The following is a 216,158-nucleotide window of genomic DNA, read 5'->3' on the forward strand; positions in this document are numbered from 1 at the left end:
ACCATGGCTTTGACGACCGCAGACCCCGTCGCTTTGAAAGAGCCATACCAAATCGTACACAGGGCAATTATTCCAGAAGGGAAAATCATTTTGACAGTCGCCCAAGATTTTGCTATTTTCATCAGAAATTTGGTCGTGACGCCTACAAATGTGTTCCACCTTGTGCGTGGACAGGGCCACGTCCAAAAAACGCCTAGAACCAACAGTTCGTTCTAGGTTGCGAACTGTTGGTGGACTTTTATCATCACACCTATTTTTTATTACTGATAAATTAACTGGGATTAAATTTTTGGTAGACACAGGGTCCCCAGTCAGTATGATAAAAGTACATAGTGATTACTTTTTGCATGGTTTTAAGCAGAAATTTTATAATGCTATCAATGGCTCACGTATTGTAATCAAGGGCAATGAGCCCTTGAAGGTTTCATTAAACCTCAAAAGGACATTTTTGTGGCATTTTGAAATGAGTAGTGACATAGCTTATTCTATCATTGGTTCTGATTTCTTGATACATTTTGGTCTGAATATTGATCTCACTGCTAAGCGTTTGACACTGCCACGTGCCAAAAATGACGTCACAGATTTTACCACACCCAAACGGCCTTTTTCTGCAAGCTGCTGTCAGGAAATTAAGCCTTCTTCTATTTCGCAGGCTGCAGAAGCTGACATGACGTCAGATGGATTGCTTGCAGATTTGACTAAAACTTATCCCAATGTTTTTGATGTTTCAGCTTATTCGAAGCACCCAATAAACAATGCTGTTCATCACATTATAACCACAGGTGAACCCATACGTTGCAGACCTTATCGGATGTCTCCTGAGAAAGAAAAGATACTCAAACAAGAGCTCAACAAATTACTTGAACTTAGTGTCATCGAAAGAAGTAACTCGCCGTTTTCGTCGCCGGTAATGTTAATACAGAAAAAAGATGCTGGTCAATATCGGATTGTTAACAACTATAAAATTTTGAACCAACAAACGCAATTTGACACTTACAACTTGCCACTGATCAGTAATTTTCCAAATGCAATGGCAGGTTCTAAAATTTTCTCTGTTTTGGACTTGTTAAAAGGTTTTCACCAAATTAGAATTGCAGATCAAGACATTCCAAAAACAGCTTTTACCACCTCAAGTGGCACTTACCAATATGTCAGACTTCCCATGGGATTGTGCAACAGTTCACAAACTTTTCAACGTTGCATAGATAATGTTTTACGAGGACTGTCAGATTACACTTTCAATTATATTGATGATGTCATTGTATTTAGTTCCACACCTGAAGAACACAAGAAGCATCTTGAAACTGTTTTGCAACGCTTTCAGGAACACAACATCATTGTTAACAAAAAAAAATGTGTGTTTAATGCTACAGAAGTGAAATTTCTTGGCTTTACTGTAAATAAAGATGGTGCCAGTCCAATCAAATCCAAAGTTGAAGCTGTTGAAAAATACCCACTACCTGTGACAATCAAGGAGCTTCGTCGCTTTTTAGGTATGGTGAATTTTTATAGACGGTTCTTGCCCAATGCTGCAGGAATCCAAGATCCGCTTAACAAGCTTTTAGGCACTGGTTCGGGCAGAAGACGCATCATATGGACTCCGATTGCCAGGCAAGCATTTCAGGAAACAAAGCAGGCGCTATGCGAAGCCACACAATTGGCATTTCCGGTGCACGACGCGGAAGTCAGACTTTCTGTTGATGCTTCAGACGTAAGCTGTGCTGGAGTGTTAGAACAAGTAATAGATGGCTGTCCGCAGCCACTTGCATTTTTTTCAAAATCTTTTACCAAAGCACAACGTAAATATAGTGTGTATGATCGCGAATTACTTGGTTTATACCTTAGCATCAAATATTTTCGATATTTTTTGGATGGTCGACAATTCCGTCTGTTCACTGACCATAAAGCATTGGTCACGGGCATTCATTCTAAATTAGACAATGCCACAGCACAGCAGTTCAGATATTTGTCGTATATTGCACAGTTTTGTCCAGTAATTGAACATATTTCAGGTGAATCCAATATAGTTTCTGATGCCCTTTCACGAATAACAGTGGCTGGTATAAATTATGACTTGCCTTCCATAGATTATTTGCAGATGGCCAGTCATCAACATACAGATCGCACGTTGGATGCAATACTCCATGGAGAAAGCTCGCTGCAATTGAAACGGGTGACGTTACCGGATCATGGCGTTAGCATTTTATGCGATATGTCAACCAAGCAAGCACGACCAGTTGTGCCAGCTTCCTTCCGAAAACAAATCTTTGACACGATTCATTCGTTAAGTCACGCAGGAATAAAGGTAACTCAAAAACTCATAGCAGAACGTTTTGTTTGGCCTAAAATGATGATTGAAATTAGGGACATGTGCAAATCTTGCATTCCTTGTCAACAAACAAAGGTGCGTAGACATACTGTTGCACCATTGAAAACATTTAAGAAACCAGACGAGAGATTTTCGCATGTCCACGTTGACATTGTTGGACCACTTACTGTATCTAATGGTTATTCTTATCTGTTGACAGTGATTGATAGATACACAAGATATCCAGTTGCAATTCCACTAAAAGACATTACTGCAAAGACATGTGCCGACGCCTTTATATTGAATTGGGTAGCAAACTTTGGCGTCCCAAAGATCATAACTTCTGACAGAGGTCGACAGTTTACCTCTCAGCTATGGCACGAAATGGCAAAGTTCATGGGCACTAAGTTGATACACACAACATCGCATCATCCGCAAAGCGATGGAATGCTAGAACGTGCTCACAGAACCCTCAAGACAGCCTTGAAAGCTTACTCATGTAGCCACGATTGGTATTCTCATTTAGGTTGGGTCATGCTAGGCATTCGTGCAAGCGTAAAGGAGGATATTGAATGCGCCCCAAGTCAATTAGTTTTTGGTACTTCAATAAGGTTGCCCGGTGAATTTTTTGAAACACCGAGCTTGGACATAATCCCACAGTCAAAATATGTAGAACAGCTGACTCAATTTATGGCCACGTTAAGATATGTTCCACCGCATGAACCATACCCAATCAAAACATTTGTTGATCCAGAACTCAAAACTTGTTCACATGTCTTTATAAGGCATGACGGTGTTCGCACAGGTATGCAGCGACCCTATAGTGGACCATATACTGTTATTGACCGTCAAGAAAAATTTTTCACAATTGATTTGAATAGTAGAATCGATAATATCAGCATAAATCGCTTGAAAGCTGGACATATACCTGTACCAAATTCTGCTGAAAGTTTTTTGACAAACACAAGCAGTCAAAATAATTCATGTAACGATGATGAAAACTTAATTTTGCAATCTGACTTACCATTTTCTGTTGCAGAAGAGGAAATTGACTCACATCCTGTGTCACAAAACATAAACACTGACGAAGAACCTGTTCCTCAGTATACCACGAGAACTGGACGTGTCATCACTAAGCCTGCACGTTTCCGATAGGATGCGTTCTCCAAACATCTCATTGTGTATTGTAAGCATTTTTGTTTTTTCTTGCATAAGCGGAACACGGCTGCATTTAAGGCTGTGTCATGATAATATTCATACTGGAGAATATCTGATTCCCAAACCTCATAAGTGTGTGAGACAGAATGCAACACTAATTCAGAAATGCGGAGTGTCGATCTATGATCCTGTTCCAAAGAGGAAAATCATACCCATATTCAAATGTTCAGTTATTTCTACGACTCTTAAGACTACTTATTTCTTTTTTGGGGCCAAAACGTGTGATGAGAAATCACTCATTAATCCTGCACCAAGCGTGGAAGCTTGTGCAGATTGGGTCAGAACGAAACATGCTTCTGGCTATGGTCCGTTACTCAGCTCTAATGATTTCACATGGAGTACTCATAATTCTAATTCCGTCAAGTATGTCTGGCCACACGGCTACACACATACAGCTTATAACGCCATTCTGATTAAATCTACTGCACTTTATGATCATGCTACAGACCAGTTATCAAGTGCAATTGGAGCCATGACGAACTGCAAGCTTATTCAAGGTAGCTGCACTCTGTCGACAAATACCTTTGTGTGGCAGGTTTCGAAAATAAAAGCCAGGTGTCCTTACAAACGTATAGGTCAAAAGCACGAAGAACTTTTAATGCATTATAACAAGAACCACAAGCTCATTCGTCTGGAGATAAAATCTCTAGGCATCAGCATTCATCAACGAAGTCGCTGTCCAGGTCCCGTACAAAAATGTTATGGGTCAGACGCCATTTGTACACCAGGGGGTTTGATTTTAAGACCCTACAGCTGCAATGGTTTTGATGGCATAAAATTGGGCAAAATCGCAGATGAAAATGATATACCTTTTCCTTCCTTTTCTTTTCACACAGCTGAAACATATTTTTTGAATGAAGTCAATGACATAACAAGCGATTCATTTCATTTTTTGACGTCTGATATACACTTTCTTGAATGTCAAATACAAGAGTATCTGACAAATATGTATTTTTTAGTGGGACGATTGTTTCCAAGTGAAGTCCTAACACAACTTTTGGGTCGTCCTGCCACTGGCGTGGCATTGGGCGATTTACTGATTGAAGTAGCATGCCAAAATATCACAGCTAGTCTACTGCATAATTTGAAACATGGGGAGTTTTTTGCCTCTCGACCTCTCGTCGAATTTAGTGACAATAATGGGACGAAATATATTGGCCAGGTTGGCACGAATGATGTTGTTTATAAGGGAGTTAAGTATGTAGAGAAATATACTCCTGGCAAAATCATGACTTTTCTTATTAATGATGCTTATTATGTGTTTGATAATTATACACTCTCTATGCGCCATGAGAACGTCCAGCAACTTTTACCTGCTCTAATTACTGTACAAGCACCCTACTCTGAAATAGATTTTTCTAACTTTGTTCATTTGTTTCCTAGCAATGGTAACGACTTTGACGACTTATCAGGTATTTTACAAGCTGTCAGTCGCGCACGTTTGATGCATGACCAATTATACCATTTTATTGGAAGTAGAACGAATCCAGAAAATACAGCAGATATGTTATATGTACAGAAAAATATTGATAACACCTTAACTAATGTGTTTTTACAGATGATTTCTAGCATAACATCGCCGATACTTAGTGGCTTTTGTTTTATTCTGTTGATTTTGAGCTATATTTGGAGCATTGTTTTCACTTTCTGGTTTTTCAAGTTAACCTTGCCTATGTTGGTTTCCGTTATTCGTCATAAAATATATGCTTATCGAAATCATTCTGTCATAGTTCATGCTAGCCGATCTGACTTAAACAATGATAATCAAAATGTCTCTGAAGATAGTGACTCAGCAGAAAGTGACGCTCGTTAACAATTAACCTCTGACCTTTCATAAATATCATAATTGGTTTGACTTGTTGCACTAACTTTGCACAATGACTTAAAAGCATACATGTGAACGCCTTATTACTGATATATAACCAATATGAACTGTATTATACTTGTGTTTTAACATTTGTTGTGATTTGCTTTGTGTTAACCGCACTATATGGATTTTGTTATTATTACTTTGTGTTAATTATGGCTTATCGGGACTTTATTTCTATTTTGTTTCGAAATTGCTTTAAAATTTCATTTTAAAACAATTTCTAGGGGGGGGGTTATGTGATAATATTGTGATTATAACCAAAACTAATATACAGATTATGTGAGATTTCAATTCTAGTACTTGTGTGTCGTTTTAGCTAAGAGTAACACGAGCCACAATCACTTCCTGTACCATTGTTGTGACGTAATACTTTCGCCTTTTTCGTATGCGTTCAGTTTATCGAAAATAAGTTTGTTAGCGTATGGCAGTACGAATTAACAAGTCTGGGAATAATCAGCAATCAACAATTTAATGCAGTTGAATATAGCTAAGCCAAAATGCTATTACATTGACTGTTGAATGAAGTGCTGTTGATGTGCCAATGTTCTGTCAATTTGTAATCGTATAACGAAGAATCAATATAACCAGTTTATACAATCAACAAATTTGTGCAAACTACTGAACAGTACAATCTAAGATAAGCTCAGTGTTAAGTCAGACAACTCTGCTTGTCGGCTTCACAAGACAATCAGCTTTTAGCTGAACAATCGAGTCTAGGATTGAATAAGCAAACAACGGCCTTGAGACTCATTATATCGAAGACAATAAACATTCAGACAATCAAAGATTGTATTGGAGTGACTGGTACAGTCAAGTTCAACAACAATAACCAATCATTCCATTACATACTGCATATTTCTATGATATTTTGTGTTTACGTTAATACATTTGGTAATTGACTGGTATGTTAATAATTTTAAAAATATAGCTTTTCATAATTCGTTGATGTGATGTACTGTGCATGATTTAAACTTTATTCAGTGCAAAGTTGTAAGCGCGGCATCTCACAATCACAGGCAAAAATTGTAATTAATACAACACTTTTTAAAACATACTTAAAAATAAAAATTAATGAAAATATTTAAAGATATTTACAAATAGTATTTATGATTTGCATAAAATATGAGTACAAAAATGCGTAATATAATTCGCCCTTACATCAATCGTTTACAAATGAACAGCACAAATATAAAAAAGTATAAAAGTTATAAAAAGTTTGCGAGTTTCTATGCAAAAAGTTACAATGCTCCGTGAAAATGTTGTATTTTATCAGATTATTAATTAATAGTTATACACGAACCTATTCGCGAAAAGAACTTTTTGCAAATATTCCGGGATAAAAATACAGCTTTTTGCACAAACTGCTGCGAAATTCTGGAGTTTCATGCCAGTCACTTTGAACTTCCTGCTCCAATGACTTTGAACGCAGAAAACCGTTGACCAAAGTCAGCATCTCAGCGAAGTCTTTGTCCTTTGCATGTTTAGATATTATTTTAACAAGCGCTTGAATATACCAGCTTCCGTGCACAGTGTTACGTGTCGCGGTGCGTCCTGTAGAAGATAGGCCTAGTGAAATATCACACATATTGCACATTCGAAAAAAAAATTTTACTACTTTAATGTCACGTATTTTATTCGAGCGAAATTGGCTTAGTTGTCTGTCGGATTACTTCTCAACAATTTACCTGGTAAAGCGGAAAATCCAATTACCACATCAGAACAAGTGGGCAGTCGACGTCTGTCATTAGCTTCAGACAAACTGTGATCGATAGCCTCACAGCAGTCCTGAGACAAGGGCGGTCCATCCGTGACGACATGAGCGATATTGGAAGCGATCTCGTCATCTCTACAACCTTGAATTAAAAATATTTTTGGCTTGTTTCGCAGTGCAGGACAATGTGCATTGTCAAAGTTTTGGACGAGGGTATCCACACGGACCTTTCCACCGTCACTCCCGTACAAAAAATTTCCCTTTCCGTGGCTCAGTAGAATGACGACAACACAGTCAGCATCATGAAGTTTGTCCTTTTTCGAAAACTCCTTTACAGCACTTTGCATCTCGTCAGCAGTGCAGTTGTCGACGTGAACAATAGAAAATTCCAACTGGTTCAGTAGGGAAGTTAAATTTTTTCTGTCCGTGTCACTTCCGAGACGATCTGATATGCCAAGTTCGCTCTTGAACCGACTTACACAAACAATCAAAGCGCTGCCTCGCGGTCTTGATGTCATTTTATAAGATTCATGTTTCGTCTGTTGGTAAAACTCTATGGTAGTGTTTTCAACAAATAGTCTGCCTATCGGGCCGTCGTGGGCGTCTTTTTCTACTAATTTTAAGTCGGTATTGACGTTGTAATTATTGATACTCTGCTGATATTGAAGCTCCGTGTGCTGTATTTCAAGGTCGGTTTTGCACTTCTTGGAAGCAGCTTGGAATGTATTTATTAACTGACTTTTGTAACTTTCCAACATGTCCGCTAAATTGCATTGCTGTGATTCTCGGAGGCCTTGGATAAACACTTCATACGCTCTGGGTCCCCGAGTTGGAATCAAAGATAGCAAAGCGACGTTTCTTGAGAACCTTGTCCGCTTTGATTCGATTCTTTCTGCCACTTCGTCAGAAATTATGGCTTTCGCGACGAGGAACTGCAAAATTTCTTCTAAACATAAACTTCTGGCTAATTCTAATCGATTCCCGATCAGCGTTCTTTTGTGAATTTCCTTCATTTTCCACTTACAATCATTCATATTTCTTGTCATAAAAAGAAACTTGGTTTAATAAACTTTATACAACCATGTCGTTACTCGTTAACAAATACATTGCTTTGTAAATATTTCATTCGTACTAACGGCTATCCGGATTTTGTTTGGTCTTGCCTCACTTGCCGTTTCAAAAGTGTGTGAAAATGTTTTCAATCTTGTTGTAAAGTTAATTCCCATGATGTAAACATAACTTGCACATACAAATACAAAGATATAAATTGACATAAAAAAATTAATTACGAATTAACTTTCCTTTGAAAAGCATAAACACGGAAGACTGTAGGCACAATTTTTCACAATAAACGGTTAAATATATTTGAATTTTTCTGAAACAAGTTGTGGCGATCATAATAGTGTGAATCCCATTTTTTAATTAAACGTACAAATTTTTCAAAATAAAACATCAATTTGGGAAAAATAAAAATGCATTTACTTTGTTGGAATTGGCAAGACCTAATGTTCACAGTTTATTCACGTCAATTTAAATTCAATAAACGATGCAGACACGGTTCAATGCCTTTTACAAACAAGCGCTAAGAATCCCCTTTTTACAAAGCAGCACAAGTTTTTGTTTTTGCACGTGATTGTGTTTTGGATGTCATAAACCCATGTCATAAACTGTCATAACCATGTCGTAGACTCAGTTTTTGACGTAAGTGATTAAGGAACAATTCACGAAGGGCTACTTTAGTGTACTGGTATTATTTCTGACAAAGAGCGTGATGCCAAATGGCGAAAAATATACGATACGATAGCCTACGATTGTACGATTTTGCATCTCCAGTCTATCTATCTCCAGAGTCTGCATGAGTCTCAGTATACAATTGCATCACGACACGTGTTTATGCACTTGTGCAGTATAGTCCTACTAGCACTACGTCACCTTCCACAGCGCCTCAACATCACAAACTGCAGAATATGGTAGAAGATTTTTTGGCAGAAACGGCCAGACTGCAAGGTTTGGCATAGGCGCACTCAGTACTGCTTTTCATGAGCTTCAATGCTGCACTTAAGGTGAATTATTTTGCACTTAATGACTTGGACAGAACTTCTGTGCAATCAGTTTTCAATTTATTTAAATATTGAATCAGTTGAACTGTGAATATTACTGTGTGATTGTGCACATAAGTGCGCACTTCCATTGTGTCTGAGCATTTTTGCGCACAACACTTGTCATTTTTGTTTGTTTAGTACACCTAAGATCATGCTGAAAGCAGTCATAGGCTACTCTGCAGTCCAGCGAAACGGTATCACAAACTGGCAAACCACCAGGCTAAAATGTCATGCTGGTTTTTCACTGAAAAAGGAGTGATCTCGCTTTTAAAAAATTAGACACTCCTTTTTTCTCTCTCTGTTCTTGTATAAAAGGCCCCTGCTTCCCTATAATCAACCCAGGGAGCATTCGATGCGTACGCCGAAAGTAAGTTTGGAGTACATTACGAATCCACGAAAGACGCTATGCGAACTGCTATCTGTAAAAAAAGGAGACACTTTGCTCCTTTTCATGTAATAAAAGGAAAAAGAAAAACAAAGTGAATTTAAATCAATGAAGATCTTCAGTGTAAACTAGGTTTCACCTTGACACGGCACGGAGCCAATCATATCTTGGACAACTATTCGTATTGAAACCATGGCAACTGCGAATTCCTTTATCTCTTCCATATTCTTCTTGTTTAGATGAAAAAGAACACAGTGTCTCCTTTTTTTCTTCCAGGATATCAGTATGACGCTTGACAGTTTTTTTACTTTAATCATTTTTTAACTTAGTGTTGTCCAAAGCATTTCAGATTTATCTATGTACACAATAATATTGCAATGTACTGTTGCACTGCAAAAAATCTCAAGGTAGGTGAAAGGTCTATCAAATGCACTCTTTCCCAAATTTGCAACTTACCTTAATTTCGACTAATTGTTAAGATTAGCATCAAGCTTTGCCAAAATGTTGATTACTAAAATTTCTCAAGGTTTAAGCTATCCAAACAGATCCTCATCTGTATTGTTGTGCTAAAGTTTTTATTATATATACATGAAAAAACAATGAAACTTAAAAAAATATCATAAAGAGTTGTTCTTGTGTTGGCTTTATTTTTTTGTTTCATTTGCGCTTTTGACAAAAAGCAAGAATAAGGATTATGATGGTAACTTTAAGGCTTTTTGTTCTGTCTCTACAGGTTATTTTGGTAAGGATCATTTATATTTTTATACAGTCTTCAAATGATATGAATGGCCGTATTCTTGAAGATTTACCAATTGCTGTTGATCGTTTTCTTCAGAAAGATCTGCACTGGGTCAAATTACATTTTTTAACCCACATGCACAGTGACCACACCTGTGGCCTTAGTTCATCATGGAAACGGCCAATCTACTGCACTCACATCACATCAAAACTGCTGAAGCATAAGTTTAACATATCTCCTACTTTCATCAAAGCACTTGAAGAAAATGAAACTCATTTTATTGAGAATGGACATTTTTCAGTGACGGTATCAGTGATACCAGCTAATCACTGCATGGGGTCGTGTATGTTTTTGTTCCAGACAGATAACAAACAAATCCTTTACACAGGAGATTTCAGATTTGACGAAGAACTTCCTCAGTCCTTGGAAAAGTTTTTAAAGGGGCCGCCAATTGATACTTTGTACCTTGACAATACCTACTGTGAGCCTGTGTGCTCCCATCCATCTAGAGAAGAAGCGATTGAAATGATGGCAAACATCTGTAAAGAACATTCTGAGTCAAGGATAATGATTGGTGTGTCTTGGGTTGGTCACGAGGAGATGCTCATAAAGTTATCTGAGAAGTTAAATGATTTCATATCTGTTGACGAGAGTGTTATTAAGCGGCTGGAGATTATGGAATTAACTGATCACTTTCAAAGTAACATTTCAGCTCGTTTAAATGCGCTTCCCAACCATTTATTAACTTGTGAATATGTAAAGGCATGGAATAAAGATTTGTATGCAATTCCGACAATTGGCATAAAGCCTACAGCTATGTATGGAAGTGAAATGCGCATTGCACATAATTCAAATGGTTCGCTTTACATGGTACCTTACAGCAATCATTGCAATTATCAAGAGATATGCGATTTTGTGAAGTTGGTATGTCCAGCAAACATTAGGCCAATAGTATCTGGCAGACATGGTCGTGCTGGCATGGAAAGTTTCTTCCGAGCAGACATGCGTCAGTTTGATCGTTACTTGAACCGTGATTCATCTGTTTTGTCAAAACCCAAGTCACCAGCTGATGCTGCAGCAGTATTTGAAGTCGATAATATTTGTTCAGCTGACATTTCTGATGATGATTATTATCTGAATAATGATAAACGAAGCAAAATGGCACAGAACAGACGAAAGCAGCTAAAAAAAATAAATCGGAACAAAATGAATCTGAAACGTGGTGTAGTTTTTCACGAGTCACCTGAAGATGGTGGTTTATTAAAAAATCAGAAAAATTTTAACGACAATATCGGTAAAGTAACAGTTTGTCGGGATAAAAACTCAGATAATTGTGAGTTAAGATTTATTTCAACAGAGCGTCAGAGAGAGGTGGAAAATGAAATCCTGCATAATATTGATAAATTATTTTAAAGAACAAATATGATGTTTTTCCCTCTATTTTTTATTTTATACATTTTCAATTTTTTTGGGGGGCTTATTGATATACATTCACAGTTTAATTATTTGCTTAATTGTTTACTGTGGAGTTGATTAATTTTTTTTCCGAGTAAATTCTTCTCTTTCATTTCTGGATTTCCTCATTCATGGATGCCTTAGAAATTGTGCTTCATGTTTTATTTTTTGAAAAGTATTATGCATGTTACTAAATGATATTTTTATTGTAGACATGTAGGTAACATATATTTATTGTAGGAAAGAATGGCTGTTGAACTAGAAAGTAGACTGAAAGAAATATTTGAGAGTGCAACTGTAAGTCTGTGTCAATTAATTAGGAATATGCTGGTGTCACTAGAGTTGGCATAAATCAAATTTTTAGAAAATTTTTCAAAATATTCGGAAATTATTTGTCAACATTACTTATGTAATGGCATAAAAGTGACCTCTAGCATGCAACTGTAACTCAGTAAATTTTCAGTTATGTCTATAATTGCGGAGTAATATATTTAATTATGTCCGGCTCAAAGTGCCATGCTATGCTGTTCACTTGTTTCATGTTTTGTAACAAATAACGTTGAACATTTCTCATCCACAGCGAACTGATATTCTTGTTGAAGTCTTCAGCAAATTTATAGACCATAATGACAATGAACACAATGAAAGAATGGAAAAATGCATCACTCAGTTCAAGTCCTTATACACATCCCTTTCGACAGATGACCAGGCGACCTCTGTTGTAGTTAGTCATATCTGTAACCAATATGGATATCAACTAGATACTGATTACTGAGTAGCTATACTTTTAATTATTTCATATTTTTTCACAATGAAAATTGTCCAGCATGTCTAAATTTTTTGCAGTTACTGATCAGGTACATCCACTCAATGCGTGCAGCAAGAAGGGTTCTGTTTCTCTTTGACTTTTTGGAAACTTGTCTTGAAGATGGTTTTATAAATGCCAAGTAAATTTGCCTGTTTTGATAAGTGTGTATTCGTGCCGATGTTGTTTATGTTCAGCATAACGTCTATCATTTTCTGAACACAACTTTCTATCTACCTGTATGTTATGAAATGTAATTAAAATATTCTTTAGAACAGTCTTGGATAATCTGCAGTGCAATGAATTGACATATAACAAGAAAGTTCATTGGTGCAAAACCTATGCAATGATAAAGAAACATATTCACTTCATTGATTACAAAGTGTGTATGGTTAAATGTAAAATTATCATATAACTTTTGAGCCTATAGAAACTTAACATATATTTTCATGAAATCCAACTTTTCTAATCTATTGGTTGAATAAAGGGTTGTCGAAATTTGCTTCATACAATGATGGTAAAAATGCGTGAGATTCCACCTACTGTATGGAGCGTTGCAACTCAACAAGTATGTCTCGCTTTTTGCACCATATTATATTGGATTTTATTTCATAGATCTTTTAGTTTGGAATATATTGATCCCAGCCTGAAGACAAATCAGAGATATGTACATATTATATACCGTGAAAATCCCTTTTGAACAAATGAAAAAAGAATCCTGTTTTAGGTAAAAGCCGTTTGTGATGCAATTGAGCACTTGATTGATCCTGGATCCTATCTTCTCCCTGGATACTTGGCACAGGATGAAATCAGACAGAACATCCCGGAAGAACAACCTCTAGCCCCATGGGTACTTGATACAATTGTCATGTGGACGATGTACTTCCAAAGAATGCTTTTCCAAAGCAGTTATTAAAAATGATCATTTCAAGTTTTAAGTCTCATTCTGTAGAGAAAATAGTTATGTTTTTTTGGTAATGTGTAATTAACTAGCTCAATATGCATTTTTACAGCCACTTAATGAAAAGCTGACGAGATTTATGGACCGATTTCGGGCCACGGCAACAATGGTATCGACGACTGGTAGATGGATGCTTCTCCCTGTTGTAGATCATGCTTTTTACCAGACAACCAGCAGTTGGAGGCTGGAGCCTGACAGTTTGAAGTTTTCATTGAAACCAAAGCTTCCATACAGCAAGGTAGACTTATCGTGCTGTCTAAAATATGCCGCTAGAATAATTTACAAGCGTAAACAAAATTGCTCATTTTTTCATCAAATTTGGAAAAGTTAACGTTACAGTTTTATTTTAACAGGAGATGTGCCGCAGACAGGGAAGGTTACTCAGATATATTCTTCGGCAAACATATTCCCGTGATATGGTCCTCCAAGTTCTCGGTTTTCAACGGCACGTAAAACAACGTTGCATTTCTTTGGAAGTGGTATGGTTGTTGGAGTCTGTTGTATAATGTTGTCTCATACGAACGTTAGTAGGCCATTGTTTTATAGAATTTTTATGTTTCATTAAGTTATCTCTTAAAGAGAAATTAGAAGCAAAAAGCTGTTTATATTAATGTATTTCAAAAATATTTCTTTGTGCAAATATTTACCATTTCATTCCTTTATTTAACTTTTCTGACCTTATACATTAGGAGCTGGTGGATTTGATCCTTGTCGCCATGCAAACAGTTTTTGAGGAATCTGATGACAACACTGGTGACACGGCAGATCAAACGCATTTAATGTGGCAACACATCTCATCTCAAGTTATTTTTATCGCGCTGTATCAGTTTGGAAATTTTTCGCAAATGGTGGAGTTGATATACTCTAAAGTAAGGGAACCAATTTCTTTCAATGTTGTCTTCTACTTCCTAGATACAGAAAAATATCCTTTATGACTACTTTGGTTGATATTCTTACGCAAAAGACGCTGTAGTTTAGTATAACGCCGTCATTAGTTTTAGCTATTATTTTTGCTCTTCATACTTCTAGCTATGTTCACTCAAGCAAGATGGAGATATTTGCAGGGGAAGAGAGCATCTGATGTGGTGTCTTCTCCAGTTCATCTCGGGAAGCATCCAGAAAAATTCTTTTGCTGATTTTGCTCCAGTTGATAAACTTATTCACCTTCTCTATCCCGAGAACGAGGTTTGTTTCAAAACTGGATTGACTTGTTGTTAAGATTTGTTTTTAAAGCGGTTGAGTAAAAAGTGTTGCAAAGTTCTATTTACTAACTGATGGTGGCTGAACTGTGTTAACTCAGTATACAGTATAGTAAAATATAAAAACAGAATATAAGATGACACTCTATAGGGTTAACTTGTATTTTTAATTTTTAATTCTCCTACATGAGCTTTTGCAAGAATAAGCTTGTTTCATCAAGTGTATACTAAGAGTTTTATTTGTCAACATTTGTATCTTTGCTTGTTGAGAAATATCAGTCAGTTTTTCTTAAAATCAAGTGCAAAAATGTCTATAAATCCATTGTGTACAATAGATGCGTTAAGCTTTGAGTTGCATGATTAATATCGTTCACTTGTTATTTTCAATTACATATTGCAGCCACTACCACTTCCTGACATGTCAAAGCCTTCGAGTATTTGGCATTTCTCCGCAATGTGCATTTTAATGCACATAAATCGGAAAGCGCAGAGCCTAGCTCAAACAGATTCAAGCCAAGGTATTATCAATGTAATCCATACTTGTGAAAATTCAACAAAATCTGTTTGTAGTTTAGGTGTGAAATTATTGACCGAAAATTACAATTTTTTTATCGATAAGGCGGAGGCTTCAATTTGGAAGCAAACCAACAATGGGTTATTCCTGTAACTCTCCAAAAACAAAATCAATTCTTACTGAAATGTTTGCAGGTTTGTTTTGAAAAAACCTTTATCTGAACTAATTTCTAAATCAAATTTATAAATGACTTTTGCTCTCAGTGTGAGTTCAATTGAATGTACCTTTTGTTTCAGAACAAGAATGCAAGCTCACAAGATTATCAGACTGCATTGTTGTGTAATGCTTGTAACACAACAACAGGTTAGCTGAGACGATTTTTGTATAAATGGACAAAGTTTCACAGAAAGTATCTTTATGTGCTATTTTGTGTACATCATTTTTTACAATTTTTACCGATAAAGTCAGTGCAGATGTTTTTGTAAAGACGGTGTCTTTCATTTTGTAAATGAATTGATCTAAACGTTATTAAGGTATAAACTAGCTCAGTCATAGCCATTATCTGATATCCATCACCGTCTTAAAATTCAGATTATAACCCCTCGTTTACACTGCTGGTGGAGAACGTTTACGGTGAATCTGGCTCAGCCATCCAGCTGCCAGGATCTAACTGTGTCGCATTTAACAAAACTGCCCCGCTTAAAATGCAGTTGCTTGACTCTCTGACAGCTCATACTAAAATGAGGTAGATAAGTTGCAACTTTGTGTGTACAAAAATTAATGAATAATGTCTTTCTCGTTCGTTTTTAGAAGAGTTTTTACATCTCGGTATTGCTTTTTCAAAGACATACTTTGTGTGTTCTGTTCATCACATGCTCATTTACGTTGCAGTATGCTACACAGCATTACAAGCAAAATAACAAAATTAGCCCAGACAAAGTCAATCTGCGCTCTCTCCCCCGCCCTGGTCGAAACTTACAGCAGACTGATGGTCTACACAGAAATTGAATCACTCGGAATAAAAGGATTAGTCAGTATGTCCATACCTTCACAAACCTATGAATATATTTTATTTTGTGGCAGAAATAGAACATTTCTTACAGACATGGGAGTTGATAATAATATGTTTTTGTCGAAAAAATGTGATGAATATTATATTCCTGCTGTGCCTTGTCATCTATTGAAAATACTTTGCCTGGAATTCTTTCATTCTTTGAACAGTGCAGGCACAACATTAATGTCAATATTTTAGAAATTATTCCTGTGATTTCAGCTCAAGTGTTTCCTAAAATCTGTGAATCTCGTTCCTGGGGCATCTTAAACACGCTACTGGAAATTATCAACTACAGAATGCATCACATTCAGCCTGCCTTCCGTATTCAATTGCTCAACACCTTGCACAACCAAACAAGCATGCAACTGCCCATGCATAATCAGTTGCTTTTCGGGTAAGTATGGGTTCAAATACTATGTAATATGCACTTATTGCTTATACCTTAGTTTTGTAAACTTGATAATTGTGTCTTGAAACATGATCGTTGCTTTTTTAGGGTTGAGAGTACAGCGTTAAGACTTATCATGGGCCTTGACAACTTTGACATTAAACCACAACTGGTGCGTTCATTCAGTGACCAAAAGCAGATTGTCTCTCAAAAATCAGAAGAATTAAACAGAGTGTTGGTGTTGACACTGGCCCGATCAATTCACATAACAGGTATATGTTATATCAACTCTTATGAATTATGAGTAAGAAAATTGTGATACTGGTAAAGAATAAAAAGTCACAGTCAATTATTCCATTCTTATGGTAAAATTGTATGTGATATGATATCTGAGTCTTTGAATCACTCTCAGACCGAGAAAAACTTATTTCCATGTATTCAGGTTCCGAAAGCATATCAGGGTCGTGGTGCATTGACATTTTAGAAGCTATAATGGCTGCCACACCTCACAGATGGCCGCAGCAAACTTTGAAGTGCTTCCCTCACAGTGTACAAGAATACTTTCAACGGCAGACTGGTGAGTAATGAGGCAACAAATATGTCTACTTTAGAAATCACCCAAATACAAATGATGCTCTGCGTGGCATGCATTATGGTGACTAAACAACAGATAATGTGTCTTTACGCAAACCAGTGCACAAGGAAAGCTTTTTATTAGCTCATTTTCAAATCAACTTTCATGTTAAAACGTGATTGTGTGTTTGTGCAGTTGGGTGTGTTAATAAGAAGCTTTTAAAGTCAAACATTGAGAAGGAGTATGTCAAGTGGAATGCTTTGTTGATTGCGTCGACCCAAGATTCCTCAAGCGGTCTTGATGAAACCGACGCACTTGCTTATTTTTCCCTCCCCACAACCCCACCTTATTTCATCTGTCTTTTGTGGAAAGTATTTTTTGAAGGGAAGACCCCTTCACCACTAGCGTACAAGTGAGTTTTTGCTGCAGATGCTTTGTGTGTATGCTGTTGAATGTTGTTGGTCATTTAAAAAAATTTTCTATTTTGTGCGTTGACATTATCAATATTTGTCACCCGGTTCTACAACGTAAAACTCTTTTCAACACTTTTCATTCCACAGGGTCCTAGATGGCGTCAACGCAAACCAGCTCTCTGATCAAGTCCGCACATTTTCCGATTTTCTTGTCTATGAATTTTCTGTTGGGGACGGGAGTAGCGAGCATGTTAAGATGTGAGCATTATGTTTCTTCTAACCGCAAAACATGATTCATTGAAGCATAATTCGCCATCACCGCCCAAATCAAACAGACTACAGATGATTTTGTTGCCGTTTCTGTGTAGTTAATTAGTTGCACAAAACACCGCTGCTGGGCACAGTTTTATTGATGAATGTTTTGCTCACAGTTGTGCAAATGTGTTACGGGACATGGTGTGGAAATACAACATCGTCTTCATCGATCGTCTTATCCTGTGTCTTGCTCTTCGCTCGAGTGAAACAAGCGACGTGCAGGTTGTGGCAGCGAATATTCTTCAATCTGTTTTAATTGGAACTCTGATAGCTGAATGCAATAGGATTTTTTCTGCAATATGACGTATTTTTTAATAAATGGTAATTTTTAAAAAACTTTCTGAAGTTTTATTTTACAAGGCAAATGTTTATCTAAGACCTTAAACAACGTTACCTTCTCAGGTGGCAAACTTCATAATACAGTATCTCTTGATCAAACCCGATGACTTCCGCAATCGAGTTCGCAGCTTTGTACAAGAGGTGGAGAGCACTGATCACTGGAACCAGAGCGATTGGTATTCCAAGCACATGGCTTTCCACCAGGTGGTGATAGTGTGCTAACTAAACGCTAAACTTGTGAAATCCATTATTGCACTGTTTCGCCGTGCTGACTTGGAGTGTGAACGTCATAATATAAACAGAACTATAACAGGAGAAATTTACTGTGCTTGGGCAATAGTTGTCATTTGAAATCGTAGTAAAACTTTATTTTGCTGATTCATATGCTTCCAAGTCAAATTTTGTAGGTTTTCGGCTAATATCATTATGTTGGTGTTGCCTAGAATTAACTAATGACCTTCTACTTAAGTAGTTATACCTTTATTTGCGCAGAAATATCCTGAGATGTATTATTTCGAAGGTCTGCTCAAGCATTGTTCTGGTGGTGATCAAGTGAACTCAACAGGTGACGTTTTTGGAGAATCTTGCACATAATTGTCATCTTATTTTTATCGAATTGTGATTTGATGTAAGCTTGGATCAAATAAGAGTAAGACAATAATTGAAAGGAAGAACAAAACAGCAATGAAATAAGATTAAAATGAATTTTCGACAACGTTCCCCGGTGTCTTACTTGTAGTTGACTGTGTTCGCAGTTGTTTGATTTTTTAACACTCGGTAACTTATTAACTTAACTATTAACTATTATTAACTTATTAACAGCTGAAAACCCATCATCCAATCACCAGTATCTGCCGTCGTACTTCAGCAACATAACCTTGAGGTTTCTTCCAGTGCTTGACATTGTCATTCACAGATGCCTCGAATCGACCACCACTAAATCGCTGGAAACTTGCCTGGATGTGATCGGAATGCTTTATAAGTTTCATGGTCAGTGTCTGTGTGTGCTGGAGCTTTAACAGAAGATCATTGCCGACTTATTTTTGTATAAATAAGCAACTCTTCCTGGATGTCTTGGAGTGATATTTCCGGAACTTAAATAATATCTTGTTATATGACAATCAAATAATACCACCACATGGGTTTCATAGCAAAGTTAATGCCCAAATGACTAATCGCAGAGTGTTTGTAGCATTCGGGTAATGTGTTCGCGTACTTATGTAATGTTTTAGTGGAAGGCATTTTTGTCGCGTTTTCTTAGCTATTATCGTCGTGCTGAAACGAACGCCAGACCGGGTAGCTCATCATGATTTTCAGAAACGTTTTTCTTCGTTGCCTCATATACGCGAAATTGACTTATAAAACGATTTGCTTGTTTCCACAGATCAGCCAATCACATACCTGTTCAACACCCTCCATTATTATGAATACAACCTTCGCGAGCGTCCTTCCTTGAAGAAGAAACTTGTGTCAACCATCGTCGGCGCCGTGACGGTATTGGCGTTTTGTCCTTGCCTGACCCCTTTGACTTTTGGTTATCGTCTTCGTATTAATCATTCGCGAAAATAACAAGTTTCTGGAAAACTTATTTTGGCCTTAAAACTTGACTTAAACTACCAGCTTTACGTTCTTAATACCGCTGTAAAGTCATCCATAACGGTCGTACAATAGTGTAATAACAGATTTGCTGGAAACGCAATTGACTGAAGCATTGTTTCAACAGGAGAATAAGCCAGCAGATTGGGCCTTGTCTCATGATTTCATGAAATACGTCAAATATTCGGGCGAAAATCCATGGGTTCCGAAGAATGCGTATTTCAGCACATTAGTGCAAAGATTAGTGGACAATATCCTTTTTACAATCGTAAATCGCTTTAAGAATTTCTTCCTATGTTAGTTACACAGCGGTGAAGACGTCGCATCAAAGTCTCATTAACCATAGTAATGAATATTTTATGAGCATATGAGTCCTTACCTTTGATTACCTATGGGAGGAAAAGATCCGCCTCCGTTCACTCCCCGCGATTGGCGCTTTAATGAATTTCCCAATGCATCAGCGTACGCTCTACACGTCACCTGCGTTGAGATACTGGCCTTGCCTTTGCCCGGAGACCAGGTCGGCCAAGCGCTCATTGATGTTGTTTTGAAGATGTGAGTGATTGGTTGGTTTTTTATTATTTCTATTATTTGGAGCTGAGACTTAGGCGAGAAATGTTTTTCAATATTGAACGTAAGTATTTTCCTGTAATTCTTAGTATTAACAAATTGAAATTGTTTATTTCGCATCTTTGCCCACGTACGGGATAATATTGTTAAGAAATAGCAACGAAAACCATTCATTGTTAGATTAATTAAATAATCTTCAAAAACATCTTTCTAAAATACCAGAAATTGAATTCATCGTTTTTGTTCATCTGTGCACAACATTACCGTTTATTTTCTTTCCAACCGCATTACCCACCTCTACCCCTCATTTAAATAGGCATCCAGTCGTGTCTCGTGACGACATCTTTTCCTGGATGAATTCCGTCGCTCTCATCCTCACTGCACTTCCGGTGAGTAGCGGAAGTCCATCGCGACTCTAAACAACCAGATCGCCCGTAGATGAAGCAGCGTTTCTCAAACCAAGGGTCACGATCCAAATTCCGGTCGCTAGGATTGTGCTAATAGGGTCGCGAATGCATTCTGCTTATAAGCATCCGCAGTTGTGGTAGTTGCCTGACACGTCACAGATGACATGTTAGTTGGTTAATTAATCGTTGTGATTTTAGCGAATTGTTTTGTGTCGCGAAACATTTGTTTGAGAAACGCTGCTGAAGATTCTATAGATTTGCTCGGCAGCTACTTTAATCGTCCATTTGACATCTGACCTCTGACCTCCAATGATTCCACGCAGGAAATTTTCTGGAAACCTCTTCATCGTCGACTCTTCTCCACGATCACATGCGATACCTTGAAGAACAGCGTACCTAGTAGGACCTACAACCTTGCTTTCACTTTTTCGTTAAGTTACTGTACTCATTGTGTCATGAGATATTGGCACAAAAAAGCTGTTTCGGCTCGGACTATGTGGCAACTATCGTAATTATGAAGTGAATGTCCAGCTCTTTTTTGAAGCGACGGCGCACAATTTTATGTTTTGTTATTCTTGTAAAATTTTGCCGCTTGTCGTAAACAAGTGGTTTTCGTGACGTCATTTAGTTCAAACAGATCACTTGATGCAGAAAAACATTTTTGTTTGTGTCGTCAGTGATGAATGAACACGAAAACGTATTCGAATAATGGGTCGACATACCAACAACATGAATCATTTTGTTCAAAAACAGATCATTTTTCAAAACAAATAATTTTACAAAAATTTAATGTTTTCCGCTCGTTTTCTCTCTGATTAAAACCTTGATATTTTCCTATGTATTCGGCTTACCACTCATACGGTTTTATATTTGTTTAAAGGTGACTCATCGTATCCATACCACATACTCTCCTACTCCAAACAACAGCTGGCGTATACGGATCTACCATGCACTCGTCTCCTGGCTCTTAGCCACATTGTCTGGTACCACATGAGCATCGGACAGTTGTCTTTGGTGTCCCAGTAAGTACCATTTATCGATCGCAGATAGCTGCTTTAGTAAACCATCATCCGTCGCGTTTTTTAACGTTCTCATTGAATCACTCCTTATTCTCCTTACTCGAGTTATTGATGTGTTTGCTTAGTGCTTTGGTTCCAGTTTTGTGTTTCTCAGTGCCATAGTAAATTGGATCTGGAATATACTATGGTTGCCACCAGGCATAACAATCATCAAGTATAAGCCTTAACTGAACCGAATGGGTTAATGAAATGTCGGCAGACAATAATGAATAAAGTTTTGTTTTTTAACAGTTGTGCTTTCTATTTGCTGATTGGATCTATAATGTTGAACGCTATGCCAGCCCCACAGTCGTTGCAAAACACAACTGTGTTAGAAACATGTATCGAAGATGTCATAAATTAGAGCTTTTCACTCAAAATGCTCGTAAAAGAATGGATGATAAAGTCTAGAAACAGTTATCCAGTACAATTCCACATACTGGACTCAAGGGTTATAAGGCTTAGCTTTAAGGGTTCTTATTACGTAAACGTCAATGAAAAACGTGCCGTTAATTCGTCAAAAGGTTCTTAAAAGAAGAGATGCGTCCATTGATTGAGACCGAACTTCAACTTCTTTACGTCTTCCATCTCATTGGACCTTACTTCCACCGGTTTCGGGCGGAAAGAACCAGATGCCTGATGGACGTGGCATCTGTTCTCTACGACATGCTGTTGAACGTCAGCAACTGCACCAAAGAGATTTGCTTCGTTGACGAAATCTCCGATTTTCTGTTAGTTTATTTATTTTCAACCTACTTGTTATTTGTGCTATAGTTAGTTAGTTGGTTATCAAGGTGGCGTCAAACACCAAAAAATGTCTTAAAATCTTTGTTTGTTTTATTATACAGTAATTTTACTAAAAGACTGATTACTCGAAAAATCCTCCACGGGGGCTCTCTGAAATTGTGCATGTCAATTTAGTACGCTTTGAACTACCATTCCATAAAATGCCACCAAAAAATCATGATTCAAACTTTTTTTACAGAGACGCAAAATAAACACTAGAATTTTGGTCTAAAAAACCCAATTTTAGCTACTTTCATGCTAATTTTTAGTCTAATTCTGCACGCAATCTGGGACATTGAAGCACGCCAACTGCTCGGGTAATTCCCAGGCTAGAAAACAACACCAACCATGCTGCCTTCTGATTGGTTTAAATAGGCTTTTTAAAGCCCTACATAGGACGTCCAACAAATTCATAAAAACCTGAGTTTTAGGTGTTTGACGCCTCCTTAATACTCTGCTACCACCAAACTTATTAAAGAATTTTCGTCTGGTGAAATTGTCATATATGCTTTTCTTCAAAAAACTTTCATTGCGTAACATATGCAACTTAAGTTATTTGTTTTTCTTAACCGCGCATTATACGCAAAGGTACCACGTGAAGTACATGCACATCGGCACCGCTCTGAATGAAAAGGTGGAGGAGGTCGTGGGAAAGCTACAGCCGACACTCAAGAAGCGACTCCAGTTCATCACACAAGCTTCGTCCGCAACCGCTGGGCGGCAACACCAACAGGTCCTAAGGTTTCGTTCAGTTGAGAATTTCAGACTGTGACGTGGCCTCCATTAGTTTCTTTTTCCGGTTCGCTGGAGCTCTATTATGGTAGTTATTGGAATTTCAAGATATCTACTACTGTACTAGAAATTGGCGAACTGTCAGCCTTAATTGCCCTAGTCTATAATGCTGCAAGCTTTCTGGAAAATTCTACAAACGAATACGGTATTCACGAAGTTATTTAGTATTGTACTGAAGTTTTGCAACAATAACATCGACAGTGCAGCAACAAATACGACTGTTACAGAATTTCAAAACTTAATCGAGTTAAAAAAAATATTTCACAGAAATACACAAAATTAATACGACGTTATATTGTTTAGCTGATCTATCAATCCTCAAACCCGCCGACCTAGAGTTCATAGGGTCGACTACGTCATCATCTTACAGTTGTTCTGTGAGAACTGCCTTCGATGTTGGCCAGCGATACGGAGAACCGCGAAACTTGTTTACGCTGCTTCAAGATCGATTGCACTTGGAAGAATTTTTCAACGTAGTAGTAAAATGGCGCGCGTTATATTGCCTTCTGTTGATTGACGTAAACCAGAGCACCGTGATGAAATATAAAAACATATTGCTTGGATGTGCTCCGCGAAAGCGTTAATTCTACGTTGCTGGGTCCAAAATAAGTGGAGAAATTTCGACAATGTTTTGTAATCTTTGGCAACCTGATTGTTATCAAGTCTGTCGAAGGTAGGTAACTGCGGATGGTAAAACATCCCTGAACACAATCACAGGCCCTCGGGCGTATCATTTAACAGACAAAAATCTCGGCCCCTTTTAAAGCTTGCAGGTGAATTTTAACCAAGCGTATTTCAGAAGTAGATAATATTCCATCCTAAATTTTGGATTTGCAATGACGTAAATGAACGGGTTGACACAGCTGTTTAACCACGTGATATTGGAAGCAGCCATGTGTATCCGAAAGTCTAACGACGACCTAAACAGAAATTGGACTTGTTACACCGTACATTAAATACACCTCTTAAGTCTAATTAGCATAAATAAGATAACATGATGAAATATAAATAAATAGGCCCATAAAACCATTCAGGTGTCTGAAATCAAAACGAATAGAAATCACCAATAAATGCCCAACTCAGAACTGAAACTACTGTATATTGCCTAACCCTATGCTACCATTACCTGTTCGGTAATAAGTTGATTATTAGACTCGGCAGAAACAAAATTGAGAAGACGATGCAGATTGCCAGGCTTACCACCAAAAGCTGTCTCTCGTTGTCGCGTTTCGTGTTTGAAGTCATATTTTGCGCTATTTTCATTTCCTCTTCGTTCAAATTTAACTCGGTGTTATTCTGATAAATTCCGTGCAAGTATTAATGCTGAGTTGCAACGTCATACTGGCACAAAATATTATAAGTGGATATACGCCCAATGTAGGCCCACAGGTCAGTCCTAACCTGTGGTGAGTTTAGGCGAAAGCAAGCTTACTTACTTGGCTTGGCCGGCATTTAAAAATTTCATGAAAGGTTGACCGGTAAAATAGCCTTAGTTGTTATTATGCCTCGGAAGGCCTTTCTCACAAACGAAATAACTTTCTAATCATAGCTTGTGAGAGAAGATAGGCCTACAGGTGTCAAAGAATAGCCTACAACGGGACAATTATGACAATAACGACACCATAGCATAATTCTATCGAAGGTATGATATGATCCAATGGTCGACCAATGTGACATCGCGGATTATATGTGATATACCGAGGAACAAGGCCTACTTACCATGTTTATTAAGTTATTCGCCTCTGGTCCCGTTGAGTTCTTATTTTGTTCCCACGGAAGCTGAGAGGTCAAAGGTTTGTTCTTCTTCACTCGCCAAAACATGGCCGAGTAAAGCACAGCCATGATGACGATCGGTAAAAATTGGAATAAAACTCGCAAAATCTGGAAAAAAATATTTCAAACATCCAATTGGTCTTGTCTTTGGTCAAAAACGCAACTTCGGGCATCAGAGCCGTGTTGATACTTTCGATTTTTAATAACAGTGACGGAATATTGGTAACTTTTACAGGCCGAAAAGGATTGTAGATGTAAATACTTAACCCGGGTATTTTAAAACACCCGATGTCAGTTTCTGCCAGTTCATCTTTCGTATTTATTCTATAACTGGGCTTATTATAAAAGGGTATATGGCTGTCTCATAACAACATGCATTTATATTTATGAAGTTAAATGCATGAGAATATATTTATAACGATGGTATATGATTCACTCATTACGAAATAAGAGCATTACATGGCTCTATAAAACACTAATTCAATGTATGTATTGCTACATCTGAAGGCTTTATGTTGTGCGGCTATAAAACACGTATCTATTGTATTGTGTTGTTGTTACCAACTTGATATACAGTATGTAGATTATAAGCGGCGCAACCAACAGAGATAAACACCGGTAGCTGTGTTGATGTTTCCAATCATTTTTTATCCTTTTCATATCTATGGTACTGGAGGTGAATTTTTCAAAAACACGGTATCGAAATTAATTGCTAACTAAATTTCCGTTTTCTTATGATTTTTCATGGAACAGCAAAGCGTGTTTTAGTGTGAGAAGCGGAGATATTTTCATATGTTCTCCGCAAAGACAAGATAAGTTTTTATATATAGGTTGAAAAAATGTTTCTTTATAAACTTTTCAGAGAATCCAAAGCATGTAAAATTTATTTCCTTTTTGCGTAAAGACCTCGAAGCTGCAATCTCCAGCGAGATTAAAAATAACCAAAACCTGACACATGCAGTAAGTTATAAACATAAACAGGAAAAAACGTTTGCCAAAACACCATACAAGAAACTAAATAAATCCCAAGTTGCGTATCATATAATTACCTGCATATAAGCCTGCCATGACTCAGGTAACGAGATAAAAGTGCATAAGAACTGTCTCTTATTCCAGCCCAGGATTTTCTTTTCATCAGTAAGCGATTCAACCAGGAGCGGAAGCAAAAAACTGGGCGCAAAAATCCAAGAACCGACAATTACCACCAAGACACGTGTCTTGCTAAACAAGGTCCTGCAAAAAGAATTCGCGGGAATCAGCTCGGTAAAAACGCAAATCGTGGCGTGGCTTGTCCAGTTAATATTATTTATATTCTAACAAGTTTTTGAAACTGGAAGTGACGTCACTCAAAAAACGTTCGTGAGCAAGACGGCTTCCATTGATAGCGTGTTCGACTTTTATGAGTGACGTATACGACGGCGGAAATTTGGTTGAAAATTCTAAATTAAAAAGCGATATTTTTGGAGCATAACTTCTGCACTTACTGGTAGGAATCTGGAAACCGTATGCTTATAAATCGATTCACTGTGATCACAACCAAACACACGATTGAAGTATAGCCGCAGCAGAAGTACACAAATGCTTGTATGGGCGTTGTAAAGCTTGTAGACCCACCTAGAGGCCTGTAAATAAAACAGTGGGTTGATCACGAAACTTATTGCATATTTTCATCGAGATGTTTTAAGTGCTGAATTTGTTCACAGTCATGCTACTACTGTCATGCTGCTTTGGCATTAATATAGTTTAAATTTGGATTACTGATTAGTGATTACTATATTTCATGCGTGTAATAACATGTAGCAACCGTTTCCTTTAGTTTAAAAATATTTTGACAAATGACGACTATAAACCCCATTGGGCAAAACAATTACTTATAGTAGCACGCAAAGAAACGACTGCCACCGTGACAACCGCAGATTGAACGCTTTATTGGCCTCGCAAGGTTTTTTCTATTTGAGGAAAAGAAATCGCAAGAAATCGGGCAAATAAATGCACGGGAAATTTAGTGTTAGTATACTTTGGCATCAAACAGCGATGCGCTTTAAGCCACTTATATAGCTGATAAGTGTTAATATCTGTAGCAACCACCAACAAGTATTTAAGGATGCAATCAATTTCAACTACGAAGTCGAAGCTAATATCAAGGGAATACTTGACAGCAACCTACTTAATCTATTTTAAACACATGGATATATAACCGCAAATAGCAGCGTCCGTTTAATTACTAAAGCCCAAAAGAGATTTCGGATAGGAATCGATGCCCAAATATGCCAAGATAAATATCACTTTCATCTGTGTAATGGCCTGAAGAAATTTGAATCATTCTTATCCTTACCAGTCCATTTTCACGTAACCAGCCACGTTGAAAGGCATCATAAATGTAGCAGTTAAGAAGTCTATGGCTGCCAAACTTATAATGAAACAGTTGAACGAGGATTGCAGTCCGGCGTTTCGAGCAAAGACGACAATCGTCAGCAAATTTCCGATCGATCCGCATATGATGTCAATGATACCGATTGTGATTCCCAGAAATCTGCGTCATATATATTTAAACACCGTAAACTTGCGTAAAGAAATCTAAAAGTAGGCTTAAGTTATGATTATGTGATAAAATCTGCTCTAGGTGTGTCTGATGTGGCTACAGACCATACAAGCAGTGGACTGTTGTAGCTGATAACACTTATGCTTTATCGCATTATGTGGCTGAAGTATGTTCTTTGTACACTTGTTCCTTTCTCCTCCAATTTGTAGGCATTTTGCAAGTTGCTAATGTAATCAGTTGTAGCAAAGTTTGGTGCTGTAACTTACCACAGGAATGTTAAGAACGCATTTACACGAAAACTTATTGTCTGCGCAAAAGATTTGTTCCAATTCCACTGACCAACAAGGAAGCTACATTCAAAACCAACCTTGAATTTCAATAAGCTCAACCGCAACACTCAAGCTAGACCGAATTAGGTTATATAATTATACATCAATAATACAAGCACGTACAGTAGGCCTATGTGAGAAATTACACATCCTTCGTAGACGATTCAGACACGCAATCGAATTGTTACAGCAGGAAAAAGATTCGTTTTTACGACAACAGCTGCATAGCTTGAAAATATTATCGACATATTACCCTCTAGTATCGACGTCGACATTATATTTCTGTACCAGTGTGACCTCTAGTTTTGCGAGAACGACAACCTCAGGTGACGTCATAATAACCTGGTTTATCATCACAGACATTTCCAAATAAAAATAAAACATTTCTCAAACTATAGCTAGAAAACATTGAACCCAGCAGAATATGTTTATGCGTTGGCGTACGAACGTAGTATGAGATGACGCACATAACGGAGTTTTGACCGTACCACAACTTAGCAATATTAATATAATTAGTCACTCCATAAACAAAACATGTTTTACGGGCTTTCATAATTATCATTATTTCGTACAGAAAACGTGAATACAAACTAACACAAATATGTAAGCACGCACAAGCAGTTAAAATAAAAGAACAAACATTAACTTACATGCGAATATTTGCATTATATAGTGACCAAAACTCTCAGGGAAAATGACTATACTACAAACGGTCAGACATTAACGCCGTCCGACATTTTCTGATTGTGCAGTGTGCTATTTTACCAGGACAGCACACCGGCATAGTACATGAAAAAACATACTACGTGGTATGCAGTTTGCGGGCTTCCGCAGTAACAGAGTTAAATGTTTGATAATCCGATTTTCATAATCATGATTATGCTCTCATAAACGTGAGCACATAAATGGTGTTTTCGTCATAAGCAATTAGTTTATCAATTAGCTATGCAATAACATTTATGCTTCTAGATAGGTACCATTATAACATTTACCTGAAATCTTCCCCGACAAAACCCGTGGTATTGTTCATTCTCCTATCCTGTCCGCGGTTGCTACAACAATTCTGTCTTCACTCTTCAAAGTTTAATTCATAGAACATTGCCCGTCGGAGTTGGGAAATTATTATAAAAGTATATTCCTTTGTTAACACGCAAACACAAACGATGTCAGAAAATAACAGACGCGTTTTCGTAATATTCTGCGAAAAATTATTTAAAACTTTTATGAGCAATAGTGATGTAAATCACCACTTTTCTCAAGCGGCAAGCCCATATAGATCCCTTACAAGGCTAAACAGTATTCTTTAGGCTTGCTGCCTAAAAATAGAACGATGTACATTGTACAGTGATTCTACTAAAACTCATCATGTGCTGGCTGCTGTCATAAAACCGTAAATAAATTGGTCAACACAGTACACAAAGAATAGCCTTGGGAAAGAGCAATAACGCCTAGAAATAAATTTTTCGCTGTTCTAAGCTTGGCTGTGTCAATAATTTCCACGGTTTGTGTCGTTCGGTAGCACCCTAAATAGAGTTATTAAAACAGCGAGAAAATCGTGGCTCAGCAACCTACCTGTCTATCGCTACTAGCGCGTCTAAAGTGTGCCTAATATTTCTGGCTGGAAGAAGCGGTTCTGAGACTGCACGCTTCGCTTGATTCGTCATTATGGCCTTCTGGTGGAACTACTCGAGTTTGCGAAAGCTATTTTTGGCGATACGTCACATACAAACATTTTCAGTGCTAACCACACGCTTTGTTTGAAAAAGTAAGACTTCATACAACAGCTTCCAATACCACTCGTTGTTTTTGCAGCGTTAGGAAAGCTTTTCAAGGTTCGATTAATATTTTATTAATACAACAAAGTGTCACACTCGAAACGGCAAAAACCGAATTTTTTAAAACAGAATACAGACGCAGGTTCAAATTGAGCAACCAATAGTTAACTTTCGTCAATGAATGAGCAAAAATGGAAGGATTTCTCTATACTCCCGTTCACCCAACCCTGTTTGCTACCTTACGTATTATAAGAAGTTGCGTGATTTTTAGCTACGTAGGCTACGACGAAATTGCGCTGACGTTCACCTGTTCGCACGTAATACGCTTAGGTATGTCACCTACGCATTATACCATTCTGTATGTTGCTTACAAGTTTAGGTTTACGCAAATGAATTATAGAAGTTAAAATTACCACAATTTACTATTCTTTCATCTCGGTTATTATTAACAGTTTCGAACGATGTAAAGTATTTTCAGCTGTTTTATCAATCACAGTTCCTACACTGAGTTTCTTTTCCGCTTTTAGAGGAGATTCCATAGACGGACGCAGTGAGTTGGATTCGCTTGTAGGTACTGAAAGGTTTTTCGTCGTAACTTTAATAGGTTCCAGGCCTGTCAATTTCAGTAGAATGTTTGCATAATTTCGTGAAAACCCAGTCCATTTCGATTGTGACGCGTTCCGGATGCTTTCATGGATAACTGTGTCTTTCTTTATCACTTGCAGACTTCGGATGTTGTCTAAAACCAAGCAATATAGGCAATACACCGCCCATAACTGCAGGGCGTCGTCGGATTTGACGATTATGTCTCCTACTAACAGCAACAAGCCCTCTGTAAAACATTCGTTCTGGTGATCTGCGTGATTAATTGTAATGTTGCCCAGCGATTTAAGGATGGCTAGCTTTAAATCCGCCCTTAAGCCCGCCCGATTCAACAGCTCGGCGTACTTTGGAATGAAAGCACCAGCACATTTGTTTGCCGGCGGTCCACCGGTATAGGCTAAGTAACCTATCTTTTCAATGGCTTTCGCCAAAGTCGCAGGAGAAATTAGATCTTCGTCAAAGAGTTCAAAATTCTTGGCAGCCCGTGATATATCACGTTTGTAAAGATTTTTTTCTGCATCAAAAAGCGTGTCATCCTCCTCTTCAGATGAGAGAAACTTGAGAACGTTTCCGAGTCTCCGAGACAAACGTCTAGCGAAGGAATTAAACATTTTAAAAAGGGAATGTTTCCACTACTGGGACAAAAATATAATTCGTAATGAGTTGACTTTATCTCAATTTCTAATCTTGCAAATAAAACATTTTGTTGTTATTGACGGATATCACTTTTCTATGACGTCATAATAGCTTACATTACTACTGATGATACGTTAAAATATTGATCGAAAATTGTGATAATTTTCAAGATTTTTTAAAAGGCACAGGACAAAAAAAAGAAAACTACGCCTGGACGCCATGTCCCTGTGGTTATTAATTTCTATTGTTGCACTGCCAGCTAGTGGTAAGTTTATTAGATATTATGCTGCCACTATTTTTCTATAATGTATCATTGAGTAGAATAAGACATATTTCTTGATTAAGCGTATTTGCAATACCAATATACGCATATAGAGAAAGGTTGTCACTATGTCATCGGAAAAATCTTACGTTTGAAGCTTTCTTTTCAGATTTTTGTTAATCTAATTAAAATATTGCGGTATAGTCATCTAAATCTCATCTAAATTTACCTTTTAACATAATTTTAAGTTTATTTAAACCTTCAGTAGCTAAAACCAAACTTCTACATAGGCTACAATACATTCTGCTAACTAAATCACTTATCTTAAACAACACGCTGCGTAAACTAATTAGGAAGAAATATTTAGTTTAGTAACGAAAACACAAATATTGTATCCTTTGTTCTTAGCTTTCACCCCCGTGCTTTCTCCTGTTACCTGGTTATCCATCACGCTGAAGAACTCAGCAATAAACTTTGAGACAAAAGTTGACACAAATACAAGTGGTGGACATCTGAATGTAGATTTGATAAAGGACAAGGTATATCTTATTACCGGTGAAACTGATGGCGAAGGCGTCAAATGGTTTTGGGTGGAAAATGTCTCGAAAATAGAAGTAGATAAAAATGTCTTTTATTTGCAAGTGGGCGACAATAATGGTCAAAAGGATTTTAACATAACTTTAAGCAACACAGTTTCAACGTTCAAAGCGACTTTATCAGTGAAAAATGTTGATTTTATTAAAAAAGTTGGAAATGATTTGCTGGAAGAGGTCGCATTGTTCAATGATAACCCCCAAAAAGTTAACGAGAAAGTTAGTTTTGTGGCGATTGTTCACAGCAGTGAAGAAGCTATTTTAAGTCAAGCCAGCAACATAACATTTGAAATCTTCTTAGAAGCAAACAACGTGGTTATAGATAATCTGTCAAAGCAGGGATCGCAATTAGATTGTTTCAGAAGTATTGAGCGAGATCCTCATTCTTTAATTTCGAAAAGTGAAAATCCAATCGAAAGCTTTGAAAAGACAAAGGAAAAGGCAGAATTTCCCTATTATTGTACTGTCGCTTTTGACTACACTTTTCCCAATCCTGGCCTTATTTCTGCTTCCATCGACGTTTGGCAAAAGGTAAGGCAAATTTTTAGTTGTTGTTTTACAAAAAGTTTGTTTATTTATAATTTCCGCTTTCTTGAGTAACTCCTCGTTGATACAGACATCAATCAACAAAGTTTCCAATAACCATTGGCAATAATTAGTTAGGCACTGTTTCGTTCCAAATTTAATAATAACATCAGATTTGGTTTACGTTGTTGAGAGGTTTGAAATATTATGCTAATTTTCAACCTGAATTGACATGCTATTTTTTCCAAACCCCAAATCGATTTAAAAATGAATTCACTAATTCAGTCAAACCCAAGCTCTCACTTTTCATGAATAAAAGTAAATTTTGTTAACTTTTAATAAATCAAACCAAAATTGTTGGAAATAGGCGTAACTCGCATTTTAAAGTTGGGGTTGATTTGTTTGATTGTAGTGTTTCTAGTGTAGGACTATAGGCAGGGTTGCCATACCGTCCTTATTTATAAGATTTGTCCTTATTTTAAAGGTCCGTGTCTTAGAAAATAAGTTTGTCCTTATTTCTAAGAAATGTCCTTATTTTCACTTTCGTCCTTATTTTTAGGGCGGATGTGGGCACTTTTGTCCTTATTTTGGGCATTTTGTCACCTTACGATACCATTTTGTACCAAAGAGATACCAAAATTATGAACATGCAGATAGTGTCTTGTTTTTTTTTTTTTTTTTTTAGGAACATTGCTTGCTTTCTCTTGTTGTACACTGTTTAAGGTGTTATTCTTCGTTCGTTTTCTAGTCGTCCTTATTTTTGAGTTGAGACTGATGGCAACCCTGACTATAGGGTATGGTTAGTCCATGGTTAGCCTATGCTAATTTGGAACAAAATTTTGTTCCCAAAATTGTTTCATGAAACAAATTTTTGTTCCGAAAACGGAAAAATTGTTTCTGAAACAATATTTGTTCTGAAAATTGTTTCGATATTCATTTCATGAATGGTAATTAAAAGCAAATTTTGTTCCAAGAAAAAATATACCATAAATATACCACAAGATACGTCATAACCACTAAGAGGCGTTAAAAGCGTTGACAACGGTCGTCTGCTTCTTGGTCAAAAGATGGTAGCCTACTGGTAACCTATGTCGCAGATGTACCGCGAACCGGTAAGCTACTAATGTTTGGGGGAAAATAGAAGTTTTCAAAGGAAACAATCTTATAACTACATGGAAACTCTTAAATCTGAGGGAAAAAAGCGTTATAACGAAAAACTATTCATTTCTGGCCTGAAAGAATGTCCGTACAAAATACCTGCAGATTGCTTTAAAAATGACATGAATGAATGGCCAAACTTGGAGTATGCCGATATTTATGATCACTTAATTCAGAAAAATGCAAAGACTGCAGATGATGATACTTTTTGCCTAATTTCATGCTACTGCAACCTGGCCTCTACATAATGTGTTGGCAGCGTGATCAGCTTCTATTTCACCTGGTGCCAGTCACCGAATTTAGAAAAACTATATCGGTAGACGGCTTGCTGGTTATGGAGTTGGTGTTTGCTTACTTCGGTAAACGGCAACCGGTGACGTAGATAGGCCTACTTGCTTTTCCGGCTGCAGTTTACTGACATAGAAAAATATTAATATGGTAAACGGCAATTATAATACCGGTAGTCAGTGAATTAAAATGTTTGCTAATTTTCAACTTAAAACAACGTATTAATTTTTCCAAAGAGTAATTTAACTTAAAACTAATCTCCTCTGACCCAAATTGTTACTTTTAATGATTAAATTAATAGCTAGGCTGCGAATTGAAATAGACACTATTTTCAAACTTAAAATCACCGTTTTCCAATGTCTAAATTAACTAAAAACTAATTCTCTCCGATCCAAACTCTCACTTCTAATGACTAATTCATATATATAAAAGATGAATTTGAATAAAAGAGAAAAAAGTCAAACATTAGCAAGATTCAAACCGAAGACCTCCAGGCTCCAGTATTTGAGCCCCGTCGTTAACCACTACGTTACCACATTGCTTTCTTCCCCTCATCTAAATTGAGAGTGATGAACCCATCAGCATCAGTATGTTGTTAAGACTTTCCTCAGTTTGAGGATAAAGATTGTGATACCATATCGTACTTATGAAGTTGGAAAAATAAAAGTATTGTTTTCAATTTTCATGTATTCAAAATATTCACTACTATCTACATAGTTTTTAACTCTTATCCAACTATTGGTATATTTTTATTAGACTACAAAGGTGAAAGGAAAGAGTGCAGTATGCATCACTGCTAATTCACTATGTCCACCACCATCTATAAAGATAAGTGGCATAGCCAAACACACTGTGATACCAAGTCAGTCATCAGTCTTAACATACAAAGTAAATGATGAGATCCAGCTGAATGCAATTGTCAATCGCAATGAGTGTTTGGATCAAGGTTCTAATGTTCTATCTGCTTTGCATGTCATCCAAATGAAGGAGCTCCAATTAAAATTGAATTCTCCCATAGCATACTGGCTATTAAAAGGCAAGCAAGATGTTTAAAAAGTTGCTTAATATTGTAAAATTGATCCTTATTGTTGGGTTTTACAAGCAAACTAGCTTAAATATATTCAACAGTTTGCTTGTAATGGTTTTAGTATGACCATCATGTTGCAGTTAAAAAACAATAACTGTTTGAAATATGTTTGAACATACTTTTCTAGGTGTAACAACTGTCCACATTCCATTCATTTCCAATCCAGCATTCGGCTCAAGCAGTCTTTATTTGCCTTCTGGCAGCTTGGATCCAGGGAGTTATTTTGCTGTGTTCTCCTTAACGGAGCAACCATACTGTGGTCCTGATTCCTACTTTGTTGCTGATGTGGTGAAACTCCAGATTAATCCGAATCCCTTGAACGCAATCATAGGTACAACAGCTTAGTGGCTATGGTTTTGAATCGACTATGTGGTCTTTGCTTAGAGTTTGTTTTTGCCATTAACAATTACTCCTTTTTTGCTGTATCTCTTACAGTCGGAGGATCGTTTGTGGAATGGCCAATATTGCAACTGAATGCTTTTAAGCTGAATGGTTTAAAATCTCTTGAATTTTGGAGTCCATTTAGTGGTATAGTGATCAAATGGTTATGCCATCGTCCATGGCAAGCAGAGGATTTTAGGAGAATGTTACAGGAATTAAATGAAAAGAAATCTTTAACTGGTATTGTATATTGCTAAATAACTGAATTAAAACTGGATGAAGACAGAGAACTGGAACCACTTGACTACCTGACCTATCAACATAAAACAATTTTTATTTCACAGTAATTCAGTCTAATAAAGGAGGCTGTTTCAAAAAAGGCTTTTTACTTAGAGATGAAGATTTAGAAACAAATCCACTAGAGGCCTGGGATTTACGTGTTATTTATTTAAACAAAACACAGTTTTTACGTGATGATGGAGATTACATTATTACTATATTACTGTTACGTGATTCCACAAGCGATGTCGCCCTTTTTCATCAAACGGTGAAGGTTACCTTTCGTATCGGCCCAGGTAACCCTGGCTAAACATTTTGCTCTTAATGGTCTTCATGATTTGGTCTACTTTACTTTATGGCATTTTTCCTGGTTTCTAGCTGTTTATGTCTTTCTCACCTTTGATTCCACCAGGCGTGACCGCTGGAATTGAATGCGTTGAAAACTGTGGTAAGCCTGTTGTTAGAAGTAGACTTTTACGCTTGCGTGTTCTGTGTGGAGGTTGCAAGCGTTTAAAACTGAAAACACATCAGAATCTTGTGTACAAATGGTTGCTGACAACACCTAGTGGTGAAATCTTAGCAAAGGTAAAGTGTACATTTTTATATAGTTTCCAATTTTACTGTGTTAATTCAATTTCTTCCGTCACCACAATCTTTTGTCGCTCTGTCTTTCCAGTATTGCTCTATTTTGTCATTTTATGTTTGCAGTGATAGTTATTTTGTTATAGAGCAAGGTTGAAAGATACAGAAATAATTCTGATAACACATATGTGGTTGTTCCGAGTGATTTTAAACATGTTGGTCAGATTAGTGCAGAGCTAGAAATGATGATCGATGGAAACCCTGGTCAAAGTTAGTATTGTTATAATGGTACGCCAACACTGTCTTGCTATTGTAACGTAGATTCTGTATAGTTTCCATTGGGATTTCAAATTTATACACAAATTTATGACTTTATCTTGGAACGTATTTAATGCAGCTTTATCTTCTGCACACTACATATTTGAGCTAGCCCCAGGACCATCAACTGGACTTTGTAATATTCAACCAACCTCCGGTGTTGCGATGAAAACAACGTTTTCAATCCAGTGCTTTAACTTTGGTGACAATGAATATGTTACATATAAAGTTTACTTATCTGATGATGTGCTACCAGGCCTTAGTTCAGACTTGCAAGAAACTGTTGTTTATGATGGAGCAGATAACACAATTAAAGGTCCTTTTTTCTAACGTTTAATGTTATGTATTTTAAAAGTGGATAGTCACAGACTCACAGGTAAATCATGTTAATATTCAAATATTCAAATATATTCAGAAAATGGCCATGTCTTCATCGATTCTACTACTTCAACATTAATGCAGTAATGCATGTACTTTTTATCACAATATGAAGCAATTTGTAATCGTTTGTAAAATATGAACTGTTATTGTTTGAATTTTAAGATTTATTGCTTCCTCCTGGGAGGAGTGAGTTTGGCTATCGATTAAAAATTCGCATTGTTGCTACAAACACTCACGGAGATGCTTCATTTACTGTTGTTTATTGCCAAGTAGCTCAACCAGCTTCAGAAGATATCTTGTCACTGTTAGGTTCTGGTGTACTGGGTGGGTTACATTTACGATTATTGAAAGAATGTAAATTTTTGGTCTTGTTCCCTGCAAACCTGTTGATTTCATTAACGGAAAGGTCTCGATTTGTTTATTTACCTATTTTAGTTTTATTAGAATGCATATTTTACTTTTTTTTTCAGAAAAGAATTCACTGCTTAAACAGTTGATAAAAACTGGTTACATAAACGGACCAATTCCATTCATTACTTCTGCGACTGCTGTGATGAAAGCAAGCCCACCTGATTTAAGTGAGGTTCGGTACAATGGTTAACATTCATATAATGTTAACTTCAGCTTCAGGAAATCTCTGCAGTATTCATAAAGTATACAAAATGTAGAGTATAGATACCAGATAGACAATGACAATTCCAAGATAGGAATCATTTGTGGGAATTATTGACTTATTATGATGTAAATTATAGTATTTGATATTTCAGACATCTCTGCGTCAGTTTATGTGATAGCCGGTGTGACCATGGCGGAAGAACTGAAGAAGCTAAAGCCAAATAGTCTAAGTGATGCAGCGCGAATCTTTCATGCTGTTGCAGATATATGTGAATGCATGAAAGGTTTCGCTCCGTTTGTAGAAGGATTACATGCTGAGTCCATAATAAATTCAACTAGATGGATTGTTGAGTCTTTGACTGCCAGTATAAGAGATGTGCCAGTAGCTTACATCTCCATAAACTACCCTCATGTAAAAACACTTCTAGTGTCAGCCATGAATGTTTTCTCTGAATTAACTCAGCTTGCCAGTGAAACTCCATCAGTCAGTGTAGCTGAGCAAATGGAATCCTTTAAACAACGAGAGAAAGTTTTACGGATGATGGACAAGCTGAACAAAATCAGTAAAAATTTTAAAGAAGTGTCAGTCACTGAAAATGAGTTAGTAGAGATAATACATCCTGTCCACAATAATTCAAACATGAATCCGAAATCTACCACCAACAAAGGCCTGGTCGTTACGAATTCTTTTGTGAACGATACTGAAGATGAAAAATCAGTAGCTGTGTCAACGTTTTATTACAACCCATTCAAAGCTAAGATTGCTCAAAGGAGCGTAAGGAATTCCAGTGAAATTAATCTTCCTGTAGTTGGCATGTCAGTGCTCAGGATGGGAAATGGATCAACAAACGCATCCTCGACCACGAGTCCGAAACTTCATCAGAAAGCCCCTAGCGATTTCAAATTGTTTCTTCCCCTGAAAGCATTAGCCGGACAGCATGATGATGTCATAGAAACCGAAGCAATTACCTCAATTTACCTTCCCCCACCCTGTCATAAAAATACATTGGACTTGAAAGAGATAATTGAGTCGCGGGAAAATTCGCATCAGCACATAGCAAACTTTCAAAAAAAATGTGGTTCAGCTTTATTAGAAATTAATTTGGATTCAGGAAAACTTGAAGTTGAGAGCAGAAAAAGATCACTTTCTGCGAAGAAGCGATCTGCAGATGACGAACCTGTGGCATTCCTTGTGTTTCGTGTAAAGCGTCCTTGCCGTTTCCCAAATCTTCCCTGCATTGGAGTCAATTTTGTCAAGTCAACAAAGCCCTCTTCATCCTGCTCTGGTGGAAATTGTGACGATGAATACGAAGTGATTCATTTTGTCGCTCTTCCGAAACAGAGATTTGTTGACGAAGGCGTTGCTGAAGACCCATGGAGCATTCCAATCACTAATAATCTTCTTAAACATAATACAGAAGATAAACATTCGACCGTTGTCCTACTTGTTGAAGACTTGCAAGGAGATCCCCTCTATGAAAAAAGGAATACTTTTGATGTGGAAAATCATCAAAAAGTATGAAAATTTACAATTTTCACCACTGTTGAAAATTATTTCCTTGGAATAGTTAGAGATGCCTGGCTACCGTGAATATGCATGAGTTTTATGTATGTTCTCTCTTTAGGGATCACGAGAAGTGACCGTGAACAAACTCACCGGCGACAACTGGTAGTGGACAACTGACCGGCAACAAATTGGCTGGCGATCAAATTAACCGGCGACAAATTGGCCGTCAAAAGGTCAAAATTCTAATTCACTATCTAGTCGCTATCTAGTCACTATCCAATTTAGTATGTGTATTGCAGTCAAGGTTGCCACTCGTAGAGTTTTTTGGCCCCTTGTAGGGTGTAGGGTGACCCTACGGGTTTTTCACCTTTATTCATAGATTTCCTATTGTTACATGCATTTTCCCGGTCTAGACGAGTTGTTTGATGAGATTATGAAACAATGCGTTGTAGCCTATCTCATGTTGTAACAATGGACTCATTGCAATAACAATGGACACTTTAGTTAAGTAAATTGTCAGATTGAAGCTGTACGTATCATACGTATCATTACATATCATATACTACCATCAACTTAAACACAATAATTCAGCACTTGCACGGTCAATTTACCTCCCGGTCAATTTTCATTCCGGTAAGTCTGTTCCCGGTTAGTTTGTTCGCGGTCAATTTACATCACAGTCAGTTTGTTCGCGGTCAATTTACGTCACGTTCAGTTGTCCCCGGTGAGTTTGTTCGCGGTCATATGTCGTGGAACCCTCTCTTTAGCAATACTACTACTAGTTTTCTACTTTGTTCACTTATTACTTGGTAGGTTATTATAAACATGTTGCGAGCTGATTGCTTTGCTTGGATCAACAATCTTGAGGAATGGAATTCCGCCAATTGCAGCGCCGGAACTTTTGTAACAAATGGAAGGTTATTGTGCAAATGTAAACAAGACTTACCAGATGGACTTGAGGTAAAGAGTAAAATTAAACAAATGTTGTAAGTGTATGCATAACTGTTATCTACAGCATTTATAATGAAAGTATTTTGATGGGATGCTTTACGGCATTATTTTACAAAAGTTTTCCCACCACAAATTCTTTTGAAAATATTTGTGGTCTCCACAAGCACAGAACACTCTACGAAAAATTCCTCCAAAAAGACCTTCACAAATATTCTTCTAAAAGAAATTTTGAGACTTATTAAATTTAAAATTTGTATGAGTTGTACGCTATAATATCGCCCAGCTACACATGTAAAACTTACACCAGTTTTGCTCCCCTATTTAACCTTAGGCAATCATGTGCTGTAACAAAAAAACGTCTTTGTGCCTTACAATGCATTTGATAACTCAACCGTACTTGTATTGTTATGTTGCAATAACCATGAAGTAAAAGCCATGCTGATTTGTCTCATCAACTGGCTGTGATAAAAAATATTTGCACCAATAAACAGTTTGCACTAAACTTTCTTCATACTAAAGGGCATTCCATAGCAAAATGATTAATAACATATATATGTATTTGTTTGAAGAACATAGTGTCTACTGTCTGAGCTAATTTCGTTATTTGTTTGTTATTTTTTGAGATAACAAGTACTAGTTATGCTTTGGCGACCACAAAAACACTTTGAGTAAACAAAAATTTCAAATTAAAAAGTTTCGAGTTAGTGTTAGTTATTTGCATGCATTTCATTGGGTGGTTCATGGGACCAGTGAAGTTATGTTGAGCCAAATATGTCAAGTTAAACCAAATGCAGTTATCAAAACTTTTCTCTACAATGAAAAGGCTTAGTAAGATCTCACAGACGAAACACAACCACATTGTGTAATGTTGCAATTTATATTTTCAGATTCCGCTGATGTTTGCTGCCAGCTTGATAATTTTACCCAATGCAATTAACTTCTTAGACATGGGTTCATTACTCTCAAAGCTCTACAACAATGCCTACATTGTTCTTACTGTTATGATTTGGTGGTTTGTCTTCCTTCCCGCCTTTGCGTGGTCTCGGAGGTGAAGATGTTTAACATCACTTTTGTTCCATGCAACAGTTTTCTTTGCTGTCATTTTTTTGCCAATCAAACCATAGGATCCTTGGTAGCTTTCGTTCGTTTTTTTGGGCAATAATTATGCATATTATTATGCTTAAAGATGGTGGAAACACTTTTTAAGTTTTGTTGTCCATAGACAGGACAAATTGGACCAACTCAAGAGGAAAATTGTAATCCCTTCTGATAGTGATCCTCGAGATAGTTTTTTGTATGAGGTTGTTGTGTTCACTGGTGTCATGAAAACTGCTGGGACATCGGCGAATGTCACAATTGTTCTTGAGGGTGAGAATGGCGTATGTAGCTTGCCACATGTCATCAGCAATTTGTCGTCAGGATTACTGCAACGCGGTTCGGTCGATACTTTCCTTATAACGTCAAGTAACAACCTTGGCCAAGTTGCATCTGTCAAACTATGGCACGACAACAAGGGTACCTTCATTTTTGTGTGGATGTATTATTTGTGAATGTCATTTTTTAACGTTTGATTTTTTCGAGCGAAAACTCAAATTGTCTAAATGCAGTAGGTCAGCTCTAAAGGCCACGTGGTAATTATGTGTATATAAATGAAGAATGTCTTGTTGAAGGCTCCAATCCAGCCTGGTATTTGGAGCGGGTAGCAGTGTATGATCTTCAGGCCAAAACAAAACCATCCTCCTGCTCATTTTTCGTTGGATGGCGCTGGTTGGCACTGGATGTTTTCCCCTTTTCTTGTGAGCTGAAGATGAATAGAGCTACTAGGGAAGATTTAATCTCTTTCCAGACTCTTTGGAGAATCGGCTTTGTGAAGGAGGTTCAAGATGCCAACATCTGGACCTCTGCGTTTCACAGGTAAATGTCACCATTTCAGTGCTATCGAATATAAGTTAAGTTAACATAATCAGTGTCTTCTAGCGATATGTGTAATATATAACTTGTAACTACCTTATTTACAATTACAAGAATTTGTAGGCCTGCATGCAGCACTTTCTCGTGCACTCAGCGCATTGCATGTTGCTCAGTGGCTGTGTTTGGTTTTATGTTGGTGAGTATCATGTTTTATGGCTCAACTGGAGTGGATACTTATCGTGCTTCTGTGGGCTATGTTACGCTTGATCTATCCACAGCTGTATCAAGCGCCGAAGCTGCCGTACTCATGATGCCCGTCAATTATTTTGTTAACTATGTTTTTAGGTAATTAACGCCTGGCGTTGGACGATTTGATCCATGATAATCAAATAGAGTCTATGCTGCTGTAGAATAGCTTTGAAAAAGTTCATATAACAATCAATAATAATGAATATTGTAGTAGAGTGTTTACATATTCAAAACAACTTATAAAAATTATTTTATATAATTTCCTAAAGACTTTGTGTTCAGTGTTTGTTTAAATTTACATAGACATCTTCCGCCAGACGAGTTATCGCATCAAAGCCGTTCATCAGTTGAGATCACAAAGAAAGATACCACAGATAAAAGCAATGTATCGATTGTCATTGAAGACTGTAATGAGTGGCCTCATCCTTCAGGAATAGGCACAATGGATTTGACTGTACATCACATACATGCCAAACCAAGTTGGTTGAAAACACCAAATATGTATCTCAACCATCCTTCTGAAAGAAGCATAATAACTGGATTGAATGTGGAGGAACAGCACAACTCTCGCAGCGAAAATAGTGAGGAAATTATTCCTGCAGTACTTTCCAGGGAAGATTCTTCTCCTGTTTCTTCAGATCAGAGTGATACAGAAGTATGGTATGATGCAGTGACAGACTTACAGGAATCAAGAGACGTTTTTGCTCATGTGCTTGTGGATTTGTCAAAAATTCGAAATTTTGCTGCCAAGAATCTTAGTAGCTTTAGGTAAATGTCGTAAATGAACAATGGTAGTCTCAAATCAACGTCTGTTAGTGTTACACCGACTGTTCTAGTACAGTCTTCACTGCGTAACTGTTGCTTGAGTCTATATATTGACAATTTGTCATACAATATGCAGACAAGCAGAAGAATTCAAACATGAAGAACCTTCGGATTTTTCTCAGACGAACGTGTCGGTTCATTCAACCTGTATACCAAAAAGTGTTTTAAATACGAAGAGTGATGAAATGTGTGGAGTCCTCCTCTGTGAAGTAACATCATCTCATTATCCTCTGTATGGGTCCACCACCGGCTTAGATGAAGAAGAGGAACCTTGTAGTTCTGTAACTCTTCCGACAGTATCTAAGCCTTTAACCTTAATCAAGGAACCATTAATAACATTGGAGTTCGAAGAGGAACCAAACCAAGAAGTGAAACTCGTTGGGAATGATGAAGACGCAAATATCGGCAGCAGTTTTTTGAGTGAAAACAAGGACCAGATAATCACAGATTACAAGCTTCAGCTGAAGGAAAGCTTGAATTATCTTTTAGATACAGCCGGTTATCACCTCCCTAGTTGGACAAAGTGGTTGGCGTGGGGGGCCGTCCTAGTGCACTGGCTAGCAAGCTCCATTTTAACAGCTTTATATGGTTTGCAGGTAAATATTAATGCATTTTTAAGTAATAACGATATGAATTATTTGGTTAGTCACAGGTACTGTAGTTGCAGTTTTTTATGCAACCAGTTTATATCTGAGTATTGATCAGTTTGCTTTCACCCTTAAACTCACCGTAATGATGTCACTAAATTTTTACATTATTAACTTTTACTAGTTTGGTAACGAGAAGTTTCTTCACTGGCTGCTGACTTTCGCACTGTCCATGGTTCAGAACATGTTCATCATGACTCCATTACGGATGGTGTTTGTTGCCATATTGGGAGCATTCACTCATGGTGGAAAAGTTCAAATTGAAGACTGGATTGGATTCAGGGAGAGATGGGCGAGAGAAGAGGCCGTTGCAAGGTGGCAGAGGATGCAGGAAGAATATAATGATCGAGTTTTTGTGGACGCAACTTCCCGACTGGATGTTAAAGCTTACAAGATCCATCCTTTGGCATCTCTTCGTATGATCGAGATTCGGAAGTTGCCGTGGTGTTACAGGGAACCGACTTTCGATGAGTTGGAGAAAGCTGGACAGTTGAGGCTCACTGTTGCCCAAGTTCGGAGGTTTTGGTGGGAGGCTGTGTCTTGGATTCTTATGATGTTCTTCCTCACTTTCCTGGTCTTCATCCAGCGTGATTCAAGGCTGGTTGCTCTGGAGCAGGAAGTAAGATCCAACTTTGTCAACGAATTCGACTCCATACAGACGTACAATGATGTGTTCGACTTTCTGGAACATTCTCTCACTCCTTCTTTGTACAAGAAATTTGAAGAAACTGATTCGGAACAGTTTCATCTTCTCGGAGCTTTCCGTCTTCGTCAGCACCGCCTGATGCCCACCGAGTGTCCATCTTCGATCATGTCATCAAGTAGGAAATGTAAAAAACATGACGGCGATCCATTTTTGTCATCTAGCTATGACGTTGCCAGTTACCTTCCAAACTGGAAGGTCCATGACACGAATTCGTCACTAATTGACGACGTCAACGATTACATGCGATCAAATCCGTGGGAGTACTCGCAGCAGAAATATTACTTGGATACCGGTTACCCGTTGGGGAATTCCCTTAGGCGCTCATACTACCCCACAGGTGGGTACATGATCGACCTGGGTTATAGTTCAGAGGAAGTAACTGCCGTGATAAAGGGATTGAGAAATACGCAATGGATCAACCGGGATTCCGCCGCCGTTTTCGTCGATTTTTCAATTTTAAATCCGCAACTAAACTTGCTCACCAGCGTATCACTGGTCGTTGAAATATTGGCTCAAAGTGGATTTAACCATTACCACGATATAAATAGCTACAGGCCTCCGTATCTGTACAAAATGAGCGATGTCGGCGTGGCTTTGGTTCAGCTTCTGCACTTCGTCATCAACGGATTTCTCATCGCCGATCTTGTAAGTCAGTGCAAAAACTTGAGATGGAAAAGGAAAGCGGTCCTTAACTTCTTACTAGATGTTTGGAACGCTCTTACTATTATCACAGTCTTGTTATCACTGGCTGTGTATGTATTGTTTACCTTGCATGTTGTCAGTGCGTTTGTGATGTCACAAAGTCATCGTCAGGACCGATCCAGATTCTCTCCCTTCTTTGTCCCAGCAAGATATTCCAGGACCTATTTTTTCCTCCTGGCATTCCTAACTTTCTTCAGTTACATCCGCGTCTTGAAATTATTCCGTGGCAGCCACATCGTTTCTGTTATGCTGGACGCTTTGCACCATGCGTTTCACGAATTAATCGGCGTGACTTTTGTGACAGTTGTCGCTGTCCTCGCGTTCGGCCACGCCGCAAATTACATCTTTGGTACCCGTAAAGGCCCGTTTCGAAATGTCATGGCATCGGCGGAAACTCTTTATAGTTTGGTCGCCGGACTGGACGCCACTCATCCCGAACAAGGTGTCCACAGTGACATCTTGTGGGCATTTTTCTTCGCTATTTTTATGATAGTCGCTGTTTCAGTCTTTGTTAATCTTCACGCTGCTGTCATGGAGATAGCCTACCGGGACATTCACCGCTCTAGGCGTGAGCACAGGGAATATCCGGTCGAATCTCTTGCTCTTGTCTGGCTGTACGAGCAGGTCTTGTTGCTACTCGGTTTAACCACTTCTGCTTTCAAAAGAAAGCTAAAAAAGGTATTTAAAAGTTTCACCGCCTTAACCTCAATTTTTTGGTAGGACTTTATTGCACCAGTCATCTTTCTTACAGGCGTAGTCAGTAATCACAGTTTTTATGTTAATTTTTTTATCATTCAGGGGAGGTATTTGACTTCAAACAATTCAACGTCAGATGTTACATTTCATTCGGTGAACGAAAATAGAGACCAAACTTCTCAAACCAATTCCAGAAAATATGAAGCCGAAAGCCCATCGCCCCCTCCGAAACCCCCGTTAGTGAGAGCTCTTCAAGGACTAATAGAAAGACACGAAAAACGAACCAAGTTCAATCACATAACAGACCTACTAGAAAAGAGAATAAAAAGGTTTACGTAACTGGGTTATTTATAAACAGTCGTTGCGTTCGCCAATCAGGCCGGTATTTTCACATCTTTGAAGGTTATCTATCTGCCGGCTTCCTTGCGTGCTCTGCAATGAACGCAATGTCTGGGCCTCGTCTTTCAAGCTGTCAGAGATTAGGCGTTGCATACGAGCCAGAAAGTTTGAATCAGTTTGTATTAAAGGGGAACTTTAGACATAAAGGAAGCGAACTTGTTGCATAAATAACTTTCAGGAAATAACGATTTTTACTGCGACAAGTACATACTGAAAGAAGCTAGAGTTGTCGTAGAATATGAAAATTAGTGCGCATACGATTAATGGTCGACCAGAAAGTTACTTGCAAAGCAAATCTGCACATTACAAAGTAACGTGAAAGCTGTTTTATGTCAGTGTCGTCGACTACATAAAAATTACAAATAATTTCAAATGCCCAACAGAGAGAGCTGTTTGCATGAGGTTGACGCCTTGCCGCCACACAAGTAGGCTTGACATTTTCTTTAATCGGCCATAAAGCATTATTTTCTGAAGCTCACATTTACGCACCGGCTAGATTAGATTGATGAGCTTTCGATAGGGTGATAAATATGATCGTAGCAGGCACAAACAGACGTAGCTACGTCGTTTATATGCCAACGATTGCGTCGCTGATGTTTGAACTTACGCACAACTAGAAAGCGTGTTTGATTTACGACGATTTCCCAAGGGTGAAGGCATGGTGAACTTTATCAGCTGTCAAGCAAAGTGCCGGTTGGTATGCGTTAACTATTTCAACCACATATTTTAGTTCATATTAAACAACGAAAGCGTAGCTGAAGTTGTAATTAAATTCCATTCAAATCATTCAGAGAATTTTTAGAAAAGTAGGCTAAGTTATTTCAAGTCGGTTTCTACAAAGTTATAGGCCTGACTTAAGTGCCATTTTATCGTTTACATCTATAAATAACTGATTTGATTTCTGTGGTAAACAGATAGAATGCGAGATACCGAGTTAAGGTGGTAATGGAACTAAGGACGTGGCTGTGCATTGCTTTTGCTTTGCCCGTAGTAGTAGCTCAAGGAAGTGGTCAAAGCCGTGAATTAAGTACCTCATCTTCGCTCAGGAACGGAATTCAGAACGAGACAACAATGAAGAGCACTCCTCGACTTTACCGAAGGCATTTTACATTAGCTGGAAACAGGTCATGCCAGGATACGGGATGTGGAAAATTATCCAGGATGCTCTTGAGAAAACCACCTCGCAGAAAGCTAACATCCTTGGACGTTCCGATGGCTCTTCTTTCGCGGATGTTGGAAAAAGCTGAAGCTGAAGATCGGCAAGCAAGAATAATAAAGAACAGGCAGATGCTGGACAGATTAGGAAGATAAAACTCACCAGATGATATGCCCGCTTTATAGGTTTATTCCAAAATTCGAAGTTGCCGGCTCAGAGAAATTGAAGCCATTCCTTTTATTGTATTGTCACGGTTTTAGAAAAGTGCATTATTTTTGTTTTCAAAATAGTCCAACTAAGGTTTGGTTTGACTGCAAAATTACTTCTTATCTTGGGCGTTTGTAACTTTCCTTTCACCGCATGATATCATGTTTGTGTATAGGCTAGTCTGCAAATGCAATGCAAATTCATAGGGTTTGGACCTAACAAAACTTTAACACATTTTAAAGGAAAAAACGTCCGTATAGTTAAGCATCGAATAAGGGCAATGACATTTAAAGCGACAAAACGCGAAGAACAAATGAAAATCAATTTTTATGTTGCGTTTAATCTCGTGCTCGCTTAAAAGTATTGACGACTTGAACATTCCATTTGTCTGGACGGGAAGGTTTGTTTACTAACCAGATTTCTTTGCTCTTTCTTTGTTTTTGACCCTCATATGGTGTCAATGGTCGGAAGTGTGTCATGATAAGCTAAAATAAGGGCAACCTAATCGTAGCAATTCGATCGTATTATTACCAATATTGCCTTTTATGTCTGTTTGCCTTATAAGAGGGATAATTTTAATTAGGAACCTATCTATAATTGAGCGTGCAAATGAGCAAATTAATTAGGCAGGGAGCACTAGCTTCCTACGTTAAAAAGTCCGCCGTTATTATTTTCTTGTCTCGAAAATATCACAATGATTAAAATTGACCTTCCCTTGACGTCATTATTGTTTTCGTCTGACACCTGGTCATCCCCCGTGCTCTCCGTCGCCACCACGCCGTCGATTATTTTGAAACTTTGTTACTTCTTACGTCATAGGAAAAATTGTTATACATGTTTCATCTGATGCATTCTTATACTAATACGAAATGTCATGTTAGGAACTTGGGACCGCAGAAAAAATGTTGTCACTGCCATTTTCCTATAAAATTGAAGAAATACAAGACACAATTAAACGTTTGTATACTCATAAGAAATGTTTAATATACTCATTATAAAGAACGGCATAAAATCATGAAGACGTGTACGCAAAAGCTTCACGCTTTCGATAAACTTCTGTAATCCGGTCATACTGACTTTATAACCAAGTTGAAAATTCAAAATACTCACCGTAGGATGGTGCGTACCACTTTAAAACACGTTGTAGGCGTAATTGATGCTCAACACTGACAGGTATCGCATCGTTCGTTTTCACCGTTGACTGTGGGAAGCAAAGAGTGAGGTGCCGACCTCGTTATAAATTAACAAGGTAAGAAATATTCTCACAGTCCAATAACGAACAGGGAAAAGGCAACAGGGTCGCCAGCTAGAGTTTAAACAAGGATTGACTGCAAAGATGCTATGACAATGGAAGTTTATAGCAAGGCTGCTAAAACCAGGAAACGTTTACGTTCACACAAATAAAATAAAAATGAAAACGTTGAAAACATACAAGACTATCGATGCTTTTTGGAAGTTGCATCCTCCCACTTGCCCTTTACCTATTCAGTATCTGACCCTGTTTAACTGTAGCTTATCGCCTCATATTATAGTAACTTCCTCTATTATTTTTTAAAGGTCTGGTAATTTGGCGTTAAAGTTAACTTACACCATCCTACGCAACTATCACGCCATATAGCCTATAAAGACGGGCATTATATGTACGTTGTTCATATCGCATTAGTAATGACTCAATGTGAAAAGTAACCTTCAACTTAAAGCGTCCGGTATAATAAAATTATTGCTACAGTTTCTTGGCTTTAGTATACTGTATACTGTATTTATTATTTCCAAATAACCGCGGTACCCAAAGCTTTGCCTCTAAAATTCACAAAGAAACAGGTAAAAAAGGAAAACGAGAAAATACAACAAAACACTTTTCTGGCCGTAAAAAGCAATCCAGTGACATAGTTAATTGTCATCGCGGCACCAAAAATCAACATTTAGAGGAACTGGGTCTCATTAAAACATTGAAGTCCAACGATATAAAATAAACCGAGAGATTTTTGATCTTATTCAATATTTTCGCAAAGGATCTTACAATCCCGCCCAGATACCCAATGCCTGACCCATAACCCACATTTGTATAAAGGAACGTTTTGTTGGTAACTGGGCGCGTTTTGTTTGACGTTGTCCACTTCATCTAGAGGTTCGCCTTTTTGTAATGTCACCTTGGCAAACAAAGGCCTGGATTGAAAATTATCAGAAATATGAAATGGGGCAAACAAGATATATCTTTGGTGTTTGCCCAACGCAGTACTGAGGTAACGGCTAGATTAAAGTTAATATAAGTTAGCACGATATCCATTCGACGGTTTGTACAACAAACCACCAAGATACAATCACAGAAGGATTTAGGCAAAGAAAAAACAATGTTTTCAGGAAAAACCGAAATAGAGTGTAGCAGCCATAGAAAACAGCTACATGACAGTATGTGGACCACACAACTGAGCACTTGTTTCAATGTTTGATAAGATGGAGTAAAAATAAGTGGGGTAAGATGAAGTAAAAATAACTCACTGTATTTTGCAAATGTAAAATGCTTACGTTGCTTATTGACGTATGAGGCTAAGACCCCATACACCCTTCTATAGCCTGCTAAGGCACGTGAAAGGCGGATAGAGTTGTTTGTTTCATAACTTATGACAAGCTTGGCTGATTCCGTGCGAGGTCAAAAAATGACCTTAAATTATCCGTTGTGTCGCATAGAAGGCTAACTTTAATAAAACAATTAGCCAAATTGCTATTATAACCAATCTTAATCGTAACCTAACGATTAAGATTGGTCAAAGTCAAGTCAAGTCAAAAGTTGCATACTTTATTGTATCAAATGTTTGCGTTAGATAAGTTTCTTTTCATATGATGAACGCAGTTGGTTATATATGTATATATATATATCTTTACCATTTTATAGGTCTAAATACAAAATTTATTAGAGCCACATTTTGTTGAATTACCTATAACATAATATGTTTACCGTAATACTTCTCATTGTGCTAACCGCCATATAAAAACGTTATCGTATGTGTTTCATTGCCATATTTTCACATGATGTCACAATTTCCTAATTTTTGCCTAAAATGTAGACCCACCTAATTAGATTAAAGTCATGCTGCGTAATTCGTTTTCAATGACTTTATTATATTGATTTTGATGCTAATTTTATTTGTCCGGGCTCGTTAATGACCCTATGACAGGGGTCGGCAACCTACGGCCCGCGGGCCGGATCCGGCCCGCCATGCGAAATCGTCCGGCCCGAGACATATTAATTAGTTATCACAAGAATACGGCCCGCCGTGTCTTATTGAGTTTCAAACTGTAGTGTTAGCATTTAGCAATTATAGTATTAATGAAAATTCCGGCCCGCCAAAGAGTTGTACGCTCGACATTTGGCCCGTGACTAGCAAAAGGTTGCCGACCCCTGATTTAAGGGTAAGATATTCGCGTTTCAGAAAAGCTGTCCCGGCAGTTACGGCCCGCCAGTATATTTTATTTTATCAAATTGGCCCGCGGCTCAAAAAGGTTGCCGACCCCTGCCCTATGACTTAATATGTTATTGCAAAACAGGATCGCCAATATCGGGCTACGACTTAGCAAACGATTCAACATTTCACTAAAGAATTTCAGTTGTTATAACTTAGGCCTAATTTGCAATGGACTAGGGCACTAGGCTATATTCTGGTTATATTTTGGGAATAATATGTATCTTATACAGTATGTGAGTGTTCTTACGCAAGAGCCATAATCTCCAAAATATTATAATTGTTTTAAACCTTTGCTTTTGTTTTTAGAAAAGCGAAACATTTACCTTTTGAAAAATGGGCGTAAAGCTTTACCATTTCGGCCTAAGCCCGTTTAGCAGAGCGGTCCAAATGACCCTCACAGCTCTAGGTGTAAAATACAGCATTGAAACAATTGATTTGATGAAGGGGGAACAGAGAACTGACGAATACAAAAAGATCAATCCTCGTGGGAAAGTACCAGCCCTTGTCGACGGAAAACTGTCACTGGGGGAAAGGTAAAAGCATAGCAGCCCGTCAAGTGCTGCAACCTAAAATTTCGGTTTTACCTTTTTACCTCTCAGTAATAGTTTGCTTTGTTTAGCCGAGCTATTGCGTGTTACCTATGTAACAAATACGCGAGTGGGTCGAAGAAGACGCTGTACCCCAGCGCACCAGAACTTAGGGCAAAGGTTGACATGTTGCTCTATGTTGGGGAGTGGATCGCAGATACAATAGTAGAGTATTTGGTAAGAGCATCTCGTCTACATACACTGTGGCCTGTTACCGTCATCTCAATACATATCACTGAATGAATAAAACAATCTAGTCCAGTGTTTCTCAACCCCGAGTCCGCGGACTCATTTGAGTCCGCGTAAGGTTTTTGTGAGTCCGCAAGCCCATTAATTAATTATCGTATATAATTAGGCATAGGTCATAATTTTCGTGACGGTTTTTCACCTCAAAAAGTAGGGGTCGCAAGAGATACCTTGATGTGTTGGATATTTCAGAATAGTCTGACAAAGAAGAGCCTTGCTTATTTCTCTTGTTACGCTGGTGGCAATCCAAATCCTTAATTCTTTTGTTATCTCCTCCTTCCAACTCCTGGCGCTCGAATCACCTTCTTTTTTCTCTTTTTTAAAAGGAGTCAGGGCTTTTTTTGTTTCTTCCCAGATATCGGGAATGATGCACAGCTCATGGTTTTTGTGCGTTATATTGACACAAATGGCTATGAGGAGCAGTTTTTGCTTTGCCGTGCACTTGCCAAAAATACCACTGGAGAACAAATATTTAAGAAAGTGGATTCGTTCTTTAAAGAACATCAGCTTGAGTGGTCTGACTATGTGTCTGTTTGCGCTGATGGCGCTCCGTCCATGATGGGAAGTAAAAAGGGTTTTAAAAAAGTCGACAGATGTGTAGAGACAAGTTCAAAATTGCTTCTCTGAGTCAATTTTGGACGAATGTTCTGTCGAAGAAACCTAATCTAACTGACCTCTGCAAACAAACAACAATAGCTCTTTTGCCTTTTCCGACTACATACTTGTGTGAAGCTGGATTTTCAACTTTGGCTATGGTTAAAACCAAGTACCAGAACCAACTTCAACCGGAAGATGATATCAGATGTGCATTAACGACCATAATTCCTGATTTCGACAAATTTGCGAAACAAGTTTAACTTCAAGAACAAGATTTGTAGTGCATCTGTGCCCAATATACAAATCGCTTCTGCTTTTTTATCTTACTGTTTAGTGTTGAACTAACTTATTTTTGTTCCTATTACCTGAGTCCGCGAATACTTATGCTAATGGGAAAATAGTCCGTGGGCAAAAAAGGTTGAGAAACACTGATCTAGTCATTAATTTAAAATTTGCCGTCTGAGAAATGGTGGCATTTCATTGCTAAAGCAAGTCATCGGAGGTTTATTGTGTTGTTTTATTTGAAGTAGACAGTTTTTGAATTGACTAAAATAAATTATTGCTATGACAGTTTAATTCTGAATTTTGGGTTAATAACCGATTTTCTTACCAACAAAATTCACCACTTAATAATACGACTTGTTCAGAATATCGCAGGCGTGTTGTTTAGAGGGGAAAAGCCCAAAGATGAGAAACTCGCTGACGTCAAATCTTGCCTTCAGTATTTGGAAGATTGTCTTAAAGGCCAAAATTATATCGCCGGGGACAACCTCACGATCGCTGGTAAGTGCTGACTGCTGAGACTAATTCAGCTTAGTAAGAGAACAGTTGATTTTGAAAGATCATCATTCTACTGCAGTTGTAATGTCGATACAAAAACCTTTCTGGCTTCAACCCATATTTGAGGGTGTAGAATTCAAAGCAGTATGTCGTTAGTTTAATCTTTTAAAAAAATTGTAAACAAACAAACAAGTTTGACGAATTTTTTCATATTAAGCTTAATTTTGCATTAATAATAGGCTACGTTTTAATACTCCTTCAGCACACGCTTACTTGATACATACTGCTGCTTGCAGCAAAATCACTTTACGTCATTTTATTCAGATTTCTTTGCGGTCTGTCCTTTGCTTCTTCTTGAAAACGTCGATTTCAACGACTACGATCCCTACCCAAAGTTGAAGAAGTGGATCAACACTATGAAGAGTTTGAAATACTTCGATGAGATAAATAAGGAGCCGATGAAAATGTTCAAAGCAGCTTTTAACGAAAAGCTCAATCTTCCAGCCGCAAAACAAACCGGGTTTTAAGCTCGACAACGTTAGTTTAACGCATGCGTAGCACTCATGCATTTGATATACTTGTTTGCTAATTTTATGTACACTCACGCCGTATGGCTTAAAGGTTCGAAGCTTCTTTATTTAGCGTAACGTAAACCAAATTACTTCAGCAAAATTTGAGATTAAGTTGTTCCCAGAACTAATGTTAATAATTAATTAATCAACTGATAGCATAATTCATCGTTGTCTTTGCGTAATTTCGTGTGAGAACAAAAAAAATAATAGTGAAAAATAAAATGTTCTTAAGAAAACCATAATAATATATGGTTGGTAAGATAATACCGACGCCTTTTGATGTGGTTACAATTTCTAATTTGAAATGGTTGAAATGTGTAAGTTATACCCCACTATCTAAGCTGTCTCGATGATTGTGTAATCCTTAACATCAACATAGATAGAAAAGAATTATGAGATGTAGGACAGCTTTTAATGTCAAACATGTAACACTTTTCATAACGAACGAACACAAAACAACATGCAAGGAGATACCGAGTATATCGACCGACCAACGAGTTACAACAGAAACGAACATTTGGATCGAATAAAAATGCTCAGGACCACGCGTCTCTGGTGAATTGCGTCATGATATAGACTGACTACTATGTCACAGGACAACTGATAGCGCCATTTGAAAAAAAAAACGCTAATTGCATGATGGCACGGAAATAGTTTAAGAGCCAGTCGTCAGCAATTACCAGTTGTAACAGACGCGACGTAATACGAGGGAAGACCTAATGTACAATACGATAGGCTTGATTAACACGATTGCAATTCAGCCTTTAAACTGGGGAAATGTAGGCTGGGTAGTAAAGCAGTCACAGTAAGCAATGTTCAAAACCCAACCGGCGACACACGGTACACAACAGAGCGGATGTTGGTATAATTCTCTGGTGCTTGATGTGCGAAAACACTTGGGTAACTTCAGCGTGTGTGTGTATGTGCGTGCGTGGGTGATCGGATTGCAATAATACGCCGAAACGCAAACAATACTGGAGTAGGGTTAAACATTTCCGCGCAGAAATTCGGTACAGATTAACAAAGCAGCCCCTCTGCAGATATGACAATATCATCACCTACGTCATCAGGGCAGTAGCACCGACGGTGACCTTTGAAACCTTCCGCAATGAAAACACGTCATCAGCAGCAAAACGAAAATAGTGCGAGGAAGTTACTATTAAATTGCAATGGCAAAGACATGGACAGATTGCTATAGACGCAAACGCATCCTATCATGGCAATGTGGTGTTGACGATTGATGGACCAGGAAATTACAAATTAACTTACTACAAGAATCAATAAAGGGACAATCGACTCATGTCTACAAAAGTTGGCCCAGCAGCAAGCAAGATTAAGGCAGCGATTTCACAGGTCTCACCGTCACACATATATATGATCTCGTATTGACTATACTTCAAGAATGATCAACTACGTAAGAAAACTTTAACACATACGTGACGTTACGTTTAAAAAAAATCAGCAATAGACATTAACACGATTTCCTAGCAAAAAGCAAGCAAGATTATAAAAAAACGAAAAAAATCAATCAGGTCTGAAGCTATCTTGAATGGAGAAAACAATTCAATTAACAGCAATGGCAAATCGTGAACAAACTGAGTAGGAGGAAGCCCAGCGTATGAGGTCACGCTGTCGCGGGCAATTAATTGCACATATTATCTCATAAGGAAATGCTTGGTAATATGTCACCTTTAACCAGCCTATAACTAAAATCTTAACAAAGGTTGAAGGAATAGCATGGGCTATGTTTTAGTAGAATAAAATGGACTTTTCTCTGATTAGTTACTCACGCTCGACCACTATTTAAAAAAGTGGGAATAACGTCTTGAGATAGTTTCTCCAATCCATTAATCCCTGCAAAAAATTTTTCATTTGTTTATAAATTGACCAGAGCTATCGATCATGACCATAATAATCAAACTAAATGAAGTAAATATATTAAGAGCACAACCACAAACTAACATAGTATTACCAGCACAGCTAGCAATTTCTTTAACTTGCATAATATAGGACGAAAGTACCATAAAATTAGTGTGTTCTTAAAAAAAGACATACTGATGTATTAGACATCCTACAAAGGGTGGATGACAAGAAAATAAATGACATTTCGACCTCACCTTTTCTTTCCATTTTGCACGACTGACTTTGTTAGATTCTTACTATCCAACTCACGTGTGTCGTCCACCTCGCTGACTTGCTTGGTGACTACTTTATAGGCCATGACCACTATGAACTGAAAAATAGTTTTCAGTCACTTCTAATCCTCGTTCACATGAATTTAACTGTAAGACTTAGCAATGATAATGTTCAATAACTGCAAGCGGCCCGTTAACAAACAAAGTTATAGCATACAATGCGTTCTGGAAAGCAGTAAGTATCAGAATGCAAATTGTGCTACTTTTGTAGATGTATGGTCTGTTTCAGTAAACAAAGTCAAGTGACAGATGATCTAGTTCATTCTGATGTGATTCATCAAAAATGTGGCCAACTAAATTTACTTTAAACACTACCCTACTGATTCTTCTAATGCCTTGCAGTGATCTGAAGTCATTAGAAAACAGACAAAATAAAATATTTTTTTAAAGTTTAGATCATAAATTATTTAAGATTTTATTTGATTAACATCTGGCCACGATCGGCATAATGAACACAGTTGACTACTTTGCATGTAATCCTGCCACTGGTATATGTGGCTTTGCTAATACAACGATGTGAGATAATAAATATTTTATAAACTTCACTCATCCCCACTGTATCACAAGCAATGGCTATGTACTAGATATGGTGTACTCCCAAGCTCTTTCAATAATCAATTGCATATACAGTTAATAATGCACATGTGGCATTACTGCAGCCATAACTGCCAAGGCACAATGCTTACCGTGAACCAGTATATATTCATTGCAAGCAAGATCCAAAGTAAAGCATTGAAGAAATGGTAGAAGACAAGGTCTTGTGAAACTGCTAGACTGACATGTCCGGCTGCATACATTGCTTTCAATGGAAACCAATACAAGCGAAAGATATACCTGTGAGATCAGTGTAAATTACATTTAAATAATACAACGCTGTGCACCATTAGCTTTCCCTAGCCACGTCAAAGTTAAAAAAAATTGTGTATGCAGTTCTGTATTGAATGAAATCTTATATATCACCGGGCCAGAAAATGCACAACAATCTATCATCAACCTAGAAAAAAGCTAAAAATTACACAGCTCAGAATTGTATAATACTCCAGATCACACGTTTGAGTCCCTAGGGATAAAATATCATAATTACCCTTGATTTACAGCATATGTTTCTTTCGATGAATGATAGCATGGATAACATAAAAACTCTTAAAAACAAGCATACAGGGACCAGGTTTACTCTCACCATGCCACTCCAAATAGAATAAAGCCAACAGTGGATAAGAAATCACAAACGGAATGCCACTTCCCTCCCTTTGTTTTGTAATAAACCGCCAGCTTTGTTCCCTCGAGTAAAATATCAGTTATATCATGAAGAAATAATATTAAGATGCCCACGTTGGTATATCTGAAATTGAAACAGGAACCTATTTATAACAAGCGAGTTTAACCAAATTATAAAACTCAGAAAATGTGTTATGTGCTTTCTATTGCCTTACATAAACTAAGTTGTAAGCTGAACAAAAAATTCAGATTGGTGCATACAATTGCTATGTCAAATGCTTCTGCACCCAATGAACCCAATTTAATGTAAATGTTGAAAACAAAGTGCTGATGCTAGTTGGTTCAAAGGGCATTTCCTGATTTCAAAATTAGAAAACACATTACCACAGACCGTGACGCTTGTGTGTTAAAGTACACACTGTGTGTAATTTCTACCCATGCAATGCAAACAAATCAGTTTGACAAAATCAGCAAGTTAAGAACAAAATGTTGACACCACTAAAATGTTTTGTTAGCTCTCTATTGAAGTTTTCTACTCTCAAGTAAACGTCAACAACTGCATCATTGAAATGATGCTGCAAATGTTTTTTTTGGTTCCCTGTTTACCAAAATCTACCTCTGGGCAGTATAAAACAAAACTAATAACATTTTAAACTTAATGTCCACTGAACCAGCAAACATTCTGTAACTTCAATAATAAGCACTAAGATTTCACAATTATAGACACAATTGATTGATGTTAATTGATGATCATGTTTGAGCGCTTTTATGAATGGACTTACCTAAATGCATATGAGAAGCCAATAAGAAGCAATGTAACAAAATGATGCGCTAGCATTACTTTTGAGTCTTTTCTCCATACATCCATAAACAGTGTTCCGTAAACAGAATGTGCATAAAAACTGAACTGAACCAAATACGCAATATAGATTTTGGTTGGTACAGGTGATTGTGGCTTCCAACCTTCGATACAAGTTGTCAGTTTTCACATTTTATTTCAACTTATTCACTACATGCAAAATTGCTTGCAAATTCACTTACCGTAAAATGAAGAAGGCGCATCATAGAAGAAATTATGTTCCGTGAAAAACAAAATATAAATAGAATAAGCCCACGTGCAAGAGTAGAACAGAAGCTTCCAAACACTTTCTGGGGCCTTTCGTGTGGATTGGGCATCGAGGCCAGCATTATTTACAATGGGCTGTAAATGAAAGCATGTCATTAAATGATATGCTACAAAAATCAAACGTACACATTATTTTTTAGAACAACATTACGTATATTTTTGAGAAACAGGTTACATGTAAGTGTATCAATGAAACTGCTCTAAAAACAAACCATAGACATAAAAAATTTTAAACCAAAAAAGAATTATTAGATATAAATTCAACTTATTTTAAAGGGTTGTGTGACTTGTTACCTTATAGATGAAATCTGTTATTATTATTCGCAGAAGTGTCCAAAAGACAGTCAACATCAGGGTGTAATAAATATCTTGTTGTGTCACCCCACCATATTTCAACATCAGATTCCACCATCCTGTTGGGGTTTTATATTTTGTTTCTAAATCAAACCAAGACTCTGTCGCAGTTCCATAGACATCCCGCACGAAGGTTGCATAGGATGGATATGAGAAATTGAACTTGGAAGCCACTTTGATCATTGTATAAACAATTCAATTCAATAAAGCATTTTTCAGTAACACTGAGCTTTAACCAGTGGACTTGACCTAATTCAATTACAATTCATAAAACAGATAAAAAGCTTTTCTGGCTCAAAGACTAAAATCGATTGCTAAGGTTTTACTATTACAAACTGCAAAAGTTATGTTAGTAGTTTGATTTGATTCTTAAGTTTCCTATTGATGTTTTAAGTATTTATTCTACATTAATTCGGTAAATCAAAGAGATGAGCTGGAAAAAAGCAACCTTAAAGCTTTTGCACGAGCCAATCGCTTGACAGTTCAAAGACAGTAAGACTTTACACACTATTGGCGGTTTAAAATATTAGAATACTAACTGTACAGTATATTTCTAAGGACTTTCATGAAGACCTTGGCATTATAACTCTTGGTTACTTGTACCCTTACTTGTGTATTTCCAATCACAATTCTCGTCAAAAACTGCCATACTTTTCAGTCCAGCTGCAGTTAGCCTGTAGGCCAAGGCTACATACTTGTATGTTATACCTATTTCTTAAGCTTTTTCGTCATACAGGATATAAATCATTTTTAAAGTTATTATGCGACATACTTGAGCTTAACAATCGCGAGCGTCTTTACGCTTCACTTGCCGGTGTTCAACGCGTACCGATCACGTCAAGCAGGACGCTTAATAAAGCGTTTTGAAACAATCGTGTTTTTTGCATCTCTAGCTAGTCATGGTCTGGTGCGTTTACACAATTAAGCGTTTTTAAACATAGACATCTTATTATCAATCACAAAATCTTCGGCATGGAAAGAAGTCCAAACACAGCGAACCATTACAGAATCGCTAACATTTGTCGTTTTTTCCGAGTGGCGTGACACTGTGACAATTGTTTCAGTATTCAGGTTCAGACTGCCAGTTTCTGGTTTTGAACTTTTGATGCTTTAGCAAGCCTCTGTCAGACTATCTTCTAAAAAAACTTGCTATAAATTATAATTTGAATAAATGTAAAAAAAATTATACATTTATACATTACATTTATATATTGAAATAATTATAGGTAAATCTAAAAATGCAAAAAATTCTGTCTACAATTAATTAAACGCATACAAAATTCAGCTAAATGCACATTTTTGTGCTCATTAAGGCACCTGCAGTGCGCCACTGCGTGTAATTATATTAGCACCTGAGTGCGCTTTTGCCTAACTCTGCAGACCGGACGCAAACCTTAGCATTATGACTCCTTCTCTTAGCTACTGTACCCTTTCAGCCCATTGTAAAGAAAAAGCTTACTCTCTCTAATGACGTACTGACATACAGCAGGCTTTAATTAAGCGATGAAGCCAAGGCACCTTTTGACTGCAGTATATGCGCCTTTCAGTAAGACAACTCATAGTGTGAAGCTTCTCATCTTCATTGCACGAACGAGACTTTAAAGTGCCAAGATTCTCGTTCAATATTTACTTTTCAGTTTAGCTGCAAAAGCTATCACTAAATAGAGGTCATTTGTTTCTAGTTTTATACAAGACTGAGTGTGAATGAAATCCAGTCTACCAATTTTCAAATATAAACGCTTTGGAGTGAAACTTCATTTACTTAAAAGGCAAGTTTCATGATATCATTACAACAGAGTGGTAACAAAGCCATCAAACTCGAATGAGTCGAGTTTCAAGTACACACTTCATTTTAAGTTAAACTTTAATGCATTTTGATGAAAGAAAAAAAAATTGTTTTACTCTAATACCCAAACCTAATCAACCAGAAATGAAGTTACATAAAGTCATTTTCATTTATGTAATTTTTTAGAAAGGCACTCGAGTCAAGTCTTTGCAAAAAGTGACTCAAGACATTAATATCTTGCATTTTTGCAGTACTGAGAACCATTGTGTTTATAACAATCATTGATGCGTATAGGTATAGCCTACATGCTAGACCTAGGAACTAAGAGTTAAAACTTAGGACTCATTCGCAAAACAAACCCTAGAGTCAATACAATAACTTATTGAAAACAAAAAACATGCAGCTGATATCTTTGTTTTTGTTTTATTCGCATAACCACACTTTTTCAAGAAAAAATGTACACGCAAATAAATATTAATAATCACACGAAAAAATTATTATAACACTAATATAACCATCAGAATGAGCGTAACATTTACTGCATTTACTTCAACTGTTGCTAGTAGTCTGTTCGGTAAATGTAATGTGTAGGTTTCACTTTGCTAATAACAAGAGCGGTGACGATAATCAAATTACACATATAATAATTCAGCACTTTCATTGTCAGTGTCATGTTTTTGTTTTGTTCTCATAACACGCTTCTCATAGGAAATGTACACAAGAATAAATTTTTGTAAGGCTCGCGAAAAATTTCAGTAACACCAATAATACGATCAGATTGACGTAATAATTACTGCATTTACTTCAACTGTTTCTATAGTCTGTTCGGTAAATGTAACGTGTAAAATTTACTTGCAAAATAAAAGGAATGGTGGCGACAATCGAATTCCTGCAATCAAGAAAACACAATTACCCGTGTTTGCATTGTTTGGGCTGTAGTTTAAGTCATTATACTCATTATATTTGGGTGGTCTTGTCGTATTGCGTTTATTCGAAAATTACAGGCCTTGTTTACATCCTTTCTTAATTTATCCAGTGAAAAAGCTTGGTTATCTATGACGCATTTTAATCTTGTTTTCCAAATTTGATGTTTGGTCGCCGTGATTAGGGTGGTGAGCAGTTGGTCTTTGTTTGGGTGTCGATCGTTGTTGTACATTAGCTGGCAAAGGCTTTCTACGTTTTCGTTCTGCAGATTAATTTGCAGGAGTTTTTTCTGCGTCCTTGATTGTTTGTTTCCATTGTTTGTTGGTTTGTGGGCATTTGAAAAAAACATGATAAGCAGCGTCGGGTCCTACTTTGCAAAAGGGGCAACTGTTTTTTGACGAAGGCGTACAGTTTCCCGTTTCGTTGCAAAATGGCAAGAGGTTCCAGGCACATTTGTAATTAAATGTGCGTAGGTAGCTTGGCAGTATTTTCAGGTGTGTTCTTTCCCATATTTTACCAAGATCGCTTATAGCTTTTAACTTTTTTGTTTGTATGATGCGTTCATACGTTTTTTTGATTTTCCTTTCGATTAAGTCATTTCGTTTTAGGTTGTATTTGTTTATGATTTGCATTATTGTTTCATAGTACGGAGAACGAGTTTCAGTGTGCGGTATATTATTTAGTCTGACTACTTCCAACACGTCCGCAATTGCATGGCCTATCTGATATTCTATGTAGGTCGTATGGACGTTCAGCGGTTCGTTTTGGACCCTCGCTTGGCAGTATTTGAGTATCGATCGTATATATATTATATCGGCGTATATTTCAAAATTTGGGAAATTGAGTCCGCCGTCTAGCTTGGGTAGTTGGAGCGTGTTTATATCTGCGTGTTCATATTTTCCCACTGCATATCTAACTATTCTTTCGTTGATTTTTTTTATTTTTTCGGTTGGCGCAAGGTAAGTTTGCGCCGCGTAGTTACTGACGGGAAGTAGTCTCGCTTTTATTAAAACCTCTTTGGCATCAAGAGTGGCGTATGTACTGTCTATTTCGTTTATCACTGATTTGATTTTTCCATCAATTTCTTGCCAGATTTGGTTTAGGTTAATTTTTCCAATTTTTGTTCCGAGGAGGTTAAAATTTTCGTGATGCCATTTTATATCGGGTAGCAGGATTTCGGGGAAACTATTTTTTGTTCTTAACCCTTGCGTTTTTTGTTTGTTTAATTTTAGACCCGAGGCCATTTGAAAACGATCCACGGTGTCAATTGCGAGGTTTACCGAATGTGCGTCTCTTAGCGTCAGTGTTACATCATCAGCGTAATTTACACTTTTAATTTCGCGTTTTCCACTCAGTCTTATTCCTTTTATCTCGCTATTATTGTTCATTTTTTCTGCCATCGGTTCCACGGCTAGGAGGAAGAGAACGAAACTTAGAGGGTCCCCTTGTCTTACTCCCCGTTTGAGTTCGATTTCTGGCGATTTGAAACCATTGACCATAACCGACGCATAGCTATCTTTATACAAATTTTCTACTATTCCGATTAGCTCAGCTGGAAAGCGCATTGATTTTAAAGTTTCTATAAGCCAATCGTGTTCAATGGAATCAAAAGCTTTTTCGAAGTCTAATGAAATAAATAACGCTGGGTTGTTTCTGCGGCACGAGTGGTCGTATAGGTCTCTGATTACTGTTGTTCCTTCGCCTATTGTTTTCCCTACCGTTGCGTATTGATGTTCTCCTATTAATTCGGGCATTACTTGTCTGATTCTATTGGCTAAGATTTTCGTGAAGATCTTATATTCCGTATTTAGCAGCGTTATGGGTCTGTAGTTTCCTAGATTTGCATCGTCCCCTTTTTTATATATTAATGTGATGGAGCCTTTTTTTACGTCTTTTGGCACCGTTTTGGACTCTAGCCAGGAATCCATTAGCTTGCGAATTTCTTTCTTAATTATCGGCCAAAAGGTTTTATAGAATTCCACCGAGATCCCGTCTGGACCTGGTGCTTTACCATTTTTCATTGTTTTTACTGCGTTCTCTAGTTCTTCTACCTTGATGGGTTGTTTCAAAAGTGCCGATGCTTCTGGGTTTATTTTGCGTTTAATCTCTTTCAAAAATGCGTTTCTTGCGCTAGTGTTTGTTGTTGTGCTGGCGTAGAGTTTGGCGTAAAAAGACGCGGCGGCTTTAAGCATTTCTTTCGGAATAGAATTCGGTAAAAATTGTTCATCGTACAGTTCTTTTATGTACGTTTGCTCTTGTTTGCTTTTGAAGTTTGCAAAAAATTCTTTGCTACCTATTTTTTCGGATTGTTCTTTATTTTTTGCAATTCTCGCTATAATTTTTTTTCTTTTAAATTTTCGCAGATTTCTTTTTGCGTCGAGGTATTCGCTAAATTCTATTTGGTCGTTTTTAAGCGCTGTTATTGCGTTTTCGTATTTCTTTTTGAGTTGGGTTTCCATTTCGTTACTTTTTTGATTCATTTCCTTTGTGTGGTCAAGGATGAGTTGTTTTAATCTACCTTTAATTTTTATCCACCATTCGCTCGGGGTTTTGTATAAGTCGGGCGTTAAAGTTGACCATAAAGGCCATTTTTCTTTCAGAACGTTTGCGAAGGGTTCGTATTCATACACTTGCACGTTATTTCTCCAATTTCCTTTCCCCTTTGGGGGTGGCGCTATTACATCAAGTTGTATTTTTACCATTTGGTGGTCCGAGAATTGCGTCATATGGTGTGTTATTTCGATGGCTTTAATATTATTTGACACGTAAAATCTGTCGATGCGTGATTTGCGTTCCCCGTTCTGCCAGGAGAATTGTTTTACATTTCCTTTTAATTGACGGAACTGGTCTTTAAGGCCGTGCGTTTCGCAGAGAATTTTTAACTCATTTTTCCCAGCGTATAAGTGCGATGGTGGTTCTCTGTCTATTTGCGGATCATCTACTATATTAAAATCTCCGGCTAATATGGTTGGTATGTTTGTCGTAAAATATTGATGGGCCGCTCGGAAAAAATTGTTGTTTTCTTTGGTATTCTGATCGACATTTGGGGCGTATACATTTACTATTTTAACTTTTTGTCCGATGATGTCGATCGTCGCCGAGATCAACCTGCCTTCTACATCGAGGTCGTATTCTATAAAACTTATCGATGGGTGGTTTATCAGAATCGCGGCTCCCTTGGCAGCTCGGATTTTTTTGGGCGCAGAGTTGAAAATCGCTTTATCTTTGTGCCATTCTTTTTGCCAATTATCCTGGTTGTGCGCTTCGCTTTTCGTTTCTTGCAGGAGAAAAATGTGGGCGTTATCTCTCTTCAAATTGCTAAATAGTTCGGTGCGCTTTGCCTTATCGTTTAGGCCTTGGCAATTAAGTGTACAAATTTTTAGATAAGTTACCATGGAATGTTGGGTTGGACTGGAGAGTTTGTGCAAACGGGTTGGGGGCAAATAAATTGAGCAATTCACAAAATTTGGTCGTTTGTCTAATACGTAATACAACACAAAAAAACTATAAGAATATACTATACTATATGCGCGTTTAAGCGGTCAGATTTAAGAATTTTCCATCCGGGACGTAAGTGTATTCACATAAGTTACAACGCTGCTGCCGGTATTTATTTGCTATTTTAACGTTCTCGTTTGGGCAGTTGCATCTATAAACCATGCTATTACAGTATGTACAAGGTATTTGCTCGTTCATTTTAGGAACGGCGATTTCTCCTTTACAAGCACAAGTCATTGTACCTTCGTCTGATTCCATTGTTTTCTCAAAAACTGTTTCTGTGTCGTCTCCGTTGTCTTCGTTGTCTTCATTTCCTTCGTTGTCTTCTGATGATGTGTATGAGTATGAGGATGCGTCTTTGTGTTTTTGTATGGGTTGTCCTGGGTTCTGGTCTGAGTCATTTGGAGATCGTTCTTTTCTTTTCCTTGACTCGATGGTCTTTTGTTGGTTCTGCATCGTTTCGGCCTCTGTTTCAGAGCGTTCCGGTTTTTCTAAAAAGGTGCCGTCGTAATGATCAATTAGGTTTTGTTTTTCGTTTTTACCTTTGGGTTTCTCTCTGTCTTGGACTGGCGTCGAGTGTTGTGGACCTTTTTTTGCTTCGTTATGGGCGTCATTACCTATTGCTGGGAACTGTTCTTCATCGGGTTTGTATGGTCCTGAGAAGATGTTCGCTTGTTTGTCGATTGACCTTCCTTCCGATGATGTGCTCGAGTAAAAATGTTGTTCTGGGAACTCTCGATACGGACAGTCGCGGTTGATATGTCCTGCCTCCGAACAGTAGCTGCACGTTTGTTCTTGCCCGGTATACTCTATTGTGAATCGTTCGTGCCCGAAATTGATATAAGATGGTGGTTTAACTTCTAATAGGGTTTGCTTTTTGACTGTATATATTCTTCTCCCGTCTTGCTTGCCCGCGATGCGGTCTCTGGCAGTGACTGCAAACTTTAGAATTCCTAGACATCTGAGGGCATCGTCGAGAGCTTTCTGGGGAAAGTCTATCGGCACCCATCCCACTATTAGCTTTGCATATGCGTCACCATGTGCTATGACGTTGGATACTTCTTTTCGGTTTTTCAATTTTTCTGCTGTTTTTATGGCTGATTCTTTGCTCCTGCACGTTAATTCGACAATTTTTCCGGGCTTTTGTATGATGCCTTCTATGACATCATATTTGACATGCGCTTTACTTAAGATCTCGTAGATTTCTATTCTTTTCGAGTGGTTTGTTAGTTTAAAAGACACTTCTCTGTCTTTACTGTAGTCTGGTGGGATCTGGAAGTTCCAGACTCCTTGCCTTTTCACCCTTTCTGCGTAAGTCAGGGGCATTATCTTGTTTGAAGGAGGTAGTCCTAAAAAGGACTCCTTACGGTTTACCTCAGTAGCTTCTTTGGGGTGGGGGTTCTAATGGGCGGAGGTAGTCCTAATAAGGACTCTTTTCAGTTTTCCTCGCGCTTAGCTGTGTGAAGGGCGGCTGAATACTCTAAATTCTCACTTTCCAAGACCTTTACCTCCTTTACCACGGCCGGACATGATGAAGTTATTGTATTGTTTTGAAAGAATCGAAATGCAGCTGATATCTGATTTATAATCGTCTGATTAATAAATAGGCCCCTGCTTCTTACTGTCTTGTCTCTAGTGTTGGTTCTGCGTATAAATACGTCAGTAATGTCTACAGCGCTCCGCTTGGTGCTCCATATAGTGTACACACATCAGTATGATGTTAATTTTTCATATATCATGAAATTTGTATGGTAATCCATAATAAGAAGTGTTCACCAAGAAGATTTGTTAACTGACCATTGTTAGTAGGTGGTTAAAAACACAGATGCATATTTACTAACATTGTAGCTTATTTGATTGCACATACACTGTTGTATAGAATAAAGGATATCACTGCACTTGCTAAAGCGATTGACAAGTTAACATATAACATGAGAATGCGTTGAAATATAACACACAAAATCAATGGTATCACCGCACTCGACAAATCTAATGTGCGATAGTAGGCTATATTCACTTAAAGTAATTGCATCGCCCGCTGTTCAAAATATTATTTGTCGATGAAAGAAATAGACGCAGATAATGACCTAGCATGCGGTGGCATTAAGTGTGCAACACAGAATGCAAAAATATGTGTATAAAATCAATCATGTTCAGAGATTTAATCATCTGTAAGTATATGATCTGGCAGCTTACAAAAGTATAATTTTATTCTAATTTAGAATCCCACTTGGCTTCAAACTATTTCATGCTTATGGTTATTTAATAATAAAGTAAGTTTTTTAATGTTTACATTAATTTACATAAAGTACAGCTTTTAATGTCCCAATAAACCAGAGGTGACGAACCTGCGGCCCGCCAAACAATTTTGTGCGGCCCACCAAACGATTTGACAAACGCCCATACATGCAAGGCATATAGGACTTATAGGAAAGGGTTGCCATACCGTCCGGAAAATTCCGGACATGTCCGGAATTTAGGGTTAAATTTTGCGTCCGGGAGACCAGCAGTCTTGAACGAAGCGTCCGGTGAGACCAGCAGTCTTGAACTTTCTTTCACCTGTTTCTAATCTTTGCGCAATGCGATATCAAAAGCTGATAGCACAATTGAGTCGCAGCAGTATGTCTTCAATAGATTGCCGCACTCAATCGATGTATTTTTTGCGGCCGCGGGAGCAGCTAAAAATCTGCCAAATGAAGCGGTTGTGCTTGAATGCTAATTATTATGCAAAATGTTAAAAAAATTGTGCGGCCCGCTTGCTCAGCCGTAACTGACAAAGTGGCCCGCGTCATCGAATAGGTTCGTCACCCCTGCAATAAACCGTTGACAAAGCATATAATCACGTGTTACCAAGAGTATCCTTTTAAATCTTTTAATATCCCAACTCTAACTGGGATTTGCACGACAGGAAGATGCGCGGAGACTTTGTATTTACTTTGCTTTATTGCCTATCTTTTCCAATGTTGAGAAAAAGTAACTTTTTCAAACTTGTTCATATGCCATATACCATCATTAGATACCACCTATTGAATTCGTTCACAAAATTTTTAACTAACAGAAACAGTCGCATGGTCTATAACAGGGGTGGGCAAACTTGTTCAATGAAAGAGTCACTTGCGGAAAACTATAAACACCAGCGAGCCGCAAAAGCAGTAATGATTGTCAATTTTGTTATTATATTATTATTAGTAGTCATTTTGGAATATTACTTTTCAGCTAGAAGATCCATAAAAATCATGTCGGCGAGGCGCACTTTGACCACCTCTGCCATAGAGTATATAATCTATACCTGTAAACAATGTCGGATTCTATGTCTAGTGTTACGTCATAAACGAAATGCTGGACTAAATAAAGAAAAAATTAGACAGAAACGTTGATAAACGGTACTCTTGGTAGCCTTTACAATTTTTTTGGAATTTTACCATTCGACTAGATTAGGGTTGCCATACGTCCGGATTTCCCCGGACATGTCTGGAATTTTAGTGTTCAAAGTGCGTCCGGGGGGAAATGCTAAAATATGCTTAAATGTCCGGAATTTCATCCCATTCGTCTACTTTCCGCCCATTAAAATGGTCCAGAGTACGGGAATTTCTTCCCATGGTAATGGTTAAAAGTATGCCTTTTTAACCCTAGAGTAAGATATATGCCTTTGGAATGGGGAGAATTTTACTTCGGCACAAGTATGGTTTGTGAACGCCATTAGTCTATTTTTCCGCCCATTAAAATGGACCTGCTTTCAGCAACGGGGTTTCCCACAAACGATATTTCTCCCGAATTAAACATCTCCCCATTCCAAATGCACATTTCTTACTCTATACTTTCTATAGTAAGAAAGGCATACTTCCTGCCATTCGAATGGGAGAATATTACCGCATTTCCACCCATTTTAATGGGCGGAGAGCAGACGAATCGGGTTGGAATTTTTTTAATTTGTTTGTTGCGTTACGGGTAATAATTTCATTGTTACGTCATAAAGGACAATACAGCGCTCTTTTTGGGATACAATCATACATGGATGAGTGGAGCTGGGCTAGTAGCTGAAGGCCTTATATCTTGGTCGATATTGCAAAATTTAGAACATGTCTGAAACGATAAGAGCGTATATTCGCTGAAGAAAATTATAAAGCAGTGAAAGCAGTAGAAAAATAGCTCAGCAAGAAGTCTGTTGCAGACTAAATTAGAATACCAAGGAAATTGTCGTTTGTTTAATTCTTAATGATTTCGAAGTGGGCCGCGGGTTTTGTTCGCACCGACAAGGTGGGGCATTGCTACTGTGACGTCATATTGACAGATAATGTGTTCATAACTCATTTTAAAAACCGCTAGTGGACAACAAAGAGTGTCCGGATTTTAGGCCCCGAAAATATGGTAACCCTAGACTAGAAGAGCCACAAAAAACATGCCGGCGAGCCGCAGTTTGCCCACCCCTGGTCTATAATATATGACCGGTCCAGTATTTTCGGTACCGTACCTGAGAATTCAAAGCCTGCAATAGGTCTACTTGAATTTAACTTTCTTATACCCTCGTTTAGCAACTTTTAATTTCGTTTCCTAATATGGCAAAATAATCATCTTGTTCCCTTGTTTGTCGTAAGCTTATAGGTGTGCTCTTCCTATGGGCTACAGCAGTGGTTCCCAAACTATTTCAGCTTGTGGCACACTAGAAAAATTATAAAACGCTCGCGGCACACTTACAAGAGAAGAAAAGTGGCTTTAAAAAATTTATTTTCACGTGTTAATGCGATGGATGTGCCGTTTGGATGAAAATGTGCTTAATTATCAGCTATGGAAACAGCTAGAGCGCTTTTAAGTCACATAGGCTTGTCTGCATGCCTTATTTTAAATATCTATGCAGTTCTTTTCCAAAATTCCACAAAGATTCGCGGCACACCTGAGAATCTGTGGTGGCACACTAATGTGCCGCGGCACACAGTTTGGGGATCACTGGGCTACAGCCTGACTTTTGAATGGTTTACAGCTCAGGACTTACCCGACGTTAAATGTAATGCATGTATGAGCACGTGGTTTATAACTTTTGTTAAAAGATAGTGATGTCAATGCCTAAAAGTAACAAAAAAGGAGCATGTAAAAAATGCGTTGCGGAATTTTACAGCCTTGCTCTCCAGGAAGTTGCTGTGTTTTTTGCAAAGGACGGTATTGAACATATGACCCAGGGCTTTATAAAACAAGTCGAAGACAACAGGCCCGGATTCACCGTGAACCGACGACTGGTGGAAGATGTCGGACCCAAGCTAGATTGAGATGCCACGTCATATATCATAAACATATTCTTCTGTCCAGCATTAGTATGTTAATTATCATGTCGCATATCTTAACTGTAATACTATATACAGTTATACAAGCATCACGCACAATCAGTGGTTGGCAGCCGGTACTTTAAAGGTACTGTCGGTAACGATACTTGGCAAAAATGGTACTATGACACTTTATCGAAAGACACTTTATCGAACGACACTTAATCGAACGACAGTTAATCGAATCGACAGATGATCGAACCGACAGTTGATCGAACGACACTTTATCGAACCGACAGTTGATCGAACGACAAACTTTGACAATAGCTTCAAGCAAGATTTTTGCGTGTTTCTCAAACATTGAGACAATAAGCCATTGTGACGTGCGGTCTTTGTAATGGTGTGCATTAATGAATTGTGATGTATATATCATAAAGTTGACGATTTATATTTTATATCTATATTTTATATTTGTATCATAAAGTTGACGATTTCGCATGGCGGCCGGCCCGCCATGCGAAATCGTCCGGCCCGAAACATATTAATAAGTTATCACAAGAATACGGCCCGCCGTTTCTTATTGAGTTTCAAACTGCAGTGTTAGCTCTGTTTGAAAAAATTGTGGTATTGTTACGCCATAAGTACGTCGTACTAGTCTATTGTTACGCCATAAAACTGGTGCGAAGGCGGTAGACCACTATCTCGTACTAAGTACGAGATTGTCTGTACAGTAGACTAGACTAGTCGTTATAGATACAAAGAGTAAGGAATAGAAGGCAAAATTTCATAGCAAGGGGCATATCGCTGCCTGACTTTTACACAAAGTAGCTTCTTGAAAGTGGTCTTTATCCCAGCTTTTTCAATTCTTGTTGTACAACGGTTCGAGGACTTCCTGGCCACGTTCAGTGACGACGATCAGCAGCACTTGTCTGAATACATTGAAAATTTCGAAACTACTTGGATTGGACGATTGCGTCGCAGGAATCGTGGTCAACTTCTATTTCCTATCCGGTGTTGAAATGTCTTCCAACGGGTTCAAGATGACCTTCCACGAACGAATAATAGCATTGAAGGATGGCACAATGCGTTCAGCAAGCGTGTCTCAATATCCCATCCGACGCTTCGCAGACTCGTCAAAAAAATTAAGCGGGAACAAGGTTCCAACGAAATGTTTATTGAGCAATTGAGTGCTGGAATTGCTGGCCCACCTCGGAAGAAGCGCTACGACGCTGTCAACTAACGGCTAAAGAGCATAGTCGAAAATTATGACTCAACGAATATTGACATAAAAAGTTATCTTCCAGCAATTGCACACAACTTGTAATTAAATGAATGCGATTGAAATGTGTACTTCGTCAGTTGTCGTGCTTTTAACAGTGCATATCGTCAGTTGTTTCGATAAATTGTGGTTCTTTTAACAGTGCATATCGTCAGTTGTTTCCTTAAATTGTGGATCTTTTAACCCTATCCTAACCAGGCTCGCGAGTTTACTAAAAAACTAGGTGTGGCCGACCCCGCGGCCCGCACACACATTTGCAATCGTTAATTACAAGAAAACTATGCGTCGTAGACTGATGAGATTTTTACAGGTTAGTAGAAACATCATCTGGCTTCCTGTATACATCATAATTGTAAATCTAAAGAAAGTGAATTTAGTGTAAATTAGGTATTTCTAAAAGTGATACATTTCTAGAAATTCTTCTTGTTACGCCGCCGAGAATAGTTAGTCAAGTTATTGGTGCGTAAATGAGTAATACGCTTCAATGCGGAGAGAGAGCAAAATTATATAAATATCACAATATCTCAAAAATTACAAAATCCAACTTCATCAAACAAACATGGACAGATAGCTGAACATTTTTTATGAAAAGTCACCAAATTTCAATTTTCTACAGCAAACAATGCAACTGTACGCCACGTTTTGCTATGACTGTGTGCGGGAGAAGCAACAGTCGATTCGATCAACTGTCGCTTTGATCAACTGTCGGTTCGATAAAGTGTCGTTCGATAAAGTGTCTTTCGATTAAGTGTCGCGTCACGGGCAAAAATGTACAGAAGGTTCTGGGATTCGGTACTATTTCGAAAAAGTAGCTCGGTACCAGTATTTTTGTAAAGCGGATCCTGTTGCAAGTGCAATTTTTCTGCCGATATTATGACTCCCACTAAGGATTACTTCAGGTCAAAAAACATGTGAACTCACTCTTTGCGATTTTAATAGATATTTGTAGATTAAAAACAAACAAAAAGCGCTAAAATTGGCATTAAGTTTTAATTATAATGAAGTTTTAAAAACATACTTTTCAAAACTTTGAAGTTATCACTTTAAAAGTACAGGGACCGACTTACACGTGACGCGACACCTGATCGAAAGACACTTTATCGAACGACACTTAATCGAACGACAGTTTATCGAAAGACACTTAATCGAACGACAGCTGATCGAAACGACACCTGATCGAAACGACAGTTGATCGAACGACACTTTATCGAACCGACAGTTGATCAAACGACACTTTATCGAACCGACAGCTGATCAAAGCGACAGTTGATCGAATCGACTGTTGATTCTCCCGCACACAGTCATAGCAAAACCTGGCGTACCGTTGCATTGTTTGCTGTAGAAAATTAAAATTTGGTGACTTTTCATAAAAAATGTTCAGCTATCTGTCCATGTTTGTTTGATAAAGTTGGATTTTGTAATTTTTGAGATATTGTGATATTTATATAATTTTGCTCTCTTTCCGCATTGAAGCGTATTACTCATTTACGCACCAATAACTTGACCAACTATTCTCTTTCGTTCTCTTCTCACAGCGGGGGCGCGGCGTAACAAGAAGAATTTCTAGAAATGTGTCACTTTTAGAAATACCTAATTTACACTAAATTCACTTTCTTTAGTTTTACAATTATGATGTATACAGGAAGCCAGATGATGTTTCTACTAACCTGTAAAAATCTCATCAGTCTACGACGCATAGTTTTCTAGTAATTAACGATTGCAAATGTGTGTGCGGGGTTGGCCACACCTAGTTTTTTTAGTAAACTCGCGAGCCTGGTTAGGATAGGGTTAAAAGATCCACAATTTATCGAAACAACTGACGATATGCACTGTTAAAAGAACGACAATTTATTAAAAGAACCACAATTTATCAAAACAACTGACGATGTGCACTGTTAAAAGAACGACAACTGACGAAGTGCACATTTCAATCGCATTCATTTAATTACAAGTTGTGTGCAATTGCTCGAAGATAACTTTTTATGTCAATATTTGTTGAGTCATAATTTTCGACTATGCTCTTCAGCCGTTGGTTGACAGCGTCGTAGCGCTTCTTCCGAGGTGGGCCAGCAATTCCAGCACTCCATTGCTCAATAAACATTTCGTTGGAACCTTGTTCCTGATTAATTTTTTTGACGAGTCTGCGAAGCGTCGGATGGGATATTGAGACACGCTTGCTGAACGCATTGTGCCATCCTTCAATGCTATTATTCGTTCGTGGAAGGTCATCTTGAACCCGGTGGAAGACATTCCAACACCGGATAGGAAATAGAGGTTGACGACGATTCCTGCGACACAAACGTCCAATCCAAGTAGTTTCGAAATATTCAATGTATTCAGACAAGTGCTGCTCATCGTCGTCACTGAACGTGGCCAGGAAGTCCTCGAACCGTTGTACAACAAGAATTGAAAAAGCTGGGATAAAGACCACTTTCAAGAAGCTACTTTGTGTAAAAGTCAGGCAGCGATATGCCCCTTGCTATGAAATTTAGCCTTCAATTCCTTACTCTTTGTATCTATAACGACTAGTCTAGTCTACTGTACAGACAATCTCGTACTTAGTACGAGATACTGGTCTACCGCCTTCGCACCAGTTTTATGGCGTAACAATAGACTAGTACGACGTACTTATGGCGTAACAATACCACAATTTTTTCAAACAGAGCTAACACTGCAGTTTAAAACTCAATAAGAAACGGCGGGCCGTATTCTTGTGATAACTTATTAATATGTTTCGGGCTGGTCGCCATGCGAAATCGTCAACTTTATGATACAAATATAAAATATAGATAAAAAATATAAATCGTCAACTTCATGATACAAATCTAAAATATAGATATAAAATATAAATCGTCAACTTTATGATATATACATCACAATTCATTAATGTACACCATTACAAAGACTGCACATCACAATGGCTTATTGTTTCAATGTTTGAGAAACACGCAAAAATCTTGCTTGAACTGTCGGTTCGATAAAGTGTCGTTCGATCAACTGTCGGTTTGATCAAATGTCGGTTCGATAAAGTGTCGTTCGATCAGCTGTCGGTTCGATAAAGTGTCGTTCGATCAACTGTCTGCTCGATTAACTGTCGTTCGATAAAGTGTCTTTCGATCAGGTGTCGTTTCGATCAGCTGTCGTTCGATAAAGTGTCGTTCGATAAAGTGTCTTTCGATAAGGTGTCATAGTACCGACTTACATTACTTGAAAAAAGTAATTCGGTACTTTTTTTCTAAAGGTACCGACGGTACCGGTATTGGTACTGAAAAAATACAACGGTACAATTCAGTACTATAGTACTGCCCACCTCTGCACACAATTATAACTTACTTATAGTTTCATTTCTATCAATCGAGAACATCCGCAATGTATTTCCAAATAGGGAATAAAATAAATTCCTTATGGCAATAACACTATAGAGTATGTATACGTAAACGATTATCCACGAATGCATTGTCAAATTATTGCGGAATTTTCAAAAACATTGTAAACAGTGTGTTTTTCGTTGTTCGGTTCCCTTTAGAGAATGTAAAAGCGTGGAAGTGAAAACTCACGATAGGAATGGATTGGATCACGATTCGAAGCTTCCAATCTTATAATAATTAATTACAGATATTCAATCAAGTGCAAACAAATAAACATTGTCGTGCTAAAGTAATAAAACCATGTAAAACTGAAAACATGGTTGATAAGAACAATATTTACACATGTAGCAAAATGACAAAAGCCTTAAGGGGAATGTCCTGATCCTTGAATAACTTGTATTGCTAGATTATAGTTTGAATTAGTGTGTAATGACAAAAAAACATGTTAATCGCTATTTCAATAACAATAGTAGTAGTAACCTATCATAAAAGCAAAAACACTGACAATTACAGTGACTGAAATGACCATTTCTCTCATTATCTTGCCCAAGAGTGGGCGTTTATGAAGATCCTTAAGAAATAAGCTCGCATTTTTATTCAGATGAGGATAAGGCTCATCTGGGATTTCTTTTCCCAAATATTCACACAAAGGTTTCCATCCATCTTTCACGTTATGCTCAAGCATAGCATCAGAACTTACAGTTTGGTGAACAAAAGCATTGTGCATGCGATATTTCATCTTATATAGCCTTTCATTTGCACACCAGTTCATCTTGATTACACTGAACGTTTCAATACCTTGGAGAAAGCCAACTAAACGAATAAATGTAAAAGAATGCTAAAAGACAAAAAGTATGATACCGATAGTTTGGTAGATATCTAAAAATCAACATACCGGTACAAACTATAATACAGGCATGGTAAAAGCTTTACCAAGTTTAAAGTATAGTAAAAATATCATATAAAAGTTACCATGCACTAAACAGAAACAAGAAAACTAATTAATGTTTGGCATTAATAAAATGCAACAACATGACATGATAACATAGAAACTTACAGATTTTATTTGCAAATTGCAATAAAGAATATCCGGTGGGGGTCAACAGAAGAGCGAATTTTAACTGGGACTTTTCAAAGAATTTATCCTGCATGTTTTTGAAGCTTCTCCACCAACTGTCTTCATCACGAACGGTGAAAATTATCTACGTCATATTTATACAGTGGTGGGATTCAGCCGGTTCGCACCAGTTTGTGCGAACCTATTCTTGGAATTTTAATGACTTTCATGAACCGGTTATTAACAAGCGTATGTATATGCCTATGTGCATATCAACCCAGGGTCAATATGGCATGCTGCTAGTGAGAGAACCGGATGTTAAAATATTTGAATCCCATCACTGTATTTATATTGTTTAATAATGAACAAAAATTAATTATTAATTCATGTCACTGACACTAACTATCATTGACAACATTTAAGCATTTCACTACATGATCAACTAATTTAGCAGTTGTGACTTTAATTCAAACAAGGGTATCAATTGGGCTTGAGTACATTTTCTGGATGCCTGAATTGTATAAAACAAATAACATACTTACATTATATCAATATATTTAATTTAACACTGATCACATAAAAGGCTAGTATAACACTACACAACATTTTAATGAGAAGCGTGGCAGATGCAATCCAGAGATTTTTTAACTTTTGCTTAAAAGGCATCATCAAAATGTACCATTCTTTCCAGCTTGACAAAAGAACTCACCTTTGCTTCAGGAAAAACTTTGTAAATTTCACTCCAAAAGGCAACAGTGGGGCCATCGATAATAACATCGACATCTTTAAAGGCTTCGTAGATATCTTGGTCTGTCACTGTTCCATCAAAGAATTTGTCCCACAAATGCTTCAAGTACATAATTTGCTCCTCAAAATCATACACGTTATAGCCCAGTGTAGTTAGAGCTTTAGTCATGCTCTTTGTACCAGTTTTCCAGTATCCCACACATATAATCTTCATGATTGTGACAAAAATACAAACTTCAACGTGAAATAGACTGGTGAGATTTGATTCAGCCCTATGTGCAATAGCAAAAACAAATGCAAAAATTTGCAGTTTTCCCTTTAGGGCCAAAATGGAAAAATTATTTTACAGGCAAGCCGAAGTCTGTAAGTCTGCAAATAAATATACTGTACAACTTGTTTTTAACAGTAAATTAATATTTGCCAATCCTGACGACTGCAGTACCGAAGCTAAAATCATTCTGCCATTAAATTCGCCGATTCTTGAATGATCATTAACACCTTTATCAGTAACCCGATCTACTGGATACTAGGCTAGTTCTGCCCGGCGGATAGGCCTAGGCATTTGAGCGTAAAGGCTGTCCTACAAGATGGGTAAGAAACAAAATGTCTGCTAAAAATTGTGCCTGGGAGTTCCCCAGTTTATGTTTTATGAGCGTGTTGATAGGTTTATGTCCTATAACTGAAGCAGAATGTGCTACAAAAATCTGAACGTCTAATCATAATGTCTATGTAATTGAGTTGAGAATTAAGAAATATCTTTACTTTCAAATATGAAATAATTATATCAAAGTAGGCCTCGATGGGCTAGGTAGTGTGATGGTTAAAACATCCGACTTGCAAATAAACCACTTTTGTGATTTTGCTTGCAACTCTATGATGCTGAATTTTATGAAGTTAAATAGTTTCAGACATACTTTTGTCTTTCTTCGGAGTATTGTTACAAGAAATATGTGAAAATCAAGTTTTAAACGGTGTATACATCCTTTGTGCAGATGTGATTGCAAATGAAAATTATCACAAATTATCTTCAAATTACAACACTAACTACTTTCTATTTTTGCATTTGGTAAATCCTACTCAAGTACGTTACTTTGCTTAAAAACTACTTCAGTAAAACTTGTAAAAGTAGAAGTACCCATGAACAAAACTAATTAAGTAAGTAACCAAAGTAGAGGAAATCTATTTAAATGTATTATTTAAGTAAAACTACTTCGTTGCTGACCATCACTGGTAGTGGTAAACAAGAAACGACGGTAGACGAAAAAGATTTAAGACGTAAAAGTGCTTGTTGTCCAAAAAAGTTTGGTGCGTTAGGTATTCATTTCGGTCAGGGCCAAATAGACCCCTAAAATGCTAGTGTATCGTGGTAATGCTTGAGAGTAGACCATAAAAGTTACTACAAAAAAATTATAACTAGTAGGCCTACAACTTTATAAATTTCAATATAACTGAACTTCAAGTTATAACTTTTATTGTGAACTATGGCAAGACGCTGATGAGCTATATAAAATTCAGAAGGCACTTAAGAAAGAAATTGCAAAATTTTGTAAAAAATCTTAATGAATAATATTATTAAAAATACCAAAAAGTTTCTAATAATACAACTTAAAGGTTGTATTATTAGTTGCTTTAGTCTAAAGCAGAAAGCCTCATAAGATTCATAACTTATGTAAAACCAAAACAAAAACAACAAAACCATTAACCAGTTTTGGAATAACATGGTCCTTTATCAGAATAATAATATGGTGAACACAAAACGTATTTAAATATATACGTCATTTTTTTACGTTACTTGACAATTCTTTGGCTTGGCGCCTAGTCAAATAATTGCTAGTATAACAATCAAAACAAACATTTTAAAAGTGAAGTGGTTGCTAACACTGGCACGCTTAGCTATTATATCTACGGTGTTGTATTGACTCAAGTGATCGACTTGACTCGAGTTTTGATTAAAATGCTTATAAATTCTTTCTCAGTTACTGTCTGGGTGGCAAGATTTTTTTGGTCACCTATACTTAACAATGGAAATTATCAAACCACTCTGATTCTTTTTTTAAATTACAGTCCTTCCGGTCATTGGATTGTAAAGATTTCACTCAGGTAATATAGGTAGCATATGAATTCCTTTATAAAAAAATTTGAATTTTAAAATATATAGCTTAGGGTAGCTCTTATTTTTCAGCAGTTTGAATCTGAATCAGTAGTACCTGTAGCGTGTTTGAATGTAATAATTTGGTTTGTATTTAATTCTAGTTCTAGACCTAGTTGATTATTTTAAACTTTGCTTAACATGCAAAAAAATTATCCTATGTAACGCGCCGCAGGTAGCATGCAATTTCTTACACATTTTACGTTGCATGCTTCGCTGACCATGTATCGAGACGTCATACCGAACCAGTCCAGTGCGTAGGATTCAAACCGCTGTAAAGTAAGAACTAGACAATATATTTTCAAACTTTTTTCTTTATTGTGCAAAGGAATGAAATCATTATAATCCGATGCTTGATACGTTTGCCATTAAAAAACAAATCAAAGTGGGTCGAGAATTTCCATTGTTAGGTATAGGCCATACGTGTCAAACTCCCGGCCCGCGGGCCACATCCGGCCCGCTTTACATTAAAACTTGGCCCGCAATGCTATTTTATACATAGAACTATTTCTGGCCCGCGATATCATTGTATAGTAAGACTTACTTTTTTCAAGCAAGAAACAAGATTATAACAAATCGTAAAATACAGCAGCACAGCAGTTGCCCCACAATACGACAGAATAAATCGATTTATTCTAACGCTTCTGATCTGGGCTGCTTTTTTCTTTATTGTTTGTTAATTATTTAATGCTTTTGCAAAGAGAAAAATGAAACATACCGATGTAAGAGAAGAATAATCAAAAATAGCCCAGTCAAGAATCGTCAAAAACATCAAAAATTTGGTGTTGTTTCGCTGCCTGTTCCAACTCATGTTTCTTGTCACGAAATGTTCAATCAAGTTTTATCCTTGACCGGCCCGCGGCGTTAAATAAGTTTTGAGTTTTGGCCCCTGGTGCGATTGAGTTTGACACCCCTGGTATAGGCAGTCAAAAAAATCTTGCCACCCAAACAAATGACAGCTATAACTCGTAAAGGGTTTTTTCTCAGCAATGTACTTTTGTGTTTGATTTAGTTGTGTTAATGTAGTGCCTGCGTAAATCTTTGAAAATGGAAGAACCTCTGATGGTCCTTGGAGACAGCACTGCTAATGTTATGAAACGGCTGAAGCAAGCTGAAGTCAATCGGAAAAGGTCAAAGACTAAAGAAGAACTTACAGCAATTACTACAAGAATCCAAAATGTAATTACAAATTTTGTTAACCCTGAATTCTGGATTAAATTTGGCTGATTGTTGACATGTTTAATCATGCTAGGCTATCCCACCATAGAAAATGTATGTTTATTATTATTGAACAATTAAACTGACAATTGAATTATTGAACAAACGTAATCAAACAAATATATTACTAAATTAAATTGAAATAAACGGTGCGACAACTACTGACCCAATTGAAATTTCAAACTTGCTAAATGAACATTTTATAAGCATAAGCATTGGCCACAGAATAGCTTATGAATTTAAAGACAATGAAAAAACCCCAGGACTGTACTCACTATGTTAAAAAGATTTATTCGAAAAAATTGGAATTTATTGAAACAGATAAGACAACTGCTTTTTCTGCTGTTTATAAATGATCTACCCAAGACCATTCCCTTGGAACAAGACTATTTGCTGATGATACAGTATTATACAACTCGTATTGAAATATTGCAGAAATTGAAAAAGAAATAACAGTCGAACTTGATCAAGTAAATAATTGGCTAAAAATAACAAGGTTTCTTTGAATCATATTAAGACTTTTTTCATTATAACAACACCTAAAATCTGCAAATGGCGAAAAGTAAACCTGGCCTTAAATGGCAAGAAAATAGAAAGGGCTACCAAAGTTAAATATCTAGGCATAATACTAGAATGTAGATGAACAATTTAAATGGAATTATCATGTTGAAGATCTTTGCAAAACACTGTCAAGAATCTGTGCTGTCTTGTACAAAATTCTATAACTTACTAATAAAAAAGTTCGGATGATGTTATACTATAGTTTAGTTTACAGTTCTTTACAATATGGTATATTGGCTTGGGGATCTACATCAAATAGTGTTTTAAAACCATTAAGTATAATTCACAATAAAATAGCAAGACTAATTACCGATAGTAACAAATATACCAAACTAACTACACTTTATAGAACAAATGATATTCTAAATATATCTCAAATTTATCAATTACAGACAGGCAAATTCATGCATAACTATTACACAAATCTTCTTCCCCAAGTATTTAATGACTATTTCAGAAAAATGTAAATGATACATAAATACAATACTAGATCATCACAGGACAACTTATTCTTGCCCCGAACCAAAACAGTAAAAGGTAAAAAAAAGTTAACATTTTGGGGACCTAATTGTTGGAATAAACTACCAAACGATATAAAAAAAATTAAGTCTCATAAATATTTCTCATGTCAATTGAGAAGTGGACTTGTGCAAGGGAAGTGCTGTTCGGATAATTGTGAATAGGATGATGGATGTGTGGTTGCTGATTTCTTTTACATCATATTGTTATTGATCTTTGATTTGGTTAAAAAAATGTTTTGCTGTTGGTTCTGTGGTGTGTCTCTGTTTTTTTGTTTTGCAGTGTTGTTTTAATTAATTGAGTTTCAGTTTTTTCTCTCTGTTTTAATTGCTTTTCTTTGCAGTAGAATCTGGGACAGATGACCTAGATGACCATGAGGTCTTTTCGCTGCCCCAAACCAATCATCAATAGAATTTTGTTACGATCCTTTTTAGTTTTGTTTTAAATGGTGAAAAAAATTCTCTCACTATCATTACCCCATCAGACTGCTGTGTTTTAAAATTGTGAATATCAATTTTTTTATTTGTGTACCTAGAATCATGTCAATCATGTGAGATTTTCAGACAAACTCAAAACTATACTGTTTTTGCGACTAACTTAAACTATTCGAGGTCTAGTGCAGAAGTGCACAATCTGCTGAAGATGCTTTCATATACTAGACCAGGGGTGGCCAACCAGTCAGAGACTAAGAGCCTCACTTCTTACTGTGTTAACCGCAAAGAGCCACATTATGATTTATGACGTTTTTTCTTATTTCGTCATAATACTGCATCAGATATTGTTTCAGTTGCATCATCTTTATTCTGGGTCGAAATCTGAAGTAATCAGTCATTATTGAGCAAATATCAATTGAACATTAGCCAGTAAATATTACTTTTCTGTTTATCTGCCTAAAATGGGTAAAATGTGCTCTCTTTCGGAGATTCAATATGAACGAAAGAGCCGCATGCGGCTTGCGCAGGTTGGCCAGTCCTGTACTAGACCCTTGCTACGCAAGTTGTGACGTCATTTGGTTGTGCACTTTTACAGTAGACCAACGATTTGATAGAAATCTATACCAAATGGCACTAAACTGTTTTGATGCACGTTCCAAAGTCTAAAATGCAAGTGAAACATCTTCTGCGCACACTGCAAACTTAGCAGTCTGGTCATAATCTGTTACAGTAGTATGGTACTTAAATATGGAATTTGCTGTATCAAAAGTGTTACTGGTCATATTACAGTATTAAGCCATTACTACGCATTATTTAATCTTGAAAGCTTGTTGTGAAGTATCTTAAATGTAATAAAATACCCTACGAACAGACACTAGATGACTATGATGACTCCAATAGACAATGTTCTGGATCATCAACCGGGAACGTTGAGCTCGTCACAGACATGGTACAATGCTAACTTTAAGTTACTAACAATTTTTTGTGATACATACTCATTAACAGGAATATATTTTTGAAATCTTTTTTATTTTAATATAATTATCACGGAAATTGGGTTGTAAAGAATTAACTATATAATTGTGCAAATTAAGAAGTGTGTAACATAATCTTCCAGGATCAAATTGAAACAATACTAAAAGATGACATCTTGAAAAACAAATATCAACAGAAAATGACGATATTCATTGTTGGATACAAAGATGCTTGCTTAAAGCGTTTAGATATTCTTGGACAGCTGTCTGAGGTGTATGGTTAACTTACATATTTTGCTTTTTTCTGATTAAAATGCTATTAGGTCTATAGGTCAGCAAACATTATAATAAAGAATTTAAGCCATGTTCTTTGTTTTCTAATGACTCCTATATTTTCGATCTTAGTTTTTCAACACATATGCGCCGAGTCATGATGATGAGGAAGATATATTTGCCACAGAAAACTACGCCGAGTCCTTGAATTTGAGCATCCAGGACACACTTGGTACGATGGAAAATGCGCTCTCACATTTAGATGATGTTGGTCGTGATGTTCTTAAATATATGGGCCATCTTCATCACCAAACCACAGGCAAAAGCATGAAGTATGTCTCTGCTTTCTTAGCTATTAACTAATGCCTTTCAAACCTTTGTGATATATGTTTATGTATTTTACATTGCTTGTATATATGCACTTTGTGATCTCTGCTGCATTTTTTCCTGTGGTGATATTAATGTTGACTTGATGTTTATAAAATGTGACATTTTAAAGTTTTCTTTCTTACATAGAAATAAAAAGAAATTGGAGAAGGCGCTGCAAAGTGCAAAAGACGAACTTATAAAAATGACAGACAAAATTACTCGATTTCAGCAAGGTAGTGTAACATACGATATTGGAGAAATAACTGAAACTGTTTTGTTGACAATGTCATTTGATTCTACCCATAACTGTTAAGAACTAAATGCTGTCTCAAATAAACTAGGATCGATTCATAAAGTTCATTAAATGTTTTTCACCAGACATTGGTCTGAAGGACGATCGATTGCAACAGTTGAATATGCACTTAGATGCAAAGAGAGTGGAAATAATGCATATGAAGAAAGAAGCCGATGCACTGAAGGTATTTTAGAGTCATCTGCTTCTCTGCTTATTTATCCAATTTACCTTGGAATTTGTTAAAAAGTTGACAAGCTACCTAGAAAAATATGACTAATTTGTTTTTTATGGCTTAAATTTTATCATTGCTATGACGTGACATCATTCTCTGTAGAAAAATTATGAGACAGTTCAAGATGGTTTAAAGCAGGAAAGAAATACTCTTCAGCTCGAAGTGGATTCGTTGCAAGAAACAGTTGAAAATCTTCAAACTCAACAAACTGATTGCTCAGTTACAAATACTGTTTCCTCAGATGTTCGTCAGAAACACATTGAGGCAAAATTGCAAGAAATACGCGATGCTGCATTGGTGAGGTTATTTATCTTATAAAACGTCTTTTACTGATGTCTCTTCGCTCTTCAACTTATGGTGTGCGTTTATTTTTCAAAATATTTTGCAGATTGAACTTGAGAGCATTAAGGAAAGAACTATCGCTCAGCAATTATCTCCTCCTGTTATTGAAAGAGGTAGGCGGTTATGCTATTTAAAACATTATTGAAATCTTAATGAGATTAACAGAAATAAGTAGTTGTATTTTTTTCGAAAAGTTTTTTTGATACAAATCCTAAAATATTTTCCAATATTATTGTCAGGATAGAGTCAGTAGGTTATGATATCACCCTAAGTTAAACATTAGTCTAGTTTTGTGGTATTTAAATGGAAGTCAGGCAGTTATCACTGCTTTGCACTTAATATTCTGGTATAACTTTTTCAAGGTCATCAGGGGATTCGTCCAAACATGTAAATTTTAAACTTTTGTGTTTGTTATTTTGCATGGCTGTGTTAAAATCGTGTATGTGCCATAAACATCTAGTAATTAAGGTTTAACGCTTGAACCAGCTTATCATACTCTGAATCTTATTTTGTTCTTAATTAACTTATAGACATTAATCGACTTGAAACTTTTGTTGTGTTTTACATTAATTTTCTAATTATTGTTTATACATTGGTTTGCACTAACAACAACAAATCTTAACTTTGAATCATGGTGTTTGTAAGAAACCTTTTTTATAATTAAGTTACCAGTTTTAAAAAACTGCATTTAATGATTTAATTTTTCTGCAATAATAGTGGTTATGTTCTCTTTCGAATCATAACTATATATTGGAAATAATTGGCAATTTCACTTTTTCCAAACAAATTGTTATTTTCTCGTCACAGAAATAGCAGAGCACTTCCAAGTACAACTGGAGCAAATCAATCAAGTCCACGAGGAGGAAGTAGAAATGTGGACCCAAGAGTGCAGAACCCACATATACAATATACTTGTAAGATACGAAATTTTCTTTTTTTTAGGTATTTCTATTTTGGATCATTTGCTAAAAGACAAAAAGCTATTTTTTAGTAACTCTTTTATTTTCTAGACAGTGGTAGACATCATATTTTATTTATTCTGGATGGAAACACATGATTTCCAAGATAGTCGTAGTTATAGTTTGACTAAAGGTGTGGATGTCTCGTCTTAAGTAAATAGAAAGTAAATGAGAGCTGTGTGTGTTTTTCATTTTGAAACCTGACACTTTTCTTTCAATGCAGCCTAGTAACAGGCAGTGGTATGTGATGGCCTTAAGGAGAGAATCACTTGGGACAGTTTATGGAGCTTTCAGGTTGTCATTTGTGCTGATGTAATATTTGGACCACTATTTTCTCATGCCGAGCACATAACAAAATGACATACAACAGTGAAATTGGATTAGTTGAAGCTGCGAGAATTGAGATATAAGTCTGAGTCATGTTCTGTAGTTTGAAAATGATGTTGACAAATGTCACTTTATTACCAGGTTAGCTTCAACTTTGGACAGTTTTAAGATTTTAGCTTAAGCTCTGTTTCTGTTTGTGGTTTACACAGTCAGTTGAGTGATTGATAGATAGTGCTAGGAAAGATGTTTTTCCGTGACGTTTAAAATGAATGCAATAACAGTAGCCATTAACATGTTCCATTAAATAATTGATGGTTATATGCAGTAAGGAGGCATTGTTTTAAGAATGTCATCAATTTGTAATTAAAAGTTAGTTACATATAATGTTTGCCAACTATAACTTCACTAAATTTAATAACAACTAGCTATCTGTTAATTAGGTGGGTTAGTTCTATTTATTTAAAAATTTGTAGCTCAAACTAGATATTTTGTCTTCTAGCTTATCTTTGGCAAGTTCTGGCCAGCTGTTGTTCGAACATAAAATCTCAGTTTTTAATCAAACATGTTAATAGATAAAATCTAATGAGTAAGTTTAATTTAGTTTTCACTCTTGAAATTGAACAATACTATTTGCGCTTAAATTCAATATTTGCCTTGAATTAAGTTACTTCAAACAAGTTCCGCAATTTTAATTCAACCAGTGTAGGTTGTGGGATAGAGATTGAGTGCATATTAGTAGTTTTGAGTTTATATCTCAGGATAAGTCGTTCAGTTTGTATTTTATTGTATTTCTGAAAAGCAAACTTTTTAAAACCCAATGTGATTATTGTTCTACTGCCATGGCATCTGTGTCCACTGTATCTACTGTAGATTTTCAACAAATGAAAGCGGTAAGTAATTTACCTTCCAAGAATCAGGGAAGCTGTTTTGCTGTAGTAAATAGTAATACATTGATTGCTAAACGACGAATTTTATTGTGGTAAGGTTAAAGTAATTGCAGTAATTATCAATTTAAAACAGGAGATGGAGTTAACTGAAGAAGACACACAGAAGTGGATGCATCCTAAGAATAATGCCTATCCCCGCGTGTCTTCCATCTCCACTAAAGGTATGTTAATCGTATTAATTTTATGGCTTACTTTGGTGTTAAAGTTTTGTCAAATACTTTTTCATTTTCCAGATAAACCTTTTTCTCCATACCAGACGTCAAGTGTGTATTCCGATGTAAAACCTTCATCACCTGAAGATCAAGCATTTGCAGTTATAGATGAGGCCAAAACTGATGAACTTGCATTGGTGGGTGATCATGAACATGAAGCTGCTCATTTCTTTATTATTTACCCTTATTCACAGCACTCAATTGGTCTAATAATTTCTCCTGTTTCTAATGTCAAATAATTGTTTTGTTAGGATGACATCTCTCTTGGTGAGCTGAAGTCAAAGTTTCAGGAATATCGGGATAAGACCGAACAGGAAATGTCACACTTGAAGGAGAGGATCTTCTCACTGGAAGCAATGCAGCAGAACATGACAAACGAGGCGATGAAGTGGCAAGAGGAAAGAGCACAACTTCTCATTCACGTCGAAGAACTGAAGATGCTTCAGGCATGAGACAATCTTATATTTGACAAAATATTTTCCTGGTTATTATTACAATATTTTATTGACGATGTAGAGAGATTCTTAGAGCTGGTTTTTGCTGGCCTATCATATCTCGTATGGCAAGGAGTAACCCTTTGTGATATTTATGACATTGTGCGAACTTTCTTCTGCTTTTTAATGGAATTTATCTTCAGGAGGCTGCTGAAGCTGACGCGGAGGAAGCAATGAGGAACTTGGAAGAGTTTGCTGAGCAACAGGAGCAACGTGGTATATAATTCTTTATCTTATATTTCAATTATATTTGTCAGTAAATATGCTTACTGATGATTATTGATTGCCAGCAGAAGCAACTGAATAAAATTCTGCTAGTTGCTGACGCCGAATGTGTTAAATGAATTTTTTCAGCTATGTAGTTATTTGCCATGGTATTCAGTCAATTCAACCTATGGACGCTTTCAACCCAGGACTATTCAACCTACAGATGTTAGTTGGGTTGTTTTGGTTTTAGCCGTTCTAGGTTGGATCGTCCGTGGTTTGAATCAACCTGGAGCCTTTTCCCATATCAATGAATTTTTATGTGAAATATTCCAGAATCACAAGGTGGGGGTAGTGAGAGTCAGAAAGCTGCTGAGGATACCAGCTCTTCACAACTTACAGAGAACAATGTTGAAGTATGAAAATATTAAAATTTGAACTCACACGTGCTATCATTTTAGCATAAAGTTTAAGTTGTGTCGACAAGGATAATAATGACACACTGCCTGGTCAAATGGAATTAGAAAAGCTTTTTAAAAATATTGCATAAAACAGTGGGATTTAACCGTGATTTTCCAAATATTATGCGATTCTCCAAAGATATTATTATGCGTGAATATGTGAACTTCTCATTTATAACTCACCGTCATCTTCTCACAGAACTTGGCGGTCGAGCCGCAACCCAGTTCGCCGTCGACATTTTCAAAACCAGAGTCGCCCGCCACCAGTCGATCTCTCGCCAGCGCATATCGTCAGAAGATCGCTGAAAGAAGAGAGGCGATAAACAAAAGAAAAAGGGAAGGTCTTGCCAGCCGTGGAGCCCCTGATACGCCACAGCTTAAAGTACGTGACGCCATTTCATTAATACTCTAAAGTTGTACTAATTGGGCGATGCGTTGATGGAAATATTTATATCTGCAGGGCATGTTCGATACTGGCCTCCTCGAAGAATTCTTGCGATCATATCGCGCTGTCGTGGAGTTTAAAGACTGGGTAATGTTAAACAAAGTGCCCTTTTTTGAGCTGCTACTTTTTTGCCGTGGTTGTTTGTGAATCAGATAGCAACTATGCCATCTATTCAAGTGAACATTTTCACTTCGCAAAGTTTTCGGAAAATGTGTAATATACTCCTAAGTTTCCACCATTACTGTATATAAAACTTAACTCATATTTCTTCTCTGTTATAAGCTTAATTAATCGGTATTTCTATTGTCAGATTGCTCAAGAAATGTCTCGATATTCAGCACTCCAAGGCAAGGCTCATACCATAAACGCCGTTCACACGACCGACTTTGACGCAACCAACGATCAAGTAAGTCGAATTGTGTTACAGCAAGACGTCGTATTGCGATCAGAAAAAACCTGCCATTTACACCCAGGTTCAACTTTACGTTTCGAACATGAGTACGTCAATTGAACAGAGCTTGACCGTCATCAAAGAAGGTGTGTCCTCTGCTATCAAGGAGACTCAACCGCCACTAGATTCTGAGAGCGAGCAACTTCGGCAAAATAACCTTGCCCTGCAGGTTAGATGGATATCTGTTGTTTCTTCTTAGGTAAACAAATTTCGGGAAGGAGCAGCCGTCGCTTGCCTATCCGACCGGTGTTTACATAAATATAAGTTCAGACATGGAATGTGCGTTCCAAGTTAACAACCCACGTCAACTAATTCGCTCTTCTGTCATACTCGCGGAGCGGACCGATAAAGGGCGCCTGTGATAATCAATTCAGCATGTTATGATGTTAAACAGCGCAAACCTTGTGTTGACATTCATAGGAAGAACTCGTCAACCTTCGCAGTGAATACGAGAAACGCACCCAGCATGATGCGGCTGTGATAATGCATATGCAGAACACCATCAGTGAAACGCAAAGGGGAAATACCACGGCAGCAGGGGTAAGTTAGCGCCAAAACCTTTAGCTTTTGGGGAAAAGTTCTTAATGCAGTCACTCTGTAGACTTCTGGGTCGGGTTTTCCGTCCTCACCAGCTGGTCCCGTGATGGGGAAAACCCCAGGGTCTTCACATCGGCCAGCAACTGATGATTCTGACCTCACCATTGTCTTCAGTCGTCGTGATGCTGACCAGAACACTAAAGCGTTGAAAAAATCGGTCGCTGTTGGAAAACTTGCTCAGGTTTATTGCCGCTGTTATCTCTATCACATGTACCACTTAGTAACAAACTCCAAGTTTTTGGAAATTTCTGCGATAAAAATGCAAGTGTTCCATTAAGCAGTATAGAGCGTTTTATGTCCCGAAGAAAATGCGTTTGTGTTTGTAACGGCACGAATACCTGTTCTGTGATAAAGTTTTTATTGCTTTTACCGATAAAGATCGTTATTTTTGTTAAACACGGGTCCCTACACGGTTGTGAGTTGCTGTGAGTTCGTTATTAGTTACAAGTTCCTTGATCTCCAGGCGACCGTGGACTCGGTAGTTGTAGCCATGGAGGCTTATAACTCTATTCCGGCCCGTCGGATCCAGCATCTGGCCGACAAGTTGATGCATCACACCAAGATGAAAGTGATTGAAACGAACGTGAGAAATAGCAACTTGCTCACTTCTGAAGTGTTCTCGATTTTAGGTGGGTTATTGTTTTTGTCTTATTGCTGCCTGTAGGCTTACAATCGTTTTAAATATAGTTTAGTTTGAAAACAGTTTCGCTCTACTTGGACTTAAATGGATGACCATACTAATTTCAACGAAGGTCATCACGGAAACCAAAGCGAAATACTGTGATAAGTCTCACTGTAAAATATGGACTTCAATTTTTTGATGGATTCATTTTGAACGTTTTAAGCTCATCGTAGCGATGATGTTATTCTGTTATTGATACAAATGCACGTCTCCTAATACTCGTATAATTATATTAGAATTTATATAAAAATATTCTTTTTTTTTGCTGCCTTAACTTCAGAGGGAGTTTTTGGGTACCTGCTGGTTCGATGGACTGTTCACGTTTTTTTTTTCAATTTGTTACAGTTGTTCGCCAAAGTCTGAGTTTCTTTGAATGATTTTTTTTCACATTTTATATAAACAAGCACGTTAACTTTGTTATTTTTTGATTTATACCTTAAACTTACCCTTAATTCCGTGCATTTTATTCTAAAAATTGTGCTTTTCTCCATGCACTTGTAGAACGCCTCGAACTTGCAGCGCTTGGTACAGTAACAAAATTTAGGCATTAACATTATGTCTTGCAACGTGTGTTCATATATTTTTGTTGGCTTGCAGAGAAAATGGAAACCTTACAACACCGTCGTGCCCAGGAATGGGGTCGCCAGATGGACGAGATGACGTCAGAACGAAGACGGCTTGGCGCTTTGCTTACGAACGCCTTCCAGCGGTTAGAATCAATCACAGGCGTCTTCCTCATAAAACCGATCATTTCTTACAGAGGAAAAGGTTTTCCGAGAAAGTAAGACTTTGCCAGTTCTTTCAACTGGCTAAAAGCCCAAGGCATCAGTGAAACTTTCTAAACTAACCACGTACAGTTTGATCTCATCTACTTGTTAGAAATGACAAAAATACAAATCTGACCGCGTCGTTATCCGTTGTCAAAACGGTAATTTTTCTATATACAGGTACGCGGGAAAAATCAGCACCCGCTTTAATAAGTACCAGGCTGAGGCGATGTTGCAGAAAATGCAGCTGAAGCAAACCGCCTTTAACGGTTCTGGCCCCAGCGATGTGATGCAGGGTAAGTGAAGTAAAGCGCGCCTAGTCTATATATTGCAGTAGCGTCGACCCATTACACAAACTGCAGGTGGGTAGTACTGTATTGGCGATCATACAAAGTAGCGTTATAATTTTCATTGTCATAGACAATAAACTGATGGTATGTTGTAATCATTTTATGTTTATGCAAAGTATTAGTGTTTACTTCATACTTAATGGTGCAGTGTTGTCAAATGCAAATGTTTCTTCGTAGTGAGCGTTTTAAAGTCGCCGTCTGCAGAAAAACTCCCCTCAACGAGATCGCAGCAAGGTTGCACTGTGACGTCGCCGATGACGCAAAAAAATACCGAACCTCTTAACGTGTCAGGTAGGTAATTACTTAATTAAAATGCCAGATCTAGGTTTGTCATTCTAGTCGTTGTGTTTCATAGATGGTTTTTTCAGCAGCAAATATCACGAATGAGCTAAAAAAGTCGCAAAACGAGAAGGATTCTCTTATATGGCATACGTGAAGAGAATGTAGAGACAGAATATATGTTTTAGTATGTTATCTGTCATCGCTATCTATGCTGATATGCAGGCTACAGCTTTGTCAAGTTGTCACGTTTGGCACTCTGTGTCTTTTGCGATTCTGACTTAGACAATTAGCTAATGGATACGAGGTGACATAATCGACAAAGCTGCAAGCAGCTAAATAACTTATCATGGTTCCTATTTGCGTCTTGTCAATCAATCTTATAAATGCTCCCTGTCGCTTCGAATTACATTTCAGTCTGTTTCCTGCTGCATTGTCTGCTCTGTAACTCAATCCCTGCGAGATACAGCTCTGACTTGAAGAACCAATTGTATTGGCATTTTCTGACATGCCGTGTTGCTAAATTCTTCTTATTGCAACATATTTAACGCAATCTATACCAGTATCAGCATTTTGCGATTGTTATCAGCTTAAATACATCTGTGTTAAACGTACAGGCTTAAGAAAGGAGCAGTCCCCGGCGATGTGGAATGCAGGTTCGTCGCTAGCACACAGCATGCCCACCTCGCGCATGAGGAAGGACGGCAGAAGGTAAATGATGTCGCCCGATTGCGGAGTGACATATCCCGCATGTATCTGTCTACGTGTCCGTATTATTAACTCTTCCTTACCGTTTAACCGCTCTATAATTATCACTGTTGGTTGATAGGAACGTACGTTAGATCCGTTTTTGTTAAAGGGTTTGCGGTAACATGCGTCCAAATACATTCCTTGTGTAAAGTAGACGTCGGATATTTAAATGGAGTGAATGTGCAGTTACCTGGTGAAATTCGATGCGTCGCCTATACTTTAAAGAACAGAATAATAAATCCACGTTTATTTTTTTATGTTCAACGCAATACACTGTCACGCTTTGCCCACTAATTATAGTATTCTTCCTATGATGATCATGATTCATTAACGGAGTTCATGTGTGCTTCCAAACTCGAAACGTTGGTTAGAAGCACGAGCTTGAATCCATTGAAATCAACTTTTGATTTAGGTCTCCGGTACCGGTCCAAATTCAGCCGTCCACCGTGCCCAGGATGCTAGAGATGGACATCGGTCGTTACCAGCACGATCTCACCAGCGTCCACTCCTTCATTCCTCCTGGAGTTAGAGAAGATGTTGGCCACGATCGAATCCGGAGCATGGAGCTTCTGCAACGACGATTCCATGCAAGCAAGTTCATTTTGATAAAATTTTAGTATTTTTGAGTGATTTTAAACGCCTTTCACTGCGTTTTACATCCATTTTTTTAAAAGACAATTCTTGGTTATAACCTGTAACGTTTGCAATTCTCCAGTATTCTGGCAGTGCCCATTGTTCTGGCTTGTTTCTAAAGATCTGGTGTTTATTTAAAGGATATATCGTTACTTAGCTAACAGCATTGGATTAGATCTCAATGTCTTGCGACAGGTGTATCAAGGACTGGGTTGGATGTTACGGGAAGCAAGGACCCGGCAAGGATACAGGAGCGAGCAACGAAAGGATCTCCGGATTTCAAATCAATGGCTCCACCCACCACGCCCACCTCTCAGTCTCAACAGGTCTTAAAAGATAATCGCGTCTAATATGTTACCCGGTTTTTTAACGTTTATTCAACATTTTAGAAGTGGTTGTGTTGATCTTTTGGTAAGACTTGGAGCTTAACCATTTTTATAACGAAAATTCGTTAAATAACTGAGGTTGAGTTGTGCAGATATTTCCTGTCCAGTGCGAACTCTTTTTTTCAATGACGTCATAATCTTTCAGTTTCCCCACCGAAGTGGGGGTTCCGGACTTCGGATGAGATCTTCCGATGACGTATTTGTTGTGAATGCTGACGTCGCAATGACGTCACCAAAGCCACTTCCTCCAATCAGGACGACGTCTACCCACTCAACTATGTCATCAGCTGCATCAAGCAGGGTCTTTTCCCCAACCAAATCGGCTCATTCGAGGTAAAACGTATGGCATATTTGTTATGATATTGTAGGCAAAGAGGGTTCTATTCATGGGTCTTTCTATGACCTTAATTTGGCCTTTGGGAGATGCCAATTACCGTTGTTTTTCTGGCGCTCTGTTGTCGTTTGCCAAGTATTATTCTTTCACGTGTTCACCACCCTTTGTGACGTTATAGATCAATGCCTGATATGAGCGCGCTTGAAGAGAGCAGTCAAGCGTCAACTCCCTTCGCAAGTAAGAAAGAAATCTGAGTTTAACTTCAGTTGAACCTTAAATACCAAGAACTGCTTTTTTGTTACCCATTCAATCTAATTTAATCACCTATCTTTAACAGTGAGTTGCGTGACCTACATACGGTGAAATAGCAACTGTCTAAGCTTATTCATATATTGTGGTGTTTCTCTTCTTTCAGACAATTTTTTTGGGTGTTTTTCTGTAATTATTAATGGGTATGCCGCTGTATTAATTCTAGGCGCCAGAAAAGACATGGCCACCTCCCCAGTCAACAATGATTGAGTTTCTTTTCATCCGTTGTGACGTCTCTGTATCGTCGAATTTAGTCTTAGTCTTTTTATTTTTTGATAGTTTACCTACTTTTAGTGGTATGACGTTTTTAATGTTATTTTTGGACAGTTTAATAATATCTTTTAAACCTCGAGAAATTTCACTATATGTTGCACTTTTTTTTATACTTACTCAATGGAAGACCATTGCCTAGTGTTTCTAATATTTTGATACTTTCCTGAGAACACTGTATTTTCTGTTATATTTTGCCTAATCTACATTGATCAGCTACGTGTAGACGTACGAACCAACTGACTCAACCCATCAAATATATTTTAACGAGCGGTTATTTTCTTCTATAGTTAAGGAACCATCCTGATTATAGATAACACATCACCCGTTACTGTCGTCACTAAACAACAAAGTAATTTCGGTCAGTTTATTTCTAGTTATAATTCCTTTAAATAAAATAAAACGAATAATCGATAATTTATTGCGTCTTAATGCATCGGAAGGAATGTATACGTCATTGGCGCTGCAAAATATTTAATGCAACGGCTCCACCGTCAAGATCCAGGTACTAACAATTACTCTTGTTGTGTACTTTCCGCTCATTCGTCCTAAGGTCGGTGGTATTTAAACTGGAATTGTCATCAATCGGTCTTGTTGTGTAATCCATTACTGCGGAGAAAAACCCGGTTCATTACTAGCTAAATAGTCCAAAAGTTATGCAGTTCTTAAGTACAGACTACAACACCTAGGTTTCAGCGAAAACAATTTTTTAAATGTCTACTAAAAGCCACACGTGGAAGGTTAGGTAGGATTTACCGGACAGCCGTTTTGACGTTCTTGTCGTTTCCTCCATTCTGATATTCGCGTTCGTCGCTCACTTCTTTTGCGGCACCGGTTACCACTTTATACGCCATAACCAGGATGAACTGTCGAGTGACATACAAGTCAATTTAGTCAATGCCGATCTAAGTTGCCGTTGGCAGCATTCTAGCAACTACATCGACTCAGCTATTATTAAAGTTCTGCGTGACGTCATGCTTAGACCAATCAATTTTTGGTCATATATCAAGCACAATTTGACCTAAAAACTTTCTGAACTACTAGAAAACAAATTATCGTGATTCGATGGTACTTGCTCCAAGCATTAAGTAATCATGAGTTAGTAAACCGAAATAGCATTTATATAATTATAGTGAATACCGAAGTTAACTCTTAAACAACAGGCCAGTATGGTCAATAGCGTACTAAATTAGTGCACGCAGTGGTTAGAAAGCTATGGGATAAAAGCTGCGACCAAACGTGATTCGAGAGGTACTGGTTCGTTTTCGTAGAAATATAGTTTCTAGTAGGCCTATGTCATACACGAAAAATATAACCCATGTGGCAACTAAAGCGATAAAAAATTTACATCGGTAGTAAGTTTAATTACAACTTTGGGTAAGTAAGCCTGAAAAGATTTTAACCTAACGTAGTTTAATTGTTTGCCCAACTCATAACGTACGTAATAAAAGGTTGGTTTTCGTCACACATCGTTTGACGTGTTCTGAACGTGAGATTATCAGAATCGTCACAAATATTCATTTTTCTGAATATCTCGCTTAAGTAAAAAGTAAAGACACTCTATAGTTTGCCTGATGGCGTTACATTGCGAGTAGTCCCATAGTATATGGGGTAGGTTTATATAATTGCCTCACCTTAAACCAATATATGTGCAGAATAAATAATGTCAAAAGCAATCCATTTGTGAAAAAATAAAACGGCGGAATCTCTTCGTGATACATCTCTCTGCTGACGTAGGCGCTGACGTAAATAACTTTCAATGGGAACCAATATAAACGAAATACAAACCTGGAAAATTGAAGTGATGAACACAAACATTACCAAAGCTGTAATAAAACTGTACAGTGTACATTCAAAGGCTATATTCAACTCACCAGGATGTCCCAAACAGTACAAAGCCGACACTTGAAAGGACATCACACACTGTGGCCCACGTCCCGCCTTTGCTTTTGTAATAGACAGCTAGCTTAGTCGCTTGTAGAAATACGTCATTGAGATCGTGTAAAAATAGCACAAGCATGCCGAGATGAACGTATCTGGAACACGAAAACAAATCGTGCTTTTGCATAGCGTTATGAAAATAAATGTTACTCAGAACGCGCATCATAACGTCGCAAAACATGAATCAAAAGGTTGTTCAAGCAAAAAGGACTGCAGTAATCTTAGTCAAACTTGTTTCATTCACCTAAACAAATATGAATTCACTATTAAGATTATTGAAACAAGATGGTGGATAAGCATCACAACCGAGTCTTTTCGCCATTCATCCAGCACTAAAGTTGCGTAGATGCAATGTATGTAATGGCTTATTTGAAACATGTAGATACAATAGATGTCCCAATTAACGACCGAATGCAGCTGCCAATCTGCAATAAAAAATATCTTAACTATTTTTAGATGAAATCTACTCAAGGCGTTCTTGGGCAGAGATATGCATCGAACACAATGAAAGGCGTTACTACTTTGGCCAATATCTTGCCTAAAGAAAGTCCCATTATTCATAATTACTTTTAAAGAAATATGGACATTTAGTACTGCACTTTTATGAACACCATTAACGCTGAATAGTCTTCACTACACGTTTACCAGTGATTGTGCGTACAGGGTTACTGAAAAGGTCATATTTATGCAACACAAGATAGGCGGCCGGTATCCAAGCCATTAAAGAGAAAGTAAGATTCCATAAACACTCAGGTACACCCTTTTCTGCCTTTTTGCTTAGACGAGAACGTCTGATTATCTCCTGCAAAAGTCAAGACACTCTTATACAGTGAAATGGCGAAATGGGTAAAGTAGTGTTTAGGATTTATGCAGCGGTTAGTTAATTGCTTTACAAATTAAGCTGTATTTTTGCGTACACTTCTGACTGCAGTACCTGAAAGAAGTATTTCGTTATGAGAGATCGCAGAACGGTCCAGGTCACGGCACACAACACTATCCAAAAACCGTCATTCCAGTGACAAGACCCATGTGTCTTTAGTGAATGAAACCAGCCGGCTGGCGTCAAATCGTTCCTTTCCAATTGACTCCAAGACTTTCGCAGTGCATAGCTGACATCAGTAACAAAGCTGGCATAGGTTGGCATTAGAAAACCTTCTTGGACTACCATCCTGACTAAATTTCCGGTCTTGACACCGATTAATTGTTAACTGATAGTGGCAACATATAAAAAAGATGTACTCTAATCTGCAATCAGCCTACATACAAAACAACGATAAGTCGTATATAAAGTACAGTTAGGGCAAAATGAGTAAAAGTTATTGAACCAAAACAAACTCTTTCAATATGAGATAAGTCTTAATGAAATGGGACTGGTGGGCATTGATAAGGATCTTGACACAGACAATAAACCTAACATTCTAACTGCAAATCCGTTTTACTAACCAATACCACACACTTATCCAAACGTGACCTGAAACTAACTGCTTAAAATAACAAGGAGATACCAACAGCAAGCGCGTACATTACGTACGGTTGTTGACTGTTGCCAAAGGCTACCGATAAATGTAGTGCACGGTATGGGCCGTTTCCAGCACCAGAATTTAAATTTTGTACATGCTACATACCAAAACATAGCTATTGTAACTAGTAAAACTCAGTAACAAAAATAATGTAACTACGATTACCTACGTTAGTTACATAAGCTACATTTTGGCTACGAAATCTACATTTTCATTTAGAATGTACAAAAGCTATATTTTGGTGTTTAGAACGGCATATGCAAATGGTAATGCATAGTATGGGGCATTCTCAACAACAAAATATAGCTATCGTACAAGTTAGATACCAAAATGTAGCTATTGTAACTACAGTAAATAATACATTTCAGTAGCAAAAATTAGGTAACTACGACTAGTTACATTAGCCCAGTCGCACTTTGGTATTTAAAGCGGCCGGTAATGTATCAGTCTGAACAGCGTACTCGATAAACCTTACTTCAACAGTTCTTTAACTGACCTATAACGAAGCTAATTGCACAGCATGATTTCTCACCGATTTGAGTCAGTAACTCTGGCTCACATTTATATCACATTTGTGGTAAACAACACAATCTTACAAAAATAATCCTCGAAGGAAGCTGTCATACAAAATGGTTTATGACTAAACAACTTTAACAGTTTAGCCACATTTAGTTCACCAACTGTTTGTTTTAGCCAAAAATTATGCCAACGATATCATGAACAGGAAGTGAATCTAAACGGGCTGCCGCCATTTCTGCTCACGGGTAAAAAAGTGGATTTTTTTCTCACAACTTTTCAGAAAGTGACGAAAGACTTTACTTCACTGTAAGTAATTACGCGGCTTGTTATCAAAGATAATAAGTAGTTAACTCGGGGTTAAACTGAAGTTAATTTACATTAGAACTTAAATTTAGGTTAGGTATACTTACACTATTATGTCGAAGCATTCAAGTTATGTTAACAAATAACAAACAAACATACACTTTTTCCGGTGCATGAAACTTAAGCTTTTGAAGCGCATAGCATTAGTAAAACGCAACTGACGAACTTTACTTCTAAAGCAGAATAACTGAACAGTCATGGTTTGTTTTAATCACGCACGCCCTGAGGACCTAGCGTTCATTACCATCACGGCTGACTGAAAATCTTCAGTGTTATATCTGTTATCCATTGCCTTTCGCGTTTCGTCTCAAACACGTGTATGGGAAAGAAAAAGGGCGCGTGAAAGTGATCTGATCTGGAACACGACAAACCAACATAGTGAACACCTAACCAATATTCGTCTCTATGACGTTCGCTTCCTCTCACAATGGGGTTCTATCTGCGATTTCTTGCCCAGACCACTCACAGAAAGGAACACGACGTAAGCAAAACCATAAAACAACTGTGGTCTACAATTACAAATCATGTAATTTCATACGGACTACCAGCGGCAGCTGAAAGACGACATTATATTATAAATTCATTTACTTCTGTGCTTTAAGCACCGGGTGCAGTAACTACGCCCTAAGGCCGAACAACAATTATTATTTTGCAAATCTTGTTTAAAGAATTATAGAGCTTTTGTGTGTAGTGTGATTGTTTTTGCATCAGTAAGCTACTCAGTTACCAGTTTGCAGCAGCTTAAGTGGTGCACCATCTCGTGCAATGTGTTTTCCAACTTGTGATTGACAATTATGAATATGCTTTTTTGGGAAACGCTTGTTTCATCTCCCCATCTTCACATAATAAAAGCTCGCACTTTTATTAGCGACCAGAGAGACAGAGACAGTCGATCGAATCATCAGAACGAACGTCAGTCAGGCTTGGTGAAAATGAACTTTTCTAAAACTTGGAAAACGGCAGTTTTCAAGATGTGACTCGCTCAATTATCGTCTGTTAAAACGTGTACAGAATTTGAAATAAACGGCTTCACTTGCAAGCACATTCGTTGCAATTTGTATCCAATTGACAGCCACAGAGTTATTCTAACAATCTAACAGCATGCAAGAACTGTAGACTTTAGATCGTTTACCAGGATATTTTAGTGAAGAAACTGTTTGTGCCCCAAAATATCTTCAAATCTTAAAGTTAAAGTTAATCTTGTTTAAACAGTTACAGAGCGTTTGTATAGTGCTGTTGGTTTTGCAACAGCAAGCTACTCAGTTACCAGTTAACTTTAAAGTTAAAGCAGCATTCACTTGAAACACCAGCGGATTACAGTATTGGAAACTTTTTTCTTCATCTTCACAATTTACTGCTACTTATAGCAGCAATTTTATTAGGCTGCTTCATGCTGGTTTAGACAATTTCGACTGTGTTAAAGCATTAACAAATTTAAGCCGCCTTCCTACAAAAACTGGCAATCATCAATCACGCACTAGTTGTAATTACAAATGCTTGTATTAATAAGAGCTTTTTCAACTATTTTACGCCGCAACCTATCATTTTGTACTTTTTAATCCTTAAAATGTCAGTCTGTTAACTAACATAGTGTAAAATATATGTTCCACAAAATCCCTTTTGACCTGAGTGCTTGGTTAATTTACATTTCTTAAACTTAACTCTTTTCTGCTCTGTATTGGTAACTCTGTCCTGGTTAAATGTATTTACATCGCATTTTTGCCAAGCATAAATCTCATTGCATTGCTTTACAGTTTACACCATACGCGTAGCGCTTTTTCAATTTAACGTATACGCTATAATGGAACACCATAAATTTAGTTGACAGGGATATGGCTCGATGTGGCAGACGAAGCGCTCGATTTTCGAGATGATTGTGATTAACCAGAGGAATTCTAATACAAATTGACGGAAGTCATTTACTTCAATGCGATTAAGCAGCGTTACGTTGAGCTCTTCTTGCATGGGCCATCGATTTCAATGCGCTTTGCCGTTCATCAGGGGACGTTTACTTTGATTTCAGTGGAAGAATAATATGAAAACGCTCAAGTCGCCTGAATAAATTCATCAAAAGGTCACGTATCTTACGCATAGTTAAATCTACATTCTGTTGTTATGATTCCAATATTTATGACACTATTCCCGTAATGATTTTACTCGTTTGATGGAATTTCCTAACACCAGCAGATTTGTTCGACCGTAGTATAGTACTTGACAAGTTTTATGGTACTCTAAATTACTCTAATATTAATTTATCAATTTTCATGTGTTTTTGATTGTGTTTTTAAGAACCTGAACTAGGACTCAAACTGGTCAAATTAGGACTCATCTGGTCAAAGTTTGTTTTTCTAAACTGTATCTGAAATTTTCTTTAATAAGAGTTTAATGAAGCGACAAGTTTATTCGTCTGTACATCTGTCTAAACGCTAAAATCGATAGCACTAACATTTTGTCATTTTACCAAGTAATACATTTTTACATGTTTACGTATGTTAGCCGAAATATGCCGGGAATGTGAGACTCTCAGCGATTTAACGGCATAGAATGCTTTTTCACTATTTCTGTCTGAGTGTCTGTAAGAGATCGACGTACTCTGGTGTACTGATGTCAAGTATTTGGTACTTGATGCCACCTGGCTGGGCCAGTTATTATAATAAACCTACTTGTGCTTAAGTTTGTCGATGAACAGCATTGCCTATACTTCTAAACGATACAAAAACGTTACTTATATACAGGCCAGGCACCTTTCAACTCTACACACATTGCAGTAATCAAAGATTAAAAGTCAATTTACGAAAGAAAAGAATTAACTACTGGATACAATGAAATACTGTACCTCTAACTATATCGTTCTTTTGTATCACATCATTCGATAAGAAGGTAGTGCTGAAGCACTGTACTTAAGCGGAAAGAAAACCCGAAAAAAGCGAAGGATGGAGAAATGGCGAATGTATACCTTCAAAGTTTTGGTCTACAGACAACAAAAATATGGAGAAAAGCTATAACCTGTACAACGTGAACTTTTACGCCAGTTTGTCAAAGTCCGAATTGTGCACGGCATTAGAAAAAGAAAAAAGTAATTATTAAGGCTCCTCTGAAGACAGTAACGTGAAATTTCTTGAAGAAATTATAAGAAAAGTTACCGGCTATCCAACTTTGCTCGTTTATTTGATAAATTTTATCAGCATCTGCTTTTCATGATAATAATGCATTTGTACAATTTATCCTCTGCTGCCATCTACAGGAATGTATTTGAAATTCAACTCATCACTACAGCCGTGAAATCGTTATACCGACTCCTTGCGACACGATTACTTAATGGTAGTTTTCAAATGAATTACTTATTAAATCTCCCGTTATCTGTTTAAAAATGATTCAAAGTAAGATCAAACGCATTCGTGCGAGCTTGAACAAATTCATACAAATTGGTTTAAATTCATCTTGATTGAAATAAATTCATACTAATTCAAATAAAGTCAACAAACTGTTGTAAACAGTGAACAGTAATTATAAATTTCAAATGCATTTATGCAAATTTAAAATGTTAGTTCAAAAAATTCATGATAAATAAAATTGGTGAGCGTATATATAACCTAGACCGTAGCATACTTGAATTTGTAGAAATTTATTTGAATTTAATATGAATTTAACTTGTTTAAAGTAGTAAGTTATCACTTTTAAAAATTTTATGAGTTTACTTGAATATGTATAAATTTGTTTGATTTTACACAAGTTTATTTAAAATTTTATAGAAGTAGCCTATTTTAATTTTTAGAAATAGTATTTGATTTGATAGGTCATATCTCATTAATATGTGAGCAATGTACAGGTAAAAATAAAATGAAGGGCAACTTCAGGAGATTTAAACATCAACGGCTTGCTATTGAAGTTGTTTAAGAGCTGAGCTCATAAAAATGCCACCAGGATTCGATACTCATTGGCGCTACTACAATAAGATCCCGGTTAAATTTACAACATAAATCTGATCAGTTTGTGTCTTAGGTGCGAACTTAGCAATTATGGTTCTATAAATACAGTAGCTACTGTATGTACAACAAAAGCAATTTGTAAACAATATGCGCAAATGTTTGCATCACCTTACAAATCGTGAAGTTTAGGAAAGTTACTTGTTTAACTTTTCTTTTGATGACAAATTGACATGTTTGATTGACTGTACGTACCAACAAACTTCTGAAAAAGTTGAATTTAGATTCTTTGATAAATTTTTTCAAACTTAGCTGGGATATTAATGTAAATACCGTATTCAGTTGAGCAAGCCAAGAACAACATTTCCTCCTGTCTATTGGTTTTGTGAATTCGTAAACAGTTCCAAATTCAGTCAATGTTACATATTGTAAAAATCATTAAACTAAATAAAAAATACGTATAGGTTTACTGTGTGTCTAGAATTGGGACCGGCATATCAAAAACAAGCTATTATAATAGCCTAACTGTGGACTTGAGCGGTGATAAAGGATCTATGAGTTTGAAGAGTGTTTAGAATTTCCATAGTCAATGAAGGATTTTTCTTTCATATCATATAAACGTTTAACCGACTTCTCTTTGCACGATTTATCCAAAACACTTATAATAAAAGCCTCAGGAATTAAATGATTTTTCTTCATAGCTTTAGGCTAATGCTATTGCAATTTGCAATACGAGTTGCCTTACAACTGTGGTTGTGGGCGGAGCCACGACACATAAATGGAATATAGGCTATTTTGAATTGCTTTCATTTAATTCATGTTTTCTGGGCAGTTAAATAGCTATGTTTTCAGCAATTTTACATGATAAATTTAACACAGTTTTGCAACTTAACGTAAGCATAACTGCCAAGGCCAGCATTACAAAAACATGAGCCTGTCTGGCATCTTTTTGCACCGGCAGCCGGCGCAAGTGGCTTATGTTATTTAAGATTACAAGACATCAAACATGCTTACTGATGTGGTAGATTTTCAAATGAGTTCATGAAATACAAATAGAAGTATTTCGTTTCATGTAGTTACACACAAAAACTTGTTTACTTTAGTCTGTCTATAAGTGCAAAAATGCAAATTTTTACACGTTTGCGGAGAAAAGTTTCACAGTCACCGTATCTCTGTCGAAGATGCCAAAGCAAAGCTTTTCGTTCTTAGTTTTAGTAATGTAGTAAAAGCAGTACCTTTTTCAGCAACAAAAGATATTTGTCGGTTAGTAAAATGTCGAAAGCTGATGCAATAATCACCGCCTGAAATCCAAAAGTAACCTGGAATAAAATCAAAACCCTTCTATAAGCTACCAAACGATTTTATCTCACTTTAAACTTTTTTAACTATTTTGTGGGAATAGTTTATTGAAAATTTATATTTGCCATATTTTGAACAATGACTTTTCACATCGGCAAAACCTGAAACTATATATGCCCACGAGGGTGTGCCAAATCACCAAGTTAATATCATTCTCAGTTGCTAGAATTAAGAAAAACTGCACGTTTTAAAGTAATCAAGATTTTTAAACTGGCAAAAACATTTTTTACATTGTATTTTTAGCAGAAATTAGTGGTGGTTAAACGTGTATACTTTATTAAAACCATCGTTTTTACAAGTTGACACTTTCTTGTTGCTCCCCTTCCAATCAAAAACAATGTGCAAAAATTATCATGTGATTCGCCCGTGACTAACGTTCCGCATGAATTACTCTCAAAACAGATTGCAAATTTGCTGACGCCTGAACGTTGAAAGTTGAGGAGTGAGTTACGAATTGATGTAGCCTTTGTTTAGGCATTTCCAAGCTAAAACTTAATTACGTGTTTGATTATCAGTTTATTGCCAGTACTTAAAACATTATGCTAGGTATGCGCAACAGACTTTACCCAACAAATCAAAAATAAACAATACAAATTTCATCATGCGCACTTCAATTTGCGGTTCTAGTATACAAGTGCGCAACCAGATGACAACACACTTTGAGTAGCTGGGGTCTAGTATACAAGTGCATCCTGTGGTTGTGCACTTGTATACTAGACCCCAAGTTTCGACGTTCACAGTATAGCAGTAGAGAGCACTAGAACAAAACGGCATTAAATTCTATTTGAGGCAGTAGGCTAACTTTTCAAACAAGGAAGCTTTTTGCCAAAACGTTTACTTAAAACGATTTAAGAAACTGCGAATAATTATCATTCCCCGTGAAATTTGTGCAACGCTGCCGTTGTAATGTCCTTAATAAGTTAATTGAGCAAAGTATGAACAATATTTGCTTTTGTTAAAAAGTTTAAATTTATGCAATAATGTAAATGATTAAGATCATGTTTGTATGAAAACTTGCATGAACACAAGCTCAGTAGCCGAGGCATGAGAAATGAGTGACCGTAGCTAATTTTAAGTCATGCAAAGACTTTCCAATCCAAAAATAAAGATCTTGGTTTCATCATATATATATATAGATCATATAGCCTATACTAGTTTAAAACACTTAACTATACATTTTCGACTAATGTTGTCACATAATTACATGCATGTGCTTGCGTAATAGATTGTAGTTGATTTAAGTTGTCTGTCATCTGAAAGAGAGTCATGAAGCAAGACTTTAGCAAACTACCAAAGATTCGAGATGCTGAAAAGGAGAGTATGTTGGGAACCGTGTTTGGTGTTTCTGGGCCGGGTAAGAACTTGTTATATACTTTACATTTTAACAAGCAAAATGTGTACATGTAATGTATATGGTATCTATGACCTGAGTTATATTTGCATGGCAAAGGTTCAACAGTTTTATTTGTAGGCTGGAACATGTTTTAACCAATAGGTTTCTATCAAAGTTATGATTTTTTATTTCCTAATTTTTACATTGGTTTTATGTTTTTGTGGTAGTTGTTTCTGCTCAACACATGTCTGGTTCTGCCATGTACGAGCTTGTGAGAGTCGGACATGCAGAGCTTGTCGGAGAGATCATTCGTCTTGATGGGGATAGGGCAACTATTCAAGTCTACGAGGAAACCTGTATGTTGAATACATTGACTACTATCTAAAGATAGCTTTATACCATTCTGCCATATAGTTGGTAACTTTTTTGGTTTAACTTAGGGATATACCATATCATGGCCTCAGATTTTTATAGCTCAGTCATAAAGTTTTTTTCACTGCATAACAGCTGGTGTAACTGTGGGAGACCCAGTACTAAGAACAGGAAAACCATTGTCTGTTGAATTAGGCCCAGGAATATTAAGTAAGTGAAAAACAGAAATTTTGCATGAGTTTGACTGTTATTAGACTGCTTTTAGTGTTAGGTTTGTTGAGTAAGGATACTATCATGCCATTGTCTGAAATAGAAGCTTTATAGATCACTTGAAATGTGCTTTTGCAGACAACACATACGATGGTATTCAACGCCCTTTGGAAGACATCCAGATGCTAACAAAATCTATTTACATTCCAAGAGGAATTAACACAACAGCACTGAGCCGTGAATCACAATGGCATTTTCAACCAGTGAAATCATTCCAGGTAAGTTAATATGCTGATAGCAAGACATGAATAAACCCTATAAAGACTTCTGTTTAAATATTGCAGCTTTTTTACTTTTTTTTGAAGTGATTTTCTCACTATTTTGAGAAAGGGAGTGTTTAACTTCATTTAAAAGTTTATATTCAATTAAAAACTATTGCCAACTTTCAGTTCTCACCATTTCTTTGTCTTTCTACAAAAAAGGCCAATGAAGCAGATATAATTGAACTCACATATGGACCTGTTTTGACCTGGAATAATTTGTAACTGTAGCTATGCCGATGCGTTCATTCGACTGATATATGGTTAAAGTATGCAAATGCTTAACCGAGAGCTGCCTCCACAGTAAAACTCTCAGCTGAACTTTCATTTGACTGATAAGCATGTTGTGAGGCTCTTGTTGTATCCACTTGAGTTATTCCCACATGTGACATCATAGAAAGTCTTCTTAGTGTTATTGCGGAAGAATGAGTGATGCTGCGATTCGCAACTTTAAACAATGCAGTTGTTCAAATGTTTTAATTTGCATTTTACAGCCACTTTAAATGAGCACCGATTGTTGCTAGGTTGGCAGCCACATCACAGGAGGAGATGTGTATGCAACTGTCCAAGAGAATACTCTTATTCAGCATAGGCTCATGTTACCCCCGAAGAATCATGGAAGGGTTACTTACATTGCAGAACCAGGGAGCTATAACATTAATGTAGGTGATCGGTTACATATTTCAGTACTCACGTAAATTATACTGCAATTTAAACTACAGACTTTCAATTATGTACGTGGTACATAAGCTGGTCTTAAAAGTTCTGGTTTTGTCAAAATTTGTGTTATGCTTTGCAGGATACAGTGCTTGAAGTTGATTTCGATGGCTCAGTGAAGAAGTACTCGATGGTGCAAATTTGGCCAGTTCGTCAACCTCGGCCTTGTGTTGAAAAACTTCCAGCCAACCATCCCTTGCTAACCGGCCAACGTGTTCTGGATGCACTCTTCCCGTACGCTTCAGTATATACGATAAAATGTGAAATATATTATTACGTAATGTCTCTTTAAAATATTTTTAACTTCTTTCAGTGCCGTACAAGGTGGTACAACCGCAATACCCGGAGCTTTCGGATGTGGTAAGACTGTCATTTCTCAGTCGCTGTCAAAGTTTTCCAACAGTGATGTCATTGTGTATGTGGGATGTGGAGAGCGTGGAAATGAAATGTCTGAAGTACTGAGAGACTTTCCCGAGGTACCTTGTAGCGTCCCATCATTCATACTGTAATTGCAGTTATCTTTAATACCCAGATATTGCAAAGTTAGTAACTAGTGTTTTATTTCATCATTTCTTTTGACGATAATGTAATTTATTCAGCTCACAGTGGAGCTCAATGGTCAAACAGAGTCGATCATGAAACGTACAACATTGGTGGCTAACACGTCAAATATGCCAGTGGCTGCAAGAGAAGCTTCCATTTACACTGGTGGGTACAGAAACATGGTAGAAATAAGCTGGACTTTATTATTGTTTTCTTTGTACATTGAGGTAGCTTTAAAGATTTATCTTGTCTCCTAAAGGTATCACATTATCGGAATACTTCAGAGATATGGGTTACAATGTTTCAATGATGGCTGACTCGACTTCTAGGTTGGCATTTTTTTGTAAACCACCTGTTTTGTACAAAAAGTAGATTAGGCATAATTAATAAATAATAAATTTACTTTCAGGTGGGCTGAAGCACTTCGTGAAATTTCCGGTCGTTTGGCAGAAATGCCGGCAGACTCTGGATACCCGGCTTACCTCGGTGCTCGTCTTGCCTCATTTTATGAGAGAGCCGGTCGTGTGACGTGTCTTGGAAGCCCATTGCGTGAAGGAAGTGTATCGCTTGTTGGAGCGTGAGTATTGTTTGGGAACTGTGCTGTAGCATTTGCTTAAAATGCAACGTTTTGCTGTAAAAGTACAATGATAAGCATTTTATTAGTTTGTATTAGTAGTTGCACAAATCTACAACTTGCTAAATCAGTCCTATCTCTTACATGATTAAGCGGTTATCTCTCTATAATTAATTGATAACAAGTCTAAACTTCTACTTGGCAGTGTGTCGCCTCCTGGTGGAGACTTTTCTGACCCAGTGACGTCAGCCACCCTCGGCATTGTGCAAGTGTTCTGGGGGTTGGACAAGAAGCTGGCCCAGCGCAAACACTTCCCGTCGGTGAACTGGCTGATCAGCTACTCAAACTACACAAGGTGTGGAGATAATATCATTTTATGTGTTTATGATTGAAAAATCAGCCCCGATAAAAGCTAAGATTTTACATTGAAAATATGCAGAGCACTTGACGAATTTTATGAGAAGAACTTCCCAGACTTTGTGCCACTTCGAACGAAAGTAAAGGAGATCTTGCAAGAGGAAGAAGAGTTATCGGAGATTGTCCAACTCGTTGGAAAGGTGAGTTATTGAATGTGGAATAGGTAAGAAGACAGAAATGACTGCAAGCCACCCATCTCTGTGTTTATATTAACCTATCTACTGGGTCTTGTTTCAGAGCTCTTTGGCTGAATCTGACAAAATCACCCTTGAAGTGGCCAAATTGCTTAAAGATGACTTCCTGCAGCAGAATGGCTTTTCACCATATGACAGGTATGAAAGTGTAAGCGTTGTCCAATTCAAATCCTTAAACAAATCTAGATGTTGAAATTTTCGATTGAGCTTGCGCCTTTGCGGAAGAAGAAATAGCAGCGAAAACCTTGCGAAAAAATTACCTGTCGCCACCTTTCAGATATTGCCCTTTCTACAAGACGGTCGGTATGATTCGAAACATTATTGCATTCTACGATATGGCCAAGACCGCAGTGGAGTCCACAGCTCAGTCTGACAACAAGATCACGTGGGCAATCATCCGCGAGAACCTGGGTGACATCATGTACCGGTTATCGTCCATGAAATTCAAGGATCCGGTCAAAGATGGTGAAAAGAACATCATTCAGGATTACGAGAAATTGAACGACGATATGCAGACCATGTTCAGAAGCCTCGAAGAATAAAATTTGACATTGCACAGAACAATTTTCCCTGTCTGTCTTGTGGTACTTGTCGCAGTCCCGCAATTCACGGCATGCTGAACTGTTTATTTATACAGAACTGTGCTGTGTAGCTTCATGTTTAGGCAAATCATGCAAAGTTACGGTATTTGATAACTGCGTTATGTCTTTCGACTGGTAATGTGTTGTGCAATATTGTGTCCTGTGCCATCTATAGATTTCCTCAAGTTAAAAAATCACGTCTTTGTAGTGGAAGCTGAGGATTGTGAAATCACTCCGATATTTTTGAGCATCGATGTCGGCTGCAAATTTCTCAATGAATTTACCATGGCCAGTGCTTCAGGAATTACTGTAGTTAAAGTCGTGTGCAAAGCCGTGTAATTCACCTTCATTTCGGTCCAAAAAACTTAGTTCATCTTCGCTAAGTATGTTGTGATTACGTTTACATGGCGTAATTTTAACGGACCAAATTTACAGTTTTAAATCATTTGTTGTAAATAGATATTTATGTGAGATGAAATAAAACACAAAACTTTCCGTGGGATGAGCTCAATTAATGATAAAACCAGAGATAATGTTGTTCTCCAACCTTACGGGGGCGGCGAAGGCGATTCAAGCGAATAAAAAAGTGTCACGCGAGAGTGCTTCAGCAGAATGCCTTATTATGACGTATATATAAAGCTCGAGGCGACAGCAGAGCGCAGCGTGTAAAGTTCAGAAGCAAATTGAGCCAACTCAAAAGGCTAAATTCTATCTAAAGCTCGTTGATCAATGCAAGAGTGTATCACTAAGCAAATAATATCCATTATACCCAGGTTACTAGCTTAGAGCTTTGTGCTGAGACGGGTTTTCCGAGAAATTTAGGTGGTTTGTCATGCCTTAACCGCAAGTTAAACATTGCCCAGGCATTAACTTCACTGCTTTTCACGTGCCGTGGTATTAGGGGGAAGGTTTAGCTGTTGTGTACTTTATCGGTAAAAATGTCACACTCACAATGAATGACCATCAACGTTGTATCGAAGCAAACAATTATGCCAGTAGAAGCTACCTTGCCCTGTATTTACTAAGATATCGAGTATGTCGGTTTCAAGTCTTTCAGTGATAATTAGGAAATTAGAACTTGTAAACAAACGTTACAGGAAATACTGAACTACAGTACACTCTAGTAAAGAAAATAGTATGACAGAATAAGGGTGATATCATGGAATAGTAAGCTGCGCCATCTTCTATTCAAAGTAGTACTGTTTGGATCAAAAGTAGAAAATGACGTCACATGAGCGAACAACTGTTGTTGCTTACGTAAATGTCATTCAGCTCGTCGATAGTTGAAGTGCTGTGGAAAGCATTGATTAAGATTTTAGAGCAGCTTATTGTAGTTTGTGAGTATGACTGCACTCAACTGTATCAAGCGCTTTGAATAAGATTCGAGCTACAGTATTTACGCAGACCAGGGAACAATAAGCGCAAGAGATTTACGACCATACTCAAACATAACGGACATAGGCTAGTTTGAACTTTGAAGTATGCATAAGCTGCACATGCTTTAATAAGTTTCTGTCGCAGAGAAATCTAAGCTACCTTCGAGCGGTAGGGCGTTGGGACAATGGCCAAAGAGGTCATAGTCGATATATCGTGGCTTCGGCCGCTCAAACTGATTGGTCTGGCAAATCTTCTGTGTGGAATAATAGCTTTCATCCTCTCGATGGCGCTAGAAGATTGGGTGATCAGTGACGAGCACGAGGAATTCAAATATTACATGAGCCTCTGGAAGAAATGCCAGAAAGGAGGAGAAAAAGACGATCAGACGGGAGATGTCGCTGTCACCACACCGGCAGACCAGCATGAAGACACATGGACTTGCACGGGCGCCACTGAGAACGCAGGTTGTTGTTTGGATACGTTGTGATTATGTTTGCGTACCATGGTAAAAACTCTTCCGTTACAAGCCAACGTTTAGGATAGAGAATGCGGGGAGTTTTACGTGGATGCTTTCAGTGTCCACTATAACCAAAACAAATTATCCAAATAGCCTACATTTAATAAGAAAATAACTCATTTGTTTATTTTGCGCATTTGTGGTAGTTTACGGGGATGATTCATAGCTAAATCTGTACTTAACTAAACTGAATTTGACTTTTTGCTGCCATTTTCAACGGGTTTTAAGCATATTACGAGTTTTGTTCTGCATAACCACCCAGTCGTTGGTCTTGAAATATCTTGCCCAATTCCAGAAAGATTCTGTAACTTTCTCAAGCTTTTCTTTCAAGCCCTAACTGAAACGGCTTTGTAAACTTTTGAATTGTAAAGATCTGATAAGCTTAACCCACCGATAGCTTTCAAAACGATAGCGTCAACCAATTCGCTTTAAACATATCGGTCCCCTTTGCCCGTATGCTGGACATCATTACAGCTACAAATAAGCCTGTAATCGCGTGCTGTGTGACGATGTTTTTGTCAAGTTTTCCGAAGGAATTTTGTTATTTGGAAAGTTCCCACGATACCGTATTCGCGAACTACTTTGTCCTCGAAAGCTTTCATGATGTAATACTTCTGTTGTTGCTCTGAATAATGTATTGAACATTTAATCGACTATTGCACAGGTTACATGTCGGTAGTTCAGGCGTTCATCGTGATTCCGTTTATCATCGCAATCCTCGCCTTTGTCATCGGATGCATTGCTTACTGCAAGAGGGAATGGAGAAGACTTTATAGGATCGCTGGAATTATTCTCATCGTTGCCGGTGAGAGACGATATAAAGGATCCTGAAATAACTAACTAATATATACGGTCTCGTGGACGGGCGTTGATCTTTTATAAGAGTGCTCGTAATTACCCGCTCGCCCAGTGACGTTATTGTCACAAGCGTTTAACCCGACGCTCTATTCATGCAATACGTCGACACACTTCATGTAATTGCAACCTATAGCCCCATTTGAAAGTTGCTTGTTCAGTTTCAAAGGGCGATATGTAGTTCAGGCTGTTAATCAGGTCAGTATGAACCGCACTGCATAATCCGAAACGGCACATTTTACAAAAACTTATTTTTCGTAAGTCTCATTACCCAAAAATCAGCAAATCTTTGAGTTTATGTCACTGCAACAGCCGAACGATCGTTCAACGCAATGAAGTTACGCTTAACTGTAAAGCTTGTTGTCTTTAGTCTTTTATATTTTATAAGTTATTTTTAGCTTTATCTGTTGACTGTGAAGCGCCTTTGAGCGTTTTTTTAACGAGTACAGGGCCCTGTACAAATGTTTATTATTATTATTATTAATAAGACGTTTTCTTTCCAGCTGTCTTGGTCCTCCTAGCAGTGATCATCTTCCCGTGTATGTTCCTCCAGGAACTTCCCTTCTACGCCTTCTTCTGGTTCGGATGGGGATACGGGATTGCTTGGGCGGCTATGTGCTTCATCCTGACCGCTGCTGTTCTCTTCCTGATCAGCCAGGACAAGAAAGAGATCTACCACACTCAGAAGACGATGAACATTTAGAGTCGTCGATCAAGAACCTGCAACAATTGAAAACAAACATTTGTTACGTCACAATCACATCATTATGTGTGTGACATCGGTAAAAAAACACAAACTTTTCCAGCGTTATTTGTTGTAGCAGTGACCCGGTACAAACTTGTCAAGCCGCGCATACATGTGTTATAGGTTAGCTCGTTATTTTGTTTTGCTTTCTCAAAACGTCAAACTTACCGCGTTAAAAGCGCTTGCACTTGATACACAGAGTGGTAGCCTTTCAAGGGCGTTAATAAATGTGGGAAGCATGCTTTAAATTTTTAAAGCAACTGTTCAGCATTTGCTGAGGCAACGATTGTTTTCGCTTTATCTGTTTAACGATTTTAATTGTTGTACAGCATTGTCATTTAACATCTTTATACACTAAGCTTGCACTTAGAATAGCTACGATTCTTGTCCTAATTCATAACTATGTTAACGATGGCAAAAGCTTGATTTATGGTCTTGGAAACAACTACGCGCTCTTTACAATGCTGCGGTCTATTTACATTTTTTCTTTTGTTCTTTTGAAAGCGCCAATTAATTAATGAGATGCTCCTGGCTTCAGTTTTATGATAACGCGGCGGTAATCTTTCTTTAAATCCCGGCTTCATGTTCCAATTTTCTCGACGCGAAGGTCATAAATTGGCGAAAGTACGCGTTATCTGCCAGCACATAAAGTGTTTATTTAATCGCCTGGTTATCTCCATTGTCCTTCGCCGCTTCACATCGCCGTCGTCATGGCAACGAACATTTCAGACTAGTTCGTTGAAATGTCCTTAACACGATTGAAATCCATGTTGCACCAACAACATCGTAACTTTGCTGCCAGTGGCAGGTGAATTCTGGTTTAAATGGATTGCAGCCGAGTGTGTATATGCTTGTATGAGAATGTATAGAAAACGTGAGGCGTTGTATGGGAGTTGTTCTCTTAAGGGCAGCCCTACACGATACGAGAATCATGAAATATATATAACTCAATATATATACTGTAGTCAATATATACAATATATATATATTATAGTCAAACTTGAAACGGTTTAATATAGGCTTTGACGCGTTTTTGGCACAGAGACAAAAAATTTCAAAAGACACAGGAGAGGAAATTAGAATTTTTAAGTCTACAAAGAAAAGGTTTCTGAAAGCTTCAAGAACTGAAACATAAGCCTATCTTTATGTCGGTAATCATAACATTTCGATTTTCGTGGTTACATGATATTATTATTTAATAAAAGGCATATGGCGAGTTGTTACAGACGACGTTGTACACATTCCTGGCTTTGACGGGATAATTCAAGTTCCTAAACAGCTTAACTTGTCTGTCATTGTCAATGTCATTATCAAATGGCGGCTGTTTTTATTGGAATCAAAATGAAGAAAACGACATATGTGCGGCTTTTCTTTGACTGAGGAGTTTATTCGACAGTTCAAAGAAACCCTAAATATTTTATGAAACTGCCGAAAACAAATTCCTCAAGATTTTCGAATTTTAAGATTTCAACCAAAAATCGGGCAATTTTACGTCGAATTATGCAATAAAAATCGAAGCTTTTATGTAGATAAAAGCCTTTTAAACTTATATAAACGTTTAAATGTTTTCGCATATCATACAGGGGTTTATAAACCGTTTACATTTCCAAATTTCTTGCCAACGTGTTTATCGCTTTGTAAATGATTTATAACATTTATTGTTGTGATCGTTTCCTACCGGGAGAAGAATTAAAGCAACACCCCTTTTATTTTTCCACGTGGGATAGCGGTAGTTTGCTATTATTAGGCGATATTGTTACAATAGCTGTGGTCAAGCTTGGTTTAACATGTGTTTGACAATTGTAATCATTAGCGATTCTAAATAACCAATTCGTTTAATGAACGGAATAAAGACGAGATCCATTGAATTAATGTTGGCTTTCCTTCACTTCTCACTTAGAGTAAGCATTATAAAATATTTATGGAAATATCTGAAGAGGTTTGGCTTTTAGCGCAAAACACAGAATTCGTAACAAAAGAAAAAAGAAATAAACAAAATATTGCAATAGTGCAACGGCTGTGCAGGGTCATTTTAGCAAGACGAAGTGATGTATACAATAATAGAAAAATCTCCATTACAATGATTTTGCGGTATGCCGCAGAAAGCTGCTTAAGTAAAAACTGTTACCGAGTTCTGCAAATTGAAACGTATTCCAACTCAATCTACGAAACTGAAAAGTGAACGTTTATTAATTTCTTGGAAGAAAATTAAAAAAATTTCTCTTCAGACGTAAGCTAAGTGTGCTAAGTGGCGTCGGTATCTCTGCTAATATGCATATGACAAGTTATAACAGGTATAGTTTACAACACTTGGAGCCCAATGGAATGTTTCGTTTAGTTGGTTTTTGGAACGGCTTGTAAATAACAGTTAACAAGCCTACCTCCTATCTCCGAGTTTTGCTCCTTTCTTTTTGCTCTCACTCTCTCACTCGCTCTCGGCACTCAACGCTTACTCGCCCATTCATCGTTCACGTCAAGTATTTTGAAATCTAGCGAAAGAGCATCCGAGTAATAAGCTTTCGGCAACGCTGCTGAGCTCTTACCGGTCCAAGGATGAACCGTTATAAAGCAAACAAGGTGTAATATTGATAGGCTGCGCGTTGATTCTTGTTTAAGGAGTCGTATGAGAGGCTGATTACATCAAGCTGAGATTATAAAGCAGAAAAAAGTTTCTTGGCTACTGTTGCGCAAAATCTGGGTCTGGCTTCAGATTAACTGAATCTCTTTGGATGATACGGGATTCTTGACAGCCAGAGTTATTTGAATCAGGGACAAATTAGAAAATCGTTGAAGGAGATCTTTGCAACGGGCAGCAGATGGGTTAATCTTTAGAGCATGTGCCGAATCTACATGTTTTTGGGTAATATGCAATTTCTTGCTTCAGCATTGTAGACTCATAGGCTGGTAACTGAATAGAGATTAGACCAGGTAGTACAAGTAGGGTCCATAGAGTTGGCTGATTATTTACTGAAAAGTTCCACATGAGTCGGCGATACTCAAGAAGCGGAAGTATAACAAGCGATTCACAAAGAGATATTTCATTAGAAGAAGTTATACAGGTATTCCAATGTTATTTTTACATGCTGTTTTCAATAGCTTATTATTCTTGTACTTTGCCTGTTACGTCGTCGGTTGGAGAAGCAATTGTTCAAATTTCCCGCTGCGATGTGAGCGAACGATGACAATAGATTAAAGTGAATGGTCCATAAAGAGGGCCAATAATATTCATTGTCGATGTGATCAGGCGATGGTAGTTGTGTGTGAGCGGACGTCGAGGGCCTTTAAGTTTAATGAGAGTTTCTTTATTATTGCGTAACTGCTTATTGTAATCTGATTGTGGAGCAATCACTAAGACAATTATGTAGTGAGGTTCTAAAGAAATACAGTTGCAGGGTATTATTTGCACGATTTGTCGATTATATTCGTAAATGTATCAAGCTATTAAGCTTTTAACTTCAGTAAATCTCGTTGGAAGCTATTTATTTACCCAGGGAAAATCATTCGGGCGTTGAGCACGTGGGTTAGACAACGTCATCAATGACTGTTACGATTCCAAACAGGTTTTTCTTTTTACAACTATCAATTTTGGTTAATGCTGAAACCGGTTGCTTTGTATTCTTGTAGACTACAAAAGACATCGTTGTATTGAATTTCTAGTAGGGGCATACCCTCGTCTAAAGTCACTTTTTGAATGCGATATTCATATCTGTTCGGTTCGCGCAAAACATAACGTAAAACGATTCAAGAAATTTGCGCAAAATTGTAATCCTCGAGTGCTGATATTACGATATGATTATTATCGAATAAACTTTGCGGTGTTTTGTCTCACTCGAATTCAAGAATTTATTTCAGTTTGAAAATTTCAAATCGGAAAACGGTTGGACGACAAACGGAGAACAAACACAGGAGCAAGTCGCTGCCTGCCCGGACCGGTTCTAAGAAAGATCCAACTTTGTTCTGTCACATCAACATGACGGGATATTATCGCAATATGTCAAATATATAAAACGTTTAAGAATTACGCAGCGTTGCGGTGAAGCGCCGTTAAGCAAACGCCAGCTCATAACATTGGAATTGCTTCTCCTCGCACTTTTCTTGGAAGTATTGACACGTTGAGATACGGGTTGCTGTTGGGAACGTTATATTCGTCATAAGACAAAATACGCAAACTACGGGGGCTGTCTTAAGATGGGGCAAAGTTACGATCAAGCAAATGAAATCCTTTGTCCCAACTACGATTGTATAATCACAGAACAAAATAGCGGAGCGAGTTGAGAAGTTGAAGTCTGTTGTAAATATCGTTACATATAAGTGTCGGCATTCAATTTTTGGAAAATATAGATTTATATTATACACTACCAACACTGGCACATTTAGCATTGCATTAAAGGGGCAAACGTCTTTAAAAGGTAGGTCTAAAATTTCTATGTTTTTTTACCCCGCCTAAAATGTGCGAATGGAAAAACATTGAGTTTTTACGCCAAAAACGCCTAGAAATTTAATGTATTGGAATATTTATTCCAACAATATAGCTGTTAATTTATGGTGTGTACTTTAGAAAAGCCGCGTGCACCGATTTTCTAAGACCGTATACAGTGACTTTGAAACGCCGTACCCCTACCTATTTAATGTTTTCCTCTATGTTATAGCCGATAAGTACTGTAGTCGCAAAGAAGGAAATGCAATAAACACAAAATATGTAAAAAGGCCCGTGACCCAAAAACGTTGGGTTCGTGAGGGGGGCATGGCCCAATGTTACCCTCATAAATACGCTAGCGACAGCGAATTAATGGAAACCACCGAATCGAAATGCTAACTGTAAAACCTGAATGTAGCTAATATAACGATGTGCACTCTCTAACACACTAAAACTTTTCTCGTGTTTGGAATGGTAAGTTTTTGACTCATCTTCTGTTTACCGGATATTTTCGCATTGCCATAACAACGCGTTTCATTAATCTTAATCACTAATGCAGTCACAAGCTATTAACGTTCAAATGATGTCACGTGATTTAAGTTTTGGCGGGAAGTTAACCATTAGCCTGTAAAGTTGCTCATCTATCCACACAAGGAGTGTTTGCTCGAAAAACAAACACTCAAAGGCCTCAACAACTATGTGAAAGTGCCAACGTATAACAGAATCATTAACACGACATTAACACCGCAAGCAAAGTTCGTTGAATTTTGTTCTGTTTTAAAATTCTGCAAGTTTGAGTTAAATTTCAACAAAAATCAAAAACTTTTTTACGTTAAATTCTAACAAGGTATTTTAAAGCAGAGCTTTTTGGTCTGCGACAACATTAAAGTTAATTTCATTTGTCTTTAACATGACTGACAGTTCGTAGGCTACTGTGTTAATTTTTTAACAGCTTTTCATAAAACGTTTTGAAAGAGCCCTGTCAAATAAGAATATAGACAATTAGACACTTGGCTATATCACTTATTTAAACAGAATTTTTGTTTCAAAATGCGGGCAATAATTCATACAAGTTTTCGATTTAAAGTTTACATAATTTAAACCCACCGGTAATACAACGTCTGTCAATAAAGACAAAATGTTTGAAAACCACCCACAGCAAACAACTTGGCCGGTGTAGAATCAATCAAATAACACGTGTTTGCCTTTTCTTTGATGCCTTTTTCCTCAATCATGTCTTGCAGCTCAACAATGAATTATCGACGTATTGGGAAGAGAAAGTAAACGAAAAGGACGCGTTAAAAATGGCACAATTAACCTCACGACATTAGATGGGGTTGGAACAAACGAGAGAGTTGGGAGATGTTGTATAATCTGAGGCAGTATTCGTGTAGTCAGTGGCATGATTGGCGACCAGGCTCTGTGTACGTTCTTGATGATCATGAACGGAGCTTTTTAAAGATCCATTCTTTTCAACTTATCGGGGAGTGCATATATGCTAACTAGGTCCTTCTGCTAAGTCATTCAGAGCACGACGGGGTCAGCGACATTAGCAACAGTAGTAGAGGCAGAGCGCACTTCTGAATAAACTAGACGATGGACATACCGGGTGCTCCACGAGAAAACTGTTTATTTGAGATACATTTGGATTGCGGTTGTTCACGTTATTATCATAAAATAAAATACTTACGTGTTCAAGTGGTTACAAGGAGTTTTTATATTTGTGAGATTTGAGAATATTGTCCCAGGCGCCCTTAATGTTCATAAATTTTTTTTACAATGTTGTTAAAAGACTAATAACACACGATTTCGTTTTGTACAGAACTTAGAAGACACTGTACTGGGAGACAGAGAAGGATCTAGATCGGTAGGGGCAAGAGTAAGAGAGATTATTACTGAAAATCTCCGGGAACCGGATAGAAGTAACCAAACCGGGGAAGATACGATGGCGAAATCGCTTCAGGTAATTTTGCAACTCATCCATCCAACAAAAAAGATGCTAGTTATAAATTGTTCAGATATGTTGAATTATGCTGTGATAAAATTTTGGATAATTTGTTGAGATAAAATACCATTTCGTGGAAAGCTCCCGATTAAAAGTAACAATTCTCAATTCTGGCTAAACGCATTACATTATTTATTACTGTTTGTCTTACGACAACTACGTTTATGACATATTGGAGGATATGAGACATTATGAGTACGATGACAGTGAATAAGCCTTTTTCTCACACACCAGGAGGAGAATCGAGTCCTCCAAGCCGAATTGAATCGGACTGAAGACCTTTTGGCCCAGACGCGGGCGGATCGCGATGAGATAGCGATCAAATACAATGCCGTCAGTGAACGGGTACGTACGGGGCCAAGGCTCTTGTTGATAACAAAATTTAACGGATATAGGAAATAAGGTTAAAGGTCATGTAAAAGGTCGGATAGCAAGAGAGTGAATTGTTAGTATAATGCTTCACGTTACGACGTCGGTTGGATTGACGTTTCTAATAACTTCATTGCTTAGAACGAAAGTATTTGAATTGTATGTCATTTATTTATGTATTATCATTTCTGCATCAAATGTAATCGCATTTTGTTTGACCTTTTAGTGGTTAAAGTTTCATTGTTAACAAAGCCGGTAGGTAGCGCTAAATACCATGGATTCTTTAGAGTAGACTGTAAATTACATCTAATATTTACAAAACGTACAAAGAATAACACCTTTTTAAGTTTATATCTATCCTATTACAATAGTTTTCGATATGATAAACATTTTAGTTTGCTTTATATTGACAAACCACATAATAATGCCTGTAATTCATTGACTTATAAAAGATATTGTTTAGTGAACGTTTAAGATGCTCTTAGTGTTATGTTTATTTTCATTTGCGCATTTCGAAACACCAATGACGTACTACGATTATGAAAACTGAATTAAAATAACAATTTAAATTAGCAACGGTTGCTACGGAACTAGATAATAACAAAACTTAATTCTTTTCAAATATTTTCCATATGTTAACAAGCCGTTCGCTTGAATTAACTTGTCTTTTACCGGATACAAAACAAAGAACATATGTTTACTATTTGTTTTAATAATAACTTATAGGGAATATGATGCGATATTTGATAAGCTTTTATAAATTTCAGTACTCTGTTACCGGTGCGGCTCACCATGCATAACCACAGGTGATTCGTAAATATTCATCGCCGGTGAATAACTTGTGGAGAAAAAAATTGCTGTACTTTAATGTTTGCGCATACTATTCGCACATACGCGTTTTATTGTTACGTGATAAAAATGCTCTTCAAACGTCCTTGTGACGCCACATTACTCAAGTGGCATCCATGGAAGTGCCAAGCTGTAAACCAATCAGATCGCGACCGTGCCGGTTTCTTAGCGTCGGTGCGGGTATTCATTTACATTTGGGCTACGGTTCTGTTCTACAATGGACCCCAGCAACAAACTATTATTTGTTTTATTAACCGTGCTATTCGGCGTATTTCTAAATACCTTCTATTCCATTGTCCACAACCATATTTCGCGTTCTTTACACTTGTTCACTTAGAAATTCAACTAAGCAAAACGGGGTTTTAATTGCGACATACAATCGATTTGCTAACGCCAATCATAATCAACTACGATACTCGCTACGTTGCCAATTACACGCGAGTCATTTCATACAGGTTCATTAAACCGCTAATCGCGGAGAACGCATTGGTTGTTACTATTGAACTTTTTTAACTTTGCCCTGTTTGCCGCAATCGGATGCATCTGTTTACACTGAGCGAGCGTGTTTGGTGTTACTACAGCAGAAGTTTAAATGCTGGTTACGAGATTACGATGATCAATATAAGTGAAAATATGCTACAGGACGGAGTCAGGTTAATATAGCTAAAGCTAGGAGCATTCTCCGGGTCAATTGAAATGAAAGAATGACACCAACACCATCACCTATTACACGCGTCAGGGCTGGAATTTATCATATTAAGTAACCACGCTAATAGTCAGCAACTATGTCGTTAATTCGCAATGAACTCTCAGCTGTTGAGCAGAGCAAGAGTGGCGCAAGGATGAAAACGTGATTCACGTTGAACCAGGTGGTCCTGTTATTGCGGGCAAGAATAATGTCAGCAACGCTTTACTGGTAAACATTATGCTGATCAGGGTACCAGTTAAAGGTCAAAGAAGTTGTTGAGCAAGTAAAATCTCCCAACCTCCAGTTAAGTTTTTATGTTTAACCTATTAGTCATTTTCAAGAGAATTATTCGCATCAGGATTCATTGCAAAAGTCGCCGTGATATGTTGCAAGGTCGCGTGTCTAATAATTCTATCAAATAGGTCTTACTAGAGTACAAAGAGAAAGAAAGCTAAAAAAGATATTTCAAGGTATTCTGAGAAAACAGCAATTACGTTTTAAACACAACTGTAAGATGTTGTAAGTATAGGTGAGTTGCTTTGCATATGCTTGGTGTTATACATAAATCACTTTTGAGGGCATATATCGCGAGATATGATAAAATATGTTTGGAAAGGAAACAGTTATGTCACCTACAAGTCGTGGTGTTTTCCTACAACGCACCAAATTATCCTGACATTCGTTTGCCTATGTCAAAATATATGGGCAGGCAGAGAAGTCTCAAGTGTCTTCGTTGACACAATAGCCAGGTACAAATGTATGGTTTGCCCCAATCCTATCAGTGCCCGACTTTTTGTTTCCTTTTCAAGGTTACTTGGGCAAAAAACGAGCTTGGCGGCGACATACTTGGGCATAAGCAATAGCATGCTGTATCGGTCATAGATAGCAAATATACAATGAATGGGTCAAGTGGATTGTTTAAAGGTAGGGTCGCTGGTGTAGGCTGATTAACAGCAAGAGAGAAAATTTAACTCAAGGCAACAAGATTACTTTGTAAATTTGAGTAACAGGGAAAGGATGGTAAGCGAAAATGGTTGAGAAAATGCGGTTTTATTATTCAGAGAACTCTCGTTGAAATGATTAACGTTTGTTTGCATTCTTATGATGAACAGTATAAAGAACATGCGCTTTGTTACGATCTGGATTAGCCGTTTCTGTTTTTGTTCAGTCTTAGAAGGAAATCCGAGCCCCTTAACAGCAGTATTTTAAATGCGGTGTTATTTCGTCAAAGCTGTGGAAAAATTAAGGGAAAGTTCAATGAATGGGGTCGTGTGGGCAATGACATGCTATTACCAATAATACGTTCTTTGCTCCGACAAGGCGGTTATTTTCTTTTTTATTCAGGTTGGTCCTATCTGGCATTGTACATATGTCTAATAGAGCACATAGTTCGCTCTAATAGAGTGATAATGGAACAACGCGCAGGTGCCAGGATTTAGAGTAGCTAAGCCATAAAAACAGATTATCGTCAGGCATAACAGAAATACCCATCAAAATACGATGTTAAATGTTGGAGCTCCTGGCTACAGTTATTTATATTTCATTTTTGTTCTTATTTCTGCTCAATCTTCGAATCTTGTTGTACAACTTGGCTGTAGTAGTTAAGGGTTATTTTGTTGGTGGCGGTTATCGATTGCAAGATAAAATGTCTGACGAACCAGAAGAGGCCCCGGAGTCGGTCAGGTCTAAAGTGGAGCGAGTAAGCTTAATAACCACATACTGCAGGACTTAAGCCTGACATATGTGATGTGTGCAAAGTTGGTTGAATTTGGGAACAAGAGTTGTTTCTCCCGGAACATTTCTATTTTGATAACCAGTTGAGTTGAATTTTATAGGGGTTTAGTTTAAATTTGTGACTTCTTTTTCAGCTAGAGCAAGCCTTGAGGCTTGAGAAGGGAGAACGGGACAAGGGTGCTGTTGAAAACAAGTCGTTGGCAATGCAGGTACTTTAATTTGGACATTTCCTTTAAGATTGCCGCAATCTTCCAACAAGAAGATTTTACTTTAATTCTGCATTTACACCTTTGAAACTTTCCTTAATGTAAATGTACTTTAAAGCACAAAATAACCGATTTCGTGATTAACCTGCCCTTAAACGCAAATACACCCTTTAACAAATCACCAGTTAAAATGTAGTATTGTAGTCGATCAAAAAAAGATTAACCAGTGTTGGCACTTAGCTCGACTAACAATGGTGCATTTTGGTACGATTTTGTATTGTTCTGATTCAAGAAAACAGAGCTGAGATGCCTATCTTCAGCGTAGGTGGGTGTGAAGCAGTTTACTTTTCATTATAAAATTATTGCGATTATGTATGGTGGCATGATGAAGGCCTTGAAAAGCTTTCATTTTATTGTTACCAATGTGGTCGCAGAATAACGGAATTAGAAGCCAAAATTTTGTAACCTCTAATTACATTCGTGACCGAACTTGATCAAAGAGCTTTTAAACAAACAAATCAAATTCGCTTTTTGTCACCAATTAGTCCAAGCAGATTCCATTACATGACTTGGTGAAACTAATTATCGCTCGAAAAAGCGTTTTCACACTTTAAAATTTCCAACTGTTTGTTCATAGAAGCTTTTGTGATGTTGGTGTTGGTGAATTCGTGATCCAGATGCCGTTTTGATGAAAAAATTTGTTTTTACGTCAAGTAGCGTTTAAAGCAGCCTGTTTCCAAATTTTGCAGAACTCTGTTCTTCGCCAGAAACTGGAAGAAGAACAGGCCTCGTATAAAAGGAAGTTGCAAGCCTACCAGGAGGGCCAGCAAAGACAGGCTCAACTCGTGCAAAAACTTCAGAGCAAAGTAAGTGTTTGAAAGAACTTACTACTTCATGGCTTGCCGCTCTGGTCATACGTTTGTGTGGATCGATTAAAGGCATTTGTCCATATACCGACGGTCGGTGATAGGAACGATATGTTAATTATCTGTCAATTGCGCATCATACTTCGATCGATAACATAAATATATCATATCCGGATCAACTAACCCTTGGTCGGGTGCCAATCGATGACGTAAATCATCCGTCATTCCGGGTGAGTTTGTTGTACCTGAGGAAATTTCGCGTCCCCTTTTCGCGCTTCAATTGTGACAAAAGCGAGTTTAGAATGTGGTAACTAAGGGTGATAGTTAGGGCTATTGTTCATTAGCCTCTGGTTGGCGTAAGTGAAACAATAATTCCTTGGTTAATGCTTCTTTGTTGTTTGATTCTTAAAAGACCTTCTTCTTCTATTGTGACCTGATAATAAATACCATAGAACAGGGGTTGGGAAGGCGGTACTCTCTCCTTTTGCTTGAAAATAACACAGAACGTTTTACGTTTCCGCTTGTGTTCGGTCTGGCTTAGTTTCCGTTTACAAAAGTACTTTTTGTGTGATTCGTTTTATGGTATAAGTTATTGCTTCATAACCTCTTGGCATATTGCTCTTTTGCATGCACAAGGCTGTCGAATCGTCAAGCAACTTTTAAAATGACTGAAATAAGCGTAGAAATAGTATGTTTAAATAAGTTTATTATGTAACAAAATAATGCATTTGATCTGAAGTCATGGCGTGTTGGTGGACCTTTATCATGGAATTAGTATGGTACTCAGGAAAATATCTTTGGTGTCGGCTTAGTGTGGCAAAAGATACAAAACACATCATTTTATCCCCTTTCAAGAAAATCGGCAGTTATTTTAAGTGTGCGTTACATTAAAGGTCTTATCTGTTATCGGCTGTAGTTGTCTATTGTTAAATATTTTCACTTCTGACAAAATACAATGCGCAATATTGATTGCCAACGCTTGATAAAAACCACATACGCGCTTAGTTTTGCGCCCTTTCCTTGTTTTCATTATACTTTGGTATATTCGGCGCTAGATACAAGATTCAACTTGTTGTGGACACGCAAGACGCATAAGTATGTGCTGAGGTTTATGTGATAATGGCAGGAAAGGATTGATCTAAACTACAGCGTTTGTGTTTGCTGGCTCTCTTCATATAAAATATGTAGTAGATTCAGAAAGCACTTAAAAGAATTGTTCGTGAGTTTCGCCAGTTAGATATATCACCGGATGTCGATATAAAGCATAGACTAAGCAAGGTCTGAGTATTGAAAACGTGTATACAATCTGAGTTTAATGATGTTATACTTTTTGAAGCGTACTGATTTGATATAAACTAATTAAAGGTATATTGTTATGGATTACAAGAAGGAGTACGATAGACTGTCGGTTCAGGTGGCTTGTCTTATAATTATTTACTGATTGACTTAGACTAACATGTGGCAATGCTGAAATGTATACCCATCTTATGCAGGTGCTTCAATACAAGAAGAAATGCACAGACTTAGAACAAGAACTCGAAACTCTTAGAGCCGAATCGGACCGATCGAAAGTTGCGGTAAATGCTGATAGAGATGACATTATCGAGGCAAAGCCCACGACTTGCAACGTGAAAGGCCGGGTTATCTAATTACGATTTTGCTTTGTGTAGTTGTCCGAGACCACGGATAACCTTCAACATAGACTGGACTCGACCGAAGCTCGTCTGCGTCGCACTGAAGAGTCTCACACCACGGATCTGGAGGATGCTCTCATTAAGCTTGAGGAAGAGAAGCAGAGGTGAGAAACGTTGGAAAAATTATTGTATAAATGAGTTGAAAGTTGTGTATAATACACCATTCAAGCCAACCTTTACTTTAGCTGAGTTGTGATGTGACGATGCTCATGATAAATTGGCAAGATTCATGGCGAAAATCTCCCGTTTCCTTGTGCAAGTCATTGCGACGTGGAACACTTGTAATGTTGTTTTAACAAACGGAGCGTAGCGGCTTTTAGCCAATAGGGTTTCGAATTGTAGCGTCATGTCAATTGTTCGAAAATCTTTTATGAAATGTGCCGGCTAAAACTTCCCTATAAGGTTGTGGAGTATGTAAAATTTTCCCCGGGCAGTATTTGTTGGTTTTCTCCATTGAGCCGAGCGTCACTTTGGTAAATATTTGATTCCAACGGCTCAACATTCAAGAAAGCGATATTACAAATGGATGTTTAGGAACGAGTTAAAAGTTTTCGTTTACTCACCAACGTGTGCAAACAGAACAGGTTTAAATACTCTAAGCCAAGATGTTGATAGAAATATGTAATAACAAGTATAAGATGGCAAAATCGCCACATCGTGCCGAACATGGATGCCATTGTTGTGTTAGCGTAAATCATACCTTCGTAACAAACAATATCTAAGCAGTTTAATTGAACAAGTGTAGCAGCGTTAGCATCTACTTCATTTCAATTATGACCACATGATAGCTTTAGCACTTGCAATATGCTGTGTAAACCTTAACACGTTCAATCAATAATAAATTTGTCGCTTTTGATTCTTTTCAGGTGTGAGAGTCTGGCCGAAGTTAACTCGATGCTCCGAGAACAACTGAACAGTGCAAATGATTCGAACTCCGCTCTGGCTGATGACCTTGGCAAGGTGACCGAGGACTGGAACAATGTCAAGGAAGAGTTGAAGACGAAGGAGACACAATGGCGTGACGAACAGGAGGTCTGTCTCAACAAACATTACAAACTGTTTATAGGCTTATAGTTTCTGCAATCCCGTCGGTTTTTTGTGATACCGCTTGAGCCAAGCCCGACAATTCTCTGGTCAATCCTGTATAATTTCAAACTTATTCTGATATAATTATTAACTGACGTTTATTGCCGTTTTGCAGAACTTCAGTTCCTACTTCGGAGACGAGCACAGCAGACTGCTTGCTCTCTGGCGCGCAATCGTCCAAATTCGACGAGGTTTCGGTGACTTGAAATCGGTGACACAACGCGACCTTGGCCAAGCAATGAACGATGTTCAGGTAAATATGTTACACGATCAAAGAGTGTGTTTATATTAGGGCTGGTTGTCTTGAAAACTATAGCAGTTATGACACTTACACTTTTCTTAGCGCGGTGCCCGACAACTCCATGCGGCTTGTCTCAACCTTAGCGCCAACCAAAGCGTTCAAGATACCTCCGCCAAGGTGTCGCTAGAGCGCGAAAAGGGTGAAAAGACCGATGTTGAAGATCAGCTTCGGGCAAAGGTCAGTTCGCTTTAACGTACTAGATGTGCTTTGGCCACACTTTACACGAAGCAAAAGTCGCATTAAAACACCACATTCCGTGTGATATATCATAACGTTTGAGTAGTCATTATTTCGCATACTTTTGGCAATATAAGTGAATAATTGTTCACTAAAATGATTCTAGGACGATCAATTCGGTATTTTTACTTTTGCAGGTTAAGGAAATGTTGCAGATGCAGGCTGACTTCGACGCCGACAAGGCCAAATTGAATGCAAAGATCAACGAACTCACGGTTACTCTGGATAGATCCAAGTCTCAACTTGTTGACAGGGATCAAACCATCCGCGATCTGAGCACACCTTCGCGTCCAATGGTTAGAATCCGCTACAAATCACTAGTTTGAAGCAATGTTGTTCAAAGTGTTTTTAAGATGGATTTCTAACTTATCTATTTGCAATCTTTTGTTTATGTCATTGAAACAATTTTCGCTGATTTATTCAGGAAAGCACTCGGGTTGATGGACCTGGAGAGCCCGACGACGAAGAATCGGCAGCAACGGTTGCAGCAGAGAAGGTTGCTCTCGAACAAGCTCTACGAGATATCGCGCAATCGGTAATTGCTGATGCTGATATGGCGATGGCTCTTTCTGATAGCCCTCGAGCATCAGCCGTGGATGACCTCACGGAATCGATGGCGGACCTCGGAATTGGACGTTCTCCGAGGTATGAACACGTTTGTGACGTAACAAAACTTTCCGCGATAGAAAGTAGATTAGGTGGGGTTACACTTACTGAAGTACCAGGCCGGTACAAGGGTCGATAATCACCAGAACAATCTCCGTGTTATTACATAAAACAGAAAAAGGTCGCGGTAGATGTCGCAAACAACAACAGATAGATCAGAGATAAAGACATTTCAGGACGTATAAGGCACTCCACTGTCGGCTTCATGGTTTAAATCAACGCACAACCGTACTGATGAAAGCCTTTTCTGTTATGTGATTTTTAAACAAGGTCCATTTAATGGTCAAATTCGCTGTCTCATTCACAAACATTGCAAATTTGTTCTTCAATCCGTGGGCTGGCGACACTTAAACCGTGGCTGTATTGTCCTATACAATGTATGTGGCGCAGATCCCATTCCAAATAGGATACAAATCACGACCTTTGTAAAGAAAAGCATAATGTGACTTTCGTTTTCATTTTTTCGTTCTAATCGCTTTTATAGCGACAATCGAACAAATAAGGCAAAATCAACAAGGAATGCACTTCACATTATTTCCAAAACTATACGCCACTGTGTAACAGGCACTTCGGGGCAGCGGATTTCGTAAAACCAAGTTGCACATTTCACCTTGGTTACTTTTTAATTTTAAACCTCGCTCGAGTACGAGTTGAAGAGGCAGTAATTGAGGTACTCAGATACATTCCAATATCCAAAAGCTGCACGAAACCTGCTTTAAACCACATTAAGGCAATGAGTGTCGAGTATACAAGGCACGAGAATATACTCGCACAGCTGATTAGGACCAAGCACGGTCGAATATGTTTGTTATGAAAGTTATTATCAATTTTTGCATTCTAATAATAATATGAATTTTTGGCACTGAACGCAGGAGTTAGGATTGCAGAATTTAGCAATTTGCAAAATAGATTTGAAAAGTATGAGTGGTAAAGTGGCAGACATAGTCAGAATATTTCAGTCTCCGACATCAAACGGGAGACACAGACGAGATGATTCGCTTGTCAATCAAATGAGTCCGACGACGCCAAATGGATCGGACGACAGCGGTTTTTGCTCGCCACGACGACAAAGCCGAATCGATGTTTCATTGGACAGGTCAGAAAGCAGTAATAGCGCGGAAGAAAACGACTCTTTGTCCCCTCTAAAAAATATCGAAAAAATTCGAAAAGGGAGTCACAAATCATCCGGTGCAAAACATCTGTCGCGAAATCGCATGGGACACAAGATAGATTTAGGAAAGGGAAACTCGCATCATGATAAGGACCAGAGCAAAATGAACGATTCCTGCGATTACTCGTCCACTTATCTAACAACCTTTGTCCGAGTTTGGCCTAAAGAATCCACAGGGTTCGCAAGTTACATAACAGTCTTGACGTCAAATTATTAGTTACATTACATATTATATTAGTCTTAACGTCAAAAGCTTTTGTGAAAAGTGACAATAATCTGTTAATGAAACAAATAAAAACGTAGCCGCAAGATAAATTTCACCAAATGCAAAAAAATACCAAATTCATGTATGTTTTTCCTCCTTTTTTAAACCAAGTCTAATTAGTTAATTTTTTTATCACAGACATTACTCGCCACTGCGATCGCCATCACCAGGTAGGCGATCACCAAGAAGAGCACGATCGCCTGGAATGCGTGGCATCTCTCCATCGTTCGCCGATTCGACTTACAACGCGGTACAAGCAGCTCTGCAGAAGAGACAACTGCAAGTGCAGGTAAAAACACTCCTAAACATTCTTATTTGAGTTTTTACATGCGAAAAGCAAACACAGCTTATACTAACTCTTTAAGCAAAAGGTTTTCACCAATGACGTTTTTTGTAAGGAACTCCGAGCGAAATTGGAAGCAGCACGAGACGCTGCTACCTCTCTCAAGAAACAAATGACAGACAATGACACCGATAAGAAGAATTTGGAAAACCAGGTCCATTCGCTCAAGCAGGAGCTGGATAGCATAACAAGGGCTAAAGATGACGCAAAGAGAGACGCCTACCGGTACAAGTCCAGCGCCGAAGTGGTGGGAAGGTAAAGAGATTCAATTATTTGCACAACCTACTAAAACAAGAGCTGATGCCTTTGGCCATGCGTTCTAATCCGAAAGTTTTCTATTCCAGCGAAAAACAAGAAATGGGTAAGGAACGCGCTGGTCTCCAAAGCCGAGTCGACGCTCTCGTTCTAGAGAAGGAGAGGCTTCAAGCAGCCAACGCTGATCTCCAACGACAGAGAGACAACGTGGAGGACGAAAAGGAAGATCTGCTCAAGGATCTTTCCCGAAAGGAGAAAGAACTTGCCCGAGGGTGAGCAAACCTTCCCAGTTGTGTTTAAAGTCTAGTGATTTTAAGTTGGGTGGTTCGTCTAAGTCTTGCAACACAATGTGTAAAATGAAGGGAAATGTAACTATTGGCCGTCCTGTTTGTACACTATGGTACTACTTTTTCTGCAGAAAATCTGCTGTCGATACCATGGATGGCAAACAATCGTCTCTGCGTGAGCAACTGGTAACTGTAAAGGAGGCTTTGAACAGAGCTGTCCTTGAAAAAGAAATCATGGAAGCCGAGAAGGCTGAAGTCGTGGAAGCGCTTGCTAAGGTAAGACAAAAGCACGTAAACACTACTTAAAAAAGCAATTTCTCATCGTGTTTTCCAACATAACACTTCTTGGTTCAATCCAGGTTGAGCGTGCCAACGCTGAAATCGAGCTCTCCTTGAACAAGTTGAAGACAGAGGAGGCGTCATTGAGAGATCAACTGGCCAAGATGCAAGCCTTAAATGAAGGACTTGCCCAGGACAAGGTGGATCTGCACAAAGTGATTGCGGAGGTTCGTAATGAAAAATCGCATGAATTCTAACAAGGTATAAAACTTAATTACAGAGTTTTGAAATCATTAACCTTTTGCATGAAATTATCACCAGATGGAAGAGAAGTTTGCGGCATTGGGAGCCGCTAAGTACGATCTGGCATTGGAGAAGGATTCGATCCGCGCTGAACTGATCAAGACCGAGCAGGAGAAGATGGATCTCCATAATGAGAAAACTGGACTCGATCACAGCTTGATTCTGACCGAACAGAGCCGCGAGAAGCTTGAACAAGATCTGATGCTGTTGCACCGCGAGAAGGCCGAACTCTGCGACAGTCTGACACAGGTGTGATCAAATAAGTCAAACTTTGATATTTTAGTATAATCGGAAAAATAGCTTTGAGAGATTAATCCTGATCACGCAAAAGAATACAAGATTTTAAAAATCTCCGTCTACAGTGCACAAGACAGAAAGCCAACTTGGAGGAAGATCTTGCAAGATGCCAGGAGGACATTAACCGCTTGAACGACTTCAACGCTAAACTGGCCAAAGAGAAAGAAGAATTGACCAATGAGAAAGCAAATCTCATTGTGCAGCTTACCGCCACTGAAAGGGAGAACAGAACTCTCTCCGAAGAAATGGCTGGGCTTAGGTAAGGACGTGCGTAAACGCAGTCAAAAATGACATTATCTGTCCAAGGATGACTAACTGATTATACATTAAGCATACTTCGTGATGTGACCCAATACGTTGGTTTATGCTTCCAGGGCTGATAGGGAGGCTCTAGAAGGTAACCTCTTCGACTCACAGAGCATTGCCGCAACTTTGGAGGCAAAGAAGGAACAATTGGAAGAGGTCAACCAGAACTCCATGATTAAAAACGAAGCCCTACAAGGTACAAAGGTGTTCCCCAAAAATAACATCCATACCTTAAAAGCAAACAATTCCCTCCCTATCCATACCTTGGTATTTAAACAAAGGCATTAAAACGTTTTTACTATTTTTTAGTTGAAATCGGACGGGTGCGCAAAGAAATGGAAGTTGAGACCGCGAAGCTTCAACGCGAGATTCAGTTGCTCAACCAACAGATTATCCAGCATGAAAGAGAAGCTCAAGTTGCTCTGAAGACCGAGCAACAATCGCACGAGGAAGATATAGATAAGGCAGCTAGAGCGAAGGTAAGTTCAGGATGATAAAGTGGTTCTACATCAACAACATGGTAATCATATGATGTTAGGATACAAGTCTAACGCTATACGGAGTGCACCTTAGTATGGCACAGTTTTTACTTTTTAGGACACCCTTAGACTTGAATTAGAAGCCGAAAAAGAAGAAATGTGGCACAAAGCAACGCTCGAAAAGGAGGAGATTATGGCCAAATATGAAGCCGAGAAACAAGAAATGCAGGAAGAAATGGAAGCAATTAACCAGGTCTGTACATGAATTATATTGTACAATTTATTTTCTAGGCCTAGAAATGCAACGGCAATATCTTGAGTACGGCTAAACTGCAGCTTCAAATTCTAGTTGTCTTAGCTGCAACGGCATGGTACGATGTTTGCCACTAGATGTTGCCTTAAGGCGGTTTTCTTTGCAAAATTCCATAATCTGCGTTAGCCATATCACCCCATCATCTCAAAGCTGTCCTAGTTAAAATCTTATTTTGTGACGTGCGCTGTAGTATTCCGTTCCATTCAAATTTTACAACAAACAACGGGCAAAATTTAGAATTACACCACAAAACGAAAACTTAGGTGATGGAGTTATTTCAATTGAATCAATTCGTGGAATGTATGTTTATAAAATGTTACTAGACAAGGAAAAGCAGGAACAAGGCAAGCAAGTGAGTATCGAATTCTCGCCGATCTTTTCACGAGTGTCCTTGAAACCAATAATAGGAAAGGGAAGACAAACCAGTCGAGTTGAAACATAATTCATAACAGTCATATCACAGTGCCAGGTGAAAGCGTGGGTTCGTGACACTACATCAGTATTCCTGCACATTTTGAAATTATTTTCATCACACAGGGCGCCTGTTATCAAAGAAAGGTTAAGGCAGTTATACAAACATGCCAACGTGCTCCAAACACGAAAGCTGTTGGAAAGAGAAGGTTAATGTGTCATTTTTATGCCAGATGAACTCAGTCGATTGTACCGTACGAATGAAAGTAAAGATAGCATTGCAAAATGAGCGGCTATTTAGAAAACGCAAGAATACAGCGGCAAGGTTTTAAGCCCACGTCATAACAGCCTAACGTACCTCGAACAGCAAAATTAATTAGTTCTGGAGCTTTCTTAGATTTTATCTGATGCAGCTTATTAAGGTATTGCAGTTAAGATGTAAGCAAGTTTTCTTCGAAACTGACGAAAAAGTTTTCATTCATCAATCATAGCCATCTAGTGGTCTTTTATCACCTGGCGGAAGAAAACTGCTAAAAGATCAAAATGAATCGGCATGACAGTGACGTACAATTCCGTCTAAACAGATGGCATGCATGGGATAAATACAAAGCCAGTCTAAATCAGATTACAAAGGTCAGTCGCAAATCAGTCAAAATGTGTCGTCTTCGGATGTAGATAAGCAATTACCGTAACGTTTCTTGCGCACAAGTAATGCACCATAGCATTCAACAATGTTTTGACAGTACAGAATGCTTGTTTATCTAACCATAATTAACCGAAATTAATATTGCAGTTGTCGCAAATATAAAGCCTTCTTAATTGTTTCCGCCCCGAATTATTGAGACCCTGTCCCCTGCTAAAGCTTCATGGCAAAGCCATTTTATAAAAGCTTTATCTGAGGAATAAATGTTTACAAGTGTAAAACCGCTTAAGAGAAATTTAGCATTGTTGACTGAGATACTGCATCAGCGTACAAATAATGTGTTAACGTTATATAAGTCATGCAAGTTTAAGCGGTAAAAGAAACGAAAGAAGCAAGCGAGTTTTAATCTTTGTATCATCAACAGGCGGGACCATGGTAATTGATTATAATTGTTGTTCAAAGTCCAACGGAGCAAATAGTTCGAAAATCTGTTAAAATATTACCAACGGTTGCAGCCATGTTTTTCGAAAGTAGTCGCATAGGATATTTTGTAAAAATTAGTTTTCCTGAATCTGATCAAAGTAATGTCAAACAATTTCCGCTACTCTTCTTAACGCATGCATTACAGGATGGTAACCGCCACGCCGAATTACATGTTCTTATCGAACAATGTAAGCGACTACCGAAACATTTTATTTATACAGCAATCTTATGTAAACAGGACGTCGTTAGTCATACAAATTACAAAGATGCATGATTACATGAATGACGTGGAACCTTGAATGTAACCAAAATAACTATGAATCACAACCAGACGTTTTTTAGGATTAATTCAGCAAATAATATACAGGTTTTGTTTATTTTTTCAGGAGCACAACGAGACGCTCATCATGGCCGAAGCAGAAAAGCAGCAAGTTCTTCTGATGAAGGAAACTGAGAAGAACGCTCTGCAAGAGAAATTCAACAACGCCCAGCAATCGATCCAGGACAGAGAAGTGGATTACGAAAAACTGAAGAGACAAACCAACTCTAACAAAGAGAAGGATAGGGTAGGGTTACCACGACTTGACTATGATATGCTACATGATATCTAGATATAAGTCATACTATGGGCACAACATTAAAAACGTGTTCCACTTTGCAGGCAACTATCAACCAAATAACCCAAGAATTAAAGGACTTCCGCACCCAATTCGAGCTTGCAACCGAGGCCCACGAACGCGAAGTAAAGGGCTTGAACGATGCATGCAAGCAAGTACACACCATGAGAGATGGCGCCCTCAAAGAGGTAATAAGATAATATACGATAATAAGGTGTTGCTGTGATTTCTTCGAAAGTAAAAATGAAATGAAAAAACGTTTCATAATATTGCTGTAGTGTTACCACTGATGAACTGTTTTCAGGTTGAAGAGCTCAAACTTCAGCTACGCATGGTAGAAGATGCACGAGATGGCGTTAGACGCGACTTGATTGAAGCACAAAGGAAGGTTGGTTTCCACTGTACTTAAACACCATCTTGGTATCCAATTGCTAAATTGGCAACGATACCATTCCATTACGTTCTCGCCATTTTCAGGTACGTGAAACCGAAGAAGCACGTGACCGTCAACGCAAAGAAAATCTCGAACTGAAACGCGGTGTCAATGATGAAGTTCACGAAAAGCAAACTTTGAATAAAGCCAACGATCAACTGCGTGGTCAAGTGAAGAAGGCTGAGCAAGAAAGGATAGCTCTTAAAGTGAGTGTCCTTCAAAATAAATATTGTCGGTGACTCCGTTGTTTGCGAGATTCCGTGAGTCACGCCATGCACAGGTTGATTTGTTTTTGAACAAATAATTGTAGAAGAGCCGAGCTGTTTGTATGTGATCGTATCGGGCGATATAATCGATACACACCTGAAATTTTTGACTGACTTGATCAGCGTAGAACCTGTCAAAATTTTCAGGTTACATAACATTAAATTCAAGCAATTACGTCCATGACCCCACCGGTAAATTTCCTGGCATTTTTGAAACGAATACCATTCCTCTTTGTGAGTATAGTCATCGTACTTTGTACCGCGGCGAACTTTGTACGTCATAATCAACCAATCGCGTGACGCCAGACGATATTCTTAGAATAAAAATGAGTCAAAGGGATCTTTTTCCAAGTCCTACTACATTTATCCAAAATGTAAACAGTGATTTTATAAGGTTTAAGTTACAAGACAAACAATTCCTGAAATCGTCCTGTATTGAATTCATGTATTGCGCCCAACTGCAGGACACCTGATGTGCATAGGCTACTTAGCATACAAAAATACGAATACATTTAAGCAAACCGCTTTTCATTTCACAGCGAGCCAACGAAGAAAAGGAACAGAAGATCGCAGTCTTGGAAGAGGGCCGCAGCAACACACAAAAAGAAAATGGCGACCTCCGCGCCAGCCTCAGGGAAGTCGAACGAAGCAGACTCGAAGCAAGAAGGGAACTTCAAGAACTCAGACGTCAAGTATAACCTTTCATGATCATTTTCTGTTATGGGGCATAGCACATAACTGATGTTTTGCGTAATATTCGACAAACACCTGAGAACTAAGCGGAAAATTTACACACATTAAGCGCATTACACAGAACTGAAAATATGTGTTTTGATTTCCGAGTAGAAATGCCAAAGCGGTTTGCTCGGCAACTAATCACGCATAATTGCTTTAAAGGTCAAAATGCTGGATAGCGAAAACACAAAGAAATCGAAAGAAGTGGAAGACCTTCAAGGCCGTGTGGCTGACGACGAACAGCGAGAAGAAGAAGCGAGACGCGAATCTTTCGGTCTCAAACAAAAGATTGTTGCAACCGAAGCTAGCAAAGAACAAGCGCTCAAGGAGGTAATGGTTTTGTGCAAATCCTAATTCCTTAATTCCAAACAACACACGTTTCTTTTTCAAGCACATTTGCTTGAACAAGTGTTTATATTCATTGCTTTCTATTCATCTAGAACTCGCTATTGCAACGAAAACTGGCCGAACTCGAAGACGACAGCCGCGCTAAGGAACGCGATTATTTGGGACAATTGGCTGAATTCCACGCCACTGGTAAGAAGCAGAAGGACGACATACGTAATCTCATTGTGAAGTTGGAAGGTGTCGATGAAGAGTTGGCGGAGAACAAACTAAAGTTGTCAGCATCCGAAGGAAGAGTTACTGGACTTGAAAATGAAATCGTGAGAATTGAAGGTAAGTGTCAAGCTCTCGAAACGTATCTAAATCACATTTTTCTAGTTTGTTAATTGTGAGGATATTCAGCCGTTTTTTGTTGCGAAGTTAGAAAAGTAGCATCTTATGCCAAAGCAATCAATTTCAGGACAAAACGAATCAAATAAAATAATAAGTCTTTTTATAAGATTTGATCGTGTCTCTCTTCGTACGTAGGAAACAAACGCGACGTTGAATTCAAGCTGGGCAGCCTTCATAGCGCGCTACGACGAACTCTCGGCATATCGAGACTCGGCAGAACAATGAGTCCGATGCGAGGAGGTTACAGATCATCCAGTCCATCACCCAGCAGGTATGAAGTTGCAGGTCGTGAACGGTGATACAAAAACTTAACATATACGGGACAACATCATCTCATGATGTCTCATGCAACGTTGTAACAACACATCGACTGCATTGCATAACTTTTAACCCTGTTCATTCACCAACTATACAACAAAATAAAATAAAGCTAAACCGCTTAAATGTTTGTTTAAGGTCTTACGATTAGTTTACTAATACGTCTCGCACACAGGCGTTCCCCATCACCTGGCAAAGGTTTCGATAACACCTTCACCACCACTACGGGAGGTAAAGGCACCCCGATACCAACCACTGGATCACCGCACAGAAACCGTAGCCTTTCTCCAAGTTATAGGAGATCTGGCTCCCCAACGTATGTGTTTTATTTGATGAAAAATCTTTGTAGATATTTCATGACACATTAATAAAACATGATTCGATTTTTAGTCGAACTGAACAACTGGTTCAAGATATTGATCCAGAAGTGGTGCGTGCATCTCTCCGTGATTTCCTCCAAGAGCTCAAAGACACACAACGTGAGAAGGATGACGCAAAGATAGAAGTTTCAAACCTCACCAGACAGGTAAAGAATGAAATTAATTATCATTGAACCTTGGGTTAATTTTCACTAAAAAAAAATCAAAACTAATCATTTTCACAATTCTGGTTTTCAGCTTATGGAAATGGAAGCCGATCGTGATCGTGTAAACCAACGTTTGCAACAGCTTCAGAAATCGCTTGGAGAAGCGGAAGAAGGGAAGAGAGGAGCCCATGGACGCCTTGCATCCGCTCAAACCGCACTCATGCTTCAGGAAGAAACAATCAGAAGAAATGAAAGAGAACAGAAGAGCTTGGCTGAAAAACTGGCACAATTGGAGCGCGCTCAACAGAATTCGGAAGGCGACCGAAGAGGGTTGCAGGTAACGGAATCATACATAGCTTCAAGCTGACCGTCGTACGACGATACATATTACTTTCTTAGTTTTACGCAGTTCATTAAATTTTTCTGCACTCATTTTCAGGATAAGATAAACAAGATGAAAGCTCAGCAAGCAAAATGTGAGGCCGACAAACGTAAGCTGAAGGAGGCATTTGACATGTCAGAACAACGCGCAACAAAACTTGAACTTGCACGAAGGGCACTGGAAGGCGACCTGCAGAGAAATAAACTCGCTTTAACAGACAAGGAAACCGGGAACCAGGTTAATTTTAATCAAACTGTGCTGATACAACGATGTGTGTGTTTCCCAATATAGACGCCGAACACTGTTATGGCCCACCAAAAATAGACTAACCGGATTTGCAAGGTAGTAAATCGCCGGATATATCAGCTTGTACGCGTTAATTACCCCTAAATATAGTAAATTCTAATCATGGGGATTAAGGAATAATCTGTTTACGACATGCGACAGGTACAACAAGAGCGCATTGCGAATCTCACAAGCCAGATACAGGACCTAGAAGGAAAATGCACTTCTCTACAGCTCACCATCGACAGGCTAAGTACTGCCCTTGCTAAAACCGAAGAAGGCGAAAGTCATCTTAAAGATAAGGTATATTTCTTCTGTACATCTTCCGTATAATTTACGCCCAAGTATCCGTTTTGTGATTTTGCAAATAATCCGTTTCTTGTTTAGGTCCAATCCCTCTCATTGTCCGTATCGGAAAAAGACGCTGCAACCAGTTCTTTGAATGAAAAAATCAGTCAACTTCAGAAAATGTTAACCGCTTCCGAGCATGATCGACGCGTTCTACAGGTAATTCTTATTTTACCATATCTGATCGTTAAGCGTTTCTCAAAAACTGTGCAAACATACCGGTGTTGCAATACAGGAACGCTTACAAGCAGCGCGCCAAGCCGTTGCTGATTTGAAAAAGCAAAACAGCGCTCTGCAAGAACGACTTCACAATATCACCCATGAAATGGAGGATGGGGATGTAAGAAAATCGGAATTGGAAAATCAACTGAAAAGCTTACAACAGGTTAGTGAGTTCGTTAAGTAACAAGAATTGCCGGAACAAATCGATGTTAACAGACTTTTCGAAGGTAATCACACAACACCAAGATTCGGAGGCAACAGGATTGGAAAGAATACAAAAACTTCAAGAAGAAAAACGCATTCTGCAAGAGAGAATCACCGGATTGCAAAGAGCTATTGCTCAGTTAGACTCTGAGAAAAGAGAAACACAAAGAGGAGCAGTTCGCCTTGAGAAGGACAAGTCCGCATTACAGAAAACTTTGGACAAAGTATGCAAAGATTAAATTAAACCAGCCTGATAGAAATCTCAAAGCGCCATTTTTTTCTAAGAAAAAACATTGTTTTCTTTTAAGGTGGAACGCGAGAGACTGAAGACTGAAGAGGAGACAATACGTTTGACTGAAAACCGAGGACATCTGGACAGATCATTGCGGGATACGGAAGTTGAACTGGAAGATTGCAGGAAAACAGTGCAGGTGCCTCAAGAACTTTGTAGATAACCTTGCAGGCACCAATATTAGTGATTATATCAATGTTGCTAAAGATAAGGGTAATCGCACTTACATAACATGAAATAGTTGCTGATTGCAATGTTGATAGCCTCCAATGTGGTTGGCCATCAAACAGAGTCAATGCGCCAATGTGCAATTCTCCGTTAGGTTTGTTGTGAAACATTCTCCTGACATGTTCTCAGTCATGCTACTGTTCAGAAAACTATGCGTTCGGATATCACCACCACAACTTTGACATTTCAGAACCTTACAACTTTCACAAAAGCGCCATGACGCAACACACGATTAAAAAGCAACTGAAATAATTAATGTACCGGCAGTACGAGGGCAATTCCAGAAATGACAAAAGCTATTGTAAACCTTGTGTTTATCCAATACAGGCTTTGCAAGCACAACTGGCCGAGACGGAACAGAGCAACGCACAACGATTGATCGAAGTAACGAATCGTCATCGCCAAGAATCGGAATTAGAAGTTGAAAGACTTCGCACTGCCCAAGTTCAATCAGAACGAACGCTTGAGGCACGCGAGAGAGCACATAGACAGAGAGTAAAGGGGCTAGAAGAACAGGTAACGACAGCGTGATTTTTAATCATTGACTTAATTAACCGGACCTAAAACGTTTTCGGTTAATAACAAATACCAATCAAAAGTTGGTTTTATAACAACAAACATGGTAGTGAAAAAAACAGGAAAACTGCTTTGGTACTTAGCCTGTCGTTCTATTAACAGAGGGCTTTATATAGAAGCAGGCACCGATATCGTTCTGGAAGTCGAGGTGAAAGTAGACAATCTCATGACCCAAGCATTTATATACGATTATAAGCATATAGAATTTGCAGCTTATTCACAAAAAAGAATGACTGCATAACGCTGCATCTAGAAAACGTTTTTTTTTAAATTCATTCTAGAAGCGTAGACTTGTAGTCAAAATTAAATCAACTTATTTTCGGAAAAGCAAAAACTTTAACATACATATATTTATTATAGATCGCTACACTTAAAGACCAGTTGACCCAGGAAATTCGAAGGAGGCAACCGTACACGTCACACCGCTCCAAGTCCTAAATATGCGCTCCGAATATGACGTCATCCGCCACCTAACATAAATGTGTGCATGGGCAAAACGTTGTACAAGTGAAGCAGAATTTTTACTGTCCTGTCTTTTGTCAATAGTAAATATTGTTGTATTCTGACAATTTAATCTACGTTTTTGCATTTTATTTTAACTTAGAAGTGTGTCTTGTCTAAATTCACAATTTAAAACTATACTGTGGCACTGCTTCTTTCAAATTAAATAACCAAAACATTGATTAGTTGGTTATTTTATGGTTGCCTTAAAAAGTTTTGCAGAACATTCAAAATTTGTTATTTGTCAATTTTGTCTAAAAGTGATTGAAAGCTGTGTTATTTTTTTTGTAAAATTTTAATAAACGTTTAGATAATTATTCCCTACTGTAATTCCAGTTGTAGTTGCTTACCGGTATGTAAAAATCACTGTCTGATAATAATAAATATGATCTAATGTAGACACTTTGTATATACATATATTTTAATAGACATTTTGTTTTCAAATGTGTAAAATTTTGTAAATATCTTCAACAATAATTTTTCTTCAAAAATATCCACACAGTGACTGACAAACTAATTGTTATTTTTGTAAAACATATTTCATTATTTTTATGCTTGCGTATACATTTTTGTACATTGGCGTGAACAGTGTATATTACATAACAAAATAGAGAATCTATTTTTACATTATTGTTGTTCAGCAATAGAAACAGTAGACTATAGATTATAAACGTTGTAAAGGATAAATCTGCATACAAAGCGATGGCATTTTCCGTCCGCAAACTTTTTATATAATCTCGGTGAACCTTGAAGCGTTTCGTTTTGCATCGTTATCAAATTGCATAACAAATGGCGCCAGTATTAGCGACGATTTTTGATGTTCACATTGTAAGAGTACAAATAAAAGCATTTTGTTAAGACAATTGTAAAACTCATTCAGTCTAAAAGCCAGATTACGTAATTAAGCAGTGCTATTTTAGCTATGATTAAAATGGTATTTATTATGAACGGTAACCTCATCAAAAAAAGTGATTAAAGGCAAAATATAGTTTCTAATGGTAGAATTGCGTACAAGTTTAACCAAAAATATTTTCTGTATAAGCGCTAACTATCGGTAATTTGCAGAAAATACTTGACGAGCTTTGCGGTGGATTTATGACCTTGTGCTGGCCTGGAGTGTAAGATGCATTGCAACTTATCGTGACACCATCGTTGTATTTGAGTAAATATCGAAACAACATTTCGTGTGGAAGAATCAATGTATAAGAAATTTAAAATCTACAAAAACACGGCTCTACGCACGCTATAGGATAAAATGGTAATATAAGAAAGTAGAAAGTGTTATGTGCAAATACTTTAAAGTGCAAATTCCTGGACGTTTTACTCCTTTATGCATTACCAGGCAATCGCAACTTGGTTGACACCTGAGAGCGGCGAAAATGGTGGATAACTCAATAGATAAGGACACGCAAAACTCCCTTCGCAGTAACATTGACCTCTCTAGGCGACAAAAGCTCAGTAATGCAATGCGTTCTAACTATAATCATTACATTTAATTAATTACGTTCATTCTTGGAATTTTCGATAAGAAAGTAAAAACAAATTTTCTGAACTTTCAATTTAAGCTGAGTTGTTTTCAAAATTTAAGTAATCTCCGATCGCAGACTCAATGACACATTTGAGCGTCGCCATGAATATGATTGTGATAAATGACAAAATCCGTTTGAGGTCTTTACTTCCACTTACTAAGCGGATCATTTCCCGTAACACCAGAACATGCACGTGGACAACTTCTTACGCTCGTCAGATCCGCGTTTAGCGCATCATATTAATAATACAACAACGCACCTGGTATCACAACAAAATTAATTAGTAAACAACCACAAGTCGGGATTGATTGTTAAGTCATAGAATTATATTATTCTACGACATAAACTTTTTCAGTGTGAAAAGGAATCGAAGCAATTGAAATTTAGATTTTGCCAGTACTGTTATGATGTATTAGTAAAATCAGAATCGTTAATCGCAAAATACAAAAAAGTTTCAGACAAGGTTACACGCAGTCTGTCAGCATCGTCTGTGAAATGCAGAGCAAAGTTTAGGAAGTCCTAAAAAACAAGACCGGCGAGTCTTGCGCCATCGGCCGATAAGGCAGACTAGTTATGGCGAATTTTATGATTGAACTCCATGAACGCAATGAGGAAAATACCAATGTTAACCAAGAGTTAATGTAGCGAAACCTTGATAACAAAGAAGTTACAAACTTACGATTTTTTCCAAAATCCCGCTCAAGAAACAAATCTTGTTTAAAACAACGACAAGATACGTTTTACTTCAACATTTCATGGTAAATATTACACCAATAAAATCTATAGGTATCATGTTGAGTATATTTTGTAAATATACTTAATCTAAATTGATCTTTTCAATTCAAAAAAAAATCAGTCAAATCAGGGGTCAAATAGCGTCGAAGCTTCATCTTAGCGGGATTGATAACAGATTTAAAACAAAAAATCTTTTAAAACACTCTAGCGCGGCCTGGCACATTAATCGACAGCTGTTTATGGCTAAATGTGAGAATCCAAGAAAGTGACGTTGGCGTTTCTTGTAACTGGAAAATATGACAACTTTGACGCCTTTCGTAAATATTATTATAAAACCACACGACCTGGTCAGGTGACCTGTGTCAAAGCAGTACCCCCCCAACACAGCTGCTTAGCTCATCGACTAAAGCCGTGAAGACAACTACTGTACTGAACAAAAGAAAACAAAATTTTGGAAAACCTCCTCTGTTAACCAAATTAGTAGCAATATAAACCACTGCCTATGACCAGAGAATCAAAAATAAAATTACCAGGAAAGTCCCTTATGCGATCTGACCCGGGATAAAGCAGGAGACAGCTAGGACAATCAAGTGATATAACTTTTCACGAGACTAGCATTCTTATCTAGTGATCAAATAATTGCTTAACAATAGAATCATGTACCTAAAATAACCAAGTAAAAATTCTACCCTTGGATATCTATTATAGCATTAAGAAAATGTGCACGCAAGACATCCAGTAAGTTTACGAAATTTCTCCCTTCGCAGTGGTGCATATCCTAAGAGCACTTCAACTAAGTCCATAAAGAATTTCTATTAAAAAGATTACGTTTAACTAAACTTGAATGAATACAGTAAGAACAGAAATAACACTGCAAAGGAGAAGGTCTACCCACGCACATTTCTCCTTCACAGGAAGCCCATTGATTTATAAAGAAACGACAAAAAGATTGAATATAAAGGTAACTGTCAAACTGCCCATTACACGCAATGATTTCTAAATTCCGAAAACTATGAGCGATAAATAACGCAATTTTCATAATTTTTGCGAACAACTAGACCAAAATTTGATTTTCAACTTACGGCACGAATTTCTAAGTTATAAGTGGTATTTTGTTTGCGGTTATTCGCGTAAAGTAATTGCATGGATAATTAATTAGCACAGTTATGTTATGATTACAAGATGTGATCTTGCATAGTTCATTCCACTTTCAATGCCAAATTTCGGAGCAAAGAAATAAGACCTTACTACAAGAAGATCCAAGTTTTGATTCCTCTATACAATGTACGTTGCATTCAATTACAGCCAATATTGTGATCGGAATAAAGGGGATGAGACTGTACATAGACGTTAATCGAAAATGAAAGCGTTCTTGCAAATAACACTCGGTGGTGCATTGAAGAAGAAAGTTAAACAAAGAAATGTTACATGCAGAGTTGCAGGCGGAAAACACAAATAAAAATCGAAAGAAAGATCAATAAATCGCAACACGTGTTATATTACAAAATTCCTAACGAGCGTAGACCATGGGTATTTTTAAACGTTATTTTTCAAATTTAGCGATAGATCTAGGCCAATGAAGCAAGTATGATAACAAACACTGACATTTTTGGTTTAGTAGCTTTTCTGTGGTTAAGATTGTCATACTACTGTTGTAAATTGAACGCGATTATCATTTATTTGGACAAAGAGAAATTGAAACATGCTGAAAACGTTTATTTTGTCAATAAAATAACTGGGATACGCCCCATATACTTTCAGGCAAATTTTAAATTTATATGTATTGACAAAGTCATGTTCAAAATTTAAGTTACGTCTCACAAATAACATTTTCCCATGGTATACATCTGTTTGTGTTTTCGTACTGAATAGTGTATACCACAGTGCATAAAGCGGATGTTGATTGTTGATGCCACACAGTTCGCGAAGACGGAATAACAACGTTATGTGTTTATCAGTCATCGAAGTTTGTAGTTGAAAATGGGGTGAATGTACGTTAAACCACGACTGATCAAATGTCTCAACAAATTTAGATAATTTGCAATGTGTGTAAGAAAGCACGTCATTGCCCCGCTGAACAAGCTAAGTAAGATTGGGGTTCTGTCAGGCGGTTTCATGGTTTGACTAAACCTTTTTAAGAAACAATATGTGATTAACAACGTTCTCAGAACAGCGCGCACAAAAAGTAAAAAATATTTATTACTTGACTAATGCTTTGCATAGCGTTTACTTCGAAATATTATCAAAAGTTGCCCCTAATGCTTAAGAAAACCTGTTAAATAACCAGTTAATTCCAGTTAAATAAGCCTAGCGAAGAAAACATGTCAGTAATATCGACCTCTGATTTAAATCAGTATCTTGAAAAGCCAAAACTTCTCTTAATTCCATCCGAGTTCAGTAAAGCCAGAATCAATGCTCGGTGACAGCTGAGATACAAGATAAAAGGAAAACCCCTTCATCGTAGAAGGTATCGGAAATTTCTGTTGGTTATATAAAATAGTTGTCATTTGTTTGCTGAATAATACTTATAAACACTTGTGACGGTGAAGGGCATATTGCTACCTATCCAACCGATAAATTAGAAACGCCCTTTTGATAACAGCGTTTGCCAACTAATACAAAATTCCAACAACAGCATCACACGTAAACAACTACTACTCCCAAACTGTCTAAAGTACGAGACCGAAATGTTTCTGACGAAACTGAAATTATAATTTTGGTGGAAGTATAACAATGCGTATTTTTGGAGAAGTTCTTCAAGTACAAAAATCTTAATTGGTAAATAAACACAAAATTTCCTTCGTGGTTTGTCCTGAAATAATACCAGACACATTCACTAATAAACTGATCATTTAACCAGTTAACCAAATAAAGCCACATTCGAATAAATACAACTGAAACTGAAAATTCCTGCGCTCACGTATTTTAAGTAGACATCAATCTTGTGTAGCAAGGACCAAGAAACCAAAATTACGTTGTAATGTAGACATTACTATGACGTTAACAGCGTTAATACCATCGAACGAAAGGTGATGAACTGATGATATATAACGAAAAACTTTATAAAGCGTGACATAATACTTTGTTGTACATCAAATTTGCACTAATAATTTTTATGCTCAATGTCTGGAGTGCTATATTTAAAATCGCTTTACTTTAATTTGCTTGCATAAAATGACGAGGAATTAATAGCACGGATAATGATGTAATTACCACATGATGACTTTGCAGTTTAAAAATATATTTCGTTGTACTAAATTTAAACCCACAAAAAAATTACGTTGAAAATCTGATATTGCACAAGAATTTCAGAGTTTTGCATTTATACCTTGTCGTGCAAGTGGCGCTTCTTTATTTTGTGTAACGGTGGGTGCAACGCACGCCGTTACGCAGTAACGCTTACTACGTCGCAGTGTTTACTGAAATACGTCATAGCGTACGTGTTTGGTAGCCAGGTAGGTATACGTTAGAGGCAAAAAAGCTCGGTGGCATTTTACGCAAATGATATTGGGTAGATTCACAAAATAAACAATCACAATAATAACGTGAACTTTGGGAAACTTTATAAACCAAAACAGTTTAAAGACTGGCGGGCGCTAATCCTCACCTATATTCAGGTGAGATGTCACAAAATTAGTGGGGATTTCTGTAGGTAAAAAAAAGGTTTTAGAGTGATTTATGAACTGCAATAGGAAGGTTGTGACAAAGCTAAATTATCTAAAATGATATGCTTTATCTCGGAAATTTGTCAAGAGAAAAAAAAACATTCCTTTATCTTTGAAAATTATTTGATTCGTCATAAAAATTTTCGTACAATTATTTCCGAAATCAGATCGTGGCGTATTGTCACGACTAGATATCAAAAAACTATTTCAATGATTTTCAAGAAATTAACCAGTATCAAAATGGTTTCTTGAATTACATATGCTTGAATTAATAGTGCTTTACGTGAAACATAAAAGCCTATTCAACAAAGTGTGCTGAAAATCATACGTTGTTAAGTAACACCCAGCCGGTTATAAATGGAAAAACGGTTTTGCTCTGAACTTTATTTGTTGATTTAACAATGGCTTTGAACAAGTTTTCCGGTTGACCGGACGGTAATGTGACACATCATTAACTTCAACAACGCCGAACGTAAAAAACGTGATGTGCAGCTAAAATTAACCTCCAAATAGCAAATGATCAACCAAGCATGTACTATTGTAAACTGTTTAATCGCTATTACATTAATTGCTAAAAATAGACTACAATATAATGGCTTAACTCATTATGAACACGAAGAATTACGAGAAATCCTGTTTCTCCATCAGTTTAAACTGGCCCAAGATATATCATCTCTATAAAAGTAAAACATGTCCAAAAACGTGAGCAATGCAAGCAGCGAAAGCGCCAGACCAAGAACCCCAGAGTTTATTATACTGGACACAGCGTCTTGTGAAGCATTACGCCCTAAATGAGCATGTCATCGCGTGCTTCTGATTGAACATAAAGGCATCTAGATATTAGATTGCTGATTTGATTGGAATGAATAAGTCTGATGTGGTTTAAATGGGGAAAGTTCAGTTGGCATTGTAAACAGATTTTGCACGCCGGGAAACCGTTAAGACGTTCCTGTGAAGTCACTATCAGATGAGTGACATGTTATCATAAAGTTAGTCATATCGACATTATACTCCGGATAAATCCCCAAGTCGTCACAATCCACCCCAAAAATCGCTTTTTAGTCGACGTCAGTGAAGTTTACGAAGTAAACCACATGGGGTTTTGCTCAACATTTATATAATGTGTATCAGACTACGCAACATACACAAACATGCCGACGTGTAATGGTGCTTGTGGTGGTTAAATAAATGTCAATAAAACATGAGTCTGCCCGCGGCCAAAGCAAGGGCGATTGGGCTTTCTAAATAACAATAATGAGTTATGATGAAATGAAATTGTTTACCCTGTCGGCGATTTTAATAATGGCGGCCTCCACATGCAACATATACGACAACGGACAATTACTTTAAAGCAATAATACCTTAAATGGAAAGGCAACGACGACATTGCCGTATAAAACATGCCTAAACAAACTCAAAAGACAGCTATAACAGCCGGAGAATTTACTATACACAACATAAAACTGTTCATGTTTTGTGAATTTTAATTGGCACGGGCCTCATGCAGTGTTTCTCGTTTATGGTGTGAAGGCCGTCCCACGCACACATTCGTGAGGTGTTGGTGATCCACGTTTCTTGTAAGCTCACCTTAATGCATTTTCTGTAATGTTCCAGTTAGCGTTAATCACCCAGCAACGTCTATTTTGATCGCAATCAGAGCATGTAGGATAGAAATAAGGAGCTGTTTTTAGGCATCCTATGCCTCAAAAGCCAACTTTATTCGTACCTGCGTTAAACGTGATATGCAGACAGTAATTATCGGATTTACGATATTACAGGTTTCGCGTGCAAAGGTGCTAGTTGTTGGTTGATAACCATTTCGTGCGATTGGAGAGAATTTCGTGCGACTGGACAGACTTCACAACGTCGGGCAAGTCAGGTACGATTTAACACCTGTATCTTTAACAACAATTACCATACAAACAACATCGTGAGGGATTGCGCAGGCAACCTATAAATTATTCCAGCACGATTTAGTTATGCAACAAAAATTCCAGGCCAATAGACAGTTTTGAAACATGGGAACAAATGGAAATAATTTAAGTATGGTGTTTTAATACCTGTCGCCTACACACGCGAGGGAACTTTTGACATCCTCGTTTTGAATGTTGTGCAATATTTATCTTAGCAACGCTTTCCGTTTACACGCTCCACCTTCACATGCCTTCATAGAAAACGTCTGTTCTATAAAACTGGATGGCCCTCTGTAGCAATTATCTATTATAAAATGATTTTCGGGCAATGGTTATGCAACTCCTGAATTTTTACCAAATACAAATAACATAGTTTGTCATTAGTGCCAAATCCAAACATCACCTTGCATTATTTGTTCAGTGGATATATGCGGTCATAAAATGTCATCGAAATTATAAAAAAGCTGTCACAGTTTATCCAAACATGTCGACGAAAGTGTAACAAAGCTTACAAAAACATTTCTAATAAATTAACTTATTTTTAGCTCAGAAATAGAGTCTTTGAATAATAAATACGCTGAAATGCATTAAAAAGAAAAATGCCTCCGAACGGAAATAGATTATTTATAAAAAAGTATTTTTTTCTAAGAAATGGCCAATTTTTGAAATAGTCCACCAACTTGCAAAAAGTCTGAGATTGTTCGACAAATTGGTTTAAATCTTTAAAGAGTCCAAGCGTGTAATGTAGCGCCATAATGTTTACAGCAAATAGTATCAACTTTGTCGCAGGTAACAAAACTATTTTAATATTGTCGTATGCAAAGGGAATCACAATAATACGTTCCGATACAAAGCAAACTTTATAATTAACTGACTTTCTAATTCTTACTTTCATCAAAAATATTTACGGAAATCGTACGAATCAGGTTTGAGTAATAGTTACGCAAATGATTACGAAGGATTCCTAATTATTGAACAAGATGCGATTGTTAAAAGAGAAATTCTCAAAATCAAAAATTTCCCCACAACAAACTCGCGCGACGCGTGACGTCAACTATGTGCGACCAACAGAGCTATTAACACCAAACAAGATTGCTGTGGTCAGTTTCAATCGCTACCATTGCGCGGTTGCTACTTTTAGATGATTCATAAAAACCATTGAGATTAGACCGGCTTATATAATAGTTAACCGACATAAAGATTTTGTTGAAACTAAACAGGTTGCGATTTTTTCCTTTATTTCTTTTGAATCGAAATCAAGTTGGTCCGGTTGAGCAAGTTATTTAACTTAACCCTAAGATTAATAAGTCGAAATAAATACGGAACTGATGGCGCTACATCTGTCCAAAGGATTAAGAAATAAGTTCAAGGCAAAATTTTGTCAAGCTGGATAGAATTTACACCTATATGATGGTCAATGTTTCACTCCCTTGAGCTTATGTACTCATCAAACAAAGTCTTAATTACTCGGGAAATACGTCACGAAAGATACAACCAACACGAGGACGTTAAGATTTTTGTATAAATTCTCACAGAAAACTCGCAAAAGCGTTTGTGATGATTGATTACAGCGGCTGAATAATATCAAGGAATCTGCGTCAATCAACAGTTGACGACCACCATGATACATGGGAAAAACATTAGATTTTATTCTGGTTCAAGGTTTGGCGTTCTTTAATTACGTTGTAATCTTCGGCCAACAAGCAAGTTAACCTGTGCAAATCCTTGATGACCATGTGACCTTTCTTTTTGCGGAGGTCGCCGCTTTTATATGTAATCTCGGGCTCAACATCTACGTAATCTTACATGTTAACGTGCGGTAGGTAGTAATATATATGTAAACTTTGATGACATTGGTAACCGACGCTATACGTCTGTGCATTGATAGGCCTACGAGCCAGCTAGCATTGTTGCAACTCACAAACACGACAATATTCTCATCATAAATACTGTATTAACATATGTGGTATGCCTGAAATTATTCAAAAATCGTCTTCAGATAAATTGGATTAATTATTTAGGGTTCATTCCCTCGCAAAACTGGAATAATGTGAATCAAATCGACAAGAATTCTTCAACCAGGCGCAAGTCTCACCATTTCTTGTACCGATATTAAAATGTATGAATATTTCGTATCATTTTCAATACCAAATATTTAAAAATATGTCAAAGTATCAGAATACGTACATCCCTAACTTTTAATTTTTGCATGCCTTGGATTTACCGACACGTAGATTATTTCGGCATAGGAATATGTTCAGTTCGTACTACGGCTAATTACATTTCACTGACTATAAAAGGAGATCATGTAATTAAACTTATACCTTCAACAAAATAATCTTCTACACAAGACATATGAAAGTGCAAATATACAATTTTTTGGCAAGTTCGATATTTATAGATTACTTTGTAAGTTCAATTTATGGTAGAAGCACTCAATAAAGTTTAAAGCATTGACACAATTGTGTTGTTGGGACTCTTATTACATGACTTGAAGCCTTCCGTCTTTGGGGTTTAAGATACAGGTACCCTGCAACGAGTATAGTTTGCTAAAGTAGCGCTGAAAACAAAAAATCCCATCAAAGACAACCCTGGAAGAAATGCTAAGTATGCCTTTATTAAGTACGTTCTTTCCAGAACGTCAAGAAACAATTGGATTTCAAACCAATGCCGATTGCCAACTTTACTGTCTACGTGACCTTTCAAAACGATTAAGATTATGGGTTTTAACTGCAATGAAAATCGTTCTGCTATAATTACTCCACTTTGTACGTACTTAGGCTTTCTAAGTAGGCGCTAAATCAGTCTGATTAATCACAGGTTACTCTAACACCATCGCACTTGTAGTACAGGTATATGTGACTAAAAAAGGTTGCTTGCAATTTTTTTCTAAAAGTACAGCACACACACAGCAATTAAACAATTTCTCGTGAGTGATACCGAAAGCTTTCATGACCACAAAGTTGCCATTTTGTTTGTCAAGCAAAACGTTTCAATTTATTTTCACCCTGTAGGTAATGAAGTCCAGGGAATGCTTATGATTTCTCAAGTAAAATGAAAATATTACCTTTGTAAGTGCAAACTATGCGAAGTACGTTAAATAGAAATAGGGAAACAATTGCCACTTGTATCATAATTCTACGTGTCAAGACAAAGCCGACAAAACATAAACGTTATCGTGTCATGCTGCCGCAACAAACAAACCAACGCAAAACATTGCGCTTTTTATTTCGCTGCCAACTTTGTGTAAGGTTATTAATTTTTGTTGTTTACTTTGTTGTTTATGATTGTGTTATGTTTTCAAAGCAAAACACTCACAACCTTATCATGTGCTTCTCATAATAAATAAGGAAGCGAGGTAACAAACTTTCTTAGAACAATATATTTCCAAAAAACCTTGGTTCTGCAAAAGCCGAAGTGGTAAAAGAAGTATACGGAAAACGGGCTTTACATTTTGGTTTTTCACCTCAGTTGCAAACTACTGAAATTCTGGAAAATGGTATCTTAAAATAATGTCAACTGGACACATTTTAAACGTCTTGCATAATGCAAGGTAAGCATGAATAGCTTTCAACCAACACGTTCCCAGGAATTTTGGTGCAAACAAACAAACAAACGTTATAACGGTACACTACATAGCAACACCTCTTCGCAGCAGGTTCGCCTTCTTAAAGCAACTTGTTCAATTTATTTACATTTCCTTGCATTAAAATGGCACTTTTCGGTAAATTCTCGTTGGTTAAAATTTACAGGAGGGACAAGTGTTCTTGCTATGAAGTACGTCACTTGTCAAAGAAAAAGCTTGCCGACAATTAAGCGATGTGCAAAATGGTCAAAGATCTTATCAAATGCCTGGCAGAGACTTTATATTTTGGTTAACCCGCCCTATATCATGTTGGGTAAACGAAAATAACACGTCGCCAACCGCAATTCAGCCCTGGATTCGCTATTATTTGTTTCGTCACCCACGATCTTGCTAAGTATAGCTTTAACGTCATTTTTCTAAATGCATGCTCAGAGAAAATATTATACAACAAAAACGTTATCGTAAATATAAAAACTTTTTTCATCTTTCACCAATTTTGAACACCAAAAATCGCATCAATTAACCTATTACATAATAAAAAAATCTTCTGACGAAAATCCTACGTACAGGCAAAGGTGTGACTTATTTTGTTATACGCAAAAGTGCATCAAAATTTTCGATATCTTGATGATGTTTCGTTAAAAACACGAAAATGAAGATCAGTGATAGGCATTGAACGACTTGACAGCATTCGTGCGTGGGTTTACATCAGAGCTATTAATAAAAATGTCGCACCCTGCCATTCCCATATCGTGCAGAAGTGTAAGTTAAGATATAGGTCATACAGAAGCAACGCCCACAATAATTATGAAAAGATGGACTTGATGTAGTACCAAATATAGCCACGTTTCATAAGACGTTACCAAAATCACAGTGAAGATCTGCTAGAACACACGAAACGAAAAACCAAACCCGAAGGAAGCAGTTATGGTACGAACCTGACAATGCAAATTACGTCAACTGACAAGTTCTTTCACGCCCATCATTGTTGGACGTTATGTAACTTTTAACAACATTCCCAAGCTTCATAGAATGTAAACACTTGCTGATTCAGTATTAGTCACACGTTCTTTGGCGACAGAACAAAACAAATGCAAAACGGCAATGTTTAAAAGATTAAATAAGGGTATTTATTTAACTTCGCATTCTTGGAATATAAACACTTTCTTGCTTTGGTCTGGCACGCTTAATTGAAATCGTATCATCTGCTATCTCCGGGAAAATTTTAGTGAGTAAGTTTTTTATCCAGTCGTTTAAAATTCCGTTTACAGAGACTATCTTGACTCTGTGTTATGCGCTAGGATAAACAAACAAATACCAAGGTTTCTATTCCCCAATGTACGTGAAAAACAAACAAACAACTAGAATTATGCGAAAAATTTCCCATGGTGAAGTATCTATCCGATCAGGTTAATCGGAAATAGTTGAGTCGAGCAAAGTGCGATACATGCCCCTTCTCCTCGGAACAACATTATTTAGGCGCGATGGTTACACAAATAAATAGTTATGCAACTTGGGACTTGGCAATAAAACCAAAAAAAATTTCACTTGGCGCTAAAAATGCGGATATGTTTTACGTATTGGTATACGAAAATAAAATTTAAAAATTAAATCACGGACGAGAATATTTTGAACAGGAAATCTGTTTTCCAATATTTTTGTTACTATGACCAGCGCCAACCAATAGATAAATATTTTAAGTAACTGTATGATATAAAAATGAGCAAACTACGGACAGATATAAATGAAAGTAAACAAGGAAATAATATCATAAAAAGATTCATCATATAGTTCAATCGGGTTCTGTTTATAACTGTAAAGAAAAATTAAAAGCGTATTCTCAATAACTACGTCCTTTAAATGCCAATAACTAGTAAAATATGGCAAGTCTAAAAAATAATACCCACAATCTATAAAAAAGTGTAATATACAAAGTTGCTTGGAGTAAAACCTGCAACACGTGCAAAAAGCTAGTGAAAAAATGCTTTTGTTGCTTTTCGTGTTTGGGTTATCAATGTGTGTATGTAAATAACACAAACCCATCTTATATAACTTACTGTACACCACACGTCACACAGAATTCATGTAACAGTTTGCAAAATGACCTAATACGTTGCCTTTTGACGGCATTGTTACACGGTTTACTGCTCTCGAATGTAAAACACGTCCATGGTGTTTACAAATAAACTGCACACGAACGTCATGACGCAAATGAAAGGACAATGTCAAAGGACATAAGAATGCCATCGCAAACTTAATCTCATGAAGGATGACATATTTTGGAGGACGGGACAATGAAACATACAAGTGCCCATTGTTATTGCCATAACTGACTTTCTTCAAAACAACACAGCGGGTAAAATGCAAGAAGCCTGCTATGATCGAAAAGATATGAAATCAGAAAGCGAAAATCTGACTTTAAGAATTAAACGCTGAACTTCTTATTCAAAGTTAATTAAAAAACAGCCCGAATTTGTTTCTTAAAGCTGCGTTTAAATATATGCGGTTAGTTTAAAACAAATGATAGGATGAGATATGTTGGAATGTGGTGAAAGTACTATTAATCATAAGCGCTCAATTCCGATGGATTTGTCAAAGCCACTTCACACGTCGCTTGTGCAGTGTGACATATGAACTTAGCAAGACCTTTGCCACAGGCGGCTAGCCCGCCAGGAAATAAGAAGAAACGCCAATCAAGCAAAGTCGAAAGTTACGCGCGATGCTTGCAAAAAATCTTATGTAACGAGCGTTAACACCAAAAAACGCGGTTTAGGGCTGAGTGACAAGATTCCAAGTACGTCAAGTCTTATAGTTTTTAATTTTTCGGGCACAAGAAATTGATTTTCGAAGCGGAAAAAAACACGAAGCAGATAAACACGTGTCATCACATGTGCGCCATGACCAATGACGTCATAGCCATCAAAAAATTATACGCCGAGTCAAATAAGCGATAGCAAGTGTAAGATCCTGAAAAATAACGCTTTCATAAACAGTACTTTTGTACCAATCCCAAATTCATGTCGAAGAGAATGTTTTAAGCAACAGAACAATCACGCCAAATAAGGGTCCCTTATAGCTGATTCGCACATTAATTATTTCGCCGGTGCATACGACCCATCGGTAACCGCTTCAAAGCAAGAAGGCGACTATTTTCACAGAAGTTTATAATTAATGCTATGACAATAGATCGTGTGCTTCTGCCTCTAGGGCTCGTCACTTTCCTACTGGCGAAATTCATGAATAATCACATACATTGATTAGGCAAGCTATAAGTTTACTATATACACCTATGGTAGCAAAAGGTTTGCAATTATACACAAGCTCTAAAGAAAAAAGTCATTAGAAAAAACAGTCAGGCGTAGTCTGGGGAAATATGTTATTAAAAGACAAAAAATAAGATCATCATTAAATGTGCCACAGTATACACGCAAATTGTAATAAGTTTCAATAAAATCTATCTTTTGCGCTTAGTAAGTCCGTTAATTATACCAGTCGGATATATAGGATCAAATTACAGGTGAGAGTATATATATTATCAGAACAAAGATTGCGATCACAAAATAGTTTCCAAGATAGGCTACGTACCTCCGAGGCAAAGTTATGTAACTTTTTAGGTACGTAACGAAAAACAAGGCAGAAAATACTCCTCGGGTAGCATAAATGGAGAAGGACGGCGCCGTGCTCTTACATTTCGATGCAGCAATCTCAGGTGATACACCAGAGAAGGTGACACCTTGTAGTAAACTTTCCGAGGAAAGTTACGTGCACTTACCACAGAAAAGTAAGTGCTTAGCGTTCTTAAGCCAAACCAATGGTTGACAGTTACCGCAGAGCGAATTTAAGTACTTTTTTGTATTTAGACCTACGAGTACCATTAGGTTACTATACAGAGCAATAGAAAAAACAAATTGCTGAATTTTGCTGAAAATTTACTGATTGTAAAATTACATGGAAAACGCTAAGACAACTACAATGCCAGTGGTCCGATGTTATAACTGTTCATTAAAACACCAAACAACCTGCGGGTCTCACAGGAAACAGAATATTTCAAGCTATGTCCGCTGCGCTTGTATAGAAGACAATTCATCACCCATCTGCCCACAAGATCAATGCATCGCACCAAGAAGGCAGATGGAAGAGCTGACCGCGACCAATTCAGTATCTCACTGTGCGCATCTGCGAGTTAACACTCGTAAGGAAAACCAAAACTCGAAGTCTTCACATCAACTGACAAAGCATTGTCATTTCCTTCAAAATCCGACAACGAAGCTTGTCAACGTACCTGCCCTCTTCAAAATAGGTAAGCAAAACACAGCTAAAGTTACCACAATAAGCAAAGAAACGTAGCCATTTGTTAATTCCGGCTTAACAGCCTCAATCTGAGCAATGACTTCCTTGTCGGTAATAATCGGGCGTATTATTTACGCAAGGACTCGGTGTAGTGGATGACTAATTAACTTAAAACCAAAGTATCCAGCCAGCTTATGACAAATTAAATAATAAGTGTGGGCGCAGTGTCATTCAAGAAGAAAGTCTTCACAATGCGCATTATGTGATTACAAGAGAAAATGGGATGGTTTTGGCGAAAGATAAATTTAAATCAAACGTAATAGGTCATTAACCGAAACCATCACGAGAAAAAAATTTGCGTTTTACAAAAAAAATTATAATCACTGCTCAAACAATTTCTATTTCATTCGTAAATATCATCAAAAAACGTGATATTATTGCAAAGGATAGTTCACAAGCGACAAACTTAATCAACCTAAATGGTGTATTTCGCGATATAAATGATTATTAAATATCATATAAGCTTACCGAGATACTCGTCAATGGCGCATTTTACCGGAAGAATGTATAATCCATTACGTGACAATTTTTCGCGGTCTACTACTTAACGTTATATAATTTTATTCACTCACGGAAATATCCCACCTATGGCGAAAAGGCTATCCCATGTGATAAATTTGGCCAACTGGTAATAAAAATAGCCTCGGATAATGCGCTAAGTTGCAAAAATAGCTATAGAGAAGTAATGACATACTACCAACGGCCATTTATTCATTACTAGCATGTCAAAAGTGAACGGAGTAAAGAAAAGCGGTGCCAAAATCGTGACGAGACGGAGACGCTATAATTCGTGTCTAACAAATGTTATTGAAGAATTCCCGCTTTCAATATAAAATAATTATGACCAAACTATCTGTTGCATAAGCCCACGTGTAGCTAGAACAATCTCACATGCGCAGCAAGTTCTAATACACAAAGAGAGAAGCGAAAAATTGTAGATATTATCACAAATGGACTTCGAACATCGGGTGTCTATTGTCCATAATACTAACCTTTAGCGCCTACAAGTGTCAATTACTTTTTCTAAACAAGTTTCCTTTTTTCGCAGTGGTCATATTCTTCGCAATGTTGGATTTCACTGTTACGTCGGCTTCACCGCTGATGAAAAGATTAAGTCCTCAAAATAATCTTCAAGAATCTCCAGCATCGTTGAAAGCCAGTCATTTCGAAAATTCTCTAAAGTCAAGCGGCTTGGCCGCAGTTTTACTGCAAGCTCGCATAAAAATGGGAAAAATCGATTCGCGAAGAAAGAGATCCATTCACTGTTCAGGAGGATTACAAGTTGTCGAAGGATTATCAAGATATGCTCTAAAGCAAGCGGTAAGCATTTTACAAACGCATAGCAGGGTAGTTTTTAATGGTTAACATAGGTGGCTGTAAAAAAAGCTTAGTTTAATGACGACATTAATATAAGAATTTCTATTTAATAGACGGTAGGACACGAAAACCAAAGAAAAAGATCCGCCAGGATACACTCAGCGGAAGAACCAAGCCATCGGGTATACGCGAAAATGCACAAACGCCTTTTCGACATGCACTGTACTTTGGAGCAAATGCCAACTGCATTCGGCGCACAGAGAGAGGAAGTGCTAAAATCCATAGAAGCGATGAAAACTTTTTTCCAAGAAGAGGTGAGCATCACTGACTATCACGTCACAATGCAAACAGTTCAAATTTGTAAAAATGCCCCGTAACCTGTAAATCACATACATTACATGAATACTAAAAAAATACGATTTGATATCTTTGACTAAAAATGGCTATTTTGCAGTTGAACAAGGCAAACAACAACGAATGCAGCGGGATCATTATAAACGGCAACACCGCAACTGCAGAAAAAGAAATAATAAACCGTTTGTATGAGATTCGAAGGGAACTGAAGAGCATTTGCAAAAACTAACCGGTTCTTTGTTGATTTTCGCATGATAATGTCTTGTGATTTACCTAAAGTCTTCAGCTATCTTTATTGCGCACAACTTCCTTATTTATTGAGAATAGCGTTTTGCAACACAAAGCCGTTCGATAACAACAAATTAGCTGAAAAGCGCGAGTCGCTTTCTTTACACATTAAGAGTAAATTAATTAAGAGCAAAAATGTAATAATTTTCAAGAAATTGTGGCTTAAATTTAATGATTTGCACAAACGGATTTTATTGTATCTCTATTTATTCTTTCATTCTTGCCATTTGCATATCATTAATCGCATATATTCACATTTGATAGCAAGCTTATTTTATTTGTTGCATCACAATCGTATGTAGGATTTATTTGTAGTAGTAGCTGCTTTATTTCTGATTTATACATGAGGTACTTTGTAATCACGTCAGTCTAGTATTTAATGTGTAAAAGTTTCCGTCTATTTGAAACTTTTTTCAATGTTCGTTTCCACATTAAACCACTGTAATAAGAAACCTGTCTTATTTGCATTACCAGGACATCAAAACCTAAAGTTTTTAAGTGATAAATCTATCAATATTATCAATTTGAAGAAGAAATAGCTTCATCAAATAAATTCTCGTGTATACTACTACAAATGAACTAGCAATAATCTGATGAAGCTTAAAGCAGAAAATTTGTTTTAATCTTTGCCTTGTGCGACAGAGATTCTCGTGTTTTGTCGACATGAGCTTTACACTGCACGGCACAAGAATGACTGTTTTCAGGAAAATGCCGTCTCAAGTCGGTACCGTTTCATACAAAACGGCTTTAATTCAGAGAAGTATATTTAATTCCTGGTAAGCCTTATGCAACAATCTCAATTCTTCAGTGAAACGTGGCAATAATTGAAGCATATACGTCAAAATCTTATGGTCGAGACATTCTTTCGAGAGCGCGCATTTGAGGCGTTTATGCTCGTTGTCAACAATCATGCTTAAACATCGGGCTGCCCGCGCGTTAATCTTGCAGACATTTTAACAACAATTTTAATCTGCACAGTCTACGTATTTTCTGGGGAAAACAATAAGCTGTCGATGATCATCCAAAACTTACATAAATCTTTCAACACCATATCGCTGATTACTAAGAGTCGGTTTAAACTCCTTGCCCACAGATTCGTCGCCGTGCTTCGTGCTCCTTGATTTTCACCAATAAATGTGATGTCTACAATTCCAGCGTCAGCGCTTTCTTAGGTATACAGATGAAGCATGCCTCCAAAGTTTATAACAAAGCTTGCAGCACCTTAATGTTGTTGTGTAGTTAAAGATCTCTATTCGTTTTTATACTTCAATGTTTGTACTATCTCCGACTTTCGGAATCATAACTGCGAAACCGAAAAATAAATTTATTTATTAAAGATGGATGTTGAAAAGATTCAGTCTGTTGATCCAAGTTTACTATGGGTTCGAAAACTCCCCGTCACACTGTAGCTTGCCTACGTCTAACACGCTTGTTTGCATAACAAAATTATCGACAGCGCCTTAAATAAACACATCTCTGCGGATGAAAACCGGATCACGAATTGAAATTTATAACTAAATACAATGTATTACATAAGCGACCAAAAACCCTTTACTTTAAATAATGCAACTTAAGCTTTGTGACAAAACTAGAGAAAGTTTATTGTTGTTTCAACAAACTATGGTTTACGTATGTTGAATTTGTTTAGGATGGCAACATGTACAAATTCCGGACCAATATTGAAAACCACGCCACTTGACAGGTTTTAAGCCAAAAGCCTAAGATTGACAGGCATGTTTGAATGCAAGAATTTACCTGATAAGTGTGTAAACTCGCACGATTGCTTTAAGCGCTTATAGTCTGAAAACCATGCCAAGCTTTAATTTGTAAACAAAGGGAAAATTCTGTAATGAAACAATCCTTCTCAATACACAACACACAAACCAACAGCGGCCTCTTACGTCCGCCAGTGACATATTACTCTGCCTATCGCCATTTTTCAGTCAATTTCCATATTACAACAACACTGGTACAAACTTGTATACCATTCCGAGGTATTGTATAAAGAACAATACATTATCTTTATTAGCCTATAAATATTACCAATCTTGTCAACCCAACCAATTAACGTTTGCACATTTTGCATGTGTTTAATTTCAGTAATAAACCATAAACTTTGCTGACTGAAAACTGTTATCAGAAAAAGGCTTAAAACCATAGATATATACAGCCACACCTCAAACTTTCCAAACAACATATACGGCGTAGCAACGGTATCTGTACTAATAACTGTACCTGTACTACTAAACTTTTCAAGGCTACCATTGCTTGAAGTCCTTACAGAAAAATTCATAAAGTCTACAACAATGAGCTTTTGCCAAAGAGTTTAACTGAAACCTTACTAGCATACAGACTAACTCCAAAAGCTGACAAGCCAAACTTTCATCGGGATGCTTTATTATAGCATAGGTCTAGTCTACTGTATAACGGTTAATAGTATAAAATATTGATGCAATAAGTCACCATTTAACGTCTCTCTGCATCCATTAAACATTTTAAATACTGCAACTAACGCTACCACGTCCAATTTTTCAATCTCAACTATCAAGATTGTAAGTCTCACGCAAAAACTATCCTGGCCTGAAAGCAGGCGGCACTTTCACCGGTATCAAAATGGCCAAGTTATTGCGAATGTTAGCAAAATGTCCAATCGTATTCCAAGCATGGATTTCATTTATGATGTAACAATGATGTTATCAATTAAACTCGTGGAATTAAAAAATGAATTTAAAAGCGAGAAGCAAAACGAACAAAACTTATAAATGTCCCAAAGAAGGTCAAAACCTCCTCGATGAAAGCTGTTTATTTCACTAGGGTTGCTGGCCAGACTGGAACCAAAATTTGGCTAATCTGTGCTACCATTCTTAAGGTACAGAAAACCAGGCCATTTTGTTTGTTGAGTAGTCTCCAAATTTTTCTAGACTGTACAAAACTATTTGCCAGCAAGTACTAAATTTACTTTTTCAGTTAGGGAAAATTTTGTAAAAGAATTGTTAGAAACAGCCTTCAATATTTCAAGTTTGATATTGCTTTAATTGATGGTGGTTAAGGCGAAGTCATAATATTTAGTTCCAAGTGATGCAGGTCGAACAGTTCCTGACAACCCAAAACAAATAAATATCAAAAGCAACTTTGTTTAGGTCCATACTTAAGGATGCCGCACTTAAGCATATAAGGTTTCTAACATGCTTACCGGTATGTTTTAGCCATTAATTGCACTTTTAAAAAACAGTAGGTTTGTTCTTAGGGCAATGTAGTCTAAGTAAGTTATACAAAAAACGTCAAAACAGTGTAATACAAAAGCTTAACCTTTCAAACTGTCCAGTAATGTACTGTATAGGTTATTACTACAAACAGAGCCCGGACAACTTTTGACTTTAACGAAGACCATGGTATACCCAAATAACCACGCAAAAAATTATAATTCAACCCAAAAAATGAAGATAAACGCCATTTTGGTTTCGGAAGGCAAAATGTGATACTCACAAAAAACACTCTACGACCAACGAGGCAAAAAATATAATCACATGGTCACACCGATGAATCAACGAAAGCTAGATGGTTCGTTATTTGTATGCTGGCATAAGTACGAATGGAGAACGTAGGCCTAGTTATTGTTTTCCAGAAGTTGCTGAACAGTTACAATGAGCCTATGAAATGCCAACGCGGTAACTTTGACCTCAAACTTCGTCAATTCAGATTTTAATACGTGATTAAACATTCGAACAAAATTTAACTTATGTTGGATGAATAACGTATGATCATCAAGGTTACATCAATTACGTAATGGTGACGGGCTTGATTTGTTTTGCTCAGAGGCGCAATACAGGCGTCTGCCATCAAGAAGAAGCAAATGCTTGTGAAAAGGTCTAATAAAAATACCACGGTGCGTTAAGCGTTACCTCGAGGACAAGTTCGAAATTCTTGAACGTGATTACAACAAGACGAAATTTGAACAATATTTTTTGCGACTCGTTAGGTAACAATGAGTCAGAGAAAAGGCCTACGTGCAGTGTTCACAAATTCAAAATGGTTTTGCATCATAAACAGTTTATGCCCGCGTTTGTCCTTCTACCTCAACACACCTCATAAAACAAATACGCTATAACATAAAACAAATATTCTTAAGTTCAAAAGAAGTTACGGCTATTATTAATTGTATAGGATTTCAGCGATAGTTATGATATATCAGTGCAAGGAATATTTTTGTTATATTCGTAGTGTTACTCATGTTTAGTCATGGGTTAATTCCTAAATAGCAACTATAGGCGAAAGTTAGTGTTTGTTATGAGCTTAGTATGCAGCAAGAAGTTTTACTCACTACCGATAGTTTAATGTCTCTTGTGACGTCTGCACGACGCGCCATTTTGTTTGTAACATGCATAAATGAGTAATGGATTGCACGATGTTTGTTACTCTCTGCTGCCACCTTTTAAAAAACGAAAACACGCCAAAAGATCTGAAAGAACGAACATATATTGAAATTAAAATATGCTGATGTAAAATCAACATCTTACCAGAATAAACCAGTGTATTACAACAACTTTAATATACTGTCAAATGTAAGTCTTACCAACGTAACTACAAGAAAACGTTCATAAATAGAAAAGGTTTACGCAATCGTAGATAACCTCCTTTATGCGTATTTTGTTATACTTTCAGAAAGGGCGTTTGACATGAAATTAGTGGCTTTTTTACGGCCGCTCATCACTTTCCCGAGTTGAAGTAAATTTTGGCCCAATATTGCTGAGCAAATAAGCCGAAGTGGAGAGAACTGATCGATATTTGACAACGTAGCAAAACGTAAATTAGTTTGTACCGTTTCGTGTTTTTACATGATCGATGTTTGGATCGCTTTCAGCAAAACACACAACTGAAGCATTGCCGAAACCACAAAAAAGATTTATGTTTTTTAGGAAGTTCGACGTCAGATTTAAACTTTTAATCTGCTTGTGCCTATCATTTATAATATGTTTTACTTTCCACAAAGGCATCAATTTTTCTTGTATAAGTCATTTGCAAACGTTATACCATAGAATTGGTGATAGTTTCAAATCGCTTTTCTAGTAGTCTGCTATTGCTTGGTGTTCTTTTCCCAAGATTTTAAAATCGATCTTCAAAGACTTGAAGTCGGATCTCGAAAATAATCGATATCCCTTCATAAAACTAAAATAAACTTTGTAGACTTTCTCTCGACAGGTTCATTACATATTTCAAGTGCTATTCTTGCGAGCACTTGAGGATCAACAAACAGCAGCGGTGACACGCGGTAAGCACCTCTTTTGGTGCTCATCTTCACCAAACTCGTCATTACCAGCCAAAAAATGGAAATATGTTAAGGTTGCAAGTAACGTTTCTGCGTATTCTAAAGTCTGTAAAAGTGGTAAGAATGAAAGAAGTTATTATGAGAATTTTTATGCTTTGGCAACTACTCTAAGGTTTGATAATAGCTAATTTTTTTTTATAAAAAACGATCTTCTCGACCTACTCAGCAAGTTTAAGAGAGATTTTCAGGATTAGATAGTCTTCGACATTTGAAGAGGATTTTTAACATCTTGCGGTCACACAACACGTAAGCATAAGTCACTTCTGCGACGGTTGTCATGGAAATAAATAAACACTTGAAACCAAAGAAAAATGTCCAAACCTAATATATAAGTTAGGTTTCGACTTCATGTTTGCAAATTTTATCAATTGCTACCAAGTGTATGGAAGAAAGTGTAATGAGATCCGACTTATGTAATAACAAAATCACTTTAAATTAACAAAAAAGTGTTTCAACGAAAATATTTTGCTAGGTAAGAAGATTTCAGGCAAAGGTTCAGTGCTATGTGACAGTAATTTCCACAAAGTATGTATCCTGTTTCTAAACTTGGAAAATCCCCACGCGCAGTTGGAAAGTTAAAAGAAGATAACATGTTCAGAAAGCGGATTATTTTCTACACCAATCTCTTTATGATCAGCATACTGTGCAACGCTTGTGTTGCTTATTCTGACAGAGCGGACGTCCAATCGACACATTCGCGGTATAAGTGTAATTTTGTATTAAGAAAATAAGAAGAAATTAATAATTCATTTGCGCTCTATTTATTTATTAATTTTGTTCTCCAGTTATAAGCGTTCCCTTCCTAGCCCAGAGGAAGCAAAGGTGGCCCTAGATAAACACAATGAATTCCGGGCGATGATAGGCGATGAGGGAGAGGAGCCGATTCCATCAGACATGAGATTTATGGTGTATTTTTTTATTTATTTTTATATAGGATGTTTGTATATTCAAAGTTATACTAACTTATAAAATATTTTGTGCATGATGTGAGCAAATATCTTGTATGATCAACCCATGACTATCACACTGTATATGGTTGAAAAATATATGGATTGAAAAATATACCCATTTATTACCGAAGTAGATTATATTGTATGCTATTAATAAAATATGCACTGCAATAAACAAACAAAAATATCTGGAATTAAAAGCAGAAAATCAATTTCTTCATTTGTGATTATTATTTTGAATATAACTGTGGCTATAATGCGACTATAGACAGAGACAGTCTTCAAGAATCTCTGCATTTAGGTAACTTGCATGGAGTAAACTATATCTTCCAAACTTTCTTTTTCTTTGTTCAGCACCTTGTAACCAAGATCAATCGGTAAAATATTTTTTCAGACTTGGGATGACGGCTTAGCGCTTACTTCACTTACCTATGCGAAAAAGTGTATTTGGAAACACAGCCATTTGTCAGAGCGAAAGACTGCAGCCCTTAGCGTAATACTTTTATTGTAGAATTGTGTATAGTGGGTACAGACATTTGAAAAACGCCAGTAATCATAAGTTCATTGTATCACATTTATACTATAGACAGTGTTAACGATTATTCATTGAGTAATAAAATAAGCTCATAGCATAACATACAGACAAATGCTATAATGTTAATTTGTGACAAAGTTTTTATCGTATTCAGACGAACAACGGAGAAAATTTATGGACGGGATTCGGAGATCTTGCCATAAACTTTGACCCAGCGCACGGCATCACAACCTGGTTTAATGAATATAAAGACTATGATTTTTATAACAAAACCTGCACGCCGGGAAAGAAATGTGGACATTACACTCAAGTAAAAACCGACTAAACAATCTATAACGTTCCGTACGTCTGATAGCAAGTGTTACGCAGAGCAAAAGATCGCAGCGATTGATTAGCGCGCGTTAAGGTTGTATGTAAGGTTAAAAGATTGTATCTGTTTGTTTTACAGGTAGTTTGGGCAAAGTCATACAAACTGGGTTGTGCTTGGCATTTGTGTTCAACGTTGGTGGCAGAAGGAGACGTCCTTAAGGATGCAATGTTTATGGTTTGCCATTATGCACCCGGGTAAGTCGGTGAACATGCTAGAAGAGTGCGAAGAAAAACTCGTCTTCCACTGTGACCCTTTTATGAAACTTTCAGAGGAAATGTGGAAGACGAGGAAATGTATCAAGTCGGAGAAAGATGTTCTAAATGCCTATCGCTTGACACTTGTCCAGATGACAGATTGTGCCGTAAGCATTATTCGATTCTATTTAGAGATTGAGTACGTGATAATGGTTACTGGTTACTTATGCTTACGTTTTATTTCGACTTGACCAAAATGTTGTCGTTGTTTGGAAGGTTTCCTTGTGAATAGAGTTGAAAAAAATTCTCTTTTTAAAAGTCCTATCTGTTTTTAAATATAGTGTTCTGTTTTTAATCTATCCATCATCGCACGTATTTCTAGATAACGAAAAACGAGACAAAATTATACCCCTCCCAAGTAATCCAGGTAAATACATTTCACACCAGAAAAAAATGAGTTCTAATGTTTTTAATAAGAGTCTAATAAGACTTTTCTAATGAGTTTCCTTTTGTGTTTCCAGGCATAGTCGCTGGAGGGCTGGTAGCAGTGATATTGATGCTGGCCTTATTTGGGGGGCTCGGATATTACGTTCATCTCAAATATGGAATTTCTAAGTCCAAGTTGTTACTTGCAGTAAGAAAAAGCAGAAGAGTGTCTTCGTCAGTGGCACTGTAAGCATAAACAACTACAAGCAACTAATTTTTGTTTTAAAGATGTTGTTCCGTTTGGGTTATTGTCAGCTCTGTTATGACGTTACTTGTGAAAATGAATGTCATTTTAAACTCGAAGGTGGTATATTGCGCTTTAAATTTAAGTGATAAATAACTTTCGTCTAATTAGCATAATACGGTGTCCGAAACAGCACCAATAAACGTGTAAAAAATCAGACGCACGTCACTTTATGTACTAAAGCCTTCATATCGTACACAATATTGACCAAGACATTCCAAGATGCAATTAAAAAAGTCTTATGCCGTGACGAGAAACGTGAACAGCACATAAAAGCGCTTGAGATAGAAAGTATAAGTTTTGGCAGGCCAGCATGGACCTCCCATTCATAGGTCAATAAAATATTGAATTTCAAGGGGTCACTAGTGTAGTCTATAATAGAGCTGTACAACAATATATTACCATAAACCAACTTAAACTCGATGATGTGCGGTAGATCGCGTAAGAAAGTCAACAAAGTTGTATTTCGGTTTCAAAATTGATATACTGTAGTTTAACAAAACTTACGACGTACTCATCTTGCAAAGCGTCAAATAATACAGCGACCTTATTTTTGTACTAAAGAGTGTTTAGGCTACAACACTTACCTTTTCGTGTACATTGCTTTTCAGAAATGAAAACGACGTCACAACGTCAACGATTACGAAAGCAGATCGATCAACTAGCGTTTCCGATGCCTTGTCGTGTGCTGCTGACAGTGATAGAATAGCTGCAGCCAAAACGAACGGTACTCGGCTCTCAACGATTAACATTGACACCGCGTCACCAGATTAACCAAGACTATCACTGACAACGTTGCCTTGCGTAGCCGCTAAATTTCACTCTGTTGTCTTGTCAAAACTGCTTAAGAATCCGGGCAAGTGTTTGCTTACGGCTTCAGACAAGCATATTGTCCTGCACTTGCGAATCCAACCACTGCAGCTGCCATTATTTGCTTTCGGCATTTTGCGGTCTTGTAACACTGTTTACTTGTGTAATTTGAAGATACGGTCCTCTATTAGTGATCCAACGCCATTCCTTGTACAAAATTACATCCAGAATCACGCGTTAAACATAGTTTTGCTGAGTGTTTGCAGTTATATTTCTTTAAGTTTTGTAGAATCGATTACAAACTATAGAAAACTTGCCTTCTTTTCTGAACTAAAAATGGGCTGTCCGTTAAAGTAAACCTCATATGATAACCTATGATAAATATCAAATTTTATCAACAAGGAAAGATAGGATTGGTCAGCAAATGTTAAAATATTGGTTAAAGTCACGCCCCACGGCGTTGCCTCCGTCATGTTTGCGTAATATTTGTACCCAATATAGCAACGTTTTACGTAAGTTGTCTTAATTGCATGCTTCGGTGTAAAATAGGCACACTTCTCTCGACAAAACAAGCATACGACGAAAGTTTTGTAAGCGCTTAAATGACGTAATGATCATATTGTTGTCAATTTCATCGCGTTGTTTCCTTCTGGCACAAATAAACCTGATTATTAACACGTTTGCCTTGATATTAGATTGTAAGAAGGTTCTAGTTTCATCGCGAGGATTAGGACGGTTGTTTTTATTCAGATAAAGAGATAAGACTTAAAGTAAACCTTATCATAGCCTCTAACTTATCTGTATGTTGCAAGGCCTACAGCTTATTTGTGTGCAAAACAAGAAGAACAACCAAGTATAAGATGTCAATGACGAAACAAGCAAACATCGGGAAACTGGAACGAAAAATATCGGTTTGCCATAAAGTCAACGTAGGTATTTCGACTTAATACTGTGCTGCAAGAGAAAAAACAGTTGTGGGAATAACGCAAAACTTCAGTGACATTGAGATCAAATCGATATAGACTTGAAGTTATTCTAGCATATTTGTAGGCGCACAATACTGTATAATATCTATTTAAACAAAACATGTTCAATTCATATAGTAGGATATATTATATAACTTATCCAGTATGTTGATCCTACTTTGGCTGTATTTCTTTCTTGATCTTTAGATTGGAATCCAAACAAACTTTACCATGTATAAGCTAAGGCGGCTACATTCTCTCATTTGAAATGATATTAAAGTAAATACGTAGTGGGACTGCATTTTTTGTAATTTTTTTCAACTTTTGCAATGTCCCTTTCTTACATTAAAATTTAACCTGCCACAACTTACAAAGAGCATAGCATTTTGAAAATCAAAAGTTAGGTTGAATGTAGCTGATGCTACAAAATTTCACCAAAGATTTTAGCAAGCATAGGCGTGATTGATCCCCTTCTTCAATTGAGCAGGCACGTTTTTCGAGTTTTGTGTCAGCTATGGTTAGTCCTGTTACTTTAAAAAACCACATACTGTAAGCAAAAAAAATTCGTGCACTGTTATAATATAAGATTAATCATTCTTTCATAAAAAATCTCAGCCTACGAACATTTTTTGCCATTTTAATCTTCTTATTATAGACCTAATCCTATGTAATTTTAGCCATCGCGGTTTTCCAAAATCAACTTAGAGGAAAACAGAACCAATATACAAAGTAGAACTTATAACTTTAAGTGTAGTGTATACACAAATTGTATAAATCATTCCCCGCTATTTGTTTCCACAAAAATATTTGCCACCAAACGATGTCATCGGACCCGTAAAAAACTTCGGGGGACAAGGAATCCAAGAGTTTTCTGTAGGGAGCTGAACAAAAATAACTACTAAAAATGTGTTACTTACAAATTATGCTATAAAACATTTTCCCCAAGATCGGGAGGAGCGATCTTTTCCCAGGAGGCCTGAACTCTCCTGGGCATTCACCTAGTGACGGGTCTGGATCTGATTACCATCAATAAAAATCCAAATTTTTTTACTAATGACTTAATTTACGTTAAGTTATGGCATGATCGGGTAAGGTAAGGTCTTGATGTTCCCCAGCATTTGGCAAAATAACAAGGAAATGCAAAATACAGAAAATGATAAGATGTTTATGACCGAGTTCTCTTACGCCACCGGTAGAAAAATGACAACATATGGCTGCAGGGTATTTCCCTTGCACTGCTTGGGTGTTTATGGCGAAGTTAAATTACAAAATTTCTCTTGCATCTTAAATACGATTTTCGAAGGCAAGTAGTTTTAAAATTTTGTTTTATTTTCTTATAGTACCTTTAGTACTTATAGTACGAAGATACTTAGGTAATGCTACTATAGTATTATATACTACTATACTAAGGTAATACTAAGGTTTCTTATACTATTACTCCTTATTTTTTGTTAACCTTTTGTTTTTTATTTTGCAGTTTAGGTGTCTTGTTTTTGTATTACGTCCTGTGGTCGTTGAACGTTGTAGTCTTAAGTCTACAATTCTTGAAGTACCCTGTCGCCTGTTTAACACAAGTTAACAAGCTGACTAGTCACTAGTGTAGTTATTTCCTATGCAAAGTAGAAATAGACAAAACCGCAGTGCATGGTGTTGGTCGTGCCATTTAGGAATTTTCATGCAAGCCTCTAGGGCCGGAGTACACGAGAAGAGCCTTACAGTATTTAATTGTTTTTAAAACGCAACTTTAACAGCAAAAGATGATATCACCAGAAGATAATGACCTGCTGGATAATCCAAAATACAGACAATATATCAACTCCATTGAAAAAGCATTAAAAAGTTTTGAATCGTCAAGTGAATGGGCTGATCTTATTGCAGCTCTTGGAAAATTAAATAAGGTATATTGTCAGATTAATTTTTTGATATAATCTGGTACCATATATGCTGGCATATAGTATTTATTTTTATTCTGGCCTTGCTTGAATTTATTCCTGATCACTGGCCCCAATCACCAATGGACAAAACCAAGTGTCATTAACAGCTGTGCCCAAGAATATTGTAATGGCAATATAACTCAGGTGTCATAGGTTTGAGACTAACACTCAAATAACTAACACATTAAAGAAATGGCAGCTGGGCAAGTCAATGAGAAGCTAAGAACACTAAAAATCTAAATCAGTTTAAATGCTGGTAACAACAGACTGATTGATTATTATCTTGTACCAGTGCTCTGTTTATACCATAGCATAGTCATAGTAACCATAACTACTCTATGTGCATTCAGGTTTTGAACCCAAAGTTTAAAGTAATTCCCAGGAAAATTACAATTGGTAAAAGGCTTGCACAATGCATGCATCCAGCATTGCCTGGTGGAGTTCATCTCAAGGCACTTGATGTTTATGAGTCAATTTTTAAAATCATTGAAACCAAGCGCCTGCAAACCGATCTCTATGTGTATAGGTATGCTGCTCTTTTTTGTTGCTTGTTTGTAAGTTTACGTCTGGTACAAAAGCTATGTTTATATTTCAACATAGTTAATGTTTTTTAATGTTAATGATTCTACAGTTACAGTGCAGTTTATTTTTACCAATTAAAGTGGACTGCAATATCTGATATATACCTGTACTTATATATTTATGTATACGTTGTACAAATCTACACTACATTTATTGAAGTGTTGTTGGTGTTGTGTTTGATTTCAGCATGGGCATATTTCCTTTGCTTGTAAATGCTTCCATGCAAGTGCGACCTGTTTTGTTAAACATGTATGAAACTTATTTCTTACCACTGGGAAAGTCTCTACAACATTGCATTGATGGAATGCTCCTTGCTTTGTTGCCAGGTGATGAAAAAATGAATTTTAACGAGCAAAACGTATTACATTTGCTGTATATCTATATTTTTATTCTTGTTGCATTTTGGTACACATGTTAAAATTGAATTTTATATTTCAGGTTTAGAAGAAGGTACAGAGCTGTTTGAACGCACAGATATTCTTCTTGTTCGAGTTTGTGAAAAAACTGGTGATTTAGAATTTTATGGAGCACTATGGCGATGCATATTGTCATCATCTGCAACTCGCTTATATGCTGTGCAGCTAATTTTAAGAAGATTTGATCGCAGAAAAACTACTGATGATCAGCTTTTCATAATCGGATCAGATATTGAAATAATGGTGGGTAAATTTTTGAAATTTGTACATAGTTATTGTTTTATTCCCAGCACTAGTGTCAGCTTAAACTATTTATTTTGAAGTTATAATAATAATATTAAAAATATTCATATATGTATATACCTGTATATACAATATTTATATTCATATATTATAAATAATAATGATAATAACAAATCTAGGTCTTGGTGTTTTTTGCAGTTATGATTTCAGTATTGCCTGAAACATTAAAGCGAATAGTTTAATGGCAATTTTCACGACATATAAGTTCGCTTTTCAAATAGGTTCGTGCATTGTGTGAATCGCTTCAAGACAACAGCGTTCTCACTCAACGAGCTTCTCTTGATATCCTTACACTTTGTTGTCCTCTTTCTCATATTCCTATTTCACGGGCTGATTGCTGTGAGTTGCTCCAGGCTGCTCTCTTGTGCTTACTGAGGAGAGATATGTCTTTGAATCGAAGAATTTATTCCTGGCTTTTAGGTAAGGGAGCAACAAGCATGGCATATATGCGCATATTGCCCAAATTCAAATATTTGCTTAATGACTTGTAAAAAACTGCAAGCAATGAACCCAAAATCCCCTTCATTTCCTCATTTCTCGCCTAAAGATTTAAATTCTATCCGGGATGAATTAATTGGCTCCTGTTGAAAATCCCAGATCTGATCCACTTTTCTGAAAATCATTTCTCATCTTGAGAATATGTGTTTTTTATGTTGGATTTGTATCATTTGCAGGTCACGACCAAACCAAGATGAGATCAAGCACAAGTAGCTTGGAGCAAGAAGAAAATGTATACTTTGACACTTATGCCAAAGCTTTATTAACAGAGGCTTTGGCTCTTATGTTGGGGAGGCAAATTAATAAACTCACCAAGTTTGACACAAGTTTTCAAGTATGTATATGAAGCAATCTAGTTTAGTTGTTTATAATGTCACATGTACATTTCAGTGCGGAGATTAATCTTCAAAGTGTCAATTCACAATCAACGCTGCATCTGTCCACTTGTACTATTGATCTTTTAAGATATGTACAAGCAAGTCTAATCATTTTTTTAAGATTTCTGCAAGCGATGAGTTGTTTCCACTCAGACTTTTGGTCAGCCTGTTGGACAAGCAAGAAATTGGCCCTATGATAATTGAAGATGTTTTAGTGGAGGTTTTTAGGTATGTCATGACTATCTAGTTCATTATGGGTACCACCATTTCTTAAGTCGCTGTGCAGTATGAATGTGTTTAATAGAGGTATAGAAATTGATATAGTGAAACGAACAAAAGAATAAAAATAAACAAAAACATCTGTCACGCCTTTATTTCACCACATGACAAGCTTAATTTTTATTGGTTTGGTTCTTAATTTTTGACAGCCATTTTCCATAAGCAGCAATTAATCATTGAGTTCAAAAACTCCCAATTTTCAATTTGAAATGTAACACTGTTTTTTACTAAGCCTAATGTAATCGAAATCCAGTCTCCTCAGACCCAAATTTGACATTATATGGCTAAATCTCCACCTAAAGTTAAGTACTCTAAGTCCTAACAAAAATGGTTTATCGTAACTTGAGTTTTAATCCTCTGAGCCCAAATAAATCAAGACCCGGCTTTGCTTATTCTAGAAAATATAACTAATACAAACCATTCTTGACCATAAAATGCCACCGATGGGGTTTAAACTACACTAGTCCAAAGTGGTGCCTGCTGAAGCTAACCCACAAAACCACCTGCTGTCCACTGACAGTACTAAAGAATGGAATGACTGGACACTGGACAGACTGACAATTAGTACTACGAGTATATACCAAGAAGCAAAAATCGCCCGGTTTTGAAATTTTTTACTCTCGGTAAACAGAAGCTGGTGAAAATAGTTTTTCTGTCAAACTTCAACATTTTACTTCGGCGATACTACACGTAGTTATGTCACTGATTTTAAGAAATATGAGTTGTTTTGTTTCTGTCGCTCGTGTAATCTTACAACCACAAAATCCATGTTTATCATATTTCCAGGCTGTTGCAAGCTGCTGTGCATTTCGTGGACAAGAAATATGACAGTGAGAAGTAAGTGCTGCTTTTACTGGTCACACTTCGTCTTATTGCATCATGTACATTATACATATGTGTTTGTTTATTAAATACTGCTTCGCTTTGCTTTAAATCGTCCCATCGTAATTTTAACATTTGTTGCTTGATAGCTTTGTAGAAGATGATGTTGACAAGGCAACAAGGATATCAGAGATTTCCAAAACAGCAAATCTGTTGCTTGGTGTGTTTGAGCCTGGATATTTATGGCAGTTTCTTTCTCAACAAATCGCTCAAGCAAGAAAACACAAGAGGTCTGTGAACTAAATCTAAAGTCATGATTTAGAGCTAACCGAATAATAATAACCATAGCTGTGTATTGCTGGTAAGAGCGTTATTTGAAACGATTGTTTTTGTAAATTTATAGACGTGATGAAAAAGTCGCGATACCTTTCAGGGAATCGTGCGGCTTCATCCAGCTTCTGCTTGTAATTTCCAGTGTAGAAAGTTACCAAGAGGTTGGTTGCTGTTAGCTACTATTTTTTTATATAAACTTTCCTTTGCTTTGGAGTGTTTGGAATAAAGGAATTTCAAAGAACATTTTATTTTAAAACTCACTTATTATTTATTAAGGTTCAAACACATCACCTTCCCAACCTTCTCTTTCAAATGATAATCCTGTTCTCTGAAAATGTCACTAAGTTGAGTGCAGCAGAACTTAAACAAGGTTTGGAAACATGTAGCACATTGTTGGAACTTACACAGCCAGTGCAACCTCCTAATTCTGGGTCTTTACCAGACGTAAGAATTCTGTATAGTTATAGTACATTATTGAATTTATTTGGATAATTTATCTGTTTCCATATAACAGGAAAACAACTATATCGTTGGACAATCATCACCAGTTCATTATAGCACCGTACCTCGTGATAATGGTTATGGTCACGACATAACACAATGCTTCCAAGTGTTTCAGGAATTTTTTTGCAACTTTGTGAAACATAGATTAGAGGGAAACAGGTATTACAATGTTTCTAGTATAGTAACTTAATCAAATTTTAATAACCAGTCCATCTATGCGCAACTACAAAACAATGTGTTTGTTGCAATAGTATGTTTACCTAACTATATTTTCCCTTTGCAGGTCTGATGTTGAATGTTGTCTGCGAAACCTGGAGAGTGTTGGTGCCCAAAGGGATATAACCCAGGACCACAATTTCAAAAGTTCTAAAAACACACCTCCATCGTCTGTCGTGTTTCATGTGTCTGGTAAATGCTTAAGGCTTCATCTGTTTTAGTGTATGAATGATCATTACTATGTAGCAGTAGACTAGATTATGGTATCATCATCAGTAGACCAAAGATTACCTTGGGGTTATAGAAGATCCTTACAATACCTATGTTATTATATTTAATCATGATCATTACGATGTTTGCTTTTTCTTTAGAGAGCGTTTAGTAGGAAAGTACTTGTTAAGGATATCTCGTTTCTATGTTCAAGTTGTATGCTTTTTTTAGGAAGTATTGGCAGCAAAGGAACTCTGAAAGATGTGGAGCTGGTTGATATATTTCAGCTTACGTGCCAAATGATGGTTGATTTTTCATGTTTTCCTCTCTACTGCAATGGTCACTTGAACAGACATACACAAAAACTAGAAATAACCTGTGACAGGTACGATGTGTTTTACGGTCTTCACATCTCAACGGATCAACACCTTACTCTTGAAATGACCTCATGCTTAACAATGTAAAATCTTACTCAGCTTCCCTCACTGGCTCAAGACCTTACTGTGGTGTATCTGTGACTGCTCCATAAATGCTTCGTTCGAAATTTGTACAATTTCAATCTCTGCTTTATTAGACATGATGTCGCTGACCAATAGTGCTAGGTGTGGCAACAGCTCAGGTATCATTGACTTTTTATTGTAAACGTTTGCGCTGTGTGCTAAATGTGGTGAAAGCTTCTTAACGCTGTCTATTTATTTAAATTTTAGATAACACCAGCATTGGCCCTGGTATGAATTGTGCAGGAATGGTGTCGGTTGTTGTTCTGTCACCTATGACCTCCGATCACGTGACTGCTTTAACCAATCAGAGTAGTTTTTATCAGAAGATTACTAGAAGGTTATGGAAGGTATGATTTGCCACATACCAGGCAACACTGACATTACAAGTCGTCTACCATGACTCTTATTGTATGAAAACTCAAATCCGTGGGTTTCAGCAGTGTAACGCTTTGCTATGATACCTTTAGGAGTTTAGAAATACTGTACAGTATTACTAAATGTCATCGTATAAGTTGTTATGATAATAACCTGTTATGTAGCGAAAATCATCCCAAAAACATCACAAGTGGACAACACACCAGACGTTTGTTTCATATTTACTAAAACATTTTCACTGTTTATATTTGTCGACTGCCTCGTAATTGACTAATGAGAATATTTCCAGAGATTAATGAAATATCTGCTGCTACGATCCACCATAAAACTTTTATACTGTCTTTTAAACGATAACGCATTATAAGGTGCTTGGAGATGACGACCAATATGAACATCACTTATCAGCCGTTCATTTACTTCTTCGACTTCATGCTGTTTGTCCGGACAGGAGATGTGAGGAGGTGTTACTAACGGATATGCTTCACTGCAATAAGGTGATTTATATTTCTATTGTGTGCAAATTGAGTTTGATTATAAAACAGTGTTCAGCGGTTAAGCCCCCAACCTGAAATCATGTTATTGTTTATTGAATTAAGGATACTCGATTGAAAGCGCTCGAGAAATTCACTCGCCTGTGGCATTTAACAAGAACTCTGTCCACTAAAAAAGTTTCATTACAAAATGGTGTCAACTTTAAGCATTTTTTTAGGTGAGTGCCATGAAAAAAATGTGTGTGGTTGCTATTTTTACTCTCGTTAACGCATTAAATTAAACTGTATTTTGTTGCGCAAAAGGTACTGTTAAATCAAACCTTAAAATTGTATTTTTAAAGACCTCAAAAGTACTTATGTTTTCCAGGTGTTTATTTGCGATTTTGGATAGTTTAAACCCTTCGCTGCAATCAACCCAAACTTCATCTCTGTTCGAACTGGACTGCGGTGGTCGTTCAGTTGCCCAGGCAACAGCATCGTCATGGTTACAGCAATGCCTGGAAGAGAGAGACTTGGTGCGTGTGTTGGAGCCTCTTCTCACAGTGCTCCTGCATCCATCGACACACAGCAAGTATCTCGATTCCAAAGATGTATTTAAAGATGAACATAATATACCAAACTCCTCCGGACCCTCTAAAGTCATCCAATCACAAGATGCGAGGGATAAAAACGACGGACCCCATGTTAATGAATCCGAAGTGATAAATGATATCGTTAAAGGAAAGATGCATTATAGGTATCAGTCATTTTTAATTTTCTCTACCTTATGAGAATTTACAGCCAAGCTATATAACGAACAGCTTCATGTTTGTAATATGAATAATTAACTATGTATTATGAATTACGTAATATGCCATGCTTCATCGTATTGAATTCCTTTCTTCAGCGATCTGATACTCAGCTTAACGGCAAGAAGTTTCGTGGAAAAATCAGACGAGCTGGAAGCCAAGGCCGAACAAATAGTTAAAGAAGTTCTTGAAAGTGTTCTAAAGAAATTGTAAGATCTTTTACAGGTTATAACTTTGTGCCTGGCTACAGATAATTGTAAGAAATCGTTTAATATACAACAATGTACTGAGGAGTATTAAACGATGTTTAACTGAGCATAAGATTACATAATTTTCTAATAAATTATCACTGCAATTAGGCAAGAAGAAGAGTTGCCATGTGAGACAGACCCAAACACAACAAAATTCGAAGTCGGTCCGGCTGCAGGTAAAACTTTCGACTGGAAGTATTATGGTTAGTGTACTGGCCTCACTTGGTCGAAAAGGTATCTTACTTTCTGTATTCTGTGAAACGTTTTAAATATTTAATGGTTCATAGGTTCATCGCTACGTAAAACATCAGATGATGTCTCGAGAAAGTGTTCAAGTGTTAATACATTCGCACTTCTCTATCAGGTAGCAATGTTTTGTTCAATTAGCAACAGTTCCGTCATTTTAAATGTTTTATTTTTAAACGGGCTAAACGTGTGGTTCCACGGTATATTAGCGGTTTCCAAACAGAAGTGATAGCATTACGGTTTGCACTTCCTTCATTGTGCAGTTCACATTGTATTAATTTTGGCTTGCGTGCTATCTTTCATCAGTTGGTATCGTGTTTTGCATCATGGCCTGCAAGTTGTGTTACGCCCATATGCTTGATAAGCATTTTTCGCAATTACCGATTAGATGCAATCTTAGAATGCTGCAAGGCCCTTTCATATTCACTGCTTCCTCTTTAAATTGTCTTCTCGCTCCACACTAACTGATACATTGTGAATTTTGACAAATAGGAAAACTTTGATGCGTCACGTGTTCTCTATTCTCTGCGTTCTATTCTCACAATGCTTCAAACTCACCCCAGGCTCTTTACGTATACGGCAGTGACGTCACAATTGTCAGCGTATACGTCACAATCTGTTGGGGGTGTGTTGATACAGGTTTGAGATATAGACTATCTTAACTCCACTGTACAAGAGCTTTTACCAGGCATTATATTTTGTACTGGGATCTCGTTGTTTTTAGGATTTACTGTCTCGTCACATGCAAGCATTGTCTGGTCGTTCATTTTATGCGGAAGTGATGTCACGATCCCACAACGTCATGGTCGTTGACTTGTTATTCGTCGTATGTCTGCATTACATAAGGTTTGAAAATGTTAAACGTTCAATCATTTGAGGATCCTTACGGATTTAAGGATGAGAATTTCGGGATCCAAAGATACCTTAATCCGTGTAAAAGTTTCTGACTTTCTCCTTCATAGATCGTGGCATCCGGATGACGTCATAGATCCAGACACCCTACACGACATAAGGTTTGCTTCTAGCAAACTCCTTTTGTCATTGCTGGAACACATGACTGATCTGGCGCGTGAAAACGTCGCTGCGTCATCAAACATGACGTCACCTATTGCGTCATCGTCGATAGCAATGTCGTCACAGCAGTTTACCCCGTTCGTGCGTTCTATTCTTAACAAGTATGACGTCAGTAAAGTGGTTTTGGAATCGCTGTTTGCCACAGTACAAGCACTCCATGTAGGTCAAGCAGTATTTTGCAAGTTACTGACTGTGGCTTAATTATTATATCAATTCTAATCACACATCTCTTATCAGTGTGTTCACCTACCCAGTAAATTTTTTTATCCAACTTTGTGAAAGTGGTTGAAACAACTGTTTGAAAGATGTCTCTCTTTTTATACCAAGGTTTCGAGCGGAGAAGATGTCAAAAGGCCAGTTACAGTTACGAGGTTTGTTCTTGAATCGATTAACGATCGTGTGCATAAATCTCGCTTGTACGATGTGGATTATTGCTCGGTTTTTGTGTTGATAAAAACGAATTTTCAATTATTTTTGTTAAACTGCAAAATTTAAGGTTTATAACATTATGCTTGTATTTGCAGATCCACCCTTGGTTCGTTGAATGATGAAGAATTGTATTTTTGGTGGTCTGGCAACAACCTCGCAAGGATTAAAAGCTTTCAGGCTCATTTGCTCACTCTAGTGCGCGCCCTTCTCACTTTAGACTACCACTTGATGGAGACAGATGATTATTCCTCAAACGGTAAGTAATTCCTGGGTACTGCAGTGATACAGCTGTACCTGGTGCTAAAATTTGCTATATTAACGTGTTTTGAAAGTTTCTAGTGTCAGGACATGTCTTACACCGTAATGACTCATGGATATTGAATTCATACAATTTGGGCTTATGGATGTGCTTTTTTCAATCTAAAATTTCCGATCGATATTATGGCACAGTATAAGGTCTAACTAATTTGAAATGTTTATGGTTAAACGTGTTTAATGTATAATGCATTACATTAAAAATGCCAAAATTAGGCACTTTCTCTAGAGTGTTTAAATTCCAGTTTAAAGCTTTGAGCAACCGAAACTGACAAGAAGAAACTAGGATTTGGGTTTCGTTTCTAAATTTATGCTCACCGAAAGTATTGCTATTTTCGATCGCTATTATTCGACGCAACGTTAAAAAGTTTTCACCAAAAAGCGCCACGTTTTTTAATATTGATTCTGCCTGTGTATTTTCGTAAACTTCCATGAACTGATATTCCAAATTTCAACAAACTCTTAGCCCCGATAACGTTCGCTTCCAAGTAACTAAAACTAGTCCAAACTGAAAAATAAATTATGACGTCATGTTCAAGGTGGCGCCTGCGCAAGGACCATCACCTACGTCATATCACGCGAAATCTTCGTTGTTGATCGAGGTGGTTGGTCAATTTGTTTTGAAATTTGAAACAGTCTCCTTCTCTTTTTTCTTATAATCATGGTAAATTTGAAACTTAAAATATTGTGGAAAATCAATTGAAACTGTTATAAAAAAGACGTTGATAGCAATAGGTAACTTGACTGAAAACATTTGTTATGGATCAGATTGCATGATAGGTAGGTGTCTCTTTGATTGTACTGTGGACGCCATAAGGCATTTGGTATACCACTTGAATAATAATATATTTGCATAATGTGCTGCGTTAAGCATGACGCTGACAACGGACGATATTTGATATTCGACTGACATATTTCACCGCAATTTTCAATGCGCGTAAGTTAGCTTACCTTGTAAAATATTGATGGATCCAATCCGTGGAAAGTTACTGCCGAGAAAACTGTCTTCTAAATGTTAAGGCGAAGTTTCGTGCTCTGAGCTGTAACCTTAACTTCTCAAACACACCACTTGGCTCTGTTATATGATGTTGTTTTTCTTCGCACTGCTGATATCAAAACTTCAAAAATTTTACAAAAACTTCTTCGACCAATTCATTTTCTTTGACTTGTCCCGGAAAACTGTGGTGAATGGAAAAGGGGGAATTGGGAACCCTGTGTGGCCGGTGGTGCATTGATTGTACCTAAGACTTGGAGAAAATTCAAGCTGGCTTTGTGAATTCAACATTGGGCGCTTGTTTCAGCATTCATTTTTCGTAGCATGTGTATGACTATGAGAGTTGACTCGGAAGGTTGCTTAAGGTTATAACAGACGTTACAGGTTTAGTAAGCTATCAAATAACCTTATCTTGTCCGCTTTAACCAGAACACTCCTGTTGTTGGTTATGTTGACGGCAATTTCAAGTGTAGAGCCTTATCGCAGTGACCGCAACGTCATATACACGGTCTTGCTAGAATCTGGGCTTTAACAAGGAATTTGCAAAAATTAGGCGCAAAACACAAAGGTTATGTTTTGTTTCTAATGATTTAAATAATTTATATACTATAGGGAACAGGTGCCACATAAACTTCTCCTGCTGTGCTGTCAAAGTGCGGTTTTCCTCTGGTTAGTTTAGGAGTTTAGGTGTTTCGTAAACGTTCAGCGTAAGGCCGCCATATTTAACATTTACTACATATTTTGGCAACTCTGTTGTCTATTGCATGTTGCATTGTCTTTTGAAAAATCTCAGTAATTGTAATTTTTTCAATGACGATTAGCAATTTTTAAAATGCACGTTATGTAATGAAGCGTATACTATATATACGCTAAACGGATAACAACCAAAAGTCATTGTAACTACAGCGGACGTTTTCCAAATATCTTCGACTTGGAATATTAGTCAACATTGTGTATATCACCAAAATGTACCAGACGACATACTTCTCTTTAAAACATTTTCATTAGTTTATGTAAATGTTTACGAGTTTTAATTAAACAAATCATCTAAATGACGTTGTTGCTGTACGTCCGTCGTCAAACTCATAGCACGCTATCTTGAAGCAGAAATATTGTCATGGCACTGGACACTGTAAATACTTTAATCCATAAATAGATGCAATGACGGAGCATACCAAATACTTTACGGGACGGATAATCTTTTTGGCTGTCGTTTCCAACTCTGTTTGCCAAGGTGTGTTTAAGATTATCCACGCAGTACTACAAAGCCAATGTTTTGCAGAACTTGCGATTGTAGTTTTTATATGGGTGGTCGTTATCGTGTCGAACTTCGACCTAAACTAAGCAAATGGCAACAAGCGTTTTAAGAGACTTAAAATATGTTTAATTGATTTATTACATTATTATCCGCATAAGTGGCAGTGCAAACACACGTAATAAATAATAAGACAGGAAATTAGAAAAGTAAATCGCTTGCGGCGAAATAGTGATCCTTTAACAAACACGCAAAAAAGTTGACCGGTATCAGCACAGAAATGTCACGAACTGCGATAAAAACGGCAAGAGGAACAATTTAAATGAGGAAAGTGATATGTAGAGAGATGAGACCATACTTCCATGACTCCGTCATTAGCGATGCTATTGGACCAAAATATGAACTCTCCGTACATGTACTGTAATTATTATAGGTTGTCGCAGGTTCGCCGCGTCACAGTGTTGCCTGCTATACAAGAAAAATTGCGTCTTTGCTGTCAGCTTTTACAAAAGTATCAAGGGAGCGACAACATCAATTTCTTGTGTTGTCTGCTGTTTCTTTTTCTCTGCTTTGGTCGGCTCGGGCTTCTGGCTGCAATGTTTGTCGTAGCAGTGCAGGCAAAACACTGTGACAATCACTCGTAGACGCTGCTTGGCTTTGTTTTGCGATTTGGGAACTGGAAAATATGAAACAAATCTAGTTGTAAGATTTTAGCCTCGTCAATTAAAATTTGAAGAATTTGATCATGATAATGATGTCTTTACCTAAGTTAAAGCAATGGAGTTTGCTCGTAATGTTCTCGCAAGTCTTTTCCGGGTCGCATCTGTTGCCCAGGCTTTTGTTTATGTTAACCGATTTGGAAGGAGATGCAGACTTTTTGAATACTGGTTCCTCCGTCCCTTCTTCCTCTTCTTGCGAACTAAAGAAGCTGGATTCAGTTTCGCTTCCTTCTTCTCTTTTCGACAAAAAGTCTCCCAGTGTTTTGTTTCCAAAAGCGTTAACTATAGAATCGGCCTGAAAATGTCAACAAAAAAACACGGTTAGACCTACCATGAAACGAGTCTCAAAACAACAAAAAATTCTTTTAATTGCACCCAGTTTAAGATTTCGGCGCATTAAGAGCGACAAGAACTCTCACCAGCTGATAACTGGCATCGCAGTCCGGCAAATATCCACTCCATTTTCCATCCTCTTCGCAACGGAGGGTGGCCTGTCTTCCGGGACGAAGGTCGAGGGGGCAAGAATAGGAATAAGTGCACTGTGTTCCCACTTTGGCAGATTTGACCAGATCATCTATCGGGTTGAACACCTTGTCGTCCACGCATGTGATGTCGGCTTCGAAAGGCCACAACAGCATTGGAGTTGTGAGGTCTCGCATCTGACATGTTCTGGCCTTGTCTGTAGAAAAGTATTTCACGGTTATTGTTTTTTATCGCAAGACCATATTAATCTGCCGTAAACATCAGTACACTGAATTGAACTTAAAGCCTATGCGTTTGTTCAATTCGCACGAACTTTCGTAGTCGTAATGCGGTTTAAATCGTTTCTAAGTAAAATCTTAGCCACAGGATCTTTAACGCTTTGAACGTGCTGTAATCTCCAGTGACTTAAGTCATGCCCACTAAGTGGATGAAGCTGCTGTTTCGTTAAGTTAACTGCCTTGATCTGGTCGATCAGCAGCAGGTGCAACGTCAGTCTTTAAGTTTTGCGTCGTCATTGTATGGCGAAATTTCTGTGAAATCCGACGTCAAAGTTGGGTGTGGTTAGTGCGGGTTCAAACAGAGGTAGACTGATTCCTAAGTAAGTCCCATTTTCTTGCCAAACACGAAATGCTTTTGGATTTACTGGAATCATTTAAAAAATCTGTTCGCTTATCACGTTTCACGCAACATGTTAATGTAGAGCCTGGAAATAAGTTTTTACAGAACGTGTTTGTCGTTAATTAAAACTACTGTAGACTGGTTACGATTTGCCAATAGTGCAGTATATGCGTAACACCCGACCATTTATGCATCGTCTTGAATAGAAATCTCAGCCACGTTTGTGTTCACTTTTACTAAAGCGTGCATCGCAAATCACGCCGCAGACATTTGTCTTGAAAAATGCAAATGCCTAGTTCGGTAATCGGAAATATGTTTAGACGGATGAACTGTATCAACAACTCATGCACACGATTTTAACTTTCGTTGTGCTTTTAAAAAATGATGATTCTTAAACGGTTATAATTCGTGGCTGAGATTCCATGTGTCTTAGATCATGAAATCCATATTCGCAATTGTTTATCGTTGATTTACATTCAGCGATTTGCCAATGTAGTTACAAAGTCGTAATTCCGTAAAAATTCACGCCTCATCTTCTTTCTATACGAGGTTAATTACTTATAACTGATTACGTAATCATCATGATGACCCGTTAAGTTAGCACGAAACGTTAATTATAGATTAATGAATTCCATGCTAATTCTGTAACAGCGTGCTGCCGTATGCACGCGATGGTGTTGCGGAAGCATGGTCGCCGGATGTTTAATAAAGATAAATTGTTCTAGTTTTAGATCCTCAGGTTAACATGAAACGTAATCTCATTTTTATCTAAAGAACTTTGCATTCTACATGAGTTCTTGTTGGCAACTTAGTAACTCATCGCCGAGCGTCGGATTAATGGGTTTAGTCATTCGCGTCCAAAAGCTTAAAACGTTCTGACGTAGTTGGAAGTTTTGGAATTTTCTTGCCACAGCCAAAATGTTATTAAAATTGCAATTTTCCGCAGTTGCCGACTTCCTTTCTGGCTTCAGATATCGAATCTACATTAAATCGCTAATATAAGACAAACGTGATATTCGCAAAGCACGCACGTCATTTATGGAGAAACGTGGCACTTTTACGCGATAATTGTAAACTATTGCAATCGAGAATGCGGAATATTATGCCGCGCAAAATGAGAAAATTGACCCTTGCAAAAAATCGATTTTTCCTCTTGGACTCCACTATCCAAAAAAGTAATATTTTTGCATCGCGAAATACATTTCAGTTGCAACGATGTCGACATTTTCCTACTAACGACTGTCGTTTTTTTAAATTTATACCTTTGTGTTGTCTTAGTCTCCACTGGTAATACCGTGCATCGGTTAAGCAGATAAAAATGAGTAGGATCGTCGTGGAAAGTTGGAACTTCATCTTTTTGCGGATATGGTTTTAATAAGTTAATTATAAATAAGTAAAAATACGAAAACGGTTTCTAAACACCTGAGAAGACGTTTAGAGGAATTGAATTACATCGAGAAATATTTCTTTCATTAAAATGCAAAACCACCTTTCATCGCCTGCCTTATACATTTTTCTACAAAATGAACATTTTTAAAAAGTATTTTCTAATCGCTCATTTTTGGTTTCTTCATTTGATGCCATCTAACATAATTTTTTAGACTTGCATCTCTGCAAACTGGACACATTCTTCTGTTTGTCATTCTACTCGAATCGCCATCGTTTATATACAGAAACACTTTTTTTCTCATGTCGCTATTTTGGGGTACGTAATCGATTTTAAAAATATGTCTAGTCGTGAATGTTATCACACAAATGTCTTAAAAGGTTTCCTTTTTATCCTAAACTTTCTGCACTGGTTTTAAAGTTTTACAGAATTTTTAAAGTCTATTCTGAGCTTTATATTCTTTATCGTTCTAAGTTGTATTAAGTCACTTTTCTTCATTTTATATCCAAATAAAATAAACCAACCACACCTTCAGGCCGGGCCCAGATATCGTTAAAATCCGAGTCTCTTTCTCAGGATGTTAAATTACGTTAAAAAAGGAGAACTTTAATTTACTAAAATTATATCCTTTCGAGATCGGTTAAAAATAATTAAGTTTTGGGTTCCTCTGATCTTTGCAATACTACATTTTCTACAGAACTGGTTCTTGATGTTTGGCGAGTTCGATGGTGAAGTTTAATTGGTTTTTTGCCTTAATTTTCTTTGCTTTACTAGCGATTTGTGCTAACTTTTCATGAAGTCTTTCAGGCTTAAGTTCATAACCAGAGACAATTCATGCAGTTCATTGGGAGGTTTTTTACGAGCAGCATCAGCATGAAATTTTATGTAGTTTTCGATGTGTATTTAGACCGAGACCGGCTATGGGTTATGTTACCAGAGCACGAAAATACATGATTTACATCGCAAGCACTGCGCTCACGGGTTGACTTACCCCAAAACCCAAGTGGGGAAAAAAAGGAAAATGTTTCGGGTTCCGCAGCGATGCCAAAATATGTTATGAGTCGCTGGCAGGAATCCTTGAAAATGTTGTTTAACGATTCGTGCGTGAGTCTTGTTATGTCAGAATATTACGTAACAATTTCTGGCGAAACTGTACGTAATAGAAATATAACAAAGCCTCGCCCCTTTCGAAAATATATCGTCCGTCATTCTGTTCTTACCCAATACTGAAGCCAATTAGCTGTGAACGCCTTTTGTGTTATTTATAGAGGAATTATTTCACAATCTATTTGAATTAACGTTATGTTCTACTTTTTGATTATGCATATACCCGTTGTGCTAATTTTCGCGCTTCGTCGTCGCACGCGAGTATTCCTTATATGACGTCATCTCCTTCGTTTATAGTTGCAACATGTTTTGATGAATTGGAGTATCTAAGCATAGCGGGTTCCTATCATGAATTTCACTTGACATGACTAAATGATTTACATCAATTTACATCGAAAGCATTTTTACTGCGGATTCATATTCTCGTTTTTTTTTTTGCATTAAAAACTGTTTCCGTAGAATGCCATACTAGGAAATAATGATTATTTCACAATATGGAAATATTTCAGCGAAATTGAGTCATATGTATGAAATTGTTACGAAATTCGAGTTGCTAAAATTACACGTTCCGAAGATTATGTTTTTAACAATTTACTGGAAAACATTAAAAAAATCGCTGACTTGGCGTGAGAAGAAACGTTGAAGGCTTGGGCTGGTTATGCTACAGGGGCCGCGCAATGACGTAAAGGTTTTGAAGCGTACCAGGCGGATAGGTCGCTTACATCTTCGTTGCTTTAATAAGAACGAGCTTCTCTATAATGACGGACATTTATCGTCCGATTACCTAACGGACGATTTGCGAATAATTTTTCGGTTATCGATAATTTTATGTTAACTTCCACCTCAAGATTTCTTCGATTTTGGACCTATCATGGGTTTGCGATAATTTTCCTCGTTAAAAATATTCGAATCACGACAAACTTCTGCATGTCTGTCAACCCAATTTTACGTTTTTCTGTGGGGTTTAGCTTGAAGCGTGCATCCTTTTATAACGCGGAGTTTACTATCATATCATTACTATCATATTTACGTATCAACTTCCTTTTGCATGAAACAATTTTGGGTATTTTTTGCCTGTTTGTTCTATGGTTCACGATTATATCGCCAAAACTTTCCGACATGCGACAAAAACACGCAAACAGCCTTGTCAGGAAAGTCGTTTCGTATATACGAATTTTAAAATGGTGGTTTTATGATCATCAAAGCAAGTAGCGGTAATTTGGTTGTTTGAATGGGGAAAGGTAAATTAGCATGAAAGATGAAAAAATAAATTTGGAAAACTGTTACTTTGCCATGGCGACTTGCCGCGACTTTGTGACATTGTCATATGAGGTGTAACATTTATATTCTCTTGAAAACTTATACCGGAAATTTGACTCCAAATGTCACAGAATGTTTATGTCGTTACCTAAATGCGCTACAATTTCACGAATATTCTGTAAGATTTTTAACGTTGCCCAAGTCGATTATTTCTCAGCATCGATTTTAATATGATTTCATGTTTCACGTAAAAAAAAATCAAAAAAGAAATCTTTAATCAAACTGCGTATCACCATCATACACCGATTGTAAAACGTTAAAAATAATTTTTTAATATTTTTATTTATTCGTTGATGCAACTGCAATCACATGCTATTCTACTCACCTTCAGCAACCGATGTGAAGTAGATAAGGAAAAGTTTTTGTATGAAGTTCATCTCGAATTTCCTTGATCTATTGCACAGTCGTTGATAACGAAATTATGGCACAGTTGTTTTCTATATACACTTCCGACGCCTGCATAGTGTTAAAAATATCAAATTTAGTCTGGTTGAGGTTTTTTTTCAGTATAAGCTACTTTTCTGTCGTAATTTTTGTAACATGATCGATTTAGGTGCAGTTGTTAGGCTTGTTCACTTGAGGCTATACCCTTCAATTGCGTCATAATCGATCTATATATTAAATTTAGCCTCGAAACTTAAGCCGGCCGACGTGTTTGATTTTCGACAAAAATATTGCTTTAACCTTTCGTAGAAACTTCGTCTATCAACGTATTTCTATATACTGTACATTTACATATACTTGTAGAATAAGTCAATAAGCAAACGTCAATAGTTTCGCCTAACATGGTATGCATTTTCAAAATTGCTCCGGCTATCGTAAATTTTTCTGCTAATTTATTTCTAACGCATTATCTTCCAGCGGCGAGTTATTTTATACCTTGTTTGTCATACCCGTGGGGCAGGCAGATTATTGACTCAAAGCAAAGGTGAAAAACGAGCGAATGCGGCGATTGAAACGCTCTAGCTCTATCTACCTCGCATATGAAATAATAATCAAGTTTTTGCCTGGTCCGATTCTGAGTACTGGGTACTTAGAACTAGTACTTAGTACGGGTTTATATTAAATGTGTTTGTGTTTGCTTTCTATGTAACTTGAAGCTTTAAAAATTTAGTGAGACTTATCATACACGTCCGTGAAAGAAAAATATTGACACTCTTCTTTGTGGCTGCTGCAGCAACTTGCAGTGTTATGAACGATACAGTGTTAAGTTTCACAAATTTTTTATGTAGTGTATCTTTGAGGTCTCATAGCTAGGGTGAAAAATACTCTTTGTTGTTTATGGCGCCATTATTTTTATCACAAGTCGCTATCTTCCCGAGTTAGACATTACCAGTTCCACAGCAACTTGGTGCTACAAAAACGGAAAGCGCCCAACAGTCCAACTGTTTTGACTGTTTTTTTTAAACCAAAATCTTTAAATGCATGGTTATTAGTAAGCTGAGCCACGTTACTCCGTATAACCAAAAATCCTACAGCTTTCAAATGTAGACGCTCTCAATTAGATGGCTGGGAAGAGCTGGTTGGTTTAAAAGTTTAAAAGGCGGACTGGATTCAAATTCAGTTACACTGTACGTTGGCTTGAGGCAGTGGTTTCTGGGATTGACGTTCTTTCACCGTTCAAGTCAATCTTACTTAATGTGATTTCAGCGGTTTTGATATTTTTCAAATTTGGTGGTCCAATTTCCGTGATTCTAATGCACAAGCCTGTATGATGACTAGTTATCGGTATAATTGGTGGCTAAATTATTATACCGGTATAGGGCCAGGCAAGTGTTAATTTAGAAGTGCCTGAAGTAGTTGAAATCAATAATACGCCAATGAATTCTCGTACATGTAGAAAACTTGCCTAATTCGTTCATTTGTGCAGCTTCCCTAAACCTAAACTCAAATGCATAAAATACACGGAAAAGTGTTTATATAATCAACTTAAAGCATAGCTGCAACAAAGACACAACAAGCATACCGCAGCAACGAACTTTATCAATTACATTTCAAATTTTCGCTACTAGATTAATTTCTGCAAAACTGCCACGTTTGAGGACTTCAGCAGCATATTAAGTCTAAAGTGGAATTTCCCGCGAGTTATGGCTAATACCATGGGCGCACAAGCTGACCTCGCAAATTGTGTCGTTTCTCGTGTTTATGGAAATTTCGTTCCGCAACTTCTAGAGTCGTGTACAGCTCGGCAATCGCGGACGGCGAATACAGAGTTTAGCGTTTTTCTTCATCAAATGGGTAACATTTGTGCGCTTTTAAATAAATGTACAAACACTTAGATATCTGGCGTTATGGCGTTATGGTGTTATTAAATCGTGATATACCACGGAGAATAAAGTGGCAAAAATCATTTGTATAAAGCGCGCAGAAACCACGACACACAACGTTTGCTTTAAATCTAAGTGTTTACGATCTCTGCAGAAACCTAAATTCGAAATTGTTGTCCGTTAAGTTTCAAAGAACTTAACACGACATCGTAACATGATAGTGGCGCATAGACATCTTGTCACAAGCGAATTGGATGTTTTTCATGAGTAAATATAGTTAGAACTGACAAACGTATTGCGCGATATTCAGACAAGCAGGAAATAGTGGTTGACCTTTACGCTTTACGCACGTTCTTTGAACTTTGTGCTTCGACGCACTGAACATTTTCTAAAGTTTCCATTTACGTTTTTGGTTGTGTTGTTGAGTTATTTTTGTTGCTCACAGTAGACTTTAGACCGGCACGCGATCGATGGTCGGCAGTTGAAACACAGATATAGCATTAAGGCCACAGTTTCCGACGCATTGCATCAGTATGGTTCATCGTTGGCATTTTGTGACCAAATCAAGCAACAATTTCGGTTTCTTACTCATATGTTTTCAACCCTGGCTGCCCACGTGGAATTATATCACCGGAACACGTTCTCAAAAAAACTTCCTCTTTCGTGTCGCTGTGATTCTGCTCAGTCATGCTGAAGAAGCGCATCACCATTTTCGTCTTTGATGGAAATAACGTCGCGAAATTAGTTACCAAACGTCCGTTCTTATTTGTCAATTCATTAACCGTGAATTTAAAAGTGTCTATTTTTAAATTAACTCCCTGTCATTAACCTGCAGACCGCATCTGTCAGATGCCCATTTCGCTTCCGGTGTCGTAGCAACGCGCCGACAAAATATGCGAGTCTGAAAACGACATTTCATTAAGTATTATTTCACATATTGCTATTGCACTATGATACATATGTTCGCATACGCTACACTTCCTATAGTTAAAATAATGACTACAAACCGTTTGAAAAGGCAACGTAATCCATCGCGTGCTACAGAATAGCGTAGACTCATTTTAGAAAGATATTTTTGCTCAGAAATGTTGGGATGGGAGACGGTTCTTGAACACTTAATCTTGCATGCTAATCATGACAGCTTTATTGGGAAATAGTGTTAAGTCATCATTAGTTGTATTTACTTAAACCGTAGCGTTTAATTTTGAAAATAGATTTAAACATTAATGTTATTTTATTAGAATCTCGTTTTAACAATAACCTTAATCTGTTTCATGATCACTTTTTATGCGTGGTTCTTTCTTGACTGATGTCCATGTTTATTGTTTCCAATGCGCGGTTGAAATGTTTTATAGACCTTAACAAAACTCCTTCATAATGATGATATGCTTGGGCTAAAAAGTCCACTTTCTTTATTACGAAATAACATCATGTAAATTCTAAAGTAAATATTTCCAAGCGACAATCGGATTTACTAATCTACATTTTGCTTCGTGGAACTAAGTCTAAAATGTTCTTTGAAACCTATCCAACATTAATGCTTTCTATAATGCGGATGTGTAAGGTTAAACTTATTTATGCAATTGAATGACGTAATGTCATTATTTTCACCATTAAATACGTTTTAAGAATGCAGTTTGCAACACGTCTGTAATGGACCGGGTTTACCGTAAATGAGAGAAAATGACGAGCAAGCTTCCGCCAACCTTTTTGTGTCTGGAGTTCTGGAATGGAATAGTTTTTAATTGTTTTGTTCTAGAACTCGTTTCTGGTCTGGGCCTTTTTTGATAAATTCAGACATTTATAATTTCCGGAAAACGTTTCCTTATGAAACGGTTCTTTCCACGGTTTTCTTTCGTAATGTCTGTAGCGAAATGAAAGAGAAAAAATGTTGATCGAAACATTTTTTCTGAAAAACTCCAAATTTGTTCTAATGATTATTACTGGTTTTCAACCCCTTTCTGCATCGGTAATGTCTTGTTGGTTTGTTTGTCATCGCCATAAATAGATCTTTCAAGTTTCGTCCATACTGTACTTGCATTTTCCTTCCACGTAATGGTTCATGGATTTGTATTTTTCACTTTTGAATCTGTTTTTGAATAGTTTTGAAGAAATGTGTATATTTTCAAGCGCGCAAAAACTGTGCAAACAGCAGACTGGTTGACAAATCGAAAACTTTCTACTATGCACCCACACTATGATATGAGTTGTATTATTTGTTAAAAACTTCAAAAGCCATATACCCGATGCATTAAACACTATGGTCTTACATTTAACAGCCAGTTCAAATAAGCCCTAAAGCGAAAAAATGCCAAACGTGCCAGTATAGGACGATGATAAGACTTAACTTTGGGGAGAATGCTCGCCAATTACTTCTTTATGTCCGCATTTTTCTTAACTGTGAAATATGCAAATATTTCTCCTAACATTACCTTCGATAAAAGTAAATTTCATTTCAAACGTGTAATATCGTTACCAACTTAATTTACAGTTTTCTAATAATGGTGGTATGTAATTTTCAAGTATTAAGTGAACAGGAATTTTAATATCGCTTTAACGAAGCAACGGAAACAGTAATTTAGCTTAATTTTGACGCGTCTTTAGTTAGAAAAATCCATCGGAAGAAAGGAAGAGTTAATTTATCTTCATTAAGTTTAATTTTTTCAATTGTTAGAAACTCCAGCGAAACCCGATGAGGTTCTTCCAGCAAATCAGTCACGGCCGATATACGAACACAACCTGCCCGTCGCAAAACAAGCTTTGTTGACCACGTCACTTATTAGGATTCTTCGACTCCAGGTAAATGACCTTAACTTCTAGTTGACTACAGTTATATTTTAGCAATATGTATAGCTACGATAATGTCCTATGGGTAAAGGTGATGCTTTGCTTATAACATGCAACGTACATTGTACAATATATATAGGTTAAATTAACAAATATGCCAATTTCAATGCGTAAAACAATGTGGTAAACATTAAACTAGGATCAGAATCTTGAAACTGTAAATCACGGCGTAATTGTGAACAGCTAAAGCTGTGAAACGATTATATCTCGATCCGTGATGCTGATAACGATAGTGACAAGGTCACTATAACCTATATAGGTGTCGTTTATTTAACTGACCTAAGCGTGACTTGTAGCTAAATTTCTTTCTTAAAACCATGATCTTTTACCTTCGGGGCAAACTAATAGGGACAAGCTTTGTGCGTAACCGTTATCATGCCCTCTGGCTTGGTTGGTTCCTTGGCGCATTGATTTCTGATTTCGTTGTAAAGCTTTGATTAAATTGAACGATGTTAATTGCTTGTAAGTAATTTCCCTTAATTTTCTTGCCTCTTTTTCCATAACTCTCTTTGAAGCAAGACAGTTTCGCATACTGTTAGATAAAAAAGCAAAGGCGACAGGGTACGCTTAATGTATTTTTCAAACTTGCACTTAAAAATCTTATCAAGAAAACCTGGATTTTACTCTAAAGCTCTCAAATTTTGCATCACACCCTAGCATTCGCGCCTTTCTATCAGAAACTATTACATGTTTCTAACCATGCTATGAAGCTTGATACTTTGTTATCGACTTCTGTCAAACTGTTTGTACCTGGGCTTACAACTCGTATGCTTTAAAAATCATCCTCATTTGACCCCGTTTGTGAAAGGGAAAAGGGGGACGTTGAAGAGGTTTCATTCATCCTGGCTTACTTTTCAATTACCTGTTGGTGTAACGTCCACAGATAGTGGAGGTTTTACCGTGACAAAACGTGCCAAAAGTCCATTTTATAGGGTCGTATAATGCACTGCGTTCAGTTAGTCACTGTTTGCTTGATTCACTTTCCGTCGTCCCATTTTCTTTGTATTCTCAAGACTTGTTTTTTGTTTGTGATATAGTCGGCATGTGACGTCCACGTCGTCTGGCTCGATACGATGATGTCATCACTGCCTTTTTTAAGCAACGCATTGCCGGAATTGGCGGCTCCGGTGACGTCACAATTGTGTAGAAACTTGGAAACTGCGGCCGACTTGTATGTTACTTGGAACGACAACGAACGCTGCAATTGCTTAGTAAGTTCTATGCATTAACTGCTTTTGATAACTATTGGGTCATATAATTGAAATTTTTTGCTGACTTTTCACGTTTTAATTATGTTTATTTTGTGTCAGCCTCCAATGCCTGCTGGGTACGTCATAACCTTGCTGAAGGCGCTGCGAACTTTGACCCACTTCACACTGCTACTCCACACCGGGTCAGGACTGCAGAACCCAGCACAGGCAGCAGGTGTTGTATAAACCACTCAAGCATCACAGTGTATTAAGCGCATGTGTTCTTACTGTCAATGAATGTTCCTTGTAAGTTTGTTGAGTTGCTCTATTTGTGCTCTTCGTATACAGGACAACTTATTAAGGAACGTGCAGGGTCCAGTGCGCCCTCTTCCGGTAACCAGACCTTAAATAATACCGGTTTCTCGGCTCTAGGCAGTTTACTCAACGTGTTTACGACGAACAGCTCATTGAAGGTATGAAGGTTGTGATCTATGCAGAAATTCATTGGTGACCTGATATGGGTGTGTTGTATGTGCTTACAACAATGGATTCCGAATTATTAACGCAGCTTAAACCTTCAATTTTAAACCTTCTTCTCGATTTAACCCGCGTAATATGCTACGGACGTCGTACTAATACCATGTTTTAGAAAGATAATACCATGGTTTAAAAATAGAAGTTTTTAGCCAGCAGCATACTTGTCAAGTACTTTGTAATGAATTTAAACGTTTCCGGTCTTCTTTCATCAATGTACGCATTTTGATGGATTGAAATAAATATTAAAGCAGTGTTTGAGTAATACCATGTGATCGCATTCCTGCGCAGACGCAACGGAGCGTCGAGGAACAAATTCTATCCGCGGAGTCACTGGAGTCAAGGAAGTCAACGTTACAAAGTCTTCCACGACTAGTCTCCAGCCTTGCTGTTGTTTGGGATAGGGTCGTTGCCAGAAGCTCGGGTTATGTTCCCGGGGAAATAGTTAGTTTTATCTTAATAATTTCTCCTAACTATAACGATGTAGGTGTTGGTATGCTAACCGCTCTGATTAAACTCGTAATTTCTGGAATGTAAGAAGCGGTTACACTTCCGAGTAGTTAGTTATCCATTACATAACACTTTAAATGCTTTTTCACCTAAAATGCAAATTTTAAAATATTTCGACCGCGCATTAAAATACTTCAGACTTGCAACTTACCGAATCATTAACCCTAATAACAAAATGATACTTTGGTGTAGAATCGTAAATCACTCGGTCACGTGAATCCGTGCGTTGCTATGGGCGATAGCGAGTCAGTGTCACAGAATGTCTTGCAGCTTCTCAATCCACTGGCGATGCAGGTAATAAAGGATTCATTATTACGTAAAAAAAATTTTCTTTTCATCTGTGCTTTCATTAATTTGCTATCGCAGTATGGGGAAAGTTTATTAAGCGGATTGGCGATCGTTTGGGAGCGGAGAGGGCGAGATCAACAGCCAACGGACAAGCTCCCTACAAAGGAGTTATGCGAAGAACAAATGCAACTTTTAAACGTCGTCTGCTCCGTTAGATCCTTGCAATGTGACGTCACATTGGGTTTAGTGAAGCGTGTCATCATGAAGCCCCCGGAATTTCCGGCCCCTAAGTCCGTGAAAAGTCGGAAAACATCATTTGAGGTGAGTGTTATTGCGTAGGTTCTATAGATTTGAAGATACACTAAACTTTGTAGTTACGGTTCGTTTTTGTTTCTAAACCAAATGGTCTTGATTGAAACTCGTTAGACAAATATGGGCTCCGAGCTTAAAGTGTGTTAAGTCATGAGACCAAATACTAAGGTCACACGTCACACGCTTTTTGCATTTCAAGGAATGTTTGCTTGACTTCTCCCTACGATACCTTCGCCGCCAAAACGTCCAATCTTTGAAAGAATCTTGGTCCAGTGTGCTTGCTTTACTACGCGATTGTCTGTCTCTGGGCCCGGCCGTCACCCCGACAGGAGGGTCGTCTACTTCGGGCACGGCTGCGCCGGGTAGGCGTCAACTGAGCCCCCGGTTTCATTTCCTGCTCCTTCTGCTTGTGGCGGAATACGCGCGAAGAGTTCCCCCTTTTGAAGACAAGAAAGATCAGAAGGATTTACAGGTTGGTGGATACCGGTGACATTGCCCCGGTATGTTTCCTGAAAGAGTAGAAACATCTTTAATAACACACAGGCATTAGGGTACAACTAAAAACTTAAACGAATTAGGCTTGAGCTGTATCTTTTGTTAAGCATTTTTAAGGATTTTTTTCTCTTGTTACTGTTACGCTAACTGAGAAATTAATCTTGCGCTTAACTTTAATAATCTCAGGACATCTGTGTCAAGTGCATTGAAGCGTGTAACGACATCGTCAACTGTTCACTGGAGTATGGTGGTTGGCTGGTACGTCGCCCTCCCTCGGTGGTCAGCCAACCACAGGCACCTGTGGTCAAACAAAGCAGCAAACTCATCACTGAATCGGCGTCATCGGTCGAATTCTTAGGTAAATGTGACGCGTAATTTATTGTGACGTCACAATTTGTCATAACGTTTGTTCAACATGACGTAGATTCAAACGCGAACAAAAATTCGACCCAGCTAAAGATTACCAATTCCGACCCGGGGTTAGATTCACCCACCGAACCCCCTAACTCGCTCTCTATTTCAACATCGGCGCTTCCCCCGGTAACAAAGCCCCATTATGAAAGCAGCGTGCAAGCGTTGAACTTACTGGCTCAGGTATTTTGAAGTTTAGGCTAAACACTTTTGTCTCCTTTTATTTCCATTAACTGTTTTATTTTAACAAAAGTTGACATATTTTATATAATTTTACCATGAATACCACATCTATGAAAAGATGAACCTGCTAAGACTAGTGCTACAGTGTAACAATGCAAAACAGTGATTTGATAATATTCGATCCATTATTCGGTTATATTCACTCACTTTCATAGGTTGTTGCCAATCTGCTGGATGTAACGTACGGGAGTGAGGAAAAGGATAAAACGGTCCCCGTGTTAACCCCAATCATGGCCAATGTGACCCCATATTTGAAGAATCACAGGTTAATCGACGCAATGTTCAGATTTATTTCACCGACTTTTAACTTGGAATGGTGTCGTGGTGTGGAGCATAAATACGACTTAACGTTTACATAAAACATAGTATAACATCTGTGAACATTATTTTTTCATAACATTTATGTAATTCTCTTTGCAATAATCCTTCTTTGCCGTTAACTAAATGCTTTAATAACAAAGCGACGAATCCAAACAAGTCAATGTAATTTGTTTCCTTTCTTTCCCAGTCTGAAGAACGTGGCCAGCTACATGGCCGCGGTAAAGCTCCTTTCCAGTGTGAGCGGATATCAGCAGACCAGGAGAGCTTGGAAGAGGGATGCTTACGAGCTCTTCCTCGCTCCGGACTTCTTCCAAATGCCTCTTGATAGCGCAACAGAATGGAGGAACGTCATAGACCATCTGATGACGCATGATGCAACCACCTTTAAAGAACTAATGGGTGACTATTACGTCATCAATATATTGTAATAACGACATTTAGTTAGATGTTTCCTTGATTTGCAGTGCGCATCGGGATGACTAGGAACGCAGCATCAGGTCCCTCGTTGAACATTTTCTCCAACAAGGAACAGGTGAATGTTTTGCTAACGTCACTCATATTTGATATGAAACAGTTTTTTAAAACTCCAATACAAGAATTCCGCTGTTTTTACCTTTGAAGGTTAATTCGGCAAAAATCTCCCAAAATTTTCATTAAGTAATTAACACGCTGAAAATACCAAGCACCAGTTATTAACGCCTGTCTGTAACTACCGGTTAAAACGAGTGACCAATTACCGTTGTTTTGAACGTAACAGGAGCTGGAACAAAGGGCAACTTTGCTCAAGAGACTTGCCTTCGTGATATTCAGCAGCGGGTTGAACCAGTACCAACGTCACCTGCCCGAGATTCAAGAAAGATTGTCGGAAAGTTTGAAACTTCACCAAGTGCCAGCCGTTCAAGAACAGGCGAGTAAAACTAGTTTGTTTGGGTCGTCAGTGATGCTTTTATTCACTTTTATATACTATAGTTGACATTTTGTTTATAGCAAACTGTAGATAAGCACTTTGATTAACTAATCAGAAATACACGCCTCCTTGTTGTAATACATAACAAAGGTGCGTGATTACTGACTTGGGAATATGCTATTTAAATACTTTACCGGTTCTCGCCACTATAATCACGGTTTGTTTTCGGCGCGCAGGTATTTCTCTGTTTTCGCGTTCTTCTCCTGCGCGTTTCTCCCAACCATCTGACATCACTGTGGCCTTCAATAATCACTGAGTTGGTAAGTTTTGTAAAAGATCATTCCGCGCTGTTGTAATCGCGGAATGATTAATTAATCTTAAGCTTTCACGGCTCTCCCCGATGCTCAACAGGTCGGTTGATTTCGTTGTGCTCGATCTGTTTTTTTCACTGGACTGTTGTTTTTTATTGTAATTTCGACTTGGTATTAAGCTTATGTGCTTTCCCGCGAGGATATCTTTACTGTTTAGGTTCAAGTTCTCGGTCAAATGGAACAAGATTTAATTCTGCGCGATTATGACGACACAATCGATAAGGAATCGGCTGAAATAAGAAGTAAACCTAACTCGAGTACGCCAACTAACGGTGTTTCAGGACTCTTTTCAAATTTGTCAAACTCGCCCAGTGCTAGTTACGTACAAGAAAGGCAAGTGTTATGGCATTACGTATTCTGGCTGATGTTTGCATTAAATGCATTTTTCCAGATTGACTGGGATAAAATATTTGCGACATATGTTTAACGCCTTTGATTTATGGCATTTATCGGTTTTCATTGAATAATGAGAAATGGTTACGTCATAGATGGATGAAAATGTATCTATCGGCGTGCAAGTTGCTTGACCTGGTGTTGACTCTACAATCAACTCAGCTTAACCATTTCAAGGCAAGTTATTCAAAATTTTCTTGTCACGATACTTGCTGCCCTTTTTACCGTCGTCATTATCATGTAAACACATCTTTTATGACGTAGATATTTCGATGGTCATTCGTTGGCGAACCTGGTGACGTTTTTGACGACGTCAAAGATGAAGAAGAAGCAGAATCGGATGAAGATGATGACTTAAATAAATCAAGATTTGTTCCTCATTGTGTCAGGATAAAACGACTTATGTCCAAGAAGGTCGGTGACAAACTAAACAATATTAGAAATAAACTCAAACTTTTGTGATATTTTTCGAAGCTTTTAACATCAAACACTTTCAACAACGACAGAGCTTTGACAGTGATCAAACATGAATCTATTGACTCTTTTATTTGTTCTCCGTATGATTCGCAACTCCCAACACTTTGCTTCTCCGATGGAGCTTTGTGTAACGTCATCTGGCTGAGTAGTTGTAGACGTAGTCTATTGCTGTAGTTACCATGCACTGTTGCCTGAATCCACAAAAGTACCGTGATCATGAAATGCCCACATATTTTGTTTCCATTTATGGCGAATACCTTAAGTTGACTTGACCAGCCTTGCATTATATGATAATCAAAATGAAGCTTAATTTTTAGCATCCCTCTGATAAGCTCTCCTTACTTGACGTTTCTCCATTGCGCCCACTTCTGGACATGCGACGTATGACGTCATTATATCAGTTGCAGCCTTTCTTCAACACGATCGTATCTCCCAGCTTGGTGCTGACGTCACATGAGCCCAAGCTTTCTGCTGGGTCCACGAGCAGCGGTAAAGTTTTATGCGGCGCAGTGGTGTTTTAAAATTAGTAACTATTTAGTAAAATTTTCTTTTAGATTTTTTAATTACTTCATTCATTTCGTAATTCTTTCTACAACATTTATTAAAATGTTTATTTGAAGGTCTACTCTAAACGTTTGAAACAGTTTGACCGGGTGTTTTCTTGAGAAGTTTTTTCTCTAATTATATTCCATTTTAATTAAATAATCTTACACCGCTTTCGTCAGATTCCAACAAATGCAGCAGCCCTTTTATTAAGAGACTTCTACTGAAAGATTTCGTTGAAGCAATGACGTAAGAAATCCATGATTATGAAGCGGGCACTTTTGTACTACTTCGTGTTCACTGTGTTTGTTTAAGGCTTAGCTTATTTTTCGTAGTAAGTTTTTAATCTTAGGTAGAAAATGTAGCACGTCAGAAAAAAAGTAAATAAGTTGTGTCTTGTCCTGTGCAATTTGCATGTTTTATCGCTTCAAATATCTATAGCTTGTACTGCTTGTTCATTTTGTTTCTATACTTCTAACGCAAAAAAACTCTTGTCAGTTTTCGAATCACGTCACGTTCTCTAAGACTTACCGCTTTTGTGTTTTGCGTTGTCATCCCGTATTCGCCCACTTTCGTTCCATCTTCTATAACTTTATGAAATAAAAGATCATAAGTCATAACATTATTGCCTTATAAACGGATGCAGGTCTTTTTCAAAGTGCGCGTAAATGAAATTGCTTGCCAATCAAAGCATAGTTATTTATTCGTTGTTCTATTTTTTGTTGAAGCAGCTAACTTAAAAATTCATCCTTCCAGAAATATTTAAAATATCCGCTACCTCTTTAATTGAAATGCAAGCAACCGAATATTGATCTGCTTGCGTTGTATTAATTCACTAATTTGTAACAGCACTTCATCGAATATATTACTGTAATTTTTTCATGTTCGGAAGTATGTTTGCAAGTGTTAAAGCGTACCGTATAAAAGAGAGGTAAAGTTTGGCAACTTGCATTAAGTTTATTTTTGGTGTGTAGGAGACCGGGGCTTAAAGTACCAGAGGCGGATTGTAGCTTTAACTTTTATGAAGCATTTCGCGCAATAAACAATTTACACAAATCTGTGTCAGTATTCGAACTCTGTGAACAGGATTAGTTTCAACGTTCCTCATCATGAATAGTGCGAGTATTTTCTGTTTTACTAAGTAGAAATAAACTTTTATACATATTGTTTTGTTTTCAAAATAACGGTAACTCACTCTAAACGTTTCAAGGTTACTGGATTGAGAATGAGACATAAGGTAGTCAGGCTAATCACAAAAGCTGGGCTTTCTTCAGGCTTCATTTTATATTTAATTATTGTTAAGCTTCCTACTGCATATGCACATCATTAGCTCATGACGCTATTTAACGCATTTGTAAATATTTTCAGTAATGACTTATGTCCGATAAGTGTTATCTTCAGTAGCAAATTAAAAGATCGGGTTTAAAAAAAGCGAAAAGTTATAATACAGGTAAATTTGACTTTGCTGTTTAATTTTCTCGAAACATATTTCGATTTACCCATGCATTATTATTGTATTATAACGCAACTACCGACTCCATCTGTTCACTGATTTCTCTTTTATTTTTTCATACTATTTGCCATTCTACATAATTCATATTCTTTTTCATTCTCCCATGTTGTCAACATTATTTTTTTCAATAGATGGTCGGTAATTCGTTTCTTCTTCCACCGTGCAAACGCAACCTTGCATCCAGCTCCACCATTTTTACCTTTTGCTGTGAGCCTATTTCCTTTACTATATTATGATGATACTCACAACGTTTCCTTTTATTTATTGATGAGTTTAAAAATTCTTGTACAGTATAACCCCGTGTACTGCAGTCTGTAGTACTCTCGCATTATTTTCGGTCGGTAAATGGTAAGTAGTGCAAACAAGATATTTGTTTATACTTTATCACCTTATGTTTTTAGAAACTTAAATAGAAATTTAGAGGTTATTTGTTGTTGTTTATTTCCAAGAAAAACAAACTTGTCTATGCAAAAGAGATATAGGCTATATACAAAATGTAATCTTTTTGTTGTTTATTGCCGAAAATCCTGCAACAGAAAAATATTTTTTGCTGTTTAAACAAAAGATGAAAATCTGGATAATGAGAAGAAATGGCATATCTTAACCATTATCATAATATTTTACAAAGTTAACTGTTATATAAAAAATCAACAAAAACTGAAGTGACTCCCATAAACCTTTAACTTTTTAAGTCAAATAAATGCATCAAACCTACCTTGTTGATGCTATCTACATGATGCTCATCCTTTGCTAACCGTGCATATCTCGAGCTTCGTTCATGCCTGCAAGTTGACAAAAAACAAGTTGGTTAGAAAAAAATTCCTCGCCAGTGAAGTTTTAGACATTAGGATTGCTTAAACTTATCAAAAAAAAACGTTGTTTTCTATTGTTTGAAGTCTATGCTTTAACATCTTTGAAGTAAGGTACCTTCATCTTCAAACCTGAAAATAAACAAAACAAACAACTGTCAATTAAATCAGATAAAAGAAATGTATCGTGAAAGTTTCTAGCATGACACTAATTAATTTCATCATTACTACCAGATCTTCAAAAGCAGATTTTTCAAAATATATCGGAAGAAATCAGTTACTGTACAAACGCGAAACCTTCATTTAACTAAAAAATTTTAAGTCATTTAAAAACTTTACATTTCCTCCTCGAAAGTGTTTTCCACACCCTTCAAGCTTCTCTTCTCCATCGTGGAAGATCTACGTCTATAAGTGAATATTGCTGTTTCCGCAGTGAGCACAAGACATAAAAGTAAAGCAACTACAATGACTTTATTCATTTTGTTTGCTGTAATCTCAATCCCTACAGTTAATTTTTGATGCTAGGTTAAAGTTATTTTGCCTTCTAATATACAAAAATATGCCTTTGAGTGAAACCAATCGCCCAGTAATAATCTCTTAAATATTTTCCGATAATTTACCAGATGATGCTACATACAGGGACGCTTTCTTCAAGTGACTTGATAGACGACGGAAAAGCGTGATATAAGCGTTTTTTATGTGGGCAAATTTGATTAATGACAAAAATTACAAAATAAATTGGAAATTTCATGCGTCTTCACTCATCCTTATTTCTAGCTAAAAGAAACATTTGCGTTCGCAGCCGGATTGTTTTTCTCTTCTCTTCCATAAACTAAAAGTCCTTCTCTATTTAGAACGTGATATGCGATACGTGACGTGTTATCATACTGTTGTTAATTAAAAATTGTCACTGTAATTTAAATTTTGCAGACGAGTAATGCGTTTTCGTGCTAATTTGAAGCAACATTTTCGTTGAATTCACATCTTATCAGCACGTTTTCACTTTATACGTGCACTATGTTATACTTCTTAAACTAACGTGTGTAACTTTTTATTTTATGAAATTGTTTTTTTCGGCGTGTTATGCCATTTCCTCTATATTTTTACCGTTTCATGCGAAGAAAAATTGTCTGTAATAAATGAGTGGTCAGTTTTCCTTAGAACCCAGCTGAAGGCTTGTATTGACTTTATCTAGCTGCTATAAATGCAACAAATACCTGCGTATTATAGTTTATAAAAGGATCCATTTAGGTAGCACTAATCGTCCAGCAATATTCTCACAATTATTCCCCAAGGTTTAGCAAATAATCTTACCGAGAGAAACTTCCTGCGAATGGTATTACAGTACAAACCGTGTATAATACCGGAATAACACCGGAATAATACCATTGCTTTTCAACATGTTGTCATGTGAGCAAAGTAATTAACTAAAAGTGATGGGAACAACGGAGTTTTCTGAACATCGTTGAATTTTGAATATTTACCAAACGTTCTGTCTACAGCTCTGTAAAATGATAACAGATCTCGTAGAAAACATTGCTTTTATTGCAAGCTAATTAATACAAACAGTTTGTGGCATATTCAGCATTATTTGCAACGTCATCCCCTGCGGAACCAAAGAATAACGTTTTTCGGTGCAGCGTAATACTCGTAATACCCCAAGTCATCTGCAATGCAAAGTATAGTCACAATTAGAAAACTAAACATACCTGTGATAATCAAGATCATGTATATTTCTGACCTTTGTCGTCAGACCTACCATTGAGCCTTTCTTGATGCCTACAAAGACAGCTGTCGTTACCAGATATCAGCTAAATGTCATATAGCTAAATCACATTACTAATATCATGAACATTTTCGCTTTCTGTTATATGGTTGAACAATTGAAACTTTATGGACTCATTTTACAAGAAGCAAATTATCATAGGAGCATTTTTGCGATTTTCTGCTACTTATGCCAAAAAGATCGTACTTGACTCACCGAATAATTTTTCTAAAGGTTGATGAACTGCTTCTTTTTGCAATGCTTCGACCTTCAGATGGATACAAAAGACAGAATATTACACAAAAGGTAAAAAGAGTTTTTCTCGGCATATTTACTGCTATAATATTTATTTTTCCGTTTATACAACAGATATTGTGGTGCTCATCATCTATGGCTATACTTGCTCCGTCTTTTAACAATACATTTTTCCAGTAAATTCATTTTATGCGTGCCTGTACCATGCTTATACACGTACATTGCTCACAGGATAGAATAGCGTTTTCTTATAACAAGTAATTAATGGTTCCGTTTCAGTTCACCATTTGCTAAAGATACCAAAGCACAATAGCAATAGTCCACCAATAGCTCAAATTATTTATCATTCGAGGTGTCTGCGCGCATAGCATCAATATGCTGTCGTAGCTGAAGCTTTTCAATACTTTTATTTCAAACTTTGATATATGTTTTCTCAACGTCAATGAATATCATAACTTCTTAAGGGCATTCATACAATGCTCTTTCAATACTTTACTAAATATCCAATTTGGTAATAAATAAGCCCATTTCAGTGACTGAACCATGCTTCGTTTCTAGTTTTCGGTGACCAATCACCATTTTTATATTCCACACACCTATACGACTAATGGAATATACTCTTGGTGCCATTGAAACATAGACGCACTGCGCCGATACTGGATAGGACTATTTCAAAATTTTGCGTATTATTCTTTGATCTGTCTTCTTCCTGAAACTACAAATATTGATTTTCCAGATTTAAAATCACCGTAATTTCGAATGATAAAACAATTCGTTTAAACTATGAATCTTCAGCTTGCAGATGATAAAATATCACTCTAGTGTGGGCTTATATAAACCATATATTTAGTCATGGTCGAAATTTAATAATAATCAGGTTTTCTTATGCATAATTTATGCTGCAGCGACAAGTCACACTGGTTTTTCTTCTCTTAATTGGTTTTCATTAAACATTTAATCAATTCAGGGTCACTATTCTTACGACGCAGAAGTCACACAACCAAAGTAGTATTTGAACTGGTATTTCTGGAATAGGTTCAAAATACAGGATATGCCATTGTGACTCGAATATATGAACGGATAATTGCGTGCTATTATTGCAATAATTGATAAAATGCCCACTTTATTACAATCTCGATTAATGATCTGTAGATTTTTTGTGCAAATCATGGATAGGTTATTACAGGGTTTGCATCGTGCAAGAGTTGGCCTGTCAACAAACGTGAATTCTAATTTGAATGCTGACGAGATAGTGCTGCAGTATGCGAGTAAGTGATACTGATTAATGGAGAGGTCTGAACAGAAAGTTTGCATCCTGGATGTATTATGCTCAGCATAGAAGTTGGATCGTATTGAGCAAATCAGCGGCTCTGCTGCGGAAATCTGCTGTTTTTGGATTAACGCCTTGTCATCACAAGTTTTAGCCTATAAGCCAAGAACAATGCAATAAGAATTCAGTTTTAAGTTAAGATTGTTGCGTTGCTACGCTGGTGAAGAGCTATCCTTTTTCTGAGCAGGTACAGACGTGAGTACATTAGCGCTTATACGCTGCAATATGTGAACAAGCTCGCAGCTGTTTATTGGCGGCTCAGAGAACGGAAGTTGTTCAATCATATATTTTACCGCTGGCGGTGGAAATTAGATCTCGATGAACCAGATTTAGCGGGAATCGTGGCAGGCTAATAAGTTAATAGTTAAGTTATAATGCGACTGTTCTTCAGCATGCTGCTCATCCTTGATATATTCGCTTCACATTCCTTTATCAGTGAGCATATTATATTTGATGTTATTTGTAAACATGCATGCGTACGTACGTCATTTGTTTCGTTTTGATTTTTCAATTTGACAATTTGACAATTTGAAAGTGTGACCTCACAATGAAGTTTGCAACAAGTTTCCTTTTATTGTTATTTCTTTATTTTAAACACATTGAATAAAACTTGCAACTGCGTAAATGCGATTCTTCAAGTTGAAAAGTGGAAGTCCTGTAAAACGTAATTTCTTTTAGAAAGAATATTTTGATGTAATGCATAAAATAAGAAATAGTGATTATCTAGCAAAACTTACACAAAGAATTGATGTGTCGTGTGAACAGTAACTGTATATGCAATGATATTGTAAATCATTCGGTTAGTTTTTTCAACTTAACTTAAACTGTGAGAAACAGAACAAACCTTATTTTCATGTCATAAAACTGCCTCGGGCCTGCTACAAGCCAATTACGCCGTCGTCAACCACATCGTCTATGCGTTAAGTAATAAAAGATTTAGAAAGATTTTCAATAATTAAATTGGTAAAGTAAAACAAATAATGAACCTCAGATGAATAAAAGTACTGTACATGTTGGTTTAAATTGAAAGTTTCACCAAGACATAGTTTTACAGCAGTTTGTTACGTTGAGCAATATGTAGATGTTTTCTTTAGCTTCAACTATCATACAACTTACTGCCATCCACAAAACTGAAAGGTAAATAAATCAAATAAATTTCAAAATAATCTTAAGATACCACACACAACTACGACATCAAACTTGTCGGCATATCAAATGTCTTAAATCTAAAGACCCAGATTGATGTGTTTTACTAAACCGATTCATTCTTACATGCTTTCATCCAAGGATTGGTGATTCGCTTCAACGCTTTTTTCCACTTTCCTCACAAGATATCTTCTTCCAAAACCTTCAGTGGTCGTGGTAAGCAAAAGGCACATCAGCAAAGCAACGATGATTACTTTATTCATTTCTGTTTCACTTCAAGATTTTACACTTTCTGATATTTTGTCTTACGTAGCCTATATATTAAAATTGAAATATGAATAAACCCATAAGACGCTTTTTCATTAAAACCAATGCGATTGCAAAAAGTCTGTGCATGAAGAAAGGCTTACTAGGGGAATGTCTGCCATAACGGGACACTTTTAAGAAAACTGCTCACACTCCAAAACACGATTTGCTTTCGCTAATCTTTTTTCGGTTATGTTAGATATGACATCGCTTGGAATTAAGCGCAAGAGTTTGAATAACTTTTATTTTGTTGTTTATTGAGTTATTTATAAAAAAAATTGAATTTTTTGTCCCATCTTGTATAACCATGGTAAACCAAGATGGGACAGCACGCATAAATCTTTGAATATAAAACCTTGCTTTAATTAAGCCGTAATCTTAGAAAATTTGCCTTTGAAATAAGATTGCTTAACCTTAAAACAAAAATTGAATTGATTTTGCAAAGTTTAGTTGTCGAACAGACGAATAAATTGATTGAGACAGACAGACAGAGAGGTAACGCAAGATGATCCTCTAAAATTCTGTGTGGGCATTTCTTTCTAGCGTTTACATTTGTTAAACAGGAAAAAGAACTAGTTTTCTTTGGCAAATTATGGCATGCGAGCTTTATTAAATTTTGCTTGGTATATAGGCTACTGTAGGCCACAACGTCAAAGTATTTTGTTTCCATTTCAAGTATAGGCAGACCTCATAATTTACCAACTAAATCTGTAGATGTGTTTATTTGAAAATGCTACCAATGCTTTCTGGTTGTGTTGTATATATGCCGTCCAGTATAAATTGATTTTTTTCTAATTTATGAGATGATTTCTAAAATATGTTAAACGCGTCAGATTTTGTGGAAAAACAAGTTTCCCATGTAGCCTAATATTTTCTCTAACAGACAAAACGTTGTGTTTGTTCTATGTAACTTTAAGTGTTTTGTATTTTTTTCGGTGGTATCATAACAAATGTTGATAAATTTGAATTTGGTACAAATACAAACGCACTGATCCAAACTAAGTCGAACGTTATGAAAATAAAGAAATCAGTTTCACCACTCTAAAGTTTAATGCTAGTTCATCAAGTCGAGACAATGTATCCAATCTTAAAGAAGCCATTACACTGTCAATAAACGGTTGCTGAATGACAAACCGCTAAATCTGCCAATGTTCAAGTTATCACATATTAACTCATGTTTTTTAGTTGTTAGTATAACAAAAACCAAAAAAGCATAACTAAAACCTAGTTATGGAGCAAAACATCCGAGTAGATTTTAAAATTTGGGTTTCTTTCTTTCGATAAAAATAACTCAAAACATAAATTAAGCTAGTTTTTCGTTAATATGTCAAAAAAAAAGTGGAAACGTAATGGATTTAAAACAAAAGTCCATTTGGAGCTAGTTTATGGCTGATAGGAATTATGGCGATGTCTCACCTTGTGCTATGTGCCATCATGGGCGACTTTCCTTTAATTCCAAATGGTTGCATTACAACTACCTCTTGCCCTAAGCACAGCAATGTGCAATGAGTAATATAACGGAAGAAATCAGTTCCTGTACAAACGCGAAACCTTCATTTAACTAAAACATTTTAAATCATTTAATAGCTTTACATTTCCTCCTCGAAAGGGTTTTCAACATCTTTCAAGCTTCTCTTCTCCATCATGGAGGATCTACGTCTGTCACTGAATCGTACTGTTTCCGCAGTGCGCTTATGCGGTACAACCTGTTAGGGGGCTGACTATTTGTTGACGGCAGAGCTAAGCCAGACATAGCGGGCATCGTACCACGTGGTAAGCTTTTAACATAATAGTTGGGTTATAGAATGACTGTTCTTGCGCATGCTGCTAAAACAAACCACCAAAGCAAGGATGATCACTTTATTCATTTTTTATTTTACCTCAAATTTCTTACGTCTTCCGATATAGATTGCTTTAAACAAAAAACATTACAAACATATTACTAAACATTTATACTACATTACAAACATATGAAACCTAGCACGTTTTATTCACTAAAATCAGTGATTTAACGATTACAAAAATACGCTAAGTTTTACTGAAGTATAGCCAGTCTGCCGCTTGCTCTAAGCAGCAACGTACATAGAGAGCAAATATTCTTGTTTTGGTTTTCATAGCAATCTTGCAGTTCTTCGTAGGCCGCTTGTCTGGAATAGAAGTATGTGATTAATATATGAGCTAAATAGGAATTCTACTGCAAAAAACGTTTCTTGTAACTTACATTGAAGTTGTTTTGCTCGAAATTTAAACGTGCAAAAATGTATTTTGCAAATCTGCCGATAGTTTTGCAAAATATTCGTAGCAAAATGTTTCACAAATATTGCGTTTTAACTATTTCATTGTACTTATATTAATGCGGTATTGCAATTTCTGAAATTAAAACTGGCTTTTAAAAGAGATTTAAAGTATGAATCTTTAGATTTCAGATGATAAGATATTCCTCTAGTGTGGGCTTATATAAACCATATATTTAGTCATGGTCGAGTTTTAATAATAATCAGGTTTTCTTGTGCATAATTTATGTTGTAGCGAAATGTCACACTGGTTTTTCTTCTCTTAATTGGTTTTCATTAAATATTTAATCAATTCAGGGACACTATTCTTACAACGCAGAAGTCACACAACCAAAGTAGTATTTGAACTGATATTTCTGGAATAGGTTTAAAATACAGTATATGCCATTGTGACTCAAATATATGAACGGATAATTGCGTGTTATTGTTGTAATAATTGATAAATTGCCCACATTATTGCTATCTCGATTAATGATCTGTAGATTTTTTTCGTGCAAATCATGGATAGGTTATTACAGGGTTTGCATCGTGCAACAGTTGGCCTGTAAACAGATGTGAATTCTAATTTGAATGTTGGCGAGATGCAGTATGCGAGTAAGTAATACTGATTAATGTAGAGGTTTGAACAGAAACTTGACTAGCTACTATAATACGATTGAATTTGATACTTCGATCAAGTTATAATTACGATTTATGTTTGTAACTGAGTTTGAATGGGTTTGCGCGCTGCAAAGCAGAATCTAAAGAGGTTTTGTACAACGTTGGTATGTGCAGCATTCATCACAATGTGACAAAAGTGAGACGTTGCAACATTTTGCTGCTTTATATTCTTTATTCAGTTCCTCTTGTTGGCATCGCAACATTTTCTAAGTGGCCGGCAGCCCTTTTTTAATTTGTTACTGACAAGTTTTTTTTTTGAGTTTCTTTTATTAATTTCTACATAAAAGTTTTTTTAACTTGTAAGAATTTGTTAATGACCAAATCAAAATGTAACAAAGTTAAATCATAAATAATTACAGCTTTGGGTAGAGATTGTACGATTTTAATTGTCAAAATAGGAATTTTACTGTAACTTGAAGAATATTTCAACTAATTTTAACTTAGGCAAATGGAGCTGGTGTAGAATCCGCAGCATTGATCCCATTCAAAAACTTCTATATTTCATAAAACACTTAACACAACATGTACGGTTAACAGCAAAATTGAAAACCTTGTTTTTGGATTAACGCCTTGTCATCACAAGTTATAGCCTATACGCCAAGAATGATGTAATATATTTATGAATTCAATTTTAAGTTAACATTGTTGCGTTGCTACTCTGGTGAAGCGCTACCTTATTTTCTATGCAGGTAGAGACGTGAGTACATTAGCGCTTATACGCTGCAATATGTGAACAAGCTCGCAGCTGTTTATTGGCGGCTCAGAGAACGGAAGTTGTTCAATCATACATTTTACCGCTGGCGGTCGAAATTAGATCTCGATAAGCCAGATTTAGCGGGAATCGTGGCAGGCTATTAAGTTAACAGTTAGGTTATAGTTCGACTGTTTCGTTTTGATTTTTCAATTTGACAATTTGAAAGTGTGACCTCACAATGAAGTTTGCAACAAGTTTCCTTTTATTGTTACTTCTTTATTTAAAACACATTGAATAAAACTTGCAACTGGGTAAATGCGATTCTTCAAGTTGAAAATTGGAAGTCCTGTAAAACGTAATATTTTTCAGAAAGAATATTTTGACGTAATGTATAAAATAAGAAATAGTAATTATCTAGCAAACCTTACACAAAGAATTGATGTCTCGTGTGAACAGTAACTGTATAAGCAATGATATTGTAAATCATTCGGTTTGTTTTTTCAACTTAACTTAAACTGTGAGAAACAGAACAAACCTTATTTTCATGTCATAAAACATCCTCGGGCCTGCTACAAGCCAACTACGCCATCGTCAACCACATCGTCTATGCGTTAAGTAAAAAAAGATTTAGAAAACATTTTCAATAATTAAATGGGTAAAGTAAAATAAATAATTAACCTGAGTTGAATAAAAGTACTGTACATGTTGGTTTAAATTGAAAGTTTCACCAAAACATAGTTTTACAGCAGTTTGTTACGTTGAGCAATATGTAGATGTTTTGTTTAGCCTCAACTATCATACAACTTACTGCCATCCACAAACCTGAAAGGTAAACAAATCAAATAAAATTCAAAATAATGTTAAGATACCACACATAACTACGACATCAAACTTGTCGGCATATCAGATGTCTTAAATCTAAAGACCCAGATTGATGTGTTTTACTAAACCGATTCATTCTTACATGCTTTCATCCAATGATTGGTGATTCGCTTCAACGCTTTTTTCCAACATAACAGCTCTTCTTCTTCTTCTTCTTCCAAAACCTTCAGTGGTCGTGGTAAGCAAAAGGCACATCAGCAAAGCAACGATGATTACTTTATTCATTTCTGTCTCACTTCAAGTTTTTACACTTTCTGATATTTTGTCTTACTTAACCTATATATTTAAATTGAAATATGAATAAACCCATAAGACGCTTTTTCATTAAAACCCACGCGATTGCGAAAAGTTGGTGCATGAAAAAAGGCTTACTAGGGGAATGTCTCCCACAATGGGACACTTTTAAGAAAACTGCTCACACTCAAACACACGATTTGCTTTGGCTAATCTTTTTTCGGTTTCGTTAGATATGACATCGCTTGGAATTAAGCGCAAGAGTTTCAATAACTTTTTTGTTATTTATTGAGTTATTTATAAAATAAAAATGAATCTTTTGTCCCATCTTGTATAACCATGATAAACCAAGATGGGAGAGCACGCATAAATCTGTGATAGCAAAACCTTGCTTTAATTAAGCCGTAATCTTAGAAAATTTGCCTTTAAAATAAGATTGCTTAAACTTAAAACAAAAATTGAATTGATTTTGCAAAGTTTAGTTGTCGAACAGACGAATAAATTGATTGAGACAGACAGACAGACAACGCAAGATGATCTTCTAAAATTCTATGTGGCCATTTCTTTCCAGCGTTTACAGTTGTTAAACAGGAAAAAGAACTAGTTTTTCTTGGCAAGTATAGAAAAAATAAACAATAAAAATATAGAAATCAGTTTCACCACTCTAAAATTTAATGCTAGTTCATCAAGTCGAGACAATGTATCCAATCTTAAAGAAGCCATTACACTGTCAATAAACGGTTGCTGAATGACAAACCGCTAAGTCTGCCAATGTTCTAGTTATCACATATTAACTCATGTCTTTTAGTTGTTAGTATAACAAAAACCAAAACATAACTAAAACCTAGTTATGGAGCAAAACATCCGAGTAGATTTTAAAATTTGGGTTTGTTTTATTTCGATAAAAATAACTTAAAACACAAATTAAGCTAGTTTTTCGTTAATATGTCAAAAAAAAGTGGAAACGTAATGGATTTAAAACAAAAGTCCATTTGGAGCTAGTTTATGGCTGAAAACAATTATGGCGATGCCTCATCTTGTGCTATGTGCTATCATGGGCGACTTTCCTCTAATGCCAAATAGTTGCATTACAACTACCTCTTGCCCTAAGCACAGCAATGTGCAATGAGTAATATAAAGAAAGAAATCAGTTCCTGTACAAACGCGAAACCTTCATTTAACTAAAACATTTTAAATCATTTAATAGCTTTACATTTCCTCCTCGAAAGTGTTTTCAACATCCTTCAAGCTTCTCTGACAAGCGTTGACTTCTAAGCGTTTGTCATGTTTGTCAACCAATCGTCCAGTAATATTCTCTTAAATATTTTCCGATAATTTACCAGATGATGTTACATACAGGGAAGCTTTCTTCAAGTGACTTGATAGACGATGGAAAAGCGTGATATAAGCGTTTGTCATGTGGACAAAAATTGATTAATTACAAAAATTACAAAATAAATTGGAACTTACATGCGCCTTCACTCATCCTTATTTTTAACTAAAAGAAACAATTGCATTCACAGCCGGGTTGTTTTTCTTTTCTGTTTCTTAAAACTAAAAGTCCTCCTCTATTTATAACATGATATGCCATACGTGACGTCTTCTCGTGCTGTTGTTATGCATTTTCGTGCTAATTTGATGCAACATTTTTGTTGAATTCACACCTTATCAGCACGTTTTCACTTTATACGTGCAGTATGTTATACTTCTTAAAATAACGTGTGTAACTTTTCATTTAATGAAATTGTTTTATTGGCGTGTTTTCCTTAGAACGCATCTGAAGGGTTGTATTGACTTTATCTAGCATTCTAGCTGCTATGAATGCAACAAATACCTGCGTGTTATAGTTTATAAAAAGATCCATTTGGGTGGCACTAATCGTCCAGCAATATTCTCACAATTTTTCCCCAACGTTTAGCAAATAATCTTACCGAGAGAAACTTCCTGCGAGTGATATTACAGTACAAACCGTGTATAATACCGGAATAACACCGGAATAATATACCATTGCTTTTCAACATGTTGTCATGTGAGCAAAGTAATTAACTAAAAGTGATGGGAACAACGGAGTTTTCTGAACATCGTTGAATTTTGAATATTTACCAAACGTTTTGTCTACAGCTCTGTAAAATGATAACAGATCTCGTAGAAAACATTTTTTTATTGCAAGCTAATTAATACAAACAGTTTGTGGCAAATTCAGCATTATTTGTAACGTCGATCATCCCCTGCGGAACCAAAGAATAACGTTTTTCGGTGCAGCGTAATACTCGTAATACCCTAAGTCATCTGCAATGCAAAGTGTAGTCACAATTAGAAAACTAAACATAACTGTGATAATCAAGATCATGTATATTTCTGACCTTTGTCGTCAGACCTACCATTGAGCCTTTCTTGATGCCTACAAAAACAGCTGTCGTTACCAGATATCAGCTAAATGTCATATAGCCTTTATCTCATTACTACAGTAATATCATGAACATTTTCTCTTTTTGTTATATGGTTGAACAATTTAAACTTTATGGACTCATTTTACAAGAAGCAAATTATCATAGGAGCATTTTTGCGATTTTCTGCTACTTATGCGAAAAAGATCGTATTTGACTCACCGACTAATTTTTCTAAAGGTTGATGAACTGCTTCTCTTCGCAATGCTTCGACCTTCACATGGATACAAAAGACAGAATATTACACAAAAGGTAAAAAGAATTTTTCTCGGCATATTTACTGCTATAATATTTATTTTTCCGTTTATACAACAGATATTCTGGTGCTCATCAGCTATGGCTATACTTGCTCAGTCATTTAACAATAATTATTTCCAGTAATTTTATTTTATGCGTGACTGTACCATGCTTATACACGTACATTGCTCACAGGATAGGATTGCGTTTTCTTATAACAAGTAATTAATGGTTCCGTTTCAGTTCACCATTTGCTAAAGATACCAAAGCACAATAGCAATAGTCCACCAATAGCTCAAATTATTTATCATTCGAGATGTTTGCGCTCATAGCATCAATATGCTGTCGTAGCTGAAGCTTTTCAATACAGTCGAATCCGCTTAATTCGGACACCGGATAACCCGGACAACCGCTTTATTCGGCCAAAATGCTCGGGAACGGAACAAAAGTAAAAATTGAACGTAAAAAAATCCTGTTAATTCGGACAATTCTCCGCTTAATTCGGACACAGGTTCGCAATTCCATCGTTAGGTTATGACACAATAAACAGTACTTCGTTCGTTTTAAGACAAGATGCAATTGCATTATGAGTGATTATGGTGAAACAATGACGATCCATGCAGTAACAATCGACAATGAACTCATATAACGCCGTGCCAGCTTCATAGTCGCTTTTACTTGGGTACAATTGTAACCAAACTTTTTCTTTAACCAGGAACTGCCCGCTCCACAGCTAGTCAAATAGCTAGGTTTGCTTTAACATCTTTTAATGGCATTTTACTTAATAAAAACGATCATCTCTCACTGAAACCGAAACGTAACTGCCCACAACCGTCGCCCAGCCGCGCACAGTACTACCCCAAACAAATTCCACGCGAGGAAGGAATCAACGTGGAACGTAAAACACGATACTAACTTAGCCTTTGGGGTAACTACGTGAGACGTCACAAGAGATTTGATAAAAACAGGTGTACAAGAACAAGTAAAAGAACATAAACAAGTAAAATACGGCAGACCGTGAACATGCATAAAAACAACACAATGCAAAGAAAAGACGGTATATAATGTGGTGTCTACAAAACAGGTGCATAAAAATAATCCCGTGACATCCCCCCCAGACCAGTTCTTTTCCGGCCCCGGAAAAGTTATTCAATATCCGGGTAAAAACGTGTTTGTCTTCGAGCTCGCCGTGGCGGTAGGTTTCTTTCCGTCATGGCCGAAGTGGTCTCGCTGGGAATGGGGCCGTTCTCTTCGAGGGCAGGTTGGCTTGTCTCTATTGTCTCGTTATTGCCCTCCTCTGTGATCCTGAGTTGCCCAACTGCCGAGTCTTCCCGTCCTTGACTACTGGATAATCGCTCAGTCGCGCTCGTATTGATTGATGTAGCCTCGGATTCTCCGGTGGCGGTATCCGTTGAATGTAGTGGTATGAACACCAAACCTTCAAAAGGAGAACAGTGGTTAATGCCATTATCCGGAACATGATCGTACGGGAGTTGATTGTCACGCTTGTCATCACTATGAACCCTTAATTTCATTCTGTTAAAATGAACCGTTTGCTCTTTGCCGGCTTTGTCTTTAATAGTATAAGTGGGATGTCGCGCGTTCACTACCGTGAAGGGGCCCTTGTAAGGAAGATGAAATTTGCGATATTCTCCCTGTGGGACCACTGGGTCTTTCAGCCATACTTCTTTCCCCACTTCAATTGGTAGCCCCCTTTGTCGTTGGTCGTAGAGGTCGGCCATCTTCGTTCGTTGTTTCCGTAGCGTTTCCCGCACCGTCTTTTCTGCAATCTTTAACCGCGTTTGTAAATCCTGAATAACCGACGTTTTCAGCACTCCACCGGTCGGTGTGCCCAATAAATCCGCAGGTAAACGAAGCGTACGACCAGTTAATAAGAAATGCGGCGATACACCTGTGCTGTCGTGGACGCTCGCGTTATAGGCCGCCACGACGGCTGACAAAGCTTGATCCCAACTACGTTGATCCTCCTGTACGTAATTTCGCAACATGGTGATGATAGTCTTGTTGTTTCTCTCAACTCCCCCGTTCCCTTGTGGATGATAACTTGTGGTCCTTGTTTTCGAACAACCCATCAATCGTAATAGTTCTTTGAAGACCTCGCTCTCAAAATTCCCACCCCGGTCGCTGTGGATAACATCTGGTACACCATGAACTGTGAACCATCGGTGGAACAAGACGTCCGCTGTGGTTTTTGCTGTTTGACTGCGCATGGGCCAGGCCCTTACATACTTGGTAAATAAATCGCACGCCACCAAGATGTATTGAAAACCTGATGATGTCATAGGTAGGGGTCCCACGACGTCTATTTCTACTCTCTGCATTGCCCTATCTTCCGTGGACGGAACCAACCTCGCCCTTGGTTCGGCCGGCGGTTTCTTGTTCCTTTGACATACATCGCAGTTTCGGCAATATTTTTCGGTGTCCTGTCTCCAACCAGGCCAATAAAATTTTTCTTCTACTTTGTGGCAAGTTTTCGTCAACCCTAAATGAGCCCCGCCAAGAACGCAATCGTGTAGTGACTGTAAAACAGACAAACGCATAGGTTCCGGAGTTATAAGTCGATAACAGTGTGTTCCCGGTAAACTGCGATTACTATTTGCCCAATAAACGGGGCCGTCAAAAGTGTGTAAACTCCCAAATTGGGCCCATAGATGCTTAGTCATTCTTGACAAGTTTTTAACGTGTTTGTACGGAGGTCTTTTCCCCAACTGTAGCCATCTCAAAGCGGGGGCAATCTCTGCGTCCTCTTCCTGTAGATTCAGTACTTCATTCGGAAGAAACCCGATGTTGCCTCTAAGATCTATGTTGTTGACTGTTTGCTCGTAATCTTCGAGGCTTGTTGCAACTTGTTGGTCATGCTGTTTGTAGGGGAGGTTCACCTGTGTACCTTCGTTAGGGCGTCGACTCAACGCGTCAGCGTTTTTGTGTTTTTGTCCTGGTCGATGGAGTAGCTCAAAATTGTACTCGGCAAGGTGTTCTATCCATCGAGCGCATTGTCCATACAACTCCTTTGACTGCCATAACCAACGCAACGATGCATGGTCCGTCCTCAGCAAAAACTTTTGACCTAGTAGGTGACACCTATTCA

At 37.3% G+C, this 216,158-nt stretch overlaps 18 protein-coding genes and 6 long non-coding RNA genes across 35 annotated transcripts; 11 read left to right on the plus strand and 13 right to left on the minus strand.

Moving 5' to 3' along the window:
- Positions 1-6,358: 6,358 nt before the first annotated feature.
- LOC143446199 (caspase-2-like) lies at positions 6,359-8,191 on the minus strand. Its single transcript, XM_076945732.1, has 2 exons — positions 7,082-8,191; positions 6,359-6,947 (listed from the first exon to the last, which is right to left on the minus strand). Exons 1-2 carry the CDS (start codon positions 8,151-8,153, stop codon positions 6,697-6,699), a joined length of 1,323 nt encoding a protein of 440 aa, XP_076801847.1. The 5' UTR covers positions 8,154-8,191; the 3' UTR covers positions 6,359-6,696.
- Positions 8,192-10,170: 1,979 nt separating this feature from the next.
- Positions 10,171-11,935, plus strand: LOC143445219 (5' exonuclease Apollo-like). Its single transcript, XM_076944153.1, has one exon. The coding sequence runs from the start codon at positions 10,289-10,291 to the stop codon at positions 11,744-11,746; it is 1,458 nt and encodes a 485-aa protein (XP_076800268.1). The 5' UTR covers positions 10,171-10,288; the 3' UTR covers positions 11,747-11,935.
- Positions 11,936-11,938: 3 nt separating this feature from the next.
- LOC143445218 (mediator of RNA polymerase II transcription subunit 23-like) lies at positions 11,939-24,122 on the plus strand. The gene is made up of 33 exons (XM_076944152.1): positions 11,939-12,085; positions 12,369-12,512; positions 12,635-12,735; positions 12,867-12,975; positions 13,081-13,161; positions 13,321-13,443; positions 13,607-13,792; positions 13,908-14,033; positions 14,244-14,423; positions 14,584-14,739; positions 15,154-15,271; positions 15,373-15,461; positions 15,564-15,630; positions 15,859-16,012; positions 16,159-16,301; positions 16,541-16,715; positions 16,818-16,981; positions 17,152-17,286; positions 17,479-17,695; positions 17,844-17,954; positions 18,128-18,233; positions 18,414-18,554; positions 18,843-18,915; positions 19,173-19,340; positions 19,735-19,844; positions 20,074-20,197; positions 20,336-20,501; positions 20,833-20,905; positions 21,247-21,322; positions 21,804-21,945; positions 22,506-22,712; positions 23,356-23,500; positions 23,863-24,122. Exons 1-33 carry the CDS (start codon positions 12,035-12,037, stop codon positions 23,893-23,895), a joined length of 4,194 nt encoding a protein of 1,397 aa, XP_076800267.1. The 5' UTR covers positions 11,939-12,034; the 3' UTR covers positions 23,896-24,122.
- Positions 23,356-29,413, minus strand: LOC143445220 (G-protein coupled receptor 84-like). Of its 2 annotated transcripts, none has more exons than XM_076944155.1 (7): positions 29,196-29,413; positions 27,668-27,865; positions 26,817-26,954; positions 26,382-26,565; positions 25,279-25,440; positions 24,686-24,855; positions 23,356-24,479 (listed from the first exon to the last, which is right to left on the minus strand). In XM_076944155.1, exons 1-7 carry the CDS (start codon positions 29,231-29,233, stop codon positions 24,320-24,322), a joined length of 1,050 nt encoding a protein of 349 aa, XP_076800270.1. In that variant the 5' UTR covers positions 29,234-29,413; the 3' UTR covers positions 23,356-24,319. The 2 variants fall into 2 exon arrangements, with proteins under 2 accessions (XP_076800270.1, XP_076800271.1); XM_076944156.1 differs by lacking the exon at positions 29,196-29,413 and adding an exon at positions 28,141-29,181.
- A 539-nt stretch (positions 29,414-29,952) lies between these two features.
- LOC143445221 (armadillo-like helical domain-containing protein 2) lies at positions 29,953-31,244 on the minus strand. The gene has a single exon (XM_076944157.1). It carries the CDS (start codon positions 31,190-31,192, stop codon positions 30,401-30,403), a length of 792 nt encoding a protein of 263 aa, XP_076800272.1. The 5' UTR covers positions 31,193-31,244; the 3' UTR covers positions 29,953-30,400.
- A 164-nt stretch (positions 31,245-31,408) lies between these two features.
- LOC143446425 (polycystin family receptor for egg jelly-like) lies at positions 31,409-48,596 on the plus strand. 4 transcript variants are annotated; one of them, XM_076946043.1, is made up of 22 exons: positions 31,409-31,482; positions 31,888-32,603; positions 34,800-35,079; positions 35,258-35,461; positions 35,566-35,751; positions 35,856-36,086; positions 36,203-36,375; positions 36,519-36,642; positions 36,770-37,006; positions 37,234-37,395; positions 37,542-37,649; positions 37,839-39,202; positions 40,007-40,153; positions 41,032-41,192; positions 41,367-41,659; positions 41,815-42,058; positions 42,179-42,400; positions 42,608-43,072; positions 43,206-43,725; positions 43,901-45,862; positions 45,983-46,972; positions 47,326-48,250. In XM_076946043.1, exons 1-21 carry the CDS (start codon positions 31,437-31,439, stop codon positions 46,217-46,219), a joined length of 8,082 nt encoding a protein of 2,693 aa, XP_076802158.1. In that variant the 5' UTR covers positions 31,409-31,436; the 3' UTR covers positions 46,220-46,972; positions 47,326-48,250. The 4 variants fall into 4 exon arrangements, with proteins under 4 accessions (XP_076802158.1, XP_076802159.1, XP_076802160.1 ...); XM_076946044.1 differs by having other exon boundaries at positions 41,367-41,512; XM_076946045.1 differs by lacking the exons at positions 31,409-31,482; positions 31,888-32,603 and adding an exon at positions 33,659-33,709 and having other exon boundaries at positions 47,326-48,596.
- Positions 48,597-51,393: 2,797 nt separating this feature from the next.
- Positions 51,394-54,135, plus strand: LOC143445895 (glutathione S-transferase 1-like). Its single transcript, XM_076945281.1, has 4 exons — positions 51,394-51,639; positions 51,726-51,870; positions 53,184-53,319; positions 53,641-54,135. The coding sequence occupies exons 1-4, from the start codon at positions 51,440-51,442 to the stop codon at positions 53,841-53,843; spliced, it is 684 nt and encodes a 227-aa protein (XP_076801396.1). The 5' UTR covers positions 51,394-51,439; the 3' UTR covers positions 53,844-54,135.
- A 143-nt stretch (positions 54,136-54,278) lies between these two features.
- Positions 54,279-59,129, minus strand: LOC143445894 (ceramide synthase 1-like). Its single transcript, XM_076945280.1, has 7 exons — positions 58,722-59,129; positions 58,343-58,502; positions 58,084-58,264; positions 57,264-57,425; positions 56,770-56,917; positions 56,006-56,121; positions 54,279-55,742 (listed from the first exon to the last, which is right to left on the minus strand). Exons 1-7 carry the CDS (start codon positions 58,962-58,964, stop codon positions 55,736-55,738), a joined length of 1,017 nt encoding a protein of 338 aa, XP_076801395.1. The 5' UTR covers positions 58,965-59,129; the 3' UTR covers positions 54,279-55,735.
- A 13,704-nt stretch (positions 59,130-72,833) lies between these two features.
- LOC143446861 (uncharacterized) lies at positions 72,834-77,084 on the minus strand. 2 transcript variants are annotated; one of them, XM_076946705.1, is made up of 4 exons: positions 76,658-77,084; positions 75,949-76,093; positions 75,592-75,704; positions 72,834-75,118 (listed from the first exon to the last, which is right to left on the minus strand). In XM_076946705.1, the coding sequence occupies exons 1-4, from the start codon at positions 76,907-76,909 to the stop codon at positions 75,098-75,100; spliced, it is 531 nt and encodes a 176-aa protein (XP_076802820.1). In that variant the 5' UTR covers positions 76,910-77,084; the 3' UTR covers positions 72,834-75,097. The 2 variants fall into 2 exon arrangements, with proteins under 2 accessions (XP_076802820.1, XP_076802819.1); XM_076946704.1 differs by having other exon boundaries at positions 72,843-75,704.
- Positions 77,085-79,819: 2,735 nt separating this feature from the next.
- Positions 79,820-94,185, plus strand: LOC143446083 (uncharacterized). Its single transcript, XM_076945568.1, has 30 exons — positions 79,820-80,023; positions 82,448-82,525; positions 82,694-82,822; positions 82,956-83,155; positions 83,340-83,425; positions 83,571-83,671; positions 83,822-84,016; positions 84,108-84,174; positions 84,869-84,975; positions 86,368-86,455; positions 86,528-86,643; positions 86,758-86,952; positions 87,144-87,216; positions 87,541-87,620; positions 87,865-88,047; positions 88,126-88,197; positions 88,421-88,516; positions 88,584-88,730; positions 88,982-89,101; positions 89,163-89,339; positions 89,622-89,787; positions 90,438-90,621; positions 90,788-90,903; positions 91,135-91,248; positions 91,854-91,947; positions 92,399-92,577; positions 92,815-92,945; positions 93,151-93,338; positions 93,518-93,576; positions 93,815-94,185. Exons 1-30 carry the CDS (start codon positions 79,892-79,894, stop codon positions 93,856-93,858), a joined length of 3,717 nt encoding a protein of 1,238 aa, XP_076801683.1. The 5' UTR covers positions 79,820-79,891; the 3' UTR covers positions 93,859-94,185.
- An 86-nt stretch (positions 94,186-94,271) lies between these two features.
- LOC143446084 (ceramide synthase 1-like) lies at positions 94,272-97,134 on the minus strand. The gene is made up of 7 exons (XM_076945569.1): positions 96,794-97,134; positions 96,505-96,661; positions 96,104-96,284; positions 95,793-95,954; positions 95,553-95,706; positions 94,675-94,784; positions 94,272-94,527 (listed from the first exon to the last, which is right to left on the minus strand). Exons 1-7 carry the CDS (start codon positions 97,025-97,027, stop codon positions 94,500-94,502), a joined length of 1,026 nt encoding a protein of 341 aa, XP_076801684.1. The 5' UTR covers positions 97,028-97,134; the 3' UTR covers positions 94,272-94,499.
- Positions 97,135-104,742: 7,608 nt separating this feature from the next.
- LOC143446750 (V-type proton ATPase catalytic subunit A-like) lies at positions 104,743-109,307 on the plus strand. Its single transcript, XM_076946528.1, has 14 exons — positions 104,743-104,900; positions 105,107-105,235; positions 105,387-105,461; positions 105,600-105,739; positions 106,306-106,443; positions 106,581-106,732; positions 106,812-106,974; positions 107,098-107,206; positions 107,301-107,370; positions 107,451-107,618; positions 107,821-107,970; positions 108,055-108,172; positions 108,270-108,364; positions 108,504-109,307. Exons 1-14 carry the CDS (start codon positions 104,813-104,815, stop codon positions 108,766-108,768), a joined length of 1,860 nt encoding a protein of 619 aa, XP_076802643.1. The 5' UTR covers positions 104,743-104,812; the 3' UTR covers positions 108,769-109,307.
- A 991-nt stretch (positions 109,308-110,298) lies between these two features.
- Positions 110,299-113,179, plus strand: LOC143447108 (transmembrane protein 47-like). The gene is made up of 3 exons (XM_076947043.1): positions 110,299-110,648; positions 111,366-111,506; positions 112,060-113,179. The coding sequence occupies exons 1-3, from the start codon at positions 110,369-110,371 to the stop codon at positions 112,257-112,259; spliced, it is 621 nt and encodes a 206-aa protein (XP_076803158.1). The 5' UTR covers positions 110,299-110,368; the 3' UTR covers positions 112,260-113,179.
- A 1,993-nt stretch (positions 113,180-115,172) lies between these two features.
- LOC143445314 (uncharacterized) lies at positions 115,173-140,788 on the plus strand. 3 transcript variants are annotated; one of them, XM_076944336.1, is made up of 41 exons: positions 115,173-115,360; positions 118,541-118,681; positions 118,958-119,068; positions 122,498-122,572; positions 123,319-123,435; positions 124,929-125,012; positions 125,106-125,233; positions 125,996-126,161; positions 126,331-126,468; positions 126,559-126,693; positions 126,891-127,049; positions 127,178-127,398; positions 128,994-129,144; positions 129,254-129,453; positions 129,543-129,725; positions 129,872-130,016; positions 130,100-130,246; positions 130,341-130,571; positions 130,685-130,878; positions 130,994-131,121; positions 131,235-131,404; positions 131,523-131,657; positions 133,641-133,820; positions 133,916-134,059; positions 134,176-134,259; positions 134,349-134,510; positions 135,110-135,262; positions 135,468-135,635; positions 135,746-135,983; positions 136,179-136,314; positions 136,537-136,677; positions 136,752-136,887; positions 136,979-137,224; positions 137,327-137,506; positions 137,717-137,857; positions 137,942-138,061; positions 138,138-138,287; positions 138,352-138,552; positions 138,637-138,759; positions 139,176-139,364; positions 139,785-140,788. In XM_076944336.1, exons 1-41 carry the CDS (start codon positions 115,283-115,285, stop codon positions 139,860-139,862), a joined length of 6,207 nt encoding a protein of 2,068 aa, XP_076800451.1. In that variant the 5' UTR covers positions 115,173-115,282; the 3' UTR covers positions 139,863-140,788. The 3 variants fall into 3 exon arrangements, with proteins under 3 accessions (XP_076800451.1, XP_076800452.1, XP_076800453.1); XM_076944337.1 differs by lacking the exons at positions 115,173-115,360; positions 118,541-118,681; positions 118,958-119,068 and adding an exon at positions 122,174-122,328; XM_076944338.1 differs by lacking the exons at positions 115,173-115,360; positions 118,541-118,681; positions 118,958-119,068; positions 122,498-122,572; positions 123,319-123,435 and adding an exon at positions 124,781-124,849.
- Positions 140,789-154,357: 13,569 nt separating this feature from the next.
- LOC143445316 (uncharacterized) lies at positions 154,358-158,188 on the plus strand. Its single transcript, XM_076944341.1, has 4 exons — positions 154,358-155,653; positions 156,752-157,023; positions 157,134-157,334; positions 157,475-158,188. The coding sequence occupies exons 1-4, from the start codon at positions 155,302-155,304 to the stop codon at positions 157,601-157,603; spliced, it is 954 nt and encodes a 317-aa protein (XP_076800456.1). The 5' UTR covers positions 154,358-155,301; the 3' UTR covers positions 157,604-158,188.
- A 678-nt stretch (positions 158,189-158,866) lies between these two features.
- LOC143445317 (uncharacterized) lies at positions 158,867-166,486 on the minus strand. Its single transcript, XR_013113808.1, has 3 exons — positions 166,355-166,486; positions 161,984-162,121; positions 158,867-158,965 (listed from the first exon to the last, which is right to left on the minus strand). It is a non-coding gene; the product is annotated as an uncharacterized LOC143445317 (long non-coding RNA).
- Positions 158,961-167,254, plus strand: LOC143445315 (GLIPR1-like protein 1). The gene is made up of 11 exons (XM_076944340.1): positions 158,961-163,045; positions 163,155-163,234; positions 163,461-163,688; positions 163,774-163,894; positions 164,333-164,431; positions 164,628-164,783; positions 164,922-165,037; positions 165,113-165,204; positions 165,420-165,464; positions 165,559-165,709; positions 166,379-167,254. The coding sequence occupies exons 3-11, from the start codon at positions 163,516-163,518 to the stop codon at positions 166,539-166,541; spliced, it is 1,116 nt and encodes a 371-aa protein (XP_076800455.1). The 5' UTR covers positions 158,961-163,045; positions 163,155-163,234; positions 163,461-163,515; the 3' UTR covers positions 166,542-167,254.
- Positions 167,255-167,703: 449 nt separating this feature from the next.
- On the plus strand, positions 167,704-199,537 carry LOC143445318 (protein DOP1A-like). Of its 2 annotated transcripts, XM_076944343.1 has the most exons (48): positions 167,704-168,845; positions 169,020-169,440; positions 169,827-170,002; positions 170,245-170,384; positions 170,497-170,717; positions 170,999-171,197; positions 171,452-171,609; positions 171,774-171,880; positions 172,718-172,768; positions 172,903-173,043; positions 173,157-173,247; positions 173,363-173,530; positions 173,601-173,749; positions 173,874-173,998; positions 174,248-174,401; positions 174,493-174,635; positions 174,724-174,863; positions 175,257-175,385; positions 175,488-175,600; positions 175,750-176,118; positions 176,269-176,379; positions 176,530-176,597; positions 176,709-176,785; positions 177,160-177,306; positions 177,392-177,513; positions 177,630-177,900; positions 178,069-178,112; positions 178,266-178,426; positions 191,310-191,434; positions 192,520-192,693; positions 192,793-192,907; positions 193,021-193,145; positions 193,498-193,650; positions 193,909-194,010; positions 194,083-194,325; positions 194,516-194,788; positions 194,998-195,169; positions 195,236-195,405; positions 195,621-195,730; positions 195,974-196,185; positions 196,251-196,318; positions 196,544-196,693; positions 196,930-197,013; positions 197,222-197,397; positions 197,553-197,634; positions 197,722-197,871; positions 198,252-198,423; positions 198,660-199,537. In XM_076944343.1, exons 2-48 carry the CDS (start codon positions 169,300-169,302, stop codon positions 198,728-198,730), a joined length of 6,843 nt encoding a protein of 2,280 aa, XP_076800458.1. In that variant the 5' UTR covers positions 167,704-168,845; positions 169,020-169,299; the 3' UTR covers positions 198,731-199,537. The 2 variants fall into 2 exon arrangements, with proteins under 2 accessions (XP_076800458.1, XP_076800457.1); XM_076944342.1 differs by having other exon boundaries at positions 167,704-169,440.
- Positions 180,858-186,830, minus strand: LOC143445319 (uncharacterized). Of its 2 annotated transcripts, none has more exons than XM_076944345.1 (4): positions 186,694-186,830; positions 181,873-182,132; positions 181,499-181,748; positions 180,858-181,410 (listed from the first exon to the last, which is right to left on the minus strand). In XM_076944345.1, the coding sequence occupies exons 1-4, from the start codon at positions 186,743-186,745 to the stop codon at positions 181,238-181,240; spliced, it is 735 nt and encodes a 244-aa protein (XP_076800460.1). In that variant the 5' UTR covers positions 186,746-186,830; the 3' UTR covers positions 180,858-181,237. The 2 variants fall into 2 exon arrangements, with proteins under 2 accessions (XP_076800460.1, XP_076800459.1); XM_076944344.1 differs by lacking the exon at positions 186,694-186,830 and adding an exon at positions 183,817-184,127.
- LOC143445320 (uncharacterized) lies at positions 197,989-198,416 on the minus strand. Its single transcript, XR_013113809.1, has 2 exons — positions 198,277-198,416; positions 197,989-198,125 (listed from the first exon to the last, which is right to left on the minus strand). It is a non-coding gene; the product is annotated as an uncharacterized LOC143445320 (long non-coding RNA).
- An 869-nt stretch (positions 199,538-200,406) lies between the features above and the next one.
- Positions 200,407-201,469, minus strand: LOC143446096 (uncharacterized). Its single transcript, XR_013113889.1, has 4 exons — positions 201,139-201,469; positions 200,918-200,931; positions 200,706-200,772; positions 200,407-200,517 (listed from the first exon to the last, which is right to left on the minus strand). It is a non-coding gene; the product is annotated as an uncharacterized LOC143446096 (long non-coding RNA).
- Positions 201,470-204,697: 3,228 nt separating this feature from the next.
- LOC143445959 (uncharacterized) lies at positions 204,698-205,629 on the minus strand. 2 transcript variants are annotated; one of them, XR_013113874.1, is made up of 4 exons: positions 205,422-205,629; positions 205,266-205,279; positions 204,994-205,062; positions 204,698-204,804 (listed from the first exon to the last, which is right to left on the minus strand). It is a non-coding gene; the product is annotated as an uncharacterized LOC143445959 (long non-coding RNA). The 2 variants fall into 2 exon arrangements; XR_013113875.1 differs by lacking the exon at positions 205,266-205,279.
- A 2,826-nt stretch (positions 205,630-208,455) lies between these two features.
- Positions 208,456-210,444, minus strand: LOC143447031 (uncharacterized). 2 transcript variants are annotated; one of them, XR_013114013.1, is made up of 4 exons: positions 210,214-210,443; positions 210,058-210,071; positions 209,785-209,853; positions 208,476-209,595 (listed from the first exon to the last, which is right to left on the minus strand). It is a non-coding gene; the product is annotated as an uncharacterized LOC143447031 (long non-coding RNA). The 2 variants fall into 2 exon arrangements; XR_013114014.1 differs by lacking the exon at positions 210,058-210,071 and having other exon boundaries at positions 208,456-209,595; positions 210,214-210,444.
- Positions 210,445-212,523: 2,079 nt separating this feature from the next.
- LOC143447030 (uncharacterized) lies at positions 212,524-213,718 on the minus strand. Its single transcript, XR_013114012.1, has 3 exons — positions 212,975-213,718; positions 212,747-212,766; positions 212,524-212,654 (listed from the first exon to the last, which is right to left on the minus strand). It is a non-coding gene; the product is annotated as an uncharacterized LOC143447030 (long non-coding RNA).
- Positions 213,719-216,158: the final 2,440 nt, after the last annotated feature.

This window comes from Clavelina lepadiformis, chromosome 2 (assembly GCF_947623445.1).
Source record: "Clavelina lepadiformis chromosome 2, kaClaLepa1.1, whole genome shotgun sequence".
Lineage (NCBI taxonomy): Eukaryota > Metazoa > Chordata > Ascidiacea > Aplousobranchia > Clavelinidae > Clavelina > Clavelina lepadiformis.

What these genes read in the sequence shown, in the direction of transcription:
- LOC143446199 (XM_076945732.1), bottom strand. Translation starts at nt 8,153, where the DNA reads ATGACAAGAAATATGAATGATTGTAAGTGGAAAATGAAGGAAATTCAC. An exon ending in TGGATTTTCCGCTTTACCAG is followed by an intron (nt 6,948 to 7,081) that starts GTAAATTGTTGA and finishes TATCTTCTACAG; the next exon opens with GACGCACCGCGACACGTAAC.
- LOC143445219 (XM_076944153.1), top strand. Translation starts at nt 10,289, where the DNA reads ATGATGGTAACTTTAAGGCTTTTTGTTCTGTCTCTACAGGTTATTTTG.
- LOC143445218 (XM_076944152.1), top strand. Translation starts at nt 12,035, where the DNA reads ATGGCTGTTGAACTAGAAAGTAGACTGAAAGAAATATTTGAGAGTGCA. An exon ending in GATGGTTTTATAAATGCCAA is followed by an intron (nt 12,736 to 12,866) that starts GTAAATTTGCCT and finishes AATATTCTTTAG; the next exon opens with AACAGTCTTGGATAATCTGC. An exon ending in CAGTTGTCTTTGGTGTCCCA is followed by an intron (nt 21,946 to 22,505) that starts GTAAGTACCATT and finishes ATTCGTCAAAAG; the next exon opens with GTTCTTAAAAGAAGAGATGC.
- LOC143445220 (XM_076944155.1), bottom strand. Translation starts at nt 29,233, where the DNA reads ATGAACAATACCACGGGTTTTGTCGGGGAAGATTTCAG. An exon ending in TTTGTCGGGGAAGATTTCAG is followed by an intron (nt 27,866 to 29,195) that starts GTAAATGTTATA and finishes TATATGACGCAG; the next exon opens with ATTTCTGGGAATCACAATCG. An exon ending in CATGGCAGGCTTATATGCAG is followed by an intron (nt 25,441 to 26,381) that starts GTAATTATATGA and finishes ATTTTTTTCCAG; the next exon opens with ATTTTGCGAGTTTTATTCCA.
- LOC143445221 (XM_076944157.1), bottom strand. Translation starts at nt 31,192, where the DNA reads ATGTTTAATTCCTTCGCTAGACGTTTGTCTCGGAGACTCGGAAACGTT.
- LOC143446425 (XM_076946043.1), top strand. Translation starts at nt 31,437, where the DNA reads ATGTCCCTGTGGTTATTAATTTCTATTGTTGCACTGCCAGCTAGTG. An exon ending in TCCCTTGAACGCAATCATAG is followed by an intron (nt 35,462 to 35,565) that starts GTACAACAGCTT and finishes TATCTCTTACAG; the next exon opens with TCGGAGGATCGTTTGTGGAA. An exon ending in ACTATGGCACGACAACAAGG is followed by an intron (nt 41,660 to 41,814) that starts GTACCTTCATTT and finishes GTCTTGTTGAAG; the next exon opens with GCTCCAATCCAGCCTGGTAT.
- LOC143445895 (XM_076945281.1), top strand. Translation starts at nt 51,440, where the DNA reads ATGGGCGTAAAGCTTTACCATTTCGGCCTAAGCCCGTTTAGCAGAGCG. An exon ending in ATACAATAGTAGAGTATTTG is followed by an intron (nt 51,871 to 53,183) that starts GTAAGAGCATCT and finishes CGACTTGTTCAG; the next exon opens with AATATCGCAGGCGTGTTGTT. An exon ending in GGACAACCTCACGATCGCTG is followed by an intron (nt 53,320 to 53,640) that starts GTAAGTGCTGAC and finishes CATTTTATTCAG; the next exon opens with ATTTCTTTGCGGTCTGTCCT.
- LOC143445894 (XM_076945280.1), bottom strand. Translation starts at nt 58,964, where the DNA reads ATGATCAAAGTGGCTTCCAAGTTCAATTTCTCATATCCATCCTATGCA. An exon ending in ATTCTATTTGGAGTGGCATG is followed by an intron (nt 56,918 to 57,263) that starts GTGAGAGTAAAC and finishes CTGATCTCACAG; the next exon opens with GTATATCTTTCGCTTGTATT. An exon ending in TGAATATATACTGGTTCACG is followed by an intron (nt 56,122 to 56,769) that starts GTAAGCATTGTG and finishes ACTATTTTTCAG; the next exon opens with TTCATAGTGGTCATGGCCTA.
- LOC143446861 (XM_076946704.1), bottom strand. Translation starts at nt 76,909, where the DNA reads ATGAAGATTATATGTGTGGGATACTGGAAAACTGGTACAAAGAGCATG. An exon ending in AAGTTTTTCCTGAAGCAAAG is followed by an intron (nt 76,094 to 76,657) that starts GTGAGTTCTTTT and finishes AATATGACGTAG; the next exon opens with ATAATTTTCACCGTTCGTGA. An exon ending in GCAATTTGCAAATAAAATCT is followed by an intron (nt 75,705 to 75,948) that starts GTAAGTTTCTAT and finishes TTATTCGTTTAG; the next exon opens with TTGGCTTTCTCCAAGGTATT.
- LOC143446083 (XM_076945568.1), top strand. Translation starts at nt 79,892, where the DNA reads ATGGAAGAACCTCTGATGGTCCTTGGAGACAGCACTGCTAATGTTATG. An exon ending in GTCTTCCATCTCCACTAAAG is followed by an intron (nt 86,456 to 86,527) that starts GTATGTTAATCG and finishes TTCATTTTCCAG; the next exon opens with ATAAACCTTTTTCTCCATAC. An exon ending in TCGTGGAGTTTAAAGACTGG is followed by an intron (nt 88,198 to 88,420) that starts GTAATGTTAAAC and finishes TTCTATTGTCAG; the next exon opens with ATTGCTCAAGAAATGTCTCG.
- LOC143446084 (XM_076945569.1), bottom strand. Translation starts at nt 97,027, where the DNA reads ATGGTAGTCCAAGAAGGTTTTCTAATGCCAACCTATGCCAGCTTTGTT. An exon ending in TAACGAAATACTTCTTTCAG is followed by an intron (nt 96,662 to 96,793) that starts GTACTGCAGTCA and finishes TGACTTTTGCAG; the next exon opens with GAGATAATCAGACGTTCTCG. An exon ending in AACGTCAAAACGGCTGTCCG is followed by an intron (nt 94,528 to 94,674) that starts GTAAATCCTACC and finishes TTTTCTCCGCAG; the next exon opens with TAATGGATTACACAACAAGA.
- LOC143446750 (XM_076946528.1), top strand. Translation starts at nt 104,813, where the DNA reads ATGAAGCAAGACTTTAGCAAACTACCAAAGATTCGAGATGCTGAAAAG. An exon ending in AGTGTATCGCTTGTTGGAGC is followed by an intron (nt 107,619 to 107,820) that starts GTGAGTATTGTT and finishes TCTACTTGGCAG; the next exon opens with TGTGTCGCCTCCTGGTGGAG. An exon ending in GGCTTTTCACCATATGACAG is followed by an intron (nt 108,365 to 108,503) that starts GTATGAAAGTGT and finishes GCCACCTTTCAG; the next exon opens with ATATTGCCCTTTCTACAAGA.
- LOC143447108 (XM_076947043.1), top strand. Translation starts at nt 110,369, where the DNA reads ATGGCCAAAGAGGTCATAGTCGATATATCGTGGCTTCGGCCGCTCAAA. An exon ending in GGGCGCCACTGAGAACGCAG is followed by an intron (nt 110,649 to 111,365) that starts GTTGTTGTTTGG and finishes ACTATTGCACAG; the next exon opens with GTTACATGTCGGTAGTTCAG. An exon ending in AATTATTCTCATCGTTGCCG is followed by an intron (nt 111,507 to 112,059) that starts GTGAGAGACGAT and finishes TTTTCTTTCCAG; the next exon opens with CTGTCTTGGTCCTCCTAGCA.
- LOC143445314 (XM_076944336.1), top strand. Translation starts at nt 115,283, where the DNA reads ATGAGTCGGCGATACTCAAGAAGCGGAAGTATAACAAGCGATTCACAA. An exon ending in TGCAAAAACTTCAGAGCAAA is followed by an intron (nt 123,436 to 124,928) that starts GTAAGTGTTTGA and finishes CATCTTATGCAG; the next exon opens with GTGCTTCAATACAAGAAGAA. An exon ending in AATGGCGTGACGAACAGGAG is followed by an intron (nt 126,162 to 126,330) that starts GTCTGTCTCAAC and finishes GCCGTTTTGCAG; the next exon opens with AACTTCAGTTCCTACTTCGG.
- LOC143445316 (XM_076944341.1), top strand. Translation starts at nt 155,302, where the DNA reads ATGGAAAACGCTAAGACAACTACAATGCCAGTGGTCCGATGTTATAAC. An exon ending in ACCTGCCCTCTTCAAAATAG is followed by an intron (nt 155,654 to 156,751) that starts GTAAGCAAAACA and finishes CTTTTTTCGCAG; the next exon opens with TGGTCATATTCTTCGCAATG. An exon ending in GATATGCTCTAAAGCAAGCG is followed by an intron (nt 157,024 to 157,133) that starts GTAAGCATTTTA and finishes TCTATTTAATAG; the next exon opens with ACGGTAGGACACGAAAACCA.
- LOC143445315 (XM_076944340.1), top strand. Translation starts at nt 163,516, where the DNA reads ATGTATCCTGTTTCTAAACTTGGAAAATCCCCACGCGCAGTTGGAAAG. An exon ending in GTCCAATCGACACATTCGCG is followed by an intron (nt 163,689 to 163,773) that starts GTATAAGTGTAA and finishes TTTGTTCTCCAG; the next exon opens with TTATAAGCGTTCCCTTCCTA. An exon ending in GTGTCTTCGTCAGTGGCACT is followed by an intron (nt 165,710 to 166,378) that starts GTAAGCATAAAC and finishes ATTGCTTTTCAG; the next exon opens with AAATGAAAACGACGTCACAA.
- LOC143445318 (XM_076944342.1), top strand. Translation starts at nt 169,300, where the DNA reads ATGATATCACCAGAAGATAATGACCTGCTGGATAATCCAAAATACAGA. An exon ending in GATCAGATATTGAAATAATG is followed by an intron (nt 170,718 to 170,998) that starts GTGGGTAAATTT and finishes CTTTTCAAATAG; the next exon opens with GTTCGTGCATTGTGTGAATC. An exon ending in GAAAGTGTTCTAAAGAAATT is followed by an intron (nt 176,380 to 176,529) that starts GTAAGATCTTTT and finishes CACTGCAATTAG; the next exon opens with GCAAGAAGAAGAGTTGCCAT.
- LOC143445319 (XM_076944344.1), bottom strand. Translation starts at nt 183,907, where the DNA reads ATGAAGTTCCAACTTTCCACGACGATCCTACTCATTTTTATCTGCTTA. An exon ending in GAGACTAAGACAACACAAAG is followed by an intron (nt 182,133 to 183,816) that starts GTATAAATTTAA and finishes ACTTTTCTACAG; the next exon opens with ACAAGGCCAGAACATGTCAG. An exon ending in ACTCCATTGCTTTAACTTAG is followed by an intron (nt 181,411 to 181,498) that starts GTAAAGACATCA and finishes CATATTTTCCAG; the next exon opens with TTCCCAAATCGCAAAACAAA.